Source organism: Rhodofomes roseus (assembly GCF_022264815.1).
Source record: "Rhodofomes roseus strain CIRM-BRFM 1785 chromosome Unknown C8Q71scaffold_15, whole genome shotgun sequence".
Classification (NCBI taxonomy): domain Eukaryota; kingdom Fungi; phylum Basidiomycota; class Agaricomycetes; order Polyporales; family Fomitopsidaceae; genus Rhodofomes; species Rhodofomes roseus.
In genome coordinates, this window is record NW_025952971.1 from 7352 (window position 1) to 254222 (window position 246871).

The 246871-nt window shown below is 55.9% G+C and overlaps 63 protein-coding genes and 1 non-coding gene across 64 annotated transcripts; 35 read left to right on the top strand and 29 right to left on the bottom strand.

Annotated features, from left to right (window-relative positions):
* Window positions 1–1287: 1287 nt before the first annotated feature.
* On the top strand, window positions 1288–4306 carry C8Q71DRAFT_724986 (uncharacterized protein; the record flags this gene model as incomplete). The annotated part of the gene is made up of 6 exons (XM_047921660.1): window positions 1288–1518; window positions 1564–1955; window positions 2009–2137; window positions 2191–2294; window positions 2348–4195; window positions 4275–4306. 6 exons carry the CDS (start codon window positions 1288–1290, stop codon window positions 4304–4306), a joined length of 2736 nt encoding a protein of 911 aa, XP_047776912.1.
* A 16586-nt stretch (window positions 4307–20892) lies between these two features.
* C8Q71DRAFT_768478 (uncharacterized protein) lies at window positions 20893–24059 on the top strand. The gene is made up of 9 exons (XM_047924250.1): window positions 20893–21039; window positions 21094–21661; window positions 21711–21828; window positions 21879–22084; window positions 22140–22324; window positions 22375–22545; window positions 22596–22946; window positions 23001–23520; window positions 23578–24059. Exons 1-9 carry the CDS (start codon window positions 20965–20967, stop codon window positions 23787–23789), a joined length of 2406 nt encoding a protein of 801 aa, XP_047776913.1. The 5' UTR covers window positions 20893–20964; the 3' UTR covers window positions 23790–24059.
* Window positions 24060–24228: 169 nt separating this feature from the next.
* C8Q71DRAFT_768483 (NAD-aldehyde dehydrogenase) lies at window positions 24229–26874 on the top strand. The gene is made up of 12 exons (XM_047924251.1): window positions 24229–24518; window positions 24588–24713; window positions 24776–24862; window positions 24915–24996; window positions 25056–25122; window positions 25173–25372; window positions 25421–25516; window positions 25569–26047; window positions 26105–26191; window positions 26244–26297; window positions 26360–26370; window positions 26424–26874. The coding sequence occupies exons 1-12, from the start codon at window positions 24315–24317 to the stop codon at window positions 26539–26541; spliced, it is 1611 nt and encodes a 536-aa protein (XP_047776914.1). The 5' UTR covers window positions 24229–24314; the 3' UTR covers window positions 26542–26874.
* Window positions 26875–29290, top strand: C8Q71DRAFT_768486 (hnRNP A1-gamma isoform). Its single transcript, XM_047924252.1, has 6 exons — window positions 26875–26958; window positions 27012–27351; window positions 27736–27776; window positions 27843–28003; window positions 28067–28321; window positions 28373–29290. Exons 1-6 carry the CDS (start codon window positions 26925–26927, stop codon window positions 29033–29035), a joined length of 1494 nt encoding a protein of 497 aa, XP_047776915.1. The 5' UTR covers window positions 26875–26924; the 3' UTR covers window positions 29036–29290.
* Window positions 29291–29312: 22 nt separating this feature from the next.
* Window positions 29313–36626, bottom strand: C8Q71DRAFT_837875 (ARM repeat-containing protein). Its single transcript, XM_047926475.1, has 19 exons — window positions 36498–36626; window positions 36361–36444; window positions 36081–36304; window positions 35870–35918; window positions 35752–35814; window positions 35541–35696; window positions 34765–35487; window positions 33695–34711; window positions 33280–33645; window positions 31952–33226; window positions 31672–31903; window positions 31335–31621; window positions 30839–31284; window positions 30673–30782; window positions 30487–30618; window positions 30263–30428; window positions 30053–30209; window positions 29779–30004; window positions 29313–29727 (listed from the first exon to the last, which is right to left on the bottom strand). The coding sequence occupies exons 1-19, from the start codon at window positions 36537–36539 to the stop codon at window positions 29465–29467; spliced, it is 6018 nt and encodes a 2005-aa protein (XP_047776916.1). The 5' UTR covers window positions 36540–36626; the 3' UTR covers window positions 29313–29464.
* Window positions 36627–36690: 64 nt separating this feature from the next.
* On the top strand, window positions 36691–40101 carry C8Q71DRAFT_859389 (SacI homology domain-containing protein; the record flags this gene model as incomplete). The annotated part of the gene is made up of 13 exons (XM_047927624.1): window positions 36691–37243; window positions 37299–37506; window positions 37559–37755; window positions 37810–37910; window positions 37961–38101; window positions 38148–38217; window positions 38276–38507; window positions 38562–38678; window positions 38729–38961; window positions 39023–39422; window positions 39478–39555; window positions 39609–39803; window positions 39855–40101. 13 exons carry the CDS (start codon window positions 36691–36693, stop codon window positions 40099–40101), a joined length of 2772 nt encoding a protein of 923 aa, XP_047776917.1.
* A 161-nt stretch (window positions 40102–40262) lies between these two features.
* Window positions 40263–43627, bottom strand: C8Q71DRAFT_139226 (Lon protease C-terminal proteolytic domain-containing protein). Its single transcript, XM_047916537.1, has 8 exons — window positions 43022–43627; window positions 42527–42957; window positions 42077–42468; window positions 41803–42009; window positions 41644–41740; window positions 41471–41588; window positions 40752–41419; window positions 40263–40691 (listed from the first exon to the last, which is right to left on the bottom strand). The coding sequence occupies exons 1-8, from the start codon at window positions 43599–43601 to the stop codon at window positions 40371–40373; spliced, it is 2814 nt and encodes a 937-aa protein (XP_047776918.1). The 5' UTR covers window positions 43602–43627; the 3' UTR covers window positions 40263–40370.
* Window positions 43628–44894: 1267 nt separating this feature from the next.
* On the bottom strand, window positions 44895–48203 carry C8Q71DRAFT_859391 (ARM repeat-containing protein; the record flags this gene model as incomplete). Its single annotated transcript, XM_047927625.1, has 14 exons — window positions 44895–44918; window positions 44971–45209; window positions 45263–45359; window positions 45412–45888; window positions 45945–46016; window positions 46068–46212; window positions 46261–46904; window positions 46958–47068; window positions 47124–47273; window positions 47325–47477; window positions 47528–47806; window positions 47862–47966; window positions 48026–48084; window positions 48164–48203. 14 exons carry the CDS (start codon window positions 48201–48203, stop codon window positions 44895–44897), a joined length of 2595 nt encoding a protein of 864 aa, XP_047776919.1.
* Window positions 48204–48363: 160 nt separating this feature from the next.
* C8Q71DRAFT_768491 (U6 snRNA-associated Sm-like protein LSm7) lies at window positions 48364–49336 on the top strand. The gene is made up of 5 exons (XM_047924253.1): window positions 48364–48442; window positions 48506–48606; window positions 48659–48891; window positions 48943–49017; window positions 49074–49336. The coding sequence occupies exons 3-5, from the start codon at window positions 48804–48806 to the stop codon at window positions 49196–49198; spliced, it is 288 nt and encodes a 95-aa protein (XP_047776920.1). The 5' UTR covers window positions 48364–48442; window positions 48506–48606; window positions 48659–48803; the 3' UTR covers window positions 49199–49336.
* Window positions 49337–49972: 636 nt separating this feature from the next.
* C8Q71DRAFT_768497 (uncharacterized protein) lies at window positions 49973–50812 on the bottom strand. The gene is made up of 2 exons (XM_047924254.1): window positions 50623–50812; window positions 49973–50567 (listed from the first exon to the last, which is right to left on the bottom strand). Exons 1-2 carry the CDS (start codon window positions 50786–50788, stop codon window positions 50287–50289), a joined length of 447 nt encoding a protein of 148 aa, XP_047776921.1. The 5' UTR covers window positions 50789–50812; the 3' UTR covers window positions 49973–50286.
* Window positions 50813–50921: 109 nt separating this feature from the next.
* On the top strand, window positions 50922–53812 carry C8Q71DRAFT_768506 (uncharacterized protein). The gene is made up of 16 exons (XM_047924255.1): window positions 50922–51062; window positions 51108–51147; window positions 51198–51246; window positions 51294–51313; window positions 51366–51500; window positions 51548–51668; window positions 51715–51810; window positions 51868–52147; window positions 52201–52317; window positions 52369–52606; window positions 52655–52892; window positions 52959–53023; window positions 53088–53186; window positions 53242–53380; window positions 53435–53541; window positions 53592–53812. Exons 1-16 carry the CDS (start codon window positions 50951–50953, stop codon window positions 53608–53610), a joined length of 1875 nt encoding a protein of 624 aa, XP_047776922.1. The 5' UTR covers window positions 50922–50950; the 3' UTR covers window positions 53611–53812.
* Window positions 53813–54432: 620 nt separating this feature from the next.
* C8Q71DRAFT_139441 (uncharacterized protein) lies at window positions 54433–58259 on the top strand. Its single transcript, XM_047916538.1, has 11 exons — window positions 54433–54861; window positions 54912–54998; window positions 55053–55250; window positions 55316–55337; window positions 55392–55530; window positions 55580–55611; window positions 55660–55728; window positions 55786–55894; window positions 55944–55988; window positions 56040–56099; window positions 56155–58259. Exons 1-11 carry the CDS (start codon window positions 54570–54572, stop codon window positions 58144–58146), a joined length of 3045 nt encoding a protein of 1014 aa, XP_047776923.1. The 5' UTR covers window positions 54433–54569; the 3' UTR covers window positions 58147–58259.
* Window positions 58260–60497: 2238 nt separating this feature from the next.
* C8Q71DRAFT_711396 (uncharacterized protein) lies at window positions 60498–61685 on the top strand (the record flags this gene model as incomplete). The annotated part of the gene is made up of 4 exons (XM_047920805.1): window positions 60498–60685; window positions 60740–61207; window positions 61268–61400; window positions 61479–61685. 4 exons carry the CDS (start codon window positions 60498–60500, stop codon window positions 61683–61685), a joined length of 996 nt encoding a protein of 331 aa, XP_047776924.1.
* A 4058-nt stretch (window positions 61686–65743) lies between these two features.
* Window positions 65744–66901, top strand: C8Q71DRAFT_859397 (uncharacterized protein; the record flags this gene model as incomplete). Its single annotated transcript, XM_047927626.1, has 4 exons — window positions 65744–65928; window positions 65983–66441; window positions 66494–66626; window positions 66695–66901. 4 exons carry the CDS (start codon window positions 65744–65746, stop codon window positions 66899–66901), a joined length of 984 nt encoding a protein of 327 aa, XP_047776925.1.
* Window positions 66902–67703: 802 nt separating this feature from the next.
* C8Q71DRAFT_768540 (uncharacterized protein) lies at window positions 67704–68140 on the top strand (the record flags this gene model as incomplete). The annotated part of the gene is made up of 3 exons (XM_047924256.1): window positions 67704–67879; window positions 67947–68011; window positions 68072–68140. The coding sequence occupies exons 1-3, from the start codon at window positions 67799–67801 to the stop codon at window positions 68136–68138; spliced, it is 213 nt and encodes a 70-aa protein (XP_047776926.1). The 5' UTR covers window positions 67704–67798.
* An 86-nt stretch (window positions 68141–68226) lies between these two features.
* On the bottom strand, window positions 68227–68789 carry C8Q71DRAFT_768541 (uncharacterized protein). The gene has a single exon (XM_047924257.1). The coding sequence runs from the start codon at window positions 68546–68548 to the stop codon at window positions 68297–68299; it is 252 nt and encodes an 83-aa protein (XP_047776927.1). The 5' UTR covers window positions 68549–68789; the 3' UTR covers window positions 68227–68296.
* Window positions 68790–69932: 1143 nt separating this feature from the next.
* On the top strand, window positions 69933–70283 carry C8Q71DRAFT_859398 (uncharacterized protein; the record flags this gene model as incomplete). Its single annotated transcript, XM_047927627.1, has 1 exon — window positions 69933–70283. The coding sequence occupies one exon, from the start codon at window positions 69933–69935 to the stop codon at window positions 70281–70283; it is 351 nt and encodes a 116-aa protein (XP_047776928.1).
* A 4237-nt stretch (window positions 70284–74520) lies between these two features.
* Window positions 74521–78316, top strand: C8Q71DRAFT_859400 (uncharacterized protein; the record flags this gene model as incomplete). The annotated part of the gene is made up of 16 exons (XM_047927628.1): window positions 74521–74563; window positions 74612–74632; window positions 74689–75305; window positions 75361–75819; window positions 75871–75951; window positions 75998–76129; window positions 76180–76244; window positions 76303–76453; window positions 76512–76661; window positions 76721–76936; window positions 76993–77040; window positions 77086–77166; window positions 77222–77447; window positions 77498–78060; window positions 78113–78219; window positions 78274–78316. 16 exons carry the CDS (start codon window positions 74521–74523, stop codon window positions 78314–78316), a joined length of 3003 nt encoding a protein of 1000 aa, XP_047776929.1.
* A 654-nt stretch (window positions 78317–78970) lies between these two features.
* Window positions 78971–80954, top strand: C8Q71DRAFT_859401 (uncharacterized protein; the record flags this gene model as incomplete). The annotated part of the gene is made up of 2 exons (XM_047927629.1): window positions 78971–80694; window positions 80744–80954. 2 exons carry the CDS (start codon window positions 78971–78973, stop codon window positions 80952–80954), a joined length of 1935 nt encoding a protein of 644 aa, XP_047776930.1.
* Window positions 80955–87474: 6520 nt separating this feature from the next.
* On the top strand, window positions 87475–91553 carry C8Q71DRAFT_859404 (uncharacterized protein; the record flags this gene model as incomplete). The annotated part of the gene is made up of 6 exons (XM_047927630.1): window positions 87475–88773; window positions 88827–88924; window positions 89142–90391; window positions 90464–90631; window positions 91111–91343; window positions 91395–91553. 6 exons carry the CDS (start codon window positions 87475–87477, stop codon window positions 91551–91553), a joined length of 3207 nt encoding a protein of 1068 aa, XP_047776931.1.
* Window positions 91554–92110: 557 nt separating this feature from the next.
* Window positions 92111–93219, top strand: C8Q71DRAFT_872362 (uncharacterized protein; the record flags this gene model as incomplete). The annotated part of the gene is made up of 4 exons (XM_047928348.1): window positions 92111–92291; window positions 92323–92528; window positions 92594–92935; window positions 93025–93219. 4 exons carry the CDS (start codon window positions 92111–92113, stop codon window positions 93217–93219), a joined length of 924 nt encoding a protein of 307 aa, XP_047776932.1.
* A 3140-nt stretch (window positions 93220–96359) lies between these two features.
* C8Q71DRAFT_t99 lies at window positions 96360–96471 on the bottom strand. The gene has a single exon. It is a non-coding gene; the product is annotated as a tRNA-Thr (tRNA).
* Window positions 96472–98276: 1805 nt separating this feature from the next.
* Window positions 98277–99372, top strand: C8Q71DRAFT_768552 (uncharacterized protein). The gene is made up of 4 exons (XM_047924258.1): window positions 98277–98432; window positions 98480–98564; window positions 98775–98859; window positions 98913–99372. The coding sequence occupies exons 1-4, from the start codon at window positions 98416–98418 to the stop codon at window positions 99095–99097; spliced, it is 372 nt and encodes a 123-aa protein (XP_047776933.1). The 5' UTR covers window positions 98277–98415; the 3' UTR covers window positions 99098–99372.
* Window positions 99373–101529: 2157 nt separating this feature from the next.
* On the bottom strand, window positions 101530–102899 carry C8Q71DRAFT_908851 (uncharacterized protein; the record flags this gene model as incomplete). The annotated part of the gene is made up of 7 exons (XM_047929014.1): window positions 102794–102899; window positions 102348–102713; window positions 102156–102291; window positions 101988–102098; window positions 101866–101931; window positions 101734–101805; window positions 101530–101656 (listed from the first exon to the last, which is right to left on the bottom strand). Exons 1-7 carry the CDS (start codon window positions 102816–102818, stop codon window positions 101530–101532), a joined length of 903 nt encoding a protein of 300 aa, XP_047776934.1. The 5' UTR covers window positions 102819–102899.
* A 1426-nt stretch (window positions 102900–104325) lies between these two features.
* C8Q71DRAFT_725004 (uncharacterized protein) lies at window positions 104326–108578 on the top strand (the record flags this gene model as incomplete). Its single annotated transcript, XM_047921661.1, has 7 exons — window positions 104326–104974; window positions 105166–105382; window positions 105818–105866; window positions 105918–106256; window positions 106316–106431; window positions 106605–108441; window positions 108462–108578. The coding sequence occupies 7 exons, from the start codon at window positions 104326–104328 to the stop codon at window positions 108576–108578; spliced, it is 3324 nt and encodes a 1107-aa protein (XP_047776935.1).
* A 401-nt stretch (window positions 108579–108979) lies between these two features.
* Window positions 108980–114641, bottom strand: C8Q71DRAFT_139747 (uncharacterized protein). The gene is made up of 4 exons (XM_047916539.1): window positions 114504–114641; window positions 112836–114451; window positions 110131–112774; window positions 108980–110082 (listed from the first exon to the last, which is right to left on the bottom strand). Exons 2-4 carry the CDS (start codon window positions 114443–114445, stop codon window positions 109078–109080), a joined length of 5259 nt encoding a protein of 1752 aa, XP_047776936.1. The 5' UTR covers window positions 114446–114451; window positions 114504–114641; the 3' UTR covers window positions 108980–109077.
* An 897-nt stretch (window positions 114642–115538) lies between these two features.
* C8Q71DRAFT_859411 (uncharacterized protein) lies at window positions 115539–116403 on the bottom strand (the record flags this gene model as incomplete). Its single annotated transcript, XM_047927631.1, has 8 exons — window positions 115539–115579; window positions 115634–115733; window positions 115792–115891; window positions 115945–115988; window positions 116046–116119; window positions 116181–116212; window positions 116281–116297; window positions 116377–116403. 8 exons carry the CDS (start codon window positions 116401–116403, stop codon window positions 115539–115541), a joined length of 435 nt encoding a protein of 144 aa, XP_047776937.1.
* A 5558-nt stretch (window positions 116404–121961) lies between these two features.
* Window positions 121962–124624, bottom strand: C8Q71DRAFT_859412 (uncharacterized protein; the record flags this gene model as incomplete). The annotated part of the gene is made up of 10 exons (XM_047927632.1): window positions 121962–122289; window positions 122477–122565; window positions 122622–122774; window positions 122840–123082; window positions 123132–123485; window positions 123547–123819; window positions 123880–123965; window positions 124015–124098; window positions 124153–124371; window positions 124432–124624. 10 exons carry the CDS (start codon window positions 124622–124624, stop codon window positions 121962–121964), a joined length of 2022 nt encoding a protein of 673 aa, XP_047776938.1.
* Window positions 124625–129168: 4544 nt separating this feature from the next.
* Window positions 129169–130880, bottom strand: C8Q71DRAFT_768573 (uncharacterized protein). Its single transcript, XM_047924259.1, has 3 exons — window positions 130721–130880; window positions 129967–130661; window positions 129169–129905 (listed from the first exon to the last, which is right to left on the bottom strand). Exons 1-3 carry the CDS (start codon window positions 130745–130747, stop codon window positions 129422–129424), a joined length of 1206 nt encoding a protein of 401 aa, XP_047776939.1. The 5' UTR covers window positions 130748–130880; the 3' UTR covers window positions 129169–129421.
* Window positions 130881–130926: 46 nt separating this feature from the next.
* On the top strand, window positions 130927–132694 carry C8Q71DRAFT_849287 (uncharacterized protein; the record flags this gene model as incomplete). The annotated part of the gene is made up of 10 exons (XM_047926698.1): window positions 130927–131259; window positions 131316–131455; window positions 131508–131646; window positions 131715–131786; window positions 131850–131870; window positions 131921–132193; window positions 132244–132390; window positions 132445–132482; window positions 132545–132618; window positions 132642–132694. Exons 1-10 carry the CDS (start codon window positions 131101–131103, stop codon window positions 132692–132694), a joined length of 1116 nt encoding a protein of 371 aa, XP_047776940.1. The 5' UTR covers window positions 130927–131100.
* A 722-nt stretch (window positions 132695–133416) lies between these two features.
* C8Q71DRAFT_139849 (uncharacterized protein) lies at window positions 133417–134669 on the top strand. Its single transcript, XM_047916540.1, has 2 exons — window positions 133417–133697; window positions 133755–134669. The coding sequence occupies exons 1-2, from the start codon at window positions 133600–133602 to the stop codon at window positions 134440–134442; spliced, it is 786 nt and encodes a 261-aa protein (XP_047776941.1). The 5' UTR covers window positions 133417–133599; the 3' UTR covers window positions 134443–134669.
* A 3011-nt stretch (window positions 134670–137680) lies between these two features.
* On the top strand, window positions 137681–138946 carry C8Q71DRAFT_711225 (uncharacterized protein; the record flags this gene model as incomplete). The annotated part of the gene is made up of 2 exons (XM_047920795.1): window positions 137681–138346; window positions 138446–138946. The coding sequence occupies 2 exons, from the start codon at window positions 137681–137683 to the stop codon at window positions 138944–138946; spliced, it is 1167 nt and encodes a 388-aa protein (XP_047776942.1).
* Window positions 138947–139185: 239 nt separating this feature from the next.
* On the bottom strand, window positions 139186–141498 carry C8Q71DRAFT_859417 (cytochrome P450; the record flags this gene model as incomplete). The annotated part of the gene is made up of 13 exons (XM_047927633.1): window positions 139186–139276; window positions 139341–139484; window positions 139558–139674; window positions 139743–139824; window positions 139892–139914; window positions 139989–140158; window positions 140228–140241; window positions 140314–140434; window positions 140491–140606; window positions 140671–140819; window positions 140890–141081; window positions 141137–141266; window positions 141321–141498. 13 exons carry the CDS (start codon window positions 141496–141498, stop codon window positions 139186–139188), a joined length of 1527 nt encoding a protein of 508 aa, XP_047776943.1.
* A 1589-nt stretch (window positions 141499–143087) lies between these two features.
* Window positions 143088–143759, top strand: C8Q71DRAFT_711065 (uncharacterized protein; the record flags this gene model as incomplete). Its single annotated transcript, XM_047920788.1, has 1 exon — window positions 143088–143759. One exon carries the CDS (start codon window positions 143088–143090, stop codon window positions 143757–143759), a length of 672 nt encoding a protein of 223 aa, XP_047776944.1.
* A 5213-nt stretch (window positions 143760–148972) lies between these two features.
* C8Q71DRAFT_140075 (uncharacterized protein) lies at window positions 148973–152729 on the top strand. Its single transcript, XM_047916543.1, has 16 exons — window positions 148973–149333; window positions 149396–149535; window positions 149591–149729; window positions 149793–149939; window positions 149994–150125; window positions 150181–150327; window positions 150379–150416; window positions 150471–150544; window positions 150599–150684; window positions 150739–150753; window positions 150811–150876; window positions 150936–151061; window positions 151113–151663; window positions 151724–151878; window positions 151928–152261; window positions 152320–152729. Exons 1-16 carry the CDS (start codon window positions 149175–149177, stop codon window positions 152474–152476), a joined length of 2466 nt encoding a protein of 821 aa, XP_047776945.1. The 5' UTR covers window positions 148973–149174; the 3' UTR covers window positions 152477–152729.
* Window positions 152730–152928: 199 nt separating this feature from the next.
* Window positions 152929–155462, bottom strand: C8Q71DRAFT_140053 (kinase-like protein). Its single transcript, XM_047916541.1, has 6 exons — window positions 155331–155462; window positions 155227–155284; window positions 155078–155174; window positions 153772–154652; window positions 153208–153721; window positions 152929–153154 (listed from the first exon to the last, which is right to left on the bottom strand). The coding sequence occupies exons 1-6, from the start codon at window positions 155379–155381 to the stop codon at window positions 153013–153015; spliced, it is 1743 nt and encodes a 580-aa protein (XP_047776946.1). The 5' UTR covers window positions 155382–155462; the 3' UTR covers window positions 152929–153012.
* Window positions 155463–155670: 208 nt separating this feature from the next.
* On the bottom strand, window positions 155671–157800 carry C8Q71DRAFT_768622 (uncharacterized protein). The gene is made up of 3 exons (XM_047924260.1): window positions 157409–157800; window positions 157163–157348; window positions 155671–157110 (listed from the first exon to the last, which is right to left on the bottom strand). Exons 1-3 carry the CDS (start codon window positions 157696–157698, stop codon window positions 155766–155768), a joined length of 1821 nt encoding a protein of 606 aa, XP_047776947.1. The 5' UTR covers window positions 157699–157800; the 3' UTR covers window positions 155671–155765.
* Window positions 157801–159282: 1482 nt separating this feature from the next.
* Window positions 159283–160476, bottom strand: C8Q71DRAFT_859423 (uncharacterized protein; the record flags this gene model as incomplete). Its single annotated transcript, XM_047927634.1, has 4 exons — window positions 159283–160099; window positions 160176–160250; window positions 160305–160367; window positions 160424–160476. The coding sequence occupies 4 exons, from the start codon at window positions 160474–160476 to the stop codon at window positions 159283–159285; spliced, it is 1008 nt and encodes a 335-aa protein (XP_047776948.1).
* A 2446-nt stretch (window positions 160477–162922) lies between these two features.
* Window positions 162923–163915, bottom strand: C8Q71DRAFT_725014 (uncharacterized protein; the record flags this gene model as incomplete). The annotated part of the gene is made up of 3 exons (XM_047921662.1): window positions 162923–163655; window positions 163708–163839; window positions 163893–163915. 3 exons carry the CDS (start codon window positions 163913–163915, stop codon window positions 162923–162925), a joined length of 888 nt encoding a protein of 295 aa, XP_047776949.1.
* Window positions 163916–164692: 777 nt separating this feature from the next.
* C8Q71DRAFT_768637 (HotDog domain-containing protein) lies at window positions 164693–167101 on the bottom strand. The gene is made up of 11 exons (XM_047924261.1): window positions 166748–167101; window positions 166669–166693; window positions 166278–166619; window positions 166082–166224; window positions 165913–166020; window positions 165633–165861; window positions 165547–165569; window positions 165465–165490; window positions 165252–165410; window positions 165060–165192; window positions 164693–164973 (listed from the first exon to the last, which is right to left on the bottom strand). The coding sequence occupies exons 1-11, from the start codon at window positions 167016–167018 to the stop codon at window positions 164792–164794; spliced, it is 1641 nt and encodes a 546-aa protein (XP_047776950.1). The 5' UTR covers window positions 167019–167101; the 3' UTR covers window positions 164693–164791.
* A 2858-nt stretch (window positions 167102–169959) lies between these two features.
* On the top strand, window positions 169960–170995 carry C8Q71DRAFT_140290 (uncharacterized protein). Its single transcript, XM_047916544.1, has 4 exons — window positions 169960–170240; window positions 170307–170417; window positions 170468–170512; window positions 170573–170995. The coding sequence occupies exons 1-4, from the start codon at window positions 170120–170122 to the stop codon at window positions 170821–170823; spliced, it is 528 nt and encodes a 175-aa protein (XP_047776951.1). The 5' UTR covers window positions 169960–170119; the 3' UTR covers window positions 170824–170995.
* A 607-nt stretch (window positions 170996–171602) lies between these two features.
* Window positions 171603–172303, bottom strand: C8Q71DRAFT_725016 (uncharacterized protein; the record flags this gene model as incomplete). Its single annotated transcript, XM_047921663.1, has 5 exons — window positions 171603–171827; window positions 171896–171996; window positions 172048–172069; window positions 172136–172185; window positions 172237–172303. 5 exons carry the CDS (start codon window positions 172301–172303, stop codon window positions 171603–171605), a joined length of 465 nt encoding a protein of 154 aa, XP_047776952.1.
* A 4371-nt stretch (window positions 172304–176674) lies between these two features.
* Window positions 176675–177806, top strand: C8Q71DRAFT_859428 (uncharacterized protein; the record flags this gene model as incomplete). Its single annotated transcript, XM_047927635.1, has 3 exons — window positions 176675–176733; window positions 176792–176920; window positions 176978–177806. The coding sequence occupies 3 exons, from the start codon at window positions 176675–176677 to the stop codon at window positions 177804–177806; spliced, it is 1017 nt and encodes a 338-aa protein (XP_047776953.1).
* Window positions 177807–179404: 1598 nt separating this feature from the next.
* On the bottom strand, window positions 179405–180925 carry C8Q71DRAFT_768672 (uncharacterized protein). Its single transcript, XM_047924262.1, is given in 5 exon segments — window positions 179405–179798; window positions 179856–180492; window positions 180546–180674; window positions 180689–180726; window positions 180798–180925. The coding sequence occupies 3 exon segments, from the start codon at window positions 180565–180567 to the stop codon at window positions 179558–179560; spliced, it is 900 nt and encodes a 299-aa protein (XP_047776954.1). The 5' UTR covers window positions 180568–180674; window positions 180689–180726; window positions 180798–180925; the 3' UTR covers window positions 179405–179557.
* Window positions 180926–182137: 1212 nt separating this feature from the next.
* Window positions 182138–183162, top strand: C8Q71DRAFT_140483 (uncharacterized protein). Its single transcript, XM_047916545.1, has 6 exons — window positions 182138–182160; window positions 182210–182312; window positions 182370–182401; window positions 182455–182553; window positions 182624–183099; window positions 183153–183162. Exons 2-5 carry the CDS (start codon window positions 182285–182287, stop codon window positions 183050–183052), a joined length of 588 nt encoding a protein of 195 aa, XP_047776955.1. The 5' UTR covers window positions 182138–182160; window positions 182210–182284; the 3' UTR covers window positions 183053–183099; window positions 183153–183162.
* Window positions 183163–183647: 485 nt separating this feature from the next.
* Window positions 183648–185067, top strand: C8Q71DRAFT_140588 (uncharacterized protein). Its single transcript, XM_047916546.1, has 3 exons — window positions 183648–184003; window positions 184055–184147; window positions 184201–185067. The coding sequence occupies exons 1-3, from the start codon at window positions 183966–183968 to the stop codon at window positions 185054–185056; spliced, it is 987 nt and encodes a 328-aa protein (XP_047776956.1). The 5' UTR covers window positions 183648–183965; the 3' UTR covers window positions 185057–185067.
* Window positions 185068–189100: 4033 nt separating this feature from the next.
* Window positions 189101–190462, bottom strand: C8Q71DRAFT_768707 (uncharacterized protein). Its single transcript, XM_047924263.1, has 5 exons — window positions 190440–190462; window positions 190220–190378; window positions 189695–190170; window positions 189509–189620; window positions 189101–189448 (listed from the first exon to the last, which is right to left on the bottom strand). The coding sequence occupies exons 3-5, from the start codon at window positions 190020–190022 to the stop codon at window positions 189223–189225; spliced, it is 666 nt and encodes a 221-aa protein (XP_047776957.1). The 5' UTR covers window positions 190023–190170; window positions 190220–190378; window positions 190440–190462; the 3' UTR covers window positions 189101–189222.
* A 505-nt stretch (window positions 190463–190967) lies between these two features.
* C8Q71DRAFT_140721 (uncharacterized protein) lies at window positions 190968–192365 on the bottom strand. The gene has a single exon (XM_047916548.1). It carries the CDS (start codon window positions 191885–191887, stop codon window positions 191066–191068), a length of 822 nt encoding a protein of 273 aa, XP_047776958.1. The 5' UTR covers window positions 191888–192365; the 3' UTR covers window positions 190968–191065.
* Window positions 192102–193446, top strand: C8Q71DRAFT_140689 (uncharacterized protein). The gene is made up of 3 exons (XM_047916547.1): window positions 192102–192352; window positions 192404–192493; window positions 192553–193446. Exons 1-3 carry the CDS (start codon window positions 192315–192317, stop codon window positions 193403–193405), a joined length of 981 nt encoding a protein of 326 aa, XP_047776959.1. The 5' UTR covers window positions 192102–192314; the 3' UTR covers window positions 193406–193446.
* Window positions 193447–193805: 359 nt separating this feature from the next.
* On the bottom strand, window positions 193806–195023 carry C8Q71DRAFT_768740 (uncharacterized protein). Its single transcript, XM_047924264.1, has 6 exons — window positions 194861–195023; window positions 194690–194806; window positions 194621–194628; window positions 194391–194569; window positions 193990–194260; window positions 193806–193866 (listed from the first exon to the last, which is right to left on the bottom strand). The coding sequence occupies exons 1-5, from the start codon at window positions 195000–195002 to the stop codon at window positions 194032–194034; spliced, it is 675 nt and encodes a 224-aa protein (XP_047776960.1). The 5' UTR covers window positions 195003–195023; the 3' UTR covers window positions 193806–193866; window positions 193990–194031.
* A 2035-nt stretch (window positions 195024–197058) lies between these two features.
* Window positions 197059–198099, bottom strand: C8Q71DRAFT_140730 (uncharacterized protein). The gene has a single exon (XM_047916549.1). The coding sequence runs from the start codon at window positions 197931–197933 to the stop codon at window positions 197226–197228; it is 708 nt and encodes a 235-aa protein (XP_047776961.1). The 5' UTR covers window positions 197934–198099; the 3' UTR covers window positions 197059–197225.
* On the top strand, window positions 198036–199518 carry C8Q71DRAFT_859432 (uncharacterized protein; the record flags this gene model as incomplete). The annotated part of the gene is made up of 3 exons (XM_047927636.1): window positions 198036–198097; window positions 198150–198230; window positions 198279–199518. 3 exons carry the CDS (start codon window positions 198036–198038, stop codon window positions 199516–199518), a joined length of 1383 nt encoding a protein of 460 aa, XP_047776962.1.
* A 1199-nt stretch (window positions 199519–200717) lies between these two features.
* On the bottom strand, window positions 200718–202137 carry C8Q71DRAFT_141048 (uncharacterized protein). Its single transcript, XM_047916551.1, has 3 exons — window positions 201782–202137; window positions 201638–201730; window positions 200718–201584 (listed from the first exon to the last, which is right to left on the bottom strand). Exons 1-3 carry the CDS (start codon window positions 201817–201819, stop codon window positions 200729–200731), a joined length of 987 nt encoding a protein of 328 aa, XP_047776963.1. The 5' UTR covers window positions 201820–202137; the 3' UTR covers window positions 200718–200728.
* Window positions 202138–203582: 1445 nt separating this feature from the next.
* On the top strand, window positions 203583–204293 carry C8Q71DRAFT_141005 (uncharacterized protein). Its single transcript, XM_047916550.1, has 2 exons — window positions 203583–203832; window positions 203884–204293. Exons 1-2 carry the CDS (start codon window positions 203636–203638, stop codon window positions 204137–204139), a joined length of 453 nt encoding a protein of 150 aa, XP_047776964.1. The 5' UTR covers window positions 203583–203635; the 3' UTR covers window positions 204140–204293.
* Window positions 204294–204671: 378 nt separating this feature from the next.
* C8Q71DRAFT_768763 (uncharacterized protein) lies at window positions 204672–206154 on the top strand. Its single transcript, XM_047924265.1, has 6 exons — window positions 204672–204799; window positions 204871–205037; window positions 205124–205382; window positions 205414–205623; window positions 205652–205695; window positions 205811–206154. Exons 2-6 carry the CDS (start codon window positions 205016–205018, stop codon window positions 206032–206034), a joined length of 759 nt encoding a protein of 252 aa, XP_047776965.1. The 5' UTR covers window positions 204672–204799; window positions 204871–205015; the 3' UTR covers window positions 206035–206154.
* Window positions 206155–206722: 568 nt separating this feature from the next.
* On the bottom strand, window positions 206723–208545 carry C8Q71DRAFT_768769 (uncharacterized protein). Its single transcript, XM_047924266.1, has 3 exons — window positions 208067–208545; window positions 207880–208008; window positions 206723–207822 (listed from the first exon to the last, which is right to left on the bottom strand). Exons 1-3 carry the CDS (start codon window positions 208333–208335, stop codon window positions 206943–206945), a joined length of 1278 nt encoding a protein of 425 aa, XP_047776966.1. The 5' UTR covers window positions 208336–208545; the 3' UTR covers window positions 206723–206942.
* Window positions 208546–210209: 1664 nt separating this feature from the next.
* C8Q71DRAFT_872425 (uncharacterized protein) lies at window positions 210210–213960 on the top strand (the record flags this gene model as incomplete). The annotated part of the gene is made up of 16 exons (XM_047928349.1): window positions 210210–210397; window positions 210882–210892; window positions 210973–211021; window positions 211086–211218; window positions 211330–211458; window positions 211522–211646; window positions 211687–211851; window positions 212022–212072; window positions 212139–212204; window positions 212261–212458; window positions 212551–212579; window positions 212799–212818; window positions 212900–212945; window positions 213089–213189; window positions 213244–213360; window positions 213513–213960. The coding sequence occupies 16 exons, from the start codon at window positions 210210–210212 to the stop codon at window positions 213777–213779; spliced, it is 1695 nt and encodes a 564-aa protein (XP_047776967.1). The 3' UTR covers window positions 213780–213960.
* A 1444-nt stretch (window positions 213961–215404) lies between these two features.
* C8Q71DRAFT_725026 (uncharacterized protein) lies at window positions 215405–217899 on the top strand (the record flags this gene model as incomplete). The annotated part of the gene is made up of 9 exons (XM_047921664.1): window positions 215405–215608; window positions 215692–216102; window positions 216165–216322; window positions 216388–216497; window positions 216551–216731; window positions 216806–217060; window positions 217153–217233; window positions 217258–217543; window positions 217609–217899. 9 exons carry the CDS (start codon window positions 215405–215407, stop codon window positions 217897–217899), a joined length of 1977 nt encoding a protein of 658 aa, XP_047776968.1.
* A 1511-nt stretch (window positions 217900–219410) lies between these two features.
* On the bottom strand, window positions 219411–220766 carry C8Q71DRAFT_725027 (uncharacterized protein; the record flags this gene model as incomplete). The annotated part of the gene is made up of 4 exons (XM_047921665.1): window positions 219411–219477; window positions 219758–220528; window positions 220588–220677; window positions 220729–220766. 4 exons carry the CDS (start codon window positions 220764–220766, stop codon window positions 219411–219413), a joined length of 966 nt encoding a protein of 321 aa, XP_047776969.1.
* A 5403-nt stretch (window positions 220767–226169) lies between these two features.
* On the bottom strand, window positions 226170–227300 carry C8Q71DRAFT_859438 (uncharacterized protein; the record flags this gene model as incomplete). Its single annotated transcript, XM_047927637.1, has 4 exons — window positions 226170–226761; window positions 226820–226912; window positions 226965–227180; window positions 227245–227300. The coding sequence occupies 4 exons, from the start codon at window positions 227298–227300 to the stop codon at window positions 226170–226172; spliced, it is 957 nt and encodes a 318-aa protein (XP_047776970.1).
* Window positions 227301–228381: 1081 nt separating this feature from the next.
* On the bottom strand, window positions 228382–230064 carry C8Q71DRAFT_768826 (uncharacterized protein). Its single transcript, XM_047924267.1, has 3 exons — window positions 229687–230064; window positions 229500–229628; window positions 228382–229435 (listed from the first exon to the last, which is right to left on the bottom strand). The coding sequence occupies exons 1-3, from the start codon at window positions 229722–229724 to the stop codon at window positions 228646–228648; spliced, it is 957 nt and encodes a 318-aa protein (XP_047776971.1). The 5' UTR covers window positions 229725–230064; the 3' UTR covers window positions 228382–228645.
* On the top strand, window positions 229785–232267 carry C8Q71DRAFT_849307 (uncharacterized protein; the record flags this gene model as incomplete). Its single annotated transcript, XM_047926699.1, has 10 exons — window positions 229785–230311; window positions 230531–230624; window positions 230894–230971; window positions 231135–231203; window positions 231435–231503; window positions 231524–231580; window positions 231642–231728; window positions 231921–232123; window positions 232147–232201; window positions 232264–232267. Coding segments are annotated over 10 exons (1242 nt in total), but the record flags the coding sequence as incomplete, so codon positions are not given.
* Window positions 232268–234846: 2579 nt separating this feature from the next.
* Window positions 234847–236616, top strand: C8Q71DRAFT_725031 (uncharacterized protein; the record flags this gene model as incomplete). The annotated part of the gene is made up of 10 exons (XM_047921666.1): window positions 234847–234928; window positions 235019–235028; window positions 235076–235131; window positions 235184–235254; window positions 235306–235360; window positions 235426–235512; window positions 235944–235994; window positions 236072–236158; window positions 236220–236302; window positions 236557–236616. The coding sequence occupies 10 exons, from the start codon at window positions 234847–234849 to the stop codon at window positions 236614–236616; spliced, it is 642 nt and encodes a 213-aa protein (XP_047776973.1).
* A 1391-nt stretch (window positions 236617–238007) lies between these two features.
* On the bottom strand, window positions 238008–239937 carry C8Q71DRAFT_725032 (uncharacterized protein; the record flags this gene model as incomplete). Its single annotated transcript, XM_047921667.1, has 5 exons — window positions 238008–238165; window positions 238209–238276; window positions 238458–239363; window positions 239423–239508; window positions 239821–239937. 5 exons carry the CDS (start codon window positions 239935–239937, stop codon window positions 238008–238010), a joined length of 1335 nt encoding a protein of 444 aa, XP_047776974.1.
* Between the last annotated feature and the right edge of the window lie 6934 nt (window positions 239938–246871).

Sequence of the window (246871 nt, forward strand, 5' to 3'; positions counted from 1 at the left end):
CCTCTAAAATGTGATTTTACATGTGACACCATCATAAATGTTCATCACACCAATCAGCAATAGCATCTGCTGAAATGGAGTGACTACTTGCAATGAATGCTGCTAGATATATGACTGACTCACTTGTGCATTCATTACAATCATGTAATTCATTTTGGATAATACTTGTCAGCTACCATGCACCCAACAGCATCACAGGCACAGATTATAAAATGGACTGAGGACCAAAATTGTGCAATAATCAAAACAGAGGTTAGAGAACATATAAGCGGTGAGGAGTGAGAAATGATTACCAAAGCAATGTTCTAGCCATAGGCAAGGCATTTGAACTCACAATTCTGTGGACCCATGTAGATTAAATGATGGATGATGGGCTCAATAGTTGTTGGTACGTAGATGGTACCATGTCTGTAGGGAAGCCTGGATATGTAAGTTCAATCATTGTGAAGGTCATGAAGAAGAATAGTGGGGTTATCAAGGCATGCACAAGTCAGAATCCAGAGTGTGAGATATGTAAGTTTGAATGTCTGGAGCTGAGGAGGTAGTATTACAGATGTGACAGTACTAGACATGTTGCCTGCTTGCTCTGAGATTTCAAACTGAAGGGATCATATTGCCAGACATGGCCCGCTCCCCAGCAAGTCAGATTTATTGCTGACCTGTGCTATTCATGATGACCAGGTGTGTCTGTTTAGTGTTCCAATATATTATCAGGATTGTAACCATTTTTAGAAGCTTATAACAAGCACATTTGTCCTGCATCAGCTGTGGTTTCCCCATTGGGCAGGTGGCCTACTCCATATGGCAATGCACAAGAAAAGCACATATATAGACCCTCATCTGATGGCCCTCTTGCTCAATATTACATTTTGACACATGCTTACATGCTGTGGGAGTGTGTGCTGTGCAGACAATGACTAGAGCCTGATAAATTGCTTCTATGAGCATCAGGCTGTTGTGCAAGAGGAATTGCTGTAAGTGTATTGAAGGAACAGCATGAATCATGGTCTTTCTCCTTTACTGAAGCCTTGGAACTTATTGTCTCTGTCTTTGTGAATATTCACTGATTTCTCCGCATTTTTCCGGGTCCTTACAAGCTAGTTTAACTGCAGTAACAGTCTTACATCGTTAACTAAGCGCCCGTTAAGCGCCCGCATGCCGATCTGAGCAGAAAGTCGGTAATTTGGAAACCACAGTAACAGCGTTGCAACTGCAGCTGTATATATCGACCTGGTCATACATGAGAACCACGGCTTTGACCTCGTGACAACACTGTGACTCACCGCCATGCCCACTTGTCAATGGACAACAGATGCTGAGCTCGACTTCTTGCAGTCTTATCAAGAATCGTTCAGGTCACATCAGCTCTCACAGTCACTCCAACGTTTCTGGCCTGACATCTACAACACGTGGTTCACCGTGTTCCCAGAGAAGTCGAGGATCCTTCCAGATGTCGAGGGCAAGCTATCAGATGAGCAGCAGACACTGCTACAGAACTCCATCAAGACTTGTAAGAGGGTGCGTGTGTGTCTTGGAAATGATAGATATCTCACTGACGTACAGACACAGAAAATCTATAATTGGTATAACAACCTGAATTCTCAGCAAAATCGCAAGGCAAAAGCCACACGGGTGAACTTGGACGTTCTCAGGCCAAAGGGTTCACGCACCTTGAAGGACACCGAACTGTACTCCCGTAAATACTACAAGGATCGGGTCCAACCGCTGGTGGAGACAGAGCTGGGTGAGCGCAAGGTTTTGAAGGTTGAGAGGATTGAGGTGATCAAGTGGTGGACGAAGCAGGCATACGACGCCGAAGATGAGGATGTTAAGGCGGAGATTCAGGAGGAAATACGCACCCTTTGTGCCTCGAGAGCAGAGCATGGTACCTCAGAGAGTGAAGGAGCCGAAGAAGTCACGGATGAGCATGTCATCAATGCCATTGCTAGTCAAGCGTATGTACCTCGGGCTCGTGTATGCATGTGCCAGACTTACCGTCACATGTCAGACTGCTCGATGATCTGCCTGCCATCCTCCGTCAGATCTTTCTTGAGCTGCATCGCAAGACTGGCTGGTACTTCTTGGTTCTGGCTGCTGGAGAAGTACCTGGGTCGGACGGTCAATACAAAACCATTTCGTAAGTACTCGTACTCGTGTTATAGATCAATCAAACTCACCAAATGATCACAGATTCCATCAGGAAGGGGACAACCTCGAGCACAACATTGGGCGGCTCAGCAACTTTGTTGACCAATTCGTCAGACCATTCCTCGAGTATACAAGAGATGAAATCAGTGAGTTAAAAAGCAATCAGAACAGAGGCTGTAATACTTACTCGTGTACATAGATGACACGAAAGCATCAAGGGAGAGTACAAGCTTGCCTGCTCGGAGTCCTTCTGCAGCCCTGACATCAGTGTCGCCGGATACACAGGCATCCACCCGCTCTGGGCCAGACCCTGTCGGCCCGGGGCAATCGTTGCCCAGTGGTCCCACCAACGCCAATGCTCTGGCCCATGATGGAGGGGCTGCTCATCCCACCGGAACTTCATTGACTGCCGCTGCGCCTCCTGCAACTGCCGCTGTACCTCCTGCAACAGCCACTGCACCTCCTTTGACGGCCGCTGCGCCTCCTTTGACGGCCGCTGCACCTCCTTTGACGGCTGCTGCGCCTCCTTTGACGGCTGCTGCACCTCCTTCGATGACCGCCGCACCTCCTGTGACACCCGCTGCATCTCCTTCGACAAACGCTGCACCTCCTTTGACAGCCTCCGCACCTCCTGCAATAATAACCCGATCTCCGTCGACTGCTGGGCCATCTTCAAGTGTAGCCTCTCATGCAACCTCGTCACCTCATCCATCAGTGGCTTTGTCTGCTCATCTGACCAACGCCTCGCCGACTCTCCCCACACCAACGATCACCGCGCAGACTATCGCGCCAGCCATTGCCATGGCCGCATCTGCGCCTGCTGCTTTGCCAGTTGGTTTGTTACCCCCACCCCCTATGATCGCGGACCAGCTTGGCAGCAATGAGGCCAGGCCTTTGCAGGTGTTCCACACATCCAGCGGGAAGTCTTCCTTGCCTGGTTCTGAGACGTTAGAGGCCTCTTACAAGGAATTGGACAAGATCGACTATTCAGCCATCTCAGAGTTCCTCAACAATGCGGACTTGAACCCTGGGCCTGGCACGCCGCAGTTTGCCGGAGCCGCAGCATCAACAGCTCTCTGGCTCGCTGGCATGCAACCAGGCATAGACTTGCCCGCGTTCTCGGCATTCCAGTCCAATGCAACCTCGATGCCCATGCTGTTCTTGACCAACACCTTACCTCCGTCTGACTTCTTGTTTCCGCCAGTGAATGGCCTGTCTTCCACGCAGACATCAGGCTTATCCTATCCGAACTTCAATTTTGCGTCGGCAGCGTCTGCATCGTTCACATCGGCAGCGCCTGCATCGTTCACCACATGGGCCCCAGTCCCGTCACCGCTTGAGCCTCTTCCGCACACGCCGGCGCAAGCACCTAGCACATCGACCATTGATATGATACCCGGCAACTTAGTGCAACCGAACCAACCTCAAGTTGCTGTCAGTCAAGCCCCACTGACGTTAGGCTCCGAGCCCGGCCCGTCTTCCAGTGTGTCAGACCGTCCTGCGGTGACATCTGCTACGATAGCAGGACCTTCATCAGATGCAACAACACGGGGGCCAGTCAATACGCCAATTCAAGGCATGCAACCGGAGGGATGTGCCACTGTCGCCGAGGCTTCGAGCTCGATGACAAGGGCTATGCAGTCGGCCTCTCCTCAGTTCTCGTTGCCCGTGACAAACGTACAGGGAACCAGTGAGGTTTCTCTGCTGCAGACTCAAGATTCCCCGCCTCAAGCGCAAATGGTATCCCTTGGACCACCAGCCTCTATATCGCCGCCACCTCCTGCCGAGCCGACTCAACGGGATCTGCCCGCTCCAATTGCGCTGCAAGGCCAGATCACTGCGGACGACATGCCCGCGTCAGCCATTGGAGAGCCTGCGCCCTCCGTAACGGTGTCTCATGAACCAGCGAACAATGGTGGCAAACAGAGTCGACCTAAGTGTATCCGTCAACGACCTACGCGGCCGGATGAGTCCCCTGCTCTGCAAGGGAAGACCAGCGCATCAAGCCCAGACATGGCGGCAACGGCAGGCAGAAAGAGGCCGGCAGGTACGAGGAAGGCGAGCTCACTGAAAAAGAAGCATACTAGGTAGATAATCCGATATGTGCTTGATGTGTTTGTGGGTAGATTGTGCCTTGTATATGGGCACCGCTCATTGAATTGCCTACTGTACAGCGTTATAATGTATCGCGATACCTATTGCAATGGTTAGTCTGTGTTGCGCTGTCTATCATAAGTGCCATCCACGCGCATGCAAAGCCTGCTCACCCGTCACGAGCCCTGACCCGACCTGACATCCCCGGCCACCTCCTACACGCCATAACCCAAGAGCCGTCTGAGGTCTTCGCCGACTTGCTGCAAAACTTGACGGAGAGTTGGCACGTGATGTGTACGTGTCCACGTTGAAACCGCGCACCGTGTTGGACCTAAGTGTGCCAATGGGAAGAGTAGACAATGTCCGTAGCGCAATGGTGACGCCAAGAAGAGGAGGGGGACGAGGAGCTTGCCTACAGTCGAGGAGCAAGCTGCACTTACAGTACATAAGCGTGGACTAAGAGGCAATGATGATACGGCCCAATATCCCATGGTCACATGGCGTGCTAAGTGCTGTACGCGTGTCCCTACCCCAGCAAGTTCTAAGGCCTCAGTCAACGTTATGTAAGTCTGAGTACAAAGCCTGCCTAGAAACGGCTCATTGAAGAGAAAGTCAAGTTAGGAATGAGCGGGATGAACAGCTACCATACATGCTCTTAGTATGCATGTTCCAATCTTTGGTGCGATACATGTAGGCGGTTACCTGCTCGCTGAGCATGCCGGCCAGGAGAAGGCCACACATGCAGGAATACAATACAAGTATCTAACAGCCACGTTGAGGTGACGACAGGCCAGTGGGACCGCAGGCAACCTCCCGATATGGAAGCCCTGGTAGCGCCTGGGTGTAGTGGCCCAAATAGGAAGGTGCGGGGCGCAGTGCCCTGGAGCCCAACCATTGTCCACCCGACGGAGGGTACCGCCTGATGGGCCGTCAAGGACTGGGATCTATCACATGTGTGGTACTTTCATGTATGAGATATCTATGACGCAATGTATAAGGCATATGTAGCCGGACAAGCCGAACACGCTCATACATCAAACGCACGCAGTGCGATCATGTATAAGGGATACATTGCCGGATATGCTCATACATCAAGCGTATGTAGCACAATGTATAATCCATACATCGCAGGTCGTTCTCATATATCAGAGCTGTGCCACGCAATGTATGATTCAAGCATCATCCATGCATAGCTCATGCATCAGCTGCTGGCCAGTCAGTTACAGTGTTTATGCATGAGTCCTGCACTACAACTACAGGGTATTTATGTATCAACATGACCGTTACGCCTGTGACAAGTGCTTGAAAGAGAACGAGTTGAAAGGTTACATACGACCCTCCAACTCTCCGATCGCCAGTCCTTTCTTCTTTGTTGGGAAGAAAGATGGAACGTGGAGACCCTGTCAGGACTACCGAAAGCTTAACGAGAATACGGTCAAAGACTGCTACCCCCTCCCCCTGATCTCAGACCTCATGGACAAGTTTAAGGCGCAAAGATCTTTACCAAGATGGATCTGCGCGCCAGCTATAACAATGTCCAAATCAAAGAGGGCGATGAATGGAAGGCAGCTTTTGCGGTTCCTGGATCCAACCAGGGTCCGCCACGACTATACGAACCCATGGTCATGTTTTTGGGTCTATGCAACTCGCCCTCGACGTTCCAACGGATGATGAACTCCATCTTTGAAGATATGCTAGCTGAAGGCTGGCTAGTCATCTACATGGACGACATCCTGATCTACTCTGCGGACACTACGACACACCACGAACGAACTCGACAAGTCCTCCAGCACCTCAAAGACCACGACCTCTATCTCAAACCCGAGAAATGCCACTTCAACGTCACTGAAGTGGAATTCCTGGGAATGATAATCCGACCGGACACCATTGCCATGGACCCCGTGAAAGTGAGCAGAATCGCTGACTGGCCTGTACCCGAATCAGTCAAACAAGTCCGCTCCTTTGTTGGATTTGCGAATTTCTACTGACGGTTCATCCTCCACTTTTCTGAGCGTGCGCGACCCCTGGTGGACCTCACAAAGAAGGACGTACGATGGCATTGGGATGAGGAGCAACAACTCGCCTTCGAGGATCTGAAACACGAGTTTACACGCGCTCCCACCTTAGTCATGCCAGATGAAACAAGGCCATTTGCTCTTGAATGCAACACCTCAAAGTTTGCTACCGGCGGTGTCCTGCTGCAGAGTGACGCAAACAGAGACTTGCACCCCTGTGGCTTCATCTCCCAGTCCTTGAACCCCGCCGAACGGAACTACGAGATCTATGACTGTGAACTTCTCAGCATCATACGCGGTCTGGAGACCTGGAAACACTATTTCCTTGGTAGCCCGCACAAGCTCCAAATACGCTCAGATCACCGTAAATTGACCTACTGGCGCACCACACAGAAGCTCAATCGACGACAAGCACGATGGTCGCTGTTCCTCAGCGAATTTGACTACAAACTGGCACACGTCCCTGGAACACAAATGACCATCGCCGACCTTCTATCCCGACGCAGTGACCATGATTCCGGGGCTGATGACAATGATGACATCGTGATGTTAGCCCCTCAGCTCTTTGTGTGAGCCATCAATGCGGATCTCCTTGATCGCCTACGAGACTGCCATGAAAAGGAACCCATGGTAAAGGAGGCTTTCGATGCCCTCCTTGGCAAAGGACCTGCACCTGCAAAGACCTCGCTTACGGATTGGCAGACGGACGGAGACCTGGTATGGTATCAATCACGAGTGTATGTTCCTCCAGACACGGGACTCCAACGGAACGTGGTATGCCTGTACCACGAGCTCCCCTCCGCAGGTCATCTGGGCATCCGCAAGACAACCACCCTCATGCAACACGACTTCTGCTGGCCTGGAATGGGACAATTCATCGCACGATACGTCAAGGGATGTGGAATCTGTCAGCAGATGAAACCAAACACGCATCCCACAGTGACTCCACTCATCCCAATCCCGCCGCAACACCCCGCCACACCGTTCTCATGCCAAACGATGGACTTCATCACCGCACTCCCCAAGACTCCCCGTGGACATAATGCTATTTATGTCGTGGTGGATCACAACTCTATGAAGGAGGTAATTTCTATCCATGCACGGATCAGGGGGATGCCGAAACAACCGCCAAGATGAACCACGACCATGTGTACCGATGCTTCGGACTTGCACGCAAGTTCATCTCTGATCGCAGCCCTCAGTTTGCATCTAAGGTCATGGGAGAACTCTGCTGCCTCACCAGAATTGAACGTGCACTCTCCACGGCGTACCACCCTCAGACTGATGGCCAGACGGAACGAGCCAACCAGGAACTCGAGATATTCCTCCAAATCTTCTGTGCAAACAATCCTGAAACATGGGATGAGATGCTCCCTGATGCCGAGTTTGCGCACAACTCCCAACCTCATTCCGCCATCAAGATGTCGCCATTCTACGCAATGATGGGATATGAACCCCGAGGAATCCCCCACATCACCGAAGTTGCTGACTCCCCAACCACGGAAGAACGACTCAAGCGGCTACAGAAAGCCCGAGAAGAAGCCGCATTCGCACTAGAAGCTGCGCAACGGGTCATTGAGAAGAGAATCAAGGACCGCACACCTGCCTTCAAGAAAGATCAGCAGGTATGGCTCGACACGTGGCACCTCCGCCTCCCCTACGCCACGAGGAAACTAGCTCCTAAGAAGGAAGGTCCTTTCAAGATCACCGAGGTCATGGGAAGAGCGACATATCGCCTCCAACTGCCTCCGCAATGGTGAATCCACCCTGTATTCCATGCCGGTCTCCTATCCCTGTACAATGAGACCAAGGAACACGGCCCAACCTATACAGAACCTCCCCCGAACGAAGTAGACGGAGAAAACTCCTGGGAATTTGAAGCTATCCTTGGTCACAAGGGAACGGCAAGCCGACACCGCTACCTCGTGAAGTGGAAAGGGTACCCTCCCAGCGAGAACTCATGGGAACCCGAAGACGTCTTCCTGGGCACAGGGGAAGAGACCCTTGATGAGTACAAGCGCGCGCACCATCTCCAACTCCTCTACAAGTATAAAGAGAAGAGCTGTCTTGGAGTGGTGAGACTCGGACCCCAAGACGACAACACTTGCAACTGCTGAGTTGAGCTCTATGCCCTCCACCGCTGCCTACGATGATCTCTCTCTCCAGGCTTACTACGACGCGTGGATCATCACCCAGCTCCCCTAGCTCGGCCTGAACCGCAAGCAACGTCTCCCACTTGACCCCCGTTACCACCTCTGCGACAAATGCCGCTTCCGAGTGCGCACCGAAGGACACGAACTACGATGCCGCCCCACTCCTTGGCCTCCACGCAAGGCAACCCCCTCCTTCCAACCCGCGACTCGACCTCCCTCTTCGAAACCATCCTTTGTACGAAACCACTTCCACCAGGGACACTCAACTGGCCCCTCGCCTCCCAGGTCCTCTGTGCACCCGGGGCCCTCCTCACGCAACTTGAGCGTGATGATTTCATCAACAACGACCCCAACGTCGTTCTCGACGCAATGGACACACTGACTGACCTCTATGAGGCAGCAGCAGACGTTTGGGTCCAGCAGAACCTCCTCGAGGACGCCATCCATCTCTTCATATCCCGATGTGATGCTTCCGCACGACGACTCCTCCGACATTTCAAGGAGCTCAAAGATTACTCCGCGGTGAAGCAAGCCGCTTGCTACCTCATCCCCGTCAAAGATATCACCTACTCTCGCGACTTCCTCGTAGCGCCCACCTTCCCGGATGTCGATGCGCACGACCTTGCACGCATGATCACCAACTACTCAGCGTGCATTGTCTGCCAGGGTGCCGACACCGACTACCACCGAACCATCGACTGCTCTCACTACCGTTGCCCCCGATGCAACCGTTGCCAGCCGGGACATACCAAGGCCCTCTGTTCAGCTTCCGAAGCTGAAGCACCCACGTTCCCACCGGACCTCCAATCCCTGAACGACCTGATGTGTGGAGGCATCTTCACACAGTCCGTCACCCACCGCTGGTGGATGGAAGCCAACCACATCTACTCCGCACTCAGCGGCCTCATTGTCTCCCGACCAACCGAATTCCTTCCACCTACCCTACGCGGCAAACAAATCGGATTCGAACAGGCCAATAAGTGGTATGTGGTCCGGAACGGTCACATTGACGGCATCTTTGTCAGTCTTACCCATGCCACGGTCCTGGCCATGCCTGTCGAGGCGGCAGTAATCTCAGTATACGACTCCTGCAAAGACGCCCGTCAAGTCGGCGACTCCATGCATGACGAGGATCACCCTTTCCTCGATGAAACCTATCTGGTCGGTGCCCGTCCTCCCCAAAGTGAACGACGTGCAAATACCGGAGTACGACCCCCGACTCCTCATCCTCGACCATACCTCGGTGGAATCCTCGCCTCGCCTGGACTCACAGACGTGGATCTGGATTCCCCAGTCGATGATGATGGCAGGAGAAACCTCGTCATCCAGACGTTGGAGCCCTCCTACGGCCTTTTGGAGGAAAACGACGAGAATGTGCCTGTCCGGTCGATCCCAACACGTGAGGCCCCGCCTCGACCCCCTCACCTAATTCGCCCCGAGCCGGTACGTCAACCCCTGGCAGACTTCACCCAGGACCTGGAACAGGTCCCCCTCCTCCAACTTGCTACCACCCCTATGTCATCCTTCCAACCATCTCCCACGATCACCTTGCCGGTGTCGGGCACATTTGAGCTCCAGCATACCGACACTGGAGAAGTCGACGCCGTCATCCACCGTCATTGTGACGGATCCACCACCATCCAAAGTGCTCCTCCGCCGCCGCCGCCTTATTCTTAGAAGGTTGACGAGGTCGTCGACCCTAGGAAGGGGCTTATGTTACGTCAACGTTTATTTTTTCCTTATTTGCGCTCGAGCTTTGTACTACTCTAGCATGGGCCCAACCCCATGGTGTTATGTTTCCAGTCTTCAGACTCCTTCGCTTCTTGCTCCGGTCCAACCCGGGCAGTTCACGTGATCTCTGACTCAGTATGACTCGTTGTGACTCACCCCTTACTCATACTTGACTCATCGCTTATGACTCAGACCCTGACTTGTCATGACTCACTCCCCTGCGCTCCTATTGGTTAGGTAGTTGTGACTCGTCCTGGGCCTGCCCTGAACTCCCTATGTATATAAGACTAGTGTACGGTAGCGATCAAACCTCAGTTCGACCTGGTTATCTATTGAAGCTTCACCAGCTCCTTGGATATCAGAAACTCCCCGCTCAATCTGCTAGACGGACTTAGCAGTGTCTCGAACCATCCTCCCCATCCAAGGACGATTAGAACCTAAGGTCCCTATGTTTAGGGTTAGGTTGAGAGCTAGTGCTCTAGGTGTCACGCTTTGCGTAACACAAACAAGTGAACAAGTTGCTATATGCCCAAATCAATGACAGTCTGACAGATTTATTGTGATGAGTTACTGATTCAAAAGCTCTCAGTAGAGCATTAGCAATTGGAGGAACACAAGTGATGGTCCCAATCAAGACCACTGTAAGTTAAGATCCCGAGGAAAAGGGATAAGTGAGTGTAAGTTATTGGCGGAGGCTCCGAGTGGTAGCAAAGAAGTAAGTGAGAGTAAGGCTGTTGTATTCAGAGAGGAAAGTGTGTTGGCAAGGAAGCCTAGACAAAGTTGAAGGGAGGGAATGGAACAAGAAGGCAACAGCAGCCTTGCTGGCTCTTATATCCCAGGTCGCTTGCTACGCAATGCTCCATGCTGTGCTACAATTCGATCTGCTACACACTCAATCACAATTTTCTTTGCACTACAACCCAATCCACTATGCTACAACTTGATCCACTATGCTACAACCCAATCCGCTATACACTACAACCCAATTTGCTACACTACAACCCAATCCGCTATACACTACAATCCGATTTGCCGTGATAGCTGGCACTACACTACACACTACATGGCGTGTAGGGTCTGGAAACTGTTTGTTCCCACTTATTGCTATGATACAATACAATCACTGTACATTCTGCTAATCAAAATCTTGCAAATATGTGTATCAGTGTAAGTGATTATGTCAGTGAATGAAGTTCCCTTGATTTTCCTCAATTGTTCTGCCATCTATGAGCTACACTCTGTTAGGTTTTTATGTAAATGGCAGGCAACATATCACAGAGTCAATCACCCAGTCAATAGGGAAGTAACAAAGGTAACAGCAGCAACTCTGATAATGTTTGGTAATGTGTTTACCAAAAAGGAGTACACCAGATTTGCACCCAGTACATTCAACGAGTGAGACTTTTACCACTGCTATACAAGTGTTGCAGTACTGCCATTCAGCTGGGAAATAGCCCAGAGTCAGTAATGAACTGTGATTATTACCAGGGTTGGTAGAGAATAATAGAGAATTAAGTAATAATCTTAAGAGGATATCCCCCAAATGAATGGCCTTTTCAAGGTTGAAGCCACATAATGTAAATTCAATATAAGCTCAAAGGCCTTGCTTGACTGTGACACAGTCTGTGGCATTTACCAACTACACAGCAGGGCTAGGAAAAGGGGATCACTGTAGCAAGTCTCAGCATACAGCTACAACAGCGGCCCAATAGTGCCAAGTACATTGCTGAGCACATCAGGCTAAGGTAGTTTTATCATGATGATGCCGGTGAAACAGCAAGTCCAAGACAAGCTGATACAGAGATCAAATAATGCAAATGCAAAATGTGAAGCACAGGTGAGGGCATCCTTTGCCTGCTCTTGGGAAGGCTGTTGAAACCTTTACTAAGGACACAGCCAATAGAACTACATAGAATATCTCAGGAAATCAAGGAGTCTTGTAGAATTTTGAGTACTTGGTCTTGACTCATTACACCAACTCCCAAGGCCATTCTAGGAGAAAAATAAAAACATGACCTCACACTTCATTGTTAACAATGAGGCAAGCTAAGTTACCAGATCATTGTAATACAGCCACTGTTTCATTTCTGTGATCCCCAAGACATTACCAAGGTATTTAACAGTCCGCATTTTGATTGGAGATCCTGAGGAAAGCACAGCCATTCAATACTGCTTTGGAAATAGCTTGATAACCTGATCACCAACACACAGCCTTTCCTTTGTATACCTATATAAACCATTATCCCCCGGGAGGGCTTGACAGTGTCAAGTCCTGTGCAGACCTTTTTGTGGTCTGGGGGATAAGTACCCTTGCAAGAGGCAAAACTAACTGCACTACAATAGAAAATTGGCAAAGCCTAAGGCTGCTGGCAAAGGATGGCACATACTCTGCAAGACAGGGCTACTCATCTCAAAGAAAACTGTGGTCCAACCTCACAGTGCATGTCCACACAGCGATGCAGGACTCCTATCTGGGTACCAAAATGTGTACTTCACAGAAGAATACAGGGACCAAGGCCCTGACCTCACTTCCAGGGTGGTGACGACCTCTTCAAACCACAAAGCTAGCAACAGTGCTGAACATGCCTAGCAACGGAGGCTGTACCTAAGTGCCCTGGAACCACATGGACCAAGCAACAGGAGATGCCCACATGACTTTTGCAATGATCTGAGATCATACTGTGATATATTGACTCAGACATGCCGTAGAATACAGGATACCAAACACTAAAAATTGACTCTGATACACCAAACAAACAAAGCAGGCAAGTGACTGTCCCAGTACAAGTACACCATGTAGTTCTAAAGCACCTCTAGACTAACAATAACATATAAGTGGCTCTTGGCTGCAAAAACAAAAAAGAAGCCTGTGAATGTTTGTACCTTGGTACATACACTGCAAAGAAGCTGACACAATAATACTGGAACTGCACAAAATGAATGCATATGGAGCAGAATAGGCACATAACCTCTAAGAAAGTAATTTGTAACAAATGTGACCGCTGTCAACAGGAAATGTGTTTCCTCTGTGTTTGCTGGGTGTTTAGATGTACACCAAGCTATTACAGTTGTTCAAGGGGAAAATTCTGAGGTTCCAGATCAAGGCTTGGTGGTCAAAGGTTGGGGAAATATTTATAAGAATTTACTAGATTTATTGGAACAGAGATCTTGCCTAGATGCAGAGTTCTGAGATAGTACTCCCAGGTGAAGTAGTACTCAGAGAGGATGATAACAATTACTGATAGTGCTATTAGACAAACTACAAGCAAGCTAATGACTGGAGTAACAATCTACTGGATGAGGTCCCACACTGTGTGAGATACTGCCTCAAATGGTAATTGCTGACTCAGACTTTCTCACACCAGCTGTATGAGAGTAAACTGCTTCTAAATTGCATGTCCTTGGCCTGCAAGATGCATGGCCTTATATACATTTTCTGAACTGCTTAATCAGCAGCTGAGTAAGGTATCTAGTAAGGTAGGATGTGTCATAGAACTATACCCAGCCAATCAGGTCCCATCATGTGGTGTCTGGCTGTCCAATCAGCAAAATCACTCCTTGTGGTCTGATCTGAGTCAATTTGTCATCCTCTTATTGTGCTGACTGAGTGCATTACCAACCAGCTTACCAATCCTATCCCATTGTGCTGACAAAGCATTAGAAATGACTCAGCCCTGCTGAGCATCAGCTTCTGGATCTAGGCACTCAGCTGACTTGTGGCTGAGTTCCAGTCTGAATCTCTGTGGCTGCCCAAACATGTGCGCGCTGTGCCACATCACTTCAACCGCACACTCACACACGCATACACCCTACACACCCAACCCTTCTTGCATCATCTTATGTCTGGGATTGCCAATGCCAACATCTGGATTGCATACATGTGCCTGTGTTTTCCAAAACTTTGTGCGGATCCACCGCTCCATGCCATGTGGCCATTGTACGTCCAAGGTCTACTTTGTCTTTTCTTGGTTACTCATTTGCGACCAGCATATTCCACGCATCCTGGCTCTTCAAAGGTCCTGAGTACAGGGAATTGATGCACACCTGGATGAATGCCCAGGGAAACAGCATTGCAGTGCACACACGCATTGAGGTGCTCTCAAGTCAGGTGGATGATGGGACAGAACCAGAAGAGGCATTGGGGGAGCATTGCAGTGCACACACGCATTGAGGTGCTCTCAAGTCAGGTGGATGATGGGACAGAACCAGAAGAGGCATTGGGGGAGCTGTTGGAGGAGGCGTTGGCCACTATCCGGCAGTTTGACAAACATTGTACTCAGTGGGAGCGGGAACACAGCTACTGAGGGGTGCATGCAATTGTTCCTTGCTTTCCATTTCTAGTTCAAATGCTATCACACTTTTGTTGCAATTCTGGTTTACTTCTGATTTTTGTCCCACAATGTGGATGTGTGACACCGCACCAAACACTGACACTACCACCCCTGGCACTCTGCAGAGCCATACTGTGAGCCTTGGTCATCTCCTCCACAAGCATGATGTGCTCAACCATGCTGTCCCCCTGCCTGGGACAACCACCCTGCAACCAAGGGCAATACTCCTCTTCATGCTTGAGTGCTATCAACCTTGCAGTATGGTCAAGAAGCAACACTGCATCATCCTGCAAGAATGAGGGACAGGGCCAAAATCCCCTAGCAGTATGGACAACAGCAGAGAACAAGGAGGCAAGACCAGGGGGAACTGCTTGTGCTTATTGGAGGACCCATGGGGGAATGTGTTGAGCCATTGGTTGGGTGAAATGTAACGGCAGAGGTACGTCCAACCTCACAACTGAACTGCACCATGAGGAGCCAACAAAAGACAGTCCTCTCCTAGCTTGCCGCAGACATGGATGAGCATCCATTGTCTGCTCACCGCTGCCACCACAAGGAGGATGCCATAGAACGTTGGCCCCTAATTCCCTGGAAGTATCACTGCAATGGCCAAACCCCCATATGTAGGCAAACTGCCAGGTTATCAATGAGCGCAATGATTGACCCCCCTAGAATCCCCTCATTGGCTTCTGTCAAGAACTGTCCACAAGTATTGTTGTATGCAAAGTCGTCATCAGAAGAGGTCAATAACCCACAAGATAAAGAGGGCCATGACCATAGGATGGACACAATTGTGAGAGGCATGGTGTGGGCAATTCTGTCAATGGGTAGGAAGATAATCCGACTTCAGAGCAAAGCACTATTAGACTAACCACTGCCCCCTATTCGTCTTTGTCAGTTAACTGAGATTCATTTTAGTTCACTAATGTTCAATGGATCAATTTTGATGAGTTCTTGAGTGAACACCCTTCAATCCAATATGTTCTGATCCAATCCAATCCAGATTTTGATCCCATATTTGACTTAGGATTGTTTGAGCTAGGATTGGATTGGGTTCAAGTGCATCCAATCTAATCCCATGCTAAGGGATTGGATTACAATGGCTTAATGGACTACAGAAAAATGTGTAATCCATGAGCCAGGTTTGAACCCTTGATTCAAAACACACTTAGAGTGTCCATTTCCAATGTAATGATGTGATTATGTAAGTGTGTTTTGAATCAAGGGTTCAAACCTGGCTCATGGATTACACATTTTTCTGTAGTCCATTAAGCCATTGTAATCCAATCCCTTAGCATGGGATTAGATTGGATGCACTTGAACCCAATCCAATCCTAGCTCAAACAATCCTAAGTCAAATATGGGATCAAAATCTGGATTGGATTGGATCAGAACATATTGGATTGAAGGGTGTTCACTCAAGAACTCATCAAAATTGATCCATTGAATATTAGTGAACTAAATTGAATCTCATTTAACTGACATCACTGTTGCTGTACTTCTGGCCCGAGCGTTTGCATTGCGCCCAACCCGGCCACTGCATTTACAACCTGGTCTATAATCAATACATCTTCTGGTCTGAGATTGGGCTGTTACCCCAGGACTAGAGTAGGGATACATAATACAGACAGTACTCATATCAGTGACATCCCAATGTTCATCCATTACACACAATAAAGTGATCTGAATTGCACTTGCAGTGATTTAGTGGTGGTGTTCCCAGTCAGGAATGCACAAAGGTTAAGATGTTTGAAGACATGGGGAAATTAGTGCTATGGTATGCAAGTATGTGGTATGTATGAAGACTGAGTGAGTTTTGTGCATGCTCAATACTTGATGTGCTGTGGAGGTGTTTGGATGTTGTAGATTGAGCCATGTGTGTAGTGTTGGATGTTTGGAGCATCTGGTCAGCCACATGAACGTGTCCACAGACCAATTTACCAAAATGCTTGGGGGAGGCCCCTGTAAGCTATGAAAACTGTACAAACAGCATTGTTAGTCATGAACAATGTTGTTTGGCACCTCAGCATATAGTTTGAATGTCTCTAACATGATATATGTCTATACACTCTGGCCGGACCATCACCAAAGCATAGGTTAGGGTATGGGTAAACACATATGTACAGATGGCAATGATCTAATGTCAATATGGATATGCACTCTCAGGCTCACTTTGTGCAGTATATGTCATATATGTGGTTGTGTTGTGTTCTGACTTTGTATTGACCTATGTAGTAGCATGAACAAAAGAATCATGTGTAGCAAATGAACTAGCCAGAATCCTTGAAGTAACATTAGAAGAATTACTTGTCAACCTAGTGTTCTCTACCAGATGAGCAAATAAAAATATTCTTGGGTAACAAAGTATTACAAAAGTTTTGTAGTCCCATTAGAGTGCATACTTACTGAATATTGAAGTGCAATGATAGACACTGATAATGGAACCACATTATTCAGTGAAGGTTTCCCCAAATGACCAAACACAATATATGTTAATAGTGGCCAGGCCAAAAGCATAACAGTTCTGATTGTACCAGGCCTAGGATGCATCCCAAATGCTCAGGCCGGAAGTACAGTGTTTGTGCCAGGCCGAGTGTGCTGGGCTGGTGTGCACCTATTTTTGCTGGCCCAGGATTGCAGCCTGGTGCTCGGGCCAATGGGTGCTTAATGGGCGCTTAATGGATTGGACCAGCTGGGAACCCAGATTTTTGGCCTGGGTTGTGCGTTATATGGCCCAGGTGGACCATTATAGATGTCAGTTTACTTTCTGGCCGGACCATTGCGAGTGTGTGTTTATTTTGGCAGCCTGAGCATTGGAAATGTGGACCCTGCTACCGGGACATTCCTAATGTGCAGCCTTGGGCCAGTCCATTTACCACGGGCCATTGTATTACTGCCCAGGCCATTTACAGTGTGGGTTTTTATTGGCCAGCCGGACCATATTGACATTGTGACACTCCAGCTGCCTTGTTTGCAATGGGCACACCTCATGCCTATTGATACTGCAGCTGGCCCATTGGATACTCCAGCCGGGACGTTAGGAGCCTTCTCTGGTTCCACTGTTGCAAATGTGGGATCCCACTGGCGGCCGCCCTCCAGGCCAACATTGCAAATGGTCAAATATCACCCTGGGTCTACCATTTGTAACGGTAAATTCCCCCTCAAGAATGTGCCATAACTATGTACCGCCATCTGGCTCTGTCCCTGTCATGCCAGCCCCTACTGCACCATCCCCTTCTAGTATTGCTGTCCAGGAAGCTGTAGCTTCCCCTTTGGCTTCGGGCTTGGACTTGGAGGCCCAAGTGCCTTCAATGAGTGCTGAACCTGCTCCACAGGGAAGGGTGAGCTCTCATGCCAACCCAGCCCCTAGCCTTTGGCAGCGAACACTGCTGGGTGCAATCATCATCAACCTCCATTGTGATGGCCAGGCAGCCACTGCTGCCCAGTGCTGTGCAGGCTAAGAGCATTGATAAGAAGCTCTCAGTCTGTTTACTGCTGTGGACGAAGGTGAGTCTGTTGGAGTTGGTGTGTTTGTGAGTATTTCTCATACCGATGTCTCAGGCTGGCGATGAGTTGATGTTAGGGATAGAGGCTTGATAGCCTCAGAGCACACAGAAACTCGTTAGAAGTGTTTACTTACCGAGTGGCTGCATCAGTGAAGGTTTGTTATGTGCTGATCTTGCTCTCCTTATCTTTCCTTTATTCCACTGAATGGACATCAATGTAGTGCTTTCATTGTTTTATTACCGAGGTATTGATTACTGACATATTGATGCTTTAGCAGCACTTGTTACTGTATCTACTAAACGGACTATTACCGAGTTTCTAGTGTGTTCTTACTCATTATGATCAGATGCTTTTAGTACTGATACAAGAGCTATTGTATGCTCGGTAAATGATGGTTATTACTGATCAATTACCGAGTTATAATGGTTTTGTATCGGCATAGAAAGGAATGGCTGTGCAACAATTACTGAGCCACTCCCGAAGCCATGTTGAATGGATGTGCTATCCTTAGGCTGTACACCGAAAATGTGGACTCTTGCATGCCTCGGTAATGCCTCGGGAATCACAGTCCTGAAACAATGGCTGTACTGTGGCTGTACTAGGATGACTCGGTAACATAGCTTGCCTCGTTGGAAACAATGAAGTGTAAGGCTATGATCCTATTGTTCTCCTAGAATGGCCTCTGAATGAGTCAAGAACATGTACTATACACTTCTACGACACTCCTTGATTTTCTATATACTTCCATGTAGCTCCATTGGCTGTGTCCTCAGTAATGGCATAAAAGGCCACTCCCAAGCATGGTCAAGGACATCTATCATCCAATCTACCATCTACTCTTCACCAAAACACACTGTAATGGGATTGCCCGTTATGGCTTATCTTATCACCACCGTTTGGATATGTTTGTACATGGACTCATATGGCTCGCCAGCACGCCTACTGTAGCTTAGCCTTTACCTCGTCACCACCCCATGTATGCTACTTCTGTAGACAGTCCCTCTGAATAGAGACTGGGTACAGCGCATACCGGGCACAATGAGTGAGAGGCCCTACACACACCCTGTGTGCCACTCAAAGTATTACTTTGCCCTGAGTGCTAAGTTAGCCATACTAGCCACTCAACCACTCTCACCGAGTTCTTACCGACGCGCTCTAAGACCTGCGACAGTGAAACCTTACTTAGTACAGTCCTTGTGCTACTAGTAAGGTTTAAGTAACTCATTGACTGACTTCACAAGTTGGGTTCAGTAAGAGAAGGTGCTTAGTCATCATCTCATCCTGTAAACTTGTTACCAACATCAATAGATCTCTGTATCAACTAGTTCCATACTAGCATGTCTCAGTGGCATTACTATAATTAAAGTGGTTAGCCTAACCAGCAACTCACTTGACACTAAAGCAAGCCTTATAGCCATTAGCTGGCTGAGGATTAATTGCCTTAGTGAGCCCCTCTTGAAGCACGGCCTTGCGCTGCTACATTAGGGTTTTGTAACTTGCCATTGTCACTGTGCAGTCAAAGCTAGCTGTCCAGACTTCCATTCAACTTCTGTTGTGTGACTTCAAAACCAAAAAAGCCCATTCCTTCGGAATCAACCTCTGGATACTAATACTCTGTATTCAGACTTCATCCTCTATTCTAAAAAGCTCTAAACCTCGGCAATAATCCCCATTCATTGCCAACTTAAATCCATTCTTACCTTACTTGTGACGGATAGGCATCACTATGCCTGTCCAGTACTATAGATTATGAACCATCTAGTGTAGATAAGATTAGATCGTGCATGTACTTAGCCATCTGCCTTCCCTTTTGGGAAGTAACGAATCTTAACCTTCTACTGCCACCTCGTACGCGTGCGAATCACCGCACCGTCCGAGTGTGGAGTCCTGTCTCTAGTCGAGAGTGCTCCTCGCACTCTGACAAACAGTGCGAGCTCCTCGCTGCGCTGAGGAGCACGGCTCCTCGCTGTCTCCTAAACCGGGCGGCTCCTCGCCAGCTCGTTGCCCTGGGCTCCTCGCCGTGGGCTCTCCTCGCAGGCTCCTCGCCAGCGTACGACTACAGCCGGCTCCTCGCCTTGCTGATGACAACAGCCGGCTCCTCGCTACGCTGACGACCCTCGACTAGGCTCCTTGCCCGTCTAGGAACTACCCTCGACTGGCTCCTCGCCCCGTCTAGGACTCACCCAACAGCACTGGCAGCAGTGCACCAAGGTCGCCACTGGCCTATAGAGCCGTGAAGCCCGTTCACACCCCTGAACAAGGCCTCCCAGATAGGCCGAGGTCTTACATTACTCTTCCCAGTTGAAGAGCAGTACTGCACACTTGTATAGCAGCACTGACTAAAGTCCCACCCTCTTTTGTATTCATTGTGGATCTGGTATCCTCCTTACAGCTCAACTTTGCGCTGTCTCGGTAATTGCAGTGCCGAAGATTACCGAAGATTTTACCGTTTGTTACCACTTTGTATAGGCAATACAAATCTCTATTACCGAGGTTACTATTCCTATTGACTCGGCAATAAACTCGGTAACTAGCTGTCATTAAATCAAAAACAGAACCATAACAGGGGCCAATAAGCGGGCACCTGAAGGTAGATGGTGTTGGTACGAGGTCAAGGAGGAGGACCCCATCCGGGGTGTTAGGTTTGCTACAGTATTGGAATGAGATTACCTATGAATTAGCTAGTTCACACACGGTGTGTGCTGTGCTGAGATTTCTTGCTACTATTCTCAGAATAACGGAGGATTACCGACTCTATGAGTATTACTGAGAATATCTAGCATGCTCGGGAATCCTCAGGGGAGGATTTTCCCGATGCGTATAGGACATCGCGGTAAGCGCCGGCCGATGGAGGGAAGACCACGTGGACGGGCGCGCTGGAGGGCGAGGTCATGGACGGAACGCGAGGCACAGCTTGAACATCGCCTTTGTCACGCCCTGCTGCCCACATTGATTCACGGCCACATCAGCTCACTTCCCTTTGCCATGAAGAAGCTATTTGGCCGCGATAAGGCAAAAACCAAGCTTGCACCTTCGGACATCGGCTCAGGCATACCAGATGTAGGTACGCCCACTTCGGTCGACAGACTCATCGGTCTCATATGCCGTCCTCAGAGCTATTACTCCGTTGCTAATGTTGGGCAGGGCAACGAGAAGTCTCGGTCGGGCACTCCCCAACCCTCTGACGAGCACTGGCACGTCGTCGACAGCGATGCTCAATCGTATTCCGTTCGTTCCACAGTCTCCGCGTCCTACTCTCCTCCACTAGCTTCATCTATACCCTCGCATGCTTCGGCCCCGCGTCCTCTTGCGTCGCTCGCTCCAGCATCGTCCCCAGCGACTCAGATGAAGCAAAGTCATAAGGACCGCGATCGGGAGCAACAGCTGCTGCGCAAGAAAGTACCCAACGGTCATGGTCATGGTGCGCTGGCTGCTGTCGGCATCCTCAAAGCTCTTGATCCACATCTCGAAGTTCACAATCCTCCTGAGCCGTCTGAGGACAGCATGACAGAGGTATCGTTTCGCGAGGACAAGAAAGAGCGGAGAGGGTTTTGGGAACGAAAAGATAAGGAACGAGAGCGAGAGAAAGACAGGGACCGCGAGAGGGATCATGACAGAGACGGGGTTCGAGAGCGAGAGCGTAGAGATGAGGAGCCGCCTGCTGAACTTACGCGTATCATTGGTACGACATTGCATCCGTATCTGTTTGTCCCCTCACCGAACGTCATTAGGCTACCTGACGGCAACAGCTTCGGAAGATTGGTCGCTCGTTCTGGAGGTATGCGAGCGGGCATCATCTAGCGAGGCTAACGCCAAGGAAGCGGTCAAGGCGCTCCGCCGTGAGTTCAAGTAAGGCTCAACTTGTCTATGGATCGTTCCGTTACTGACGGATACTGTAGGTATGCCGAGCCGTCTGCTCAGTTATCCGCCGCACGACTCTGGGCGATCATGCTACGCAACTCCTCTGCCGTCTTCACGCATCAGTGTGCTTCCCGCAAATTCCTCGATACCCTGGAGGATGTCATCACGTCGTCGCGAACGTCGCCTGTGGTTCGCGAGCGTTTGCTAGAAGTTCTAGCTGCTGCTGCGTATGCGAGCTCATCTGGTGGGGGCGTTGCTTCGCACGACTAAGAGTCAATGCTAATGCAATTGGTACTTAGGCAGCAAGGAGGCTGCCTTCCGTTCACTGTGGAAAAAGGTCAAGCCCGCGGACAAGCCTGACGAAGGTATTCCGATCGACACAGGCGACGCGATGTTCAATCCCCCTACCCCGCAACATCCACCCCCGAAAACGCCGACTCCGCCTGATCCATCATCGCTTGCTGGGTCAAGACCTCCAGCAACGGTACGATCGAACTCATATCGCTGGCATACACTTACCTGAGCTTTCCGCAGGTGACGCCACACAAAACCAGAACCTCCTCTCGTAACCAGGTCATTCCTCCAGAGGAAGACATGCGTCGCCTTTTCCAGGAGTGCAAGGTTGGCCGTGGTAACGCCTCTCTGCTGTCGGAGGCGCTTGCATTCGCCAGACCAGAGGATCTGAAGCTCAAAGAGATCATACGAGTGCGTGTCCGGCCCGTAGGTATACAGAATAATCGCTCATGGTAGCTCAGGAGTTCTACGCACGATGCCGTGCGTCGCAAGAACTCATCTCCGCACAGATTCCATGGGCCTTCGCTCAAGCAGAGCGGTCACGCCAAGCAGCAGGACGCAAGAGTCAGCCAAATGGCTTGACACGACCCTCGTTGGATTCGCGTGGTCCGCGGCGTACAGACTCACAAGTCTCTTTGTCCACAATATCATCTACGGGCGAATTGACCCAGGAAGAGCAACTGCTTGCTGCGTTGTTGGCTGCTAACGAAGACTTGATGGAGGCTCTGCGCTTATACGACGACCTTGAACGTGTCGGTATGGAGCGTGAGGCAGAGGAGCGAAGCCGGAAAGAAACTAGAATGGACAGAACCGTGAGATCGCTTTTCCCGTGTCGAGATCTTGGGCGCTGAGACCCTTGTACACAGCGACTGCGTTATGAGGATGTCGACCATTCGTACCTAGAACCTGGAGAAACTCACGCTGGGGCATCATCATCACGTAGTCCATCCCCGTCATCTCCTTCGCTGTCCTCTGCACCATCATTCGTCATTACAACGGCGTCGCCCGCTCATGCACATCCCCTGCCTCCTATCCCTTCTTCGAATAACGCGACGCCAACGGCGAAACACCATCAAGCGCCCCCCATCACTACCCAAGGTTCTGTTCAATCCCTTGCTCCGCCTCCTCATGCGCCTCTAGGACCGCGTTCGCCTGCCCATAGCGCCGGTGGACAATCGCGGACACCTTCGCCGGAGCGTGCTTCTTTGCGGCAATCCATCCCCCGCAGCTCACTCGACTCCACTGCTGGTTCCCTTGCCCGCGACATGAACAAACTCGGTGTTCAAAGCAGGGACAGTCATGGAGATGACGTACCGGGGACGCTTATCAGGCCTAGTACGAAAGCCCTTGGCAAACGACGGCAGATCGATCCGCCAGAGTCAGAACGTGCGTATCAGTTGTGCTTCGATCCGCAGTCTTTGTGCCGAACGCCCCTTTATACAGGAGGTTTCGATCCTGACGATATCTTCTACGACAACGCGGACGATCAGTCCCGTCAGAACGACGAGTCCCTTGAGTCTGATTCGGACGACGGACAACACCATCGATGGCACCAGCCTGTACACTATGTTTACGACGCCGCTGCAGAGCGCACGCAGGAGCGGATCCGACAAGGGCGAATCGCAGAGTCCGCTCTAGTGGGCGGTGTACATTAACCCTGTCAGTTTCTGGGAAGGTTGGAGAGATATCTCGTTACGCCCTTGGGCCACTGTTGCCTGCGACCCGCCATGTTGTTGTTTAACTTACCAAAACCACCGCTATCGTGGATTGCGGTCATGTTGTAGTCGTGCATCTGTTGTCGATTCATGCAATAACTTATTATTCGGACGGTGGATTCTGTGTACTTACATGTTCAGGGGAGGTGTCGAAGATAGGGCTTAGCGTGTACGGTAGAACTATATATACCTCTAACTTACTTACGTTCATTTCGCATGTTGGATCATTCCGTGATGGCGATGAGTCCGTTGGCTGGTGGTATCAGTCGGCGTCACCATGGAATAGCAGGCGTTCAGTAGCGATGGGATCTGGCTGATGCCGTCACGCCGAGGTGCTGGACAGTGGAAGTCAACCGGTACGGATCATAATGGGCGGCTAGAGAGGTCGCCTGAGACGCTTCCCGCCGCTCGTTGCGGTCGCTCGTACGTCGCAGACCGTGATATCGCTCGCTGACGTCCAAGACGATGATCCCTAGGAGAGCCCTGATTGTGGGCCGCCAGCATTATGCTCATGCGCTGTCTACTCGCGCGTCGACAATACTCTCCGCTGTTGGGATCCCTGCCGAGAGCGAGCTGCCCGGGGTATACCACGGAGAGTGGGTGGGTTCTGGAGACGTCCTCGAGAGCGTATGTCCGACGACTGGTGAGGTTCTCGCGCGCGTTCGTTCTGTGAGTGTAGTATCCTTGCCGAGCGTAAGCAGAATTGCGTAGCTCAACCTTCTCGCATATACCGTGTAGGCGTCCCCTCAGGAACTTCAGACGGCCCTAGGAAAGTCTAGAGAGGCGTATACATGGTTCCGGATGCTGCCAGCGCCCAAAAGGGGTGAAATACTCCGCCAAATTCGAGAGGCTTTGGCGGCGAAGGTTCGTCATGGCATCCGTTCTGATTCTCTGGGTCAAAGTACTGAGCAGTCAATCTCATGCAGCGCGATGAGCTGGGTGCGCTTGTATCCCTCGAGATGGGGAAAATCAAGACCGAAGGCACAGGCGAGGTGCAAGAGTTCATTGACATAGTGCGCGACAATCCGTCTTGCAGCTTCACTGTGTGTTAAAGCAGGAGTGCAGGCCGACTATGCTGTGGGCCTGTCACGAATGATGAATGGCCGAGTCGTTGCCTCAGAAAGACCAGGCCACAGTATCCTGGAGGGTATGCCTCCACGTCATGCTTCAAAATTGCTGACAATAATGTACTCACACCTGCTGCAGTCCCCAACCCTCTGGGTGTCATCGCGGTCCTCTCAGCGTTCAACTTCCCAGTCGCGGTCTATGGATGGTAACGTAATTGCATCCGGCCAATGACTTCACATCTCTCACCCAGTGCAGGAATCTTGCTCTCTCATTCGCTGCCGGAAACGCCACGCTCTGGAAGCCATCTCCGAGTACCCCGCTCTGTTCGATCGCCGTCACGAAGATTATCTCCGGAGTACTGGAGAACAACGGCGTCCCAGGCGCTGTGGCAGGTCTGGTCACTGGAGGGAAGGATGTTGGCGAAGCTGTCATTGAAAGCAAAGACGTTGACATGGGTAAGTCTAGAGACAAGCAGGATAACTGAGACTAATGCGCCACGTCAGTGTCCTTCACAGGTAGTGAAGCTGTCGGCCGACAAGTAGGCAAGGTTGTCCAAAGTCGCTTCGGGAAAGTATTGCTCGAGCTCGGAGGAAACAACGGCAAGTCACTTTCACGAGCCGCTTTCTTGCGAACTTACACCGCAGACTCTAGCGGCGATCATCATGCCGGATGCCGACCTCGACCTCGCCGTGCCCGCCGTCTTCTTCGGCGCTGTCGGGACCGCCGGGCAGCGCTGCACCACCACGAGAAGGCTCTACCTGCACCGGCACATCGCCCCTGCGTTCATCGAACGTCTGCAGAAGCTCTACTCGTCCATCCGTCCGGGGGATCCGCTCGAACAGGGCACCCTTCTCGGGCCTCTGCACACACGTGCCGCGGTAGGTATCTACTCTGGCGCCGTCGACCGTCTGCGCAAGGAGGGCGCCCAGATCCTATCAGGTGGTTCCTCGTACCAAGGCCTCGCGAAGCCACTCGACGGCGGCAACTTCGTGATGCCGACAATTGCGGTGCCAAAGTCGGTCAACATCAAGGACGCTGTGTGGAGCCAGGAGACTTTTGCGCCTGTGTTATGCGTCGGTGTGTTCGACGAACTCGAGCAGGCGATTGCTTGGAACAACGGCGTTCCCCAGGTAATTCCCTGCCAAAATGTAGTTATGGACTGTTCCAGACTGACTCACATTGCACAGGGCTTGAGCAGCAGCCTGTGGACCAGGGACCTCCGCAATGTTGGCAAGTGGATTGGGCCAGCAGGCTCTGACGCAGGTATCGTCAATGTAAGTTTGACAGACTGCTGTGTTAGCACATCTTGAATCAGCGAATGATCAGGTCAATGTCGGTACGAGCGGTGCTGAAATCGGAGCCGCGTTCGGAGGAAACAAGGTAAGACTAGTGCATCTCAGTCTGCCCTTTCGCTGAAGACAATTCTATGTTGGACACGACAGAGCACCGGATGGTCAGTGCTGTTACTAATTGTATGCGCACTCTGATACTGAGCACGATGTACAGGGGTCGTGAGTCGGGCGGCGATGCTTGGAAAGAATACGTCCGGTGGGGCGCTTGCACCATCAATTTCTCAGACGAGGCGCCGTTGGCTCAAGGCGTGCAGTTCTCTTCCACCGCATGAGGCTCTGCCAATACCCATTCCACCCTGGCCAGGACGCCTTCAGGTTCTGAGATTGAATGAGGATGCGCACACGGCGCTCCGTGCAGTCGAGCGACCACGACTCTTCGGCCTGCATGCAATGTGACATACGTGCATTCGGTGGCATGACATACAGTACATGTTGTCTGAGCCGTCGGCAATACCTTGGTCGTCGGTTTGACGGACTCGTACTTACCAGGGGCGAGGTGGAACTTCATTGTTACCATAATTGTACATTAGCAGCTCTTGGAATGGATCTCGATGGGACACGTGATGAGAGGCCAAGCGAGGCACCCGGCAGCCGGGCAGGACTCCTCAACGAGTCGTCGTCCTCTCCTCTTCATTCAACCCTCAATCCTCTGGACATGCCCGCTGCACTCGAAGACGATATCTACGACGGTAAGTCAACAAAATTACAAACTCGACGACCGAAGCCAACTGAGCAAGTGCAGACCTGTACGGCGACAGCGCGGACGTGAAGGATCCCGCTCCCCAAGTCCCCTCACCGACGGAATATGCTCCTCACGAGACCCAGCGATCACATTCACCCGAGGACACCAAGCCGCCAGCAGGGGTCGGTTCGCTGCCAGCGAAGCCATCTCAATCATCCGAGCTGTCCTACTCGGCACAAATTGCGCAACAATTCTCCACATACAAGCAGACACCTGCTCAGGAGAGGCAGAGCAGGTCCACGACGTCGCACTCGGCAGGCGGCAACGATAGCTCAAGTGCCTCTCTCCAAGACGCGTCGGGTAAGAGAGCTGTGCGGCCGTCGGAGATGAAGGACGAAGGGTGAGTGCCGTTTTCGTTGTTCTATCGAGCTCGTAGGGGCATCCTGGATCGGACGACGCACGCATACGTGGATATCTGGTAGTTGACGAGTCAGACACGATACCTGACACCTACAGTCCTGGCCTCGTATCGTCTAACACCATACGGTTGTTGTCGCTACTGTTACGCACCGTACGACTGTGGCGTGTCTCTGCCTCTCTATCTCGCGCGTCTGTGTTCCTAGCCTATCTGCAATGCCTCGCCGCCTGCTCTCCTTACGACACCGACTAATTGCCTTCGTCACGATCCATGGTACTCCTCAACATGTCACCGTACTTGTCTTCACTACGATAACCGGTCAATGCTATTTTCAACAAACTCTGCTCGGTACCTGCGCATGTTCAGCAAACTGTTCGTCGGTGGCCTGAGCTGGGATACAACTGATGGTATTCGTTGATCCAATCGTCCCTGAACTTGTCGTACTGACTGTCGCTATCGCACGCGTTGATCAGAGGGTCTGAGGAAGTACTTCTCAGAGTTCGGCGAAGTCGAAGACTGCACGATCCTACGCGACCAGGAAGGACGCTCACGAGGATTTGCATTCCTCACCTTCAAAGAACCGAGCTCCGTGAACGCTGTCATGGTGCGGGAACACGTTCTTGACGGGAAGGCGGTGAGTGGCTACTTCAAAACATGTTGCTCGCGTCCTCACTGGTGCATCGTGGTACCCTCGCAGATCGATCCAAAGCGAGCAATTCCTCGAGAGGAGCATCTCCGCAACACCCGCTACTTCGTTGGCGGGTTGTCCCATACGACAACGTCCGACACTATGCGCGTGTTCTTCTCGACATTCGGCAAGGTCGTCGACTGCACTGTGATGGTCGACCGAGAGACAGGCCGCTCAAAGGGCTTCGGCTTTGTCACATTCGAGGACGCAAGCAACACTGACCAGCTCGTTGGTCGGGGCGATCTAATCCTCGACGAGAAAGCGGTACGGTGTTCATTGTTTATATATCACTCCGTAGCTCACACTCCATATCAGATTGAAGTAAAGGTCGCGCAACCGCGCAACCAGCGCGACCAGTCTCGCATGGGCCGCACGACACGCGAGTCGACGTACGAGGCCGGCGCGAACAGCATGGGTTTCCAGGCGGCTCAGCGGCCCGCCGTCAACCCGCAGCAGATGTCCATGCTCATGATGGGCCAGCTGCCCATGATGAGTGGCAACATGCCCATGGGCATGAACCCGATGGGCGTCGGTATGAACATGGGCATGGGCATGAACAACGCCAGTGCTGGCGCCGGTGCTGGCGGGGGCATGGGCATGATGCCGATGAGCCCGCAGATGAACAACTTCGGCGGGATGAGCGGCGGTGGGATGGGCTCGCCGATGGGGGCGGGCATGGGCGGCGGGATGAACGCTGGCCGGGGCATGGGCATGGGCAACATGGGCGGAGGCATGGGCGGAAACATGCGGATGGGTATGGGACCGATGGGGATGAACACGCAGAACATGGGCATGATGCGGTCGTTCATGAACAACGCGGGCCCCATGATGAGGCAGGGTATGGGTATGATGGGAGGCATGGGAGGGGGCATGAGCCCCATGGCGCGCGGGCGGGGGAGTCCGATGATGAATGCGGGTGTGGGTCCGCAAAGGAATGCCGTCCGGGGACAACATGGTTACCACCCTTATGCGCGGTAGCAAGTTTTGATGTTCGGCGCTGTGGTCTTTATTGTATGTTGCTCTCAGGTTGCCTTTACGCTTCCTCGTCTTTATTGTCATCCATATTTTAAACCGTATGTTAGTCGAATAAACATATGCTCCCTACGCTGATAGATCATACACATTTCTTGTGGACGGTGTCTGTGTGATTATCGCTTGCTTTAATGGTCGATTGGACTTGCAACTGTATACATCTTCAATATAGTCACCTTGGTCACTTGAACCACGATGGTATCACATACGTGCCCTTGCTTCTCGCAACGATTGAACGACTTCGAGATGTCAGTTGTTCTGCATGACCATTGGTGGCAACTCTTGCACGTAGGGATCATGGTAATGAAACAATGTGATATTCCAAGCATAATAAATTACGCAATTACACCAGAGCAACAGTCGAATACAGTCCTCTCAGAACGATCGCAAAGAGATCTGGGGTTTGGGAGCATCTGCTGCTTGTCCGCGATTTCCGACGGCCTGCCTGACGGAAGTCTCCAACGTATCGCGCGTCTCCTGATCGAGCTTGCTTGTCGCGTCCTTGAACGCAGCTGGTGAAATAGCAGCGATCGCAAGTAATTGCCTGACGCTCTGAGTATGCATCTTGGTCGGAATGACTCGGGCGGGATCGAGTAGCAGAATCATAGCTGGCATCAGGATGCCCAGCGCTCGCGAACCTAGACGAAAGGCATGAAGAACATCCACGGGACAATGATGCATGGACTTACGGAGCTCCTCCGGTAATGATGAAATCAACGCAGTGAGCGCTTTGAATATCTCGTCCGCCATGGCTAGCTGCGAATCGGTAGCATCATCTGCTATAGATGCAGCGATCTTGGCCAGACATTCCACCATGCCAGGCAAAAGGTGTTTCGCACAATGACGAAGCGCGGCATTCCCGGATGTGGACGCGAGAATGAGCGTTTTGGCGCAGTGAGCGGCCGTCAACGAGACCTGCGAGGCGTCAGACACCGCGATTGATGCGAATGAAGAAACACCGACCTCGTCCGCGTCCGATAGCTTCTGAGAGAGCAAGAAACAACAGTGGTCGAGGACAGCACGTCCGACCTTGACGCTCGGAGGGATTACAGTCAATACGAGCACAGCAGCCAAAAGGTTGGTCTTGATCTTCCTCGTAGAGATCGCTCCTTGCCGTCCCCTGTGAGGGTGCATGCTTAGCAACTATTCTGGGACACCATACAGAAGACCAACCTCATCTCATCGACATTCACCAAGCAAGCAGAAAGGATACCGTGGATAACCTTCTCATATTTCTCATCCGTGTCAACGAGATCAGCAGGTTTCTCGAGGAGACTCTTCAGTGATTGTAGTGTAGGCCCGACCAAGTCGACCTCTGAGCTTTCGTCCTTCAAGAGTTCTGAAACATGGAACAACATCAAGCCACTTTACTGCAAAGCGAGTAGGACGAGAGTTACCACTATACAACGTGATACCCATAGCTCTGAACTCCTCTCGTTGAGAGATGCCGAATGACGATGATATCTTGATGAACGCCTCAAATGTCGCGTTGATGAGCTTCACTTTGTCCAGAGGGGTCGAACCATCGACTGATAGGATGGAGTCAGAGTGGTTACTTGTTGTGCAAGTCGGTCAGCACCCACCCACTGCACTGGTCCGTGGACCAGTAATAGCTCTCCGCAACACATAAGCACATATCCGCACGGAATGTACTTGCGGAAGGCTCATCAGCTCCTGTATTGAAGTGCCACCCCTGTATCATAGGGGAGTGAGCTGCGTTGAGAGAGAGAAGGCATAAACGGATACTACATTGCTGGACCGCCATTCTGCACCAAGGCCAGGCCTTCAGCCAAACTTGCGACTGCCTCCACCATATACATTTGCACAGCTGCCGGCTCCGTAAGCGCCATACGATAAAAGAGGTTGACGAGTTCTTCGAACAAAACGGGGTCGGTGAAGGCCTTTCCGCAATATTTCGGACAGATGAGAGATTTCAGCGCCTGCAGTGCAATCCTGCAAACCCGTCTTGCCGCCATGTCTGCATCGGGTACTGCGGTGCAAAGGGCCTCATATACTAAGCCAAACACGGCAAAAAAGAATGCAGTCGGTTCTTCTCGAACGGGGTCGCCAGACCCCTGTCTTGGAGTGGTACTAACACCTTCCTGGCCGTCCATGGCGGCCACAATATAGGATTCGTCCTCCTCCATCGCAGTTGCCATGGCCTGAAGGATGACCGGCCATGATTCGACGTAATACTACAGTATATTGTGAGACCAGCGCAGACGATAGTGATAGGACAACGCACTGGTAAAAGCACTTCCTTCCCAAGACTAGTATACGACGAATCTATTGTGCCAGCAGAAGCTTCTTCGACAACCTCTGTGTCTGCACGCACACTGGCGTAGTCACGCAAACAAGCCACCCAGAGGGGGGCCAGCGCCGGCCTGTACGGTTTCACAACGTTGACCAGGTAGCTCTGGCTCTGACTTGCCACCTGCAACTCAGCCCAGGCCGACAAAGTTGCAATCCGCAGCATGACAGAAGCATTGGGACTGAGCTCAGCGGCCTCACCGAGCGACAGCATTCCAGACTCTGGTATTATAAATCAGAAGTGACCACAGCATATAGAGAGTGAGTCTTACCTTTCGACTGCTCCAGAGCAGAGGTGAGAAGCTTGAGTATGCGGCCCATTCTGCTGACATCCTTCACTACACCGCAACCTACAAACACAGCGCAGGCTCCAATGGCTGTTGCGAGGATCTCTGGGGTCGAATCAGATGAGAAAGCAGGTGTCAAGGCGGCAGTGATCGGCGCTTGGTGCTGTTCCAATAAGAGGGCATCCTCATATTCCGGATCCGGTGTCTTGGCAAAGATCTACTTGACGATGAGTAAAGCGAATTCAACCAATTATCAACGGCTCACCTCTATAACATCGCGTAGGACCGTCAGCCCCTCCAGGCGAATCTCCGTGACTTGAGCAGCTGAAGCAGTGAACGCGATCTTGATCAAGTCCGGTACACGCGACACTAGCAGTCCACGAACTGGGATGCCTTGGCTGCGAGCGAGTGTGATGTCCAGATGTTCCCTGCGTCCCGAGCTACCAACGATCGCGCAGATGCTATGTAAGCATTGCAGGGCAAAAAGCTGGGTTCTCCATCGCGACGTTTGGCGACCACCAGCGGTTCCCGAGTCCTGGTTCGTGCCCACACTGAGCGCCTGCCCTTCGTCATCCAATAAGTCACCCTTCTTGGCGGCCGCGTCAGTTATCTGCTGCGAAGCGGTCGTACGAGACATGATGCGTTGACACAGATCGATCCAAGCGGATGGATTGTGAACGACGGTCTGCTGAAGCCAGCTTGTGATGACGTTGCGTACACCGTCCACGGATGAGTCGTCGTCGAGCATAGCGAACAACTCCTCGACAAGCTGATCACCCCCAAGCCTTGACATGGCGAAGGCGTCCTTTTGCACGAGCTGATAGAGTGCGTTGATCGAGGCAAGCTTGAGAGGCCGACGCGATGAAGACAGGTACCCTCTGAAGCGGTCCACCAGGTCCGGTACATTGACAGAGTCGGGCGCAAACATGAGGAAGTGCTGGATACAACTGATAGCTTCCACGCAAATGCCATCGTCATCTTCGCTTATGAATTGATGAACAAGATCAAGGACCAGAGTGCGAGAGCGAGCCGAGTCCTGGATATCAGGCCCAAGCACAGTGATCACTGCGTCGATATTCTGGCAAACGACCTGATATGCAGGAAGGTCACCGCTGAGGTTAGCTTGGTTGAGCGCGCCGCCCTCCGGTTCATGCGTTTCCATCATGTACACCTTAAAGAGTAGACCCAGCGTACTCGGGACGAAAGGTGCATAGGCCAGACTAGCAGCATCGATGACGCGCGCGAGTGCTGTGAGCGCCCAGAAGTGGACGACGGGATGAGGATCGTTGATTAAGGACATGAGGACGTGAACGGTGGTCTTCAGGAGGGGACCGGCCGCCATCCCACCCACATGCGCATGGATCTCTCCGAAAGCGAGTGCACATCCGGCACGCCCATGAGGATCTCGGTTGCTGACGACTTGATCCACCAGAGTCTTCGCCTGATTCGTCAGGAAGTTGGTGCCTGCGATATTGGCCAGGCGGCCGATAGCTTCAGCACTCCCTTTGCGCAGCAACAAGTCACCGTCCACGAGGACGTCCTGGGTGCGAAAATCTTATGAGGACTCTCATAGGAACAAACACTGGTGCCTACCTTCAATAGAGGAGCAAGAAGAGATGTAACCTGCGGACTACCCAGTACCTGGCGCGATCGTGCACTATTGACTTGTCTGAGTGCGAGGACCAGTGCTAGTATGGCGTTGACGGATACGGCCGCTTTACGTCCGGAGTTCTTCTCGAGCTTCGGTGACCCAGTAGATTCGACCAGTTGTGTCAAGGAGCGAACTGCAACGGAAAGGTCCTGCAGAGGCAGCAGCTGGGCGAACAGCTGTACGGCGGCATTCACGGCTGCGGTCGCGGGAGGTGGCGGCTCGGGCCACTGATTCGCGACGTCGGGCGATATTCGCTGGCAAAGGAACAAGGGGTCATGGGAGCAAGATCTGAGGATCGGTTTTTGGGTCTTGGGGACAGTGAGCGAGACGCCTTGCGAGGGAGTAATCCAAACTTACCAGCTCCTCGATAGACACTTCGACACTATCCCGGTTCATCCACGGCCTGGGTCTCTCCTCAATCTCGACATCAGACACGCCGTACGCGTACCCATCCGTGCTCTGCCAGATAGAAGTGAACGACCCAGTCGAGGAGGCGATCGCCGCCTGCAACGGGGATCCCGCATATCCCTCCGGGCTCGCGAACAACGATATCGCCGACTGGAGCAAACTCGACTGTATTGACTCCGTCGCGCCTGAATGGCCAATCAGCGAGAAACACAGGAAGATCCGCGTACGGAGGAGGGCCTCGCGGCTCTCGAGCGAGAGCTCCTTCGACTCGGGCGGGGGCGCCTCAGGGTTGTCATCGATGCGACGCGAGGTGAACGTGTTCGCGAACGAAAGCGAGTTGCTGAGCATCGACGCGACGCGCCGCGTCACGTCCGGGGTGACAAGCGCAGGCGAATTGTACTTCAGGAAGCAGTAGACGGCGCCCAGCGCACTCTCGCGGAGGTGCAGGAGGAACATCCACTCTGCGGGGCTCCGCCCGGTCTGCGCGTCCTTGCTGGTTGGCTTCGGGAGGGCGTTTCGCCAGAGGACGAGGAGCTGCGGGAGGTGCGCGCGCACGAAGTTCGGACCCAGCGCCATCAGTGCCGCGATGCACGTCCAGGCAACCTCGACCTCCGTCCTCGCCACCCTCACCTCGTGCTCGCCCGCGCGCTTGAGGAGCTGGACCGCCATGTCGAAGACCTTCGCGCTGATGTCGTAGCTGACGTAGAGCGGACGCTCGGGGATGACAGCTAGGAGCGCTGCAAGCCCGTATGCGTGTCCGAGTGTTCGGTTAGTGATGTCCGCTGGTGCAGCAGGCGTGGTGAGGGTGGTGAGGTCCCGCTGCAACATTTCGACTACGCTGAGCAGAACCTTCGGTAGGCGGAGAGGAGTGGAGTAGCAGAAGCATCGGAGGGCCCATGACGCGTTGACACGGATGGTATGGTTCGGGTGTCCTAGAAGCGTCTGCAATGGCTCTACGAGAGCATCCTGTGCCAAGTCACGTCACTATCGTTTCAAGCAGCCTCAGAACGAGAACGTACCTGTACAGGTGGCGGCGCATTGCCCAGTTGCTGCAGGAGCCCCGCGACCTCTCTAAGCGCAACGACGAGGCAAAGCGGATTCGGCGCGGTCTGGCCTGGCATCAACGCAGGCCACCGCTTCAAGTATACCGTCGACAGCTCCTGGATCGCGCTGATCTGTGCCTGCTCCCCGAGCATCCTCACACCCACAAGGTCTCTCAACAGCACCTCCACGAGCGCCCTGACCAGCAGAGTCTCGTATCTCGTAGTCGAGTTCCTCGGGTTTGCCACGATCTCGGTCATCAAATGGCCCACGAACAGTCCATAGTTCGCCTCCAGCCACGCGCTCTCCAGGTGTGCGAACAGCGCTGCATAGAAGTCGAATATCCCCACGCGCGTCTTCTTGCTCGCCTGCGGCTTGTTGAACTGACTCGAGAGCTGAGCAAGCATCTCCTGCGGGGTCATGACCGGCTTCGCCTCCTCCGCCTGCACGTGCATGCCCGGCATCGCGTCCTCCTCGTCCTCGTTCGGGTTCTGCCCCTTCTTGGCCTTCTTTGGCGGCTCCGCGGCGGGGACCACCCGCTGCACTTGGGTGGCTGCGAGGATGTGCGCGACGAGCTTGGCGAGCGAGCACCGTGTGAGTTGGTCGGCGCCCTCCAGGCTCTTCGTACATGACACGACGAGCGAGTCGACGTCCGTTACTAGGCGTGTGCTGTCATCTGCTGGGTACATGAGAACCAAAACCTAAGGCACTATGAGACTTCAAATCGAGTATGTAGAAAGCGTTGTGTAGTCACGTTGCATGCAGCACGCTGGATGGGCAGCGCCTTGTCACTGAGCGCGTACTTCATTTGCTTGATGATGTCCTTCACGAGCGCGTCGGTGACGGCTCGCTTCGCTGTTGACAAGGTCTTCTCAAGAGCAACAAGTGAATGGTACCTGAGTATAATCGGCTTGCACTACGCGTCAGACCGAGGCTGTCGTCACTGAGATGTCCGTAGTGCTTACCGTAGAGGATGTGCGGTAGAGCTTCAAACACGTGGTGACGATTTCCACCACAAGGGACATGACCTACCCGGACTGACCGTCAGAGATGCAGGATTAGCACAATTCAGTGCAAGCCCACCTGGCTGCCAAACATGCCCATTAATTCTGCGACGCAATACATTGCTGCGCTGAAATCAGCCGGTCAGTAGGACATGCCAAGAGTAGTGCTCCGAGTGCTCCCGTCGATGCATGAGGGCTCTAATCGAAGCCTACCTATATGCAACGTTTGTGGCAGCAGCGCGCACACCTGCAGGAGTCACCCGGTGCACTACCCAAGAAAGCTCACGTACATCTTGCTCGAGTCCTTCCCCACGCCCTTCGGCTCTCCGATGATCTTCAGAAATGATTGGATCGTGTCATACAAGGTCTTCGTTTCTCCCCTCATGTACAAGGCAACGAGGCATTTCGCGACAATGCTTCGGACAGGACGACCTGGAGGCGGGTACGGTTCCGGCGCGGAAACAATCTTGACAAGGGTCTCTTCAAGGTCGGTCTGAGTTGCCTTCAAGTCCTCCTGGAATGAGATGTCAACGAACCGGTCAATCACTAGTGTCATGGCGAGAAACTCACCGTGCTAGCCTGCCGGACCGCTTTCTCGGTAGACGCAAGCCATTGGAAGAGGTAGATCTCCCCGGTGTCACTGGAGAGGTTCGACTGCGCCAAGCAGTTATTCGGATGGGTTGCATTGTATGCACCGGGGGACTTACTTCGTCAACAGGCTCATAGATTGGAGGGGCTTCTGCAGACATGGAGGTCGCAGCAGACCCGGGGCAGCGGAGACGACCATCCACCTCCGAGATTGAGATCGGTGCGCGTCGGTGGCGGCAGCGCTCTCAGCCACGCCCTGCTCGCTGTCGCCGACACCCACGGCAGCCCACGCTGTCTTCCTCGCCGCTCGTGATGGCGAGCTCAAGCTCTGCAGTGGCGAACACCCTGTCTCCCACCGCCAGCAGGAAACCATCCCTCCCGCCCATTGAGATACCCACACCACTGCACTCGGACAACATCGACGTAGCCTCAGATACCAGCGAGACGGTAACCCCAGTCTCGCAACACTCATTGTCTTCAGTACCAGGATCCTCGATACCCGACAGCCGCGAAGAGGTCGCGTCCTCCGAATCGCGCGAGAGCAAACCGCAGTCATTTATCGCAGGTGCCTCAACAACGCCGCCCTCCGTCTACCCCTCGCATCATGCCGACGACCAGGCTCTCGTTTTCAACAAGTTCATCCTGTATGAGAATCGCCTCCGCTTCTACATCGTCGCGTCCAACACCTCCGACTCCCGGCACAAGATCATCAAGATCGACCGGACGTCGCAGGACGAACTCGAGGTCGTCGAGGATGAGGCCGTCTACAGCGGCAAGCAGATGAGCGCCATGCTCAAGATGCTCGAGGACGGCAACCGGGGCAGCGGCGGTTTGGGGCGGGCAAGGGTGTTCTTCGGCATCGCTGGTGCGCCCCGTCTCGGCCAGTATGTTACATATCTCTGTACCGACGAATATACTAGGTTTCGTGCAGTTCACCGCGGGGTGGTATATGATTGTCATCTCGAAGCGCTCCGTGGTTGCGCTCCTGGGTGGACACTACGTCTATCACTGTGAGAGCACGGACATCTTGCCGGTGTGCTTCAGCCACAAGATTGACAAACCCGCGGAGGAGCAACGCCTCATGAATATTTTCAAGCACGTTGACATGTCCAAGAACTTCTACTTCAGGTGCGTACGGCGGCAACCCGTCTGATGACAGGCACCAACGAACGAGGTTCAGTTACACTTATGACCTCACGTCCACTCTACAACACAACCTCACCCGCACGGGCCTGCCTCCACACCGACGGTGGATGCTCAACGACCGCTTTGCATGGAACAACCACTTGCTAACATCTCCTTTCAATGATGGGAAGTCGCCGGCCTCCAAGAACCACTGGCTCTTGCCACTGATTCACGGGCATGTTGATCAGGCTAGTTAGTATAGCTCGTCACTTTCACTCACCAATTCGTTCTGAAACGGCGCCACAGAACTCACTGTGCTTGGACGTGTCATCTTCATTACCCTCATCGCGCGGCGATCCCGGCATCATGCAGGCGCACGATACCTCAAGCGCGGTGTGAACGACGAAGTACGTCCACAGTGTTCTTGACTCGTGTGTTAATTATGACTGTGTAACAGGGCAATGTAGCCAACGAGGTCGAGACAGAGCAGATTGTCTCTGAGACACTCACCACGCCCTTCTACTATCCTGCGCAGCGCACACCTGACGGCGAGCACCAAGGCCGACGACCGAGCCCCAACTTCACTAGCTACGTACAGGTAAGCACCGCACCGCTCCCTCAAATCATGTGCTCAACGGGCGCAGTACCGAGGTAGCATCCCCGTCTACTGGGCACAAGAAACCAACAGCATGAGCCCCAAGCCGCCCATCGAGAGTACGTTCCCTCTCCACATCCATGCCCACCCCGCCAACCCCCTAACACGCACTCGCAGTCAGCGTGATGGACCCGTTCTACACCGCCGCGTCGCGGCACTTTGCCGACCTGTTCGCGCGGTACGGCGCACCGCTGATGCTGCTGAACCTCATCAAGAAGCGCGAGCCCGTCCCACGCGAGAACAAGCTCGGCATTGAGTACCAGCAGTGCGTCGAGTACCTCAACCAGTTCCTCCCGCCTCAGAAACACATGATCTATCGTGCGTGGGACATGTCGCGCGCGTACAAGGAGTGAGTCGCACTGTGGGGCGTGTGGATGAGCGGTTGCTGAGATAGTCGTGACAGGAAGACGCAAGACGTTATTGGAGTACTTGAGGATATCGCGGAAGAGTCCATACAGACGACGGGGTTTTTTCACTCTGGGCCCGAGCCGTTCTCGCATGCACTCGACATTGAAGCCCAGTAAGCCTCATCAGTCTCATGAAATCCCATTCTGACTGCATGGATGGCAGAGAGTCGGACGCCCCGGGAAGGTCATGGCGAAGTACAATGCTGCTGCAGAACGGCATCTGTCGTACGAACTGCGTGGACTGCCTTGACCGGACGAACGCCGCGCAGTTTGTGTTCGGGAAGCGGGCATTAGGCCACCAACTGTACGCACTTGGCGTCGTGGACTCGCCAAACCTCGCGTTCGACTCCGACGCGGTGAACATGCTGACTGAAATGTACCATGATCACGGAGACAGTGCGTCTACGTCCTTTCCTACCAATCACCTGGTACTGAGATTTCGGCCGTTGCGCACTAGGCCTCGCACTCCAATACACCGGCAGCGCCCTCGTCAATCGCGTCGAGACCTACCGCCGGATGCCACACTGGAACAGCCACTCCCGCGACATCATCGAGAACCTCCGCCGGTTTTACGCCAACTCCCTGCTTGACGCCGACAAGCAGGCCGCAATCAACCTCTTCCTCGGGATCAACCCCGAGCGCGCGGTCGCACGGCCGCCGCAGCGGGGCAAGTACCAGAAGTGGTTCAAGGAGGAGCACCTCGAGACCGCGTATGTGCTGGAGGATTGTGAGCGCGGAATCAACCAGTTCATCAACACGCGTGGAGATTTCTGGATCGAGTATTATAAGCCGTTGTTGTTCACTTCTCTGGGGAAGCATTTTGCGTTCTCAATGAATAGCACGCTGAAGCTGCCCGGGTAAGCCCAGTCCTCCGCAGACTTGCGAGGTATGAATTGACGGTAGCTTGTGCAGTAAGACTGCACGAGACATAAACCATAGCCCATTCCTACCACATCACAACACGTCTTCGCATCACCACCACCACCCGAAGTAAATCCTATGTTCCTCCAGCCAAGAATGTCGCTGACCGTTCTTTATCGCAGGTTGATGGACGGGGTTCGACGGTGGATGCGCTCAAGCCCCAAGGGCTCGCGCATGTCACCTGTGGACGGAGTAGCACGCCCTCGCTCTCGCTTCGTCGGCAATGCGGTGGAGTTAGACCCAACTTGTACTGAGGCAATTGCGACTCAGCTCATGGACCCAGCGGTGGCACCGAAGGAGGAGGACGAGTACCAGGAGTATGTGAACCACTCGAACCAGAATGAACTGCTTGTTGACAACGACTGCAGATACGTCAATCAGTATGAAGAGCTACTCGTGATGACCGACGACGGCGTCGCCCGCGATGACCGCGAGAAGTACCAGAGCGGCGTCTTCATCGCACACGGCGATCTCAGCTGGTTACAGGAAACGAAGGAGGACGTGTTTGCCACTTACGTGGAGAGCGTGAACCCACAGAGGCTGGACGGTCCCCGAGATTCGTTGCCGACCAAGTTCGACTACGAGAAGTGGATTACAGGCACAGCAATGCACTGAGCGTTTCACGACATACAATAATGTACAATGACAAGAGAGCGTGCGCAAGAAAAGCGAAGTACCAGCAATCAAAACGAAGAGGTATAAGTATTAAACCTGAAGCAGAATCAGTCGGTCCGCCTTGACAGTGTCGTACAATATATGCGCACTATATGCGATCCAAGAAAGAACAAACGTAGCCATCCAAATATGCACCCGAGACTCATACTTCACACTGCCCCCAATGCTAACGATACATACAGTATGTGCACATTATGATACCTCTGCGCTCAGAGCCTGCTCTCTACGAGAACATCGCTCCGCCTCCATCCAACGACGCCCTTCCCGAAGGCGGCCTCGAGGACCTCCTCGACAGTGCGCACGTAAACAATCTGCATTTGGGCGCGGACCTCCTTGGGCACGTCGTGCTCGACGTCCTTGCGGTTGGACCAAGGAAGGATGACCTTGGTGATCTGCGCACGGTGTGCCCCCAGGACCTTCTCCTTGATGCCACCGACCGGACCGACGCGTCCGCGGAGGGTGACTTCGCCGGTCATGGCAATGTTGCTGGGCACGCACACTCCTGTGAGCAGCGATACAAATGCACATGTCTGTCATAGGCCCCGTCAGTCCACTGCATTCGCGCGAGTAGAACCAAAGATGGCACTCACCATCGCAATCCCCGCCGACGGCCCATCCTTCTTCACCGCCCCACTCGGGAGATGCAAATGCACATCCACAGGGTCCGGGTTCTTTAACGGGTCCTGCGCGCGGGTCTTCGTGATATACAGGTCATACGCATGCCTCTTCACCCAGCTCAGCGCGAGCTCCGCGCTCTCCTTGATGACCTCGCCGAGGCTGCCGGTGAGCTTCAGCTTGCCCACGCCAGGCACCATGATCGTCTCGACGGGAAGCACGCCGCCCTCGCCCATGCCGGTGACGACGAGCCCATACACGAGCCCGCGCCGCTCCTCGCGCTCGCGCTCGTCCTCGTCCCAGCGCGCAATTCCAAGGATCGTCTCAAGCTCGTCTTCTGAGACGGCTTTCCTGTACTCCTTGTCGCTGGGTGCTTGCCGGGCGAGTACGTCGGATAGGTCAGCGTTCGGATCGGCGCCGATGCCGTCGCAGTACTCTGCCCACTCGACGGCCTTATACCGGACGACGGCACCGATGGCCCGTTCCAACGAGCGCACACCTGCTTCGCGGGTATAGTGGGTCGCTATATGCATGAGCACGGAGTCATCGATGCTGAGGTGATCTGCAGTCAGGCCGTTCGCCTGCAATTGTTTTGGAAGAAGGAAGCGGCGCGCGATATGCATCTTCTCATCATATGTATATCCTGGAACACTTCATGAGACGAGCATCTTCGAATTTTCGTAAGCAAACGTACCAGACAGATGTACAACCTCGCAGCGGTCCAGCAAAGGTGCTGCGATCGTCTCAAGGGTATTCGAAGTACAGATGAAGAGCACCTGGCTCAAGTCGACAGGTACATTGATGTAATGATCCTGTACATGCTCGCATGAGCGCGCATACACTGCTGTGCACACCGAGACTACTCACATGGAACGAGTGGTTTTGTTCTGGGTCCAAGACTTCAAGCAGCGCGGCTGCCGGGTCCCCATGGAAGTTACTGTGTGAGATCTTGTCGATCTCATCCCTGTCCACCCACAATCACCCTGAGTCCACCAACCCAACCCGAACTCGGAATGCGTCACTCACAAAAGAATCACAGGATCAGGCCGGCCAGCCTTCCTCAGAGCCTGCACGATGTTCCCGGGGCCACTGGCGACATACGTCCGCCTGTGCCCGCGGATCTCGCCCTCGTCACGCACACCGCCCAGCGAGATGCGCTGGAACGGTCGATCGAGCGCGCGGGCGATGGACTGCCCGAGCGAGGTTTTACCCGTACCCGGAGGTCCGACAAACCTGCATGACACAAGCATGAGCATCACAGATACTGTACTGAAACATGAGACAAGGCATAATTGCTTACAGAAGAATGGGTCCCTTCACGCTCTTCCTCGTAGATGGCTTTGGGACAGGCGAAGGCATAGGCAGGCCCTTCGGTACCGGGACAAGTGCCTTACTATCATCCCGTCCATCCACCTGTTGTTCCTTTGAGGTCTGTATATCCTGTTGCTGCGCCTGCGCAGCATTCTTCTCGCCTTCAAGCACCACCGATTGACCCTCCTTCTCCGCCTGAAGCTCTTTGAGCCTCACGACGGCCAGGTATTCAATCAGGCGCTTCTTGATTTTCTCGAGGCCGTAGTGATCTGCATCGAGCTGCGCGCGGGCTTTGCTCAAGAAGTTGCGGTCGCGCAGAGCTTCGAGGGAGGCGGTGGTCTGAGCAGAGCCGGGCCAGGGCACGGCAGTGAGCCATTCAAGCTGAGAGCAATGGCACAAATTAAGAAAGTGAGTGGACTGGGAAGAAAGACACACGTACGTAATTGCGAATGACGCCGTGCTCAACGCTGGTAGCCGGAGTCCGTCGGAGTCTCCTCCACTCCCTCACGGCGATCTTGCGCTCCTCGCTATTCTTGGCCATGGCCTCGATCTTCGCGCGGATGTCCGACATCTCGTTCGCCTCCGCCTGTTCCTCATCGTCCAGCTCAGACACGGGCGCGCCAGGCCCCCTGCTCTCTGCGGCGTCCGGCGTACCCGGCCGCGAAGGGACCGGTGCGGACCTGAGGTTGCGAAGCTCGCGCTGAATGGCGGCGAGCTGCTGGCGAAGGAAAAACTCCTTCTGCTGCTTGGACAGGCTCTCGTCAATTGACTGTGCGATCTTCTTGCTGACTTCCGAGATAGATGTCTGCTTGACAAATATCGCAGTAGCGCGCTTCAAGCGGTCGTCCGCGCGAACAACAGATAGGAAGTCTGCGGCGGGACTCTGCGTTAGCGCGCCCCGAACGTACGGAAGGCAGGGTCGGACGGGACGCACCGAGTTTGTCAGCGTACTCTACGTTGAGGCTCGCGGCGAGCATATCAGCGAGCCAGGGGGAGCGCTGGGTGGTCACCTCGTCGACCATATTGGAGAGCTTGACGTAGAAGTCGCGCTTGGAATCGTTGGGCGCATCGCGAGAGAGGCGGTCGAGCAGCTTGATCGCTGCGGCTTTGAACGTAGCGGCGGCCTCGGCGGAGGGCGCGCCCTCGGAGATTGGATACTCTACGATGCGCTCTGCAGGCCCCTCGATCTTCTCGCGCGGGTTCACCGGTTCCGGGAGGTGTATGCGTGCCAGACCAAGGAGGGTGAGCAGGTACGGCCGCTGGGTGTCGCGCGCGAGAGATCGCGGTGGTCGAACAACGCGCACGATGCGCGCCGCGGTTCCCCAGTTATGAAGCGTCGAAGAGTCCGCTGAGGGTATGGGGACGGCCGCTACGACGGGTGGAGTGTCGGCTTCCTGGACGAGTTCGAGGAGTAGTTCGCCGGCAGCGTTACTGACGGGGATGGTGATGCGGGCAGTTGGAAGAAGAATAAGAGGGTATGTAAGGGGTATAACAGGCAGAGCTTGGGACGACATGGCTGTGAAGAGAGAAGGGGAAGGAGAAGGATGGGAACCAGTCCCAGCCACCGTCCGCCGACCTGACCCCCGCTAGGCGCCCGCCCGCCATACTCGCACGTCACGCGACCCGTGCCTTGCAATCACAAGCCTCTGCCGTGGCCCGTCTCATGTCTATCGCGAAAACAAACGCAGCACTTCCTTCCCCAGTCGTTCGCTCCAAGTTCTGTTCACCAGACTACACATTGCGTGTGCAGAGAACTCGGTCATGCAAAGTTCCAGGCTCGTTATGGTTGCGTGCCAGCTGCGGACACCTCGAAGCTTTCCAATCTGAATCCGAATCTGCTTATTGTCTCGCCTGCCAGCGGACTCTACTTAGCAGACTCTAGCCTATCTAAGCATGCTACGCGCGGAGTTGACGCGTGTGCGCAACCGTTTCATGCAATGCAGTGATTCGTCGGTCAGTTACGCCGCCGGACGGGCGCGCCGTCAGAGTGTCAAAGAAACCGCGACAGGTGGCGACGGCCCGACGGCGGGAGTCGCCCAAAGCGGACATCGCGTCGCTTCAGCCAATCAGGAGCTCGGATCCTAGATTCGCTACGTACGGCGCGTACATTGGTTACCATGTCACTCGAATCCCATTAATATTCGCCTCACACAGCGGATAAACCGGCTTTGGGAATTGGATCATAGCAAGGGTCAGTAGGTACCAGTTCGTGAGACGTGACGACTCAAACCCAACGCCGTTGAACGTTGACCGGGACCAGCGGATCCTGCATGGAGGTCCACGTTCAGAGAGTAGAGTTCGATTTGATCTTGACATGAATACATGATGTAACAGGTTTAACAGACCAGCATATGCAACAAAGCATAACCATACTAGTACGCGAGTGATATTTTTCCCTTCAGGAAACCACAGCATTATGACGGACACGGAGCTAACCCGGTCCAGAGACTCAGCGACATTATTGAAAACATAATAGGATGCAGCACCGGACGGGACGATCGCAAGTGAGCGTGGCGAGGCGAGGCAGATGGGATTGGAACATTGGGATGGAACCAGGGATACAATGGTGGAAAACAGGTGGTGTGCGTCGACGGTGAAAGCCAATTGTCCTATAGACATGAGTGGCGGGGCCCACACCGGGGAGCCCGCTCTACTGTGCGTGCATGCGGATGACGTGCCTCCTTCAGAGGCGATATGCTGAGTGCGAGACATGAGACGTAGGAGATGGATCGAGATTTATGAACGAAGAGAGAACAGGAAACGAGAAACACAATTGTCGAGCCCGTCGACGCAGCTCATGAGGATATCTATGCAGTGGCCCGCTTGACCATCTGTGGCGAACACGTCAGAAAGAATACAGCCAGGCAGATCGCGATGACTGACCTCGCGTGCCCAGCGCAGGGTCTTCTTCACGTCCTGTGGGTAACGGTTCTTTTGACGTAGCTCGTTCATCAACCAGTCCGAGAGCAAGAGCTGCTTGACCTGGCCATCAGGGAAGGTGTCCGCCAGATCGCCGATGAGGCCGAAGCACAGCTTGGCAGCCGTGTCTGTCCGCTCGCTGTCCGCCAGACACTTTTGCACGAGCTCCAAGATGTGCGGGATGTGTGGAAGGAGCAGCGTGGCTACACAAGCAACGATGAGCTTCAGGCCGACTAGAAAAAGACACAAGACATACACTTCTCCGTGTTCTTGAGACCTGCGACGATACCAGTGTACGCCTCAAGGATACCTTCCCGCAGGGATGCGACGTACTCGACCATGTCGAGGTCAAGCTGAAGCCGACAGTCAGCACGATACACAAACGAACGGATAGCATATACCTACCGGGTTCGGCTGCACCGCGCCAGCTTGCCGCAACACGCCCATGGTCGTCTGCATATACGGCTCGAACGTCATGCCAATCGCCAGCGCGATATCACCAAAGCACGACAAGATCGACACCTTCACGTCGCGGTTCAGCACCTCGCTCGACAGGTCCTCCAGGAGCACGCCCATGAACGCGTTCGCGTACTGCGAGCTGTGCTCGCCAAGCGCACGGCAGATGTCGCCGATGACGCCCACGGCGACCGTGCACAACTGCGTGTCGTCGAAGGCCTTGAGCGCGGGGTACAGGAAGGGCAGGAACGCCGAGATGTACGGCGCGAAGCCCTGCTCCAGCGAGGCGGCGAGCGAGCCGACGACGAGGAAGGCGTCCTCGAGGATGGTAGACGTCTTCCCTGCTGCTGACATGAGCTGGAGAATGAGGGTCATAATCCGGTCAGCCAGCGGTTGGATGCCCTCGCCGAGTTTGCGGGTGACACTCTGCCCGAAGCATGAACTTCAGTCGCCGACGCATATGAAGAGCTCGAGATACGCACGATGATGACACTGCAGAAGTTGCTTTGGAGGTCGTTCCAGTTGTTCCTGTCATCGACACCGACGATTTGGTTCTGGAGATGATCAGACAAATGCAGAACTCCGATGGCTAAGATCCCACTCACTTGCATGGCAAGCAACTGCTCCATCCGCGCAAGGATAGCGACCGCCGTGTTCTGAACCACGGGGATAGTGTCCGCGGACGAGTGCGTGACGTAGGACGTGATGGCCTCGTATGCAGCGGTACGGTAGTTACCTTCGTTGCTCGCGCTGTCGCGAAGAGTCAGAGCGGTTCACCGGAAAGGGACAACAACGCACGTCTCGGTAACACGCAAGAGTGCCTGCACAATCCCGTCAACATACGGCGACAGCGGGTTAGTGTTCGCCGCAGAGACGTCGTCGCCCTCGCTGTACCCCAACTGGTCCGCGAGGTTCATCAGCGCCCAGCAGCAGTTCGCCACGATGCGCGGGTTGTCCTGCAGGCCGTTGACGAGCGCAGACACGAGGGGGTGGAGGTGCACGTCCGGCTTGATCGTGTTGATGAGCAGGTCGCATATCCGGCCGAGCGTCCACGCATCCGTGTCCTTGACGTGCAGATTCGGGTCGTTCATCATGTCGATCAGGATCGGCAGCGCCTGGTTGACCAGCGGTGTGAGCACGTTCGGGTCGGGGCCCTCGAGGATCGAGCCAAACGCCATGACGGCCGCCTCGCGGTGGTGCCAGTCCTGTGCCTTGATGTTCGCCTCGATGAACGGAATGACTGCGGGCACGATCGTGTCTGCGACGGCCTGTGCGAGCAGACCCAGGCATGTCCCCGCCGCCATGGAGATATTCCATTCGTCCTCATCCGCGTCCTCCTCCTGCCGGGTGAGGAGCTGGAGCAGCACGGGCACGATCTCGGGCAGCGCGATCTTCGCGAAGAATTTGCTCTCATTTTCGGGCAGCTCACCGTATTCGGAGGCCTATCCCCGTACCTGGTCGGTATTTGTCTATTCCGGTAATCTCGGAGACGCACCTCTTGGGCTTCCCATATCAAATCCGTCTCGATCTCGCAGACTGTCGACCAGAACTCGACAGCCTGCAGAGCGATCGTCTCTTCAGTGTGCTTCATGCCCATAACAGTGAGCTGCAATATAACAATCAGCAAAATATCTCAGTCGCCAACGTGGACGGCCACTCACGCCGAACAGAGCACGCTCCATGTAAAAGCTCATTTTCTCGTAATAGAGGGTCATGATCTTGACAAGGCACTCAAACGCGCCGACCTGGACAGTGACGGAGGGACTCTGGGTTGCCTCACAAACAACTTGCATGATGTAGTTGCGCTCGCCCTTGAACCTATGTCAATCCAAAGCATACCTGACAAAAGGACTTTCCCTCACCTCACGCTCAAAGTTTTCGCGCACGAACTCCAGAGAGTTCAGGAGCGCGGTGATGGCCGCCAACTGAACCTCCGGAGACGGCTCCTCCTTACGTGCACCGTGAATGACAGCCGTGAGGATCTCGTTCGAGCGCATTGCGAGGATCTCAGGTTTCTAATGCGCATACTCAATAGTGTGGTGTCTTGCGCGCAACAAACACTCACGATAGTCTCACAGATGAAGCCAATCGCCTGGAGGGTCGCGACGCGCATGTTCGTGCTGGACTGGTTGTTCACGAAGCCGAGGAGGATCTCAATGAGCTCAGACCACTGGCCCTGCGGGAGCTCGACGGAGGCGATGGCGGCGACGACCTGGGCGGCGACGGTGCCGATTTTGGCGTTGGTCGAGCCGAGGGCCATCATGCCGTCCTGCTTGACCTTGTTGCGCGTGTTGTCGTCGAGCGCGAGCCATCGGTTGGAGTTGTCTAGTTGTCGTGCGCTTTCCTGGGCAGGGGGTCAGCACGCAGGCGGCAGGGGGCGGGATGATCGCATCACTCACTCGGGCGGTCAGAGCGTTCTTGAGCGCGAGACCGGCCGCGTTCCTGACGTGCTGGGGCGAGCTTTCGTTGACGAGCTCGGTGGAGAGCATCATCATGTATGCGGGCTGTCCGTCGCGGAGACACGAGTCAGTAGGAGGGCGATCGGGGGACGGGCGGCACTGACATAGTTCTCCTGGGACGCGGCCTCGAGCTTCGCGGTCGCATCCTGACGCGTGTGTCCATCTGCGCGCGGGCACGAACAGCGCAGGGATGAGTTTCAGCGCGACGGACGCGGAGAGAAGGGAGAAAGGCGGGTGCGCACCGGCAGATAGGGTATTGGCGAGGAGCTCGCTAGCGTTCATGGTCGGTCGTGGGCTGTGCGCGGACAGGAGACGGTTGGGCGGTGGTGGAGAGAACGGGCGATGTTTTGAAGGACAGTGGGCTTGCACGCGGAGAGTGGCGGCTCGTGCAGGGTGGAGGGAGGAGAGGAGATGCGCTCGACGGCAGGCAGCCCACGCGCGGCGTCGGATTTTCAAAGCCACCTTCTCCATCCAGTTATCAACACGAGCCACACCCGCCTCCAACACAACGCAGGCCAAAGGCAGGCCCCAGCTTTGTCCCCGCTGCCCCGCTGACCTTTATTCTTCGTCGTGATGCCCAACAGTCTCCTCGGACCCGCCCGTATACACCCCGCGAGGCGCTTGCCCTTGTTCTCTCCCTCACGCGTTCTCGCAACTACCCCAACCACACCAAATGGCTGACAGGGTATGCAGTTCTCTCTCAGCTACGTGCGCTCAGCTCATGCCCTTTGTCCTAGGGTCGTGGCGCAGGCAGAGGTGGCGCGCGAGGCGCAGCCTCAAACAGAGGGCGCGGTTCGCAGTCAGTCCTTTCTGTCCGCACCAAAATGCCATCAATCGTGCTGATGAGTACGTGCGCGCCGCATATACAGAGCCCAGCCAACAATGGACAAGCCGAAGCGCGAGGCTATTCTCGATCTGTCCAAATACGCCAACGAAAGGATACGAGTCAAGTTCACGGGCGGCAGAGAAGGTACCGTGTCTGCGTTCTATCGTGCAGCACACGTACGCTAAGTGCCCTTAGTTACTGGCGTGCTGAAGGGCTATGATCAGCTACTCAACCTTGTGCTCGACGAAGTCGAAGAAAATCTCCAGACAGGTGCGGTCTCTTACATCTTCCCGCCTCCACTACGTTCTGACTTTGACCGTGGACAGAGTCAGACTCGGAACCAAAAACTCGTCAACTGGGACTTGTGGTGCTCCGTGGGCCCACGATCACCCTCCTCAGCCCGGTAGACGGATCTGAGGAGATTGCGAACCCCTTCGCGCAGCAAGAATGAGCCACCGCGCCCGTACTGCGACGGTTCTTGTGACAAGCAGAAGACTTCTTGCAAAGGGCTTGGGATAGCATATACCGATCTCGGGGATCTGTTCCATATATGCCGATGAATGGCTCGTCTGAGTGACGACGCAGTTGAGTACGTATGTACCGTGAATTCTCTCATGTACCTCGCTGATCTGTAGACTACTTGCAACGAAGTGTGCACTTGTACATGATAAATGTCACCACAGACCGATGATCGCCCAAGTTGTGTGTCGTGAAAGTCCACCTGCAAGCCGCTAACCACAAGATACAACAGTCAGATAGACCAACACGAGTGCGACGTCCGATAAACTAGTGTACAACCTGTATGTATTACGAGAAGACGACATGCACGAATATGTACAAAAGCAGCACGCCTACCCATGGATGTATGTAATCCGCCGCACCAAGTCCGTCCATCGCGCGCAAGCGACCATACGCGGCAGGTTCACCGATCCACCTCCGCAGCCTAACGACATGAATGGCGCCGAGCACCTCGCGGCAGCCTCGCGCCTCGAGACCGCACGCGCGCATCACTTCCCCGCGCTGGGGGCGACGTAGTCTCGGGAGAGGTCGATCTGCCCCTTGAGATGCGTATTCGTGATGCGCACCTGCCGCTGCCGCGGCGCGGACTTCTTCCCCTTCTTCTTTGTGTTCGACCCCCTGGGCACGACCGCCTCGGCGGCGGTCGCCTGCAGGCCCTCCGAAGCGAGCTGCTTCAGGAGGTCGACGTCGTTGGGGACTGTGAGCGAGTGCCAGAGGTCGTTGAACTCTGCGCGGAGAGGTCAACTGCGATCCCAAGTGGATAGACGTGTATACGCACCTTTCTCGACCGAAAGACCCCCGCTCTCCTCGTCAGGCTTCATCTCGTTCCAGAAGACCATCCGCATCTGCCCGTCCTTCAACGTCCGTGTGACATACACCTCGCCCTCCTTCTCGAGCTCCTCGACCGCCTGTGGCGCCTCCTTCCAGCTCTCTTTGAGTGTGCGGATGGACAGCCCGCCGCCCTTGCGTGTTTGTCGCTGGATCTCTGTGAGGAGCGCCGCTTTATTCCGCACGTTGAAGTCATGCTGGCGGCTCCGGATAAGGGTCAGTAAGGGCGAGGAAGCCGAGCATACGCACCCGGTAGGAGTACAAGTCTGTCCGTGGGTCATGCACGACGCGGTCGTGCGCGCGGAACTTCTCCAGGAGCGCCGGGTGTGTGTCGACGGGGATGTTCGTGATGATGGCCAGGTCCTGCAGCCGCATGGGGTTGCCGTTCGACTTGAGGTGGTTCACGAGGTACACGAGCTGCGTGTTGACGTTCGTGCCCGTGCCCGTGTCGGCGGGCTGCGAGTAGACGACATCTGCGGCGACAGGTCAGCCAGGGCCACCGTGACAGGCACTCGGGCAGAGACGTACTGGACTTTGGCCGCTTCTTCTTCTTGTGCGGCGGCTCAGAAGACTCTACGGGAGGAGGCGCGGCCGGGGCGGGCGGTGCGGGTTCTGGCTGGGCGTGCCAGGAGGAGTAGTCCTGCCTGTGGAGGGCAGACTTGAATGCGGCGGCGTCCCTGGCGAGCGCAGCCATGGTGGTCGGAGACGAGGAGGGCGGGGTGCGGCGGGCGGGTTGTGGGCGGCTGTTTGGGCAAGTATGTACAGGGCACGTGGGCGTGCGCGTCTGGGGCGGGCAGGCTGTGGGCGGGCGACGCTGAAGTTGATCTGACCAAGTCTGACCACCTCTTGGCCCGGGATGGCTCAGGGTGACATGGCCTTCTTCTCCAGGCCGTCCTCCGCCGCAGTCAAGATAGTCGCTCCTTCCACCCAGGACCCTCCCAGCCCAAGGTCTCCGTCCGCCAAGAAGGGTGAGTCCGAGAACCGCCCCCCGAGCCTTCACTCACCCCCCGCAGACTCTACCCAACGCCAGTGTAGAAATATCCTCATATACGGGTGCGTGCCAGTCTCGGACACTCCGCAACCGTCGTTAAATGTACTCGTAGATCGTGTAAATTCCAAGATAAAGGCTGTATCTATTATCATCCTCCTGCCGTGCGTGCCTCCCCGCAGTGAGCCACCCCGCACTCACACCCCCACAGCGCGACGACTCTTCGCCTGTGTGAGCGCATCCATTCTCTCTTTGTGTGTCCGTATGGGCTTACGCTCCGCAGACCACCTGATTCTCCTGTTCCGAGTGCCGCGCTGCCGGCTCAGGCCGTTAACGCACCTGTATTCGTTCCGAAGACCGCAACCGCAGAGAGCCCTGAACCAGTCCCCGCTGTCCCGTCGTTCCCTTCCATCTTTTCGTGCGTCTTCCGCTGCTCGTCTCTACACATGTCTCATGGTATTGTAGTCCATCCGAAGTGCCGTCGGAACATCAGTTAGTCGAGTCTGACTACCAAGAGATCGACGAGTACGACCCCTTCGCCTACGATGGCACCAATGGCGACACCTTCAGCGATGGGTCCCATCTTGTGAGTTCCTACTCATCCGAAAAGTTCTGTGCCTGACGTCCATTAGATGGCGAACCCATACGCAAACGGCGCTGATCCTGCGATGATGGGCTTCGACGGAGATCCGCTGTATTCTACCCAGTTTACCTTCGCTCAGCAACCAGTGTGTTCTCCACTCAGTCTTCTCTATGATGCCCCTCGCTTCATTCACCTTTCACAGCTGAATTACCACCTGTACACACAACCGCGCCCCGAGAACCTCGCACATCGGTACTTCATATCGGATAACATCCGTGAGGAGCTTCAGAATCGCGCTGAGACGCTGTACAACTCCCCGGCTCACGGACTTAATTTACCTGAGGAGCTACAGGGGTATCACTCCCTACTTCCCCTGGAGCCCACTGCCGGCGAGCGCCGCAAGTTTGGTAATTGGTATTCGACGATGTATCGCGCAACGACCTTCACGGACGGTGTGTCGTACGCCTTGCGGCGCGTCGAGAGTGCGTTTTACACTGTCGGCGATCTGACTCGCATTGATATATTGCCTATGCAGACTTTCGCTTGATGCAGCAGGCCGCGTTCAGTGGGATCGAAACGTGGTCCCGCCTTCGACACCCCAACATCATCTCCGTGCGCGAAGCCTTCACCACGCGCGCCTTCGGCGACAACTGTACGTACACCCATTCTTCCCCCGCTTCCCATCGATCTCACTCCGCTACAGCGCTCGTCGTCGTGTACGACTACCACCCGAACGCGCGCACGCTGTACGAGGCGCACATCAAGCCCAAGGCACCGCAGTACCAGAACGGCCGCCTGATGACCCAGAGCCCCCGCCTCCCGGAGAGGACGATCTGGTCGTACGTTATACAGCTCGCGCGTGCGGTCAAGGCCGTCCACGACGCGGGCATGGCCGTACGCATCATCGATGCGACGAAGGTGCTCGTCACCGGCCAGAACAGGTGCGCCCGCCCGTCCTCTCCAGCCCATCCTCGCTGACCGGTTGCTAGGCTCCGCATCAGCGCGTGCGGCGTGGTGGACGTGCTGACGTACGAGGCGCACCCGGACGTGTCGATCCTGCAGCAGGAGGACCTGATGATGTTCGGGAAGCTCGTGTTCGCGCTGTGCACGAATAACCTCGCGGCGATGAACAACTTTGCGAAGGCGGTCGAGAATGTCGGGAGGCATTACTCTGCGGAGCTCAAGGCCGTCGCGCTCTTCCTCGTGTCGAAGCCCGCGCCGAACAAGGTGCGTGCGCATACCGCTCTCGCAGGGACGACACGATGCTGAGTCGCGTCGGTCTGTGCATCTCAGACGATCGGTCAGTTGTTTGAGATGTTTGGTGGACGGATGCTCGCGGAGATGGACGAGATGCAAAAGTGGGTCGTGCGGGGAGACGATCCCCGGCTTCGTGCTAATAACGCCCCTTCCCTCGTCCCGCAGCGCTATCGATTGCCTCGAAGGCGAGCTGATGAGCGAGCTCGAGAACGCGCGGCTCGTCAGGCTGCTCTGCAAGTTTGGGTTCATCAACGAACGGCCTGAGTGCGTCGCCTTGCGTCTCGGTTGGCTGGATGACAGAGTGTTGACGGGGTGTTAGGTTCGCAAGGGAGCCGAGATGGTCGGAGACGGGGGACAGGTATATCATCAAGCTGTTCCGCGACTACGTCTTCCATCAGGTCGACGAACATGGCAATCCTGTGGTCAATCTGTCGCATGTCTTGACATCCCTGAACAAGGTGAGTGTCGAGACGCCACCCGGGGAACGCAGCTGAATATGAAAATGCGCATAGCTGGACGCCGGCAGCGAGGAACGGATCATGCTTGTGTCTCGGGACGAACAGAGCTGTCTGGTTGTGAGCTATAAGGAGGTCAAGTCTTGTATCGACTCTGCGTTCAGGTGTGTTCAGTGATGCATTGAGCTTGCTCCATCTGACAATGATTTCGCAGCGAGCTGTCCAGGCGCTGAAGACGAGGGGGTGGTACATTCATTGCACAGAAAATAGCTAGAATCAGAAAAAGACGCAGAAAATACAGACAAAATGACGACCCGGCTTTCTCTCTACCTGTGGCCTCGCATCGCCTGTCGCATGCCTGTCATCGTACTCTCATATTGATGATAGAGACGCCTCCGAGTCGTATGACTGTGGAGGTCGTGTTGTGCGCATGGATCACTGCGTTCTCCGTCCTCGTGAGCCCACTCGATCATTCTCAGATAATGAATAGGTCGCCGGGAGTGCGTCCCGGTGGACCGCATTCTTGTTTGTGACGTGTTTTGCAGGACGCGGACAAAGGACACCTCAGCCCCCAGAACAGATGGGCCGCCGGCTGCCTCGAGGGCCGTGTTTCAGGCGGACGCGACGCTCAGCGCGACGGTGGGCCAGTGCGCCGATGAGTGCGATAGAGCTGCGTTTGGGCTGAACCTTCTGACTTCTTGCTGCACGCGTTGCAAAAGATCTGCAACTCAGCCTCAGCGAACGCTGCCCTGCAGGTTCGCGGCTCTTCCGTTCTCATGCCATACTGTATTTGGTATACGGCCGTGATTCAGCCGTCCTCTCGACATATCAGGCCTGTGGTAGCGATCGTGTCTGCATTCTTGCACGCTGTGGACACTAATGCGTCGTGCCATCGTCGTCTGAGATGCAGGAGCAGCGGCCAGTGAGACCGCACGGCGGAGAATGGACGGATTCAGCCACCGGCGATCAGCGCGTCGCGTACTGACGCACGCACGTGACGGGGAATGCCGTCGGTAGCACGGTTTCCATATATGGGACAAGCATAGAGTAGACGCAGCGAAGGCGGGCTTGTGCTAGCTTCAAGCTTGTGCTCATCACCTCGCCCTCAGCAAGCATCGCAGGCCACTCCTCTCGCCACCGCCCAGGCCGCCTTTCTCGCCGTCCCCGACGACCCGCACACGCAGGTCTCTCGATGGCCACTGCGTACGCACAGCCCACCAGCGCCCTCCAATCGCCCCGCGAGCACTTCCTCCAGCCAAACACCCCGCCCCAGCCGCGCAAGCATGCATCCAGGCAGCGGTTCGCCCAAGAGTTCTCGCAGTGTCTCTACGACTTCGTCATCCAGCTCCTGCCCACCGCCGAGGAGCTCGCCGTCAAGGAGGACGTGCGCAAGCTCCTCGAGCGACTGATCCGTACTATCGAGCCCGACAGCCGGCTGTTGCAGTTTGGGAGTACCGCTAATGGATTCAGTCTCAGGAACTCAGGTGCGCGACTCTGGATGAGCTTACGCGTTCTCGAGCTGACCGTTGCCCAGACATGGACCTCTGCTGCCTGATCGACTCTGAGGAACGCCTCGCCGCCACTGACCTGGTGAACATGGCTGGCGATCTCTTGGAGCGAGGTACGCAGCCTCGCATATTCACTCTCGAAATTTCTAAACGCAATGGCGCCACAGAAACCAAATTTCATGTCAAGCCCTTGCCTCACGCACGTATACCGATTGTGAAGCTCTCCCTTGATCCCGCACCAGGTCTCCCGTATGGAATCGCGTGCGATATCGGGTTCGAGAATAGACTCGCGCTAGAGAACACACGTTTGCTGATGTGTTACGCGATGATTGATCCGCCTCGCGTCCGAACAATGGTCCTGTTCCGTGAGTCGTTGTGGCCACCTCTGCGACGCGCCACATACTGACTAACTCTTCTCGTAAATTTTCAGTCAAAGTATGGAGCAAACGACGGTGCGTTGCACGTTTTACCTCTCAGAGACGCGATTTGTTCTGACTTTGATGCAGGAAAATCAACTCGCCCTACAAAGGCACCCTGTCATCATATGGCTACGTCCTACTTGTAATCTATTTCCTTGTACATGTCAAAAGCCCACCAGTGCTACCCAATCTCCAAGTCATGCCTCCCCTTCGGCCTATATCAAAGGTGTGCATGTTCTGAATGAGGACCGCATGGACGCTCATGATACCTCCAGGAGGAAACCCATTTAAATGGTCATAATATATGGTCAGTCGGGTGCGAGCTGCGGTTGTTCGCGGGACTGACTGTATACAGGTTCTTTGATGATATCGAGCTCCTACGACAGCGTTGGAAGTCGTCAAACACAGATAGCGTTGCAGAGCTGTATGCATAACTTCATGCAGCATGCCGGGGATCGCCGCTGATGTCATGCACTCACAGCCTCATTGACTTCTTCAAGTTCTATTCCCGCGAGTTCCAGTATTCGCACGGTGTTGCATCTATTCGTGCTGGTCTGCTGACGAAGGATAGCAAGGGCTGGGAGAGCGAGGTAGGACGTCTCGTGAGGTGAGGTTATGCGTGGTGCTGACTTGGCATAGTACGAGAAGGGCAGCCCAAGAGAGCGCAACCGCTTATGTATAGAGGTCAGTCCACGAGTGTTTCGCATAATGGGACTCTACCCTCACACAATGCAGGATCCGTTTGAGGTTGACTACAACGTCTCACGATGCGTGACGAAAGACGGTCTCTATACTGTATGTATCGCCCTTCGTAGAAGTGTTCTTATCCTCACGAACCCGGTTGGCCCAGATTCGTGGCGAGTTCATGCGGGCATCGCGTATTCTCGCCACCCGGCCCGATCGCGCTATCGTCGCTCTCGCCCAGCTTTGCGAGGAGCGCAAAGAAGAGGAACTTGTGCACCCACTACCCAACAACGGCCTATTCATCCCGCCACGTCTATCCCCCCTCCCGCCACAAGTTCCATATACCGTCAACAGCAGCCCGATGCGACCTGCGCGTCTTCCTGTGGCTGACCAGGTCTCACCGTCAGATACGAACCCATCCAGCCCGTCATCGCCCCCGACGGCGTCTTCGGGCCCATCCTCGCCGCCCCAGCAACCGAAGGCTTCGCCCCCCGTCACCCTCCCGGTCCGTCTGGACCAGCTGGAACATATGGCTCCGAGGCGAGGAAAGTGGACCAGTCCTCCTCCGCCTGACGCACCTGAGGAAGACCGTTCTGCCTTCGAGAACCGCCTCGGGCAGAGCCTCTCGCTCGCTACCGCCCCAAGCCCTGCTCGGCACCCTGAGCACCCTCGACCGCCGCATCCAACATCCTCCAACGCGAGTGAAGCGTACACTGACGATGACTCTCGGTCAGACATCAGCAACTCCGACGATGTGCGCTCAGTGCAATCCTTCGTCGAGGAAGGTGCACCGAAACGGCGTCGTGAGAAGGACCGGGAAAGCGAGCGAGAGCCTACTGTGACACTTGAGCGTCAACAGCTGCGGCAGATGCACACTTCCCCGATCCCTTTCGCTGCTGATCCGTCGAGCTCGCGATCAACGCTGAGGCAAGAGGGCGGAATGGATCCCAGGATGCTTGCCCGAATACGCGGGCGGCCAGCCTTGCGACTCGCGCAGCAGCAAAGCGAGATCAACGCAGCTGCTTACGTCGATGCCCAGCGCGGCCAGAACTCTTTCACGCCTCCACCGCGCATCGAGTCACCGCGACGGTCACTGTCGGGCCCGGCGCGGACATCATTCCCTCAACGACTGTCGCAAATGGCTATACCCAACTACATACCCAACAATAACAACAACAACCGAGCACCATATGTATCCCTAGCGGACTACCAGTCCCCACAACAGCCGTCATCCGCATATATCCCCAATGGCAACATATTCTACGAGACGACCCCCGCCAAGGATAGGCTCTCCCGTGCTGTACCATATACTTTCAACATGTCTCCTGTCTCTCCTATATCGCCTCAGCAGCACTTCGAGTTGAGGAACTACTACGATTCTCCTATCTCGTCGGGCGCCTCATCTTCGCCCTCGTCCTCACCGCGACACATGTCGACCGTGCCCCAGCAGATGTCCTCCTCACAGAGACAGCCTGCCCCGAGGCACCTTCCCCCCTCTCTGCGGCGCAGCTCAAAGCTCGCCCAGCCTGCAGTGCTGACCCCGCCGCCCCGGTACGAGACGACGATGCTCTCGCCGACGACGGTCACGTACTCGCACTCACATACGCATTCTTCTGCGACCATCACGTCCGCGACCACGCCGCGGGCGCATATCCAGAGCTTTGCCAACGGCAACGGCCAGTCGCTCTCGCCGTCGCTCTCGCGCTCCCGCTCGCCGCACGGCGCGCCGGGCCATCCACACTCCCGCCCGCACTCACGGCAGCAGCTCCCACCTCGGCTCGGGGGAGGCGGTGGCGTCATGCGCCCGGCCTCGCCGTTTGCGTCGATCTCATCGGGGAGTGCGTCGCCGCCAATGTCGTGCACGAGCTCGCTGTACGCGCCGTCGTGCTCGCCGCTGTCGACGTCGCCCCCGTCGCCGGCGCAGAGTGATACGTTTGGCAAGCAGGCTGCGGCTGCTGTGCCCGCGCATGCGCCGCTCGTGCTGGGACATGAGCGGTTGCAGGCGAAGTGCCCTGAACATGAAGAATCGCCCCCGACTTCCCGGCCCAAGGATGCATTCGACACGGATAGTCATCGGTGTAAGGAGGAGGCAGCTCAGCAGCAAGTGGTCACCGTGTCCAAAAAGGAACAGCCGAAGCAAGAAGGGGCCGGACGCTAGCAGAGGTAGGGCTGTTCTGTGGCGTTGGATTACACGCCCTCTCCGTGCTTGCTGCAGACCGCGGCGCTCTGTGCGAAGTCCGCGGGAGGTGGGACACTGCGCGAGTCTGTTTGCTTGAATTGTACATGCTATGGATCCCGCTATGTTCTGCATCGACTATGCTTTGGTTAACCGTCATGTTGCATTGTCCGTACGGCTTTCGAGGGTATGATACGCAGCTTCGTAACTAGTAACTCACTGTCCCTATTCCCGTTCCCATCCTCTCTCTTGACCTCGTCCTCCATTCGTCACGGCCGTGTTGCTTTGCTACTTGCCGGGCGAACGGAGCGGTGATCACTGCAGCGGCGTCCCCCTGCCGCGACTGTGCTTGCTTCTGAGCGGCATGCATGGGTGCGTCCTGTACCTCCACCCCGTAGCCTCGCGCGTTTGTACAGAATTGTACTGTAGTAGACACCAATCTTATGTCAAAGCAGTAATGTGGATACGGAATGCGCGAGCTCTACTTTCCCAAAATCATTTGGGGTCAGATGTTGCCGTAGAAATTCATAAGGGCTTTGCGACCCTACTTTCTCTGGTCCTCAGCTGGCTGTCTGAGACATCGTCTGTGGCACCGCGATGCTATGCTGCCGACTGGGACCTGCCATCGACGAGCTCCTGCTCCTGTTCTTTTCACTTCAATGCATTCCGCTCGATTTCTGCAATTGAGTAGTATCAAACTTCTTTAGCAGGCGGCAGGTTGTGGTGAAGGCTCTGATTTCGCTCTGATGCCGACGGGCACGTCGCGTCGCAAAATCGACGTCCGGTCTCGCGCGGCGTCGACTCTACAGCGCTAAGACGCACACCGCGCAATAGTATGTTTCGAGTGCCACACCGTTGTTCTGTTGAGATTGAACGGATTGGAACTGCGTTCTATGATTTCGATGGCACCAAGATAAACATAAGTTGTGTGTCCGACCAGCAGTTGTGACATCTGGTATGCTGGAAGATCTTCGGATTCCGTACGGCGGACTGTTGAACGATGATTACATGTAATTTGATTACTTGAGTCTACTTGAGTGTCTACGACGTCGAGGAGCCCCAGCGCTCGAGTACTGAGGTATACCGGCACTTGCCATATTGGTCTTTGCAACATCCCCACTGGTAGCCTGAGTGCTCCACGACTGTGATGACTTGATACGGAGGTGAATATCTGCGAGCATCTGTGTCTGCTGGTAAGTTATCAGCCAGGCACCACAGCGAATCGCAACCCTGAGGTTCGAAACTAGACCTCTGAGTCGACTGCTCCATTCTCGGTTGCTAACGGCACTGGCAGCTCTCATCACTAGTAACCATAGCTTGCAATCGGCCTGTGGAAAAATAAAAGGAACGTGCAGTTTGTTCGGACTTCGCTGCGCAATTTTCTAACCCCCTGGCCTCGGCAGCGCTGCGCTTATGTAGGTTGCAGCGCCACCAGCCCACGATCGACTCGGACGCCGTTCGCATCACAGTTGAACGAGATCCTGCTACAGGCTGGCCCGCAGTACGCAAGTCGCCTATCAACTGACCCTGGGGTCGTCGATCGTACGTACTCCGTTTGACTGTGTACGCTGTCTTTCATTCGCTCACAGGAGGCAGTGCGGCGTACTCACTGGCAGTGACGTGTCACTGGCACTTGCCACGCTCAAGCTCTACTCAAGGTCTCCATGTATGTTTTCTGTCAGGGCGGCTGAACCTGTGCATAGTTATTAGTAATGGGATTGCACAGTCCGGGACCGGTGCGTCGTCTATGGCAAGGACGCTCATGGCAGTCCATTTGGAGTTTGTGTACCCCGCTGTGAGACCGGCTCACTGCAAACGCCCTGACACAGATCGGCGATGCGTCGTTATACCTGCGCGAAAGGGGCGCGCGTAAGGGTGCAGTACACCTTAGCGTGCTGGTGTTCCGGCAGGCGATCTTCTAGCGGATGAGAGTCACTCTGCCCGTGCCCGAGCGAAGACCAAAATGGTAATTGGCGTCAAGATGTTGCAGCCTTTCTGGCTGAACACACTTGATTTCGAGGCATGTTTTCATACAACTAATGGCCCCGAAGACACAGCTACGTGAGGGGATCAGTATTGAACTTCCCCCGAGTCGTTTCCTTTCATCCTCCAGTCGTTGTTGCAGCGCTCGTGGGTGACAGCTTCCACGAGATTGACAGGGTGCGGTGATGGCCGCGCACCTTGCCCTACCTCTTTCATTCGTGGTGGCTATTCAATCGCGATCCGTCCATTCACACCACACCGGTACCGGTCTCAGGCTTCAGCTAGCGGCGTATAAAGGAGACAATGGCGCACAATCAACCAGCATCGTTCTCTCTTTTTCCTTTCTTTCGATGTCAAATTCCACTGTTCACGTCTTCCCTGCGCCCATTGGTGGCGTTCCTTTCCCTCATGATTTTGCCCCCGCCTTGATCTTCACGATACTCTATGCAATCATCTCTCCTATTGGGATCTGGCGAATGGTCGACAAACGTTCACGGACGCTCGCCATCCTCGGTAATGTGATCATCTGTATAGAGCGGTAAGTGCAATGTGTGAGATCGTTTGTCACAGTCTACTGATTCTCAGCCCCCAGAGTCGCTGACTTCGCCATCCGTGCCGCGGAGGCCGAAAAGCCCAGCATCCGAACCACGCAATTCTTCGTCAGTTGGCTGCAGAGTGCCTACGCCATGGGCTACCTCAGTACGACAACGGAGGTCACCAACCTCGCGCGGCTGTTCCTCAGCTCTACTACCGAAGGCACTTGCCCTCCTCCCATCAAGCCCCTGCCATTCGACCGGCAGTTTTCCCGCACGGACAGCGAAGAGCAGCCACTTACGGCATCCGGCCCCATCGAGGATGCTAGTTCGTCCTATAGTGCGCTGCCTGCCATCGAGCAGGAGGGCTTTGAGGACCAGCCGAGGCTTCGTGTTGTGCTGAAGCGGATCGGTTGGTTCATTCTCGCACTGCGTATTTTGGCACTGCTCGCGGCCGTGGGATCTGGCGCAATTTATTATAATGGCCTTCAAAGCATCATCATGGCATTCGTCATATACCAGACTAGGTGTGTCATAGGCTCTAACACATTTTCACGTTGCTGCATGTAACTGATTCCGTCTCTCAGATATGCCTCAGCGGTTCTGACCCTGCTAATTCAGGTCATCTGTCTCGGTTTGCTCCTTTGGTCGCTGATCATGCGCTCCAAGCGGACTCCCCGCGGACCAGCGTACTTTGTCTGCAGCATGATCATCATCATCGTGAGTCTATGACGGTTCTCCTCGTTAGGCGGCTTACTCACGTCTGAGGCCCTGCCTCCTTGTTATTCTGCGTACCAGATGATTCCCACCATCTACCGACTAGCAGTCATGAACAACTGGACCATCTCGCTCACGTCGACGCTGCCCGGGTCGCTCAACGGCCCCGCGGCGAAGGCGCTGTTTTACACGTTCCACATCGCGCCGGAATGGGTCGTGAGTACGATGTTGGTTGCCGTCAACATCAAGGAGATGTACAACCTCGCCGGCGGCTGGAAGTCACATTGATCGTATCCGATGGCCTGAGAGTCGAGTACGACTCACCCGTCCCGTGCGATGATAAATTCCCTACCTTGCTTTTATTTATGGTCATGTGCGGTACTTAATAGCGGACTATGATGTAGATCGCCTTGACGTCCTCACGTACACCGTAGGCAGTCATGGACATTGTGTACCGCGAATCTAGATCATAGGTTGCCAGATCACAAGTATGAGCACTCGACAAGCTGACCGACTACCCTATCTACCGATTCCAAGACATTGCCAGTCCTTGTGAGTAGTCCTCAATCACTGTTCAGGTCTGAAGCCCGGTCACTGATACATAATTACTTAGCTCGCGATAGGTCAAGCTAAATGTACTAAGGCTACACATGAGATCAAACAAGCCGCTGGCTCTTGAGCGCGAATGCCATTCATCAAATGATCAACCGGACTACAGTACTCAGGTATCGCACGAACCTGTGCACAGTAGACGCTACCGTGCGTTTATCAACGGACATCCCACTGACTGACTATCGCAGGAAACGTTGAGGCCATCGAAATGCGGGAAGACCTCGGTGAGCTGCTCTTCTTTCGTCACTGGTGCAAACGATTGCTAACGGACGGTTACTTCGACGGCGAACGACTTTAGGAATAGCCCGCGAGTTCCAGGATAAGTTAGGCGCAAATCCTGGGAGGACCTGCACACACGCTGACGGCTCCTCTTACTTCGTCCCAGCCTGTGGAGTCACTACCTTTTTATGAGATCATCAACGATTTATACAACGGCCCTGTTACCCGGCCCAGCAGATGGATCCACTGATATTTGCACACATGGCAAGAGTCAATGCGTATGTACCATTCAAGCCGTCAGTGCGTTCGCATTTCTAAGATCTATTGAACGCGACACATCCGTTGTGCTAGGTGTTCTGTCTTGGACGTTTAGGTTCAGCGAGCAGACTCATCCGCGCTTCACCCCCCCCCCCCCCCCCCCCCCCCCCCCACTACTACGCGCCCCTGAACAAACACAGCGCCGGACCGGCTTCAGTAACCGGACACGCCATCGCCCTGCGTTCAACGTTTTACGGTGTTGGCCTGCTACTGTCCACGCTCAGGCACTGCAGAACGTAAGCGAGTCAGCAGTACTGCTACGTGTTAATATTTATAAACAGTCCCATACGCGCGCGTTGTGCAAGGCTCGACATGGGTTTTGTAAATTGGACCGCGGTCACCGCGCGTCCGTGTGCAATAATCACGTGACCGTGACCTGCTGCTGTGCAGCGCGTATGTATGCCGAATTCACTCCGTTCTCTGCCGTTCTCCGTTCTGAAGTTCAGTTCGGATTTCAGGCCTCAGGCTTCAATGAATTTCAAGCTTCGAGTTGCAAACCTGGTCTCGCATCCGCTCCTCTCATCCCTTCGTAGCCGACTATCTTACTACTTCTGCGGCAGTCAACCAAGGGCTATGCCGAGCTCAAGCGTGCACCTGAGTCGTTCGAGGCTCGGGAGTCAACTAGTCACGGTGGGACTTGGAATGGCGCAGTGGGCGCCACGCTGAAAGCAAGTGAGTACTTGACAGAATGACGGCTCGACATATACCTGAAGTCCTAAACTACATACATTTCCACAGTACTGTACGCGAGACCCGTATCAAGCTATCAATCTCAACCACTCGTACTGTCGACGGTACCCAACTCGTCTGATCCACTGCGCAAGCTATGTCACTCGTCCTCAGATGGCACAACCCGGAACCGATTTAGTGGCCAGCTCAATGAATTTTCAATTGCGTGCCACTAATGCGAACTAGTGCTACCAAGGTGCGATCAACCGCACAAGTAGGATATGCCAGTTGTATCTTCGCTCTGGTTACTGTTCAGCGCGTCCGAACGCACCCCCGTGGTCATCACGGTACGTCGTCTTCCAGTACAATCTTTGAGATGGCTGTGTGCCGTGCTCATCGAAGCGTCGTTTCAGAATGACGGCGTATTGTTGTGGTTGCGTGGGCGGGCGTGCAGCGTAGCTTGAGCCTGCGGAGGTGGCTGTAAGCCGCGGAATACGCATGCTCTACAGGCGGGCATATCCGCGCGTGCCCGGGCAGCGACCGAGGTGGCGGTAAGTTAGGCGCGGGATGATCTTCAGGTATCTCGAGTTCCGCATTCAGCCAGAGATGCTCTCAGATGGCTGATGTGCAACGACACCCTGTCGTCTGCTGGTCGTTGCTGTCGTGCTTGTGGCTGACATACATCGACATGACTCCTAGATGGACAGAGCCTGAGAGTGTGGCCAACATCGTATAGCACACAAGGTACGTGGTCTATATGGCAGCACTCTCCGCAGTCATTGCACGCAGCGACGCTTCAACGACCATGATGATCTGCTCCAGCTCCTTGCACTGGGAGAGGTCATGTGGGCTCTATCAAAGCACCCCAAGCAGATACCCCGCGGCCCTGCATGCCTTTGTAGCATCATCGGTGCTCTTGTGAGTTTTCATCCCGTGCTCTCGCTTGATAGCAGTATCCTGCCTGTCATCCCGGGCTCACCAGATGATCACTAGCGTTTACCGACTGTCAGCGATGGTCAACTAACTACGTCTCTCACATCACCGGGGCCGGGGGCGCTCAACGGACGGCGAAGGCGTTTTACGCGCTGCACATCGCGCCGGAGTGACTCTAGCGCGACTCTGCTGCTTGCTGTCAATGTGAGAGATCCTGGCAGGCGGGAAAGCCTCTTGGTTCCTGTCGCTAGTCGATGGTGCCGTGCATTTGTTTTTGCTATCTGGGCGCTCTTTCTACGTATCACACAGATTCAGGTGTTGGTAATGAGGGACTGATCAGTATGTATTTTGCGTTAGTACAAGAACTCGACAAGTCGCCCCTCACTAGTCACTGTCGACTATGAGGCATCCTTGTGAGTACTCTATCGTTACTCTTCACCGGAACAGTCGCTGATGAGACATGTCGCTCGTGATGGGTCACTGCACACGATCGCTCTACATTCGACATCGCCGTATCGCCCTACACATCGTGAAGCGCAAGCGACAGAGTGCTGCTATTTCATATCATAGGTACGTGTCTCGTACGCGCGTGCCGCGGCCGGAGGCTCGAAACTGCTCTGAGCTGGGACAGTCCTGAGTCAACGGCCTCGCTGAGCTCAAGCGTGCATCAGTCCGCGCGGCTCGCGCCTCAGGAGTCGGGAGTCACGACAGAGGGCAATGGGCATGTCGCAGCATGGGCGGCATAAGGTTATATTTAGTCGTTATGAACCCAGTGAGTGTCGCTCGACTCATCAACCATTTCAAGTAGCCTGAAGCGCCTCTGCAGTGCTGTACGCGTGAATCCAATCAAGCTGGAGGACTTAGGGTTCCAATCAGCCTCCGACCGATGAGTTGGATGACACGCGCGACAGTCGGCGTCTTGACAGGAGGCAACGCTCACCAATGATTACGATGTATCTCGACGCTCGTTGTTGATCGTCCGATTAGCCAGGTAAGGTACCATGGCCGTTTAGCCAGCTACGTATGTCGGTTGCATCTCACTCAATTGCTACGAGATACTTACCGAATTACATTGATAGGCGTGTCGTAAACACGGTCATTGCCTTGGGCAGCCGTCTTCCAGTTCAGCTCTTTGCAGATTGTTGTGTCGTGCTCGTCGGAGCGTTGACATTGTCCCAGATTGGCGACGAGTTGTTGCGATTGCAGTGCAGCTTTAGCATGCGGTGGAGGGCCGTGCTGGCGTGGCCGAGTGCAACCCGAGCGTGGCCGAGAGGCGACCGAGGTGCGTGGTAGACGTGGGACACTTCGCTAGCAGTCCTCCTTCCGCATTCGGTCAGGCATCCTAGGACGCCTCCCAGGCGGTTGATCTGTAGCAGCGCCCTGCCGCCTGCTGGCCGCTGCTGCGGCGCTTGGGTCTGACAGTAGTCCCTAGATGGACAGAGGGCGGTGATCGTGGCATACCACGCCTCTACGTCGTTCAGTCATTCGCGATACGGTGGCTGTTCGTTTAATTGACAGCGATCCTCATCACTCGTCCTATAAAGGAGGGGTGATGCGTGCTCGACCTGTATCTTCATTCCCCTTCTATCAGCCCCATGTCTTCTGGTGGCAACAAGTTTCCTTCGCCCATTGGTGGCATTCCTTTCCCGCATGATTTTGCGCCCGCTTTATTTTTTACGATTCTTTATGCTGTCACCGTTCATGTTGCGGCCTATCGCATGATCTCCAAGCGTTCGCGAACGCTCGTCCTCATCGCCACTACAATATTCTGCGTGGAGCGGTGAGTATAAGTGCGGATTCAGCCTGTATTCCTGTATTGACCATGCTTCTACAGAGTCGCTGACTTCGCCATTCGTGCCGCCGAGGCTAAGGAGCCCAATATCCGCACAACGAAGTTCTTCGTCGGTTGGCTGCAGAGCGCGTACGCCATGGGGTACCTCAGTACGACTGGGGACCTCCTCAACATCTCACGGATGTTCATCTTGCAAACTACCAAAGGCACCTCCTTAACTGTTCAGCTTCCCCCGTCTGATCGCTTTTCTCCCCGTATGGAGGAAGAGCAGCCACTCACGGCGACGCGCCCCGACAATGCTACCTCATCCTTCACTAAACTCCCGATGACCGATCAGGAGGAGTTCGAAGACGAACCAAAGCTCCGCGCTACGATAGAGCGGATTGGTTTGGTAACGCTCGTGCTCAGGCTGAATGCAATCGCCCTCGCCGCGGTTTCCGGCGGGATATACTTCAATGGCGTCACGAGTGCGAGTCAGGCCAACATCGTACAGATAACCAGGTATGTCGTGTGGATGGAGATGTTGCCGAGCTGTTTTAACCCCTCGTTCCAGATATGCGTCAGCGATCATCGTGCTCTTCCTCCAGCTCTCTGCACTGGGCGTGGTTCTCTGGGCGCTTTCGATGCGTCCCCATCGGACGCCCCGCGGGCCCGCACTCTACCTCTGCAGCATAGTCGGCGTGATCGTGAGTGTAAACCCTGTGCCCTCGGTTGAAAGTAGTATGCTCATGCCCTTGGACCGCCTGCGAACTAGATGCTCACTACGATCTACCGATTGGCCGCGATGGACAACCACACTACGTCTCTCACGGCGATGGGGCCGGGGTCGCTCAACGGGCCGACGGCGAAGGCGCTGTTTTACATATTCCACGTCGCGCCGGAGTGGCTCTCGGTGGCCATGCTGCTCGCCGTCAACGTGAGAGAGGTATACCATGTCCCTGCAGGCTTGAAGTTCCATTGATCCCTTGTGCTGTCTGGTACTGGCGTGCGATGTTGATTGTTTTGTTGTGATTTTATCTCTATTGATACCATTCGGACATTCGTATCCAGGGGTGAATCGTGTAGATCATGTTCTGCTGTAGGACCCCAGATTGACCGGGAATCTACCTGATGAGGCCGCCCATCTCGACGTCTCTTTCTGTGGGTGGGCACGCTATCCTTCGCGCCACCGTAACTCACTCCAAGTCATCCAGCTCGGAGTTAGACAAGGTGCCTGAAACCGACTTGAATGCGACTTGAATCGGTCCGTTACATCCGAATGCCACCATATAGCATTGTCTGAGACTAGGCTTCAGGTGCGTCTCGAAAGTGTGGTCATACTGTCATCAACCATCGACTATGGCCGCCGGTTCTCCGTTTCGTTGAAGTCGCAGGAGTCCCTGAGCATGGCTCACCGTAGCAATGTCATCGACCCGGAGCGGAACAGTACAGTACTTATCCCAGGTTCAATCAAGGTCCAATCACGAACACTCTTTGGATACTATCCCTGTCATTCCGATGCTTCACCATGCGCTTGGCCGGCCTGTCGAGATGCTGACGCGGCGGCAACTACGGCATAGAGTATGTACTAATAACTCGTTGATCATGAGGTTGCTCCATGCTGGGTTGCACAAGTAGTGAGTTTTTCCGTTATTGTTCCTCAAGTCCCCTCCTAAGTTACGATTCTTGGTTTGAGAATTGTGCCCTGTTATGTCGCCTGTGTTTACGAAGCGGTACAGAGCGGGGCCCCGTACCCATGCTGACGGCACGTCATTGTCTGTCTGGGAACGCGCCGCTGCTCTCTAGCGTCGCGCGCAGGTAGAGTGCCCCCGCGGCCCAGATCGGCTTCGGCGTCGCGGTGTTGTTCGCCATCTGCACGATGAGCGGGACCGCGGCGTCGACCCAATTATCCACGCTCATTTGCATGATTCATATTCGTCTTATACCGAGTTCGACGGCAGTGAGTTGAAGCTGACGTCTCGCGGCATCGCCCTCGTTCAACTCAACCACCTCTATCGGTCATATAGGAGCCTCTGCGTGCCAGTACCACCAGCTCGACGCCTCCTCTTCTTTGTCGCAAGGCGCTGGTCCGGTAAGTATGCGCGCCGCGTTTGATGTTGAGATGTTCCCAGACTGACCACACACGCTTTAGCCTGTTCAAACAACAACTCATCATAAATTTATCGACGCTCCTTCCTATGACATTCTTCTTACTGTAGCCGTCCCCGATCCTTGTGTACGTGTCTTTTGTTCCGTCCTTTGATGAACATGTCATGCATCTGCTGTGCTAGGTTCTCTGCCTATGACGCACCGCCGCGCCGGGCAGACATTCCCAGCCTCTTCCGAGAAGTATCGGATCGAGCCCTTATCCGAGCAATCACAGAGGAGTCGGGAGCTCGTCTTGACCCTGCCAACACCAGGACCAGCCAGCGTGCACCTCCGAGTCAGTCCACCGAGCCTCGCCAAGCCGGGTCGGGACAGGCTCAGCGTTCCACAGCGAAGAAAACGAGAAGAAAGAAGCCGCTACTTCCTGGGGCGTCCATTTGGAACCACCAAGGCGAGCCGCTGTGGCATCGATCCAAGCAGCAACCAAGAGCAGCGCCGACCCCAGGCAGGACCCAGCAGTCATTGGCAACCGTATCCCTCGATGTCGGAGAAGGGCGCAGCATAAGGTGATACAACAGCGACGAGCGGAGACACGGCGCAGCCGCCACCCTAAGCGGACTCGAGTGGGTTGCAGACGGCGATTCCGACGGCGGACGCGCCCCACCCGCCCGCGGCGGGGGCAGCTTGGAATGGCGCGCGTTTCGCGGATGGTCCAATCCGCAAGCTGAGTCCGCGACCAGCGGGCGGCAAGCGGCGCGAGCAACAGCGGCCTCAGCGTGCCGACGCAGCGCGCAAGCAGCGGATCTACCAATCGGCACCCCGGCCGGCAAGCAACAATGACCTCGTAGGCGACATTCTACGGCGAAGGGCATGTACGAAAGCACAGCGCAGCAGGGTGGGAGCGGCGTTTACGGAGCAGGAGAGAGTACGGGTGGAGATGGTCTGGGTTCGCAGCAGCAGCAGGACGCACCGGGGGGAGCAGCGGCTGAGCAGTGCCACCGGCTAGGCCAAAAACAAGAAGGGTTTGTCCTTCATTAATGATCAAAGAGACCCATTGCAAACCAGCGGGGGCGGTCCTACAAAATGCGTAATGAATGAATGAACGCTGGCAGTACCAGGCTCGTCGCGGTGATGATCTCTTGTGACATTCAACTGTAAAATCATTCTAGAGTTTTGACGGCCTCGGCCGAGTCTTGTTCGTCGTCGTCCTCGCCGGTCGAGTATCTACGAGACGGGGACTGATGCGAGTAGCAGAATCCGGAAACGATACGAGACGATGGTGACAATTCGATACGTGATTTCCGTGTCAATGGCATGCGACACATGTTCAACACAACGTGCACCTTGCCATCGGTGGCCTGTCCATACACAAGATCAATGTCCCTGAGGAGGAGGATCAGTGTGAATACGAATTGCAATTTCCACGTACCTAGGCCGTGGATTCTTGCCAAGCAAGCGTAACGGACCGCTGCGAACCGCTTGGAAAGCTCCAAAATACGAGCCGCTGTCTCGTCAAAGTCTCCTACTTAGGTGTTCGAGAGAGTGTCCAAAAGTCAAAAGACAAAAGAACTTCCGCTTGACTGACTCGAACAATCGACCTGTTTCTGTGGAGGTCGTTCGAGTCGGCTACCCGCGCCACCCCGCCCACCACGTCACGTCCCCGCCACCTCACTCCCGGCGACAACGACGCTTCGCCCGCCACGCGCACGCTCGCCGCCCGCCACGTCGCCCGCCACCCACCGCGCGTCGCGTCCGACGCGTCATCACGCCAACCGCGTTTGTCACGTGCCACTGCCGCCCACCGCCACCCACTGGGCCCACCCGCGACCGCTCTCCCACGTACTGATGGTACGTCGCCCGCCGCGCTCCCCAGTCGCCTACCCGCCACGTCCCCGCCACACCCCAACATGGCACGCCTACGCGCCACATCCCATGGGCCCGCCACCGTCCTCTCCTCACCGCCACCTCCCCTTCCTCCCTCCCTCGCACCGATGCCGCCGCCGCCACCGCCACCAATGCCAGCACCCGCGGGCGCCGCCGCCCGCCCACACCCACCAGCCGCCGCTTGCCAGCACGCACTGCCAGCACGCACGCGCCTGCCAGCACGCACGCGCCCGCCAGCACACGCCCGCCGCGGCCGCGTCAGGCTGCCGCCTCTCGCGGAGCGGGTGTACAAGCAGGAGGCTGTCCACTGGTCCCCCTCTCGCCGTGCCATCGGTCGACCTCTATACACCCTCACCCTGGTTTGGACCGGCTAGCCAGCTGGACCCTAGGACGGTGTGTTGCATCCCCCCTGGATTGGACCGGCGAAAGCTGGACCCCAGGGGGCCCATCTCCCAGCCACGGCGACGACCGAGTTGGCGCCTGCGCAGTGCCCTGCGTGCCGGTCCGCGTCCCCCATCGTGCGGTTGACTGTTGCCACCCGTCGCGTCGCGCACGTGACTTTGCCTCGAGCCCGTTGGGAGTAAGCTCGAGCCTCGCCCGCAACCACCCACGGAGCCCCGCCACCCGCCGCTGCACCCAAAGCGATGCCCCCGCCTAGTCTCGATCCAGACGTCCTGGAGGTGTCACGTGCGTACGTCAGCGGAGATCGAAAAACCCATACCACACACACCTCCAGAACGTCTGGTCATTTTCGTAGAGAGGGGTGGGGGTCACTCGGCCCCGTGACGAAACGCGCCGCAAGAGAGGCGCATACGTCGCGGTGCACGACGCGTTGCGCACTCACAGATGAGGTGTATCTGCTGTATACATCCGCGCTATACTATCACCTCGAGCTCTGCAATCTCCTCCCGCCGGCAGCATGGACCATGTTAGGTCCGGAATGTAGGGGACGTGATACAATGTAAGTCCAACCGTAGGGTGAGTTCTTCTGTACCCTGCAAACGCAGTAGACCCTGATACAGCCCATCAAGATAACCCACAGGGTCCATGCGCTCCACAGTTCGCGCTGCTCGACGCCCTTCTGCAACCTCGCCGCGCGAAGACCTCCGTACGAGCCCTGCAACGGAAAGCGCATGTCCACATACAACGTCAACAGAAACGTCCAGGAAGCCCGTGTCGAGATTTGAGGCTGCCCTGCCCGACGTGACTAGCGGGCGCCGTAGACAATTTTGAGATGATTGTGAGCGTGGAGGGGTTATTATCATGGTTCAAACTTCACAGTGTGCTTACCTGATCGAGGTCGAGCTCGTGAAGCGGTGATAAAACAAGCGGCATTTCGCGCTTTGTCTAGGCCCCCAACAGTGCCAGTAGCATTGCGAGAGGCATCATCTTCCCGGCGCCAGTTCCCGCAATTACGATGCAGTCGAGCCCAAAATTGATCGCCTCCGTAACGTTGACCTGCGGTCCAGTCGTACGGAGTCATGCCATTCTCGTCGGCCTTCGCGGAGTCAGAGCGACGAGATGCGTGAGCATGGGCGTGTGTGATGTTCAGTATCCCGTTAACAGCGAGAGTTGCCCTGACATCGAGTTTGTGAGACCAGCGGCTGGTGTAGCGTCAGAGCCGCGGTAGTAATTTGGTAGCATTGCTGAGGTTAGCGAGTACAGTAGAGCAAGTCACGGTATGTACTTCGACCGTCGGCGCGACGGAGACGAGTAACGTTGCGCTGCGCCCCCCGCCTCTCTCGCGGCGCGTTTCGTCACGGGGCCGAGTGACCCCCACCCCTCTCTACGAAAATGACCAGACGTTATAGCAGTGGCTGTGGTATGGGTTTTTCGATCTCCGCTGACAGGCACACGTGACACTGCTATAACGTCTGAATCGAGACTAGCCCCCGCCCCGCGCTGGCGCCCGTGCAGGCGTCCGCACGAGCGCTACACGGTGCCATCACGTGCCAAGTCGCGTCGCGCGTCGCGCGATGACGTCGCCCCAGCGCGGTCACGCACCCGCCGCGCCCCCACCCGCGTCGCACGTCCCGCCTTGAACTGCACCCACCATGTCCACGTCCACAATGTCCTTCGAGACCATCACCGACCATCTCGACGCCATCGACGCCCTTTGCCCCAACCTCAAACCCGCCTCTCCCCACACCCGCACCTTTGCCGAGGACGTCTGCGACCGCCTCACCCACACATACCGCCTGATCTCCGCCACCCTCTTCCTCGACGACGAGTCTTCTCAAGCTTTACAACACGGTCAGTCTCCTTCTCTCCCCTCTCCCTTCTTCTCACCCAGTTTGGCCCTGCAGTTCTCCTCGACCCCGTCTGGTCCACAGACAGGCTCGTCTGCGGCCGCTCCCGCCTCTTTGTTCCCGTCCTCGACGCCCTCTCCACTCGGCTCCCAGCCGTCCTCCCTTCCCAATGCCACGCGAGTAGCACAGTCGTCACCATCGTCACCGCCCTTGCCAACGACACCATCGCTGCTCACGTCAAGCTCTTTGTCGATTCTCATCCCCCCTCGTAGTGCGTTTGTAGTCTTTTCTCTCCATGTCGTGCGGCCACCCTTGTAAAATATGCATATGAGAAACCATGGCCCACGTGCCCGATGCGTCGTGAGCCAGCTGTCAGCGCGCGACGTGCGTCGGTGCCGCCTTTCGCGTGCGCATTCCGCACGCGAAACGGCCACAGGGATGGCGCGGTGCGTTGCACAGCACCACATCCCACGCGCTACATCCCAACGTGGCACGCCTACCACGCCACCACTGCAGACGCTTCGCCCGCCGCGCTCGCCTGCCAGCACGCACCCGCCCCCGCCCACCAGCTGGCACCCTTGCGGTTTGTTCTGCGCGCCGCCGCCGCCTCGCGTCGCGCGCCCGCCGCCTGCGGCGCGAGGCATTATCTAGCGCCTGCGCAGCGCTTTGCGCGGGCGCTTGTCCGTGTTCGTGCACGTGTCCGCCGACCACCGCGTCGCGTCGCGTCCTACCAGGGGGTGGATGCGCGACACGGCGCGGCCTTACACGGCCTGTAATGTGCCACTGCAGTCCGATGCGCGACTCAAAGGGTAGCGCCTCCTCTAGCTGCACAGCCACATGGTGCTGACGATGAGGGGCGAGCGATTGAGCATGTCTGGCGTGCTGCGGCGTGAGTACTGCAATCATCAAAGATAGTCGTTTCTCATCCTGCTCTCAGCCGTCGATCTGCTATGCTCCTTCCTGAGTGGCGCGACTGACGGCATATACCCGATGTCGCCCCTCTTCAACAGCCGTGCGCGTCCAGGAGGGTTACCTCCAGTCGCCTGGCAAGCGGACAACAACGGACAATCACCGTGCTGCCTTCAATTGGCAGATGTCTCGTGCTCGCAACCGCCCGCAGGCAGCGCTGATCCCTATGACGTCGTGAGACAGCGCGCTGCCCGCTACTGCACGACATACGCAGTCTACCGCCACACCGCCCCCGAGGCCGCCCACACAGGATCCCCAAGAGGTCCTTGGGAACAAGTCTCGCACGTGCCCGCAGCGAGTCGTCTCAGCGACCGCGACGCACCATCTTGCACTGTGCCCCGACGCCGTGCGCGGCCCTTACAGCGCGTCTCCATGTCCGCATACGGCTTCGCACTTTCCCTGCAGGCCATGGACTTTCCACACCGAACACCTGCGCATCCGAGCTCACTGCCCGTCCATCCCCGACGTTTATTGCGACATTTCCAATTCGGCCCACGTGTCCGCGCGCCCCGCCTCGTCGCCTGCCGCGGATCCTCTCTTTCCTCCTCCCATCACGTCGCGTCAATGCTGGGTATATGCGCCTCTCGCGCCCCGCTTCCCTTGCGCGCTCTTGCCCTCCCAACCGTGGGCAGAGTGACTGCCCTCGCTGCATATATGCGCCGCCGCGCACCCGCCTTGCGCGCGGCCTCCATCTCCAGGAAGCACCCCGAGCGAGCACCTAGCGCAATGCTGCCGCGCTGTCGTGTCGCGTTGTGTCGCGTTGTGTCGCGTTGTGTCGCGTTGTGTCGCGTTGTGTCGCGTTGTGTCGCGTTGTGTCGCGTTGTGTCGCGTTGTGTCGCGTTGTGTCGCGTTGTGTCGCATTGTGTCGCGTTGTGCCACGACGTTTTCTGCGCGCGCCCAGTAATATGTCCACCTCCGTCCGTTGCTTGTCCGGAATCGGTCTCTCTCTTTCCCCTGCACGCCCTCGCACCACCGGTGCTGCGCTCCGCCGGTGTGCTTTTGGCAGCTACGCAACATGTCCCCTGACACGCACCGCACTCGCGCGTCCGAGAACACTTCCAGACGACATGTCTCCGTCCATGAATGACGACGTGTCCACATCCAGACCTCGCAGAATTCCCCGAGCTCACCACGCATCCTGCTGTGACATTTATTGCGACATTTATTGTGAGGTTATTGTGATGTTTATTGCGACGCCTATTGCGATGGCTTCTTCTCACCCGGGATCGTCCCGGGTCAAATATCACTGTAAACGGCCACGCTGCACGCATATATAGACTCTTTCCCTCCTTCCTCCACAGCTCCTCGCCGCCTCGGGTCGCCTGCCCCGCCCACGACCCACCCGCTGCGACTTGCCTGCGACCCACCCGCTGCGACCCGCGACTTGCCCGCCATGAATCCGAACCCTCACGCCAACAGAAACGCTTTCAGTCGCGGTTTGTACCCTTGCCTTCTTCCTCGTGCTTAACTCACACCTCCCACAGAGGACCCGCGCCCCATCGTTGGTCCGTCCTCCCGTCCCCTTGCGTTTTCATATGTGCTCACTCTGCTCGCCCCACAGGTGGCTCCTATTCTAGCAATCACATCGCAGTAGACCCGACATCGGCCTTTGAGCTGCGCGCTGCAGCCGCCGCCGCCGACCCGTCTCTCACCTCTAGCGGCCACGCCGCTGCCAAGAACTGGCGGTACATGGCCGCCGAGCATCCCATGAATGTTCGCCCCCCAACGCTCATGCATTCTGCGCCTGTGTCTGCGCCTGTGTCTGCGCCTGTGCCTGTGCCTGTGTCTGCGCCTGCGCCTGCATCTGTGTCTGCGCCTGCGCCTGCCCCCGCGCCACCGTCTGCTTCGGCGGCCGCCCCTCCTCCCGCACCGCAACCGCTCATCTCCCGCCCTGTCTACCCTTTTCCAGACCTCGATAATGCCCGCCCCACTAGACTAGCAGCAGCATTTCGTCTTGCCCAGACCGACCAGGAGCACTTTGACAAGGTGCAGGCACATATCCGCGAACAGACATCCCGCATTCTCGATCGTGACAACCCTCTCACCAAACGCCACATGTGTCAGACCCTCGATAGCTGGAACACCCTCGTCGGTCACCATTACCCCGGCCGTATCGGATATGCCCTCTGGGAGACGCAGATCGTCCTCAGAGAGGCTCGGAACTTCCTTATGTCGCGTGTATGTGCCCTGTGTTCAGCGTGTACATGCACTCATTGCGAGCCTCATCCCCTAGGTCTACTTCTCCAAAGGCCGTGACAGCACCCACGTCTGCGTCCAAACCCTCCGGGGCTGGGGCACCCACCTCATTCGCTGCATCCTCCGCTACGCGCATGATGATAGCTCACAAGAATGTACTGGCATGTGGATCCTGGTCAACCAGCGATTGTTTCAAGGCATCAAGGACCAAATCAGCCAACGCAAGTCCTATTTTTCTCTTCTTCTTGCTTGCCAGCTGACAGCACCAGTCGTCGAGGACTTTGACCTCACCCGCATCGTCAAGCTGAAGATTTATTACGGCCGCGCTGAGGTCAAGCTGATGATCGAACAGGCTCTCATCAACTCCATGCACTCCCCCGCTGGCGAACGTTTGGTCGCCATCCAGGAGATCATCATTCTCCTCCTCGGCCTCATACTAGGCCTCCGCCCAGGCAGCATTGCCGCCACTTGCAAGGACTATCTCCGACGAGGTTTGGTGAGTCTTCTCTCACACCAATGCCCCTCACACCGCTCACTGCCTCTCCAGTTCGCAAAGACTGGTGACCTCAAACTCTACAAGGTCGGGCCCATGTCTATCAGGGCCGAGATTACCATCACAAACTTCAAGGTATGCTGCCACACGTGCATGCACTGCTCTTCTCACACATGCACAGGGCTCCAATGATATCACCGGGGAACGCAGAGTGTTCACGCTCATGCCCACTAAGCAGTCCCACAACACGCTCTTTGATCTCCCCATGTGGTTGGCCATCTACTGCTTTGGACGTGGGCTGCTTTCCTTCAAGGTAGTCCATTGACTGTCCACGTATGCTGCCATCCTCACCATCCATCACAGACCTGGCCAGACCTGATCAAGAGCCAGCAGTCGGAGATCCCCATTCTGGATCCAAACCAGCCATTGTAAGCATCTTTGAGCACTAGTACCAACACACCCACTGAGACGTCCTTCTTCAATCAGAGTCCTTGCTGCCGCACCTGGCGGCAAGGGCTTGATCCCCGGAAAGCCAACAACCGCAAATGCGCTTTCAAGGGCCGTCCAAAAACTCGCCATCGCCGCTGACCTACCCGGAGGCGGCATGGGCTGTCTCCGTCGTGACACAGGCAACTTCGTGAGATCTTCCCTGCCCCCCTCTTCCGTTTGTGTGCTGAGCGCTGCTACCCTTGCAGTTTGCCATCACGGTGGGCTCCGAGATGGCTGCCATCACCCTCAACCACATCACGCAGTACAAGACGCTCCACAGGAACTACACCGACAATACCAATAACTATGACTACATCAACAGCCGTGTGCGCGACGCAAGCGAGTTCCCAGACGCCGTAAAGGCAAGTGCTGTTATCACTTGCTCTACCGTGTACTAACACATTCCCCGCCCTAGACATCTCTTGAAATGCGAGAATACACCGCCCACGCCATCAGAGCCATCCTGCGTGGAGCATACGACGCCCAAGCTCAGCCGGGCTTGCCTGCAGATACTACTGTCACAAGCACCGTTGTGGGCATGTCCGCTCTGAACGCCCCGGGTCCCTCACAGCGCTCGCGTAACAAGCCAGCAGTCACACTGACCTCCGATGAAAGGAAAGAGGTTGCTGAGGTGGGTCCTCACACGCGCCATGCTTCATTCAATAAACTCACCACACCACCTTACAGAATCAGGACGACCTCAAGGAGGCTTGTGAGGCCTGCACGTTGCTCTGGGTGCAATTGCACGCTTTCTACACCGTCTGACCACCGCGAAAGCAGCCCTTTAAGGAAGGCAAGAGCAACGTCACCCGCCTCGATGAAAAGTGCACTTTTGCCGGCGACCGTGAGGAAATGCTTGCAGTAAGTCCCCACAGCAACCCCCTGATTCAGTGCAGCCGCCCACGCCCCCACACAGGTTCGAGCCGCATATGAGGAAGCATGTGAAACGCGAACAACCCTCAGTCGCAAGTACACCCGCATTGCCGTGACTGCAAAACGCAAGGATGCCGCCTCTGCCGCCCCTCTGCCCGTAACAATCGCTCAGCGCTCAGCAGCAGTCCGCGAGGCATGCCTTCCGTCCGCCATTCTCTCGCTTGCTGTCAAATCTGCCACCACCCACGAGGGGCATAGTACTATCCCAGGTGTGTGACACTGTTCGTCAGGGCTCACCATCTCTCACCATCTCTCCCAGCTTTTGTAGATCCCGATGACCTGCTGCACAGGCCGCTCCAACCGCCCCCCGTCCCGCTCACAGACACGTCCCCGGAGGCGTGGGCCTATTGGCAGGCCCAGGTCGACTCGCTCGTGCATGTTATTGACCCGGACGACGTCGACGCCGATCAGGACGCTGACGCTCATCAGGACGCTCGTCAGGACGCTGCCGAATTCAGCGCATTGGAGAACCTCTTTGCCACAAACGACCACGCCAACAATGACGCACCACCACTGCAGCCCATCGGCGTCAAGTCGCATTCAGCTCAGCCTGCCAAGCAACCGCAGGAGGGTGCGCGCAGCACGGTAGCTGGTACTAGCAGCTCCATCTGCGTTGGCGACAGCAGCGAGGCTGACGACGACGAGTGGGACGACAGCAACGGGCTTCAGACTGAACCCTTGCCTAGCGGCGTCACAATGGCCGAAGATGATTCAAGAGAACTTGATGTCCTGCAGATTGACCCTGACCTGATGCGACAGCACCTTGCTCAATTCATCCTCAGGCCAATCATCGAGAATGACGTTTGGCAAGGTTGGCTTAAGGTGCGTCCGTGATCTCCCGTCATTTCAGCTACCCTTCCTGATTGTTTTGCAGGAGTGCAATGGCAAGTGGATGTGCCCGCAGTGCCGGCAGTTTTACAAACACATCCCCGAGGCCGCAGACTGTGTCTACGCAAACCGCAAAAACCTCCGCCGCCACATGTGAGCGTCCATCTGGTGTGGCACACCGGCGCGCCTGACTGACCAATCCTGCAGGATGACCCACACGCCGTGGAGCGACCTCGACCTGACAATGTGACGGATGCGGCGGACCGCATACGAAACGTATTCATCACACTGTATAAACGACAGTTTAATAATCGTGACCCGCAGGTCTTCACGCCTCGTACATATTAAAATACTAATTATGTAGCACTTACCATACTTAAATTGTATCTACTGTACACGCGTGACGTAGAATACCCGGGAGCGCGCGCCCGGGAAATCGACGCCTTCTTCTTGCTCTCAAACCACCTCGTACGCTTGCGACTTACCGCACCATCCGAGACTGAGAGCCCTAAGGCGATACCCGCTGCCCGCGCTCCTCGCCGGGTTAGCCCTCAGAGTGAGCTCCTCGCCACTCTGAGTAAGTCGGCTCCTCGCCGCTCTTCTAGACGAGCTCCTCGCCGTCTAGCCACGTGGACTCCTCGTCCACGTACGAACCTCTACGCGGACTCCTCGTCCAACGAACGACCTGCTAGACCAATGTCTAGTTACGACCTAACGACTACCGACTGGGCCACTTAGTGCCCACCAAAGCCTCGACGGTTAGACGGCCCGTCCCCTCTGCGAGCAGACGAACCACCGTCTCTCACATTGGTGGACACTCAGGGGACCGGTCCACCGCCTATCCGTCTAGCTTCTAGACTAACCACCTCGCGCTAGCGCTACTCCTTCGGTGCCTACCAAGATAATGTCCACGCGTCCTCCGGCCGCTGGGACTTCGTTCGTAGGGGACGCCCAATGCTTCTCCAGGCCGCCCTCTACCAACCCCTCCGGAGTTAGTACACCCTTCACTCCGGTCTCTGTCCCCTCCAACTTGTTTCCGGAGACTTCGACGTACTTGCAGTCCGGTGACTCGAGATCAGCCTCGTTCACTGACTCCACCAAGCCTTCAATCCTGGACAACTCATCCGGGACGGCGATCCCTCCAGGATGGGGCCGTGAACTTCCTCCTCACCTCCCTGCGCCGACTGCTACTTCGACTCCTTGGAAGCCCTCCGCGTCTGCCCCGCGCCCCTCCGCTCCGTCGCCCTCAGTCGACGCGAGCGAAATGCGACAGGCTGCCAAGGACGCGGTCGACAAGTACCACTTCCGCGACTTGCTCGACGCCGGTGGACAGTTCCCCGTCGATCGCCGGTACCCTTACGCGGCGAATAGTCTCTTCGACGATTTGAACGCACCCGATGCGCTGGGGCGGTATCGCACTCTATTCGAAGAAGCGAACGCCTTCGCAGGAGAAGACCTACCTCCTGGGGACATTCTTGATCGACAGGACGTCGAAGACAAGGACACCCGGTTCCAGCTGACCGCCAGAGCTCTGACCCGGGTCGAGTACGTCGTGGACGGGCTCGAATCCTTAGTCCGGGGAATGCTCCGACTCGAGAACCTTACGAGCCGATGGAAGGCCGACCACGCCGACACTCTGCTCAGCATCATGAGAGCAGCGCCTTCAAAGGGTCTGCTCTCCGACGCGTACCGTGTCATTCAATACCGCGTGGTGAAGGCCCTGACGTTGCTGCACCAACGAAAGGAATTACACGGCGGCTCAGCCGTCCCGTACTCGGTACAGTCAACGCCCTCCAACTTCAGCCAGGGTCTCCGCAACACTAATACCCGGCGGGAGGTCGTCGACCGATGGCTGAAGCACCCGGATATCTACGCTAACCTGACACCGGAATACCAAGCGGTGGTCCTACGAAGACTGAAGCAGGGAGAGGGGACTCCGTCGGATTCAGCCAACGCACAAGTCCCTCCGGAATTCCGATTCCAAGTCCCTCCGTCCTCCCTACTCGTCGCACCCATCGCACACCACGCATCGACGTCCCTCCGCAAAGAGTCGGAACTCCCACCTCCTACGCCCTCTCCGGAACAAGGAGCTTCCTTTGCGCAGCCTAGCGCGTCATTCGCCCCAGTTCACCCTCTCCCATCGGACAAGCAGAAACCTAAGGTTCGGTTCCCGCTCGAGAGCGTCGACACACGACCCCGGTACACTCAACGCACTAGTTTCGGTAACCCGGAGTTCGCCTTGCCTGCCAGCGCGAACCCGGCCGGCCTCAAGTCTGGCTCCCTCCGCCCTTCCAAGACGGCGAACGATGCAACTTCCGAGTTGCGATCCGCTCCCGTCCCTTCGACCACCGACCGAGAGCGCGTTGCCCGTCGTTCATCCGTCCCGTGGCCCAAGAGCCATTCGACTGCACTGCCCGACTCGGCCGCTGCCCAAGCTGTACGCGAAGCCGTTCACCCCTCTGGTCAACCCCTTTCCACGGTGCTCCCCTCCAATCCTTACTTCCATACCGTCGGGCCGGACGTCCTCCAAGCTCCTTTAGACTACCATCCCTCAGAGTTCGTGCAGACCGAACATGGGCGATCCACTAATGGGCAACCGTACTTCGTCTACCAAGCGCGCTCTGCCGGGTATAATGCTCACGGAGGAAATGTCCCACCTGAGCCTTATCACCCGAAGCGCGACCCTCCCCCGCACTGGAGTCCTGATCAAGATGGAGGAGACCTTCCTTTGGGAGATCGACCCCCCGACAGAGGCGACTCTCCTCCCAGCTCCCCCGGAAGCGGTAACGGCGGCGGAGGATACGGTCCCCCAGGTAATGGACCTCCTGGTGGCGGACCCCCTGGTGGCGGACCCCCGGGTGGCGGACCTCCTTACGGAGGACCCCTAGCTCTTCACATCCCAGTGGTTGGCCTCCAACGATCGTGATCCACCACCATCACCCTCCTCGCGAACTAGGCGTCTGCCTCGACCAGAAGATCTCTCGCGACCACATACCGGAATGGAACGGGAGCCTAAAGACGCTGCTGATCTATCTCCACAAGATGAACAGCCTGGCTAGGAAGAACGTATACGTCGCCAGGGATCTCGGCGCTGCGGCCCCAGACAAGTTTTCAGGTCGAGCCGAACGCTGGTGGGAACTCCTCGGCTACGAAACGCAAAGGCTTTACTCTTCAAGCTGGTGGTCCCTGTACGAGGGAATCAAAATTCAATTCTTCACGCACCGGTTCCTTGTCGCGCTACGTACACACTACGACGGGCAGCGCTTCCGCCAGCTGGGCCACGAAAAGGAAGTGCCCATGGACTTCATCGACCGTCGCCTCCTCTACCATCGTCACCTTACCAGCGCGCAGGAAACACCTCACGACGAGATCGCTGCTATCATGCAGAACGCTCCTCCCACCTGGTTCACCGTCCTGTCACTCGACTCGATATCTACCATCGCGGCTCTACTAGCCAAGGTCGCGGACAAGACGGATGAGCTAATCGCTTTCGCTTCAATGGCCCCCGCGCGCACCACCCAGTACGAACAATCGTTGTACTTGCCGTCGTCCAAATCCGAAGGACGCTCCGCCCAGCTTCAGAAACGCGCCTTTGCCGCGGACGGTCTGGGAGGCGGCATAGACTTCGAGGAAGAGGAGGACGCTCCACTGCCCTCGAATGCGCTGGCTGCGGACGATGGTGCCGTTCCAGCCGGTACCTCTTCGAGTTCACCGAGAGAAGCTTTGGCGCTTACTTCTCAAGAGAACTCCAGAGGCTCTCGTCCTTCCAAAGGAGCGGCTCGCAGACCTCCGCCCGCGGGTTATCGGTTCCCGCGCAACGACTCCGTTCGTAGCCGGAGACCCCCGCCGGGCGACTGCCGAGTGTGCAGCAGTCCATTCCATTGGGATAGGGACTGTCCGCACTGGAATGAGTACGACGTGGGACGTAAAGCCCTTTTCATTGGTGTAGAATACGACTGCAACGAGGAGGAGAACAAGGAGTACGAGGAGGCTTTCGTCGCCTACATCTGTAGTAGCATGAACAATACCAGATTGTCGAGCGTGTTGTGGGCGGATATCCGCCGAGCTGAAGGAGAATACCTCAAGTGTTCAGCACTGCAACGCCGCTCGCTAGCCGTAGTATGTGAAGAAGTGGATGACCCACAAGATTCCCCCGTGCATCCTTTACCGCCGGATCACCCCCATCTGCTCGAAAGAGTACGCCAGGAGGGCGAAGACTCCGGTGCGTCTTTAGAGCAGATGCTCGCGGACGCTCTGTCCGTGGACGAAACCAAGTTCTACGGGGCACGCCCTACGGCTTCTGCTGGTATGGCGGGCTCAGCGGACGATACCGTCCCTGCGCCCTCCGGGCGCCCCCCCGAATCAACTGGGATCATTGTGCCACTAGCCCGCGTGCGTGACCCCCCTCCTGGGCACTCCACGGTAGGGATCGCGGCGCTATCCTTCCAACTGCGTTTCGGCAGCATGCTCCACCCTACCGTCATTGGCCGAGCCGACTCTGGGCGGATATCAGTCTTGTATCGCAAGAATACCTCGAATCACTCCCTGAAGCGTCCAGGCCAAAGATTCGGCAAGGGTTACGAATGAATCTCTTTCAGCTGACGGGCGGTTTCCGAATTGCCGGTTACGTCCAGACGCAAGTATACGTCGAGTCCGAACAAGGTCATATTCTCAAAATGACCGCGGAATGCTATGTGGTTCCTGGAATGTCCACTCCCTTGTTGTTAGGGGAAGACTTCCATGTAAACTATGAACTAGGAGTCTCACGTAGCATCCTCGAAGGATCGGCCATCCAGGTGGGCGACACTGGCTATACTATCGCAGCTTCGTCAGCTGTCAAGAACGAAAGACCCAAGCTCAAGATATTAACCAAAGCAGCCGAAGCTAGTTTCGTCAAGGCTAAGACCCACCGCAGATGCAAAGCCGATCGACATAGAGAGCGACTGAAGAGAGAGCGACCCTCAGCCTTAGCGGCACAAGACGTGCGAATCGCGCCGCACTCTTGTGCCCGAGTGCCCCTCCGCGCGTCCTTCAATGTACACGAGTCCTGGTTCATTGAGAAAACAGTGTTGGGACAAGCGGACGGATCTTTCCTCCTAACCACTCCTACTTTAATCGACCAGGAGCATGCCTTCGTGTCGGTCACCAATCCCAATGACCGTCCATACATCGTACGAGAAGGAGACGCGTTAGGGTTGTTACACCCTCCGTCGGAGTTCTTCGCGCCCTCAGACCCGCAGTTATTGGCCCACGCCCTAAGCGTACAGAGCTACATCAAAGAGTCCGTTACCTCGCCAGAAGCCGCCGAACAACCTCCTCCCGAAGCTGAAACCCCAGACGACCAGTGGGGACCTAAGACTGCGGAATTGCCCGAACTCGAGAACTACCCCTCTGAGAAATTGGAGGAGCTTCTCGACATCGGGCCGGAATGGCCTCCCGAGTTGCGCAAAGAACTACTAGCCACACTCCGACGCCACCAGGCAGCCTTCGCTTTCGACGGTCGATTAGGCCAAAATCCCACAGCCGTCGACATCAAATTGGCACCCGATACTAGGCCGATTTCGCTACCTATGTACACCGCTTCACCCGCCAAGAGGGAGGTAATCGACAAACAACACGAATCCTGGCTCGCCTTAGACGTCATCGAACCCTCCAACAGCCCGTGGGGCGCTCCGGTCTTGATCGCCTACCGCAATGGAAAGCCCCGATTGTGCGTGGATTACCGCCGCCTGAACGCGGTCACCGTGCCCGACGAGTTCCCTATTCCCCGGCAATCCGAAATTCTGCAGGCTCTTTCCGGAGCTCAAGTCCTCACCTCTCTCGACGCCCTGTCAGGGTTTACGCAACTCTCTGTGAACGAAGACGACCGCGAAAAGACCGCCTTCAGGACCCATAAAGGGCTCTACCAGTTCAAACGCTTGCCCTTCGGACTCCGCAACGGACCGTCGGCCTTCCAACGAGTAATGCAAGGTGTCTTGGCACCGTACTTGTGGCTCTTCGCTCTAGTTTATATTGACGACATCGTCATATACTCTAAATCGTGGTCAGAGCACATATCTCACTTGGACAAGGTGCTGAGCTCGATCACGGCATCGGGTATTACCCTCTCCCCACCTAAATGTCACTTCGGCTATACATCAATCCTGCTGCTAGGACAAAAGGTGTCCAGGCTGGGTTTCTCGACACACCAGAGAAGGTCCGCGCAGTCACGGAGCTGGCAAGACCCCAACGTGTATCCGACCTACAAACGTTCCTTGGGATGACGGTCTACTTTTCCTCGTACATCCCTTATTACTCCTTCATCGCCTCCCCCTGTTCGAACTACTACGGAAGGACAAGAAATGGGAATGGTCCGCGGACTGCGAGAATGCATGGCAGCGTGCGAAGGAGTCTCTCCAATCCGCACCTGTCTTAGCTCACGCGTCCCCCGGACAACCATACCGTCTCTACACGGACGCGTCGGACATAGCCTTGGGTGCGTGCCTGCAACAAGTGCAGCCAATTCAAGTACGCGACCTCAGGGGTACCCGAGCGTACGACCGTCTAGCCAAAGCACATAGGGACGGCGTCTCCCCTCCCAGCCTAGTAACGAAGCTTTCTAAGAAAATCGACGACACCCCGGAGCCAGAACCCTGGTCCTCGACGTTAGACGATACTACCGTCTACGTCGAACGAGTCATCGCTTACTGGAGCAGGTCCTGCAAGCCCGCCGAGAGAAACTACTCGGCCACGGAAAGAGAAGCTCTAGCGGCTAAGGAGGGTTTAGTGCGATTTCAACCTTTCATAGAGGGAGAGAAAGTGACGTTGATAACGGACCACGCGGCTCTGCAATGGGCCCGAACCTATGAGAACACCAACCGCCGGCTGGCTGCTTGGGGGGCAGTGTTCGCAGCATACCTCCCCGACCTCGACATAGTCCATAGAGCCGGGCGAGTGCACTCAAACGTCGATCCCCTTTCACGCTTACCTCGGGAACCACCCGCCCACGATTCGCCTACAACGGACGCCTCCATCCCCATTGTGCCAGAGTTAGACGAGAACCAAGATGCCAGACCGGTAGCTGATCGCCTGCCTGCGGCCAGAATGACTGCTACGGCCACCATCTGCTACTGGGACGATGTCCTCGAAGCCCCGACTTCGGGTCTGCAAGCCAACGATTCAGGCATCAGAGTGGGGGGCGGATATAGGATAACCACGGACGGCAACGAACTCGAGGACGACTCCGGGTACCTGAACGTTGCCCATGCGGGAGATGAGCCTCCCCAGGGGTTGACGGACAGAGTAGCGGCCCCAGTGTCAACAAGGGCAAGGAATCGACACACGCGCACTAGCGGAACGCCTAGCAGCCCTCCTCCAGCAGCGGAAACACCCAAGGAACCAGACGAACATGATCCGTCTGCTCCTGCGGGGTTTGACGATACAGGGGAGTCAGACGAAAATATTCCGTCTGCTCACCCTGACCAGGAAGACCTCTACGAGACTCAAGTACATCTCTCGAGACCTACCCTGCTAGCAGAGTTCAGCAAGGAATACCGCGACAAGTTCATCGCGGGCTACTCCAAAGACGCGTTCTTTCGAGACAAATGGAAGAAGACCTCAAATTCAGACCTACCTCACTTTGCAGGTCAATGCTTCTTCAAGGATGATTCAGGACTCCTCTACCTGAAGACGGGCTCGGACCCAGCGCGTCTTTGCGTACCACGACCGGAAGTTGTGCCGCTCATCGCACGACTACACAACTCCCCTTATGAAGCCGCTCACGAGGGAGCTGCCAAGTTAATTCAACGTATGAACTCCAAGTTCTTCTGGCCCACTCTGCGAAAGGATGTCAGGGACTATGCTACGACGTGCGATGTCTGCCAGAAGACTAAGACCGACCATCGAGCAAAAGCGGGACTTCTCCGTCCTAACCCCGTACCTAACCGACCATTCGAATGGATCTCATTTGACTTAATCACCGGCCTTCCCCCTTCGGACGGGTTCGACGCCATCTTCGTGTTGGTCGACCGCTGTACCAAGTATGGACTATTCGTCCCTTGTTCGAGCTCCATGAACACCGTCGAGTTCGCCCACCTATTCGTCCTCCAAGTTATATTCCGCTTTGGTATACCCGACCATATCATTAGCGATCGCGACGGACGATGGATTTCGGAATTCTGGAGATCGGTGGCGGCCGAACTGGACATTCACTTGTGCTTATCCTCCTCGCATCATCCTCAACACGATGGACAAACGGAGATAGTTAACCAACGCATCGAGACCATGCTCCGCGCTTACATCCAAGGCGACCGCAACTCCTGGGCCAAGTGGTTACCTGCACTCGCTCACGCCTATAACTCCTCGGTTCACGCGACTACTGGATACTCCCCTTACTTCCTTCTATATGGATTCGAACCCAAGGGAGCCCTTGACTTCGTTAGTAACAACAACCGTTACGAGGAACGACCCCAGTTAGTGAGCGAGCGCGCCACCGATTTCGTTACGAACATGGAGTTGCACCGTCAACGAGCGCGCGACGCTATCGCAATTGCTGCAGAAGAGAAAGCTCGATACTACAATCAAGGACGCCGCGCCGAAACGTTCCCAGTAGGATCGTGGGTACTAGTCAACCCGCATTCACTGGAGTTGGTCGACGTGAAAGGAACAGGAAAGAAGCAGGTACAACGCATGCTAGGGCCTTTCACTGTACAAGAACAAGTGAACCCCCTAGTATACCGACTCTCCATCCCGGACACTTATCCTATGAATCCTGTCCTCAATATCGAACACCTGCAGAGGTATTGTGAGCCTGACGCTTCCACTCTGCCGGAGGGGCGTCCGATCCTGCCGGACCCCTGTAATTCGGAACTGTTAGCCACCGAAGAATACGAAGTAGACCGCCTCGTTTCCTGGAGGCGGAACAAGACCAGAGGCAACCGCCTCGAGTATCTGGTTCGTTGGAAAGGATACAGCCCCGTCCACGACACTTGGGAACCGGCCTCTCACCTCCGGAACGCTCACGAGATCCTCCGCCAATTCAAGCAGGCTCACCACTTGACGCGTTAGTAGCCCTTCTCACGGCGTCCGAGCGTAACATACGTAGCATAGAAGTGTAACCATACCTCCTCTACGTACCATATTTGTATTTTTGGCTGACCTTCGCGAGGAGGCGCGTTGCCCTCGATCGCGCCACGAACCCTCCACGTGACCGCGTCGCGGAAGCCTGGGGGGCGCTAATGTTTAAATCACCGCTCTTCCCTCCTCCGTACCCTCGTCCCTCCTCTCTCTCTCCCTCTCTCCTCCTTCGTGGACGTTCGATTGCCGAACTTCACATCTCCTCACTGAGCCGGTGTTCGAGTAGCCGAACCTTGCTCATCCTCTCGCTTGACGTCGACTCTCGAGCTTTCGATTGCGATCCTCGAGTTCGTCATGGCTGAGTCGTCGACCCCCGCCCCAGCTGCTCTCAGGTTCCGTTCGTCTCTCTGGGTACCCTCGGAGTACGACTTCCTCCCGGCTGCGCGCTCAATTTGCGACGCCAGCTGGAAACACTTCGTTGCTCACAAGGCTATCAGGTCCGCGGTCAGTCTGGGTAACGGGACGTACGTGGTGTCGCCCAACGCGACTTACGTCCCCGCTCTGCCCCCGAGCCATACGGACCAGGAGGAAATACTATCGGATGGGCGACGTGGTCTGTTCGAGCCGGGATATCACCCGCAGTACTGGAACAACGCCAGCGGGCACTTGCCCTTCATCTACAAGATCCCCGAAGGACCGGAGGGACGCGATCCCGCCTTCGTCACGATTGACTGTCGGAGACGCGGAGTCCCTGTGACTTTCCGAGCCTCCAACAATGGCAGCGGGAAGGGTCTCCCAATCCGCGAGTTCGTCGAAGCTCTCCAAGCTCTCTACCGAGCTGAGCTTGAACGGGCAGAAGGGTACTTCCTGAAAGATCACGAGCCTCCCCTCGCTCTCAAGCTGCGACCCGGGCAAGTGCAGGAGGTCTTCATCAGCCTCCCTTACAATACGACGGTGTTGTACGAAGCCCGGAAGAACGTCGCGGTGATCCAACGACACCTGCTGGAGCTGCGTGGGTACTCAGCTCGCTCGTACCTGCAGGAAGCTTTCGATGCGGGGAGGTTCTCTATCCCTCGCTCGGAAGCCAGTGGCAAAGGGTGCTGGGTTAGAGAAGGGGACGACAAAATCCTCAAACGTCTAACTTGGTTCGGGGTGCCGGTTTGGTACGTCTCCCGCGCCGCCACTCCCGCCCCTGGGCGAATACTCTCCTTCGCTCCCCTCGACCGTCGCCTCTCGCTCGACCCTTGGGACGAGGCGGAACACGGTCCCCGAGTCCACATCGGGAAGAAGACGAAGAAACGTCTTGCGCAGGAGAAAGCCGAACAGGATGACGCGGACGAGGACTCGGATTTCTTCTATCCACCTCGCAGCCGACCGTGTCTTCCCCTTCCCACTCCGTCCAGCAGTAGTCGAGCGCCGCGGACCCCTGCGCCAGTTCCCTCCCTCCTCCCTCCATCATTGTCGGACGAGGAGGGGTGGATTAACCACCCACCAGTCTCTCCCCTCCCTGTCTCTCCGGAAGAAAGGATCCTTCTTGGCAGGACTCCCTCGCCGCGAGCAGGGTCCCCTATGGTGATCTCCCCCCCGCGCCCAACACGCGTGAGCCCAGCCAGGAGGGAGGAGAGCAGGACTCCGATACCTTCCGCCCCGGTCGTGAACGATCGCGAGTCTCGGGGACGCGTTCGACCCGCCGAACCGTTCCCTAGGACCCCGATCCCTCCTCGTCGCCGACCATCCCCATCGCCGCGCAGGATGGAACTTCCTCCTGGAAGACCGTCCCCGCCTCGCCCGAGGTCCCCCAGGCGTACTAGACCAGCGTCCCCCCCACGCGGGAGATCCCCTGCCCGACTCGGCGAAAGACGAGACTATGGCAGGCTGCGTCTCTCTCCTGTTCGTTGGCGCCCTTGGGAACGGAGGCCCCGTAGTCCTCCACGTCGCTGCAGCCCCAGAAGGCGATCCCCTTCTCCTCGGACCAGGGTGCCGCACGCTGGGCCAAGTCGTCAGCGCTCCCGGTCTCCTAGGTCTGAACCGCCTGCAATCCGTCCCGGTCCGAGCACCGCACCCTCCGCTTCGATCAACCCCCGGCCCTCTGAGTCCCAACGTCCCCCTCTCATTGAACGCCTCGCATCTCGACCCCCCGAGCAGAGCCTCTCCTTGATTGACCGGATACAACACGCTTCCCTCCTGTCACGACTGCAGGAAGCAGAACTCCCGGGACGTACCGAGCTCGAGCCATCCCCATCAGGAGCGCTGATCGATCGAATAACTCGCCCGTTGAGCGAAAGGATCAGCGACGAACGCATCGCGGGAGAAGGAGAGGCGCCCCCCGAGGAACAAACGTATTCCCAACCACCCGGAACGGTTGAGGAAGACGTCGAGGTCGTCACCCTAGCCGCTCCCGCCCCGCCGGCGAGCGAAGGGCTCCACGTCGTGCAACTGCCGTCTGGTATTCCGCTGAGGACGCGCCTCCCCATAACCACGGGCGAGGAAGCCATCGCGTACCTACGCGAACCATTCGAACGAGGTTCTCAATCGCCAGCATTCAGGCTCAGGGACGAGGACGATTACGGTCCGGAACCCTTTTACCCACCCTCCGGCCAACATCCGGTTCCCCCCCCGCACCTCCTACTCGCCGCTGGGGACGAAGGCTACCTAGCGACTATCCTGTGGCTGAAAGCGCGCGGACCATGCCTCGCCGGACTCTCGGCCCCGCCTCAGCAGTGGGCCACTTCTAACTCGAAGCAGTGGCAATCTCGCCTTCGCGGTGCCAAGCCCTTGCAGGTCGCCGCGCGCAGCATCCCCACGAGACCTCTCCCGGACGACGTCATCTCCCCCTTTCGCAACCCACTCCCGCACGAGCGCGAGAACGAAACCTGGGAGCTTCGAACGTTCCATTTCCGACTGGACTTCGAACGCTTGGCGCAGCAGATGCACCCGGGCATCCAGGCGGCCTCCAGCAGTACCGCAAGAGGTACGATCTGGGCCGGCATCCGCGACCGTATCCGTCGCGTCTGGGGGGCTGGGACGACTCTATACCCGTCAACACTCGAACCTCGCTACTTCGACAACGAGGATGACCTGGTGAGGCTGCGTCACTGGTTCGCCCTGGGACGGTTGATGCTGGAGTGGAACCTTCGACCCGACCTCGAGCACGACCTTCAAGTCGCGATGGGGGGCTCTGTGACGGATGCGGCGGACCGCATACGAAACGTATTCATCACACTGTATAAACGACAGTTTAATAATCGTGACCCGCAGGTCTTCACGCCTCGTACATATTAAAATACTAATTATGTAGCACTTACCATACTTAAATTGTATCTACTGTACACGCGTGACGTAGAATACCCGGGAGCGCGCGCCCGGGAAATCGACGCCTTCTTCTTGCTCTCAAACCACCTCGTACGCTTGCGACTTACCGCACCATCCGAGACTGAGAGCCCTAAGGCGATACCCGCTGCCCGCGCTCCTCGCCGGGTTAGCCCTCAGAGTGAGCTCCTCGCCACTCTGAGTAAGTCGGCTCCTCGCCGCTCTTCTAGACGAGCTCCTCGCCGTCTAGCCACGTGGACTCCTCGTCCACGTACGAACCTCTACGCGGACTCCTCGTCCAACGAACGACCTGCTAGACCAACGTCTAGTTACGACCTAACGACTACCGACTGGGCCACTTAGTGCCCACCAAAGCCTCGACGGTTAGACGGCCCGTCCCCTCTGCGAGCAGACGAACCACCGTCTCTCACAGACAATGCGCATTGACAACAACCCCTCAACGTTCAAATGCCCTACCCCCAAGTGCAACTTTACGTGCGTCACTCACTCACTCTTCTTGTGCACGGGCTTACTGTGGTATATCATGCAGAGCTGACTCCCCCCTGACTATTCGCCACCACTGTGTGGGGTCTCACCCCAAAAAGTCGCCGCCTATCCCTCCCTGCGACAATGCCGACGCATATAAGCAGATGGCCATTGCTCACAGCCGAGTCATAGCAGGGATGGAAGGCCGAGAGCCGCTACCCAACGACGAGGCTATTCGCTGCGCCATGCGTCTCAAATCCAAAGTGCACTCGAAGAAGTCCCAGGCCTCTAGCACTCTGCCCGAAGATGACGCTCTTCCGCCATCACCAACACCGCCGGCTCAGTTCACCTACGCTGATCAAGTTCTCCTCATGTGGCAGTTCCTCAGTGAGAGCAACGTTGACGACTTTATTGACGCGTTTCGCAGGGTGAGTTCTGCTCTCCATTGTGTATTCACGCACGTAACAACATCCTCTTAGGCCGGATTGCACAACCCCGACTCCCTGCGCACTGTCATCGAACGCGTGCAAGCGGATGCTCGTAGGCTCCAGCACTCATCACTCCTCTTGGAGGTCCCTGTTCCCGACGTGCCGTCATCGGACTCGGATGCGGGCCTGCCGGGATCATCTGTGGCTTAGATATGGGGACGGTCGAAATGTACAATTACGATGCTGCAATTTGAATGTTCCATCACCCTCTTCCGGGCAGGGCGTTTTTCTCTAAGCGTTGAATTTTAGATAAATCGTTAACGTTATAAAACACGATCATGTGTCCGACGCGACTCGCGAGGTCGCGTTTGTTTAATGCATGCACGTGTGCTCTGTTTTGGCATATTGGGCTGGGTATAAAGGAGAGGGGGTGCCCTGAAAGAAGGTCGCTGCGCGCCGCCGTCATAGGACAGACATTCTCGACGGTGGCTGCGTTCTTCATCTCACCCGCATTCCAATCGACTGCGCCGCGCTACTCCTGGTTAACTCATGGGCTGTGGCCCAATAGGTAACATATTCTCCGTAACTAACGGCCCGTGCGCAAGGCGGCGCGGCGAAGCGCTGGCATCGCTAGCTGGCTGGGTGTAAGAATTGGCGCATTGGCTGGCCGGCGGCCCCTTTGGCCATACGTTGGTCTCATAGGTAGCTCCGGGGTAGCCCAAGGCTTTAATATCAAACCCGGTCAGCAAGACATCGACGCGTACGCCATGCTGCACGTGACTGTAGGACGAACACCCGCAACGGATCGTGGCGCTGCGCTGGGCGGCTGGCACGGCGAGCTGGTCTCTTGCATCGCTGCACTCGTTCAAGACGAACTCATTGGCCCTTACACCACCCGGTTTCTGCACGCGCGTTGCATGAAAGCTCTCGACGCCTGTCGAGTGTTTGGTGAGTCGAGCATGCACTGATGCGGCCGCAGCGTTTTTGAGTCCTCTCAACCAGCAAAACAGCGGGACTGGCGCGAGCGATTCGACGCCGCACAAGGCGGACTGGAGGACAACGGCGTGTGGCGGACGACACTTACAGCTACAAGTGCCACATGGGACAACGTGCCCGGCCGACCCCGCGCTGCCGCAGTTCCAGGGCAACATCGACGAGGGCATCTGCAACGCGTGGTTCTCGAAGGTGAGCACGGCGGGCGCGTGCGTGTCGAGGACGGTGTGTGAAGGGTGCTGAGTCGGGGTGTGCAGGGCAGGGAGGCGGAGTTGGCGGCGAGAGTGCGGTTGAACGCGCACGCGGCGAGTAGAGAGCCTCTTGAAGACAATCAGCACCATCAGCACCACCATGCCCACGACCACGACCACCCGCACGAGCATGCCCACGTCCATGCCCACGATCTGTCCGACGTCGACATGGATGCGGACGCCCAGCTCGTGCAGACACGCGATGGTGCGCAGGAGGCCCTTGGCCGAGACCCCGACACGGTGCTCAACGAGGTGATGGCCGACGCAGGCGTGGAAGACGAGGACGAATACGCAGATGACGAATCCGAAGATGAGATCAAGGAGTACATCCACAACACCTGCAATGGCGTCTGCGACATCATCATCACCGGTACGTGTCCCGCACCCACCCCTTCACGAGCCTCGCGTGAATTGCAGATTGACAATGCCGGAAGCAGACCCTCCCGCGGCACGGCCAGACGTGGAACTACTACCGCTTCTACGGCCGCGTGCGCAAGTGGGACGGGCTCATCGCGCTTGTGCGCGTCCACGTCAAGGACCGCGGCCTCGGGATGTACATCTTCAGGGGATACCTCATCGGCGGGCTGAACTCACCAGCAGCTGGCGCTCGTATGCGCAGAACCCCAATGTGATCCTACTCGAGGGCCCGTTCATCGCGAGCAAGTCCACAACTTTGAGCTCCTGCCATCCCTGGTTGTCCCGCTGATCATCCAGCCCTCCTTCCCACCGTACATCAAGACGACACTCGACACTGACTCGGAGAGTCTGCACCCGGGTGTCACCGAGGATCTGAGCGCGGCGTGCTCGAGGTGCGCGCGGCCCCGAGGGACCTCAAGGAACCCGCACATATCCCGCTCGAGCACGACGCGTACGACGTGCAGAGCAACTCTCAGCACATGCGCGATATCCCCGGACTTCGACAATGCCGGCGACACATCCATTCCCATCTCTTTCAGATCACTTTCCGCAATCGAGATCCCTGTGCGATCCTCCCGCCGCACTGTATGTCATTTTCCGGTGAGCGTAGTTCGTTGTCGCCACAGGGGCAACCCGTTCGTGTGGTTTACCAGGCGTCCATGCAATAAAATATATTAACATGTATCTGCATGACATTGAGTAAGACGCCGCTTGTGCCCTTCTAGAGGTTCCGCCACAAGCTTGTCCAAAATGTATTCATCTCATGTCATCCGGGCGCGCCATGCTACAACCGATACCACAATTCAAGATCCAGCGGCAGTCACGGAGGTGGAGACATGTAAATCCTGCGGCGAATGCATGTACATGTATGTCGGTGATAGTAACAACGTAGCGCTGAGAAGGAAGACACCCGTTCCGCTCCAAATGGCTGGCGTCGTTTGATCGAGCGGGTGTTGTTGGTGCATAAATAAAAGACAAGTCGTAGGGTACCGAGTGACAAATGAGACGGACCGCTTCCTGATGCACCCATCGCCGCGCAGGATGAGTCTGCGCTTGATACGGAGCCGGAGGGTGCACTTGACGTGCAGAGACAGTGAGTGGGTGGTGTCCGTAGCGTCTCATAGGCCGACTCCCTGTAGTACTCAGCTCTTGTATAGGGGCCCTCTGCGTGCGACGGTAGTAGCAAACAGGCACTTTTATTCGAGGACAACAGCATGATTGGGACTGAACAGACCATTAAGAGCAATTGGACATGACCGTCAAGAACAGTACCTCTACCCCATCTGCGCCATATGAACGTCTGTCATGCCCTGAGGGACTCCATGGCCGTGAGTCGAACCTGGAAGAGCATTGCCAGTGAACGTTCCCCAGGACTGAGGGCCGCCAGATGTGACCTGATCACTGCCCAGAGCAGTAGGTTGTCCTAGACTCATACCGCCGAGTTGATTGCCTGGTAGGGGATTGAATCCTTGTGTGAGATACGGTGGCATGCCGCCGTTAGCCATCATCATCATCATCATGTACATCTGCGGATTCATGACAGGTGGCGGAAGGAGCTGAGGTTGATTGAAGCTGCCGTTCGTGACTGTCGGCCCGTTGACACCAGAAGGACCAGGAGGATACCAGTGGGTCATGCCGCCAAGGAAAGGGTTGCCGCCAGAGATCGCCCAGGGATTGTGCATGCCGTTCTCGGGGTTGGTCGCGCCGGCATGTGCTGTCAATATTGGTACACCGGCTGTGGATAGCTCCGGCACGTCCATGAATGCTAGGATACTGCATCAGTTACACTCGTTGCCAACCTATTGGCCATGAGACTCCACCAGCAGTGGGTATATGCACGCCACCTGTGTGCACTACCGCTCCCGAGTTGCTCGCCGCTGCCTGCACCATGATATTGGTAACATCTGAGGCTGAGGCTGTCACCGTCGTCACAGAACCTTCCGGGATGGCAGCTGGATACGTCTAAGTCGTGCTCTTACAAAGAGAAATGGCGTAGGACTCCACCAGCACTGGGCGTATATACGCCATCTGTGTGAACCACGGCTTCTCCGCTGGCCGTCACGGTCTGCGCTATCATGGCATGGGCTACTGTTGAACTAGGAAGGCGCCTACCGGGCTGCCGGGTTCAATCACAGGCCGGACCGGTTCTATGGGAAGCTCCGGGTCCGTGATGTCATCTATGATGTCATTTGTGTGTCATCACATGGCTACGCCACTTACCTTGTATGTCGTGGGAACGTACTATACAGTAGCTTAGATAAGCGGTCTCCTCATGTATATAAGGACCCCAGTAGCGTAGCTCAATCCCCAGTACCTTCAGTCGAAGTACTTGCGTGTGCATCAAGCATCAGCAACCTTGCAGGTAAGTTGTGAGGGCGCACCACTGCGTGGAGCTGCCTGCTCAACAGCTACATCTGCGTCTACAGCCGGCACCACTGTCACAGACTCCTCCACAGTGTTGTTCAAGGCTAGAACTTACCGTTATGACCGTCCATGGTGACTATATGCATATCTCCAGGCTCTTCTACGACATCTCCGAGGGCAACATCTTGCACTTGCTGCACGTCCTCTGCACTCTCGAAAGGTCCGAGTCCAGCAATGTAGTCCATGTTCTCCTCGAATATGACAGCGGGCATAGCATCTAAAGGCAACATTATTACCGGCTACGTCGCATGATGAATCTCTCGTACGCACCGAGATCATGTTGTCCCGTGCTCTGCTCAGCGTTGCGGACACGGCCGAAATGTATGAAGAAGTCTTTGACCACGCTTGTATTGAGTTGAGCTCTGACCGAGAACTCCGTCAGTAAACCGGGTGCATCAACAGTAGCCATACACCCAATTTTTTCTGTCTTCATCGTTTCGAAACCTTGGTATGCCGTTAGTAGTACCACTGCTTACACTTGGGGCTGTGGGTACTGGGTAATCTGGATAAGAATTGGTGATGCAGCGCGGCCACTCATACCTGGACTCTTGTCCTTCTTGCGGCGTTGCTTCTTTGGAGCCTTTTCCGTACTACTATCCGACTTCGGGGGTCTCCCTCGTTTCTTTGGTCCATCATCCGTCTTACGGGCAGATTTGACTGGCATTTCAAGAGAACTGTCAAGACTCAAGACGGTCCAAGAAAAAGACGGTGGTTGTGGATGGGAAGAGCAGGCTGAGTCGATCTCACTCGAGAGGTGGGACACGCCCACATGATGATGTCACCACGGCCTTGCACACACATGAATCGCGTCCCAAGCATGCGCGGCGCGCGCCATCGAAGTACTAACTCTCAAACCACCAAATGATCATGGGATTCACCACGATGGAGGATCGCAGCATACATGGACCAAGATAAGTCAAGCGCAAAAACATTCCGCTTGACCGGTTTGATCGATCGACCTCGTCATCACGTGGCCATGGGACAACCACCCAAACTGGCGTACAAATACTAGTGACGCGCTCTACCAACTGAGCTAAAGCGGATGATGATTTCAGCATCTCGTAGAGTCGTGAAATAATACCGTGCAAAAGCTATGAGACTCACACAAAGCCCTCTCTTGATGAGACTCAAGACAGGTTGCCCCCTACTGGACGTTGTATGAGTGGGGAGGAGGAGGAGGAACGAGTCCATCGACCGCCGAGACTCACCTGATGAGCGGCCAAAGGGAAAGTGCGATGAACAGCCATAGCAGTGTGCACGGAGCAACGAGAATGCCTAGACGATGCAGAGTGGTCTTGGAGGCTGAGCAGGTAGCATTGAGGTCCTGAGGATGGTCAGAATCACAATCCCGCTCCGTGCGAAGCGAAGCGCCCGCGGGAGGCGGGCGAGCCGCGACACGGAACGGCGGTGTACTGGTAGCGCCGGCGATTATTCAGGGATGCGCTACGAGGAGGAGAGGGTCGGGCAGCGCGCGAGCGGGCGAGGACAGCGGGAGGAGGAGGAGGATCCATAGCCACCGGCCGATAGCGCATGCGTCTCGACTGGGAGGTCCGCCACGAAAGGGATGCGGCGGAGTCATTCAAGCGGGGAGGCTTGCAAATCGCGGGTCATTTGCGCGATGCCATGAATCGTAGACAGTCGACGCCTGCAAAGGGGTATGTCTTTGCGGCCGCAAGTGTTGACCGCGTCCGCCTGCAAAAGGCAAGCCAAGCACAATGAGAGTGCAGGGGCTCACCTGGACTGGCTGTATGCGGGTCCACGGTGAGGACGATCGATTGGCGGTGGTGGTTGGGGCAGCGCACGATCGCACAGCGATTGGGCGACGAGGGCGGGGACGATCTCCTATTAGCCTATCGATGGCGCAGATCGCCGCCCCCGCTGCGCAGAGCGCTGTGCTGGACGGCAGCGACGGCAGACGTGGGACGGCGACGGGCTGGTGGCGCAGTGCGGGGAGCCAGTGGGGAGCAGCGCAGGGAGTGGCCAGAAGAGGCAGGCGAGCTGCCAAATGTGCCGACGCACGTGGCAGACGCAGGGCTTGGCGGCGATCGACGATTGGGGATCGGGACGCGGTCGAGGACTCTCTTTTTGTAGCTCTCCTCGACATGGCCGACACAGCGAGCGCACCCCAGCGCCGCCCCCTGCACTCCAAACGCTCGTTCGGCACGAAGCACGCCATGCAGCACCCCCACCACCGCACCCAGGACTCGCCCGCCGCCTACGACGCCTCCGAGGAGGACAACGACCCCACCACCGACGACGCCGCCTCCGCCATCGGCATCCCCGCCCACCGCGCCCCCGCCTCGTCCCCCGCCGCAGCCCGCACAAAGGTCCCCCCGACCCGCGCCCGCCTCGTCGCCGCCGACGACGACCACAGCGGCACCGACTCGCCCACCTACGACGGCGACATCGAGAGCAGCACCACCGTCCCCGGGCCCCGCGACCGCCCGTCCACGTCGTCCGACTACGGCTTCGGCTACGACTCGTCCGCCAGCACCAGCACCGGCACCGAGCCCGCCCCCGCGTCCCCCGCCCCTGTCTCCCCGCACCCCGCCCCGCCGCTGCCCCTCCCGCTCAGCGCGCCCTCCGAGCCCCCGCCCGCCGCGATCGCCCGGGCCGCCTTCGACCCCGCCAAGCTCACCCCCGCGCACATCCAGGCCTTCGTCGCGCGCGCCGTCGCCGGCGCCGACCCCGCGCGCGCGTACCGCATCAACCCGCCCCCGCCCGACCGCCCCGCCCGCATCTACGCCGACGGCGTGTACGACCTCTTCCACTTTGGCCACGCCCTCCAGCTCCGCCAGGCCAAGCTCAGCTTCCCGCCGATCCCCGCCGCGCGCCTCGCGGGCGGCCAGGCGAGCGCGGGGCCCGCGCCGGGCGTCGTGCGGAGCCCGCTGGACATCGCCCCGCCCCAGGGCACCGTGCCCGGTGTCTACCTGCTCGTCGGCGTCAACTCGGACGAGCAGTGCGCGGAGCACAAGAACCTGGCCGTCATGGACCACGCCGAGCGGTGAGTCGCCCGCGAGTGCGTCGTGTGCTGTGCTGACCTCGGCCCAGATGCGAGGCGGTCAGGCACTGTCGGTGGGTCGACGAGGTCGTCCCCGAGGCGCCGTGGGTCATCACAGAGGAGTTCCTCCAAAAGGTGCGTCTTTCCGCACCTATCCCTCCTCCCTCCCCCCCCCCCCCCCCCCGGAGCGCTGTGTGTCTGTGATCGATCGATCGGCCGAGAACCACGAAGCACCCACGCGTGACTGCCCGTTCCTCCGCCGCGCATGCATACCACTTGTCTCCGCCGCCGCCAGGTGCGCCTGCACCACCGCTCTCTTCGCATGCTGACCGCCGCCGCGCACAGCACCAAATCGACTACGTCGCGCACGACGAAGACCCGTACGTGAGCGCCGGCATCGACGACGTCTACGGCTACTGCAAGTCGCAGGGTACGTCCTTCCCCTCCCCGTCCGCTCCCTCGCTCACCCCCCTCCCCCGCCAGGCAAGTTCCTCCCGACGCGCCGCACGCCCGGCGTGTCCACCTCGGAGCTGCTCGAGCGCATCGTCTCGCGCTACCGCGCGCGCGGGTTCGACAAGAAGCTCCGCAAGATGGGCCACGCGGAGCTCGCCGCGGAGGGCTCCGACTGGGACGACAGCCGCCCCGGCAGCCCGGGGCCCGCGAGGTAGGGCGCCGCTGGTGCTAGCGGCGTGGGAGGCGTGCCGGGGAGATTTACTGAAGAAGCGGGATCATACATACAGTTAGCGGTACGTCTACGAAAGCGTGTAATGTACGTGCGGATACGTGGGCTTGTAGAGGCCCATTCGCATTCGTCGCCGGATCTGTGTCTCGCGTGGACCCTTGGACGGCTGAGCGTCGACTGCCCGGAAGGTCTTCGTGCGGTGCGGAACTCACCCTGTACTGTATCCTCAGGCAGCAGCGTCTCTGCGGCCAAGAGCAGGACGCACAACCATCTCGCACACGCCCCGCCCGCGCGACTGCGTGCTCGGTCCGTGCCCCAGAAAGTCGTGCCCTGTCTCCAGCCGGCGCCCGCCGGGCGTACTGCAGTCCCGCGCGATCCTGGATATGAATATGGATAAGCTAGGACGTTTGCTCTGCGGTTCCGGTGCCGCTGCCCGCCCCATCTTGTCCACTAGCAGCGGCGTCCCGCGCCGGGCCGAAAATGAAGGAACAGGCGAAGCAGCCAGGGGACTGCACCGCTGTTCAAGTTGACCGGCGCTCCCAGCTCGGTGTTGTCGAAGAAGGCCCATCACTCGCAATCAGACTTTGTCGTGACGTGCGATCCTCCCCGGTAGGCCCCGGCGACGGTGTGAGTGCCCGACGCGCATTCACCGGTGGATAGGGAGAGTGGCGGCGGTCGTGCGGTATAGTGCGGCGTGAGCGTATCGGACGCTGCCTTGACGCTTTGGATCCGTCCTGGATCGCCGACTCGTGAACGGTGGGCGCGGGGATGACTCGTTGGTCCCAGTGGAGAGCTTGGGCTGGTGTCTCCGGGCGTGCTTACGCTCGCACCCTTTGCCCTTGGATCAGTTGTCATAAACTGCAAGCAGTCCTGAGATGAGGTCTTGGCTCGGACGTGCCCTTTGATTTCTCAGTATGCCCGAGGACGCCTTGCACCCTGGGCATACATAACGGTAGCCCAGGCGACAGGATTCTTCATGACGCTTCAAGTCCTTTGATTTGCCGAAGCTCGCATCACAGTCGACGAAACAGCACGCGTGCGGCGTCTGTGCGGGGGCCACACGATGGGTGTCAGTCCCTGAATCCGAACACAGCGAAGCCGTGGTACAGGCACTCACACGCAGGCGCACTTCACCACTGGCAGAGTCCTGAGTGTTGCGACGTTGCTTCTTCGTGCGAGGACCTTCCCTCTCTTCGTCCTAGATACCAGTCACGAGTGCATCAGCCACACCTGAGCTGTGACGCGTCGTGCTAAGATAACAACTTACTTCGCCCTCACCGGATACGTCGTTCCCGTTCAGGTACTTCAAGCCCGAAGTCCTTCACCATGCCCACACGTGATTCGCGCGTTCGAAGGTGTTTGGGGAGATAGTAAACTCGGTGCTCGAGCCGACAGAGGCAGCGAAACCGCAGGGAAGCACGTTCCCTGAGATGCCGCACTCGTTGTGAGGGTTCAGATAACCCATCCTAGATGCCCAGTGGTCGAGAGGAAAGACGGCAGGGGGCTATGGCCAGCGCGCGCAAGAAGACGGCCAAGGTTTCCGGGTCGCTTGCCAACCGAAGTACTTGACGTACCGCACGTTCGAGGGCTCGTATCAAGGACAAGTGTCTCCGGGTCGGCCAAAGGATCTATCGCGTGCTGGTCGCACGGAGCATCCGTGAGCCCGTGGCGTGCGCACTTCAAATCATGCTAGACGTACCCATATAAAGCCGCCCGATATACGGTAGCTCTCCCACTCCAACCCCGGGATCGACGACGACCCTGGCACGGATTGAGGGACAGTATCCGTCGCCGGCGGTCCGTTCTCCTCCAGATGGGCCGCGATGCACAAACTCGAGGTGGGCGGTTATCGTCCACTCTCTTCCACTTCCCGCAGAACACGCATCAGAACATGCGGTATCGGTGGTGCCGGTGCACGCTTGCGTAATGACGGCCCACGTCCTTGGTGCAGGATTCCTCGACCGACTGGTGCCGAATCCGCATAGATAACCTGAGCCGCCATCCCGTTGTTGCCAAAGTGGATCACTTGTAGAATCGGGGCTGCGAGGGATCAGTTCACCGCCACGCGTTTCATCGCTGAGATGCACTCACATATATCTCGGCAGGATCGTTGTCACCACCTGGGCCCAGTAGCTCCGGACCAGCGTAATTGCGTCGGACGTCCCGGCGAACGCGCAGCCTTCCCAGTCGCACAGTACGCGTTGTCAGTCGGTCTGGGATATCTCCCCTGGCAGCCGTGGCCGGCTTGCAGGTGCTGCCACAAGGGGTCCGCCGCGCGCTCTGTTGGACATTCCCGCCATGGACAGGCCAGGAGGCTCGGGTCCGCTTTGGATGTTCGTGCTCGCTTCTGAGGGGGTGGGTAACAGCCTCATCCTCGTCGCGCTCCCTCTTCAAACCGGCGTCATTAATTACAATGGCCTAGGTGGCTGTTGGGGGCGGCAGTGGCTTGATCGACGCGCAGTACGCCTTATCGGTGAGACGTGGGTCAATGCCGACATCCAGGCTCTTCCTCAACGCTCGCTCCTGCTTCGACTGCTTTTTCGCGCTATTGACGCAATGGGGTTCGTTGACAGGCCACAATGAACATCGGCAAGATCAGGGAAGGCAAAAAATGAGACTCACCATTCCTCAATGATGCGCAGGAGTATGCCAGTAGGCGTATCGTCCTCTTCTTTCCGTGCTGGGTTATTTGCCCTGGAAGGTAGAGTGTTTAATGAGAACCAAACCGACGGCCACAATGGGCTATGAACAAACCTCGCGGCATCGACGCTTGACTCTTGGGTTGCAATGCATGGAAGAATATTCTCCGCAGTTGATTCGCTATCATAGATCATGGGTCAGTAGACAGCAGTGCTACTCGATATCGACCAACTCACCGAAGGACGTTGGGAGCCGCTATGGCTGTCGACGGGGAAGTCAAAGCGGGCACCTTGATCTCGTCTTCGGGTTCAACGCTCCGACTGCTTTTGCGCTTGGCATCCATATCGCTGATACAGGCAAGCCATTAGTGACGCGGGTCATCACACGAACAACTGTAGCCTCACTATGTGTGGACATGATCGACCGACGAGCCACTGGTGGCCCATGATGTCGATGGCCCAGCAATCGGACCTTCCACCCAGCTGTCCTCAACCGGGGACACGTTGAGAACCTCATACATGCCGTTCCCATTCCAAAGCGCTGAAACATACAGTGAGTCGTGTCGCTCAACGTGAGGATGATGTGGATGGACGTACATATCCGTAATGGACATGAAACCACTGAGCGAAGACAGAGAACAGTCGCAGTAAGATGGCATGCCAGGCATGGCGTAGATGTTCGCTGAGGTAGGGGAGGAACCTCAGCAGCCTCCGCCGCTTCTTGGTGTTCGAAGTCGAAGAATAGGGCTTCAAGTTCGCCCTCGAAGAGTATACCCTCGTCTGCGAAGAGTGGGGCTGGCTCTAAGGGGGGGCCATCTACGAGGCGGCATGCAGCCTCCACAACGTCATCGGGAAACTGACAGCGCAAGCGCTCTTCTGCTTTTTCGCGCCAGAATAGAATCTGCGTCGGTGTGAGGATGGCCGGATCGCGGTCAACCTTCTCGGCTTGATTTCCAAAAAGTTCTACGAAATCAGCGTCGTTGTCGATGTGTTTGTACGACCATTGTCAGTCACAAATTTTACTAGATGAATAGCGACCTCACGTATGAGCACAAAGATCATTGACATGTTGAAGGTTGGGGAGCGATGCAGGAGGCCTGGAAGGGGGGAGGGGGTGGCGCGCGCCCGGAATCTGAGCCTCGCAGGCAGGTGTGTAGACAAACCTGCAGCGTCGGTAGAATGATGGCTAGGAGGAAAGGTAGCAAGTGGCACATTCAGGATACGCCCAGGACTCAGACGCATACTGTCACTGGCTGCCGGAGCGGTAGGGTTCTGTTTGAGCCCTGAGGGCAGCATATTTATACGCGAGGAATCTGTCCCGATTCTGCAGACAATACCAGCGTGTGGACAAAGCAGGAGCCTCACCGATGCCGACACTGATGCAAGCACGACGAGTCGAGCGGCAGCACATCGGAATCCCTGGAGCCTCCCTTCATCCAAACACGAGCTGCTTTCGAGTAGCCTTCCACAGTTGCATTCTCTGAGGTTTCGCAGCACTCTTGCTTCTCGCATCATAGAGCGCACCATATTTTCCTGTTGCGCATCCTCTGGATGACGATTTGGACTTTCCGAGCGAAGGCAAGACAATCGAGAACATGAGGCGACGAGGAGTCCGAGTCGGGAATCCAGTATACATCACTTGAAAGTCTGGAGCCAGGAATCCGGTAGAAATTTCCATTCTGGTGGATAATGGTGCCCTGTAAGAGAGCGAGCGGCGACGACAATGGCAGTGGCAGGTCGTAAGTAGGACTCGGGAGTCGGCGCACTGCGGCCAGTGCAGCCGCGGATTCGCACGCGATCACGTGTCGTCAATATGCACGTCGCGCCGCCGCGACCTGGCCGCGACACGTTCGTGTGTCAAGCGCTTACAGTCGCTTGGGGCCTGTCAAAGCAAGTCGCAAGCTCTAGAGAGAAGAAGCACTACCATCAATGATCAATCTGAGCATTGAGTGTCAGATACGCACTGAGGCAACGGGCGTCACTGGGAGTGCATAAGTGCTTAAATCGACTCGCAGGACCTCCGAGACATGGTTAAGCATCATCTAGTCACAAATTGGTCAGTACTTGGCCCGTATAGCTACGCAGGATTGGGGAGGACTACTGATCATGGCAGTGACAACGATCACAAATTAAACTAGATAGACCAGCGCTTACTCAGCGGTGACCGGGTCCGGTCGCTAATCCGATGGTCGAGCCGCCGCCGCCGACGGTCTCTACCTCACCCTTCTCTGAGTACTACCTCCCCTCAAACAGGTGAAGGTAACATACTCCTTCTGTATCACATACCGTAATGCTCTGACTGACTGATTGTCTATATCGCATAGAAATGCCAGCACCGGATCTACCCCTTGAGTTATGCGAGGGCATTATCGACTTCCACCAAGACGATACAGACAGTCTCCGTGCATACTCTCTAACCTGTCGCGCGTGGGCACACCGAGCCCGCCGCTATCTTTTCCGGAAAATACAGCTCTCAAGAAAACGACATTGCCTGCGCTTCCTCGCTGTCCTAGAATCATCCGCAGAGGCAGGGACCAGGATCGGAGACTACGTGATCGACTTGGAGTTCCCTCGCATGGGGTTGACGGGCAGGCGACGCGAAGCGTCTCTGCGATGCGCCCTCCTGGCCAACCTCGCGCGTCATGTGCCAAACCTCGAGTCTCTCCGAATGTACGATTTTGACTGGACTGGGCTTGTCCTCGCGATGGAGACCGCCGGTATGATGAACCCCGTGCATGCGTCCGAAGCTCCAGGCGGTGCGAGACCAGCGAGGGAGTCAGGATCAGCCGCACACTCGATACCATACTTTCCCCAATTGAAGTCACTCCACATCTCCAGTTGCGCATCTTCAATCATTGCGACTGGTGAAGCCGTCGTGCGGTTTCTCGCGGCGTTCCCGCAGCTATACGCACTCGATATCGCGTTCATGCCGACCATGGAAGCTTCCCGATCCGTGTACCCTCCCGATCGTGCCATGGCGCAAGCATGGGGAGCAGACGCCTCTCCATGTGTCCGTATTCACGAGTTGAGGCTTGACACGAGTACTTGGGCTGCGTCACCGGCGCTGGACTGGCTGGCCCGCCCCATGGTCGAACTGGACCTCCATAAACTCGACATTGACCTGTTCTGTCCCTGGGAACCGACCTCGCGTCTAGCGGAGCTCCTGTACGGGAGGGAATGCGCCATGTTAGAGGATCTCGCATTCTCTGTGTCACATGAAGATGGTGAGTAGGTAGCCTTATGTCCACGTATCCAGTCTGTAGTGCTTACATGTACGCCTCGTCTCATGACTCTTTAGTGCTCAGGCTCCTCGACCTCTCAAAATATAGATACCTACGCTCAATCTGCATGCGATCCTACTCTCGTGGACCGCTCGCCCCACAACCACTTACAGCCCTCCTCACTTCATTCGCAGGGAGTCAGCTGAAGGAACTCAGGCTGATAGTGCAAGTCTATCATGCCATGCGGGAAGGAAATGCGAGAGAGCTTGCCGACTGGGATGCTCTCAACAACGCTATCCTGTTCCTCGGGCGGCGGTGTCCGAAGTTGGTAGTCGTTCTGGACTGCGAATTTGACTTTGTGCCACCGACGGACAACTTCAAACGCTATACTGCACGCTGTATGAGGGATAGGTTCGCTCCGACTTTAGCGGCGAAGCACTTGGACGCGAGGTTGATGGCGGATGGAGTTCGTTATTACGCTTCTTAACCTGTTCAGTCACAACGTAATTGTAAGTCGTATGAGAATAGATTGATATTGCATGAGCACAGAAAATGATACCAGATTGGAGGCACGGCCGTTGAAGCAATACTGTTGTCGTTGAACGTTTGAACGTTGAAGACTGTCGCGGCTCGCCGGATGGACCAAGAGTGAGAACAGGACGCGTATGTCACGCTCACGCGACCGGACGTCACGTCACGCGACGCGGTTCACCGTGGATCTGAGATGCGCCGCCTTGAAGCTTGAACTTGAAGGCTGCTGTGGCACTCAGCTTAGACCAGGACACCCTCTGTTTCTCTGCTACCTCCACGACCTGGGGACGACGTGTGGACCTTTTACTCTCTCAGGTATATCTCGGGCTGGGCTATATTCATGGGTGTCGCGGGCTTGTGGGACGTACGTATCGCATGTAGCCCCTGGATTTCAGGAGTACTGACAGTCGAGTAGATTCTCCGTCCCACGGGAGAGATACGCTCTCTCACCCATCTCTCCGTTGTCGATGGATTCGAAGCAAACCCAGACGGAGTGCGGGGCTTCCGTGTCGGTATCGACGCCAGTATCTGGTTCTATCACGCAGCGTATGGCCGGGAGGGCGAGAATCCCGAGTTGCGAACGTTATTCTTCAAGTGCACTAGGCTTATGAGCGCACCATTTCTGCCTCTTTTCGTCTTTGATGGGCCAAAGAGGCCTGAAGTCAAGCGCGGCAAGAGAATAAGTGGCAAGAATCACTGGATGATTCAGGGCATGCAGGAAATCATCAACGCGTTTGGTTTTGAGTGGCGCATGGTGCGAGGGTCTTCCCCGTGCTTTCTCGCTGTTGCTACGTCGTGCTCACATCTCTCTAGGCTCCCGGGGAAGCTGAAGCGGAGCTGGCGTACCTCAATCAAATGGGCGTCATTGATGCAGTATACACCGACGACGTGGACACATTCTTGTTTGGGGCGAAGATGATTATCCGAAAGTGAGTAATTGTTTCAGGTGTGAGTTGCAAAGGGATGCCCCATATCATTGCTGTGCCAATTTTGAGGCAGTTTGCTACTCCAAAAGGGGCAATGCTCCTGCCATTTTGGTACCAGCGATCATATTTGCTACATTCACGTCTTCTTTGACATGCACGCTAATGTATATTTGTAGCGCAAGCGTGACGCTCTCTGGTAACCGCGCACACTCCCTCAAGAACAGCGCTGGCCGTGAAGACGGCAACCACGTCGCAACGTACACCTCACACGCTATCCTCACTCACTCATCCGTGCAGCTCACACAAGGTGGGCTAATTCTCATCGGCATCCTCCGCGGGGGCGACTATCATCAAGCAGGATTGGCGGGATGTGGCGGCACAATCGCTCACGGGCTTGCACGCTGCGGGTTCGGCGACACCCTCCTTACCGCAGCGCGCTCCCTCCAGCGCTCTGAACTTCCCTCTTTCTTGCGCGGCTGGCGCGAGGAGATACGCGCCGAACTGCGCACTAACTCCCGCGGTATCCTGGGGAAGAAGTACGCAGCCCTCGCGAAGAAGATCCCAGAAGACTTCCCAAACATTGACGTGCTACTCTCGTATACGAATCCAATTACGTCCGAGTCGGAGGCAGCTGCCAAGGGCCGCGTCTCCAAGAGTACGAAGATCGACTGGGAGAAAGAGCCAGACCTGGGCAAGATTGCTGGTCTTTGCGAGATGTACTTCGAGTGGGGCGTGAAGGAGATCATCATCAAGCGCTTCAGGACGGTCCTCTGGCCGGCCGCCGTATTGCGAATCCTCCGCCGCGTCGCGCTGCTGGAAGACAAACGCGTGGCGCGAGTCGCCGCGCGCACAGCGGTCCGCAATCCTACAACTCCTACGAAGAAGGGGAAGGCGAACGACCGTCGCGTCCCCGGGACGCCGTCGTCCGTCATCACAAAGCATTTCTCCTCGCTGCAGCTGGGCTCACCCAAGCGTGTCGGGCGCACCGACTCTGACAGCGACGACGACGACGAGAACAAGCTCATCGTCAAGATTCACTCTTCACGGCAACACGCGTCCACCGACGGCATTCTCGAGTACCGTCTCGAGGTCGCCCCCGCACATCTTGTCCGCCTCTCCGAGTCCGGGGTCAGGGGTCTCCGCACTGCGTTGGCAACGGGGCTGGACGACGATTCAGACGTCCCAGAAGACGACGACTCGGACGACGGTGGGAAGGGCAAGAAACGCGTGCCGAAGCCGCCGCCCGACCCGCAGAGCCACCTCAGGATCTGGCTGCCCGCGTGCATGGTACGCATCGCGCAGCCGGACCTCGTGGAGGAGTTCGAGGGGATCCAGGAGATGCGTGCGGCTAAGAAAGCAGGGAAGGCAGGGAAGGCCTCTGGTACCGCGCGTGGTTCGAAGGCTAAGGCGAGCACGATAGTCGGAGCAAAGCCTAAGGCAGGAAAGAAGGTCCCTGTGGCAGTCCGGGAAGAGGAGGAAGAGAGCTCGGATGGATCTGTTTCACCTACGCCGAAGAAAGCAAGGCCGAAGGTTAGTGCTGCCAAGCAGACACAAGCTACCGTCGCTGTACCCGGCGTTAAGCAGCACTTCGCAGTCGGCAAGCGCATCCAGTCGACCAGCAACTCCGGCAAGGCCAAGTCAAGTACTGCCAAGATATTTGCGCTGTTCGACGAAGACCCGCCCGCACCCAAACGGGCGGCGTCCAAGTCATCGAGCTCGTCCCGCATATTTGACTCAGACTCGGAACAGAGTTTCATCCGCCCGACTGCCTCTTCCTCCAGGCTACCTTCTCTTACGAACTCCTCGCGCGCATCCTCCGCAGGCCCGAGCCTGTCAGAACCTTCATCGTCCGAGAAGCCGGATCTTCCGCGACGCACATTTGTCCCAGCCCCATTCCCTATGTCCTTTGACGCCGCCAACATTGACAACGGCGATCAGTTTTCCGTGGACGTCTTCAGGGCTGGCATTGTCAATTCGCGTGCCAAGCGGCGGTCGAGCCGCGACCACTCACCTGTGCGGACGATATCTGACAGAGACAGCAGAGCGTTGTCCAAGTCTCCTCGCAAGTCCCAAAAACAGACATCGCCACACAGACAGGGCCGGACAAGGCCAAGGTCTCCTATATCTATCCCATCCTCCAGCGACGGTGAAGAGTTCTCCGACAGACCCATTTCCCCTTCCCCAATGCGCCGTCCTTCCACCAGACTGGTCGCGAAGCCTTCGTCCTCACCGCCACGCGGCAACAACGTATTCGACGTGTCCGTGATATCCATATCGAGTGAGTCAGAGCCGGAGATCCCTTCATCGAGGCCCAAAATCCCCCCGCTGCTTCTGGCGAAAAACAAAGCATCGGTGAGACCCGTGGCATCGGCCAATACTACAGCGCAGAGACGAAGGCCCAAACCTTCATTATACGCGCGGACGGATCCGGACGATATAATTGATCTTACATGAGTTAGAATGAGGTTCATTTAGCACGACTGATGTATGCATTGTTTACATTCCATTTGTTGATGTCTGTAAGTCTGGGAATACGATATAATGGATGGGGTTGTGTGCTATGCTATGCTTGCTACAGAGATGCCAGAGGAAAAGATGAGACAGCAATGCCGAAACCAAAAACACAGCCAGAGCCATATTAATACATTCCTAGTATATTGTCGTGAAGTCGCGGTACACCTGCGCCTTGAGACCCTGCTCTTTTGCGATATTGTCGGTGGATGCGTGCTGGGACAACATCTGTGCGCGGAACCTCTTTATGGCCTGCAGGCGAGAGCGCCAGTTCGTGATCATCTCGTTCCGCTCCGTGTCGTTTTTCGTGAGTTGATACACGGATACGAACCAGTCGGTAAGCAGGCTTAATTGCCTGACAAGGAGCGGTAGATTTTCGGCCGAGATCAGCTTGAAGTCGCTAATGGGGGTGAACTCCGGCATTCCCTCTGCGCGTTGCACGGTGACCTTGAAGTACTCGTTTTCATGCAGATTGTTGGAGAATGCAGCGATCGCACCGCGAGAATGGGGCTCGATGACGATGTTGACGAATTGAAATTGGGTGGCCAGGGTATCAAATCTGTAAGGCATGCCCGAATCGTTCCAGACGATCCGAACGTAGTCGTTCCCGATATGCGCCTTTTTGTTCATACAAGTCGGCTCCGAAGCTGGCATCAGCGTCGCGGTGTGGAATAGAATCTGGCCGGTGTCGTCCCACCATGCATACGCGTACTCGCCGTCTTCGTCCGGATCGAGTCCTCCTGCATAGACATCCTTCTGCCCGCGGAGGTTGATGAGCCTTGCCAGGCTCTCTAGAAAGCGGCTGTAGGCGGGTGACCCGTGACTGTTACGGAGTATCTCGCTCTCCTCTCGTTGACCCGGAGCCACGTACATGACACCGACCTTGTGGGTGTCGATCACTGGCATACGGTCAAGACTGCGGAAGAAACTCTGTAGTCGGCTCGAGTCAGATAGTGGACGTAACTTGGCGGAAGAGAGATTGTCGGGGTAGGAGGAGAGTTGTAGGGCGAAATAGGCAGGGTCGATAGCGACGTTCTTGCGTCTTTGAGACGGAGCAGATCCACTCCAAACGTAACCGGTGATAGGGTCTGGTTTTGATGCCTCGTCCTCTGGGGTACCACCTGAATTGCTCTGCAGGTCATGCTAGGCACATCTGAGCATATTACTCGCAGTACAGAACAGCTGACTTACCATGACAGCCTCCTCGCCTTGCGATGTGGACTCGTTCTCCAGGTCCTCCGCGCATCTACTCTGAAAGCCGCGATCTAGCGTCAACGCAGCTGCGACGGAGGCCATGTCAGGATCGACATCTCCGACGGTGACCATTGGAACGTTTTCCGCTCTGCAGAGGAATTTCGTGAGGCCAGATGAGCGACGAGTGATAACTTCCATCCATCCGCGCCTGACGAGTGTGCGGACAGTGATGACGGCCGTGCCTCCAACCCAGGACTTTTCGCTGATCGCAGGCTCCTGATGTTGTTGCTGTACGTTGGGATCCATGACGATCGCGCTGAGCATCGACTCCGCTGGGCGCGGATCGGCGCTGGCGTAGGTGTAGCGCGCTAACCAGTCAAAGCACACTTCTGTGGGCTCATCAATCTCGTCGTTGCCCTCGTTCGCAAGTAGGAGTTGTCGGGAGATGTACTTGATATGCCGAGGACGGTCAGGAAGATCCACAGCAAGGAACCAGAGGTAGACGATATAGTAGGACATGATCCGGACGTGCTGCGCTAGAGCCCACGATATGGGCAGGTCGCTGGAGTGATTGTAGTGCTGCAGGTACTGAAGGGCCACACCGAAGACCATCTTGTAGTCGTCCTCCGTGAAGTTCGAGTGCAGAACAGGAAGAGAACCAACGACAGCTAGGAAGCCGATGATGTGTACAGCCATAGCTGGGTTTGACATGATATCGGAGAGCTTTTTAAGGATCGTAGACAGATACCTTGTCATCGACGGCTGCAACTCGAACGCAGACACCGACAGCGCGTCCAAACAGCACTTGATCGTTGACGGCTGTCCACTGAGTCCCTGGAGGAAAGCTTCCACTATCCGATGCCCAACGTGCGGGTCCGAAAAACAGCGCTTGTAGCTGATCAGCACTGTTAACGTTTGATACGCCAGGCCATGCGCATCTCTCGCGATGAGGTTCTCTGGCCAACGCTCGATGTTCGCGGCGAAGCTATTGTTCAAGATGCCCGCACAGATGGCAGAGACCATATCGCCTAGCACGATCTTCGATCTCGGGCCACAGAACAGATGCTTGTTGGCCAGCTGGGTCGGGAGATAGCAGAGCACATACGACAGGATCTCCCACTCCTTCTCGTCGTTGACGATCTCGACCAGCCTCCGGAGGTACTTCGACCACGGAAGGACGACACCGTCCTTCGGTCCGGATGGGTCGTATGACATGATCACCTCGCTAGGCGTATCGACGAGGTCAATAGTGAACGGTGGGGTCTCTGGTAACGACCACATCGGGTCCCTCGCTTTGATCTGGCGAAGAGAAGTAGGCGCGGACACTAGCCGTGGGTTTGTCCTCGAACGGCTGCGCGACTCCAGTTTCGTCGGCTGCCCGCCTCGGCCACGGGACGACCTCCTTCCATCGCGTTCCTGCGGGACCCGGGGGCGCGCTGTGCGGACCTCCTGGCTAGTCGTCGCTTGCTCCGCCGCCGCAGGATGGCTCGGATTGCGGTTGATAAGCGCGGCGAGGGAGGCAATGTTCCCGTCCCTGTCGCAGGACTCCTGGCTCGCGTAATATAGCTTGTGGTCCCGATCCACGCGGAAGCGCATGAGGAACTGGAGGATCGTCAGCCGCGCGCGAACGCACTCCGCCGTCCCGAGGAGCACGACCATAATCTCGAAGACCCGCTTGGCAAGGAGCATGTTGCCCTCAATGTGCACGAGCGGCGTGAACGCGAGCTGGCTGAAGACAGATGCCAGCGCTGCGACGGCGCCCACCGACTTCGGCATCGACGGTGATTCGGCAGGAAGCGACGGAGGCGATTCCATCGAGGGTATGCTGTCAAGCGATGGTCTGGGCTGCGACTGCGAACGGGAGGAGTGGCCAGCAGTGAAGTTAGTGATGAACGACGACATCGCGGACAGCGATGGCAATCCTCCGTCCCTCTCCCTCGCAGGAAGCTCCGATTGCGCGCGTGTGAGAGTCGGCGAGGACGCATTCGACGCCATATGCGATGCCTGGGGAGACATCGACAAGGGCACATCCGCCGTTCTAATAGACGCCGCATCGTCCTCTTCGTCTTCCCTCTCCCCCGCGAGCCTTGTCAGGAAATCCAATATGTTATTTGCGACCTGGGAGTCCTCCGACTCGCCGCTCGCGTCCGCCTTGTTTTCTGCGCTCCGGAGGACGACCTCGTCGCCGAGGATGCGAAACACGACGCTCACCGCGACGTCCTCCGTGCGCCCCCTCGTCTGCTGCTGCCAAAACTCGAACACGAGCGCCGCGAGCGGCCGGCGGTAATCCGGGATGTCCTTCACGAAGTCCCAGGCGGCGTCGAGGATCACCATTGCGTGCTCGCGCGTCGATACACGTGACGGGCCGAACAGACCCGGAATCGCGAGGACGCTGTTCCAGTGCGTAAGCCATCCGGGGGTCATCGGCGACAGACTCTGGCGCTCTGACATCGTCTTCAGGAGGCCCGCAGTGTCTGCGTCAGGGAGGTGTCTCGCTACGGAAAGCAGGATAGTTGGGAGGACTGGATAGATGGCAGTCGTATTGAGGTCCTGCCCGAGGAGAGTCGATATTGCCGCGAGCAGGGGCGTTGTGTCGTCCACGCGCGACAGCGAGAGTATGATAGGCATACCATCTCGGTCCCTTCGAACAAAGCATGCATGAGATCAGTAGTACGGGCGAGGAGAGAGTAACAGGGACCTACGTCAAGTGCTGCACATGCGCGACGAGCGCGCGGAGGATGTCCCCCACGGCGTCCACCTCCTCGTCGTCAACTTCTTCATCGTCGTCCCGCTCATCGAGCGTCTGCACGACATCCTTCACTATATTCGCCGCCTCAGTAAGCACCTGCTCCCGCGCCGCCATCAGCACGCCCTGCTCGGCCTCCGCCTCATCCGGGACGTCCACCCACGCCTTGATCGCGCGGCAGAGCACGCTGCGGAACTTGAGGAGGTCCCACGAGGCGACCTCGTCCTGGGACCACGCGCGCGCGACGAACCTGTGCTCGAGGTCCATGCGCGTCGGCGCGCCCGCGTGCGTGTACTGCGTCGCGCTCGTCGTCGTGATGTATGCGCGCGTGAGCCGGTCGACGAGCGTTTCACGGATCGAGATGCGCAGCGTGCGGAGTGCGCCGACGGACGTCTGCGCGATGGGGGACGCCTTTGGCGAAGGGAAGAGATAGTGCTTAACGAGGATGGTGCACGAGGAGGAGTACGGGCCGGAGACGAGGTTTTTGAGCGTCTCCGTGACAAGCTTCTCGAGGGCATGTTGGTGAGGCGGATTGGCTGTGAGTGCTATACGCGGCAGAGGAGTGGAGTAGTACGCGAGGCAGCGGAAGAGCAAGGGCAGAATACTTTGGAGGTAATGCGGGGCAAGGGCAGTGAGGCGCGTCGCCAGGTAGGTAACGTATGCTTCGACAATGATATCGGCAGGATGCTTCAGACTGGGGATCTGAGGAATGGAGATAGATGATTGATGGCGTCGGTGAGCCATATTCAGCCTGCTTGGCGACGTTGCCTTCGACGCGTGCGTATCGTGCACCGGAGAAGCTGGTACCGAGGGCAAGGGAAAGGGCTCGGATGAAACTGAGAGCGCACGGTCTATGAGCCTCTCCCACAGATTGAGCACCTCGGCTGTATCCTCTTCCGACAGCCTGGAGACGAACTCCGGTTTGCCTACCAGGGTTGTGAGGAAGTCGGTCAGTAGCTTCACGCTGCGCTCGCGTTCCTCCCATTCCTCCATGGAAGGTGGCTGTTTGGTCAAACACTCAAACGCCCCCTCTATCCACGACCTAAGTACCCTCAGAAGGTCGCTCTCCATCTCGACCGTCTCGGCACCCGACTGAATGATCGCGACCAGAGCGTTGAAGCGTGCCTCCCAGATTTCAGGTGACCAGGGGACAGCCGAGTCGAAGAACAGAGACAAGCACGAGAGCCTGTCGGCAGTAGTGAGGACGGCAGCGCCAGAGTGCTTCCAGTACGCGGCGAGTATCTCGTATCCGGCAGCCTGCAGAGACGGCGGCGACTCTGCGGAGGAGAGCGAGGCGACGATCGGGCTCAGGACTGCATAGTGCAGACTTGGTGTTTGGGCGGTGAGCATGTTGCACAAGTTGCGTGCATAATTGAGCGAGGGTACGGCGGGCGGTGTAAGAGCTTCAATGAGCGCCTCTAGCGTAAGAGGCGTCGTCGTCTGGACAGGGGGCGCCGGCGTGGAGACAGAGCCCGACCTTCCTCGACGCCAGAAGGCCTGTTGAAAGGAGCTCGTGCCCGCGCGAGGACGGATACCGCGGGGAGAGTCGACATCTTGGGGAGACATCCAGCGCTGAGAATACCAGTCAATGGGTCGCACTCGGGCGCAGTATCGGTGCGCTCACCTCGTCCGACGACGCGCTGCGGTTCGTGAACAGTCGTGATGGGATAGAATATGATGGAGTAAGAATGGGAGGCTGGAGGCGACTGGCAGCAAATTGAGTGGTCGTGCGCAGGAGCAGGCTTGCATGCGAGGACACTGGCTGGGCACCCGAGGCCTCTCAGCCTTTCAGGCGCCGATGCCTCTTGGACGCTGTCCTCGCAACTTGCCGAGATCCGCATCTCACGCACCTCCAGGTCCAAGCGCCCATGAACTACTGAACGCGAACTTCGACGACCTGACATGCCGTAAAGCCATATAATTGGCGATAGAGTAAGCCGGATTAGACCGTGACATGAAATATGAGATCTGCGAGCTCCGGGATGGAAACCTCAGGACCTCAATTTCTCGGCCATGTAATGCTCAGCTCCGCCTCGCTCACTGCTGGTTCGTCACGGTAAGGCCGAGCAGGCGTGGAGAGACAGTGACTTCCATCATGACAGGCAGCGATCTGTCACTGCACACATAGACCATGGTGACACCTCTCAAGATCGACTTCAACGCGGAAACAGAAGACGAAACTGCTGCGAGAAGGGGAGGTCAGAGAACAGGTTAGGAGGTCCGCTACCGAATGATTCAATGAGGAAGGTCTATCGTATCCAAGAACCTCTCGCGGTCATCGGTGACAACGTCCGCTGTAACACCGCTCGTAGAGAACGTGAGCATCAGCGAAGGATCTGAGGTGACTATACTCATTATGAACGACTGCATCTGAGTTCTCAGTACATGCCACAAATGGGTGTATCCCCGAGCTATTGTGTCTCCCTGGCGGACGATCCATCGCCTTGGTAAGCATCGCTGATAATCCTCAGTCACTCTCAGGACAGGTGTATGCATTGCGGTCAACAATGACAGAAGATTCTGTCGCAAGAACGAAACATGAACGTGGCCTGATGCAACGTCTTGACGACATTTCACGCTTGTGCCCTGCCAGGGGCTCGTCAGTGATTTCTCATCGCGTTGACGTAAGTGGTACTACCTGGTAGACAGTCATTACACTTCATTCTAATTGACGCAGCATGTTTGAGAAGCGGTGGAAGTCTGGTGAGGATCATAAGCAGCCGCGCATCCAAAGATCTATTGCTACGAACTTACCCTCCATCGCCTTCTTGGCCGTAGCCATCCCCTGAACCTGCCCGCGCTCCCGAGCTTTCTCGCTGTCCACCATTTGCGTGTGCTTGCTTTCTGCCAGATCCTATGTCGTTACCATGCATCAGACCTTATGCACGATCCGGGGAACATACTCCGCTTACCCGCATCTTCTGCTGTTCCCGCCCGAGCTGGAGAAGCAACTTGCGGATCTCGTCTTCGACGACAGCATAATCCTGGACGAACTGCTCGTAGGCGGCGTTCCTACAGAACATATGTGAGTGCACATCGTCTGGCTTTGACCTCTCTCATTTCACATATCAGCCATAGCTTCGAGGTACTCCTCCCGGCCCGATGTGACCTAGAGGAAGAATCGGGTCATCAATGCCAGTGAGGAACGAGCTTGCGAATGCCTTACACATTGCTCAAGCACAGCCTCAGCATTGGTGAAGTACTTCGCCTCCTTCTCCTTCCGCTTCTTCTCCCACGACGCTGAGTATATGCGCCCGTGTGAGCGATGCATTGCTAGGCTGGCTATATGCGCCCGACGTACATTGCATTTGTTTCGCAACAACGGCCATGATCCTTCTTTCATGTCAGTCCAAGCCTCTTTCCATACACGTATACTACTCGGGTGAATAGCGTTGACTCACCCAGCATCATCACTGCTCTGAGAGTCGAGTAGAGCCTCCACACCGCGTTCAGCATCCCCATAGCCTCGGTCGAATCGCGAACGTGCTATGACTTACCTTAGTGTTTTTCGCTGCGCGAGGCATACCGAGAGAAAAACACTGTTTGCGAAGATGATAGGTATGAAGGGCTTTATCGGACAAAAATCGAGGGGCCTAGTAACGTACCTATGCGTCCAGCCCAGATCCGGAAGGACCGTACAGGACAGTACGGGCTAGTACGGGATCACTCAAGATTGGTCGGGATCTGGCAAGATCCCGACCGATCTTGAGCGATCTTATCGTTACTTGCCGCTTTCCATACTATCCTGTACGATCCTGTCAGTTCCTGAATGAGCCTGACCCATCACATCCTGTCTCATACTGTCCGATAATGTATGTGCCTGTGAGTTCTCCTCCCATCCTGTCATAACACGTAGGATCCTGTTATATCCTGCCTGCCACGTCCTCTCTTGTATGCTCCCCTTCCGTCCCGTCCCGCTCGGTCCCGTTCATGTACCGTTATGCTCAATGGGTCGAACGTTCACTATGACCTAGTGATATTGTCCAATAAATGTTTTTGTCCAAGTGAGCCACAGTACTACGTAGTGTCGTAGGTTCGAGCCTGAATATCCGGAGGCCCGTGGGAATCCCACTGTCGCGTGAGCGCCCAAGCGCGTCGAGGCTGTCTCAGTCTCGCCCACCACTCCCTCTCGCTCTACTCACCCACCCGCGACGTCGACAGCATCCCGAGGCCGCCGTCACACGCTCACCCGCAGCAAGATACAGATTGCGCGTCGCCACATGCGCCACCTGTAAGGCCCCTCTCTCTCCTTCCTGACACCGCCTCCCTCGCACCTGCGGGCACTCCCACCGCTCCTTAATACACCCTGCGAGTGCGTCGACAAGCGACGCGCTCGTGACGTGGCACACACGACGCGCAAATGCGTCCGCGCGGTCGGCCGGCCGCGCGTTCAAACATCGCGCCTCCGACGGCGATAGACAGCCTGCTCCAGCGATGCGCCAAGTGCATCGCTGGAGCCGTGGGAGGTTAGCGAGGCGTAGCACGGCCAGTGGTGATCCGAAAAAGGTGCGTGGTCGCTCCCCGTCCGTCTTGGCTCACTCATTAACCCCAGTCACCCTCCGTGCCTCGTCCGCCACCCTCCGCCTCGTCCAAAACCTCAGACATGCGCAACACGAGCCCGTCAGCATGCGATGGGTCCGCTAATGTACCGCCACCACCAACCGCATGCCGCTCACAGCCTGCTGTTCCCACCACCATCGTCGCCCCTCCCTTCGCGCGCCAGTTGCGCACCCTCTTCAAACATCGCCCGCATTCTACGCTCCGAGTCGTCTCGCGCCGACCTTAACGTTCAATGACCCTCCTCCCACGTTTCACAACACGACAAACCTCTCCGCAATGTACATCTCAACGTCTGCGAGGAGATGCGACCCCTCCGTGCACTTTGCAGCTGCCCGGCCCCAGCCGACACGACGAACGAAGATCGCCGCACCCAGGCCTGCGCTCGATGCGAAGACGGGCGAGCCTCCGGCGATGTGCCACGCAAACAACGTTCCCTGAGCACCTGCAGACTCACACCGTCATGCTGCAACGTGCGTGAGCACTCACTCATGCCGTCATGATGCGTGAATACTAGCAAGCCTGGGTACGTACGCACCAGCTCGAAACGGCCGCCCAGACTGCAGGGCCCCGAACCCGTCACGATGATGAACGTTGTGAGGCCTCAGGAAAACGACTCGCCAACATGAGTTTGACGAGGGCAAGGCTGGACTGCCACGGTATGCTCCGTAAGTGCCCTTCACCTGCTGCAGCCTGATGACGCTCCAGCTACTTATATATACCATACAAATCCACAAAACCTGTATGTATATAGTATAGTATATGATATTGTATATATACTGTATATGTATGGTTTATATAGTACGATCTCCTGCTGCCATAGTCATTTCCCATCATGAATCAAAGTACATGCTAAGGTTCAAGACAATGGATAATGCTTGTACAGCCTGAATATGGCTATCTATCCCAGATGGTAGTTGATTGAATATGTAACAAAGTGTTACCAACACCTAGACTTTTATTAGTCCTAAACAAGGACAAACCTTCCCTGTCCTTATGTAGGTAAGTCAGCCTGGCTATATGTATAGCTACTGACAGGTGGTGGTTGGACATGTGAGAGGGGTTACCAATTACCTAGAGATTAGTTGGTCCTGATCAAGGACAGACTCTTTCCTATTGTCCTTGTAGTAAATGACAGGGCTTATATGAGTAATATATTACTGGCCTTCAGTGATGTGTATGACTAGGAGAGTATTGACTAGTTGTCTTAACTAGTCTCCGCTGTGACTTGTATGCTAGTTCTCTTGACTAGTCTTGTATTGACACTGGAATTCTTACATGGCAACTGATTGCAACCCAGTTGGATAGTATGACTTGACTTTTTGTATACTAATTCTCTTGGTTAGTATCTTGGATTGACTAAAAGATTTGACAGTCAGAGCCTCAGTGTAGGCTTTAGAGTTATATTGATCAGTCAGACCATTCCTTGACAAAGCTGAACATTCAAAGAACAATGACCTTTCTTTGTCTTATTGAACCTGGTCTCTTGTTTGTCCTGCATCCTTTTGATCTTACTTGTTTGTTGTTCTCTCAATTGAAATCATTCAAAACAGTAGCCATAGTCCATTGCATAGACTTCAAGAATCATGCAAATAAATGAGCCCTCAATTCACCACCTCAATGCCCTCCATGCTACCCATCTCAACCTTTGAGTCAAAGACAGTGTCATCTTCATTGCTGCAAGTGCTAGTACATCTCTGTCAGTGTGATTCTTTGCACATCAGTAAGTACTATATTGCTGACCTTTAGCAATATAGTTGTCTCAACCAGTCTTTGTATTGATTTTGTCACTAGTCCTTGTGCCTAGTCTTGTATCATATGGACACTAGTCTGATTGACCAGTGAACTATTGCTTTCCCAGATGGTTAGTAAATATTGACTTGTTGTGTACTAGCCCTCTTGGTTATTATTGTGTGTTCACTTTGCTTGCTTGTAACTGGATCTCCATTTGGTTACTACATTATTATACCATGATCATTATACAACTTACTTACATTCCTGTAACATCTCACACTTGCAACCAAAGATACTGTGCACCCAATCTCTATTAGAGAAGTGCAGTGTATCCGAGGACAACAAGTGAGAAGACTTGTCTTCCCACTCGCGTGGCATCAACCTTTATGGGGTTGGTGCCAAACACACACAAACTAGATAATTACATGATACGTGCAATATAGTCCGTGAATGGTAATACAAATATGTATGTTCATAACGCACGTTACAATTCCGCCGCACACAATTGCTACTTCACATTGTCACACATTCACTGCTCTTGTGATACATGACATAAGTGTTACCTACATCTTGATTCATTTCTGCCTTTGTTGCTCTTTGGTCCTACTGGAAGAAGTCTGGTTCCTGTTCTGTTCTTTGAGTGATTTCCCAGTGTGCAGACACCAGGCTTACATTACTTCAGACAGTCAGAATCTCAGTACAGGCTATAGAGAGATAAATGGAGTGATTATGTTTCATAGCTAGGGAGCTGGGATGGTGGCACTGTGTATTGGAGCATCTGGTCAAGCACACTGTACCCAATCACATGTTGCACTGCAGCACAATGCTACTGTACCCACGCAATGTTACTGTAGTGACTGTATCTAATACTGTCCTTTATGTACCTTGCCCATCAATGATACTACCTTTATCTACTGTGTGCACATGTATGTAACCTTCAAGTTGTGTGTTTGCCTCCCCACCCCAATAAGAAGACAAATCTGGGCTGACTATATCATTGATTCTGTTTTACTGTTTGATCAACTCACAGTAGCTCACTGCTCTAAACATATATTATAGGTAGTATAATAGTACATTGTTCTTTGATACAAAATATGATACCTTCAGCTCTATTACTCCAGATCTTACCATGCTGGGGGTTGGCAGCAGCCAGATATGGAGCAGAGCATCTTGTACTCATTCTGTTGAAGTGAGCATTGGCAAGGCACAGGAATATTAATCAGTACAAAGGAGTTTGTCAAACTATTTTCCCCCAAACTTATACATGTAACAAACAGTGACATATTTGTCTTATTGAACAAGCTTTGTGATATCACTCCTTTGTTGTTCCTTGAAGTTGAATCAAAATAGAAATGACCATAGTCCAGTGTGTGGGTCTACTGATCATGTATACATTTAAATGAGACCTCAAATTGCCTCACTACTGTTCTCCTTACTGTCCATCTTGAACTCCATGTTGAAAACAATGTTGTCTTCATTGCTGTCAATGTTAACATGTTCTGTTAGTGTTATTCTTCTCATGTCAATCAGTAGTATAATCCTGATACTAATGAATGATGGTTTATTTGCTGGTTCTAGTTGAATGAGATGCCACAAATGTCAACATGTAGCATCACTTAGTAACATGATGTTCCAGCAGTTGTCTAAATTCAATCACACTGATAATACTCAGACCTAACCCTTGCCTATGAGTAGGCTTGAACATGCCAATCTCATCTACTTTATCACATGTGCTGTTCTGCTCACTTACACCCATGCCAGTTTGATGATTGATTGCCAAGATACTCAATCCACCAGCTGATGCAATGCCTTCAGAATCACTGATGTACCATGGGTATGTGCTATGCTCAATTTCAGAAAGACATATTGCATCAATTATATGTCTGTATGCAACCTGAGCAACTTCATGAGCATGGACAATAGCCTAATGAATTATCAGAGGCCTATGCTAGTCCTCAGCCCATCAATCTGGAGGCCGATGAAGTTCACACAACTGGATGCTACTCCCTAGGTATGCTGTAAGCACCATCATCAGGAAAAACCGTGTTTACATAAGGTCTCATCAGAGGTCATCTACAAGACATCTTAGGAACGTATAGGACACAAAAGACATAAAATGTTACATAAGACCAAAACGTGGCACTTAAGACAAGTCCCCGTCTTATTGTGTCTTTGATATTATGCATAAGAGCACTAATGTACGCAATGAAGACATCTTGTGTCTTATTCAGTCTTAATTGTGTTGTCATTTTGGTCTTTAGTTGCCCTTATTTCACCTACAATATGTACTTCAGTAGGCGTGCTGAAGTACAGTTATGTACAGAATTAAGTGTGCTGATGTCCACTTATGCACATGTACCAGATCACATCATAAATATTAGCAGTGCGGGTTGTTGTACAACATATACAGACACATAACTACTGGTATAGCACGATCAACAGATAGGCATAGACTCGAGGTCAGACGGCGCCGGGATGACGACCATGGCTGAGACAGGCAAATAGTAGTAGAGGGGGAGTGGGATACGTAGCAGGCATGCACGTCTGATGTGTAGTAGTACAGAGGATGATAGATATAGTAGCTGCAGGATTGTTGTATGAGTAAGTGTAGATAGAGGTGGTATGGGCATAGAAACACTCGCCTTGGAAATGGGCCGATTCTACTGCTCCTGCCACGCGAAACAGACAAAGTTGATGATGTTCACGGCCTTGATGCGACAGGACAACTACGACATCTTGGTGATGTACCTCTCGCAGTGAGATACAAAGAAACCACTGGACACTGACTGACTTACCACTCATTGCCGAGTTCATCGACCTCACGCTCGCTGCTGGAAGTTTGCTCCCCCGAACTCTCCTGGGCCTTCTTCGCGCCGGACTTCGATCGCGACGGACGTGACGGTCCACTCTCTGCGTTCGCTGCATCCTTCGATGATCCAGCTGCAGTCTTGGACGCCGCAGGAGTCTTTGCCTTGCTGCCTGATGCCACGGCTGGCAAGGTGACGTTCAGCTGGTCGAGGTCGATAGCCGCACCGCCCACACGTTCCCCGTCTTCTTCCTCCTCCTGGTTCTCCTCCACAGCGTCCATATCACCATCCTCGTCCCCTTGCATCTTCGACCTACGTCCCTAGTGAGCAAACCAAGCCATATTGATTGCGAGAAGTTACCTTATATACGACCAGATTAGTGACTGCGTCTCCTGAAGGTACGGCTTGTTATTCATGTACTCCAGTGCACTCATCAGGCTGTCCCATCTTGAATTGCGCCCAACATTTAGTATAGATACCACAAGGTAAGCAGACTTACTTCTTGGCGTAGACCGAGTTTGCAAATTTCAGGTTCACTTCATTGTCTTCTTCCACCTGTGCGGCGACGTCAGCCAATGCTCCCTCTATCTACACAAGTGCAATGACGTCAGTTGGTTTTGTGCGTGGATTGGAATAGGGCTTACGGCGGTGCACACTAGTGCGATGAGGTTCAGAGGCACCTTCTTGAAGTCTACCATCGCCGCCTTGATGCACGCACCCTCACGTTTGGCGGGCCCCCAGTACAGGTAGATCAGCTCTTGGATTGCCGGGTGCCTGAAAGGTAGCAAGCGGTTGTACTTGCTCATGATGTAATTCATGATCAGTGCTTCCTTCCGTAGTATAGCTAAGGCATTGTACTCACACTCTTCTCCACGGACGAGCCCTGTTCCTTCCCAAGGTTGTGTTCTATCTCCCCGAAGATGAAACGAGGAAGCAAAGCCGTTCGATCGCCCATCTTCACGCTGACCTTGCCGATCAGCCACAACGCAATTGGCCTCCTGTCATCAAGAGAGTATAGGTGAGGGCTCAGGTCGTAAGCCTTCTGGATCACCTGGGACGCCTTCCCCTTGAGCTCGTTTCGAGTTTGAGATAACGCGCGCACAATCTCCGCTATATCAGCTCATGCCAACGCATCAGAAGATCTGTTTGCTTACCAGTTTGTGCATGTCCTGCCTATGACGCTCTCTCTGGCTGTTGTCCTTGCCCTTCCGATCCTGCAACATCCTCCAGGAATCCCGCACCTTCTTGTCGCCTTTCTCATATGCATCTTGAACGCTCGCCTTGATGAGATCATCCACGCTGGGCAGCCGCTTGGAGACGACTGACGGCTCCTTCGTCCAGGCGGACTTCAGAGCGGTGCGGAGGCGCAGCGCATCTTGTGCTGCATGGAAAAGTGGAACAAGCCATGTTGGCAAGTCTGACACCCTGAGGCGCGCGCCCTTGGCCCCACCGGTGCGATACGCCTTGGGACGAGCACCCTTGCCCTTGCGCCTGGAGTCAGACAAGACCTGTAAAGTGTGAGAGATGTCTGCATCATTCAATATGATTGCAGAGATGATTGACACTGACGATTATCCCATCGTCGTCGCTCTGTCCCTCTTCTGCGTGGTCTGTCTCCTCTTCATCCTCCTCATCTCTGTCGTCTTCATACGCCTCTCCTTCCTCTTGATCATCATCCTTGCTGCTGTCGTCCTGATCTGAGTCATCGGATGGTTTGTCATGTGGGCCTGCAGCCATGCGCTTGGCCTTGTCAGAATTCTTGCGACTATCGTCGCTGGCGGCCGGGGATTTGCTACGCTCGTCATCCGAGTTGTTGGCGCGATTCTTACCCTTGTCCTGCTTCTTCGTGAACGTCACTATGAGTCATGTCACCAAGAGCAAATTACGGAACAGGGTGCGAACCCTTGCAGCCGCATCTGTCGCTCGTGAGGGGGTGTTGACCGACTTGCTCGGAGGAGCCCGAGCGTCCTGTTCTTTTCGTCCACCGCCTAGCAGGTGGTCATAGTTTGATGTATGCACGATGGCCAAAGGACTTACCCAATGTTCGTGCCAGGTCCTCCTCGTCCGCGTCTAGCGTAGGCGCAGGTTTTGCATGTTGGCCGTACTTCCGCTTTGGCATAGCTAGAGCAGCGTGGTGTTGTGAGTTTCATGTGCCAATGTGTATGAATCACATACGTCGTGGCTTCTTGGGCTGCTTGCCCTCGCTGTCAGCCGTCTGGTCTTGCATCACCACATCAGCTACCTTGTTGCCTTGCACCGTGTCATTGGCAGGCTCGTCCTCCTCCTGTGCGTTGTCGTTGCGCGAGCGCGACTTCTTCTTCTGGGGCCTTACGTCCTCTTCATCATGCGATGCTTCATCTTCCTCCATCATCTTTGATTTTCTCTTGCGTATCTCTGACACGCACAGCAAAGTGAAGTTGATTAGTGTGTGTTGGAGTAGACAAGGGCACGTACTATCCGTTCGTTCCTCCTTCTCCCTCTGCTTCTCCTGAGCTTTCTGACTTTTCTTCTTAGCTGCGGCGGACGATGTTGCAGCCGCCTTTACCACTTTCTGCTTGTCCTTAGTACCCTTCAAGGCTGTGCTTCGCTGGCCTGCAGGATTCTCTGCTTGTTTTGAGGCAGCGGATCGGGTCATATGTCTGTCCATTTGGGTTGTACAATTTGACCAGGGCAATAGAGTTAAGGTGAGATGATACTCACCGCAAAACGGAATGGAGACCAGTTGAGATAATCACGGGTTTGATTACCCACGGTTCAATATGTACCACCGAAGTAAGCGCCAAATCCAACGAATATATAATATGTCATTCTAAGAGCATACAAGACATGTACCGAGTCAAACAAAATGTACATTGTGAGACCATCCATTCTGTTCCTTCAACCACTTAGCAATTTCTCAGTCTGTGTTGAGTACAACAGAACTTCTCTTTCCCTTGTAGTGTAGGTTGAAGTGCATCAGATCACAGGAAGGGAATAAAATGAAGTTGAGGAGGTAGATCGATGGGCAAGGTGGGAAGTGGTCGTACGCAAGAGTTCTCGGTCCCGTTGCACCCATTTTGCCTTAGCTTGTCAACACCCGAATGGGTTGCACTCCTTCAACACCCCTCAGACTCGGGGACCCACAACGCTGTCCCTGCCGACGCTGAGTCGCTCGTCCGGCGAGAGCGTGTGGCGTGGGAGCGAGCCGCCTCGCGGAGGCGGCTCGCTCCCACGCCACCGGATGCGCCGCTGAACTAAATCGATAAGCACAAATGCGATAGTCTGTCTTCGTCTCGGGGTGGTCAAATTGCGCAGACGGGCTCGACGAGTCAAAGTGGAGGGACGTGTCGCCTGCGCGGGCAGTTTGACGGCTTGGCTGCACGTCCGCTCCGCATCTTCAAATGCGTTTGCAACGCGGTGGTGAGGATGAAAGAGAGAGATGACGTACCATACATGCACGTTCTCAGCCGCGCTCAGCCTCTCCCCTCTCGCCCCATCCCTCGGAGAGTATTCGCGACACTCTTGCAGCATCGCTGGCGGTATCTCCGGCCAGCCGCCGGATGCGGTTGATGCTGCATTGCTCGTGTTTGAGACGCGACGTCGAGCGCACTGACTGGGTAAATGGCGCGTGCGCGTCGTGTTCCTGACGGAGCAGGTCTCGCACCACCCGCCCGTGTCAGCCTTCTACGTGCCGTGTCCGAGCCGGAAGACGGAGCTTATCGGGTGTAGACCAGATCTAGGCGAAGGTCTCCGGGACGACAATTCACATTGTTCCGGGCTCGTACAACGAAGGCATCTTCGTGCACCTCACTGGCGGGCCGGGAGAGGCGAGACGTACCAGATCACCCACCCGGTGGGCTCCGTGAACGGTATCCTGTGCAGGAGCTTCTACGTCGCGATGTGCGAGGCGACGACCATCGAGTGCAGCACCTGGGCGGATGGGGAGAAGCTGCGGGTGGTGATCAACTACAAGGAGGAGTCGTGGCTGGGGAAGGCGCACTTCCTGGTCGAGGGCGTGATCCACACGTACAAGCCCGGGAGCACAGAGCACCAAGAGGGATGGCGGCCGGCGGACGCGCGCGATGAATGGAGACGGCGGCATGACGTGGCGGCGGCGGGCGCGTGCTGCGGGCTATGTGAGGTAGCGAGGGATGGTGGGCGGCGGACGCGCGTGGCAAGCCTCATACCCGGCTGCTCGTATGGTCGCTTGTGTTCGCGTTCGTTGTCCGTGTCTGCGTGCTGGGGATTCACCCAGCGCGCTCGCGGTTGGCGTGTGCGTTGTTGCCTGGTCGTTCGCCCAGTGTGCGCGCTGGCTCAGCGTGCACGCCCTGGCCCTGCCCCACCGCCCATTAGCTAGCTCACCCGCGTGCGATGTCACTCACTTTTGCATCGTTTGCGAGGCGGCAGCATGAGGCGGCGGCGGCGGCAGGTGTGTGCTGGCAGGCGGTGGCGGGCGGGTGGCGGCGCTGGCGGGTGCTGGTGTCAGTGGCGGCGGCGAGGTGGGTGGGAAGACGGCGGTGGTGAGGTGAGTGGGAGGACGGCGGCGGCGAGAAACGAGGGAGTTGCAGTAGCTACTACTATAGTTGTCTCGGACTTGGTAACGCAAGGTGTCCACGTACCCGCATCACGTGAGACTCCTGCCGCATACGGAAGCTCCGACAGCGCTTGCGTGCGTCCCGGCGCGCAAGTGCTGTCCTCCCTTCACTCCCTCTTGCCTGCAGCCTTGCTCTGCGCCGCTCGCCCGTCACTCGCCCGCAAAGCCTCGAGCTCGTCAAGTACAGCCATTCCACGAAGAGACAAGCCCGTAATGGGCCCATCAGAAATACAGGTACGCTGTGGTCCATTGACATGTCATGCAACTTGAACGCGTGTCCAACGCGACAAGTTGACAGCACATAAAAGGACCAACGAAGCGTCTTTAGTGTGCTCACGGAGGACACGGGTGCAAAGAAGAGGGCTAGCGCGGCTGAGGGGCTGCACAAAAGGTATGTCGTATATCATGTTCACTCTGCTGACCTTCCTCACAGCCCAATTCACTACCCTCACCCGCCCTCACCGTGTGTCGCGTCCCTCTCTGTGCATCCCGCCTCGCTGCCACTGCGCGTCTCATCGCCAATTCGGTCACTGTCTCGCACCGCCGCCGCTGTGTCCGCCCCCCGTGAGTCTCTCCCCGGCATTCACCTTCTCGTGCCCGCTCATTCTGACCCCGGTCATTAGCCACGCCTGTCACCCCTCCGTGCCGACAGATGCGGCGGGAGCCACCGCGCCGACAAGTGTCGCCTTGTCTATGATCGCTCCCGCATCGTGTACCTCTCCTTCCGAGCCGCGACCGTGTTGCTATCGCCCGTGGGCTTGTGAAAAAATTTCACTTACATTGTATCGGTGCGTACACTAGCTTCCCTACTTATCAGCTCGCTCACCTCATGCTCACTTGCTCGATGCTGGCTTTTCCACCTCCATCCACGCACTCTAAACCCGACGGAGTCCGCGGCAAGATGTGTATTTGACCAATGCGCTCAGCTCTGCGACTGCCATTATCCCTCGAGCTCTCTGCAGTTGCTGGACAGCACTTTGACAAGTATGCACGTCTGGTCTGGCAGGGTTCACCCGGAACTGAACCATCGTCAAGACAGCATGTTGTTTTGTGACTTGGCTGTTGTACCCCGGCCTGACACCGTGGCTCCAAGCGCGCGAGGGTAACGTATCGTCCTTTCAACATCCCAGCACTTCTGTGCATAGACACAGCCGACGGCGCTAGCATGTGGACTCGTGGTACCGCACAAAGAGGGGTAGCCTCATGCCTGTCGTGCCCGCCTCCATCTTTCCCGCCTCCATCTTTCCCGCCTCCATCTTTCCCGCCTCCATCTTTCCCGCCTCCATCTTTAGTGCCTCCCTCATACCCCGCGCGACTTACCGTATATTGTAGTCATCCTGTACTGTAGTTTCGAGTATATAATATGTTTGTTAGTAACCAATACACTCATTTTGACATCTAATCATGATCTGTGTTTGGTCATGGTGAATGCCGTTGAGTGAATGTATTGTACAGTCACATACATCGTCAATAATGTGATATCTGGTACAACAGGTCTACAGTACAATCAAGCAACAGTTGACCATATGGTACAACAGAGACTTGGCAGAATGCAACAGACTGCAATGGGTGTGCAACAGACTGCAATGGTTGTAACCAGCCATGCAATGAGTCACAATGTAGAGGGGTTTATGCAATGCCACAATGGCTGCAATATTGACTACATTGTGTCACATAGTATATGTTTTTTTCCTGATGCATCAGTTTATGCAAGTGGCACTTTGCATTACTTCAGTCAGCCATTGATAGTCAGAGCCGGTCACTAGTGTAGCAAGAAGAGCCCCAATGTTTACAAATGTTGGCTGGCATCCACATATGTTAGCTGAAGACTATTTCAGTAAATCAGGGTTTTCCTGATGATGCACTAGAGCCCAACAAGGCAAATCAAATGGCGTATAAATTGAGGCAATAGGATAAGAATCGAGTGATTCTCTGCAAGTGACCACTAGTGTGCAATGTGCAATGATTTCTATTTTTTGGCGCCACAACACAACATTTGCAAACAGCAATGATACAGGACAGGACAGGACAGGACAGGACAGGAAGGTACAGGACAGGAAGGTACAGGACAGGACAGGAAGGTATAGGACAGGAAGGTACAGGACAGGACAGGACAGGACAGGATGTACCAGCAGCCACAGGATCTGGAGAGATCCTGTAGAATCCTGTAGAATCCTGTAGAATCCTGTAGAATCCTGTAGAATCCTGTAAGATCTGGGACGTGCCTGTGAGCCATTGAAGAGCTGTGGAGCATTTTTGTCCAGTATTCACATATGGGATTTCACCATAAATGAACAGACAGGACAGGAATTAACATGAGGGGACAGTAAGGGACAGGACATACCGGGTCGGGACAGTACCAGACGGTACAGGATTCGAAGTGTTCCTACAGGATCGTACCAGATCGTACCGGATCGTACCGGATCAGGCAAGCTCCTGGACAATCCTATCTTATCTGTCCAGTTTCCGTGATCTCCTGAGCAAACCGGAGTGAGCTCCAGAGATCCTGTAGGATCCGGTAAGATCTTTTGAGTTCTGATATGATCCGACAAGATATGCCTCAGTAGGTCGATTTTTGTCCCATACGGGCCTTGATAGATAGGAAGGGGGAGCTAAGGGCAAGAGTTGAGTGTACTTATGCGTTTCGCGACTCCGGGCTCTCGATCGCGCGACGACGCGACGCGTCGTAACCACGTGAGCGAGGAGGCTACCTTAGCGCCCATCCGCAAGCCGGTTAGATTCTGTAGAATCTCGAAAGCACAGTACGGTAACGTAGTACACGCTCAACGTACATCATCCGACCCAACAGTACACTAGATCTGGAACTTACAGGTGCAACAAGAACGCCCGAGGCATGTATCTGGACAGACACTAGAATGGAGCGAGCCAGAACCGCGTGCAGAATAGAACCGTCCCAAGATCAGCCGTTTGTCCTTCCGACGAGTCTTGGTCCTGCTGATTCAACACAGCCAGTCGTCGGCATACTTCTGGCGGCGGGATGACGGAGTACCAAGGCTTCCACAGAAAGACCTCCCTCCCCACCTGGAGGTCACCAGGCTTCTGGAATCGCAGCGCTGACGCCCCCGACGCAGCATCAAAGTTCAGCAGCAGCATCGTCTCTTCCTGCCTGAACTCCGGCATAATGCTGCACCGTAGCAGCGTGAGGCATGGTGGATGTGATGCACGGAGGTGATCGGTCTCAGTGGCGGCGTAGAGGATGGATGTGACGCGCAGACGCATGTCGGGCGTGGGGCGTCGGTTCGCGCGAAGCTCAAGCTCGAGGGAGGCTTGCCAGAGCGAGAGAGACGTCTGCCGGTGTTTGAACTGTATCTTGGCTCGGTCGGCAAGACCTCCTCTAGAGCGCAATAGCCGAGCTGAGAAGCCAAACGTCGCGGTGCAGAAAAAAAACAGCTTACCTTGCAAACTTCGCGTTCTTCGTGTGCTTCGACAGCTTCTCCGGGCTCTGCTCCAGCCCCCGCTGCAACTCTCGCTCGGTGGGGTCTACGAAGCCATGTCCGTGCTGCTGCAAGTACATCGACAGCACTTCGGCCTGTCCGCTCTCTGACCGGATGTCCGTCGCTAGTGCAACATTGGTCGTGAAAATCGTCTTGAGATCGGACGCAGACAAGCGAGAGGGGCCGGCTACAGGAAGTGGGGGAGGCGCTATACTCTTGAGGTGCTGCGAATGCTTCGGCGGAGGAGTCACCGGGCGTGGTTGTAGATGCCTGATACTTGTGAGTTGCTCATTCGCACCTTTCTGTGGGGGCGGAGGTGGAGGCCTCGCCCTCAACGCGGACACATTCTTGCTCGGACTGTCTGCTGCAGCAGACTTCGGCGCCTGTGGTGGAGCGGGAGGCTTCAGAACACGCAGGCTGGTCGGCTTGGAGGACGAAGCCCCAGTGTTCTTCGCGGGAGTACCTTGCTTCGGGGGTCGCGGGAGATCTGACGGAGGTACGCCCGCCTTCGCTTTCACAATCTTGGTGGGCTTTGCCCGTGGCGGCTGCGTCTCAAATGCGGAGACGAACTTGAGCGGAGTAGCTTTCTTCGCAGGAGTGCTTGCCTTCGCGAATCCGTCAGGAAGTTCGAGCCGTGGTCTCTTCGCTGGGCGAGGCTACTCGATAGTATGGTTGGACACATCTGAAGACGGTTATGCTACACAATCTTACTCACCACGTCCGGATTTCCAGTAGGAGGCATCGTCGATCTAGTTTGTGGAAGTGCGTCCTAACTCAGTAGTAGAAGATACGGGCCGCAGTGATGTGAGAGCATAAACTCGCGATCGGGCCGCGCACTGACTGAGTGATGGGGCGTGACTGACGCGTCGAGTCACGGCGCGTGCAGTCACGGTTCGGAGGCAGATACTTACTCGTGTTTCCACCAACCTGAGTGACGCACTGCAGCACTGATCCGCGAAGATGTCGCATTGGCAAACACGGCGTCCATCCTGATTTCATATCCTGCTTCCACCACACACGGACACGTCCATCTGGTGACACGGGTACAACTGCTGGCATAACGCTTCGGTCCCGGGTACTCAAGCGAGGATCGCAATGCCTCTTGGCTTATCGACATCCGGATTCACAACGACCGACATCCTTCGTCTCGCAGTTGACGTGGCAGCGGCTACCCAAGAAATCGCTAACTTGGCCTCATTCCCACCAGCGGCCATAGCTGCAGGCATATTGCTCGAGATCTTCCAAACTGTCCAGGTCGGTCAACGCCCTATCGATGTCTTGTCCTTCACGAAGACCTAGTATGTCTGCAGAAGATACACACGAACAAAGTAGAATGTGAATGCTTAGCCAATCGATGTCTCTCTATTCTATGTCGTGTGCGCGACCAGATGCAGGGTCGCTGGGAAGCCACACCTCCTTCCTTACTGAAGGCAATAAAAGCATTCGAAACGTGAGTACATTTGTGTGGAAAACCGCGCCTTATCTCAAGCTTATTATCTCAGGACTCTCGAGAGCATTCAAGGATTCCTAGCAAGCGAAGCGTCGAAGACTTGGCGTACACGATTGCACAGGAAGAGCACCATCGAGAAAGCCTTAGCGAGTTTCGGCACACGCTTGGATGATGCTGAGCGTTCTTTCCAGGTGAGCGTATGTCGAGATTGTTCGCGAGTATTGACTGCTAAGCATCACAACTGCGACGATACTCCAAGATCGCGACCTTGATCAACATTCATCGCGCTGTTGGCGATAGGACGACGTCGACTGCCCCGGACACTTTGAAGGTAGATTCTGACTACGAGGCCCAAGATGCGACTGACGAGCGGACGGCATCTTCTGCGAAGTAGCGTTCTTCGACTATTCGCCAGGTACGTTACAGTCCGACATGCATATAGAGCATCGCTTGATTAGTTGTCAGCCTGGCACGAGTCGAGGTGCAGCTGCCAGGAAAGACTCCGATATGTCTGACATATCGACTCTCGTCGAGAACCAAGCGTCGGAAGGATGTTACAACCTCAAAAGTTCGAGCGACACTCACAGCCCAGGGTCTGAAGTACAGCGAGTTGCAGTAATGCACCACTCAAATCCTGTGGAGGCCCGTAATTTCGGTGCCGTGTCTTCTCCAGAACCTTCCGTCCTCAGAGCCACGGCTCTCGCTCGTGGAAGTCAAACCGCCGTGGATGTTGATGGCGTAAGCTCTGCTTCTTCGTGCGCACTCTTCAGATCCAAAGAACAATCCAGTTCCGTCGATACCACCAATCCGATCTTGCCCTCCGAGGCCGTTCTCGCACGCAAGAAGGGTGGTGGGCGAGTACGGCGCAGGCGGAGGTCGATGGGCAGCGCGTACTGGTGAAGCGCTACGAGGGCCCGCGAGATGCAGCGTGTGAGGTACGATTGTTCCCTCCCTGCGACCGAGAGAAGAGAATCTCAATTGTTCGACAGCAATGGAGGCACGACTTGGATATTTTGCGACACGCTCCGTAAGCTCTGCTGTGCCTCTCAGGTTCGATTGTCCATGGAAGCTGACGCCCAGGCTCTGCAGGCACGCGGAGGTGGTGCGTATGCTCGGTTATTCACGCGACGAATGTCCTACACCCTTCATAGTACTTGCGAACAGTGAGTACGCTGACAATCTCAAGGTCCCCTCACTGATGCGTTCACTCAGATTCGTCACGGTTACCGCAAGGTCTAGCGTAAAGTCCCACACACGTCTGTTTGTGGGTGCATTATTGCATAACACACGACTACGTGACACACGATCTTGATCTTCCATGATACATTTTCACGGTGACCAAAAACTTGCATTCACTGCCGATCAGTGGCATTCGCTGAACGAGGTGAGATCAAGCTTCCTTTGTTGCTTCCAAGCGTACAGTTCCGTGCTTCATTGTGACGTTGGACGGTCCCTTACGCATTCAGTCAGACAGACAGTCTTTGAGTGAGTTGCTCTGCCTGCTATCGGTTCCTTGACTCGTCCACTGGACTCGCATTGATCTTCTTCCGTGCTCTCCGCGAATTCCTGGCATGTCTGACAACGGCGAGCGGCATTACAAGCTGCAGTACCCGTAGGTATAATAATGGATGCATCGGCGCCGGCTCCAGCCACCCGAGTGGCGATTCACCATTCCCTTTGTTCACCCGACATAGACACAGCGGCACATCGTCCTGGCTATATAAGCGCGGTACGCATCCATTCAGGGCATCGTACTCGAGTCGAAGCCATGACGCTCTACGCTGCGCTACATCATCTCCGTGTACCATTCCTCCTAACCACTTACCTTGACGTAAGTGCTCTGCGGCCACTATTCTGCCTGAACGCCTGCACCTATTTCTTTGACCAAGTGTCTCACTGACTCCCCCTTTCTCACAGAAAATGTCCTCAGACTGGTTGCTCTCAGGGGCTCCTTACACGCGCGCCATTTGCATTCACCCTGATGCCATCCCCAATCGACCGATTATCGACCCAAGGCTTCTTCTCCTCGGTCAAACAGAGTCGTTGGACGTTGACGCGATGGCCACGGCGGATCCAGTTCCACGGAGTTCTATCATCCCGTGTCCACTGGACGACCACAGAGGCCCGGGTCCTGCTCACCCTCAATGACGACGACTTGCGTCACCGTGTCCGAGAGGCTTCATAGTACGATTCACCATCTTCCTGCGGCCGCGGCGCCTGTCTATCCTGTTGGATCTCATCCGTGAGTGTTGTCAATGCTTTGATCGTACGGACCAACCTCACATGGCCAACCACCCAGGCTGATTCGCCCGCGGGCGCCGGCTTCGAATCCCATCTCATTACCCACCGCCGCCCCAGCTCTCTCTACGTGCTTTGCACCGGCCACTGGCAGCCCCCCAATGGGCACCCTGCCGACGGCCACATTGACACGTCCGCTCAAAAGGAGGCGTGTCAAGCCCTTACCAGCGCGTTCCCCGAAGCCGAGGATGCCCCTAGACGCACTATGGTGCACAGGGCGGAAGCGAAGAGAGACCGCCACCGCCATCGCCGCGTCAACATTCACGTCCCCGAAGTCAGGCCCCTTCGTCCCTCCCGAGAGTTGCGAGTTCGCCCCGAATCTGCCCAACCTTCCTACTACGGAGTCGTCCACGTTGAAGTCCGCGCTCACAAAGCCTCTCCGAGGCGGGCCGCGCTTCGCGCTCCGAGCCCTCCTCTCTTCGCGTCGATTCTCCCACACTTCAAACCGAAGGGCGTCCTACCTCAAAGCGGAGGACGACAATGACGACGACAGAGAGAATGATGAGCAACCGGCACAAGGTCGCCCGCCCTCGTCAGTCTCGGCGGAAGCTCGCACATGGGTCCGTGTGTGCCTTCAGTGGGACGTCCCTAGACATGTGGGCACACATGAGAACTACGCACAAGGTGCTAGCGAAGGAAGTCGCGGTCCCCGAGGTTGTGCGCTGCGGGTGGGATGGCTGCGTTTATAGCGCGCTGTTGGAACACATGGCCTAACACTGGACCACGACGCACAACAGCGCTCTCTTGGAGTGCAAAAGTCTCATACGCGCCCACCAGGCAGCGCGTGTCACCTGCCAGTTGTGTCCTCATGCGGGCGGAGGTGCGGGTAGCGGCGATGGGAAAAGGAAAGAGAAGGCAAAAAGGGCTAACGGGACGAAGATGATGAGGGCCTCGTCAAGCACCTGAGAACTGCGCACTGGAAGGACTACAAGTTCTGTGCCAACTGCGGGGGGAAGTTTCGGAGCGATGTCTTCGACAAGGCTGCTCGAGACCACCGCGGCGACGTGAGCCACTCCAGGCATTTCAAATTTGGTGATTCCGCTCCAGGCCCCATCGGCGTCGCCAGTGAAGCACAGGGGTCAGAGAATCATGGAACTCCGTTTCTATTGCCCTGGTGTGTCCGCTCGTCTCTGCTCTTCTCTAAAAACTCTGTGTTGATCTGGTTATTTGCAGGATTGACTCCCGTCTACCTCCACGCTCCATGGAACTGCCGTGCTGGCGTCGAGATCTACAGGTGGCAGCTACCTTCGGAAACCACCTCTTCTGCATTCTCCGTACGGTATGGTCTACTGATCATTGATCCGTCGTTTGCATTAATCGGTTTGTTTGTAGGCTCCCAAAGTCTGTCCGTGGACCTGCTTTTTAGCTCCGTTTCTGCCGGCTACGACGACTTCTGGGGCACCGGCAGTGCTATGCGCGAAGACCCTTGCTGGAGCGGCGCTGCAACAGATTCTAATGCACTGGCTGCGCACAGCCGCGATCCCGGCCTGCCTCATGGACCCTTCGTTGCTGTGCCGAGGAGCGAACCTAGGTACTCTCCGCCGTCGTGCGCCGCAGCTCTACGCCAGATCGCCAGCATGCCAGCATGACCTCCGCACCTCGCGACGGCGACATTGATTCCGGGACATCCAGGTCGTTAGGTTCATCGCCCCGCTGCGAGACTCTCCCAGTCTTCGGAGCTCATGCCACAGAGACCTCAAACTGACTCAGATTTTGCGTGCGTCACTCTCTATATGCTGCTACAGCGACACGACTGATTTGCGGTCGTACCAGGAGCTGGAAAAGGATCTCGATCATCGTCCAAGTTGGGGCGCACACGCCACCAATATGCCAGTCACCACGTCGTTCGTTGTGAGACCGAGTGCTCTTTATCAGCGGCAGGCTTCTGGACGGCGCACCCAGTTGTCCAACAGCAAAGGGCGCGGGGAGTTCAAGACGGCATGGTGCAGTCGCGGGACCACCCTAAGGTTCGGCGGACGAACTCCAGGCGACAAGCCAAGCATGCCAGATGGGGGGACTCAGCTACCACATATCCTCGAGGTGCACGGATCCAACCTAGTTACCAATTCCTTTTGGGCGAACAGGGAGCAGAGGTCTAAGCCCCGGCGTGCGTAAATAAGGTGTCAAGGCTGGTGAGTGGGATTCACATTGCTGTTTAAGGATCCCCAGGCGACTCCGACTCCACCATCACTGTTCGCCCCTACCCCCGACTCGCTCAGGGAAGCGAACGCCATCGAGTCTTCATCGTCCCTTCGCTCGACCGAGCCAGCCATGGATCCCGGGATGTCACTCGACGCCATACACAACGTGGCAGCCGAGAAACCGCTATCACCTGGGTGCATCCCCAGCACATAGTCTATCTTGTGACCACTTACCTGCGCCTGAGCAGTCATCATCGTCACCTATCACCACTATATCCTTCCCTTCAAGAACAATGGCACATCTTATTGTGACCATTTCCTACCCTCGCCCGCAAGCATTATGCAATGTACGTTTATGCTGTATCATCGTCGTGTCGGGCGAAACGGCTCACTGGACCTTCGATATGAGGCGCGAGGTGCCCCAAGCAGGTACAAGCTGTCGAATGCGTATCCACGGGGCGTGTCTCAGAGCGATCTGTGGCCTGTAGACGCGCTCAATTCCTCACGAGCCACACCACTCGACCTTCCTCAGAGCCACGTTTATAGAAGTCATGAACAAACATAGTACCCATAACGAGTACGCCTTTGTGACGTTTCGGCCCCGTAGCCCACCTGATTTGGCCACGCTAGCTCATACTCGCCACGACGATGGACAGTCTAACTCTAAGGGCCAGACACGCCCTACGACACTGGGGGACACAGAAGGCGGCCAGCTTCCCGCATCGCCTTCTAGTGCTGACGCTTTGCCGCGTGCAGTTGTACGCGTGCAGACCAGCGCGAGATGGAGGTGCGGCGTTGCGCGAGAAACGATCCAGTCAGCGGCTAGCTGGCCGTGTCGTTACGAGTCCGAATAATACTTTGATGCGCATCTACAGTACGCGCGTTGCTGCAACGCGATATCACCTTCGACGACTGTTGCCTACGTAGCACGTAGTAATCGCGATTGCAGTCTACCGAGTAGAGCACTGGGCCCAGAAGCAGGCCCTTTGAGAGGCGGCTTGGAGGCAGGCAGCGCCGTCTTGTTCCTTGAGCGGGTTATTGACTTGGTACGGCCTACTAAGTAGGTCCCGCGCTGAGAGGCGGCATGGCACGATGCCCTGATCGACTAGCCTGTCTGGAATGCCTTTCGTTGGCATGGCTGAGGCGAGCAAGCATTGAGTGCTAGTTGTGCGTTGCTGATGAACTGAACAAGGTTCTTGAATGCAGAGTACTATAGTCACGTGAGCGCGTGCTTACTTGGCGTGACAGGGAAGAGTGACTGACGCGTCGAGTCACAGCGCGTGCAGAGGGAGTGGAGGCCGTCCTGTGGTATGAAGCTGCCCTGTCGTACGTGCGCACCCAGGACAACGGACAAGTACGGGCCATAAGTACGTCCGGGCATTCATGCACGTGGAGGGGCGGACGTGGACGGGAGGTTAGACAGCGATGATCGGCGCTGGTGTCTACGGCTGACAGGTCTTCCCTGCCTGCTCAGACGACGGCCTGCCCGATTGAGCCTCTCGTCCACGGACTGCGATCCTTGCGGGAACCAAGCTGTGCAGCGCTGCGAGGTGAGTAGCCTCCTGCCGTGCATCCTCCGCTTCACCCGTCCAGCCACTCCACTGCAACATCGCCTCCCGACGGGGAACACGTCTGTCTGTCAGCGGTCTTGCCGCCTTCCCTGCTCTTTTGGCTCCGTGTATTTGTCTTCCATCACTGCAGGGAAGTCTCACCAATCGTCCCACAGGACATAAGAACGGCGCCCCTCGCCCGCCCTCTACGCAGCATGTCCAGCTCGCCCGAAGCCATGTCCGTTCCCGAGCCTCCCGCACGCACGGCCTCCGAGTCGTCCTCGACGCCGTCGCAGAGGCCTGTCACGCCTCATGCCCACAGTGCCCACGGCCGCTGCCCCGCCACCGGCGCCGAGCCCCACGACTACTGCCCGCCCCAGCGCGGCGACTCTCGCTCGCCCTGCCCGGCCCTCAACACCCTCGCCAACCACGGCTACCTCCCGCGCGACGGCAAGGTCATCACGCCCTCCGTCCTCATCCACGCCCTCCGCGAGGGCTACCACCTCTCTTACACCCTCGCCTGGTTCCTCACCCACGGCGGCTTCTACCTCCTCGGCCAGCGCCGCAAGCGCATCTGCCTCCAGGACCTCAGCCGCCACAACTGCATCGAGCACGACGCCAGCCTCGTCCACCCCGACGTCGGCTTCCGCGACGAGTACGCGCCCATCGAGATGCACCTCCACATGCTCGAGGACCTCATGCGCTACTCCAAGGACGGCGTCGTCATGACCCCGGACGACGTCGCCCGCGCCCGGGTCGCCCGCGAGGCCGCCTACACCATCCCCATGGACAAGATCCACGCCGAGATCGCCCGCGGCGAGATGGCCATCGTCCTCCAGCTCTTCAACAACCCGGAGAACTACGCGCACCCCGCGCCGTCGCGTCCCTCGCTCCTCACGCGCGTCCGCCGGCTCTTCACCGCGCCGTCGCCGTCCCCGCCGCCGCCCGCGCCGCTCCCCGGCGTGCCCAACCACATGCTCCGCGTCTTCATGCACGAAGAGCGCCTCCCCGACGGCTGGACGCCCTACCACCGCGTCGGGCTCCTGCACACCATGCGCATGGCGACGCGTCTCCGGCGGTCCATGCGCGCGCTCCAGCAAGAAGACCGCAAGGCCGGGCGCGCCCGGACGCGGACCGTCGACGGCGCCCTCGCCGCGCTCATCCCCGCGCTCACCATCGCCGCCCCCGAGGGCGGGCGCGGCGTCGTCCTCGAGACGGGCGACGTCGGCGGGGAGCCGCTGTGCGACGAGCCCGCGTGCGGAGGGGGCGCCGGGTCCGAGTCCGAGTCGCCGACGACGCTGGACACGCCCCGGAGCACCATGACGCGCCACAGCACCCTCACGTCGCGCGCGTCGTCCGACGGCCTGCGCACGCCCGTCGACGTGTCCTTCCCCGTTGCCGCCCCCGTCGGCAACGCCAAGCAGAGCGTGTTTCCGGTGCAGGAGGAGGAAGGCGTCTTTGAGCGGATCAGGGAGAGAACGCGGGCGATCGAGATTGTCTAGGGCGATGTGCGTGGTCGGGGTTACTTATGCGATATGTATGTACGATACCTGTGCGTTTGTGTGTTCTTGCTCTGGTGTTGCTCTGGCCGTGCAGTGATTGCAGCTGCAGTTTGTGATTCAAGCTATGGACTTGCGGCCGATCACACAATCCTGAACGAACGCACGAACTAGCAACGACTCGGAGAGCATCAAGAGAGCAAGTAGACAGTGAGGGAAAGCGACACAAAACTAAAGAAGCATCAGGCCGCAGAGTCAAGTAGCAATTGCTCGATCATCCTCGCTGCTCTTGGCGACCGTGGGCGGATATCGCACACGAAAGGGCGGACATGGCTGCAAAGTCGAGACGTCAGCACAGTCCGTCCTCCGGGTGTCGCCGCGGCACACGCCAACGCACCTGATCATCCCCGGAGAGAACGACGGCTCGGGCGCGACCTCGCGCCCCGCTGCGTCGCGCGCCTTGCGCACGTCGAACACCGCGAGGATGCGCGCCGCGGCGAGCCACACACTCGCGTCGCCGAAGTCCTTGCCCGGGCAGATCCTGCCGCCGGCGTCAGTCAGTGGTCATGCACATGCGCGGTACTGGCAGTGGCAGCACTGGCACTACGGCTCACCGGCGTCCGAACCCGAACACCATGTTGCGCGGGTCGGTCGCGGCGTCCATCTCGAGGAAGCGCTCCGGGCGGAAGGCCTCCGGGTCGGGGTACGCGCTCGCGTCGCGCGTCATGCCCCTGTCCGCGCGGTGAGGACGTCAAGTTGCGGCGGCGGGAGTAAGCGGGGGGAGACGCGCTGGGCGTACCAGACGTTCGGGATCATCATCGAGCCCTTGGGTATCGTGTATGAGCGGTACGTGTCGGGCTCCGTGAGGCGGTGGGGCAGCTCTGCGGCAGCAGGCGTCCTGTCAGTGTGCTCGTCCTGCCAGTGCTGTGAGCGCGAGGGATCGCGTACCGAGGGGCACGGGCGGGATCCACCTGTGCGCGCGTGCGTGCATTCAAGTTCAGAGTCAACTGGGCGTTCAGCGGTCTGAGTGGGGTCCGTGACGCACCGGAGGACTTCCTGCATCACAGCCTCGACGTAGGGCAGCGACGCGCGGTCACCGAAGTCGGGCAGCCGCGAGTCCGAGCCGACGACGCGGTCGATCTCCGCTTGGACCTTCCTGCACGCGTCGGGGTGGAGGACCATCGACAGGACGAATGCGTTGAGCACTGTCGCAGTCTGCCAGGTGGGGGAGCGTCAGAAATGGAGCGCGCAACGGACGTCGCGGGATAGCCGCGACTCGCGTACCGTGTCCGTCCCAGCTGCGTACGGCATCAGCCTGTCAGTGCTACGAATCGCCTCCGAGTCCGAGTCTGCGCGAGGTCAGAACTCACCTCCATACACGAGATTGGCGGCGGCCTTGATCTCCTCGAGGTCTGCCGCCGCAGGCTCCCCTCGCGTCGTGATGTCTTCCAGCAGCGACCACAGGAAGCACGGCCGCGCCGTCCCTGCGGCCTTCGCCCAAATCACAATCTACAACTGTAGTGGCCCGTCATGAAGGAACGACTCACGATGGCGGCTTGCAAACGGGCGAACGGGACGTCACTCGTCCTCCGCACCATCCTCCGCACCTCCGCGGCGCGCGTCTTCCAACGCCCGCCGGGCATCCACGCGGGGATCCACTGGACTGGACGAGCCGTGAGCGTTTCGAGTGTGTGTGTGTGTGGGGGGGGGGGGGGGGATGTACGCACGGATCGGTATGAAGTCGATCAGCGTCGCAGCGGGACTCCCAGCTTCCGTGGCAGCGCCGACTGCCTTCTCAGCGAGGACGACGATCTCGTCGTCGAGCGAGGTGACCCCGTGGCCGTACGCGATCTCCATCATCAGCGCGCCGATGTACCTGTGCAGCGGCGGCGCGTCACGGTCGGCAGGACGTCCGGGCGGATGATATACTGGGAGGAGAGACAGACCTCTTGACGTGTGCGGGGAACGCATCGGGAGACTCGAGCAGGCCGGCGAGGAGCTTGTGCGTCTCGCGTTGTTGGATGGGGACGTAGCTGTCGAGCGCTTTCTTGTCGAGGAATGCGGCGGCGAACCATTTGCGGTGGCGCCGCCACTGGTCGCCGTAGGGCATGATGCTCATGGCCAAGTCGAAGCCCATTCTGCGGACGTCGTTAGCTCACCGCTGCGTGCACGGTGGTGGCTGGAGGCACGCACTCTGCAGTCAGAGTGAAGCGAGGCCGGTCCGAGTACTTGCTGCTCCTTTTCTCGAGCAGATCTTGGGCGGCGGGCAGGGAGTTGAGCACCACCGAGGGGCGGCCGAAGAGTTGGATGTAGACAACATCGCCTGAACCAAAGTAGAATGTCAGTAGTATGGTTCGGTGTGTAGCATGCAACGTACCGTATTCCTTAGCAAACTGGAAGAACTTCTTGTGCTGGTACTCCAACGGAAGATGGTGAACACTACCAATAAAAGGCAGACGCGAGGGCCCCGGCGGAAGTCGTATCAGACGACTGCTCAGGTGAGTCCATGCAACGTAGAAGACGACCGCTAGAGCTAGCAGGAGAGGCGCGGACATCGACCCAAACGCAACGTTGACACCGGGGTGCCAGAGGCTCGGGCTGGGGGATGGGTTTGGCGTCCCAGAGCCCAACCAGAGCCTAAGGTATATATGTACAAGTACAGACGCGGGGTGATGTGATTATGTACTTGCACCCTGATAGACGTCATGCAAGCTACCGCACTATGACCGTCCAAACATGGTCGGTCCGCGCTGATCTGCGGTTTCACCTGTACAGGCCCCAGATGGAGTCAAACTGCCAGAGAAAACGCAGTAATGGACATAGAAAGCTCACCGGCGTTCTGTTTCGGCCGTAGCGACAATTGTGTGAACACCGTACGTGCTTTGACTCCGAGCAGAAGTTGGACTTGGCTAGAGCACGGCGGCCAGACCTACGCATCTACGTGCTCGGAATACGACTGTGTTCCCATTCACCACGTCATTTATCGCCTGCACAACTGTCACTCGAAAACGTGATTGGACTCAGAGCCCGGGGATATGCCCAACGGCGTCGAGCACGGAGTACACAGTCAGCCTGTGAGCGCTTGAGAGCTCCTCCTCCCGCCGTCCGGGCGCTACGCCGCTTTTTCCGATTCGTGAACACCACCTCGTCCTTGCCCCAAGTTTCACTCAGGTTTCACTGGCATTATCTCATAGGCAGTCGCCACGATCTAGTCCTGACTGCAATAACAAACGCTCCTCATAATGCACGCATCTCCACTAGATGGCTGAACTGCTGACTAAACTGCTGGCAGCGTGAGATGGTCCCCGACTCCTCCCGAAGGGAGGGAGGGCTCTGTCAAGTAGAAACGATATTGCGCCGGGGATGCCGTGTCGCCGTGGGAAATTCTCGTCCATATACGGTACGCGCGATACCGCATAGGGAAACTGTCCACATGCAAGCCGTGCACTCGCGTCTGACCGAGGCTCTGCCTGGCTCTGTGTTCCGCTCGTGCGGCCGGATCTTCCTCCGGTTTTTTCCGAGCATATATAACATGCCTCCTGCCACTATTATCGAGACATTCACTTCAACACATCTTGTGTTCTCCCCTGAAGCAGCTGCCATTTCCATGTCACAACAACTAACTAGTATTGCCCCTACTTCCCAACTACCAGATAGGGCCTTGGGCTCAATACTAGGTTTACCAGACAGTGTCTCAGGCCCACTACCAGTTTTACCAGATGATTCTGCAGACTATATACCAGTCTCATCATCAGACAGCATACCACATACAATCGCAAGTGTCCCTAATGACACAGTCCAAGGCATCATGAATAGCAATCCTTCATGGTTCTATTATACTGATGATTATTACCTGCAGCAATTACAATCCCTTACCAGAGCTGAATTATGGGCTGCTGTTTGTACATGTGTTGATCAGACACAAGGTATCAGGCAATCCAAAGCATCTTTGGCTAAGCAACTACTGCAGCATTTCAACTCATCTAAAGTGTTATTGGCAAATATGTCAGATGTTCTCCTGTGCCAAACATGCAACTGCTCTCTGCTGCTCAGTTCACCATTCCACTGTAGATATATAATTTTGAAGCATTACTATATACAATTATATGGCTGCAAGATTCTGAAATGTCTATGCCAATCTCCTATGCTTTCCAGTTCAGACTGCTACAATTCCCTAAAGAAACCAGCTATGCCCAGATATGCACTGGCAAATAATCTATATAGAGGTCATCTTCCTACTGAATTTTGTGACCTTACATGGGTTGAAGAGATGGCATGTGCTATTTATCATATCACTGCCCATGTAACCTGTTTGTATGGATTTTCAGAACCTGGACAGCCAAAGATTTTTCATGGAAACACCATAACACGTGATATGAATGTCATATCAACAACAACAGTGCTTCCTAGAACTCCTGCAGACATCACTGGGTATCTCTCAGTTGTATCTATTGGACCTCATCAAATCAAAGCCAGTGACCTGGGCAATACATTCAGAGTGCGAAAAGCCAAAATATGGCATTTTCTTCTTTGGTTGAAGCACCATAACAGATTATATGAGCAGATCCTGTTGGATCAGAGTAACATAGATCAATTTCCAGATGATGGTGTTCTTCCTGGTGTTGATGCTCAATTCATCCAAGACATTCACCAAAAAAGTGATGAAATCTTCCAAGAAGAAACAGCAGGTTTTACAGAACATCCTGCAGAGGCTTTTATGCATGACAACTCTAAACATGCAGATGATCAACCAACTGTACTGCTGGAACACACAGGTGTATCTGACCCAGAAGGAGACAGCATTAGTATACAGTAGTGATGCTGATACTTATGTTCCGCTTTAGGTCTATGTTGTACCACTAAAAGCGGAGTTTGAAATCTATGTAGATTATTGTATCATCTTATCTACACCACCGTCACTGCTCAATCGATGTTCATTCATATTACGGTTCAGGCACCCACATGGAGTCGGGGACGGCGCTTGCGCCGCTACAGGAATACATATTGCGTTGTACATACGAGCAATTCTTGACGGTGGCCAGGCAGGCGGGCAAGCCGACGAGTCGCCGGTGTCGACGCGGGCGCGTGATGTACCGTCCGGCGCGTAAGGGCGCATGACGGTGTAGCGCCTTAGTCAAGTACTACGAGGACTAGTAGAACGGAGGTGAGTACCTGTAGCCTTAGTCTCGGACTTGTACGGATACTCAATGGACCTTGTAGTGTATTGTCGTTCACAGGTACGCTACAGCAATGTATAGTCTATTACCACAAGGTCTAGAACTGAGTGTATTGTCGTTAACAGCTTATGAGCCAACGCGTCGCTGCATAGGCCCTTATCAACAACTGACACTCGATAGACCTCAGAGGCTGGACGGCATTTCGAAGCACACCCATCCCACGTTTTTCACGCGCAAATACCCACGTTTCAACCGCATATACCCCGCATACAACCAATCATGAGCGACGAAAGGGACAAACTGCATATCCCGCTGTTCCCCGAGTCTCAGCAGCTTAATCGCACCAACTGGATGGAGTGGAAGACTCGCATTTGTACGATCCTACGTCCCAAAGGTCTTCTCGGCTACCTCGACGGAACCACCCCCATCCCGTCGGCGGCGGCTGGAACGACCGCGATCGAAAAATGGAGGAAGAATGACGACCTCGTCAAGGGCATCATTACCCTGAACATGATGGACCTGAGCGGACGTGGTGCGGACCCCGACACCATGAACGCGCACGAGTTTTGGAGTGCGTTGTTGGCTGTGAGGGAGAGGAGGAGCGAGCTTGCCGTGCTGAACACTGAGGAGTACCTGAAAGCGTGCAAGTACGTCCCTGGTTCCGACGTTCATGCGCATTTCGACGAGATGCGCCGCCGCCGCAAGGCGTGTCGTGACCTGGGATCGACCATGATGACTGATCAAAGGTTCGCCATTATCATCTGTCTTTCCATGATGGGCGAGACGCTCCGGCCTGTCATCATTCCCCTCCTCACGAGGACCGACCCCGAGGACGTCATGTCCACAATCCTCGCAGTTTACGACGAGCTCTTGCAGTTGGGCCTTCCCCAGAACCCATTCCGCGATACTCGAAGCGGGACAGGGGCACTGGCAGTCGAGAAGACTTCGGTATTCATGACAGCTGCGAAGGCCACGGTGATCTGCGCGTGGTGTGGGTGGAAGAACCACACCAAGGAGACGTGTTACTGCGTCGGAGGCGGGAAAGCCGGACAGCAACCATCGCACTGGAAATCCCAACCCAGACCGAAGAAGGGCTCACCTGCAGACCTGTCGATGCACGCGCTTCGGGCTTCCATCTTTTCCCAGTCGATAAACGACCCATCTCCGACGCAGAGGCTCAGTAGCATCGGGAAAACCCCCTTTTTGTAATTCACACCAATATGCACGATGTTCCCAGAATACATAGAATCTTGGCAATGCAAATATATTCTCATTGCAGTACCAATAATCGAGCAAACAGGGATGAATTGCGTGTAACATCAAGGAGATGGCCATCAGCGAAATAATTTCCGGCTCATTGCACAAAGTGGACAACGGAATTCAGGATTGCCATAATACAAATATTGGTACTAGCTGCTTCAGTGTTGCTTTACATCGCTCACTGCCATGTATGCCTCTCTTATGTGACGCAAGACTCGCGCGAGACTGAAGCAGACCTCATAGATTTGGGAATTGCAAACTTTCACGTAAGCTACCGCACTGAATATATTTTATAGACTACATGTAGAACATCCCAGGCTTGCACTACATTCTCTCGAAGACGGGCAGTGAATCCGCGGACCCTACACTGACGTACCCGCCTGCGACGCCTGTCAGCATGTGTATGGCTTCTTACCGACGCGCCAGGGTGTCAAGCGGGAGTCGAGCGTGCAGCGAGCGTCGGGGAGAAGATTAAGGGAAAGTGGGATGGAGACGGAGATAGAGATGCAGGACGGGATGGGCAGGCTTGTGCTGCTGGACGGCGTGCTGGAAGTCTGACGAAGAGCATGATGTGAGTATCAGAGAGGGAGGTGGCAGAGACTCGAGAGGTACCTGAGTTGTTCTGCACACAGGTGCACCAATGAGCGCGAAGCTCGTCGTCGTCTGCACTCCACGTACTCCACGTGAAGCCATCTGAGTCCGTGCAGCCATGGACGACCCACTGCCTGGCGGACAAGGTGCTGATTCTCGGCGACGTGACGTGGTGAGGAATGGCATTCGGCGGATGCGCGCGATGGGTTGACGTGGTGGCGTGACTGGCGGCGGGGCGATCGTGGTCGTGCGGCGAGCGATCGTGCGGGGAGCGGGTGGGTAAATCGGTAGGTAGGCCGGGGACAGCGGTGGGCGCAGGCGCAGATGCGACGATCCTCGTCAGGAGGGAGCCTGGCGGCGGTGAGACGCGGACACTCACCTGCTTGCCCGTCTGCTCACCGCGGGTCTGCTCGCTCTCGACCTCTCCCCACCCTCTGTACCCGCCGCCGTTAGCTCGCATTCGACCTTCCGCGTGTGGCATCCGTTCGTCGGCCATGCTTGTGTGCCGGGCATTTGCCCTGCCCGCTCGTAGTCGCCGTGTGTCTTGCCTGCGCGGGCAGCTTGGTCGCTGGACCGCAGGTCTGGATGCGGTGGTAAGGGGTGAGCGAGCGCGCTGACGTACCTTTTGTGTGTATGCTCAGCCACGCTCAGCCTTTCCTGTCGCTCTTGCGGCATCGCTGGCGGTACTTCTGGCCGGCCGGACTGCACCGTGAGTGCTGGTTTGCTTGTGCTTGAGGGCGCATTGTAGCCGGCTGGCCTTCGCTCGGGTTTGTGGCGCAGTCTTGTGCCGGTTCTTTGCGTGTCGCGTCACTTGTCCTTCTCCGCGTTGAGCGCAGAAGCAGCGATGTTTGTCCATTAAGAAGAGGCCGCGCGACAGCGAGGTCGCGCTCCTGCGCCGTCGACTTGACGCGGGGCCGGACAGTCGCCTGGGCATCCGGTCGCGGGAGAGGTGGAGGCAGAGTGGAAGTGGAGGATCGACGCGAGAGTCGCGCGCAAAGTCCTAAGCGCTCACTTCGGGATCTGCCGATGCAGGCCGCATAAGGCAAGTCCGACAGCGCTTGCGTCCGTCCACTGCCAGCGCAAGTGCTGACCCTCCCTTCACACTCTCCTCCACGATCTTGCCCTGCATCGCTCGACCGCCACTCATCCCTGCCTCAAGATTATGAGGGACGGCCGTTCCATGAAGAGACATTCTAGGCCTGTCATACGTACAGGTACGCCACGGCCTGTTCGAGTCCAACGCGACTTGAAGTCAGCAGGACATAACAGCACTAACGACACTGCAAAAGTGTCGTCAGTCTGCTCACGAAGAACGCCGGTGCAGGGTAGAGGGCTAGCGCGGTTGAGAGGCTGCGTACGTAAAAGGTACGTTGTATGTCTTATCCGCTCTGCTGACCCTCCTCACAGCCCAACTCACCACCCTTATCCGTGCGGCTCTCACCGCGTGTCGCAGCCCTCTCCGCTCATCCCGCCGCACTGCCGCTGCGTGCCAGGTCTCCACTGCGATCGCTGTTCCCATCACTGTCAGCGGAACACTGCGCCGCCGCCACTGCGTCTGTCCCCGTGCGTCTCTTCCCCGTGTTCACCTTGTGCCTGCTAACTTCGACCCCGACCGTCAGCCGCTCCCGTCAACCCCTCACCTTCGCGCTCAACGCGTCGACAGATGCGGCGGGGGCTACCGCGCTGACAAGAGTAGTTCTTCCTCCCCGATCGCTCCCGCGCTGTATACCGTATCTTCTGAACCGCGCCCGGCGATGATTGCTCCGTCCGAACGTGAAGTCGCGCCAACAATGCTTGCGTTAGCTTTGACTGCGGTATGTCATGGTACATCTCGTTCAATTGGCGATGCTTAGTAACTTCACCTGTACTAGGTTGAAGCTGTCATATCGGACGCGCACCTCAGGCTGCAGAAGCCTTCCGAATTCGGGCCCTCTCGTCATACCCTTTACTGCGCACATATGATTCGTTTGGCTGAGCTCCGCCGTCAACAGCTGAAGCGCTACCATCAAGTCATGCACCCGATCTTCACAACTGTGACGTGCGCTTGTCTGAGCCTTCCTTATGTGTCTTCCCTAACGTCTGTGTTTGTTCAGCCTCGGCCACAACCTTCACGTGCTGTTGCAGTCTGGCAATGAGAATGGGTTTGAGGGAGCAGATACTGGACGAGTAGTACCTCTGAGAGATGGTGAATATAGAATTCAGGCTTGCTAATTAGTAATAGTAGTACTTTGTTTGTTCACCACATGTACTCGCTCCGTCTAGATAGTTCACAGTACTACCTCACAATTCATATAATGTTCCTAATATGTTCTGTCTGTGTGAGGCTTCTGACAACATGAACAATGATGGATCATATGTGCTGTATTCTTCAATCTGTGACAGATAACAATGAGGTAGGTACACAGAATGCACTCGCATACTCTGTATATTGTCTGAAATTCGTACAAAAGTTCGGGGGGGTAGCTAATTCCCTACAATATTCCGAACAGGTGAATAGTTGAAATTGTTCATTATTCCATACAATACTCCGCAATTTGACGTATTCTGAAAAGGGGCTTTTCCTGATGAGACCCAGTGTGTGCGTAGCCACCGTTCCTCCAGCTGAGACGCAGGCTCCAATTGACTCCAAATACCAAATATTCCTTGCTACTTAGCACCAGTACTACATCGACAAGCGCCGTGGACCAGACCGACTCGAACGGGTTCAGTGCATATCTGGACTCCGGGGCACGCTAGCACTATGTCGTTAGTACGAGCGTCAGGCATGTTCGTTTGAATGGTAGCCAACTTCTCGAAATTCTCGGATTTGGATGCAGCGCACGCCGCCCCAGGCTCAGATGGCAAGGCCGCCCTGACTCTTCAAAGCTTCATCCGTATCATCGTCCCTCCAAGGAGGAGCAAGCGGTCGGGCGGGCCGGGGGGCCGGGGTGTAGGTGGCGCCCGTCGGTGGCATTCATCGAGCGAGGTCAGGAACAGAACTGTCAATTCGTACAGCCTTACTCGATGACTCTCGGCATGAATGATCAATTACGCCTGTCTCCTCCATGATGTCTTTATTGACATTTGTTCCGTACTACTAGTAGGGCGTTGTCGAGTGTTCAATCGTCTTCGCTCTCACCCGACTCTGAGTCTGCCGTGCCATCCTCCTCAGAGTAGTGCACCACGATACCCGGATTGCCGTTCCAAGCACTAGGTGTTCCTTCATGCCCCTCAGATATATTCGCCGGAAGATTACTGCTAACGACGTGATTACCGTGGCAGTCGCGACGACCGCGGCGGCGACGAGTCTAGCGGGCGCTGCTGGATTCCCTCCGGTGGCCATACCCGCGGCCATCTTGTTGAAGATATTCCAGACCATCCAGGTTCGTCCATGACATCGCATATGGATCACAATAACGTACATTGTCTCAACATTGAAATCCAGGATGTCAAGACAAAACAAGAGGAATGCTATGATCTTGCCTTCCGATGTCTTTCCTTCCTAGACCTCATGAAGGATCAGCTGCTCGATCACAACAGAGAGGTGCCCCCATCGCTCCTAGATGCTTTGACAAACTTCGCGCGGTATGTGGACTTGGTGTGGCCGATAACATGGAGTCTCCATTTACAGAACGTCTAGGACGCTAGAATCCATACATTCGTTTCTCGTGAGCCAAGCGGAGAGTAAATGGCGAACGCGCTTGCTCCGCAAGGGAAGCATAGAAATCGCTCTCTCTGTCTTGAACACCGAGTTGAACGATGCGATCAACGCGTTTCAGGTAACTTGTAATTGAGTGAGCATAATAGTGCGTCTCGCTGATCAAAGCCAACTGCCTTCATAGATCGCTACGTTGATCAACATTCATTATACTATCGGCGACAGGTTGGTTATAGGATCTTCCAGCAAGGAGAGGTTTGGCGGCGAAGCACAAGTTGATGCATATGATACCGACGATGAGACAGTATGCTCGTCAGCACTGTCTCAAATTGTGAGTGTCACCCCGAATGATATGCGTTCTGCGGCCCTGTCTCATACGGTCTAGCATCTCAATCGCACAGGTCGACGCTCCCGGAGGAAGACAACCAATGAATTGACTTTGGTATATGAACCGGCAGTTGACACGCATGTCTTGAATGCTCCTGAGGAAGAGCTCGAAGAATTCGAGGATCACGGGGTACATCTGACCATAGCTCGGTCGTAACGCATACAACTTACCCGATTCCTCGCAGTTCCGCCGATATCAACGATCTGACATCAAGTTAAATGGCAGCTCTCGTATCAAAGGAGGCTGGTGGGCCGGGGCTACACAAGCTGACGTTAAAGGTCGTGATCTTCTCGTCAAAAGTTACGACGGTCCTCGGTATGCCGCTTCCAAGGTGGCTGGTACGATCTCGTATGAAGCGGAGCATGCATTGATGGTTCGACAGAAATGGATACGCGATGTAAAGATACTACAGAACATCTTGTGAGCATCGACACGTCACCGTCTCAACTGGAAATATTGATTGCGGATCAACAGTCACCCAAATCTCCCCCAAATGGTCGGTTTCTCGGGCGAAGAATGTCCTACCCCTTTCATCCTCCTCGCAAATGGTTTGCGCCGTTGACATATGTATCATGGAACACGCGGCTCATGAGCGCGTGTAGTGCAGACGCGGCTTCCTCAAGCATTAGTACTGGATACCATCCAACACGGAACACTGGCCGAGTGTGTCATACTCATGAGTCGCTTCGTATGTCTTTCGTATGTCAAAGACGTCTGTGTTTCTGATTGAAAATCATCCCAGTACCTTGACCATATGGTTTGTCAATCACAGAACTGATGCGACTGTCCAGAGGGCCTGACACATTATTGTCAGGATGCAGCTCTGTATCTTCAACGACAATTACATCTATCCGACTCCAAGATCCAAGACTACGTCGAGGTGAGTGAGCGCGATCAGAGCTACGAATGAGCAGACATAAATGCTCAGATGTGATTTAGAATGCAAGCTATCGCATCGACGGGCAGCGGATTCTCGTCATGGGATTGCCTCCGCCCGAGGTCGACCGCTGGGCGTCTGCGCGGAACTACGATCTGTCTCATTCCGTGAGGGGAGTATACCTGGACGTACGTCGGATAACTGGTTCGCCTATTCAGAGACTCAGCTCGTGTTCACAGTTACTCCCGAGTCGCGGTATGATGCCCGAGAAGCCCTACGAAACGTCGGAAGGCACTGGTACGACGCACTCTCGATATTCATCGAACATTGCTCTTCTACTTGCCCCACTGCACATAGCTCCTAGCTTGAAAACGCAGAAGAAAATTAGCCACCTCACACATGCCTTGAACGCCATTTTGCCGAGTTCGCATTCCACAGCACAAATATCGGAGCTCAATGAGCTGTTATCGGCCTGCGAAAACGACGCAGAGTCAACGTCACAGCCGATCCACCTTCGCAGGATCAGCGGCATAGCGCTGTCTCTCGGTGCTAGTCCACCTGTCTGGAGGGAGAAGCTCGTTCCAGCGTACAAATACTCGGTCGGCGATCTGGGATATCTCGCGAAACAAGGAGACCTTGCGTCGTTCAAGTTGATCTGTAACGTCATCAGAAATGGCCATGCCTCTCTCCAGGCCATTCAGTCACAACACGGAACGCAAATACAATGGCACCGCGGACCGCCCATACAAACCCCGCTGGACTCCTTCCCATGCCCGGGAAACAGGGTAGGGTAAGTCGTCGAATCAGGGCTGGCTGTTGATCGATGATCTCTTGCTCATTGACTCGACAGATGGGCCGTCGTTATCGAACCGAACACGGACTATAATGTCGTAATCGCACACGAAGAGCGAGTAGAACCGATGATCCCGGCAGGGCGGTTTCTATTGGACTACGGCCAGCATCTCTCCAAGATACATGGGGTCCAGCCAGACGATCTCATGCTCAGTAAGGTAGCTTCTTGCCGCTGTCGTCTCAAGTTACTTATCGCTCTTAGTCACTCGCGTCGGGGTCGACTTCCGCTTCAGGTTGAAGGGCCCCTTCGCGCCATTCATGAATCCACATCAGTCGCCCGCGTTCCATCAACATGGATTCAGACATCACTCTCATACGGCGAGTAAGTCGCATGCCCGGTTCGGTGGAGGTGGCCTCGGACATCATTCGTCGCACATGAGCCACAGCTTCGGTTTGCCACTTACCCCGCCGACCATCCTCTACCTATCGACTTCCATCGACAAGGGCAATCCACCTACTTGGTCGCAAAGTCCAGTCTTCGACCTGCAGTCGGCTCCACCGCATAACATAGCGAACTGTATGATCGGTTCAGATCCGTAAGTCTTTCTCATTCTATGCGCCTCCCAGTGGCACACACTGACGTTGTCGTAACAGTCCCCTTGGATACCTGAACTACGTGCAGTTCCACGCAGAGGATTTCCTAGGGGCGGGCGGAGAACCCCTTAAGTTGCCTCCACCAAGACCGAAGGAGAAGCAGGAGCGGGCCAAAGTGGCGAAGACATATGCAAGGGCTGCACGGACTGGCTGTTGAAAGAGCAAACCGCAGAAGAAGTCGTCCACGCTCTCCTCGCCCACGAGTAGACAACAACGCACCAATCTGTGAGCTTCACAATCCAGCTCGGAAACGTGCTCTCGCGGCGGCATGTCTCCCGCTTTGTACAATCCCCAGCCTTGAGTGCCTCTCCTCTGGTATATGACCCCACGATGCACGTACGTACCGATTGCACCCCGTTGGCAGAGAATGGTCAGCGAGACACTGTACGTTCCGTGAACACACTGCACAAGCAGTTCGATTCCACAATATTAACGATCTGTAGCTACACGCCGACCGAGAGTTGACCGTATCATAGGCCCGCGAACGGAATCCAGAGTAACGACTTAACTTACTTGCGAGGTCCATCACTACTGGTTACAAAGAGGATGCAGTGGTGTGAATGCACTATTAAAGAGAACATTTGCTGTCCGTGCCGTGTGATGAAGGGCGTGGTAGTGAACAGTCGCGATGCAAGTCGTAAAGGTCATGAAAGGTCGTGGTATCATAGCAGATAACGTCTAGGCAGGGGCAAATCACTTCGGCGAGGGGGTCTTGCCATTCGTCTTGAGCTTGGTGGAGGGCGGAGTTGAAGGAGAGGCATTGCTCTGCACGCCGGGACGAGGGGGACGAATCCCACAATCCATCGGGGCGTTCTCTCCACATTTGATGTGAGCACTACAGCATAGCATACATGAGCGTCCCGCTCAGTGACACAAAATAATACGTACCGTAGACCGCAGTCGTCGCATTCGAGCACAGGCTTCCATCCTAGTCTCTTGCCGCAGATATCGCACTTCGCGGCCAACAGGGTACTCGAAAAGATAAACTCGAGCGGGTTCCTGCTCCATAGTGCATCCGCAGGGGGAGGGGACCCGCTTCTGCTGCGAGCTTCTCCCGCAGTCGTACGCTTCGCGCCGGGTTTCAGCAGCGAGAATCGGTGGACGAGAGGCAGACTGGAACTACGGATGGTGGAACCGCCTTCCGTTGCGGCGGCAGCCGAGATCGACGACGAGGACGCGGTATAGTACGACTCGATTGACAACAACGATTCGCCAGGAGTAGGCATTTCCGCGCCAGTAGGTGCGGGATCTGCGGTTGGCGATGCGCGGATGGTCAGGATAGACGACAGCGAAGGCGCGGCGGACTCGATGCTCGGCGCATGCGACTTGATGACCGTGGTACTGTACTCCGAATGAACGCTTGACGTACCATCGAGCAATGGTTGCCCACTGTCGCCTCGACCTAAGCTGAAATGAGTAATAGCATGAAAGACGCCTGATGAAAACACGGACCCGCATCGCTCCAGACGCTGCTCAAATCAACGTGACTCAGCCTTTCAATGGTCAACGCATACTCCTCGTCGCTATCCGCGCTCTCGTCACTCGAATGCACTTCCAACGTCGACGATGAGCGGATGTCTTTGCCGACGCCCATACCAAAGCTAGGTATCCGGGGCGCTGCACCCGGCCTCCGTTGGCCTCCTGTCATGAACTTGACAGTACCCAAATGCATATCATCCGCTTCGGAGGGGCGTGAAAGCACCTCAGTCTCGATCTCCCGCAACTTGTCCAGGATGGTACGGGTGTTCGGACGTAGGCTTGTATCTTGTGCAAGACAGTCGAGCGCCAGCTGGATGAACGCAGGCGGGCAGCCCGGACTGGCTAAGCGCCGCACTTCATCCGGGTCAATCTCGAAGAGTGGTGCCGTCCGGCGGAATGTGTTGTCATCTGCCAGACGTCGCGCAGCAATCTCGCAGAAGATGACGCCTAAGGAGAATATGTCCGTCGGCAAGTCGAACTCCGTACCAGTGAGGATCTCCGGCGACATGTACGAATCAGTGCCGCAGAACGTAAGCCGCTTCGACTCTTCCGCATTGCGAGCGGCGATGCGCGCGAAGCCGAAGTCGGTGATCTTGAGGCGACCATTCGCAGTGACCAGCAGGTTCTCGCCTTTGAGGTCCCGATGGATGCATTTGCGAGCGTGGAGGTAGGCCAACGCACGCGCGATGTCAGTCGCAAACGATATCCGGAGCCGCCACGGGAACGGTTTGGACTTGTCGTGAATGTAGAGCCGCAAGTTACCGTTGTCAATGAACTCCGAGATGATGAAGATGCGGCCATCGGGCGCTTGCGAAAGACCGAGGTAAAGGACAACATTCGGGTGTCGCGCCTCCCTGTGACAATGAGTAAGCATTGTCAATAACGCGTTTCAGGATGCCAGTCCCGCTTGAGCCATCCAAGCTCAGCTTCAGCAGTCATTGAATAATGTGTCCGAGCTACTTGGATGTGTAAGACGCGTAGGTCGAGCAAAAGATGATGTAGTATGCATGGGCCCGTCTGAGCTCGTTCCGCATGGCAAAAGGAATCGGGCATGGTCTATGAACCAGCGGGTGATGTTCTCCGCATGGCGGAAGCATCGACGCCGTGCATCTCTATTCGGTGATCCTACGCGGGCGTGCGTGGCGTAAACGAAACAGGAGCCATCGATAGCGTGGTTTTTCACAGCCAACGGGAGAGGATGTATCCGTTTAGACCAAGAAGACGCGTCCGCAGCATAGTTCTCTGGACACGAGATGGCTAGCGGAGTAGCAAGACTCACTTCATTAGCCGCCATTCACGCTCAAAGTACTTCGCGACGTCGTAGTCGTTGGACGGCAGAACCTCCTTGATCGCGACCTCGATTCCAAGGTAGTTGCCTGCACGAAGTATCAGTTACATACACCCTAGACTATGATTCCAGCGTCGTACCTTTGTAAACATTGCCGAACGACCCTGAGCCCAGCTTCTTCCAGTCCCCTTTGATGTCCTGAGCGATGTTAGTCTCGCGCAGGCAAATCCGGACATGAACGCACATCGAACGGTATGACATCGAAGGCATCGGAGTGCATCATGTGGGGAGGCATTGCAGCTGCAGACCACGACGACGAAGAAGGGGTGAGCGTCGCCCGAGGCGGTGACGGTAGTGGTGGTAGGAACGCTGAGTGCTGCTTCAGCTCGTGGCCCTCAGGGCGTCAGGCCCAGGGACACGCGTGACGCACGCCGGCAACGCACCGTGTTTCGGTTCGACTCGATTCAACTCAGGCGCTGGGCCCTGGTTCGCGCCATATCGGCGGCCGCTGCGCTCTGAGCAAGCTCAGCCTGAGTCTCTGTAGCCTCCTGCTCGTCCTCGCAATGGCCCCGCACACAGAAGCGTCAGTCAGAATAACATAGGTTGAGCATTGCGCGCATGACTAGGTATATCGACAAAGCTTACAACGTATGACTTAGTGCATGTACATTTCTCAAGATTACAACTCTTCCAGTCCCTGCCGGAATCCAGGATCGTTTTCCATGTACTTACGCACGCACGTCTCAAAGTGCTTCAACAGCCGCCCCTTGTCGAACCGCTTCCACACCCCGCACCCCTCGCACCACCGCACAGTACCCTCCAGCTTCCAGTGGACATCCTCCAGATGCCGCTGGAAGTCGAGGTTCTTCGACCTCGCAGCGCACTGCCCCACCCGACACACGATCTCGCCCGTCTCCTTGCACACCGACTCCTTCTGGTGCATCGCAATGAAGTGGTCCCACATCCTCGATGCGCGGTCCCGGTGCGTACACCGGTTGTCGCGGGGCTCCCCTGGTGGGGCCCAGCTGCAAAGGAGGATCGGGTTCCCGCTGGGTTTCGGCCGCCCAGCGTTCTTCCTGTGCACATCCTTGATATGATGCCATAGCTCCCCGGCGAATTCGTGGGCCGAGCAGTCCGGCCACAGACACTTGATCTTGGTCAAATGGTACTTCACCCCCGCGCCCACTGCGATCTGCGCGACCGACTCTTTCGGGGGCCGATCGTCCGCTAAGGGATCGGAAAGTTGAGCGTCGCTAGCTTCCGTCTTGACTTTGGGAGGGGGCGCGGGCTTGGGTTTCCGTGGCGGAGGAGGCGGTGGAGGAGTGAAACGCAGCATCGTCATGGGCGGCTCGTCCGTATCCTTTCGCCGCGCGGTATCAGCGAGCCACCGCTTGCAAGGCTTGAACTTGATTCGATGTTGCCCCTGGCCGAGGTCCTCGTACGAATCCATGTTGAACATCGATGCGTTGGGCGGAGCGTAAGGAGATGGGAGTGTAGCCAGCACGTGCGCAGGCGTTGTGACCACATATGTGAGAGGCGGTATCTGGGGAGGCGGTACTTCAGGAGGCGGAAACTCGGGAGGCGGGACCTGGAACGTCCATGTCGTTGCCGTAGGCGACATAGTCGGTATGTCGAATACGGGTATCGTCGGCGCCACCGATGCCTCCGGAGGCGTAACTGACCTATGGCGCTCAGACCCAGATGGTGACGACTGCTGCATCCCAAGGGAAGCACTCGACTCGACAGAGTGACCCGAGGATAGCCTCGACGCCTTCTCCGCGATGGCTGGCGGGGCCCCGAACGCGGATGCTGGCGACTGTCCAGCGCTCAGAGATGAAGATGGCGTCGCACGTGGCCTCGCCAGTGACTGACGCTGGGCTGCAAGGTCGTGGATAGTGTCCATCGCACGCGCGGAGTCCAAGGTGAAGGAGGTCATGGATGCCATGGATGCCAGGCGTGTAGGTGGCGGTCGCAGCGTGTTGTAGGCAATGATCGACTGCGCGTCTCCTACATCCACGGGATTCCTGGCGAGGAGGTCGTAAGTAGACGTAGATATAAAACTATATGGAGCCGTACTTCGATGAGACGACACAACCACCATGCAGGGAGACAACTTCGGGACAACGAGACGATGAAGAATCAGAAACCATCGAATCCTCAGAGGGAGCTGGCGAGGCGCTTGTCCTCACTCTCTTGGGTGGTGGTGGTGTGTGGTGGGCAAGTCGTGTATCGTAACTGACATATGACGCGTCCTCGTCGGGTCTATTGCCGCGCCACAGTCAGCAACTCAGGAAGAGGCCAACAGCGGACGGTAGACGACACCTTGGACGCTTCAATGGGTTGTACTCGCGAAATGGAGCGTTGTCTTGTGGTGGCGTCGAATACCTCGTGTATGTGGTACCGATGGCCGTTTCCCCCGCTCCCCATCTGCTGACGGCGTGTGGCAATGTGTCTCCAGACGCACTAGATCCTGAAGTTGGAGGCCGCTCCGGACTGGCACTGTAAGCTGAGGCACTGCTATAGCCGCAGCTGTAAGCTTCAGCTCTGCAGAAGGCTCGATTGCGCGGACACGCACCTATAGTTTCCTTGCCCAGACCACCGCGGAGCGACATAGTATGGATGAAGGAGCTCGGGACGCTTTACCTGAACCATTGTCAGTACAGTGAAGATGGGAAGAGAAGCACAGGCCCATACAGAGTGAGACGTGCTCCATGGACGACGGGGGACACCAGCGAGCCACCTGTTATTCACCGCCGTTAATCAGCGCCACGCGTCCAGATCATGAATGCTTACCGTTTTGGCTCCGTGCTATACCTGCCGGACGAGTCATACGCGACGGGGTAGGCAAGCTGTGAACGTGCGTTGAACTGTGGGGATGACTCATGAAAGTTGATGATTGGGGGTCGATGCATAACTGGACTGTCCAATGAGTGTGGGTATCGTGCTCTCTAGGGAACGAGTGACAGCGGGAACATGGATATGAAGAGCGCAAGAGAGTAGTTGGAGCAAGGCGACCTCAGGGACGACGCGTCGCGGTGGGAGGCATGCAAGGGACAAGGCAACCGGGACCAGTGCAATTACAACAGCGTGGACTCCGGCTGAAAGAGACGCGCTGGCCACACTTCTGGGCCACATGTGTGGCCCGTGGCCACAAGCATTCTGTCCAACCAAATCCGGCAGACAAAGCGAGCTGATAATCAGCAGTGCTTTCGGCATGATGCGCCGCCTGCATCACAAGGCCGAGAACAATGCGTGCCTCTTGCGGCAGTGATTGTTCTCAGATTGTTCTCCTCGAGTCCTTCGTAGCAACCCCCATTGCCCAATGCGAGGTGGGGGCGACAATGAACCGCGGTCTGGGCCCTCTGAGGGTGGAAACCAATCAAGCCATAGATTCCTCCCGGCGCCACAAGAGGCGCCGCTAGTGGGAAGCCAGGAACCCATCACGGAGCAGCGAATCAGGCTGCCTTGTGGCCCTCAAGGGCGTCGTCCCGGACGACGCCCAGGGTCCTCGCAGTGACGGCAGCCAGACAAAAGGCCACAGCGTTGCAACGCGACCTTTGTCCAGCCTACGTAAACAGTACGTAGCAGGTGGACCGATTGCCGCAATCAACGAGAAGGTCGTGTCACAGGGGCTGCAGGCGGAAACGTAGAGCAGAGGAAAGACATACCGGCTTGCACCATGTCGAGCAGCTGGATAGAGACTTGCGGCTGGCCGCCGACGTGTGCGAGGACGAGGTACGGAACGCTATGAGAGGCGGTGGCTGGGCTGTGGGATCGACATGAGAAAGACACGGCGGCGAAGAAAAAGACGCCGACCTCAAGGCTGTTCCGGCCCGGCGGCTGTGGCGCCGCGACGGCGCCCCGCCCGGGCGTCGGGCGTCGGTCGATCCTTGCAACATCCTCGACATATGCGGCTCTGCCAGCGAGTCTGTTGCGCGGGCGGTCCTTGCGTCGCATGCACCGCTCAATCACGGCCAGACGCACCTTCTTGCTCGTAGATCCCACTTCGAACTCGAAAGCTGGCAGATAACAGAACGGATGATTGCATCTATACAACGGTAACAGCAAGCAATAGCAGGATGAGCACAACAGCAGACGACGGCGGCGACGACGAAAACCAGAAAGCAAGACAACACAAAAGTGAGATACAACGCACGATATAAGGATAGCACATAAAATAATAGCACCGCACCAGATCACCCCCGCGATGACGACGACGACGACGACGACGACGAGGAGCCTTGCACGAATTGAGCAGCGTTCGTCTCCGGCTTTCCGTAGTCCTCCAGATGTGCCTCGATGCATTTCGAGGTGTGCCGTCTCCAACCGCGATTTTCATCCACCCTCTTCCACTTTCCGCAGAACACGCACCAGAACATATGGTCTGGGTGGTGCCAGTGCATGCCGTACGCATGACGGCGGAAGGAGCGACCGCGCTTCACCGACTGGTTACATCCAGCAATTCTGCAGACGACATGGTCGTCTGTAGGGTTGGCGTCGCCCTCCGTGTTCTCCTTCTCGCCCTCCGCGGGCGCCCGGCGGCTATTACGCCCCTCCTCCGAGTCGTGCTGGGCGTTGTGGACGTCCTTGAAGTGCCTCACGACTGCGTCGGAAGTCCCTGCGAAAACGCAGCCTTCCCATTCGCACCGTACGTCGTCCGTCGGTCTGGGATACCTCCCCTGGCAGCCGTGGTCGCCTCGCAAGTGCTGCCACAAGGGGTCCGCCGCGCCCTCTGTTGAACATCCCTTCCATGGACAGGCCAGGAGGCTCGGGTCCGCTTTGGATGTTCGTGCTCGCTTCTGAGAGGGTTGAGCAACAACTTCATCCTCGTCGCGCTCCCTCTTGACTCTGGTGTCGTTGGCCACGATGGCCTTCGTGGCTGTTGGGGGCGGCGGCGGCTTGATTGACGCGCAATACGCCTTGTCCGTGAGGCGTGGATCAATTCCCAACATCGGCAAAGCTACATCGAGGCTCTGCCTCAAGCCTCTCTCCTCCTCCGACTGTTTCTTCGCGCTATTGACACAATGGGGGTCGTTCACAGGCCACAATGAACATCGGCAAGATCAGGCAGGGCAAGAATGAGACTCACCATTCCTCAAGAATACGCAGAAATATGGCAGCAGGCGTGTCGCCCTCGACTTGTTGTGCTAGTGGCTTGTCCGCCCTAGGAGGTAGAGCGTTATTGAAGACCAACGGCCACAAGGAGCGATGAACAAACCTCGCGGCAGCGACGCCTGTCTCTTGGGTTGCGCATGGAAGAATGTTCTCAGCAGTCGATTCGCTATCATAGATAACAAGTGAGTGGACAACAGCGCTATTCGGTATCGACGAACTCACCGAAGGACTTGGGGAGCAACTGCGGCTGTGAACGAGGAGGTCAAAGCGGGCATCTTGATCTCGCCTTTGTGTGTAAGTGGTTGAGAATGATGATGTTCGTGTCGAAGTGGCGTTGAGTGGCTGAATGGCAGACAACGACAGGGGTGGTGTGGAAGGATAGGAGTGGTTGGGGAACAAGTGGGGGTGGCGAAGGTGCGCAGGTTTAAGAAGGTGGCCCGCGGCGCGTCCTGTCACACTTGTGTCACTCAGACGCGTCGCGTCGCGGGCCCCCCTCACGCGCCCTACGGTCCGTAGCCACATTCGGAGTAGGAAAAGCATGTCCATGGCACAACTGCTTGCCCTCCTTACATGGGACACGGTACGTCGCCTTGAATGTGGCGTTCTGGGCTCAAAATCACTCATAATTATGTGTACTCAGCCTCTGCACGTCTGGCTTTCGCGTTCTGCGCGAGAATCCGTGGTTGTGGGCTTCTTCAAGCATACATGCGAATCACTGAAGCTTAAAGGTGCAAAGAACCGTCACTTCGAGGGTTGAAGGGAAGTTCGCGTTCTGAGAAGATCATTCATAACCTTCGATATCCGTAGCCTCGTAGAACCTGCAAATCACTCTCACTGCTGATGCCTCATCGTCGTCAGATAGACCTGGTCATCGAGGTGGACGTCGGAGCTATCCAACAACAAATGGCCGTTCAAGTTCTTATGTTTCCAGAAACCGTAGAATCGGACATATATGGCCTCAGTTGGTACAATTCAGACGTAGCAATTCAGACGAGGCGCGAGATTCGATATCGACTACTGATACACGTCTTCTCGATATACTATTATCTCCAACGGACCACATGTATTCATCACACTTCGCCTGGGATGAGCTATGATCATGAATTGAACTATCTCCGAAAGCCGACTACAAGCGCGATGGTGCAGAGCCGTCTTGACATTGCAGCAACGGGCTCAGTCCTTTGGCTGACCGCGGCCATTTCTCTAGCACTTGCCATGTAATGCGCAAGACTGAACTAACCAAACTGCACGGGTGTTTCCGGCGCAATTAGGTGGCTCGCCTCCTACATGCTTACGTTCTCTGGCCTCCGCCATGGGAGCTGAGCACAAAATTCGTCGCCGCTATCATACTTGTCAGCGTCCGTACACGGCGAGAAGGACAGGTCTGTACTGACAAGTCTGTGTCGTTCCCAGGTAGAATCTACAGCAGCGGCATGTGTTCTTCAAGTTCCAGCGTGTCAATGAGGCCCTACGTCTCGTAGGGTGTCATGACCTCCGTGAACGTGAGTGTTTCCTACGGTAATATGATGCTCGTCGAAGAGAGAGTGGAGGAACATAAGTTACGCACCTACATGCCGGGAATTCAGCCTTTGGTCATTCCGTATCCGATGTACGTGTGGAGTACGTCCGGATGCCATTTTGCGAAAAACGGACAAACCTTGAAACTTTCCTTCGCCTTTTAGCTTTGGCCCAGCGTCAACTGGATATTCGGCGCGTGCAGTCAAAATATGGACATACCGAGATGACCACTGGCTCTGACGCTGTATCGCACCAAGGGTGAACTTGAACCTGACGCGGCATCGCAACGCTGATGAGGAGGCCTTGGCTGGGGTAAGGACGGATGATCGAGCATAAGAGATTCGAAGAGGACCTGCACTAGAGACATCGAGAATCAAATTTAATGAGAGTCAATCAAGCAAAGGCACCGGTTAATGCAGTAGGAGATGTCTCGAGAGTTGTCTTGTCAATAGTCTACCCCGAAGTCAGCATAATATTGTAGCGCGACTCGGAGAGATAGCATGAGTAGATGACGTTCACCGATGCCACCAAGATCGTTCGCAGTGAACGGTAATATACGGGTCTCCGTGGTTGACCGCGTCCCAAGACCATACCTGAGCGATTACGGTCACAGCAAGATATCGCGTGGACCTAGCGGAACTCCACGCACTGTGGGTAGGAAGGCATTTCTGTGACCATCTACAGATCGTCCTTCAATAGCAATCCAGGTCCTGGATTGCAGTGAAAATGATATGATACTGACTCGGAGTATTGGAGCGTGTTCCACAAGCTCCCTTGAGGACCAAGGCACGTGCGCAAAGTCAATCGCGTCGCGTCGCGTCTGTGGCTGGGTCAGAAGTGTGTGATCTCAGGCTGGACATAAGTAGCTATGAGTCGTTTTCCGCGCAACCGAGACTCCGAGTCGAACACATGCCAATGCATAGTGATCACATCCAATTCAGCCTCCAAAGTCACGAAAAGCGCATTAGTATTAGAGTTACACTGTAAGACATTCTACTTGCAGTCCGAGTCCGTGTGGTATGGTACAGATGACGTGCATGTCCGTATGGTATGGTACAGATGACGTGCATGTCCGTATGGTATGGTACAGATGACGTGCATGTCCGTGTGGTATGGATACAGATAATGTGTATGCGAAGGAGTCCGGACGATGGGAAAAGAAAGCAGTAAGAGGTAAGGATGACGACGCGATATGGTGAACGATTAGTACGATTTGTAATTAGCTTCCATCCATTCCGCTAGACATTTGGCAGCATCATGATGTTGATCCACCCGTTTCAGCTTTCCGCAGGTCTCGCAGAAGCGATAGTACTGCGTGTCCATCCAGTGGAGGCCGTATAAGTGCCTCTTGAAGTCCTTGCCCCTGGAAAGCAATCTGCCGCAGCCCGTCACCTTACACTCCACCTTCGCCTCGAGGTACTTTGCCTTGACGGTTTGTTTCTCGTCGTGTACCTCTTTGAAGTGCCGTGTAAGTTGGGCCGTCGTCCCGACAACCGCGCAACCGTCCCAACCACAGCGAAACTCATCGGGAATCGACTGGAAGCCAGTCTTCCCATGTGCGGACTTTATGTGCGCAAAGAGCTGTGGAGGAGATGCCGTCTCGGTGCATCCTGGCCAAATACAAGTCATCGCGTCGACCGTCGGATGCTTGGGTGCGGCGATACTTGTCGAGGCGGCAGGCGGCTCAAAGATAGCTGGCTCGCGCCGCCGTTTCCCGAGAACCGAGGACGGCTCAGCGGATGCGACGATCTCTTGCCTAGAAGTCGAGAACGCGTTGCGAGTGCCCGACATTGCTGATATGAGGGAATGCAGGGTAGGCTCGTGGGGGGGAGGGTTGTCGAGAACGTCCAGTGGTGGACGACTCGGAGGCACATGCCGCTCTGCCTCAATCGTAGACTTCGCCACGCTGTCGAGGACATACAGCGCAAGGTCGTGCCTATCCGACATCAAGCTTAGCGGACATCAGAAAGCCTATGTGCATCACGTACGCTTGAGACTCTGTCAGAGCCACGTCGTTGCTCTCCAGGAGTTCGCGTTCTAGGGCCTCCGTGCCCGACGAGTCGACCGGTGGTCGGCGACCCTCATGATCGGCACGAAGAATGTAAATTGCAAGGTCGTACCTGCGACAGAGAGGTTGTCAGCTTGATAGAGCAGACATGCCACCGAGACTCACGTCTGATCCAATGTCAGCGCCATGTCGAGTAACGGAAGGGAAGAGGAGGTGTGTTGTGGGAAGAAGCTCGTAAGACAGTGTAGGTGGGTGGCTAGATGGCAAATGAGAAGAGACGAGCAAGCAAGCGCTTCCGAGACGTACTCCCGAAGTGGGGTGCAGAGGGGAATGAGGTAGAAAGGAAAGGGAGAGTGGAGAAAGGGAGTTGGGCGCGGTAGGAGTTCATATTGCTGAAGCCACGGAGGCGCCAAACGCGCGACAACAACTCGTGCGTCCGCGGCAGTGCCCGGACCGCATCCCCTGCGATGTTAACTTATACGTAACCCAGAAATGGAATATGGGACAATGACACACCCAGAATATAGGAAATGGCACGCTGGAATGCTCGAGAGAGCCGGGGACATAGTGCCGCCCCTGGTGTACTATGGTCTGTCAAGGGTCCCCTCATCGGGATGATCACATCGAGACGACCATGATTCATTGTCTGCAGGTTTCTCAGCATGAGCATCAGGGTCGCGGAAGTCGGAAATGATTGCTTACCGAAGAACGCACTCCGTCTTGCTACACGAGCAACCCATGAACGATCTTTCAGCAATGCGGACGCGAGCCCAGATAGGTGAATACTCCCTATATATCACGACTTGCTGAACAAGGATAGTTCAGAGTATCGCGCCCTTACGATTCCCTGAAGAGTTTAATCAGTATCGGAGTCGTCAAACCGACGAAAGACGTACACGAACCGCCGTACAAAGACGCAGCCCACATCCACCACTTGGAACATCGCACAATCACGCTACACAGTATGGAGACATACAACAGGATAGGATGTGCGACGAGGTACTATACAAAACATTCGTGGCCACTACTAATATATCTCTATGTCAAAGTCCGACCTCAACGATTCATTGCTGCTCTTCTGCGTCCCGCCAACCACCGCCAACTCGATTCTCTCCATCCGCGGCGTCGTCAGATTTCTTGACAGGCTCGGTGCCGTGGATGCCAGGTCCGCCAGCAGCGTACCTCAACGTACGGATCTCGGCGCCCATCTCCAGGGCACGACGGCCCTCGAGCCAGAGCATCGCCTCTGCAGAAAGGTAAGTATCGGTACGACGCATTCATTCGGTCGTTGACAGAGGTCAATATGACAGCAGGAATAGTCCGTCTACGCACCTTTGTATGTCTTGGGAACAACCTTCCTCGTCACAGGGATGTTATGGTCTGTGCACCAAGTGAACCTGAAGTCGTTGGTGGTCTGCTCCTTGCCAGTCGCGACGTCCACGACATTAGCCTGGACAACGACATGCTATCCGATACCATGACAGTCAGCATCACTCATGGGACGACGTGTAGTGGCCTACGTACGATCAGTCCAGGGAATTTCTCGGACTGCGTGGTGTGCAGGATGTGGCTCGTCAGACGAAGGATGGAACCAATAGGGACGGGCTTCGCGAACGAGATGCCGTCGAGGGAGACGAAGAGAACGTGGCATCCCGTGAAAAGCTCCGCGTTCGCAAAGCCAAGCTGTAGGGCACTAGTTCAAACACGGACCCATACTGCATTCCGCCAATCGCCTACCTCATACGCAAGACGCATCAGGTATCCTGTACCGAGCTGCTCAGGGAACTCCAACGCTGACAATGAAACGAAACGGACTTACCACCGAAGATCTTCTGGTGCACGCTGCAAACCCAGCGCGTAAGCTACCACGTTCACCGATGCAATGGAAGCAACAATAATACTGACTTCCTTTCCTGCGGGAACATCATCATGCACTTCTCCAGGCGCGTGTCACCCATCCACACCCGCTGGAGCCCATCTGGACCCACGAACGGCTCATTCTCGCTCTTTCCGGTGCTCGTGCCGTAGTTGCCGTACTGCAGGTAGAGCGAATGCAGCTCCTCCGCCTCGGAGGAGGTAGGCGGCACGCGGTCCAGCGCCGCTGAGGTACGCGCACGACGGCGGTCCTTGTGCGCTGTAGCTTGTCAACCTCGTCGTCGGCCCGGAAGACAAGGTATGCACGCACTTTCTCCAAGCGCGAAGAGCTGCTTATCTTCGGCTGTGGTCAGACTGAGCGGGTTCACCGGCGCGGCCTTGTGGGTCCTTGCATCCCTACAGACCATGAAGAACCGACCTGGCACATGTGGTATGTCCGATCAAGCGCTGTCATATGCAAAGAGTTTACTGCGGCTTACCGAGCATGATGGTCTGTTCACGCCCATCCTTCTCTAGTGCCTCCATGCGGACAGCAACCTCCATGGAGCTGCGTCCTGTGTGGATGACCTGACCACTTAGGCGCATGTCCCGCACAGGGTACAGCGGAGCCAGCATGTCCAGTCTACGATGCCACGGATGACGGTCTAGTTCTAGAATCACATGCAGACGACGTACCGGTCAACGCTCGCGGTGACGATGTAGAATCCCTGGTCCTTGCTCAGCACCTCCACGCCCGGACCCAACATGTGCTTGTACGCGATGCCACCCGCGAGCGAGTCCAAGTGCTCCAACAGCATGCCCGTCCGGATGCCGCCGCTCGCATTGGTGTATTGCTCGAGCAGCTCCGGGGAGCTCGCGAAGGGCAGGAGGAGCTCGCAGTACGAGTCATGCATGTTGCGTGGCACATCGGGTGGGATGCGGTTCGGGCGCGAGGTGTCTGGGTCGGCGGTGGAGGGCGGCATGGATTGGCGCATCAGCGCTTCAGACCAGAGAATCCGCGAGCGGATGGGAACGACCCTATTCAAACATCAGGTGGAGTGCCGTCTCACGAGGCAAACGGGCTGACTGATGTGCGGAGTCCGCTCTCTTTCCTGAAGGCGAAGATCAGCATGCCATATCAAGGACACGGAACACCACAGACGTACGAGACTCCTTCAGCAATCTGTCCGTCGTGGTGACATCGTTTGTCTCCTCCTTCGCGCCAAGCTCACGCTCCCTCGAGAATTCGGCATTGCTGTTGCGCAAAGAAGACGTCGTAGATAGGGCCCGAGCAGAAATCGCATTGGTTTTGGCTCCCTGGGAACGACCGAATTTGCCTGGAGTGGGACGACTTGCCGGCAAGGCGGCAGCGGGCCGCACGGTGCAGACCTGGTGCGCAACGCGCGCACGGAGTCCTGCGCTCCTGTTGGCTAGCATCGCGGATAGGCGACTGCAGGATGTTTCGAACGATGAGGAGGTCAATTTGGACAGCGATGCAGACTGCACTGTCCCCACTCTTAAGACGGCGGCCTCCTTCGGGAAATTCGGGGCCGTGACGCAAGATTGCCGACCCACTTGCCTAACATGGCAATGAGACGCCAAGCTGGCCGCCTCCTGAATTCCTCCTTCACTGGTGAATTGCAGCGAGCACGGAGAGTCTTCAGTCTCTGGAGCCTCCATTGCGGTGCGCATGGGCGTGGTGCATTCGCAAATGGCATGGCAGGCGACGTCCCAAACGCAATACAGGGCGGAACTTCCTGATCGGGCGGCCGCCGAACGGTGGGGTGTTCGTCAAATTGAAACCTGTCTTGCTGTTCGCAGCTGCTGCGCCAATGAGTCCTCGTACTCAGATATATTCGTCTGTCAGTAGCGTACGCGCAACTGCAATACAAGAATGACTGTACTACACCCAGTACTAACCTAGTACTTACTCAGATTGCTTGTGTTGTGTTTCTGCCGGGGCACACGTGACGGCGTGGGACGTGGCGGTCGCGGGCAGGGTCGAAAAATAGAGGGAATTCTCGTCTTCGCCAAGTCCTCCTCTTCGCCCCCCCTGGCTGCGTACTGTCTGCCCCATCCTCGAAAAGTGAGCCCCGATGTTCGCGTCGCAGAAATATGAGGCATTGCCGTCGGAAGATGGGTCGCCCACCTTCCCGCTCCATGCCCCGTTTCCTGCTCCCGGCATACTAAGCTCCACGACAATAATTTTTCGGAGAGGCGACTCGACCTACCTGGCTTCGAGAAAGGCTGCTTGAAAGACGGAAAGAACTGTCCCATGCGTGAGTGGTGACGCCCCAGGATGCATCGTTGAATGCGACGTCGGATCATCACCTGCATATAGGGAACGTCAACGTCTGCGTAACATGGTGAGTTATCATACTCGCTCGCAGCTTCCTCCTCCTCCTCCGTCCAATCCTCGTCAGCCCATGCCAGAGTGGACGGAGCGACCAGGCATGGAAGGGTCCAATGGAATCAACCCTTACGGAGCATGCTCCTCGCCGAACGTGACGCAGACTCGTTGCAGAGTTCGCGAGTACGCATCTTCCTGAGAAGGGCATAATCGAATGTCTGTGGAGAACTGTCGTGCACAGGTCGGACCCATCGCGACAATATCCTAGATGATGGGTCGTATGGCGTTGCCGTTCCCAGGCTTACGCCCTGGACAAAGCATATCTCAGGCCGTGGACTGTACGACCTCCACACGCGAGCTGTAATTGCTCTGTGAGTACAGCTGGCCTCAACCCACGCAAGGAACACTCACTGGATGGCATGACACAGTCCAGATCAGTTGCGCATCTGTGTGTGCCACGCACCGTGTGGGCGATGATTTCCCATATACCAAGTATGCTGGATCATCGTTCCTCGCCTTTGGGATGTTTGGGATAGCGAACTATCGTCAGTTCCACAATGATTCAGAAGGTTCAGTGGACATGACGCACCACCAGATGCCTTGACGCTCGCGGCTGGCTACAGCGCCCCTCACTCGGGGCTGATTAAATCTAGGGCAGAGCGTTCGCTAGTCTCCACCTGGTGGCTCCTTGCGCAGTTACAGCTAACACGGTTCCAGCTGTGGAAACCCTTCCACAGATAGCGCTCGTGTACAGCGTGTCGTACGCCACATAGATAAGCTCCAGGTAAGTCCCACTACTTTTTAGCTCGTGTGTCAGAAGGACTCACCAGGACTCGTGAAACGGTGCTGGTTTCTCATTCTTTCCTTGGGTAGCAGCACCTTCCTCCAGAGATAGAGACACGCAATCGATAGTCGCCGCCTTAGACGCAGCCTTTCGGCTCCTCCTGCGTTGAAAATCTTCATCGCTGGCCGAACCGAAAGTGTGTCTTGGCAGTGAAGATATGTAGTAGGTATCCTCGGTTGTGAATCATCCTCTTTAGATGGAACCCGATATCTGTGTGTCAAACGAACAAGCAATGTCGTCTGTGTCGGTGAGCGCCTGGATGGCGAAGTCGCTGTGGTGTAGACTCGTAGTCCCGGTGGACGTGGCCTCGTCCAGTTGCCGTTCCGTGTATGTGAGAGAGAGGATGCACTCGCTCGAATGAAATGAACGTCGTGGTGTTGGGGGTAAGAGTACAGGAGGTGAAGTCGCGGCCGAGGATGAGCGCTGGCCACACATTCCATAGGCCCCACGGGGACCTTCGAAGTCACAGGTGTGACTCTAAAACCTCGTCCACGGACGTGCGAAACACAACTGAAAGGTTCATTGATGTTCGTGGATGGGCGCAATCGGTTCTTGCTGAGGTGGAAGGAAAGAACCACCCCGCCAGGGACGGCTCGCAGAAGGGAAGGGAGATCCTGACAGGTAAGTTCGTTGGTTCAGCTCTTCCAGAGAAGATAGAAAATCACTCACCGACATTCATGACGATCGGAAGGCTTACAGGGACGAAATCGCGCAAGGGAACGCTGCCCTGATGCCTTCTACCAGCGGGAAAACAGGCGACGCCCTCGACGAAGTTTGTGGACACGCCGGAAGGATTCTCGGCGCACTGGGGACATATTCGTGCCACCCATCGACGATCCTTTGGTGGAATGACGTCTCCACCAGTTTTGACGACTGGGTGGTCAGTGGCGAGGAGCGGCATGTAGCGTCGCGAGACACGAGCCTCGATGCGGGCGCTTCCCGTATTGGGCCGGCCTTTGTTCTACTTTAGGACAAAAAAAGGTGAGTAGCCTCTACGGCTGTATTCCTTGAGGCTCATGTACAAGCTGCTCGTAGACTACAAGAAAGCGTGACAGAACGTATTGACTGGTCTCTGGGGTGGGAGCTCAGAGCGTGAGAAGGAGGACCGAACGACGTGCAAAGCCGGCCGGGCGCTAGACCGCCCTTCGCTGGGCTCGGATTCCGCCGCACCTGATAAGTCCACGCTCGGCCCTCCGCCTGCCCATCTTCACCTACCAAGTCCTACATCCCACGACTGCCTCACTCGCATCCTCCTACCTCCGATATCTCCTCCTACACCCTATCGAATTACCAAAATGCCCTGGGACAAGAAAGATGGACTGCCCCACTACGTAAAGACTGACGATGAGGAGGAGATCAAGAAACAGTCGGGGATCGAGAGGAAGCCAGGGAATGAGGAGACGGCAGAGACCGAGGAGCCAGAGATGGAGAAGTCTGAGGTCGAGAAACTCAAGATTAAGCAGAGGTAAGTACCGTACAAGACTTTCAGCCCCCTTGCTTCGTTCGACATCTGACATACCAATCGTCGCAGAAGGTGGTTTGCAAAGAGGTCGAACAAACCAATCATCCACGAACCCGCCGTGTGCCCGGCCGACACCGTCGGCCACGTCGAATCCGAAAATGATACTTCGGATGGAGAGAGGTACGCGATTGCGTAGCAGCCCTATCTACTAGTCCTCACATGCCACACAGTAGCGGTTTTGAACAGAAGAAGAGCAGGAAGCCCGCTGCAAAGCGGTACGTAGAGTTCTCTCGTCTCTCAATCTCAGCCTCGTCATAACGTTCCGCGGATCTCAGGAGACGACCACGAAGGAAGGCTGTCAATCGGAAGGCCCCGGTTGAATCCACCGGATCTTCCAAACGGCCATGCAAGCGAAGGAAGGTCGAGCCGTAACGGCGGGCGGGTCCTCATCGCATATACCGATGCGTGGCCCATCCTCATTCGAGGACTTGAAGCCCCTCTCCCTCCTCACGGACATGTTGCTTGGATCTCTTCAACGGCCGTGATATATATGCAATCCCGTCTCCCTCCGTTGTCTCTCCCATAGCTGTAATCGTACTGTACGCATCGTCGTCGTCGCAAAGTCGTTGTACTCGTCTGGTTGTCTCGATCACACGACGTCGCACAATATGTATCCTCCATTTCCTCGGCACATCTCACTTCCACTGGTTCTAGTGCTGTATATAGTCGTCTCGGAAAGTCGAATGTATCGTCTCGTCTGCTCGAAAGTCTGACACGTCACCGACTGCAAACTGGTGTTGTCTACGCCCCAGCGCTTATCGGACAGTGTTCATGCTCGTTGTTACGATGCAGTCAGTTCCTAGAATCTACGGGGCGAGCATCGGGGAGCACAATACGTTCAATGTATTCGGTAGATAGACCACGGTATGTACATTGATTGGGAATTCGATCGACGTCGTGTAGTATCCGTAAGTTATCCAACGGGCCGTCACGATTAGCTTCCAGTGGGCCAGAACCACCCGTCTCGTCCAAGAACGCGAAGCCTGACCAGCTCCACTTGTCCATTCACCGTCTCTTCCAAGATCCTGGGGCCATGGTCAAAAGGTTGTTCATGAGCAGAGCTGCAATATACGAAGCCCATATTCGAGCGTAGATGACTTGATCGACGTGTCGCTCCACGGGGTTGGCAGCCGATCGAGGCGCAGGGATGTCCACCAGTCCGCTATGAGTCGCGATGTAGAGAACCAGAATGGTGCACGTACGGGCGTTGCTGACACTATTTCTGGAAGGCCGTGTTTGCGAGGCTTGTGGAGGCTAGATTGAGTGGACCGAGACGACTCCTAGAGTACACGGTCACGCACCTAGCTACAGCTCCGCTGTAACATTCCTGGCGGTGACGTGGTACAGTAGCTTCCGATCTTCCGCGTTGTCGTGAATTGCGATCCCTGCTCCGATATTTGAGCTAAAGGCGGTGAATGGCGGCAAACCATACGCCTGACGTCGTATTCGTTTCCAAGGCGCGAGCTTTGAAGTAGATCCCTGGCCAATGGACGCGTCGGCCACATCGGCCACACGACAAGCTTCATGGCCCTACAATCAGATAGCTAGGTGTTCACACATATTCAGCAGAGTAAGGAGCGGTGCAGCGCTGCACTTACTGCTTTGTGGCCGTCGGTGGATTGCGTCTTGTCCGGCTGCGCTGCGTCCGTCACGTGCCCTCCGAGTCTCACTACGGAGAGCTCGGTAACGCGTTGACACGCTGTAAAGGACGGGCAACAGAGCATAATGGGCTGATTAGCGTCGAACACACGGCCTAATTTCGTGTACGCAGCCTGTCGGTAGGGCGGGGTAGGTTATGAGTCAGCGGCGTTATGTAATGACCAACAACATGGGCGTACGTACCTTGCAAATCGATACCCGCTAGCAATACTTCTCCTGACAGAGCTTGCTGTTATTTAAAGCACGAGACGTCATAAGTCTACTATAGAGAAAGACGCACATTTCTGGAGCAGGGTGCGAGCGCATACCACGACAGGATCTTCTGAGACTGGCACGGGCGGAGACATTGCTGAGTATGGTCACACAACGCGTCTGTAGTTGACGTGAGCTGGCAGACAACACTTTACATAGGACTGAACTCACCAAAAATACAGAACAATGTTCTATCAGGACATTGACTCGAGAGTTTGCGGCGACAATCGACTGTAATCAAGCGACGTCCGCGCTGTGAAGGCCAGGAGTACTTCGTGCTGGCGCCGTATGCTACCTGGGTGCAACACCCGTGAGCCACGTAAAACTGAGCAGCCAACGATGGTAAAGTGCTGACTGTCGATCCTGAGAGCTTGAGATCCGAGTCCACAGTGATGTGGTTCTGTGTGACCGATCACATTCCGTGATGTGGATCCGTGTAGACGCGGGCCCAAGATCCGATACCAGCGAGGCTTGCGTCTGTCAGAAGAGGACGGCGTGAGCTGAACGATGTAAAATAGCCTGCAACTCTCCTGGTGTCGTGATCAGTTCCAAGATCGAACCACTCAAGAGCGAGGTATGGATGGCCTTGGATGGCAGAGAGTCTGACTGAAATGTTCGGCATCAGCACAGTGACAACGTGCCAGTTACGGAACGGACACACACAACGGATGCAGATCTCCTAAGTAGGCAGCACCAATGCATCGTGGTTTGCCAATCGAGGAAATTGAGCTAAGTATAAGCGTGAAGCATGTCATCGATGAGATGTGACGCGCAGGGAGGTGAAGAGACCCTCACCGTGCTCCAGCGAATGGCCTCTGCGCGGTACAACGATTCTCAAGGGGTACCTGTTTGGCGCGTTTCGTCAGTAGCGAGACCCGCGGAGACTCGCATCGATGGAGATGCCGGCAGGTCGTCCGTAACGGTTACTCAATGTATACACGGGGTTCGTCAGAGGACGGACTGATGGAGACATGGATCATTGAATGCGCCAAGTCAGCAGTTGTGATGAACGTACGGGAAGTCTGGTGGCGACACGAATGAGTCCCCCAGATCCGCGACTCTTCCAAATCTTGCCTCGCGCGTGGCCGTCGCGCGGCTCGAAGATCCCGGGCGCTCGCTCCGGATCAGGCTAACTTGGCAACCGGATGCGCCGATCGCCCGCCGTTCTAACGCGTTTTGGCTACGCCGCTACCGCCAGTAACCGCCAGATCTCCGATGACCTTCTCCAAGAGGCAGGCGCCTCCCACTAGGCTTCAACGGGTTTCGCCGACGATGCCACATTTGGCCTTCGTTGTGGCCCCATAAACATCGACTGCGAAGTCGAAGGAGAGTAGAAGACGAAGTGCTGTAAAGGATGTGTGAACGATTCGGTGTGTGTACACGGAAGAAATGAATGAGAATACAACACCTTACGGCACGATTCATCTCCGTTCGTAAAGAGTGAGCCACTCCGACGGTCTCCACGTGACGGGTGCACCGCTAGGGGTCGCTTGAGTCGGGAAACGGTTTGGCCTCGATGAAGCCACGCAGCTGGCCGTCTGATGCCTTGTTGTTCTGGCCCTCCCTGGCGACCATATATCTCCTGATTGTTCAGTTTTTCGCACTTCCCATACGCCCCTCGCCATACTCACTCACCTGCCAGTCTTTCTCCTCTCGAGGCCAACGGCTTGACCTGCAGCGGCCCCTCTGGATCCCGGATGATGATCAGCACAGCCGGAAGAGGAACTAGTCGTCGCTGAGCCCTCACGGCAACTGGCGTGTTGCTGCGCTCGCGGCCAGGCCCCTATCTAGGGAGGGAGGCTGCCATCGAGCTCTTAGTCATGGTACGTAGATAAGCTACCCACTCACTGTGTCACTTCAGATCCTGCTGCCGCTACGTTCCAAGAGCCTTCGTCTGCATGTGCCCCGAGTGAACGGTAGGAGTACAGGCACGTCGCCCTGTGGAAGAGGAACATCATCAGCGGTACGCTCTATCTAATCCTAAACGGTGTGACTTACCTCCACCTCGTCTGAAAGCGCATAGCCGGGTGTCGAAGGTGAGTTTATCGTCGAGAAGTGCTGCTCGGTCGTCCGGGAGCTCCCAGGAAGAGCTAGACGCACTGATGCTGGGGCGCACCACCACTAGGCTACCATGCTGGCACGATAGGAGATCACGCGACACCATGTAGCTACGTTCAGTTCCATCGCGTGAGGTTGAACGAAAGGTGCGCACTCACTTCATCGTCCCATGATTCAGTCGCACCCGTATTTTCCTCCATACCGCGGTGCGCCATGCGCCACTTCGCGGTAGCGGCGCGGCGATATCTCGGAGGACAAGGTGACACCAGCTCGGCGAGTATGTCGACGCCCGATGGCATACCGGCCTGGCAAGGGACGTTTGCGTCCTTGACACGCCTGCTTGCCACTGGTTTGGCCCACCGCTCAAACTGCTGTGCGCCGGGGGAGCAGGGATTCCCAGACTTGGCCTCCCGTGCACTATAGGTACGTGCTGATGAGCGTCGTCACTATCTTGACAAGGTTGCTCACCCTTGTGCTGTCTGTTGTGTGAGCGTCGAAGACACGGGCACGTTTTCGCGGTGATCCCGCGTCGAACATAAGGGTCCTGCGGGGACAACAACGTGAGCGGTAGGTATTCCTGATTACGCATTCTGTGACTTACCTTCATTGTGTTGAGTGCGTGACTAGCGCACTTTCTCCGACTGGATAGCGGTTGCGCCTGTGCACCCTCTATGGCAGGTGAGTTTCACAGTACGTTGAGATCAAGCCAAGAGTGACCTTCATGAAAGGAAGCGAGAGATGAGGTCTTCTGATCCGTCCCTGCCTAGTGAGCAGAATGCTACTGCGATCGATTTACTGCGCCGAGAAGGGCAGTGATTCGGCATGCCACGACGTCTTCATGGATCGAGAAGGACCGTCTAGCTGGTCCCCTGGTGAAGTCGATCATTCTCCTCAGTGTCGTGGTCGATGGCAACGTAATGAGGGAACTGGACTGTTAATGAAGCGTATGCCGCATGATAGCGGACGTCGTAACAGTGGTTCAGAGGTAGCAGTGAGCTAGAGAGCTAGGATTCACTTAACGACGTACGCTACCTCGAAGCCACACGACAAGTGCAGGGCATTAGGTTCACCATGCGCTGTGTCAATGAAACACGTGGTTTCTGTTCTGGCATGGTCTATCAGTGTCATAGCGCGATAGACTCGTCGACGTACCGTCTTGGGGCCAGGCAGTCCGTCTTCGTACGCTTCGGAGACGCGTTAACATGTTCTTCATGCGTAGCCTTGCGTTACAAGGGCCGTGGTAAATCGACAGTGATGTCGTCGCGTGAACGGGACGTTGGTTCGAAACAACTGCAGCGGATGCGGCCACAACTCTTGTTGGCAAGTATTCACTTCGATACAAGCATATTAACTCACTTTCTAGGGCCCGAATACCTTGTAGAAGATCGAAAGCTTGACGACATGACACAGGAATGGCCGAAGGTGATACTGAGGAAAATTGACAGGTGAGCCACTCCCCTTGGTGGCGCCTCTAACGCCAGCGCATAGGCTACTTACATGGAGGGCGCCCTCCTTAGGTGAATCATACGCCACTGGCGGTGGAAACGAACAAATGGGCTGGGACTGCGTCGACGTTCATGCCTGTTGAGGGTCAATGGATGCTAGCGCGAACCCGTTGAATTCAACTTGCCTGCAAACCGCATGGCCCACAAACGAACCCCAGGACTGGCCTGCACCGCCAAGTGGCTCGGATCGAGGCTGGGACTTCCGGGGCTGCACTGCTAGCCTCGACGAGTTGGCGGTGAGTGCGAAGTTGCGCCACAGCAAGTCGCGGCACGTTACTCACGGTTCGGGGGCCCCTGCCATATCGGGACAGTCCTTGTTCTTTGGTCGGGCGGCGGCATGTCGTTTCCATGGCGGGCATAGCCTTCGCCGTTTTGCCGGCCAATCACGGCTGGCAGGTCTGTTCTGGGCTTTCATTTGACCTGGCTGCTAGGACTGGCTTGCGCGAGCGGCGTGACGGGACATGAATAGGCGATGCGAGGCGGATTTGGGGGATTCGGCGCGTGGCCAGCCCTCAACTTGCGTGGCCCTTGTGTGGCTATGGCGGATTTTCTGCTCTAGTGGGCCGCTCACAATGGACTCAAGGGCGCAGGGTACTGGTCCGACTTGTCTGCTGTGACTAACCCGTGCGGCGAGCGTGACAGAGACCGGGAAGGCGAGCCGTGGAAGGAGACGGGGTGCGTGATTGGGTTGAGATCAGCCAGACCGCGACGCGTCTGTTTGGCAAAGCATGCGGCAGGGTTGTTTCAACTTGTTTGCACACCTACACTCAAGGTATAAATCCCGGGCGCGCGTCGCTCCTCTCCCTTCCTCTACACTCACGCTTAACCGCAACCTTCTGTCTGCCGCTTCTCCATCTCAGCAGCCTTCGTCGTCGCCCACGACATACTCCCGCCACACACATAATGTCTTACTGTGATTATATTCTGCCCTCGTTCGACAGCATGGCGGCATTTCCGGGGATGTACGTCTTTGTTTCATTGTCTTCACGGTCGAGCGGCATGGCTCACTGTATCCTTCAGTGCCTCGGAATATCACCAGTACACCGCCTTCAACAACTTCCTTGTGGACTACAGCTGGGAGGGCGGTCCTATTGCTGGACCATCGGCACCACGGGCTACCAGCAGCCCATTGGTCGACGACCACACATTGTGAGGCTTTCATTGTTCGTGTGATGGTACGATTCACTGATGGCTTGTCTGAACCAGCGATGTCGACGACTGGCTTGACCCTGCAATGTGGGAGACCGCCACCGCCACCGCCACCTCAACGTCCCCGAAGCCAGGCCCTTTAGTCCTACCCGAGGGTTGGGACTTCGCCCCGAATCTCCCGAATCTTCTCACTGCGGAGTTGTCAAAAAGTCCGCGCTCCTCCTCCTCCTATCTTTGCGTCGATTCTCCTGCGCCTCCAACCGAAGGTCGTTCTACCTTGAAGCGGAGGCGAGAGAACGACACTGGCGACGAGGGCGATGATGATGAACACCCGCACAAGATCACCCGCCATCGCCAGTCTCGGCGGAAGCTCGAGCTCAAGACCTATCCGTGCAGGTGGAAGCTCGCGGAAGGGGGCGTGTGCAATTTCGAGGGGACGTCCCAAGTTATGTGGGCCCACATGCGAAAGACGCACAAGGTGAAAGCGAAGAAAGTTCCGGTCCCCGAGGATGTGCGCTGCGGATGGGATGGCTGCGCTTATAGCGCATTACCCGAAGACATGGCCGCACACTGGACCGAGAGGCACAAGAGTGCTCACTTGGAGCGCTCAGGTCTCACACGCGCCCTCAAGGCGGCGCGTCTCACCTGCCTGTTGTGCCCTCATGCGGACGAAGACGAGGGGACAGGGAAAAGGAAGGCCAAGGCCAACGGGAAGAAGAAGAGGCTTGACGGCCTTGTCAGGCACCTAAGAACTGTGCACTGGAAGGACTACAAGTTCTGCGACCACTGCGGGAAGGAGTTTCGGAGCGACGTCTTTGACAAGCCTGCTCGAGATCACCGCGGCGACTGCTTGCTCGCGTTCATGGACGGTTCCCCCAATTGCTAGGCTGAGTTTCCATCGTTCTGGTATCGGTTTTTTTTTTGCTCTGTACGTTTCCATGCTTTCTTTTGGCTGTCTTTGTTGCTGCTGTCAACTGTTGTATCGCTCGGACTACATGCCTGTGTATCAAGTGTTCGTGCCATCGGTCACTGGTATCATGTATTTGTTTTTGCATCGTCCCATTGTGTTGTACTTAGGCTTATTGAATACATCCCTCCTGAACGCAGTGAAGAGACTGCGAGTGCTAAGTACCCGTGAATGACCATGAGAACGTGATGAATCCAGCAGACTCGGACTACCCGCGTCTGATTGAGCGCTCCAGTCACGTGTCCTGTGGACAGGAACTTTACACTCGGCGCTGAGGCGCTCCTCGTCTCGTCCGTATTAATTTATTGAAGTCACCATGTACAGCGATAGACTCTCCTAGCTACATCATGATTTCTCGTCATGGTACATGCTGTAGCAGCAATGAATGGGGTGAGTTCTTGTGGTATAGGCACGCAGATTGCACGGCCGCTGACAGCCTCATGTTATTCAAGTTCTACAGGGCTGGAACGCATCCTGAATAGTCTCATTCCAGCACGTACCTACAACCGTCGCATTCATGTTCCCTATGGTGAGTTTGCGACGCCTATTGAGTTGGATATTTGCTTCAATATCTGTCCGATAGGTCTGCCATCTGCAATCAACCGTCCCTAATCCTGAGGCATGTCCACACTGACGGCTTATAGACCTAACGAACTCAGCTCCGGCTCCGTATCCTCGTCAATGACTCGAGGTACTGCACGCTCTTATAACAGTTTAATTTCTCATTCTTTGCCACGTCAGTGATACAAGCAGGTCCATCACGATGAGGTACCGCCCGTTTGAGTCGGCGCATGCCCGGGTCCTGGAGTTACTGAAATACGTCTTTGATTCTCAGCAGCTGATCTCAACATCTCAGGAGCAACGCAGTCGTACGGTATTTCCTCCAAGCTATGACGCAGCGAACCATCAGACGATGACCACGCAGGATTTCCTAGGGCATGGAGTTATCGGCGAGCCTAGGTGTGTTAAGCCCATAAGACTGCACTTTCTACCTCAATGTCGTCACTCACACCACTCGCAATTTTTGCATTGACTGCCACTCAGGTACCATTGTGTATTGTCCACTGACAAAGTAACATACTGACGCATTTGACGCAGCTCGGGGTATAAAAGGTCTCGCATTCACGTTGAGGATGCAGAAACTACCTCGTTCTCCTTTCTAGCCGATGTTCAGCACTCAAGCTACGATCCCGTCACCATTCCTCCTAACCAGATACCCTGGGATGCTGAGCTTGGAATTGGCAGTACCAAGTACCCGGCAAGCATCCTTAACGCGGTACGTCCTCGTATTTTGGTTGTCGACGTCGCTTATGTTGAGTGTCTAGTCGCACTTCGACAACGTACACGGACTCGAGTGTCAAACTACGTAGCAAACAGGGTTCGTTTTCTGATTACCCATCTCCGACAATTTCGAATGATTAATGGATCTACCCGTTCCCCAGCGGCGCTCCGGGGAGTATCCTAGCTGCCATCTTGGCATCCTCTCTCGCCTTCATCGATCTCACCGATAAAGATGCCTTTCTACTCTGCTGCACGTTACGTTGAGGACTTTCCAACCCTCGAATGACGTATAGCTCCAGAGCATCAGCCTTGCGTCGCCCACCCATGTAACCAGCCACGTTCCAACAAGATGCTAGCATTGAAGAGGTACGTCTACATACACGTCCGTTTCACACAGAAACTAACATGATTCCTGTCGAGCAAGCACACCCAGGGAGATGTTGCCCCTGACTCTCTCGCGACATCGACATCTCCGCCCTTCGACGACTTTCCGAGCGTTGTTGCCCGGGAGAGCGGTTCGGGACGAGCCTGCGCGCCTTCCTCTCGCAGTGCGTCCGCCGTGTGCACTCGCATTCGATGCTGTCCTCTGTGGGATGATGGCGTGCTGCCGAGACGACCGAAAGTCGAGGCCTGTGCAGTGCGAAGCGTTGAGTCACCACATCTACGTAATGAGCTCTGTTCGCTCACCATGGGCCTGGTGCTTCATCAATGCATGTAGATACGCTCGTTACGTCGCAAGCAACGCATAGGCTTGTCGTGGAATACTCAAGCATCGCGAGGAGCGTGCGAGATAGAATTCCGGAGCGTGCAGGCGCACGCCACTCCTTTGTTGCGGCGTCCCTTGTGTCGGACCTGGGACACGCGAACATGGGAAAGCGACGGCGTACATGTGAAGACTCCCTCCAGCTCGTCGATAGGGTGGTGCTGGGGCGTGTACTGACGGCGTTGTGACGCGAGGATGATGTATGCTTCAGCTTGAGCGTGGACTCGTGCGTGGAGGTCCTCAGTTCTGTGACGCAGTCGAGGAAGCACAATCTGTGGGCATGCCTGCCACGCCCCCATGTGCTGAGACTGCGCGAGGTATACCGGGCGCATGGGATATGCGTGTGGAGCCTCGCCCGCCTGTGTGGTGGCGTCAGTACGGAGGCGATCGGGGAAACGCCGAAGCAGCGGAGGCAGATCGTTGTGACCGTGTATCGCCGATCGTTTGCTATTGGCAATACGGAGGTTGTGGACGATCGAAGCGGCCCCATGAGGTTGTGGGTGGAAGGAGGGTGCTGTCGTACACGATCTGTGAGTTGTATGGACGTTCGAGGAAGTATACCTCACCGCACACTAAGCAGACCTAAGCAGACATAAGATTCGAGCGGTGCGCACCGTCAACGGGTTTCTTCCTCATCTACGGTTCCTCCAGGCTTGCGAGCATCGCCCAGGCGCGACAGCAGGATACGGGCGCTATCTTGCACGTGAGGTGCGTCCTAAACGGGATATTTGTTTCCCGCTGTCGCCGACGCACGGGCTCCTTGCATAGCCGTCGCTAACCATCGCGAGACGCGGTCTGGAAGCGAAGCGTTCAGTATTCGCCCGATGTCAGATCGAGTGCAACCGTCTCAAAATGGAAAGTCGTACCGTCCGAGTGCCGGCGCTGTCTTGCACAAGGTGCAGCAGGCGAAGGGAGGCACTTGGTATCCGCTAGAAGCTCTGTTGGGCGACGTTAGTCCTGTGTATGTACACGGTGGTACTTCAGTGAATTGCATCACCTTCGTCGCATGCTGTCAGATTGGCAGGCGTAGAGCTCACCACAGCCTCCCACGTGGCAGCCGCGTGCGCCCAATCGAGGTCGACCGACCCTGGACAGACCACCACAGCAAGTCGACAGGGGCCGTTGGCTCGCACAAGGCTGCCCATCTCGATGCTGCCCCTCCTCGTCGCCTGATGGTGCCTTGTGCCTGTTCGTCGCGACAATAAGTACGAGACGTTGACGAGCACGACCGGGCACTGCCCTCTCGCTCACCTGCGCCTCGTCCCCTCCCCGCACGCACCCTCTTGCACAACACGCGCGGCTTGTGCTGGGACGGCTCTGTGCGACCTTGGACGACGTCGAACACTCGCGCAGGACACTGGAATCGCCACTTGTTGCTTCATCGCTGCTAGACGCCCTGGATGTTCTGTGAAGGAACGCCATCGCGCTCTCGGACAAAGGTACGCAGACGGGCCACTCGCTCACCTTTCTATGCAGACGACAAGTCGGAACGAGCTAGCTCTTCGAGGAGACGCCACTCCGTATCGTCAGCATGTATGCCAGGAGACCGCATGCCGACAATGCTCCGGCCTGTCAGAGAGGGAACCCATGAGTGGTACGCACAGAGTCTGTTCATGTCTCGTATGGCTCACCTTCGTTAAGATGATATACGGCGCATTGACGTCCACAACGGTGGAAGGCAGGTCGCCGGCAAGTACACAGCGCGCGCGCTGGACCGATTGCACTCTCGACGCCACGACCAGGATGGTGCCTATGAAGCAAAAGGCCGTGAGACACTGACAGGTACGCATACAAGTAATTTGCTCACCACGTCGTGCCTGAAACCTTTCTCATTGGCATTCAGAGGATAGACACTCCCGGTATTCATCGTCCAATGAGTGGGCTAAATCACGGATATCCGGCTTGTCAGCGGCGCGCTCGTTCGGAACGCATGATGTGGCGTACGGACCTCCCTTCCGTCCTGAGACGGTCCCCTCGATATCTTGACGATGCGCTCGTATGCGGGATGAGTAATCCTTGAGCGATTCCGCCCTCGCACAGGACGCTCGCTATTATGCAAATTTATCAAACCTTGAAGGCAATGTGTATGGGCCGCCTGCTCACCATCTCGCGATCTTCGTTGTACGACCACCCTTTGCGAACAAGACGTCGGTTCTCGCTTGTCAGAAAGCTCATCGTAGCAGCCCTGTCGACGACATGCTGACCTTTCATAGGGCATAATCGTCAGTGGTACGTCTTTGTTTTGATCATATCGCGAGGCTTACCGACGTCTTCGCAGTGCGCGGATAGATCCTAGTCTGCGGATATCGTCGTCTACGTCGTCTCGGAAAGCGCACGCTGGATAGTCTCGCCTATGCAACGGAGTCGGAGCATCGAGTGTTGTAAGGGATTCGTTCTGAGATTGCTTAGGATCGAGGACTCACTTTCCTCCTGGATAGTCGTACCAAAAGGACACACTTCCGGTTTTTTGGTGGGTGGCCCGCTGTAGTGACGTCTCTGTTTCATGGTCAATATCGTATGGAGTTCGTCACCTCGAGGACACTCACCATGGCTTCCCTCCACATCCTTGCCGTCGGTAGGACCCCACGAAGCATAAGGACTTCCTTAGGAGCTAAGCATATGGTACGCAGTACGTTGCAATCATTGCGCTGTTTGCATTGCTGATCCATTCTCCGGTACTGTTGATGGGCAGTTTGTCGATGATGAGTCTCTGTATAATGCGGTAAGCCGATGTCGCAGTATGGGGGAGCTGATGGCGGGCCGTCTCCAGCTCCTTCGTCAAAGGTTTCATGTCGTAGTCTGGCGTAAGGCCGTGATCAGACTGGCTCTCCGGATATATTTACTGGCAACAACGCACGGAGGCAGGGTCGAGATAATGTGGCCGTCACGTTCGAAAGCCGAGGTCGCCAGGATCATCGGAAGCAACGCGGTTAGGCAGGAGATCACGTCGAGAATAGGCCTTTGTCTTCATTGTGTCGACGATGCAGAAGTTGAGAGTCGTTTTGAGCATGGAGACGCGGCGCAGGACCGCTCGGGGGAGGTAAGACCTGAAGGTCGAAAGGTGGCCACTCGGAGGTCTAGGCGAGGTTCGAATCGTAGCGTACCGAACGACACAGGCTAGACGCACCACAATCTCCTCGAAAAGTGTCTGGAAGCTCTGGATGTCGCGTAGGGGAACCGGTGGATGATGGTGTTGAACGAAGGCTGACGACAAGTTGTAGGACTTCGCGCGCAATGGGTTGCAGGCCACGTGCCCAGACTCGCCGCGCGCACTTTGGCTGTCGTCGACTATAGGGACTCGTAGGCGCCGCCGAATCGTTTGCGGGTCAGCCAGGAGGTCCTAGATGGACTGAGGCTCTCGCAGCTCAAAGCTGGGGATGCCGCAGCCAGGTGAAGGGTCAATTCACTTCCCATATCGAGAAGTCTTTGTGGTCGGATTAGCAGAGGTGCGTCGTTTCTACGCAGATACGACCGTTGCCTGCGCGTGTCGTAGCGTATTGTGCGGTTCGGGGCTGTGTGCTTCCTGGCTGTCGGGGCCCGCTTGCGCAGAGGGCGAGCGTGACAGTGACAATCCGCGAGGCGTGGATGGGGAATCTGCGGCGTGACCATCCTGCGCATGAATTCTATGCTTTCTTATGGCGAAATATTCGCTCTATTGACACGTCAGTAGCAGAGAGCGCGGTGTTGGCGAATACGCTGGCATGTCTGCTCTGATTGACCCACGTGAAGGAGCGTGACGGACCCCCGGCGAGCGAGCCGTGGACGGAATCGGGTATGGTCGGGGTCCGTGACCCCGGTTGGGTCAGCACACCGCGACGCGTTTGTTTGGGTTATCGATTCGCGGGGCCTGTTTGTACACGAGCACGCGAGGTTTAAATTCCGGTCGCGCCTCGCTCCCTCTCCCTTTCTCCAACCACTACCATCCCGCCTAGCTCGCCCATTCCCTCGAGCGCTTTCATACACTCCTATTCACTGCGCCCTTTCCCAGGCGTTCAACATTATCTCACTATTCGACCATCATCTCTGCCAATATCATGTCCTGCGGGTCCATATCAGGCTCAGCCTCGTCGTCGTAAGGCTGCTATCCCACCATCGTTGGTATTGTTTGTTGACCATGGATCAGCTCTTCGAACGCATCGCCCCAACCGCTGGACAATGCAACAGGATATACAACTCCTGAGGACAACGAGACTGCGGAGAGCAACGAGCAACTGCTGTAAGACTTCTTTCCTGCGCTGTTTGAACGTACTCATGCTTCGTTACTTTCAGCGAGGCGGACGAGCTCTTCTTCGACTTTGCGAAGTGGGAGCACGATTCCACGCCGGAAGCCTCCTCGTCGGGCAGACAGTCTCCGCCGAGCTTGTCCGAGGCCTCGTCGGGTGCAGCATGTGCCTCGCCTGCCGGGTCGGCCCCTGATTCCCTGCCTCCACCACCCTCGGACGCGCCCTCTGCGGCACCCCCACCAGCTGCATCCACCACCGCGCGACCCAGAGCTGGCCTGAAGCGCAAGAGGGCGGCTTCTGACGAGGGTGAAGCCGCCCCTGTGCCCGCTCACCTCCGGAACGGGCGCGCCCCAAGGATCGCGCCGCAAGCTAAGCCGACGCACAGGGACCGTAGCGAGGTCACCTGCACATACACTTCTGAGGACGGCCAGAAGTGCGGCGAGCACGCGGTGGCGGAGCACCTGTGGGACCATGTCCGGCACGCCCACGGATTCCAGCACCTCGTCCAGCCCGAGCCTGCGCCACACACGGTGCAGTGCTCGTGGGATGGGTGTGACTTCGCGGCGATGAAGGAGGAGGTCGTCGATCACTGGTGCGATGTCCACCATGGGTCGCTCGCGGACGCTCGCAAGGATGACCGGGCGCAGGGGATCGTCCTTGCTCCCAAGCAGGTGCGCTGCCGATCGTGCGCTGGCGACATTGGGGGTCGACGCGCATTCATGCAGCAGACCCAGCTTCTGCGACACTTGCGGGACACCCACTGGGAGTTCGGGACGTGGTGTGACTGCTGCGGGAAGCGCCGCAGAGACGACACGCTTGGGAAGGGGGCGCGGGACCATCGGAAGACTTGCCTGGAGAGGTTCATGAGGAACAACCACTTCGAGGACCCGGAAAGGCGGTAGCGGCGTTAGGGCGTCCAGATGCTATGTTATTGTTATCGTTATGTACGTGTTGCTGTATTGTGCTGTCGTGCGCTGGCAGCGCTGTTGCTTTGCTACTTCGTTGTATTGCTCTGATTGTGTAGCTATCTCGAGAGGACTCCTGTGTTTGTTGCGTCGACTAGTCTCGTGTGTGTTGATCCTGTCTCTTGTATGTGCGTTTGCAATCCTGATACTGAGCATCGTCTCAGAATGTATCATGATGGTCTCAACATCGCAGACATGCTCGCGCGCATCGCCCGTTACATTGTCACAGATACTACACCATGGTTTTCACTAGTAGTACGAATCGTCCTCTGCGACTGAAAGTGTCGACTATCTGCCGGCATTGTATTCGTCTCGGCGACTCGAGCTAGCTAACCCTCAGCGTATCGAGTGCGACACAATTGTATGGCCCGACTGTCAAGCAATGATACAGCTGCCATGTTGCAAGCAGCCAATACGCGTCAAGGTCCCAATTATTCACCGGCGTCAGGCGACGACTAAACGCCCAAACTCTCATCGGATGGAGCTTACCAACGAGAATGCGGGCTCAGGCTTCAGGTGTGTAGGACTACAATTTGCTCTTCAATGCCGTCACTCACGCCACTCGCGTTTTCACGTTGCATAGACTGCCACTCAGGTACCATTGTGTATTGTCCACGGACAAAGCAATGTGTTCACGGATCAGACGCAGCCCGGGGTATAAAAGCTCTCGCATTCGCGCTGAGGACGCAGGACCCACCTCGCTTTACTACTCTCTTGCCGATGTTCAGCACTGAAGCTATGATCCCGTCACTATTCCTCCTAACCAAATATGCTGGGGCGTTGAATCGCTTGGATTTAACTCCCTCATGTGCGCGACCAGTGTTCGTCTCGGGGTACGTCCTCACATTTGAGCGTCGATGTCGCTTACAGTTGGCGCTTAGTGGGACTTCGTCGACGTACACGTACTCGACGGTTACCCTGTACATTTCCACCTACTACAAGCTTTCCAAGCGCAAATGTACAACCGCCCTGCGTTACGGGCCACAAAGTGAGAGAGATACTCTGCCGCAGGCACTGATTTTGACGTTTTCACTCATTGGTAGGACACCCTGGTCGATATTATGGGTGAATGCCTCCCACGTCCCATATCAAGCGGGTACTCGAGCTGATGTCTACAACCTTGAAGTAGTTTATGTTGCGATTCCTGCCCAAAGAGTGGGGGTTCCTACGCGACCTCCCCGACCTTCCCATGGCACCGTTTCTACACCATGTACTGGGGAAATCGCCCTTGGCCTCATCCTCTTACGCGCATCATTCTCCGCCTTCCTCCAGTTCCAACAACGGCATCGTGTCATCCAAGCGGAGCCGAGGGTAGGACGGTCTCAACGCCAGATATCAGAAGACACCTCAAAGAGCATCGCGGCCGCCCTGGTAGTGGGTACGTCCTCAATGATACACCTCTCGACTTCTATCCGCGACCTGACTGCAAGACGCACCCGAAAAGCTCGAACGCAAGCGACCAGCAAAGGGGCAGTCAAAGATCCGGCACATTCTTGATAAACATGGGGATGAAGGCGTTGCTGCTCTTGCAATGGCTATGGTCACGAGCCTCCCACAATCCCGCGGATAATCTACACCTGCCGATGGAAACGCAAAAGAGCCAGTATGTGCGGATACAAGAGAACATCGCGGGAGGTTTGGGGCATCTCATAGCGAAGCACGAGCAGCAGCCGGCGAAGGAAGCGCCTATCCCCAGACCGGTGGTCCGCGGCGGGTGGGATGGGTGTACGCATCGACGCGACGAGTATTATGCAAGATCTGCGAGGCTCTCTTGCTGAAGATTCCGTTCCTCCGTGACGTTCCGTAGCTCAGGACTTGAAGCGTGGACGACGTTTTGCACGAGGGCGACCTCTTCGCATCGTCCTCACTGCGCACCTCTCACCGAGCTGAGACGCTTAGGTGCTGCCAGTGGCGGAACATCCCCGCCGACTACGGAGTAGACAAGCCAGAGCCGAGTAGAACTAAAGTCTACACTTGGTGTCCGGACCGTCAATGGGGATACTGCAAACCACCATGGATGATGCCCCGTCGCATTCGCAGCAGGTCTCCTTAAGATAATGAGGACGGGGCGGGGATACATCTTGAACACTCTTCGCGAGGCCCGAGCAAAGATCCAGCGCGCCAAGATTGACGACGTAGTATGCATCCGTGAATTGAAACGGCCACCTGGAAAGGCGCTAGCATTGGAGAAGAGGTACGAATACATAGATGTTCGTCTTTTACGGCTACTGACATGATCTCCATCGAGCAAGCATATCGTAAGTGGAGATTCCAACAACCCTCCAGCCGTATACGGCATTCAGCTCGCCGTTCTTCAAGCAGTTCTCCAACGGCGCGACTGTGATTAAACCAAGGAACTGTTTGGGACTAGGATGCGTACCTTCCTCTTGCAGTGCGTTCGACGCGTGCAGTCGCACTCGAAGCGAGCCACTGTAAGATGCTGGCGTGCTAGACCGAGATTTGAAGCCTGTGGCTGACGTCCGGGGCAACGAGAGGGACGAAGGGCTGAGTCACCAGCGTTACGTGATGAGGTAATGGCCGCTCACCATGACTTATATGCGACGAGAAAGTGCTTGCTCCGTCGTAGGTATTGCATATTCTTCTTGTGAAATGCTAGAGCGTCGTGAGGGGCGTGTGAGATAGAGGTTTGGAACCCGCTAGCAAAGGGTGCGCGTGGCGATCGAAGGCACTGTTCCTTTGCCGCGTTACCCTTTGCATTGGACCTGAAACATAGTGGCATGAGAGGCCGACGTACTATATGCGAGAACCGAGCGACTCACCTCGATCCACGCACACCCAGGCTGAGCAATCGTCGGTGCTGCGTCGGCACTGCAGGGAGGATCCAATGTGGACAGCTCAACGTTATCGTTCGTGAAACATGTCGTGCTCGAAGTGTCACAATCCACGTGTGAGATCTTGTGGAAGGCTCAAGCAGAGGTTGATTACTTACCTATCGGCACGGGGATCCGGGGCATTCCGGCTTGAACATGGACTCGTAAGTGTGGACCCACACAACGTCTTGGGCCCTATGACGCAGTCAGAGGAAGCACAATCGACGAGCACGACGTGAGCCGAAGCCCCTACAGGCACTAGGGTCCCTGCGATTGCAAAACGTACGTCAACGGACGTAGATCGTTGGAGCACCGATCGTCTGTCATTTGCGATGGTGTAGTGATTGAACCATCGAGGCGGCACCACAAATCTGTGACGTGGAAGAAAGGCGCTACAGCGGAGCGTGTGTAAGTTTCATAGAACGTTCCAGGAAGGACATGCGACAGCACCTTCAGCACTCCCGCTACGAACCCAACGTGCGTTGCCATTCAAGACCCGTATGTTGCAAGTTGCTGTCCAGTGCACGGACCCAAGACCGCCCCAAGCATGACACATCTAGGGGTTTCGTGACGAAGATGAGTCCATCGATTGAAGAGATGTTCATTCGTCGTCCTGGCACGAGAACCTACAGACCTCATCAGTCTGTCTCTTCAACGAACGGAGACTCGGCGGAGGTATACCGGTAGACCAAAGTCGAACCGCGGGCGCTGGACGATGGCCGGCGCTACTATGTTGCACGTGAGGTGAATCCTTCTTTGACTTTCAGGCCGCTTGCGCGTTACCGCGGCGTCGGCGATCGGCTAGCTGTCGTCGCTAACTAAACACGGCCTGAAAGGGAAGCGTTCAGTAGTTGCCGGATCTCAGATCGAACCCGACGCGCTCGAAATGGACAGCCGCGCCGTCTGGATTCGGTTGTCCCAGCGCTCTCTCGCGACTGGCCAGCGTAGACCTGCATCGAGAGCGAATTTGAAGAGAGGCCGTGTGACAGACCAGAAGCTCTATGGTGAGAAGTTAGCCCTCCGTATGTACAAGACCATAATTGCACTCAATTGCATCACCTTCGTCGCATGCTGTTGCTGCGTTGAGCTGGCAATGGCAGGCGGTGAGCTCACGACGGATTCCCACGTGGCAGCAGCGTCCGCCCAATAAGGCGCCGCAGGGTCGACACAGGACAACAAGTCGACAGGGGTCGTTCGCTCGCACAAGGCTGCCCATCAGGACCCTGCATCTCCTCGTCGTCCAGTGATGCCTTGTTCCTGTTCGGCGCGACGTTAAGTATGAGACGTTGATGAGCACGACCGGGTGGCACTGCCCTCCCGCTCACCTGCGCCTTGTCCCTCTCCTCGCGCGTACCCTCGTGTGCGACACCCTCGGCGACCTTGGAGGACGAACACGCGCAAAGAACGCTGGAATGGCCACTCGTGCCTGTGCCTCGGGAGGAAGGGTTGCTTCATCGCTGTTGTGCTCGAGAGGGCGCCCTGGACAATACCTGCGAAGGTATGTTATCCAGTCGGTCAGGAATACGTAGAAAGGCCACTCGCACACCACTCTCCGCAGACGTCATAACGAGTTCGCTCTTCGTGAACAGGCCACTTGGTTACGTCGAAGTGTTTGCCAGGGACCGCGTGCCGACAATTCTCCGGCCTATCAGGGAGGGAGCCCATGAGTGGTACGCACAGACTTTGTTCATGTCTAGTGTGCTCACCTTCGTTACGGCAACACATGCGGTTGATGTTCCCGAAGGTGGGATACAAATCGCGGGCAGGTGATGTGCGCACGCTGGACCAACCCTGCCCCGAACGCCCGCGATGCTCCCTGTGAAGAAAGGACAATACGCTGCAGAGCGTCCGTCCACAAGCGGCTCACCCATGCCGTTACTATCTGTCTTCGGTGTTGCTCCCCCAAAAGAGATGTGCGCGTCGCCAAAACGTGCGCGTCGTTCAGTGGGTGTGCTGTAGCATCTATAGGGCGGTGACGGATTAGATTCTCCAACGCGCATTCTGCATATTAGGTGGCAGGCGTACCGTCTTTCATGCCCGGAATACTCGTCATCGACGGTCTCTCCCGCCATTCAGCAGCAGTGAATGCCTGTGACAGTTGGGGACTCGGTGACCGTGTTCGCGAGAGCGCGTGCCGGGCCGACCCTGTGCTGGAGAAAGCTGTCTCAGCAATGCCTGTTGGACGGCATGCTCATCTGTCAGGGGGCTCGTCCGTCAACGGTACGTCCATCTTTCGAGTAGATCGTCTGGTTTGCAAGAGCACACACAGTGGACCATAGATTAGGTTTGCTCCGCAAGCGACTAGCTGAAACACTGGGCGACTGCAAGCCAACTTTCAGCGAACATTCACGAAGACGGTACATGTTTAAAGTATACCGTACTTCCCGACGATTATAAAGGAGGTGCGCACTCCTGCTTCGTTGAAACAGTAGGTCGTTCCCTGTATGCAACGTTGAACTTCATCTGATACCTCCGAGAGCACTCACCAGACATGCCCTTCGCATCTCCGCATCCGAACGAAAATTGTCGGGGAACTAGCGCAGCGACTGCAAACGACCTTGTCAGCGAACACTCACGAAATGGTACAGATTCAAAGTACCTTCCTTTCCGATGGTCGTAATGAAGGTACGCACTCCCGCTTTGCCAAATGAGTGGGTCGTCCCCCCTATGCAACGCTGAACATCGTCTGAACGCGTGCCCCGGGCGCAACTCACTAGATATTAGCATCACATCTCCGCATCTCCACGAACGTTGTCGGGGAACTGGCGTCGGTTGCAGGACGTGTTCGTACACCGACCTGGTTACCGGTAGCTGGTTCGGATCACCGACCTCCCCATTCGTGGTACAGCGCACTCGATCCTGTGCATTCGCAGACGATGTAAGTCGTCGGATGTGGCCGCTGGGCTTCACATACCTCTGAATGCGTCGCTGATAACCATCTATCCACCCCCTCCGCCAGATGCTTTGCTCATTGTATCGATCCACGGGTAGTCCGCACTGCCAGTGGGGTAAGTCAGCGTCGTCGAATGGCAGAGCTGGTACACCACCATCTGAGGCTCGTCGAGCCCATATTCGCTGTTGTGATGGGTCCTAAGGCGGCCACGAGACTAGCGTGTCACATATAATGGCTGGAAACAAAGCACCGAGGCAGACACAATCCAAGCAATGTGGCCCTAGGCCCGTGTTCATGCTGGAAAGACTGGGTGGTGAGGATCGTCGGCCGTACCCCAGATTGGTAGGATATCGCGTCGAAAATACGGCGACATCGTCGTCGTCTCGATGGCGGAGACGTTTGAAGCGACTGAAAGCGTGGAGACGCGACACAGCGTCGCTCGGAGGAGGTGGGAGGTGAAGTTCGAAAGGCAGCCACTCCGAGGTCTGTGGCGTACCGAACGACCCAGGCTAGTTGGACGCTGTCATGGCCCAGAAGTGCGTTAGATGCTCTTGGTGTTGCGTAGGGGAATCGATGATGAGAGTGTTGAACGAAGGCTGACCACAAGTTGGCAGGACTTCGCGCGGAAGGGGTTGAGGACCACGTGCTCAGACTCCTTGCGCGCACTTCGGGCTGGTCGTCGTCGCATCTAGGGACTCGTCGGTAGCGCCGAATTGTTCGCGGGTCTGCGAGGGTAGCTTGGCTGGACCATAGCTCTCGACGACCTCGCAGTTGAAGGCTGGGGATGGCGCTACCAAGTGAAGGCGCGTCGCTCGAGGTCGGGGGTTCAATTGACTTTCCAAATTGAGAAGTCTTTGTTGTCGGATTGAGCAGAGGTGCGTCGTTTCTAGGCAGATGTTGTCGTTGCCTGCCTTTACGCCAATGGCGGCAGACTGTGCGGGATGGGCGGTGCGCCCTCCTGCCTGTTGGAGCTGGTTCGCGCGGAGGGGCGGACTGGCAGGCAAAGTCTACGAGGCTCGGATGGGGGATTCGCGTCGTGAGCATCCTATGCTCCAGAGTTCTATGATATTCTATGGCAAAATATCTGCTCTAATGAGATGTCGATGGCAGACAGCGCGGTGTTGGCGAATACGCTGACGTGTCTGCTCTGATTGACCCACGTGCAGGAGCGTGACGGACTCCCGGCGAGCAAGCCGTGGACAGAACCGGGTATGGTCGGGGTCCGTGACCCCGGTTGGGTCAGCACACCGCGACGCGTTTGTTTGGGTTATCGATTCGCGGGGCCTGTTTGTACACGAGCACGCGAGGTTTAAATTCCGGTCGCGCCTCGCTCCCTCTCCCTTTCTCCAACCACTACCATCCCGCCTAGCTCGCCCATTCCCTCGAGCGCTTTCATACACTCCTATTTACTGCGCCCTTTCCCAGGCGTTCAACATCATCTCACTATTCGACCATCATCTCTGCCAATATCATGTCCTGCGGGTCCATATCAGGCTCAGCCTCGTCGTCGTAAGGCTGCTATCCCACCATCGTTGGTATTGTTTGTTGACCATGGATCAGCTCTTCGAACGCATCGCCCCAACTGCTGGACGATGCAACACTGTATACCACTCCTGACGTGGAGGAGACTGAGAGCAGCGAACAACTGCTGTAAGACCCTTTGTCTCTATCTATTACTGTTGAATGTACTCATACTTCGTTACTTTCAGCGAGGCGGACGAGCTCTTCTTCGACTTTGCGAAGTGGGAGCACGATTCCACGCCGGAAGCCTCCTCGTCGGGAGGGGAGTCCACCCCCAGCCTCGCGTCGACGGAGGAGGCGTCCGCTGCGCCAAGTGACTCACCATTGTCGGCTTCGGAGGGTTTGCCGTCTCAGTCGCGGCCACCGAGCCCCGGTTCATCCTCTGCTCTTTCCACCTTCACTTCCCCGGTGCGCTCCAAGCGCAAGCGGGAGGCCTCTGACGAGGGCCCGTCGACCTCGGTTCGTCAACGAGCGCGGCGGGCACCGCGCATCACACCCCAAGCCGCGCCGACACCCCATCAGCGGCGGGTGTACACCTGCGGCCTGAAGGCCAAGGACGACGACCTGCACAAGTGTACGTGGCAGGGCCATTCGGAGGGCTGGTGGGCCCACCTCCGTGAGGACGAGGCGCTCAAGAAGCTGCTGCCGGTGAAGGCGGAGACGCCTCGTGGGGCGGGGGCCAGCTGCGGGTGGGATGGATGCGAGTTCGCTGGGACGGCGAAGGAGGTGGAGGGTCACTGGAAGACGGCCCACAAGGGCAGTCTGGCTGACGAGCGGACGGAGGACAGGGCGGCGGGCAACAGCCTAAACGACTACCAGGTCCACTGCCGCGCGTGCCTGGCTGAGGGGGTGCGCGCGGTTGTGACGGAGCCGTGCCTTGTGCGGCACCTCAGGACGAAGCATTGGGGGACCGGGATGAAGTGGTGTGATGGGTGCGGGGAGTGGAAACGTGCGGATACGTATGCTACGGGGGCGCGGGACCACCGGGGCACTTGCTTACTCGACCACTTGATGGGAAAGAACGCTAGGCATTCAACCTAGCGGAGGGCTTCCTGTTCGTCTATTCTGCTTTGCGTCTTCTGCTGTACTGTGTTGTCGTGCATTGCTAGTGTTGTCGTGCTGCTATCTTATTGTATCGCTCTCATCGTGTACGTGTAGTGTTGCTATCCTAGAAGGACTTGTGTTCGTCGTGTAGTTGTTATCGGTCGTGTCTCGTGTATATACGTGTTTGTATCGCAGGTATTCGGAATCGTTCTCGAGCATTCGGGCTGCAATGATCACAGACTTAAGTGAGACGCTTGGCTAGTAGAGTTGCTCGTTGCGCTCCGTGCTCGCGATCCGCGCACGTACCACCAGCTGATCAGAGGGCTCATCCGACCTTACGTCCCAAGATATTGAGTGAAAACGTGGCTGCGTATCTCATGTATTGCATTCCAGGTATGTCGCAAATTATGTACATGATGTTCCGCCAACCCATCAGCCATACAGCGCTCACATCGTGCCTGCGGGTAGGGGTAATCAGTCAGAAAGGCCCATGAGCTAGCTGCGGGGACGGCGCACCTGTCGCTCGTAGCCACGCGTCCGTTGTGAGCAATCATACTTGTCGTTCTCTAGGACATGCTTACTACGACGTGTTGGACCTGCAAGTACGACGGGCTCGGAAGGGCCTACATGTTACTGAGGGGAACAAAGAGGCTCGTCAGCATTACGTGACGAGGTGAAGGTGCTTGCCGTAGTGCTCTTGCCTGCTCGGGGCAAGTCCGGAGGGCAAATGCTATCCTAAAGTTGCTTCTTAGAAGACGATTTGATGCATTTGGACAGTGGAGATAGGTGAAAACATCGTGATGTACCGCCGGAGATCGCTTGCCATTCCGGTGGTTGAAAGCGGCGCCACGGCTTGTCGAACGATCACTACTGTTCAGTACTCCGTGTAAGACAGCTGAGGAGACGCCTGGAAGATCACTTGATACTCAGCCGTCACATCTCCGACCGAGGGACGGGAGATACACACTCACAGAGCACCAACCCAGTCATGATCGAAGAGCGATCGTCTAGGCCGTCAAGTAGATCTTGAGTGGATCCATATGTATGCATGCAGCCACACTGGCTGCGATCCGCTGGGATTGGTTCCGCGACCGGCGCAGAACGAGCGATCGAAGCTTCGTGAATCCCTATATGAGTGACGGTACCCTTGCGATTTTTGTCCTAGAATTCGACGTGTGGCGTGGAGGGACATTGATCGGAGGATCGACGCACATACCGCGCTTGTGGACGGCGCGGGTATAAGCACAACGTGTGAATCGCGGAAGCAACACACATGCTGACGGAGGCAGATCGTGGGGCAGCGCCGATCACTTGTGATTGGCCAGCGAAGAGACTGAGCGATCGGCGCCGTTCTGAGCTGGCCAGCCATGCGGATACGACGTGGAACGACGCACAGACCTAGGACTTCAAGCCAAGTTAGTATCAGATTGTTCCTGCAAGCCCACCACGCACCTGCGACGTGTTCTACAGCGAGCGCGGAGCGTACTGGCGACTGTAAATCGATCGCTGGCACAAATCGCTGTCGAGTGCAGAACATCTGAGGTCCGACACCTTCAGAAAAGGCATGCGCAGGGATAGACCGGTTTTCTTGCATGTTCACGAGGAATGCCGCGCTCAAGATAGAATGACCAGCTAATCTGAAGTCTAGTCAATCGATTGAAACCGGACCTTGGATGGCGCGCAGTAAGATCAGCACGACCTCCTATGGGATGGATACACTCCCCTTGTGCATGACAGAGATTCATGGTCCTTTGCGTTCATAACATTTTCCTGCACGTTGAAAGGGATGGTGACGCCACACGATGTTGGGCTGGAGGATTCCCGGCGCTAAATGCGTTATGAGATCGCACCAGCCGGATTCGAACCGAGGACGGTGGCTGCTGGCGCTTGCGTGCCTTCTGCAGCGCGCCGCGTTCGCAGCGAAGAGAGGTCGGGTTGAGGAGGACGAGGCCTACGATATATCTTAGTCTTCCGTTCAAAACGAATACTCGAATGAGGTACATCACCGTTACGGCATTTTGCGACTTCCATGCCCGGCGCTGGACGTCCTGACACAGTGACACAGCAGTCTGCCACGTGGCAACAGCCGTCCGCCCAACGGCAGACTGCAAGGCCTGGGCAGGGTCCCCGGTCGACAGGGGCAGTTCGCTGACACAAGGCTGCCCATCTCATCCCCTGATGACCCCCTGTTCCTGCGCGCTGGGACCATAAGTAGCAGACTGAGTACGGCAGGAAGGGATGGCCCTTCTCTGAGCACTCACCTGGATCTGATTCCCCTCTCTGCGCGTATTATCGCTTGCTTGTCTTGGGATTATGCTCGGCCACCTTGGTACGACGTCGGACACAGACACCAGACCTCACCAGACTCAGGATAATGGAGTCGCTCTGACTGCCTGATTCATCGCCGCTACACCTGACAAGAGCCATGGTTCCTGGACGCGCCCGATCACGGAGGTCACCATGCTCTAGCTCGAGGGCATGCAGACAAGCCACTCGTTCGCCACTCTCGGACTCCAACACGATATAGCAGCCCTCCGAAGGCTTGCCACCAAGTCTTGCCAACGTGTACGTTGAAGCGAATACGCGTTGACGTCTCCGACCTGTCAGACTCTTCAGAGAGCGTTCATGAATGCCAGTACGCCTAGGACTTGTTGTGCGTGGTGCGGCTTACCGTCCTCTCAACAGGTCTTTGCGCTGAGTGGCATTCCGCCTGCTTGACGGGACCCGTTTGCGATCACGCCTCGTGGCTCTCGAAGGGCTACCTCTTGGCAGCGGACATGGCGCTGATTCGCAGCAAGCAGTTCCTGTGGCGTATACTAGAAGCGCACCCTCGCGCGCTGAGCGCCGCGAAGAGATGAGTTCCGAGTTCGGTGAGTAGAGCGCTGTAGGTCCGTGTCAAAATGAATGGTCATGTGGAGCTATCATGTCGAAGCACTCACCGCCTTGCAGTCGATACCATCCGCCTGGCAGAGATATGCGCGTTTTTCTTGAGGAATGTGCGCGGAACATGCACGTCGATCCCGGTGAAGATGTATACCTGCGTAGAAGCGGTCATCCACGTCCCCTACAAAAACTATCAAGACGACGCACCATAGCTCCCCGGCATACACTGTGAGTGGTTATCCCACTCATAGCATGTAGTGCTTCGTACGCATCTGCTTCAGTCCTGACATGCACTGGTTCTTCCCTCCAGCCTCGTTGGGTGTTGTGATCATGTGTTAATGAGGGCGTTTTCTTGCCTATACGGTAAGTCAGCGTGGAAGTGCGCTAGACTGGGCGACGTACCGTCAGCGGGCAAGTGATGTCCTCATCTTTCTCTGAAAACGCGAGGAGGAGCTGAGCATTCTGCGTGTTTGAGCGAGAACAACGTACTGATGCATGGGCATCCGCAATTATGTGGCCAGGAACTGTACGTTGGAAAGACGAGTTGGTCGAAGTTGCGAGCCACAACGTGTACGGTCTGGGTAGCCCTCTGCTTCTGCATATCGGACGATCTGCGCCCTGGAATCGATCAGGACAACTTGAGGTCTGGAGGATGGTTGGACTATGGGGATGCGACGCAGAACGGCCGGACGTGCCTAATGGTTCAAGTTGAACTTGAAGAGTGTGCCACTCGGGGTCTGTGGCGAGATACGTTTGTGGCGTAGCGAACAATGTGGGCTGAATGTACCGCAGTGCTGTTTGGAAAGCCTCGTAGTGGCGCAGCGAGATCGGGGGGCGTTAGTCGTATACGAAGGCTGACCACAAGTTGTAGGACCTCGAGTTGGGCGCCGACGGGAGGCACGTGGTTTCCACCTCATTTGCGCCCGAAGTTCGATTAGGCCGTCGTCGAGAATGGGGACCCGGATGCCTCCGGATGCACTGGTCGCGGACCCGCTGGGGCGGCCTGGCTGGACAATAGATCTGGAAGACCTCGAAGACGGACACTGTATGCGCCACAGCCAAGTAGCTCCGTTGTCACTCGCGGTTCGGGGCAGCCCGCCGCTTCGATTTCCGTATTGGGACTCGTCTTTGTTCTCTGTTCGGACAGAGGCGTGTCGTTTTCAGGCAGATACAGGTGTTGTCCGCGCGCAAGCCAATCACACCGGGCAGTGCGGTCTAGGGCTGTGCACCGTCCTGCCGTCTGGAGCTGGTTTGCGCGAGGGCGAGTGTGTCGAAGAGCGACTACGTGGAAGACTAGGGCGCGAAAATGGTATGAACTTTGTGGCCGCCCTGCCCCTGCGAGGCGCGAGACATGTGTGCGGCTGGGGTGGGCTATGCGCTCTGACGAGGCATTGACAACAGACCGCGAAGTGTTTGCGAACGCAGTGACTCTTTGCGGGGACTGAATATGCGGAAGGTGTAACGGACGCCGAGAAAAATGAGCCGTGGACACGGAGTCAGGGCCCGTGACCGCATGCGGTCTGCACACCGCGACGCGTTTGTTTGGCAATTGATACGCGTGCGAGGCCTGTTTACGCTCCTGCACGCGAGGTTCAAATTCCGTCGCGCGTCGCTTCCTCTCTCTTCCTCCGACCATCGCCATCCCCGTATTCCTCACCCATTCTCCCGTGCGCCCACATCCGTGTTGCCACCGGTCCTCATCATCACAACTTATCGACAACCTATCTCGTCTTCATCCATAAAGATGCCTTCGTACTCTGCTGCACGTTACCTTGAGGATTTCGAAGCGAGCTCGAGCCATGCATCGTAAGTCTGTTGTTTCTGCCTTCGTCGACACCAATGACCGATGATTGATTAGATCCTCCAAGTTAATGCTAGACGATGTCTGCCAACAACAACTGACATGGAGCAACCCTCCTTACGAACAGGAGGAGCTGAGGTAAGGGACATAGCTCTCATTAGAGACGGTCGACTCATTCGTCCGCAGCGAGGAAGACCCGTGGTTCGATTACGAAGCATGGGACGCAGGGAGCGAGCCCCGATACGAGCAAGGCCGCCTGCCCGACCTGGAGCACTCATCTCCGCTGGCTGCTGCAGGCCAGGATGTGGCTGCAATGATATCCTGCGCTACTGGACTTCCGTCGCCGCCTCTCACAGTCCAGAGCTCCCCTTTCTCGCTGCCTCCCGTGCGAGAAAGTCCTCCGCGCACAGCAGGACAGCTGGACGCTAGTCCACTAACATTCGACGTGCGCGGACCTCCTTCTCCTCCTCTCTCGTCGCTGGATGCCGGGACTCCTCGCTCCGGGAATGCTGTACCGTTAGAGTCACCCGCGTCCTCTGCAGCTCAGGACTCTCGTCATGCTTCCTCGAGCCGACATGCTCAAGACATGCTTCCACAGCTATCGCCCGGGTCGGCGGGGCGGTGGCTGCCGGACGTGGCCCCGCTTCTGTTTACGTCGGGGCCGTCGCTCGTGATCCCCTACGACCGCGCCGCATACGAGACCTCCCTGCAAGTCCCTAACGCGCTCCCCGCCGTCCTTCCTTCACCGTTCACCATTCCTGTCGCTGGCGAGGCATCCTTGACCGTGCTCAGCTGGCCAGCGGCAACAGAGCCCCAGATGGGGGGAAAACGCAAGCGGGACGCTTCAGACGTCGGCGCTTCCTCGTCGGCGCAACGGCGCTCTCGGGGACCGCGGGCCCCGCAAACCACCTCTCAAGCGCGACACACCCATGGTCAGCGGGAGGTCATGACCTGCAAGTGCGGCGAAAAGGGCACCTCGCAGGAGCTGTGGGACCATGTCCGGGAGAAGCATGGCATAGAACCCTTGCCCGTGCCTGCGCCCCGGGAATTTCGATGCGGGTGGATGGACTGTGAGTACCGCGCGCCGAACAAGGATATGGCCGCGCACTGGAACATTGCGCACAAAGGACACCCCGCTGACTACGTCTGGGCCATCGAGGAAGGCAAGGCGGTCAGGTTCCATTGCAGAGTGTGCCCAGACGGGCAGACGAGTACAGTGGCGAACGGGGAGCTAGTTCGTCACTTGAAGACGGTCCACTGGTCGTTGAAGAAGTGGTGCGACAACTGCGGGAAATGGTGCCGGGCTGACGTTTTCGATACGGCGAAGCGGGACCATCGGAGGGACTGTCTCAAGGAGTTGATGAATAGTGCCAAATTTGCGCCGAGCGTTGACTCGGAGCCGTGTCCTCTTCCCACCCTCGAATGATCTGTATTTCTTTCGGTAGCTCGTGACTGTGCTGTATCGCTGCTCTGTGTTTGTAATCGTGTTGTGTACTATCGTCTCGTCATGATGCGTAGTAAGTGAGTAGCTGATCCTGTGGAAGTACTGCCGCTAGCTGTGTAGTTGTAATCGCTGTAATGCTTTGTACATTTCTTTGCTCGCGCCTAACATTGGGTTTTGAACGTCTTCTGCAATGCCTCACGCGCATGAGGCGCTGCCAGTGCTTGTCACGGATTGACTTTCTGTATCCGCTGTATTCCTTCGACAATAGTTCAGCATCAATACTCACTCAAGGCTGCAATATAATGCTAGTCAGACCGGGCTGTGCTTTGCCGAGGTACCCAACAGGCTATCAGCGCGGTCATGAAGCACTCAAATGAGCGCAGTAAAGAATAGTAAGGAGGCAGACGCAGTCGCGGCGACTAGCGATCTGGTAACAGCTCGGCTAAGGATGTACTACAGCAGTTGACCCTCATTCGAGCCAGCGCAACAACCAGATAGCTCCGCTAAAAGGTGAATTGCTCTCATCTAAAATGTAAGGGGCTCTTGCGTTTATGTCTGTCTTATACTCTGTCCATTCTACACGCTCAGGAGCGTTATCCCGTCGAGGGATCTGGATATAGTCGTATCGCAAAACGTACACCAATAGGCATGACGCCGAGCACCACGACATGCGGTACTACAAAGTCAACCTGCACCGCATGAAATGTGGCCATCCGGACGAGCGGATAAGAACAGGCGGCGCCCTAACATGCCCAGACATTCCAATCAGAGGCCTATACATGGCCAACGGAGCAGCTGGCTAGCCCGACTCGCCGAGAATTGAATCATATAAAGCCGGGAGATGGTCGTCATTTTCAGTCACACATGACGGTCTGTACTGTGTCGGTTATGGTGCACTGTCTGCGACGATGTGATGGGCGATGCGCGCGAGCATGTCTGCGATGTTGAGACCATCATGATACATTCTGAGACGATGCTCAGTATCAGGATTGCAAACGCACATACAAGAGACGGGATCAACACACACGAGACTAGTCGACGCAGCAAACACAGGAGTCCTCTCGAGATAGCTACACAATCAGAGCAATACAACGAAGTAGCAAAGCAACAGCACTGCCAGCGCACGACAGCACAATACAGCAACACGTACATAACGATAACAATAACATAGCATATGGACGCCCTAACGCCGCTACCGCCTTTCCGGGTCCTCGAAGTGGTTGTTCCTCATGAACCTTTCCAGGCAAGTCTTCCGATGGTCCCGCGCCCCCTTCCCAAGCGTGTCGTCTCTGCGGCGCTTCCCGCAGCAGTCACACCACGTCCCGAACTCCCAGTGGGTGTCCCGCAAGTGCCGCAGAAGCTGGGTCTGCTGCATGAATGCGCGTCGACCCCCAATGTCGCCAGCGCACGATCGGCAGCGCACCTGCTTGGGAGCAAGGACGATCCCCTGCGCCCGGTCATCCTTGCGGGCGTCCGCGAGCGACCCATGGTGGACATCGCACCAGTGATCGACGACCTCCTCCTTCATCGCCGCGAAGTCACACCCATCCCACGAGCACTGCACCGTGTGTGGCGCAGGCTCGGGCTGGACGAGGTGCTGGAATGCGTGGGCGTGCCGGACATGGTCCCACAGGTGCTCCGCCACCGCGTGCTCGCCGCACTTCTGGCCGTCCTCAGAAGTGTATGTGCAGGTGACCTCGCTACGGTCCCTGTGCGTCGGCTTAGCTTGCGGCGCGATCCTTGGGGCGCGCCCGTTCCGGAGGTGAGCGGGTACAGGGGCGGCTTCACCCTCGTCAGAAGCCGCCCTCTTGCGCTTCAGGCCAGCTTTGGGTCGCGCGGTGGTGGATGCAGCTGGTGGGGGTGCCGCAGAGGGCGCGTCCGAGGGTGGTGGAGGCAGGGAATCAGGGGCCGACCCGGCAGGCGAGGCACATGCTGCACCCGACGAGGCCTCGGACAAGCTCGGCGGAGACTGTCTGCCCGACGAGGAGGCTTCCGGCGTGGAATCGTGCTCCCACTTCGCAAAGTCGAAGAAGAGCTCGTCCGCCTCGCTGAAAGTAACGAAGCATGAGTACGTTCAAACAGCGCAGGAAAGAAGTCTTACAGCAGTTGCTCGTTGCTCTCCGCAGTCTCGTTGTCCTCAGGAGTTGTATATCCTGTTGCATTGTCCAGCGGCTGGGGCGATGCGTTCGAAGAGCTGATCCATGGTCAACAAACAATACCAACGATGGTGGGATAGCAGCCTTACGACGACGAGGCTGAGCCTGATATGGACCCGCAGGACATGATATTGGCAGAGATGATGGTCGAATAGTGAGATGATGTTGAACGCCTGGGAAAGGGCGCAGTAAATAGGAGTGTATGAAAGCGCTCGAGGGAATGGGCGAGCTAGGCGGGATGGTAGTGGTTGGAGAAAGGGAGAGGGAGCGAGGCGCGACCGGAATTTAAACCTCGCGTGCTCGTGTACAAACAGGCCCCGCGAATCGATAACCCAAACAAACGCGTCGCGGTGTGCTGACCCAACCGGGGTCACGGACCCCGACCATACCCGATTCCGTCCACGGCTCGCTCGCCGGGGGTCCGTCACGCTCCTTCACGTGGGTCAATCAGAGCAGACATGCCAGCGTATTCGCCAACACCGCGCTCTCTGCTACTGACGTGTCAATAGAGCGAATATTTCGCCATAAGAAAGCATAGAATTCATGCGCAGGATGGTCACGCCGCAGGTTCCCCATCCACGCCTCGCGGATTATCACTGTCACGCTCGCCCTCTGCGCAAGCGGGCCCCGACAGCCAGGAAGCACACAGCCCCGAACCGTACAATACGCTACGACACGCGCAGGCAACGGTCGTATCTGCGTAGAAACGACGCACCTCTGCTAATCCGACCACAAAGACTTCTCGATATGGGAAGTGAATTGACCCTTCACCTGGCTGCGGCATCCCCAGCTTTGAGCTGCGAGAGCCTCAGTCCATCTAGGACCTCCTGGCTGACCCGCAAACGATTCGGCGGCGCCTACGAGTCCCTATAGTCGACGACAGCCAAAGTGCGCGCGGCGAGTCTGGGCACGTGGCCTGCAACCCATTGCGCGCGAAGTCCTACAACTTGTCGTCAGCCTTCGTTCAACACCATCATCCACCGGTTTCCCTACGCGACATCCAGAGCTTCCAGACACTTTTCGAGGAGATTGTGGTGCGTCTAGCCTGTGTCGTTCGGTACGCTACGGTTCGAACCTCGCCTAGAGCTCCGAGTGGCCACCTTTCGACCTTCAGGTCTTACCTGCCCCGAGCGGTTCTGTGCCGCGTCTCCATGCTCAAAATCACTTCCAGCTTCTCTACCATCGAGCCAACGAAGACAAAGGCCTATTCTCGACGTGATCTCCTGCCTAACCGCGTTGTTTCCGATGATCCTGGCGACCTCGGCTTTCGAACGTGACGGCCACATTATCTCGACCCTGCCTCCGTGCGTTGTTGCCAGTAAATATATCCGGAGAGCCAGTCTGATCACGGCCTTACGCCAGACTACGACATGAAACCTTTGACGAAGGAGCTGGAGACGGCCCGCCAACAGCTCCCCCATACTGCGACATCGGCTTACCGCATTATACAGAGACTCATCATCGACAAACTGCCCATCAACAGTACCGGAGAATGGATCAGTAATGCAAACAGCGCAAGGATTGCAACGTACTGCGTACCATATGCTTAGCTCCTAAGGAAGTCCTTATGCTTCGTGGGGTCCTACCGACGGCAAGGATGTGGAGGGAAGCCATGGTGAGTGTCCTCGAGGTGACGAACTCCATACGATATTGACCATGAAACAGAGACGTCACTACAGCGGGCTACCCACCAAAAAACCGGAAGTGTGTCCTTTTGGTACGACTATCCAGGAGGAAAGTGAGTCCTCGATCCTAAGCAATCTCAGAACGAATCCCTTACAACACTCGATGCTCCGACTCCATTGCATAGGCGAGACTATCCAGCGTGCGCTTTCCGAGACGACGTAGAGGACGATATCCGCAGACTAGGATCTATCCGCGCACTGCGAAGACGTCGGTAAGCTACGCGATATGATCAAAACAAAGACGTACCACTGACGAGTATGCCCTATGAAAGATCAGCATGTCGTCGACAGGGCTGCTACGATGAGCTTTCTGACAAGCGAGTCTCAGGACGGAAGGGAGGTCCGTACGCCACATCATGCGTTCCGAACGAGCGCGCCGCTGACAAGCCGGATATCCGTGATTTAGCCCACTCATTGGACGATGAATACCGGGAGTGTCTATCCTCTGAATGCCAATGAGAAGGGTTTCAGGCACGACGTGGTGAGCAAATCACTTGTATGCGTACCTGTCAGTGTCTCACGGCCTTTTGCTTCATAGGCACCATCCTGGTCGTGGCGTCGAGAGTGCAATCGGTCCAGCGCGCGCGCTGTGTACTTGCCGGCGACCTGCCTTCCACCGTTGTGGACGTCAATGCGCCGTATATCATCTTAACGAAGGTGAGCCATACGAGACATGAACAGACTCTGTGCGTACCACTCATGGGTTCCCTCTCTGACAGGCCGGAGCATTGTCGGCATGCGGTCTCCTGGCATACATGCTGACGATACGGAGTGGCGTCTCCTCGAAGAGCTAGCTCGTTCCGACTTGTCGTCTGCATAGAAAGGTGAGCGAGTGGCCCGTCTGCGTACCTTTGTCCGAGAGCGCGATGGCGTTCCTTCACAGAACATCCAGGGCGTCTAGCAGCGATGAAGCAACAAGTGGCGATTCCAGTGTCCTGCGCGAGTGTTCGACGTCGTCCAAGGTCGCACAGAGCCGTCCCAGCACAAGCCGCGCGTGTTGTGCAAGAGGGTGCGTGCGGGGAGGGGACGAGGCGCAGGTGAGCGAGAGGGCAGTGCCCGGTCGTGCTCGTCAACGTCTCGTACTTATTGTCGCGACGAACAGGCACAAGGCACCATCAGGCGACGAGGAGGGGCAGCATCGAGATGGGCAGCCTTGTGCGAGCCAACGGCCCCTGTCGACTTGCTGTGGTGGTCTGTCCAGGGTCGGTCGACCTCGATTGGGCGCACGCGGCTGCCACGTGGGAGGCTGTGGTGAGCTCTACGCCTGCCAATCTGACAGCATGCGACGAAGGTGATGCAATTCACTGAAGTACCACCGTGTACATACACAGGACTAACGTCGCCCTACAGAGCTTCTAGCGGATACCAAGTGCCTCCCTTCGCCTGCTGCACCTTGTGCAAGACAGCGCCGGTACTCGGACGGTACGACTTTCCATTTTGAGACGGTTGCACTCGATCTGAGATCGGGCGAATACTGAACGCTTCGCTTCCAGACCGCGTCTCGCGATGGTTAGCGACGGCTATGCAAGGAGACAGCGGGAAACAAATATCCCGTTTGGGACGCACCTCACGTGCAAGATAGCGCCCGTATCCTGCTGTCGCGCCTGGGCGATGCTCGCAAGCCTGGAGGAACCGTAGATGAGGAAGAAACCCGTTGACGGTGCGCACCGCTCGAATCTTATGTCTGCTTAGGTCTGCTTAGTGTGCGGTGAGGTATACTTCCTCGAACGTCCATACAACTCACAGATCGTGTACGACAGCACCCTCCTTCCACCCACAACCTCATGGGGCCGCTTCGATCGTCCACAACCTCCGTATTGCCAATAGCAAACGATCGGCGATACACGGTCACAACGATCTGCCTCCGCTGCTGCGGCGTTTCCCCGATCGCCTCCGTACTGACGCCACCACACAGGCGGGCGAGGTTCCACACGCATATCCCATGCGCCCGATGTACTTCGCGCAGTCGCAGCGCATGGGGACGTGGCAGGCATGCCCACAGATTGTGCTTCCTCCGACTGCGTCACAGAACTGAGGACGCCCACGCAAGAGTCCACGCTGAAGCTGAAGCCTACATCATCCTCGCGTCACAACGCCGTCAGTACACGTCCCAGCACCACCCTATCGACGAGCTGGAGGGAGTCTTCACATGTACGCCGTCGCTTTCCCATGTTCGCGTGTCCCAGGTCCGACCCAAGGGACAACGCGACAGAGGAGCGGCGTGCGCCTGCACGCTCCGCAATCCTGTCTTGCGCTCGAGTATCCCACGACAAGTCTATGTGTTGTTTATGACGGAACGAGCGTATCTACATGCATAGGTCTTTAGATAAAGCGCAACGCCCATGGTGGGCGAGCAAACCTCATTACGTAACTCTGATGACTCAACTCTTCGCACTGCACAGGCCTCGACTTTCGGTCGTCCAATGTCGGCAGCACGCCATCATCCCACAGAGGACCGCATCGAGTGCGACTGCACACGGCGGACGCACTGCGAGAGGAAGGCGCGCAGGCTCGTCCCGAACCGCTCTCCCGGGCAACAACGCTCGCTACGCTCGGAAAGTCGTCGAAGGGCGGAGATGCCGACGTCGCGAGAGTGTCAGGGGCGACATCTCCTTGCGTGTGCTTGCTCGATAAATATCATGTTAGATTCTGTGTGAAACGGACGTGTATGTAGACGTACCTCTTCAATGCTAGCATCTTGTTGGAACGTGGCTGGTTACATGGGTGGGCGACGCAAGGCTGATGCTCTGGAGCTATACGTCATCTGAGGGTGGGAAGGGGATATGACCCAACGCTCGGGGCGAATCTGGTACCATTCATCAACTCCTTGAGGCAGTCCCCCCGGTGGTCCGCTTCGCCGTATCAAAAACGTCAGCCCGTCACCATTCCCCGCAGTTGTCGCACTATTTCTGCAAACACCAGTGGACCGTCTGCAAGTGACGAACTAGCTCCCCGTTCGCCGCTATACTCGTCTGCCCGTCGGGACACGCTCTACAATGAAACCTGGCAGGTATGTTTGCTTCGACGGCCCAGACGTAGTCAGCGGTGTGTCCTTTGTGCGTAGTGTTCCAGTGCGCAGCCAGTCAGCCTAACTCACCCCATTCATTGCTGCTACAGCTTGCACCATAACAAGCAATCATGATGTAGCTAGGAGAGTTCATCGCTGTACATGGTCACTACAGAAAGTCAAGACGGACGAGTCGGGGGCGGCGACTCGCGTGAACGGAAAAGTTTCTGTCCACAGGACACGTGACTGGAGCGCTCAACGACGAGGGTAGTCTGCTGAATTCATGTCGCTCTCGTTCTCGTTCTCGGGTACTTAGCACTCACAGTCTCTTCACTGCGTTCAGGGAAAATGTATTCAATAAGCCTGATTACAACAATTTGGCCGATGCAAGAACAAATACATGATACCGGGGATCGATGACACGAATACTTGATACATAGGTATGATATGTACTCCGAACGATACAACAGTTAATAGCAGCAATAAAGACAACCATTAGAGATAGCGGCGACGTACAGAGCAACAGAAACCCGACACCAGAACGATGAGAAATATAGCCTAGTGGCAGCAATTGGGAGAACCGTCCATGAACGCAAGCAAGCAGTCGCCGCGGTGATCCCGAGCAGCCTTGTCAAAGACGTCGCTTCGCCACGGCTTTCCGCAGTTATCGCAGAACTTGTAGTCCTTCCAGTGCTTAATGCGCATGTGCCTGACAAGGCTGTCGAGCCTCTTCTTCCCGTTGGCCTTTGCTGTCTTCCCTTTCCCTGTCCCCGCGCCGCTGTCCTCGTCTTCGTCTGCATGGGGACACAGCCGGCAAGTGACGCGCGCCGCCTTGTGGGCGTGTGTGAGACCTGAGCGCACCAAGTGAGCACTCTTGTGCGTCTTGCTCCAGTGTTCGGCCATGTCTTCGGGTAAAGCGCTATGAGCGCAGCCATCCCAACCGCAGCGCACATCCTCGGGGACCGCGACTTTCTTCGCTTTCACCTTGTGCGTCTTTCGCATGTGGGCCCACATAACTTGGGACGTCCCTTCGAAATTGCACACGCCCCCTTCCGCGAGCTTCCACATGCATGGATACGTCTTGAGGTCGAGCTTCCGCCGAGACTGGCGATGGCGGGAGACCTTGTGCGGGTGTTCATCATCAGCGCCCTCGTCGCCAGTGTCGTCCTCTCGCCTCCGCTTCAAGGTAGCACGACATTCGGTTGGAGGTGCGGGAGCGCCGACGCAAAGAGAGTGGGAGGAGGAGGAGCGCGGAGCGCGGCCCGCATCGGAGAGGCATTTTGAGCGCGGACTTGTTGACAACTCCGTAGTGATAAGGCTGGGGAAATTCGGGGCGAAGTCCCAATCCTCGGGAAGGACCAAGGGGCCTGGCTTCGGGGACGTTGAGGTGGCGGTGGCGGTCTCCCACATTGCAGGGTCAAGCCAGTCGTCGACATCGCTGGTTCAGACAAGCCATCAGTGAATCGTACCATCACACGAACAATGAAAGCCTCACAATGTGTGGTCGTCGACCAATGAGCTGCTGGTAGCCCGTGGTGCCGATGGTCCAGCAATAGGACCGCCCTCCCAGCTGTAGTCCACAGGGAAGTTGTTGAAGGCGGTGTACTGGTCGTATTCCGAGGCACTGAAGGATACAGTGAGCCATGCCGCTCGACCGTAAAGACAATGAAACAAAGACGTACATCCCCGGAATTGCCGCCATGCTGTCGAACGAGGGCAGAATATAATCACAGTAAGACATTATGTGTGTGGCGGGAGTATGTCGTGGACGACGACGAAGGCTGCTGAGATGGAGAAGCGGCAGACAGAAGGTTGCGGTTAAGCGTGAGTGTAGAGGAGGGGAGAGGAGCGACGCGCGCGCGGGATTTATACCTCGGGTGTAGGTGTGCAAACAAGTTGAAACAACCCTGCAGCATGGTTGGCCAAACAGACGCGTCGCGGTCTGGCTCATCTCAACCCAATCACGCACCCCGTCTCCTTCCACGGCTCGCCTTCCCGGTCTCTGTCACGCTCGCCGCACGGGTTAGTCACAGCAGACAAGTCGGACCAGTACCCTGCGCCCTTATGTCCATTTTGAGCGGCCCACTAGAGCAGACAATCCGCCATAGCCACACAAGGGCCACGCAAGTTGAGGGCTGGCCACGCGCCGAATCCCCCAAATCCGCCTCGCATCGCCTATTCATGTCCCATCACGCCGCTCGCGCAAGCCAGTCCCAGCAGCCAGGTCAAATGAAAGCCTAGAACAGACCTGTCAGTCGTGATTGGCCGGCAAAACGGCGAAGGCTATGCCCGCCATGGAAACGACACGCCGCCGCTCGACCAAAGAACAAGGACTGTCCCGATATGGCAGGGGCCCCCGAACCGTGAGTAACGTGCCGCGACTTGCTGTGGCGCAACTTCGCACTCACCGCCAACTCGTCGAGGCTAGCAGTGCAGCCCCGGAAGTCCCAGCCTCGATCCGAGCCACTTGGCGGTGCAGACCAGTCCTGTGGTTCGGCTGTGGGGCGCGCGGTTTGCAGGCAAGTTCAATTCAACGGGTCCGCGCTAGCACGCATTGACTCCTAACAGACACGAACGTCGACGCGTTTCCCAGCCCATTCGTTCTTTTCTGCGGCCATGACTGAGGTGTCTGGTGTATTACTCGCCTAGGGAGAGGCACGCTCAGTGTATGTAGCCTGTACGCTGTAGTTGGAGGCGCAAGCATGGGAGTGGCTCACCGCTCAATTTTCCTCAGCATCACCTTCGATCATTCCTGTGTCACGTCGTCAAGCCTTCGATCTTCTACAAGGTATTCGGGCCCTAGAAAGTGAGTTAATATGCCTGTATCGAAGTGAATACTTGCCAATAAGAGTTGTGGCCGCATCCGCTGCAGTGGTTTCGAACCAACGTCCGGTTCACGCGACGACATCACTGTCGATTTACCACGGCCCTTGTAAGGCAAGGCTAGCCGCGTTTAGGCGTAAAGATCATGCTTTGAACGCGTTTTCGAGGGATACGGAGATGGAACGCGCAACCCCGAGATGGTACGTCGACGAGTCTATCGCGTACAACGCTGATGGGGCGTGACACCGCAGAAACCCCGTCTTCTATTGACAAGGCGCGCGATGGAACCACCTGCAAGCTACACGGCATGTACCGTGCATCAGCGTACGTCGTTACCATACGATATCCAGCTCCATAACTCACGGCTCGTAAGACGGCGCTGTTACGACATGCGCTGCCTTGCGGCATACGCCCCAACACCAGCCCGTTTACCTCGTCACGGTGCGTAGCCCTGTTCGGGACACTCGCCAACGGCACTGACGCAAATGACCGGCTTCACCCGGAGCCCAGCTGAACATCCCGTCCCATTCCACGAAGACATTGCGGCATGCCGAGCACTGTCCTTCTTGGCGCAGTGGATCGATGGCAACGGTGTCCTGCTCAATAGACAAGGACGAATGGAAGGACCTCGTGTGTCGCCTCATTTCATGAAAATTTCATTAGGCTTGATGTCAACGTACTGAGAAAAACTCACCTGCCACAGAGTGCCCACAGGCGCAACGTAGCGCATCGCTATTTGTTACTGTGCGTTCAATATCTGTGCGACTAAACATGTCCGGATGGAGTGCGCGGATCTGTGTGCTCTCGACACGATAAAGGCAAGCCACACCATATGTAAACACGAAGACACACCACTTATGTTGGTCGTCCTCCCGCAGGACCTTGACTGCGACAGAAAGACCAGCGCGAAGACTAAAGACCTTCCCGTCTTCTAACGCCGCCACGACGGAGTGGGCTGCTACGAGTAATCTCGTCGCATGCTCGACCGGTACGTCATCGAGCATGGGTCCCGTCGACGGAATCGCCGAACTGACAACACTGAGCGTCACATCTGTCCTCGAGGCGCCGTTAAGCTGGTTGGCCCGTTATGGGACAAGTAACATGCCCAGTCTACGACACCCCGGTAACGTAGGGTTCTGGAAAGAGAGGCCCGGTCCAGGAATCGCCGCGACCCAGCGAAAAGCAAACACGTAGGTGTACGACGGAATGGTGAGCCACGTTATACGTGATTAACCAAGAGACGTGCCACTGACGTGGATCCTCTTTGACAAAACAATATATCGCCGGGAGTAGGTCCCGGCGACATACTCGCTGAGGAGACGACACTACATATCACGTCCATCCTCGAAACATCATCGCGCCACTTTCACGGGATGGTACGCGGCGCGGCATGGAGAGAACCTCTGACGCAACCGTCCGCTCATCCAATGTTAAGTGCGCACCTTCCGTTCTTTCACGCGATCAAAATGCACTTAACCGCAAAGTGCTCCGTCAGATGATAGCAGATACAGTACTTACCGACGACATGGTGCCAACTTGGTAGCCTAGTTGGTGTGGCGCCCGAGCACCCGCACCTCCAGCTCGTCAACGCCGAGCCTGAGACCCCCTAGGCCGACTGAGCAGTCCTTCTCAATGATCAACCACCTTCGCCGAAGTCCTGCTGTGCGCATATAGACGAGGTGAAGGTAAGTCCCACCGTGCAGGACCAGTTGGAGCGTACCTCTGATAATCCTCCTCGATAGACCAGATGCTTTGCTCCCACCAGCCAGCCGCGACCGTTGCAGAGGGTTGGTGGCCGTAGCTCTGGAGAAATGGTGAGTCAGTGGCTTATCTACACGCCCTTGACTGAGCCCGATGGTCTCCTCCCCCTGTAGGTAGTGGCCTATTCGCTTCGCGAGCGCAGGGACCCAGCAACTTGCACCCCACTCGAAGCTGTGTTGGTCGACATCCAAGATCCAAGGAGTCATCTCAGGTCAAGCGGTTGACATCGAGTGCGAGAGGGAGGAGCCAGGTGAGTGAGATACGGTGGGAGACATAAAAGTTGAGCGATACCGAGATATATGGTCGTCAGGAGGCTAAGGGAGGGCCAGAACAACAACTTGCATAAGACATCTGCCATCAGGCGGCAGCTGCGTGGCTTCAAGGGGTCGCCAACGGCACAAGTGACAAGCGACCCCTAGCGGTGTACCCGTCACGTGGAGACCGTCGGAGTGGCTCACTCTTTACGAACGGAGATGAATCGTGCCGTAAGGTGTTGTATTCTCATTCATTTCTGCCGTGTACACACACCGAATCGTTCACACATCCTTTACAGCACTTCGTCTTCTACTCTCCTTCGACTTCGCAGTCGATGTTTATGGGGCCACAACGAAGGCCAAATGTGGCATCGTCGGCGAAACCCGTTGAAGCCTGGTGGGAGGCGCCTGCCTCTTGGAGAAGGTCATCGGAGATCTGGCGGTTACTGGCGGTAGCGGCGTAGCCAAAACGCGTTAGAACGGCGGGCGATCGGCGCATCCGGTTGCCAAGTTAGCCTGATCCGGAGCGAGCGCCCGGGATCTTCGAGCCGCGCGACGGCCACGCGCGAGGCAAGATTTGGAAGAGTCGCGGATCTGGGGGACTCATTCGTGTCGCCACCAGACTTCCCGTACGTTCATCACAACTGCTGACTTGGCGCGTTCAATGATCCATGTCTCCATCAGTCCGTCCTCTGACAAACCCCGTGTATACATTGAGTAACCGTTACGGACGACCTGCCGGCATCTCCATCGATGCGAGTCTCCGCGGGTCTCGCTACTGACGAAACGCGCCAAACAGGTACCCCCTTGAGAATCGTTGTACCGCGCAGAGGCCATTCGCTGGAGCACGGTGAGGGTCTCTTCACCTCCCTGCGCGTCACATCTCATCGATGACATGCTTCACGCTTATACTTAGCTCAATTTCCTCGATTGGCAAACCGCGATGCATTGGTGCTGCCTACTTCGAAGATCTGCATCCGTTGTGTGTGTCCGTTCCGTAACTGGCACGTTGTCACTGCACTGATGCCGAACATTCAGTCAGACGCTCCGCCATCCAAGGCCATCCTTACCTCGCTCTTGGAGTGGTTCGATCTTGGAACTGATCACGACAATAGGAGAGTTGCAGGCTATGTTACATCGTTCAGCTCACGCCGTCCTCTTCCAACAGACGCAAGCCTCGCTCGTATCGAATCTTGGGTTGTGGACCCGCGTCTACACGGATCCACATTACGGAATGTGATCGGTCACACAGAACCACATCACTGTGGACTCGGATCTCAAGCTACCTAGGATCGACAGTCAGCACTTTACAATCGTTTGCTGCTCAGTTTTACGTGGCTCACGGATGTTGCACCAGGTACTGTGCGGCGCCAGGACGAAGTCGTCCTGGCCTTCATAGCGCGGACGTCGCTTGATTACAGTCGATTGTCGCCGCAAACCCTCGAGTCAATTTCCTGATAGAACATTGTTCTGTATTTGTGGTGATTTCAGTCCTATGGAAAGTGTTGTCTGCCAGCTCACGTCAACTACAGACGCGTTGTGTGACCATACTCAGCAATGTCTCCGCCCGTGCCAGTCTCAGAAGATCCTGTCGTGGTATGCGCTCGCACGCTGCTCCAGGAATGTGCTTCTTTCTCTATAGTAAACTCATGACGTCTCGATTGCTTTAAATAACAGCAAGCTCTGTCAGGAGAAGTATTGCTAGCGGGTATCGATTTGCAAGGTACGTACGCCCATGTTGTTGGTCATTACATAACGCCGCTGACTCACAACCTACCCCGCCCTACCGATAGGCTGCGTACACGAAATTAGGCCGTGTGTTCGACGCTAATCAGCCCAATATGCTCTGTTGCCCGTCCTTTACAGCGTGTCAACGCGTTAGCGAGCTCTCCGTAGTGAGACTCGGAGGGCACGTGACGGACGCAGCGCAGCCGGACAAGACGCAATCTACCGACGGCCACAAAGCAGTAAGTGCAGCGCTGCACCGCTCCTTACTCTGCTGAATATGTTTGAACACCTAGCTACCTGGTTGTCGGGCCATGAAGCTTGTCGTGTGGCCGATGTGGCCGATGCGTCCATTGACCAGGGATCTACTTCAAAGCTCGCGCCTTGGAAACGAATACGACGTCAGGCGTATGGTTTGCCGCCATTCACCGCCTTTAGCTCAAATATCGGAGCAGGGATCGCAATTCACGACAACGCGGATAATCGGAAGCTACTGTACCACGTCACCGCCAGGAATGTTACAGCGTAGCTATAGCTAAGTTAGGTGCGTGACCGTGTACTCTAGGAGTCGTCTCGGTCCACTCAATCTAGCCTCCACAAGCCTCGCAAACACGGCCCTCCAGAAATGGTGTCAGAAATGCCCGTAATTCTGGTTCTCTACATCGCGACTCATAGCGGACTGGTGGACATCCCTGCGCCTCGATCGGTTGCCAACCCCGTGGAGCGACACGTCGATCAAGTCATCTACGCTCGAATATGGGCTTCGTATATTGCAGCTCTGCTCATGAACAACCTTTTGACCATGGCCCCAGGATCTTGGAAGAGACAGTGAATGGACAAGTGGAGCTGGTCAGGCTTCGCGTTCTTGGACGAGACGGGTGGTTCTGGCCCACTGGAAGCTAATCGTGACGGCCCGTTGGATAACTTACGGATACTACACGACGTCGATCGAATTCCCAATCAATGTACATACCGTGTCTATCTACCGAATACATTGAACGTATTGTGCTCCCCGATGCTCGCCCCGTAGATCCCAGGAACTGACTGCATCGTAACAACAAGCTTGAACACTGTCCGATAAGCGCTGGGGCGTAGACAACACCAGTTTGCAGTCGGTGACGTGTCAGACTTTCGAGCAGACGAGACGATACATTCGACTTTCCGAGACGACTATATACAGCACTAGAACCAGTGGAAGTGAGATGTAACGAGGAAATGGAGGATACATGATGTGCGACGTCGTGTGATGGAGACAACCAGACGAGTACAACGACTTTGCGACGACGACGATGCGTACAGTACGATTACAGCTATGGGAGAGACAACGGAGGGAGACGGGATTGCATATATATCACGGCCGCTGATGAGATCCAAGCAACATGTCCGTGAGGAGGGAGAGTAGTTTCAATCCTCGAATGAGGATGGGCCATGCATCGGTATATGCGATGAGGAACCCGCCCGCCGTTACGGCTCGACCTTCCTTCGCTTGCATGGCCGTTTGGAAGATCCGGTGGATTCAACCGGGGCCTTCCGATTGACAGTCTTCCTTCGTGGTCGTCTCCTGAGATCCGCGGAACGTTATGACGAGGCTGAGATTGAGAGACGAGAGAACTCTACGTACCGCTTTGCAGCGGGCTTCCTGCTCTTCTTCTGTTCAAAACCGCTACTGTGTAGAATGTGAGGACTAGTAGATAGGGCTGCTACGCAATCGCGTACCTCTCTCCATCCGAAGTATCATTTTCGGATTCGACGTGGCCGACGGTGTCGGCCGGGCACACGGCGGGTTCGTGGATGATTGGTTTGTTCGACCTCTTTGCAAACCACCTTCTGCAACGATCGGTATGTCAGATGTCGAACGAAGCAAGGGGGCTGAAAGTCTTGTACGGTACTTACCTCTGCTTAATCTTGAGTTTCTCGACCTCAGACTTCTCCATCTCTGGCTCCTCGGTCTCTGCCGTCTCCTCATTCCCTGGTTTCTTCTCGATCCCCGACTGTTTCTTGATCTCTTCCTCATCGTCAGTCTTTACGTAGTGGGGCAGTCCATCTTTCTTGCACCAGGGCATTTTGGTAATTCGATAGGGTGTAGGAGGAGATATCGGAGGTAGGAGGATGCGAGTGAGGCAGTCGTGGGATGTAGGACTCGGTAGGTGACGATGGGCAGGCGGAGGGCCGAGCGTGGACTTATCAGGTGCGGCGGAATCCGAGCCCAGCGAAGGGCGGTCTAGCGCCCGGCCGGCTTTGCACGTCGTTCGGTCCTCCTTCTCACGCTCTGAGCTCCCACCCCAGAGACCAGTCGATACGTTCAGTCACGCGTTCTTGTAGTCTACGAGCAGCTTGTACATGAGCCTCGAGGAATACAGCCGTAGAGGCTACTCACCTTTTTTTGTCCTAAAGTAGAACAAAGGCCGGCCCAATACGGGAAGCGCCCGCATCGAGGCTCGTGTCTCGCGACGCTACATGCCGCTCCTCGCCACTGACCACCCAGTCGTCAAAACTGGTGGAGACGTCATTCCACCAAAGGATCGTCGATGGGTGGCACGAATATGTCCCCAGTGCGCCGAGAATCCTTCCGGCGTGTCCACAAACTTCGTCGAGGGCGTCGCCTGTTTTCCCGCTGGTAGAAGGCATCAGGGCAGCGTTCCCTTGCGCGATTTCGTCCCTGTAAGCCTTCCGATCGTCATGAATGTCGGTGAGTGATTTTCTATCTTCTCTGGAAGAGCTGAACCAACAAACTTACCTGTCAGGATCTCCCTTCCCTTCCGCGAGCCGTCCCTGGCGGGGTGGTTCTTTCCTTCCACCTCAGCAAGAACCGATTTCGCCCATCCACAAACATCAATAGACCTATGGATTGCGTTTTGCACGTCCGCGGAAGAGGTTTCGGAGTGAAACCCGCGTCTTCGAAGGTTTCCGTGGTGCCTATGCAATATGTGGCCAGCGCTCATCCTCAACTCGGATTGCGACTTAGCCTACTCTACTCTCAAGACCGACTCCACGACAATCATCTCAATGCAACGAGATCACGCCCTCTCTCTCTCAAGGAACATCGAACGCATCCAAGCAAGTACGCCGGTACTACGGTCATCGACTTCACGAACCAGGCGCTTACCGACGCTCACCACGATGTCGTTTCTGTCGACGCACATAACTCGTGGTCCGTGGGAGTGAACAGACTCCATGCAATCGGTCACGATCGTGAACACTTACCTCGTAACATCAGTACCAAGGCACGCTTTCGGTTCGGCCAGCGCTGGAGAGCTTCAACGCAGGGGGAGCCGAAAGGCTGTGTCTAGGGCTGCGGCAGCAGCTGCGCCTCTTTGTTGCGATGATACAAGATGCTGCAACTCAAGACGAGCATAAGAAGAAACACATATCCTGGTGAGTCGTTCTCAGACGTATCAGAACTGATGAGACTCACTTTGAACTTATACGTGGCTTCCCAGGTGGCGCGCGACACTTGTTGGATCACCTACACCATGCAAAGAAGCGTACGGCAAGTCCGTATACGGGATCATGCAACCTGCAACTGCACGACCAACCACGAGAAGGCAACGTAGAGCAGTGAAGCCCTCGCTCGATGCCCTGTGACCGGCTCCGCATGTCAAGACCTCTCTGGGGGTGCAGCATCTCCTTTTCGATTCATGCACGACTGTTGGACTGACGAACATTCTTCGCCCCAGACAGCTCAGGCGCGGGTACCGGTATTCAGCAGAGTATATGGGAAGACGCCGCTCAGCATGTGCCCCACACAAACGTACACCACATCTGGACTACACGGTGCCATCTTGTCAGTACACCTTGCCTAGACGTTGGACATGAGCACTTACATGACACGGCTTCATTTCTCATGGAGTTGTACAGTTCAGGGCCTGAGGCCCGCTTTGTCTCGCGCGCAAGCCTGGTATTCGAAAGAATTGGCGCGACAGAAGACACCTGTGCGCGACCGTTCTCTACGGAGAGCAAGCACTTCTTGTCAGGAAGATGCGTAGCTTGTGCACTCTGCGACGAGCCTGTGTCGTGCTCGGCAAGGGTCATGCGTGGAATTGGACACTTCGAAGCCTGGTCTAGCCGCCTACTCTCGCACGGCCAGAGGGACATTGGACCAGCAGAAACGTAGTGTGTATAAGTATGACGACTCACCATGTTGCGATGCAATCACTAACGCTTCCTGTGTGCAGGTGATGAACCATATGCCTGATGACGTCTAGCTCAACGATGCATCCCAGGGCGTCGCCAACAACGCATTGGACCACTCTTCCCGTCTCCCCAGCAGTCTCTCTCCAAGCCGGGTAGGTCGAATTACATCTCCGAAGGATTCGTGTCGAGGATCTGAATATGCCGGGAGCAGGAAACGGGGCAGGGAGCGAGAAGGTGGGTGACCCACCTTCCGACGACAATGCCTCATATTTCGAGGCCGCAAACACCAGAGTTCCTTTTTCGAGAATAGGGCAGACAACAGATAGCTGGGAAGGGCGCAGACTCAGCTCCTCCTCTTTTTTCGACCCTGACCGGCGACCGCGACCGCCACGTACCAGGAGGTCACGTGGTACGACTCGGAGAACTCAAGTTCAATTCGGCAGCGGAGGCACTGTGATGATAGTGAGTGTTTTTTTGGGTAGACTACACTTAATACTGCACGGCATCTGCTTATACACTGCTTATAGATCAGTATCTTTGAGAATGGGGAATTCAGCGCGACCGCTACAATACGGTTTGACAACGTGACGCTCGTTCGGCGGCCGCTCGATCAGGAAGTTCCGCCCAGGTTCCGCCCTATACTGCGCTCAGGCTCGTACTCCTCAAAATACCCTCTCTTCGTTGAGAGCTCCGCGCGTTGTAGGCCGGCAAGAAGGCGCCAGCAACCACCCTCGGTTCGAATCCGGATATGCGATCTCCTAACCAATTTAGCGCCGACGGGAATCCTCAAGCCCAACATCGTGTTGCGTCACCAGTGACCGACCACCCCTTTCAGCATACAGAACGATGTTGCAAACACGAAGAAATATGCACCGCAGTCATGCACGGGGTGAGTATGCCCCTCCCGTGTCTCGTACTGCTCTATCTGTCTCACTGCGCGCCGTTCAAGGCCTGGTTTCATTCGATTGATTCGACTCCAGATTAGCCCGGGACATACGGGCGAACTGCTCTATCCCTGTGAGTGTCAGGTCTGCAGCAGTTGGACCCCACGCGATCATGCGAGAGCGATCTGCGACGATGATCCCCACAATGTGCACTCAAGACTTGCTGTAAAACACGCTGCAGGTGCGTGGTGTCTTGCCGGAACATTTTATGAACTGATGAGTCTTCCAGTCTTCTGCCTGTGCCTCGTTCTACGACATGTCGAAATCAAGTCCAAACCGCTGGGCAACGGCGCCGATCGCCCAGTCTCTTGTCTGGCCAATCACAAGTGATCGGCGCTGCTCCATGATCTGCCTCCGTTACATAACATGTGTGTTGCTTCCGCGATTCACACGTTGTGCATATACCCGCGCCGTCCTCAAGCGCGGTATGTGCGTCGATCCTCCGATCAATATCCCTCCACGCCGCTCGTCGAATTCTAGGACAGAGATCGCAATGGTACTGTCACTCATACATACAGGGATTCACACTTGATCGCTCGTTCTGCGCCGGTAGCGGAAACAATCCCAGCCGATCTCGGTCAATGTGGCTGCATGCTTACATATGGATCCACTCAAGATCTACTTGACGGCCTAGACGATCACTCTTCGATCATGACTGGATTGGTGTGTATATCCTGTCACTCGGTCGGGTGACGGCTGAGTAATAGGCGATCTTGCAGGCATCTCCTCAGGTGTCTCATACGGAACGCTGAACAGTAGTGATCCTTAGACAAGCCGTGGTGCTGCTTTCAACCACCGGAACGACAAGCCTCCTCCAATGGTACATCCCAATGTTTTCACCTATCTCTACTGTCCAAATGTATCAGTATCATGTCTTCGAAGGAGCGAATGTAGGTCTACACCTGCCCTCCTCCCCGTACTGGCCGCGAGCAGGCAAGAGCACTACGGCAAGCACCTTCACCTCGTCGTGCGATGCAGCTGACGAGCCTTTTTGTTCCTCTCAGTAGCACGTAGGCCCTCCTTAGCCCGTCATACTTACAAGTCCAGCGAGGGGCGACACATGCCGTCGTGACTGTTCTACAGAAGAACGAGTACGAATTCTCAAAACGGACGCGTGGCTACGAGCGACAGGTGCGCCGTCCCCGCAGCTAGCTCATGGGCCTATCTGACTGATTACCCCTACCCGCAGGCACGATGTGAGCGCTGTATGGCTGATGGGTTGGCGGTACATCATGTACATAATTTGCGACATACCTGGAATGCAATACATGAGATACGCAGCCACGTTTTCACTCAATATCTTGGGACGTAAGGTCGGATGAGCCCTCTGATCAGCTGGTGGTACGTGCGCGGATCGCGAGCACGGAGCGCAACGAGCAACTCTACTAGCCAAGCGTCTCACTTAAGTCTGTGATCATTGCAGCCCGAATGCTCGAGAACGATTCCGAATACCTGCGATACAAACACGTATATACACGAGACACGACCGATAACAACTACACGACGAACACAAGTCCTTCTAGGATAGCAACACTACACGTACACGATGAGAGCGATACAATAAGATAGCAGCACGACAACACTAGCAATGCACGACAACACAGTACAGCAGAAGACGCAAAGCAGAATAGACGAACAGGAAGCCCTCCGCTAGGTTGAATGCCTAGCGTTCTTTCCCATCAAGTGGTCGAGTAAGCAAGTGCCCCGGTGGTCCCGCGCCCCCGTAGCATACGTATCCGCACGTTTCCACTCCCCGCACCCATCACACCACTTCATCCCGGTCCCCCAATGCTTCGTCCTGAGGTGCCGGATAAGGCACGGCTCCGTCACAACCGCGCGCACCCCCTCAGCCAGGCACGCGCGGCAGTGGACCTGGTAGTCGTTGAGGTTAGTGCCCGCCGCCCTGTCCTCCGTCCGCTCGTCAGCCAGACTACCCTTGTGGGCCGTCTTCCAGTGACCCTCCACCTCCTTCGCCGTCCCAGCGAACTCGCATCCATCCCACCCGCAGCTGGCCCCCGCCCCACGAGGCGTCTCCGCCTTCACCGGCAGCAGCTTCTTGAGCGCCTCGTCCTCACGGAGGTGGGCCCACCAGCCCTCCGAATGGCCCTGCCACGTACACTTGTGCAGGTCGTCGTCCTTGGCCTTCAGGCCGCAGGTGTACACCCGCCGCTGATGGGGTGTTGGCGCGGCTTGGGGTGTGATGCGCGGTGCCCGCCGCGCTCGTTGACGAACCGAGGTCGACGGGCCCTCGTCAGAGGCCTCCCGCTTGCGCTTGGAGCGCACCGGGGAAGCGGAGGTGGAAGGAGCAGAGGATGAACCGGGGCTCGGTGGCCGCGACTGAGACGGCAAACCCCCCGAAGCCGATAATGGTGAGTCACTTGGCGCAGCGGACGCCTCCTCCGTCGACGCCAGGCTGGGGGTGGACTCCCCTCCCGACGAGGAGGCTTCCGGCGTGGAATCGTGCTCCCACTTCGCAAAGTCGAAGAAGAGCTCGTCCGCCTCGCTGAAAGTAACGAAGTATGAGTACATTCAACAGTAATAGATAGAGACAAAGGGTCTTACAGCAGTTGTTCGCTGCTCTCAGTCTCCTCCACGTCAGGAGTGGTATACAGTGTTGCATCGTCCAGCAGTTGGGGCGATGCGTTCGAAGAGCTGATCCATGGTCAACAAACAATACCAACGATGGTGGGATAGCAGCCTTACGACGACGAGGCTGAGCCTGATATGGACCCGCAGGACATGATATTGGCAGAGATGATGGTCGAATAGTGAGATGATGTTGAACGCCTGGGAAAGGGCGCAGTAAATAGGAGTGTATGAAAGCGCTCGAGGGAATGGGCGAGCTAGGCGGGATGGTAGTGGTTGGAGAAAGGGAGAGGGAGCGAGGCGCGACCGGAAATTAAACCTCGCGTGCTCGTGTACAAACAGGCCCCGCGAATCGATAACCCAAACAAACGCGTCGCGGTGTGCTGACCCAACCGGGGTCACGGACCCCGACCATACCCGGTTCTGTCCACGGCTTGCTCGCCGGGAGTCCGTCACGCTCCTGCACGTGGGTCAATCAGAGCAGACACGTCAGCGTATTCGCCAACACCGCGCTGTCTGCCATCGACATCTCATTAGAGCAGATATTTTGCCATAGAATATCATAGAACTCTGGAGCATAGGATGCTCACGACGCGAATCCCCCATCCGAGCCTCGTAGACTTTGCCTGCCAGTCCGCCCCTCCGCGCGAACCAGCTCCAACAGGCAGGAGGGCGCACCGCCCATCCCGCACAGTCTGCCGCCATTGGCGTAAAGGCAGGCAACGACAACATCTGCCTAGAAACGACGCACCTCTGCTCAATCCGACAACAAAGACTTCTCAATTTGGAAAGTCAATTGAACCCCCGACCTCGAGCGACGCGCCTTCACTTGGTAGCGCCATCCCCAGCCTTCAACTGCGAGGTCGTCGAGAGCTATGGTCCAGCCAAGCTACCCTCGCAGACCCGCGAACAATTCGGCGCTACCGACGAGTCCCTATGTTCGACGACGGCCAGCCCGAAGTGCGCGCGAGGAGTCTGAGCACGTGGTCTTCAACGCCTTCCGCGCGAAGTCCTGCCAACTTGTGGTCAGCCTTCGTTCAACACTCTCATCATCGATTCCCCTACCCAACACCGAGAGCATCCAACGCACTTCTGGGCCATGACAGCGTCCAACTAGCCTGGGTCGTTCGGTACGCCACAGACCTCGGAGTGGCTGCCTTTCGAACTTCACCTCCCACCTCCTCCGAGCGACGCTGTGTCGCGTCTCCACGCTTTCAGTCGCTTCAAACGTCTCCGCCATCGAGACGACGACGATGTCGCCGTATTTTCGACGCGATATCCTACCAATCTGGGGTACGGCCGACGATCCTCACCACCCAGTCTTTCCAACACGAAGACGGGCCTAGGGCCACATTGCTTGGATTGTGTCTGCCTCGGTGCTTTGTTTCCAGCCATTATATGTGACACGCTAGTCTCGTGGCCGCCTTAGGACCCATCACAACAGCGAATATGGGCTCGACGAGCCTCAGATGGTGGTGTACCAGCTCTGCCATTCGACGACGCTGACTTACCCCACTGGCAGTGCGGACTACCCGTGGATCGATACAATGAGCAAAGCATCTGGCGGAGGGGCGGATAGATGGTTATCAGCGACGCATTCAGAGGTGTGTGAAGCCCAGCGGCCACATCCGACGACTCACATCGTCTGCGAATGCAGAGGGATCAAGTAGACTGTACCACGAACGGGAAGGTCGGTGATCCGAACCAGCTACCGGTAACCAGGTCGGTGTACGAACACGTCCTGCAACCGACGCCAGTTCCCCGACAACGTTCGTGGAGATGCGGAGATGTGATGCTTATATCTAGTGAGTTGCGCCCGGGGCACGCGTTCAGACGATGTTCAGCGTTGCATAGGGGGGACGACCCACTCATTTGGCAAAGCGGGAGTGCGTACCTTCATTACGACCATCGGAAAGGAAGGTACTTTGAATCTGTACCATTTCGTGAGTGTTCGCTGACAAGCTCGTTTGCAGTCGCTGCGCTAGTTCCCCGACAATGTTCGTTCGGATGCGGAGATGCGAAGGGCATGTCTGGTGAGTGCTCTCGGAGGTATCAGATGAAGTTCAGCGTTGCATACAGGGAACGACCTACTGTTTCAACGAAGCAGGACAGCGCAACTTCGTTATAATCGTCGGGAAGTGCGGTATACTTTGGACTTGTACCGTCGTCGTGAATGTTCGCTGAAGAGTTCGCTTGCAGTCGTTCAGTGTTGCAGCTGGTCGCTTGCGGACCCGTACCTAATCTATGTGAACGCAACGAGTCCACTGTCTATGTTCTGTAAGCCACGCGATCCACTCAAAAGAAAGACGTACCACTGACGGACAACACCCTGACAGAAGAGCATGCCGTCCACATTGCTCAGACGGCTTTCTTCGGCACAGGAGCAGCCCGGCACGCGCTCTCGCGAACGCGGTCACCGAGTCTCCTAATTATCACAGCCATTCACTTCTACTGAATGTCAGGAGAGACCGTCGATGACGAGTATTTGGGGCATGAACGACGGTATGCCTGCCAACTGACGTGCAGAGTTCGCGTTTACAAGCTAACCTGTCGCCGCCCTATATGCTACAGCATACTCGCTGACACGACGAGGTCCGGCAACATGCACATCTTCTTCGGAGCAGCACCACCCAAACAGGTGGTAACGGCATGGCGAGCGAGCAGCTTATGGACAGACGCTTCGCAGCGTATTGTCCTTTCTCCACAGGGAGCATCGTGGGGTTTCGGGGCTGAGTTGGTCCAGCGCGCGCACATTACCTGCCCGCGGCGTGTATCCAACCTTCGTGAACATCAACCGCATGAACAAAGTCTGTGCGTACCACTCATGAGTTCCCTCCTGACAGGCCGGAGAATTGTCGGCACGCGGTCCCTGGCAAACATTTCGACGTAACCAAGTGGCCCGAAGTTCACGAAGAGCGAACTCGTTATAACGTCTGCGGAGGGTGGCCCGAGTGAGCGAGTGGCTTTTCTACGTATTCTTGACCGACTAGATGACATCCCTTCGCAGGTAGTGTCCAGGGCGCCCTCTCGACCACAACAACGATGAAGCAACCCTTCCTCCTGAGGCGCAGGCACGAGTGGCCATTCCAGCGTTCTTCGCGCGTGTTCGTCGTCCAAGATCGCCGATGGTGTCGCACACGAGGGTACGCGCGAGGAGAGGGACAAGGCGCAGGTGAGCAAGAGGGCAGTGCCACCCGGTCGTGCTCATCAACGTCTCATACTTAACGTCGCGACGAACAGGAACAAGGCATCACTGGACGACGAGGAGATACAGGGTCCTGATGGGCAGCCTTGTGCTGGCCTTGTGCGAGCGAACGACCCCTGTCGACTTGTTGTCCTGTGTCGACCCTGCGGCGCTTTATTGGGCGGACGCTGCTGCCACGTGGGAATCCGTCGTGAGCTCACCGCCTGCCATTGCCAGCTCAACGCAGCGACAGCATGCGACGAAGGTGATGCAATTGAGTGTAATTATGGTCTTGTACATACGGAGGGCTAACTTCGCACCATAGGGCTTGTAGTCTTCTACACGGCCTCTCTTCAAGTTCGCTCTCAATGCAGGTCTACGCTGGCCACTCGCGAGAGAGCGCCGGGACAACCGAATTCAGACGGCGCGGCTTTCCATTTCAAGCGCGTCGCGGTCGATCTGAGATCCGGCAACTACTGAACGCTTCCCTTTCAGGCCGTGTTTAGTTAGCGACAACATCTAAGTAGCCGATCACCGAGGCCGCGGTAACGCAGAAGCGGCGCGAAAGTCGAAGAAGGATTTCCCTCACGTGCAACAAAGTAGCGCCAGCGGTCGCCCAGCGCCCGCAATCCAAGTCAACTCTACCGGTATACCTCTCCGTTCGTTGAAGAGAGAGACTTATGAGCTCTGTAAGTTCTCGTGGACGACGAAAGAACACCTCTAGAAACGTTTGACGGACTCATCTTCATCGCGGAGCCCTGGAGGTATCATGCTTGGGGCGCTCTCGAAACTCGGGCTCGTGCACTGGACAGCAAGCTGCACCATACGGGCCGATGGAACACGTACGGAGATTGGGTTGGTAGCGAGTGCTGGAGGTGCTGTCGGATATCCTTCCTGGAACGTTCAATTACACTTACACACGCTCCGCTGTAGCTCCTCCCTGCCACGTCACAGGCTCATGGAGCCACCACGGTCGTTCAACCACTAGACTATCGCAAATGACAGATGATCGGCGCTCCAACGATCTACGTCCGTCAGCGTACGTTTTGCTTCCGCGCCTCAGATTGCCTCCGTATTGACGTCGACACACAGATGCTCGTACCGACGTCGACCGATGTGCCTCTTGCGATCGCGTGCCTGCAGATCGCGTGCCTGCAGGACATCGTGCTCGTCGATTGTGCTTCCTCCGACTGCATGATAGAGCCTAAGACGTTGTGTGGGTGCACACATACCGTGTCGATGGGTAAGTCATCCATATCTTCTTGAGCCTTCCACGAAAGCTCACACGTATATTGTGTCATTCGAACACGACAGGTTTCACGAATGATAAACGGTGAGCTGTCCACACTGGATTCTCCCTGCCGACCGACATACAGCATCGACATTGCTCAGCCTGAGTGTGCGTGGACCGAGGTGAGCCGCTCGGGTCTCGCATATAGTACGTCAGCCTCTCATGCCACTGTGTCGAAGGGTAACGCGGCGAAGGAACAGCGCCTTCGATCGCCACGCGTACCCTTTGCGCGCGGTCCAGACCTCTATCTTACACGCCCCTCACGACGCTCCAGCATTTCACGAGAGGTATATGCACTACCTGCGACGGAGCGAGCATGTTCTCGTCGCATATAAGTCGTGGTGAATTAAAACGCTCATGGTGAGCGACCATACCTCATTACGTAACGCCAGTGACTCAGCCTTCCGTCCCCTCTCGTTGCCCCGGACGTGGGCCGCAGTCTTCAAATCACGGTCTCCCGATGTCGGCACGCCAGCATCTCACAGTGGCTCGCGTCGAGTGCGACTGCACGCGGCGAACACACTGCGAGAGGAAGGTGCGCATCCTAGTCCCAAACAGCGCCTTGGTTCGATCGGAGTCGCCACATTGGAGAACTGGTGGAAGAGGAGTGATCTGGATGCCGTACATAGCTAGAGGGTTGTTGGACTCTCCACTTGCGATGTGCTTTCTCGATGGAGATCATGTCAGTAGCCGTACAAGACGACCATGTATGTAATCGTACCTCTTCCCAATGCTAGCGTTTGCCAGTGCGTACCCCTCCTCGACAGTCAAGTTGGCAATTCCCAGAGATCGACGCTGCATAAGCGTTGTACACACCCTGTTCTCGTGGACTTTGTGTCGAGTGGCGCTTCAAGTAGGCAAGGGCCCCGATGGTCGCGCACCCCCGTGGCATATGTATCCGCACGTTTCCACTCCCTGCACCCATCACACCACTTCATCCCTGCTCCCCAATGTTTCGTCTTGAGGTGCCGGACAAGGCACGGCTCCGTCACAACCGCGCGCACCCCTTCAGCCAGGCACGCACGGCAGTGGACCTGGTAGTCGTTGAGGTTGCTGCCCGCCGCCCTGTCCTCCATCCGCTCGTCAGCGAGACTGCCCTTGTGGGCCGTTTTCCCATTGCCCTCCACCTCCTTCGCGGTCCCAGCGAACTCGCATCATGATCCATCCCACCCGCTGCTGACTCCCTCCCCACGAGGCGTCTCCGCTGTCACTGGCAGGAGCTTCATGAGATCCCACATGACTCCGGACGTGGGCCCACCAGTCCTCGGAATGGCCCTGCCACACATAATCGGGCAGGTGTTCGTCCATGTGCTTCAGCCTGCCGCAGGTGTACACCCGCCGCTCATGGGGTGTCGGCGCGGCTTGTGGTGTGATGCGCGGTGCCCGCTGCGCTTGTTGACGAACGGATGTAGACGGGCCCTCGTCAGAGGCCTCCCGCTTGCGCTTGGAGCGCACCGGGGAAGCGGAGGTGGAAGGAGCGGAGGATGCAGCGGGGCTCGGTGGTCGCGAGTGAGTCGGCAAACCTTCCGAACCCGACAGCGGTGAGATACCAGACGAAGCAGACGACTCCTCCGTCGACGCCAGGCTGGGGGTGGACTCCCCTCCCGACGAGGAGGCTTCCGGCGTGGAATCGTGCTCCCACTTCGCAAAGTCGAAGAAGAGCTCGTCCGCCTCGCTGAAAGTAATGAAGCATGAGTACATTCAACAGTAATAGATAGAGGAAGGAGTCTTACAGCAGTTGCTCGTTGCTCTCTGCAGTCTCGTTGTCCTCAGGAGTTGTATATCCTGTTGCGTTGTCCAGCGGTTCGAGTGTCGTGTACGACGAGCTGTCCCATGGTCAATAAACAATGCCAACGACGGTGGGGATAGTAGCCTTACGACGACGCGGACGTTGATGCTTCCTGAGAACCGTAGGTCATGATGTTGATAGTAGTAGATGTTATTGGGAGAAGGCGCAGTAGATAGGAGTGTATGAAGGCGCTCGAGGGAATGGGCGAGGGAAGGAGGATAGTAGTAGTTGAGATAAGGGAGAGGGAGCGGTATGCGTTGACAAAGTCTGTGATCTGACGATGTGTAGGCTGATTGCTGAGTCTTCTGTCCACGTTGTTACTAGGCATGAGCTATCAACAAAACTCGAAGCCCAAACATGAGGACGTACCGCGACACAAGTAGCGGCTGGGAAGTGGGAGGCGTTGACTGCAAGTTGAGCGCCATGGCGTATCTAGTTAGGAGGAATGATGACGGGACTGTGATTCGAGCGCTGTGCATCGGCGACGGAGTAAAGGATATGCGTCCTGTACTGAAACGCGAGCGTATTTATACCTCGAGCTGCGACCATGAATCCAAAAGTACGTTACTTTGTCCCTGAACAATACACAATGGTACCTGAGTGGCAATCAACGCAGAATGCAAGCATGACTCACTGAGTGGCGTGTACGATAGACCTGAGCAGCAGACGGCAGCCCGTGCCTTTGGTCCATTTGAAGCGTATCATTGTGAGGTCAATCCAAGCCGAGTTCCTGCGAAGTCGTCGCCTGGTGCTCCACGACCCCCACTTCGATAGTAGTTGGCTCCATACGGTAAGACGGCTGCATTATAGCTCCGCACCCCGACCTTACAGTACCACTGCGCCTCGAAACGTTCAAGTGAGCTTCTGCAGAGCAAAGAAGTATATCACTTCGAGGACCAGGACATACGAATCAAAGGCGCGGTACCTAACCGCAATGGAAACGGATCTCGTTGACGTGGCGAGAAACGAGAACGAGGCCTGTTGGTAGAGCGAGCAACATCACAATTCGTTACACATCAGAGACATACCTGAGAGCGGTGAAGCTGTAGAATGCCAGTGCCGGCCTGCGGCCTGCCTCAGGATCAGAGATGGCTCGATTGCCACATGTCGGACAGATGTTGGCGCAGATATAGTATCGACTCCGTAGGCATCGAAAGTTCGTCATATGAGGAACGCCGTTGTCTAATTCTCTTAGAAAGAGTGCGTTGAGGATGTGCTCTCAGGCTCGTTCGCTAGAACCTGAAAGACGTGCTGTCGGCCGCCGTACCACCCGTCATACAAATTTTCATGCCAAATATCACAAGTACTCACCCAGCCGCTGCTACCGCAGCTCGCATCCTGACGACCAAGGCTGCCATAGCTATGACATGCCATCGAAATTGCATGTGAGCGCATGCAGGAAGTCAAGACGAACTGGTCGACGAGCTAGCGATGCAACGATTCTCCCGTTGACAGTGCACGTGATCGATGTTGAACGACTCGCGGGCGGCAGTGACTAGGCAATGTCCCATAGCTTGGTGTGCTCGCTCACTGGAACCAGGAAGAGATGAAATTATGATGGATGGATGAGTACAAAAGGTGAGACTATCGGAGAACAACTAAGTACACGACATCGACAAGAGTACATTGAACGATGATGCGAACACTTACACACGTACGTAGTCAGAGCAATACAACAGTCGAGCGCGTAGCAAGAACAACAACAGCTATTAGAGAGTCCCACAACGTACATAACAACAGGAACGGCCACCAGAAAAATGAAACCTCGGCCTAAATACAGTGGGGAGAGTCCCTCATGAAGACGAGCAAGCACTGGCCGCGGTGGTCCCGGTCGCCTTTGTCGAAGACGTCGCTGCGAGACTCCCGACCACAATTATCGCAGAACTCCAAGACGCCCCAATGCGTGGTTCGCAGGTGTTTGGGAAGGCTAGCGAGCTTCATATGCCCCCTGCGCCTTCTGTTGCCGACGCCTTGGTGGGCGCCCGTCGAGTGGCATACCCGACAGGCCATAAGCCCGTCGTTGAGTTCACTGTCGGCCAAGCAAGCGGACTTGTGTACTTCTAGCCAGTGTTCCGTCAACGTCCGCGGGAGGCCCCTGTGCGTACACCCGTTCCACCCGCACACCACCGGTTTGGGAATAGGCGCTATCTTCGCCGGCTTCTGCTCGTGCTGCACTCGGAGATGCTGCCAGACCTCCTGCGATATTCCTCGATATCCGCATATACTGTCGTGTTCACATTTCCATCCGCAGGTGAAAATCTCCTGCTGGATTTTGTGCCGTCGCGCGACCTTCGTTGGGCGGCATTCACCCTCAGACGAGCCGACGGCATCCTCTTCTCGATTTCGCTTGACTGATACACGGTCGGCATCGGAGGATGGCGGGGCAATAGGCGCGTAAGGGGGTGCGTACATGGGCAATGCCATGGGGGGTAGAAACGGCATGAAAGGGAGGATGGGGAGGTCGGGGAAGAACCCCCATTCTGTGGGCAGGAATGGCAGTCCGTGTGTTGAAGGCGTCCCGCTAGACGTGGACTCTGAGTGAGACAATGCGTCTGCTCCCCTGTTCCCCATAGGCCATCAGTACCGCAGGTCATCACTCTTGATATGGCCGAAGACAGACTCACATTGTGTGCTTGGGTGCAAGCGAAGAACTGAACATCGCTCTGGGAGCAGAAGGTCCTGCTACGGGACCGCCCGCGGATGCTGCATCGATAACGTCGTACGTTGTCTCATATACGGCCCACTCTGACATTCTGAGATGTTCCAGTGAGCCGTGTTGCTCAACGTGACAAAGACGTGGCATGAACGTACACTTCGGGGATCGACAAGAGACCACTGTACGACGACATTGTTGATGGAGTTGGAAGGGTATGGAGTAATGGGCAGAAGGTTGTGTTCAGGCGTTGGGGATGAGAGGCGAGCGCGCAGATGGTAGCCGTTGGAGAAAGGGAGGGAAGGGAGACGCGCGCCCGGGATTTGAACCTCCCATGCAGGTGGGTAAACAACCCTCGCGAATCAATTGCCAAACAGACGCGTCGCGGTGTGCTGATCCCAATCCGATCACACACCCCGATTCCGTCCACGGCACGCCCCCCGCACGGGCCAGTCACAGCGGACAAGCCGGTGCAGCACTCTGCGCCGCTCCATCCGCTGTCAACCGCCCACTAGGGTATACACCCCGCCATCGACGAAGAAGGGCCCTGCAAGTTGAGGGCGGGCCACGCGCCGATCCCCCATCTCCGCCTCGCCGATTTGCCGCTCGTCAGTCCGTCCGCACAAGCCAGCCCCAGCAGTCAGGTCAAATGAAAGCCCAGAACAGACCTGCTAGCCGTGATTGGCCCGCAGGTCGGCAAAGGCTATGTCCGCCATGGAGACGACATATCGCTGCCCGACCAAAGAACAAGGACTGTCCCAATAAGGCAGGGCCCCCCGAACCGTGAGTAACGTGGCGCGACTTGTTGTGGCGCGACCTTGCACTCACCACCAGCCCGCTGAGGCCAGCAGCGCAGCCCGGATGTCCCAGCCACAAAGCGAGCGACCTCGAGGTATAGATCCGTTCCGGAGGATCGACGCAGGTTGGTTTCAGGGCTCCGCGGTTCGTAGGCAAGTCAACTTCAACGGATCCGCGCTAGCACGACTACTGACCTCCAACAAGCGCGTTCATCGACGCGATTTCCACTTTGTTTGCTTGTTTTTGCTGCCGCTGGCGTTTCTGGGGTATCGGCGGCATAGGGAGGAGCGTGTTGAACGTATGTAGCCTACGCACTGGCAGTGGAGGCGCAACCACGGGGAGTGGCTCACTTTTCAACTTCGCTCAGCATCGACTTCGGCCATCCCAGCCTCGCGCTGTCAAGTCTTTGCCACCCTACAACGCATCCAGGCTCTAGCTGGTCAGCAAAACTCCCTTAAAACGGAGTGTAAACTTACCCGTCCAGATATTGGCCACAGACATTTCCGCTGCGGTTGCTTCAACGCCACGTCCGACTGGCACGAAGACTTCGTTCTTGCTCCACGCTAGCCTTCTAGCGCAAAGCTAGTTGGGTTCCCTCGATTCGTCCTCAATGCGCACGACAATGGTGAGCCTGACCCCACGATGGTACGTCTACAACTTCACGAATATACGATACTCAAGATCAGATTCATAGCATGGATCATCGACAATATACACGATGAACCTACCTGGAAGCTAGACGATATGTCTTGGGCATAAGCGTACGTCGTTACGATATACTGATCCCCATCGTTCACGGCTGGCTCAGAACAGCGTTCTCATGACATCCGCTGCCTTGCGGCATACATCTCACTGCCAGTCCGTCAACCTCGTGACGGTGCGTAGCCTTGACACTCGAGACACTCAACAATGACACTGACAAAAACGATCGGCCTCAGCCAAAGTGCAGCCGGACAATCCGTCCCAAGACATGATGGCGTACCGGAACGCTGTCCTTCTCGACGCAATGTATCCATCGCAGCAGCTGCTCACTAGACAAGAACGGATCAGAATTCCTCGTAATTCACCTCGTTTCACCAAGGTGACTCTTTCACGTCCTTGTTCTCAGCGTACTGAGAGACACTCACCTGCCTTTGAGAGCCCACAGGCACAAAGTAGCAGACCTCAATTCTTCACGGTGCGTCCCGCGATCCGCAGGATCAAATCAGACCAGTCGGGGACTGCGCGGATCTGTGTGCTCTCGACGCGATGAAGGTAAGCCACACGATCCGTAAGCAAGAAGGACCTACCACTTATGTTGGCAGTCCTCCCACAGGGCCTTGTCCTCGACAGCGAGACCAGCGCGAAGATTAACAGCATGTCCACCTTCCAACGCAGCCACGTCGGAGTAAGACGATATACGGTGAGCAAACTTGTCGCGTGCTCGAGCTCCTCGAGCTTCTCTGCACATCAGAGACGCTCATATACATGTCCCTGTACTGCACGAGGGGGATCGCCACTACCCCGGCGCACAGTGCCCTGAGGGGTGACCCGCGCGACATGTCAGTTGACAAGCAGGCGTGTCAATGATGTAGGCTGGAGTACTTTTTGACAGGCCGGTATGTCATCAGACATGATTCCCACCGACATTCTCGCTGAGCTGCCAACACGAGGCGTCACGTCTGTCCGCGAAACGTCGTTATGTTGGTCATCCAGCCCAGCGACGAGACAAGTAATAAACTTGTCTCTACAACACGAGCTGGCGTGTTATAACGCATGCGGTGAACATTTCATAAACCTGGTCTTTACGATCCCGAGGTAATGTACTGCTCGTGCACAAGAGCCTCAGTCTGGGGAAGCCGGCGCGCAGCAAGCGCAGAGGTGTATGACGGAACGGTGAGCCCCGGCGTACGCGATCAACGAACAGACGTGTCACTGATGCACATCCGCTCTGACAGACCAGTATGTCGTCGGGATTTACATCCCGCCGACATACTCACTGAGCTGACGACACTAGCTGTCACGCCTGTCTCGTAGCACGCCTTTGGGACGTAACGGTGCACACAGTACCACGGCTACACTTAGACGCCCGTCGAATAGTGAATGGGTACGTACCTTCCGTTCAACTTCACGCGATGAACCTACTTTCATCCGCATAGCATCACATCGATTCATGGGACCACTTACCGACGATATCGTTCCGGCCTGGTGGAGTGGCGCCCACACATAAGTCTCCAGCTTTGACACACTCCTCAAAGCCGGACCTAAGACACCTCAAGTCAACCGAGCAGCTATTCTCAACGTTCGCTGATGTCGGTCTATGCGCTTGTTGAGGAGACGAAAGTCAGCCACCCCGTTCAGGGTCAAACCGAGCGTACCTCTGATATCGTCCCTCTTCGACAGGCCGACGTGCCTGTTCTCCGACCACCCGCTCGCGACGCATGCAGACGGTACCTCTTGGGACGTCGCCGCAGCAGGATGCTGTGGTGAAATGGTGAGTGGGTGGCTTATCTACGCACCGTTGACTAAGAGACCGATGGCTGTCTCGCTCCCCAGGTAGGGGCTTGTGCGCGAGCACAGACCCAGGATATGCCATGCTCGACATGTGGAGTCTAGCAACGACTAGATCCTCGTCCCACTGCGTTCGTCATCGCGCAGTGGCCTAGAGAGGCATCTCGGGTCAGGCCTTTGACGTCGAATGCGAGAGCGAGGGTCCAGGTGAGTGAGATCCAAGAGGGGGTATGGGAGGTGCGAAAAACTGAACAATAACGGGATTTATGGTTGCCAGGGAGCCTGGGGAGGAGGGCCAAAAAACAAGTCATCAGTCGGCGAGCTGCGTGGCTTCCAGGAGGCTGCTTGCGGTGCTCCCGTCACGTGAAGACTGTCGGAATGGGTCGCTTGATAACTTACAAACGGAGACGAATCATGCCGTGAAGGTATTGTATTCTGTGTCATTTCTACCGTGTACACCGAACCATCCACACTTCCATTCCAGCGAAAACGCGCTCTTCGATGCTAGCTCTGTCCGATGCATCTACGCTCCCTAGCTGTCAAGTAAGGCAACATGGACGCCACTCGCATTCCGATATGCTAATATCGGATATTATCCGTCATATGGAGAGTCTAGCTTAGTCATCACCTTATTCGGAAGGAGTTTCCAGCCATTCGGAACCGCGGTCCGTTCGGAATTCCTGCCAGCCACTGCACCTATTGACTCGACCACCGTCCAGCGCATGCTTGATTCATCGTCCCAGTCTTCAGCGCATAAAATCGTAATGTTCATATCCTCACTGTCTCCCAAGGTGCATTCGTGACCGAGATCCACGCAGACGACGATGCTGGTGGTTTGCTCTACGCATCGATTGCTCACAGACTGCTAGTGATGATATGGTTGTGTTGTGGAACGTGCTCACGGTGTTCCAGCCACTGCGTAACTTATTCGGTCCAAACAAAGCTCTGTGAATATTGATGACAATACACGGGTACAATGGGGACCACTGCAGTGGCTGGCAGGAATTCGAACGGGGAAATCCAAAAAAGCAAGTGGTGATTAGTGGGTGAGGGGATCAGTGTTTTTGGACACTGCTCCGAATCGCCCGGGTGGCGAAGCCGCCGCGGGCGAGAGGAGCTTTCTAAATCTACATACATATGTATGTGCTCACAGATCATCCGTAACTGCATGCAAAGTTGAATGAACGCCCGGCAGGGTCCGACGTGCATATGTGAGCACATACATATGTAAGTAGATTGAGAATGCTCCTCTTTCCCGCGCTGAATATACAGTGTTCACGGACCATCCGTAATTATGTGTGTCATATGCCTGTATAGAACGAAATGATGATTTGCATGGCATATCGGACCCTGCCGGGCGCAGCAGCGGCGAATAAGACAAGTGCTGAATTCAAGCCGGACGGTACACCTGCCTATTCGAGAGGAAATCGGAGATCTAGCGGTTACTCACCGTCGTCCAGTCCAGGTCCAGTCGTCGTCCTCGGGCCTCGGCAGGCACGTTCAAAAGCGGTTAGATTCTAGAACTGTGATCAGCGTAGCCGATTCGGGTCGACTTAACCGGTTTCGGATAACTTAGCCAAAGCTTCCGAAGCCACGGACAAATCTTGGCGCCCGAGATGTTCGAGTCGCGCGACCAACGCAGCACCTTCTTCAATGGGAGTGACAATCACTCTGAGTGCAGGAAATTCACGGACGTCTTCTCGCAATAACGGTCTTCGTACGTCACCCTTTCCTGGACCTTGCACACCCAAATACACAAACCTTTTCCTAGCCTGGAGCGTCCGCTGGCACCTCGTGTTGGCATCGAGCGACCACGAATTGCTCGGACAGCATTTCCATCGATGCGAGTCACCACAGGTTTCTCCACGGAACACGCTGAAGAGGTTGTTTCCGCAAGGAGGTTCTCAGAACGTCGACTGACAGGCCCTTTCAAATTCGCTGGTGGGTCTTATTCTCTTCGTCACATATCTCATCGATGACATGCCTTCGTTCAACGCGTCCGTAGATTGTCCCGACGCGCCGGTACTTGCATGTCTGCAGACAGCTGTACTAGTCGTCAGCCTGTCGCTGTCTCAGCGATGTGGAACGCGTTGAGAGAGGTCCGAGACGACGGTGTGTCATCCTCGCGATCTGTCATATTGGACCCAACTGATTTCGACTGTAGCGCGTCGCATAACATCGTAACCCCTGGTGTGTCCTCAGCATTGACGAGGTAAGCAGAACTCTCGTCAACCGCACCCCGGCACGTATCGTTCGAAGACCCGACTGGGAACCTGAGCTGAGAGCGGCGGCGATTGCTCTGATACAGTCCCTTGGTGAGCCAACCACGATGGATCAGCGCTGTCTGCTCCACGGTTGCCTCCACAGGACATGTACGTTGCGTCGGCGGTTCGACGCGTTGGATCCGTATTGGCGCCGGCCATCGAGTTCCTGTGCAAGTGCGTTGTTCTCCCGATCGGTGCCTCTCCGTGTGACTCATCCGATCGTAGAACAGGTTGCGGTATCGCACAAGGATGCTGCCAGTCACACACCTCCGGTCACTCCGTCAGTGCCGACTCCACCGAGTCCTTCACATTGAGCATGTGCGCATACATCTGACCCACTTCCAGAAACGACCGCACCTCACCTGGCACCGTCATGGAAGAGCGGGACTCTGTCTGCGGATCTTGCGCCCGAACCCATCGGCGCAGTGACGTGTAAGCACCTACTACTCGTCCAGCGTTTCATGAGCGGTCTCACATGGAACGCGTTCCACACAACCGCGGTTCTACGTTCTACGTTCAACTGTCACAACGTCACCACAGCTCGCGACTTTGCCATACACACACGAACGACGGGATATTGGACCCCCTTGTGACGACGTGACAGCGTGCCAAGTATCACCTGAAATGGCAGAATGCCTCGACAGACGTTGTGGTGCCTTCGATCGCCGGAGCGACAAACATCCATCGTTGTCACAAGGAGCCACACCTGCCTGTAATAGCTTTTCACTGCATCATCAAAGAAGCGATACCCCGGCGTCGACGAAACAAGCATGCGCCCGTACTCTACGATGACTAGGCAGTTTAAAGACCTCTGGCAAGCACCTTCCCCGCGTTCCCTAATGCTGCTGACTCGTCCCTACTAGTATCCTCCCTCCGTCACGGCGTGCTCCTGCGAGTCACCGACACTCGCGAACGTGAGCCGCGCCCAACCCCTGCAAGGACGCTCACCATGTTTCACGGTCCGTGGCGACGACTAGACCAGTGCTCGCAGGGTCTGAAGTCGCGTTGAACAACACCGTCATCTCGCAGAGGCCCGCACCGGTGCGACTGCACACGACGGACGCGCTGCGGGAAGAAGGTGCGTGGTCTCTTGAGCAGGTCCCCGGTCGCTACGATGCAGACACCAATGCCGTACATAGCTAGAGATCGGTGGAAGCTTCCGCTTGCGATATGCTGGCTGAAAGAGAACATGTTAGACTTGGTAGTCGCACGAGAGAGCGATGTATGTCACCGTACCTAACCCATCCAAGCGTCTTTGAGACACCATCTTGCCTGTCATCCAGAACGACAGTCGTGGATCATGGACATACTGTACAGCTGTGAGATGCGCCGCGACGCTGGCGAGCCTGTGACGAGAGGAGAGCATAGGTGGTGAGGACGGCAACGCGACAAGGCGGACGACTATGACTTGCAATTAGTCTCCATCCCTTCCGCTAGACATTTGGCAGCATCATGATGTTGATCCACCCGTTTCAGCTTTCCGCAGGTCTCGCAGAAGCGATAGTATTGCGTGTCCATCCAGTGGAGGCCGTGTAAGTGCTTCTTGAAGTCCTTGCCCCTCGAAAGCAATATGCGGCAGCCCGTCGCCTTTCACTCCACCTTCTCCTCGAGGTACTTTGCCTTGACGGTTTGTTTCTCGTCGTGTACCTCTTTGAAGTGCCGTGTAAGTTGGGCCGTCGTCCGACAACCGCGCAACCGTCCCAACCACAGCGCAACGCATCGGGCACCCCCAACTGGAAGCCAGTCTTCCCATGTGCGGACTTTATGTGCGCAAAGAGCTGTGGAGGAGATGCCGTCTCGGTGCAGCCTGGCCAAATACAAGTCATCGCGTCGACCGTCGGATGCGTGGGTGCGGCGATACTTGTCAAGGCGGCAGGTGGCTCAATGATAGATGGCTCGCGCCGCCGTTGCCCGAGAACCGAGGACGGCTCAGCGGATGCGACGTTATACTGCCTAGAAGTCGACAACGCGTTACGAGAGCCCGACATTGCTGATATGAGGGAATGCAGGGTAGACTCGTGGAGGGGAAGGTTACCGAGACCGTCCAGCGGTGGACTCGGAGGCACATGACGCTCTGCCTCAATCGTAGACTTCGTCACAGCTGTCGAGGACATACAGCGCCAGGTCGTGCCTATCCGACATCAAGCTTAGCGGACATCAGAGAGCCTATGTGCATCACGTACGTTTGAGACTCTGTCAGAGCCACGTCGTTGCTCTCCAGAAGTTCGCGTTCTAGGGCCTCCGTGCCCGACGAGTCGACCCGTGGTAGGCGGCCCTCATGATCGGCACGCAGAATGTAAATGGCAAGGTCGTACCTGCGACAGAGAGGTTGTCAGCTTGATAGAGCAGACATGCCACCGAGACTCACGTCTGATCCAATGGCAGCGCCATGCCGGGTAACGCAAGGGAAGAGGCGGTATGTTGTGAGAAGGAGCTCGCAAGACAGTGTATATCCGCCGCCGAATGGCAAACGAAAGGAGATGAGCAAGCAGGCGCTAGCTCTTCTTTCATTGTCCTCGAAGTTGCAACCATTCCATGAACACTGCGTCTTCTGCTTCGTGGGCTCGGGCCTGACGAGGTCCGAGTCGAAGTCGACTCCGTCGATGGTAAGCTTGTCAAGGAGTGCGCTCCCGACGCAGAGGAGCCCGTCGACGGGTCGTTCTCCCATGTATTCCGCACGAACGTTGCCTCTGTCTCGCTGAAGACAACGAAGCATGAGTACGCTGAGTAGCAACAGATGGAGACAAGAAGTCTTACAGAAGCTGCTCGCCGGTCTCGTCCACGTTGTCGATCTGGGGACTAACATCCTCTATCCGTCATCTTCCAGGACCCGTCTGATGTCCTTGCATTTCGGTAGTCCCGCGTCGGCTGGCCACGTTCCCGAGCGGGTGTATCCCCGCAGCCATCTTCAAACTGCTCCTGCGATGCTAGGTTCCGAGGGTCGTAGGATGCGACACGAACACGCTCTCGTCCCCGTCCGGATACGTGCGGGGCCTCACCACCGAGGTCAATGTCCGCCGCCCCGCCTTGTGCTCTTCGCTGAGGCCGCCCTTGTGGGTCGTCTTCCAGCGGTCTTCCACCTCCTCTGGTGTCCCAGTAAACTCACACTGATTCCATCCGCAGCGAACTGCCTGCCCCCGAGGCGGCTCCGCTCCCCGCGTCCCATGCTTCGTAATCGAACCACGAGTATTCCTCGCTGGGGACGAATGAGTCGATCATCTCCCATGAGCGCTATGTCCCTTACCTCAGTTCCTCCTGCTCGTAAGTAGGGTTGCTCCATGTCGGCGGTTAATGGTCGAGATGCTCTAGTGGTAGCTGGGAAGACCTAATTTATCGTCAGTCATTGATGTCGACGAAGGCAGAAACAACGGACTTACGATGCCTGGCTGGAGCTCGCTGCGAAGTCCTCACCGCCAAATGTAGGCTGGGGGAGATGCGCCGCCCGCCGCTTCCGCCTTGCCGGGTCCTCGAAGTGGTGGGTCCTCATGAACCTCTCTAGGCAAGTCTTCAAATGGTCCCGCGCCCCCTTCCCAAGCGTGTCGCCTCTGCGGCGCTTCCCGCAGCAGTCGCACCACGTCCCGAACTCCCAGTGGGTGTCCCGCAAGTGCCGCAGAAGCTGGCTCTGCTGCATGAATGCGCGTCGATCCCCATGGTTGGCGCTCGATCGGCAGCGCACTTGCTTGGCGGCAAGGACAATTCCCTGCGCCTGGTCGTCCTTGTCGTCCGCGAGCGACCCATGATGGACCTCCCACCAGTGCTCGACGACCTCCTCCTTCATCGCCCTGAAGGCACATCCATCCCACGAGCACTGCACCGTGTGCGGCGCAGACTCGGGCTGGACGAGGTCCTGGAATCCGTGGGCTTGCCGGACATGGTCCCAAAGGTGCTCCGCCACCGCGTGCTCGCCGCACTTCTGGCCGTCCTCAGAAGTGTATGTACAAGTGACCTCGCTACGCTCCCTGTGCGTCGGCTTGGCTTGCGGCGCGATCCTTTGGGCGCTCCCGTTCCGAAGGTGAGCGGGTGAAGAGAAGCCGCCCTCTTGCGCTTCTGGCCAGCCTTGGGCCGCGCGGCGGTAGATGGAGCTGGCGGGGGGTTCCCTGGAGGGCCCGTCCGCGGGTTGGGGAGGTAGGCAAGCAGGAGCTGTCCCGGGAGGCGAACCACTTGCTGAAGCAGACGATGCCTCGGTCAATCGCACGCTCGGCGGAGATTGTCCGCCCGACGAGGAGGATTCCGGCGTGGAATCATGCTCCCACTTTGCCCAGTCGAAGAGCGCGTCCGCCTCGCTGGAAGTAACGAAGCATGGGTACGTTCAACAGTAATTGATGGAGACAAGGAATCTTACAGGAGTTGTCCATTGGTCTCGTCAGTCTCCTTGAGCTCAGGACTGGTATTCCGTGTTACGACTTTGAGTGCAGTGTCCTCGTACACCTGTCGTCGCGAGGAGACCGATTGCGAGCCTGGCAGAGCCTCATGAGCGGTTGTATAATGGATACAGCTGCAGATAGGTTTGAGATCTTACCATCTTTGTCCCATGCTGACCGTCTTCCGCGTTCGGCAGATATCAGACTGATTGGAGCCACGCATCTGACGCCTTCTCGTCTCGTCCAACCGGTGAAGATGCGTGGGGATGTACGGCAATAGGCGTGACATTGGCGTCGACGCGTTATAGCGACGCACATCCGAGTATTCTGCCAAAAAGTGAGCTTAGATAGCCTATATACGACAGTGGCACGAGCGTACCGAACTCTTGATGACGGACGGGCGACTCAGTTCATCTTGAACGACTGTATGCATCGGTACGAATAGAGAGAGGCTAGAGAACCCAGCTTTCAGTGATGACAGCAGCAAGTCAGTCATGACGCTGGCGACATACTACGACATGCGAAGCGCCAATGCTTCCAGTTGAGGCCACGTCGAGGTGCCACTCGCAGCAAACAGCATATCTGGTAAGGAGGAATGGTGCCGGAAGTGCAACTCGGGGTGTTGATGGGCGACGACGGACCAAAGGGTGAGATGCATGCGTTTGCGGTGATGAATCCTCGACTTTTATACCCGGAGCTGCGCTAAATCTGTAAGCACGGTGCTTTGTCCGTGAACAATACACAATGGTACTCGGGTGGCATTGAATGCAAGCGTGCATGACTTCCCGGGAAACGGTCCTCGGCATCTCCGCTTCATCTGCGGGATTTGTGGAGGTGCCATGAAGGGTGGTGCATTGCGCGCTCTTCGCCTGACCGTTCAGGAGTGAGTCAAGTTGATGTGAGTCGGGTGTGTACGGTAGCTCTGGGATGCCTACCCTTGAAGCGTAATACAGACGTTAGAGCAAGCTTCAATGACGGGGAAGTAAGTCAGCCTTCCAGACCATCGGATATACAACCCGAGCGAGACGGAAAGCTCACCTTTAGCTTATTCTGCGCCCGGAGTTCTCACAAGGCCAGACGAAAGAGGGATGCGCTGGATACTGACGCCAGGTGTTCCATCCTGAGTCCGGGAACAAAGGAAACTCAGGCTTGGTCAGGCCCAGTGGAAGTCGAACAACACGCGTCCTTCGGAGCGTCAAGCACTGAAGTACTGAAGGTGGTAGGCGGTTGATAGGCGGTGTCGGATAACAGAGTTAGTCGACGGTAGGCATTCTGTCAGGCGTTGCAACTCGACTTCAAAACATTCCGAGAGTAGTCAGTAATGGTCTCCGCATTGTTTCCGCACAGAATGCGGCACTGCATTGAGCGTAGCACTCGACACGGATGCAAGGAGGACCGAGCTGGACCGAGTCGGAGGAGACGCGTCGATGGCGCCCGTTGCACAACTAAGCGCTTCGACAAGCGGAACCACTGCTCGCCACAGACGCGCCCGGCTGCTGTCAGCGGCCCAGTGTCACTGTCAGTGTAGTCTGTCCAAGCATGTATGTAATACTTAAAACAAACGACTATTCTGCGCTCGAATGGACCACCATCTGACTTGCTATGTGGTCTCTCACTTCAATCAGCGAGGAATCAGAAATAGCTCATAGCATGGCAAGCCACTAGATCGCCATGTTGATGGGCCATACCGCGGGCAGGAAGACTGAACCAATATGACGATAGTGCGGTTAACGTTCATTTCCATCGCAAAGACGAGCTTACACCGCCATACTCCTAGAGACTGTAGTATCATCGCCAGCTTGTCTAACAGTGCACGCCCTGGAACGATGGAACGGCTGTACGAACCGCAAACATCCTCGTAACGATGGCGACGGCCCCGTCATAATCAACCGGATGCGAGTTCAACGACTTGGGGCTGCGGTAATGATTGGTGGGTGTGACTAGGTAAGTCGATATAAACATGATAGAGTCACTAGCTGCTGGATATACATGTCTGTCAAATACGACATAACGCAGCACCGGGACATAGTACACGTTATTCGCAGTTTGCTGTCACACCGTACATCAAACTGCAGATAACGAGGGCTACAAACACGGGGGCGTCTGACATGTTAGTCGGCCGTGGGGCCTTCGAGAGCGGTCGTCCAAGTGCCTATCAAATACGACCTAACGCAGCACCGGGACATAATACACGTTATCCGCAGTTTGCTGTCCAACCGTACATCAAACTGCAGATAACGAGGGCTACAAACACGGGAGCGTCTGACATGTTAGTGCAGATGAAAATCTCAGAAAACCTGGCAGGACACGCTTCCCTGGTATCTGATCCTCCCCTCTGCTTTTGTACCTCGCTCGTCAGTGCGCGTTCCACTGCGTCTGAACTGTCTCTGTACAATCAGGTCCGGTCTCGAATGAAAACTGTTCGGGCGCTCACCGAGTGCGACGCTCTTCACCTCCGAAGATGTACAGCGGCGCGCACATGTCTGGGCGTCCTAGGATCGTCTTCAGCCAAACCCCCAATGGGGCGCGGCTCTTTGATTCCTGTCAGAGTCTCAATGAGGCTGAATGTGCATCCGCGTCTCGCTTCTAGAGACGAAAAGGAGGCCTTGTTCTGCCGATGTCTTAGTCTAGGTCTGCAGCGATGATTCTACCACCCGTGATGCCCGTTTGGGAGGCAGGCAGTCGTCTCAGTTTGAGATCTCCCTGCCACCGACGGGAGAAAGATAGGCTCGAACGGACTCCATCTCTTCTGTGTCCTCGACTGACCATCCTACAGGTTGAGTAGGGCAAAGTGTCCCGGTCGTCTGTCTTAAGATGGAGCGACGTCAGTAAGTTTTGTCACGTGACTTCACCGAGGGCGACGCTGCGACCCATGAACATAGAGCGGGTGTATATGCGGGCGGTCAGCGGCACAAGGACTTCCGGAAAGTAAGCCATACTCACTCCCTTCGGGAGGAGCAGGGGACAGCGGAGGCACGGAGAGCGACGACGCGAGAACAATTCGTGGTTGGATGACTTACGATTCATTCGCACTGGCTCGAACGATACGTATTTTTGATGACAGTAGTTGCTTGCTAGGGGAGTTACTGGATATCGATCGGCAAGGGTGGTAGATTGGTTGAGTGGGCTAGTCGCATGGAGCCACAAGTAGGTCGTTGTACCCCTCTAGCATGTACGTTGCCCATACTTATATGGTCGATATAGGAGTCGCTTAGTCGCCGACCATAACAGGACACTTGTGAAAGGATCTATGGGCACAGCCGAACGTCATATTGGAACGATCGTCCATTGATGCGTCGACTCAAGATATGATGGTAGTGTCTTGATCTGCTGGCTGGGGTCGCGGTCGCATGTGCCACGCGCTCGTAGCTTCGCACAGCAAAGGGTTAAGGTGCATCAAAGTGAAAGCACAAGACAGAAGCTTCAAGAATTGCAGTCCATGACCGCCAGGTGATGACGCTTGAAGCTTGAAAGCTTGAAATTCGTGCCCATACAGGGCTCCTCTCGCCCGCGATGCGGCTTCGCCGGCCGGGCGATGCAAAGCTTAGCCGTGCTCAGATCGTTAACATGAGCGCCTGCGGATAGGGATACAAGAATACAGGAGAAATGGAATAGGCGCGAGCAAGCTTAAGGCGGTGAGTCCCAATCCGGCAAACCATTTGATACCTTCCGCAGAAGAAAGCCATGCTCCTGTACTCTTTAGCTCTGGGTAAGTACTCAACGCGTATCAGGAGCTCATTATAAGGGAGATGCCCGAGATTGAGGCAGCGCGCTGATAGACGGGGATGCAAGGAAAAACGGATTAGACGCGAGCAAGGCGGTGAGTCCCAATCAGGCAAACCATTTGATCCCTTCCGCAACAGAACCCCATTCTTCTTTACTATAGAAGATGCTGGACTCAAGATACTTATAACAGTGTCTTGATCTGCTATGGCACTCAGATGGTACCTGCACTGCTGTCCGACGCCGCCGCCGCATGTGCCACGCGCTCGTAACGTGGCCAATTACATGAGTATGACCAACGTTCAATGGACCTACATCCTTCTTTTGATGGTCCCCGAGCTCGTTTACCCGGCAGTACGTGTTCGTAGGACCTTATTTTATGGCTTGTTCTCGGCTTGTTGCTGCTTAATATCCTGAAGGAACATGATGCAGCCGCCATGAGCTTGACTAGAATCTCAACGTTCAATTTTCGTCGAATGCCCTAATACGTCTGACGAGTGACCGATCACTGCGCCTTGTAGCGATCATGATGGACCGACTCCTCGGAGGTCTAGTTGCTCAAGCTTGGCATGCAGATGCGAGATCGAAACCCGAGACATGATCTGTCAATTCCAAGGGCGTAAGAGACTATCGAGCCAAGGCAGTCAATCTCATCATGAAACCCCACTCGATTCAAGACCTCCACGCGGCCTCTCACGTTCACGTGTGGGGTTTGTGTCGAAGCGTACTACTCAGCCGTGTTTGAGAGCATTACACGATGCGAGCCAGACCAACAGCGAAGTATCAGGCTGCTGCGGCTCCTTCCGATGGGCCTATTCGCTGAATCGACACTGTGCCTCAAGATCTGAGTTCGCGCATCCAGGAGTCACAACGGGCAACTAGACTCACGATCGCCCAGTTCCTTGTGCGGAACTCAAGCGACCGGAGAGCCACTTCATATCTCGGATTCTTGACCACGCTCGCAGAGGTCGACGCAGGTCGCGCACAATTCCACGAGTGTATGTACGACTCGTGAGGTGGAGTAGACACAAGCCCCAGATTTGGACGCAATCGCTGACCGACGAGATCGTGCTGAAGATTCTCGTGAACGCTGATGGCCGTTAGTGCGCGTTGGTCACGGTCGTTCAAGTTGTATAGACGGCGCAGTGTAGGCGTCACCTCATAGTTCGCGTACATCCGCTCATCATGCTACAACTCACCCATGACTTATCACCCATTTGGTCCGTCCTCCAGGGCACTGGTCATCCAGAGTCTGCCGCAGTCGAAATCATGCAAGCTGGACATAACGAGACTGTGGAGAAATTCAATGGTGGTATTCATAACAGCTTCGCACTTACTACACTGCAGCAAGGGCATGGAGTAATAGTTCGATCCGTTTGGAGAATCCTCGTCATATCCATGGTCACGCTGCACCTCTGCTCCGGCATCCTTCTGTTCTAGTCATAACTTACCTTTCTCCGTCATCATCAGTGCGGCGTCGAGATTTTCGACCATACGGTCTGGGCGGAGCCACAACATAGCCGAACGTGCTCGGAAATACTTCGACGTAACCAAAGACATTGTGCGAGATCCAGAGCCACGCAGCAAAGGGGTAGAGCAAGTAGATATCCAGTGTCCGCGAACTTTCATGGTACGACAGGTCGTTCTGATCACACCCAATGAGTAGTCGAATTACTCGACAGAGAATGTTTAAGACTTTCCTACAGTAGCATCATCAGAATGATTGTCCACGGAAGACCTGCAATCGTTTGGAGCGTAAGAACTTCTACCATATAGCATATTCTGACTTCTGCTGTCTGTCGAGGGTTAGCCAACTCGTCGTTCACTCCAAGATCAGGAAAGCGTACCCGACCAACTTGGCTCATCCGCACAAGGTCTTGAACTACAATCGAGACCCATCCAAATTTGCAAAGTTTGATGGGATAATGGCAGACGGGGTCGAGTAGTTCTGAGTGCATTCAACGTCGACGTCGAAGCACCACAGACTCACAAGGCATGGGAGTGCTGAGATGAGATGGTCTCGCGTGGCGACGCTCGGAGAGGCAGGGTTGCTGAGGTCCAAGGTCGAGATGCAGCGCAACGCAGCGGTACCCAACGCTTCCAAAAGCTTGCTGGCAAGCGTGGCGGCGAACGTTCCAAGGTGCGAGATCGGGTGAACGCTGCGGTCGGCGCCCGGATGCGCGCCCCATGATAGCGACCTGCCGGATGACGCGACGGAGACGCGGCCTCTCGCGGAGGGTCCTAGAGAGTGGGGAATCTACTCCGTGCCACTGAGATACAGTCATATACATGCGACGACGGAGATGGTACCATGTCAGATAGTACTCATCTGCTCACAAGGGCGCACGACTGAAGAGCCACGAGGGGGTCACGGTGCCCAGCCAGGTGTGCGGGATACTAGTGATCCAGTCCCATGGCTACGTAGTCGACGATCCGTTGACAGATTTCCACTGGGAGCCGTAGAGTCGGGGTATCCTGAGATGGCCCTTCGGAAGGAGGAGCGTTGCATATCCGTCATGACCACTTTGCGGCTTTTTGCGGGCACTGCTGGTCCCTGGATAGCGGTACGCGTCGCGATCACGTGCATCGGCGAGCGCACCCACGGCCACGCGTCGTTTGACATTTGTCCAACATCATCCCAATCTGCGTTGGTCGTGCCCTTCTATGTACCTCGCTCTAACCCGAACACTGGTACTATGTATGCGCAATTCACGATCTCCAAGGCCCCCACTGGGACAGTGTCATCACAAGGTCCATCGTTCCCATCCGCCGCGTGGCTCTCGTCGCGTCTTCTGTGTCTCCTCCCCCTCAGGCCTCAATCACGACCCGAGGCGAAGCCAACCTCATCGCAGCTGGTTCTGTGGCCTGTGGTAATCAGACCACATTGCTGAGCCCACGCTTACCTGATCTTTGCCAACATATGTACAATGAGCGCATTCTCCACGAGATGGACCTCTGTTGGTGCAGCTGGCGGTCAGTATGCCTGAGCGTGTGGCAGCTTGCCTTGCGCATCGCGGCGATGGAGAACAGATATTCAATTGCGTTCATGACTCCCTTATCGCGTCGCGTGGGTGGCAGAGACAATGTTTGCCACTGAGCTCGATACTTTGTCCACCTATCGCCACTGATGGAATCTTCCCGAACGTGCATTGATACAAAAGCCTTGCTGCTGCAGGACTACGGTATAAATAGAGGCGAGGACTGGGTAGACCACAGCATTTTGAACGCGTCAGTCTTTTCACTCCATGGCCATCTGTTCATTCTCAAGCCGCTTGTATCGACGTCCTCTGCAAATACCGTCACCATTCCTCCTATCCACTTTCGTTTTAAAGGACAGGAGATACCGCAACTACCGAGGGTGCGTAAGCCTATGCTTGCATTCGGCGCCGTCTTGCTGATCGTCGGTCCCTAGGCATGAGGGCACAGACGTTGGACCCATCCTCTCATGCTCATCCGTATATCTTCCCCCTCCGAATCGTAGCTCCTTGGCGAGCGCGGTCATCGCCACTCGCGAATTCATGCATATGTACGTACGGGTGGCTGTGCTTCGAGGAAATGGTTAGCCTCATTGGAGTCCAGCGGTCTTCCCGATGCTGACCTCCCAATCCTCACAGACCAGCTGCTAGATTGCACTGCCATGCCACTGGCGTATGCTTACTCCTGCGTGGACTGCCGATTCTTCATTACATGTGCCACCACATGGCGTG

What these genes read in the sequence shown, in the direction of transcription:
- C8Q71DRAFT_768478 (XM_047924250.1), top strand. Translation starts at nt 20,965, where the DNA reads ATGAAGAAGCTATTTGGCCGCGATAAGGCAAAAACCAAGCTTGCACCT. An exon ending in AGCTCAAAGAGATCATACGA is followed by an intron (nt 22,546 to 22,595) that starts GTGCGTGTCCGG and finishes ATGGTAGCTCAG; the next exon opens with GAGTTCTACGCACGATGCCG. An exon ending in CGATCCGCCAGAGTCAGAAC is followed by an intron (nt 23,521 to 23,577) that starts GTGCGTATCAGT and finishes CCCTTTATACAG; the next exon opens with GAGGTTTCGATCCTGACGAT.
- C8Q71DRAFT_768483 (XM_047924251.1), top strand. Translation starts at nt 24,315, where the DNA reads ATGATCCCTAGGAGAGCCCTGATTGTGGGCCGCCAGCATTATGCTCAT. An exon ending in GAGAGGCTTTGGCGGCGAAG is followed by an intron (nt 24,714 to 24,775) that starts GTTCGTCATGGC and finishes AATCTCATGCAG; the next exon opens with CGCGATGAGCTGGGTGCGCT. An exon ending in CTGACGCAGGTATCGTCAAT is followed by an intron (nt 26,192 to 26,243) that starts GTAAGTTTGACA and finishes GCGAATGATCAG; the next exon opens with GTCAATGTCGGTACGAGCGG.
- C8Q71DRAFT_768486 (XM_047924252.1), top strand. Translation starts at nt 26,925, where the DNA reads ATGCCCGCTGCACTCGAAGACGATATCTACGACG. An exon ending in GAGCTGGGATACAACTGATG is followed by an intron (nt 27,777 to 27,842) that starts GTATTCGTTGAT and finishes CGCGTTGATCAG; the next exon opens with AGGGTCTGAGGAAGTACTTC. An exon ending in ACGTTCTTGACGGGAAGGCG is followed by an intron (nt 28,004 to 28,066) that starts GTGAGTGGCTAC and finishes GTACCCTCGCAG; the next exon opens with ATCGATCCAAAGCGAGCAAT.
- C8Q71DRAFT_837875 (XM_047926475.1), bottom strand. Translation starts at nt 36,539, where the DNA reads ATGTCTGCAGAAGCCCCTCCAATCTATGAGCCTGTTGACGAA. An exon ending in CGGTCCGGCAGGCTAGCACG is followed by an intron (nt 36,305 to 36,360) that starts GTGAGTTTCTCG and finishes ATCTCATTCCAG; the next exon opens with GAGGACTTGAAGGCAACTCA. An exon ending in TGCTCTGGAGCAGTCGAAAG is followed by an intron (nt 31,622 to 31,671) that starts GTAAGACTCACT and finishes TTATAATACCAG; the next exon opens with AGTCTGGAATGCTGTCGCTC.
- C8Q71DRAFT_139226 (XM_047916537.1), bottom strand. Translation starts at nt 43,601, where the DNA reads ATGTCGTCCCAAGCTCTGCCTGTTATACCCCTTACATACCCTCTTATT. An exon ending in AGAGTACGCTGACAAACTCG is followed by an intron (nt 42,958 to 43,021) that starts GTGCGTCCCGTC and finishes GTCCCGCCGCAG; the next exon opens with ACTTCCTATCTGTTGTTCGC. An exon ending in AACAAAACCACTCGTTCCAT is followed by an intron (nt 41,589 to 41,643) that starts GTGAGTAGTCTC and finishes GAGCATGTACAG; the next exon opens with GATCATTACATCAATGTACC.
- C8Q71DRAFT_768491 (XM_047924253.1), top strand. Translation starts at nt 48,804, where the DNA reads ATGGACAAGCCGAAGCGCGAGGCTATTCTCGATCTGTCCAAATACGCC. An exon ending in GTTCACGGGCGGCAGAGAAG is followed by an intron (nt 48,892 to 48,942) that starts GTACCGTGTCTG and finishes AAGTGCCCTTAG; the next exon opens with TTACTGGCGTGCTGAAGGGC. An exon ending in CGAAGAAAATCTCCAGACAG is followed by an intron (nt 49,018 to 49,073) that starts GTGCGGTCTCTT and finishes GACCGTGGACAG; the next exon opens with AGTCAGACTCGGAACCAAAA.
- C8Q71DRAFT_768497 (XM_047924254.1), bottom strand. Translation starts at nt 50,788, where the DNA reads ATGGCTGCGCTCGCCAGGGACGCCGCCGCATTCAAGTCTGCCCTCCAC. An exon ending in GAAGAAGCGGCCAAAGTCCA is followed by an intron (nt 50,568 to 50,622) that starts GTACGTCTCTGC and finishes CTGTCGCCGCAG; the next exon opens with ATGTCGTCTACTCGCAGCCC.
- C8Q71DRAFT_768506 (XM_047924255.1), top strand. Translation starts at nt 50,951, where the DNA reads ATGGCTCAGGGTGACATGGCCTTCTTCTCCAGGCCGTCCTCCGCCGCA. An exon ending in AGAAATATCCTCATATACGG is followed by an intron (nt 51,148 to 51,197) that starts GTGCGTGCCAGT and finishes ATGTACTCGTAG; the next exon opens with ATCGTGTAAATTCCAAGATA. An exon ending in CTCGTCACCGGCCAGAACAG is followed by an intron (nt 52,607 to 52,654) that starts GTGCGCCCGCCC and finishes ACCGGTTGCTAG; the next exon opens with GCTCCGCATCAGCGCGTGCG.
- C8Q71DRAFT_139441 (XM_047916538.1), top strand. Translation starts at nt 54,570, where the DNA reads ATGGCCACTGCGTACGCACAGCCCACCAGCGCCCTCCAATCGCCCCGC. An exon ending in TGGCGATCTCTTGGAGCGAG is followed by an intron (nt 54,999 to 55,052) that starts GTACGCAGCCTC and finishes ATGGCGCCACAG; the next exon opens with AAACCAAATTTCATGTCAAG. An exon ending in GCAACCGCTTATGTATAGAG is followed by an intron (nt 55,989 to 56,039) that starts GTCAGTCCACGA and finishes CACACAATGCAG; the next exon opens with GATCCGTTTGAGGTTGACTA.
- C8Q71DRAFT_768541 (XM_047924257.1), bottom strand. Translation starts at nt 68,548, where the DNA reads ATGACTGCTGGGTCCTGCCTGGGGTCGGCGCTGCTCTTGGTTGCTGCT.
- C8Q71DRAFT_768552 (XM_047924258.1), top strand. An exon ending in CAGAGGAGTTCCTCCAAAAG is followed by an intron (nt 98,565 to 98,774) that starts GTGCGTCTTTCC and finishes CGCCGCGCACAG; the next exon opens with CACCAAATCGACTACGTCGC. An exon ending in CGGCTACTGCAAGTCGCAGG is followed by an intron (nt 98,860 to 98,912) that starts GTACGTCCTTCC and finishes CTCCCCCGCCAG; the next exon opens with GCAAGTTCCTCCCGACGCGC.
- C8Q71DRAFT_139747 (XM_047916539.1), bottom strand. Translation starts at nt 114,445, where the DNA reads ATGTCTCCCCAAGATGTCGACTCTCCCCGCGGTATCCGTCCTCGCGCG. An exon ending in GCGCATGTGCAGCACTTGAC is followed by an intron (nt 112,775 to 112,835) that starts GTAGGTCCCTGT and finishes CTTTGTTCGAAG; the next exon opens with GGACCGAGATGGTATGCCTA. An exon ending in AAGGCGAGGAGGCTGTCATG is followed by an intron (nt 110,083 to 110,130) that starts GTAAGTCAGCTG and finishes AGATGTGCCTAG; the next exon opens with CATGACCTGCAGAGCAATTC.
- C8Q71DRAFT_768573 (XM_047924259.1), bottom strand. Translation starts at nt 130,747, where the DNA reads ATGCCTCCTACTGGAAATCCGGACGTG. An exon ending in CTACTGGAAATCCGGACGTG is followed by an intron (nt 130,662 to 130,720) that starts GTGAGTAAGATT and finishes ACTATCGAGTAG; the next exon opens with CCTCGCCCAGCGAAGAGACC. An exon ending in AAGAACGCGAAGTTTGCAAG is followed by an intron (nt 129,906 to 129,966) that starts GTAAGCTGTTTT and finishes ATTGCGCTCTAG; the next exon opens with AGGAGGTCTTGCCGACCGAG.
- C8Q71DRAFT_139849 (XM_047916540.1), top strand. Translation starts at nt 133,600, where the DNA reads ATGACGACGACTTGCGTCACCGTGTCCGAGAGGCTTCATAGTACGATT. An exon ending in TATCCTGTTGGATCTCATCC is followed by an intron (nt 133,698 to 133,754) that starts GTGAGTGTTGTC and finishes CCAACCACCCAG; the next exon opens with GCTGATTCGCCCGCGGGCGC.
- C8Q71DRAFT_140075 (XM_047916543.1), top strand. Translation starts at nt 149,175, where the DNA reads ATGCCCCTCAGATATATTCGCCGGAAGATTACTGCTAACGACGTGATT. An exon ending in AGATCCAAGACTACGTCGAG is followed by an intron (nt 150,877 to 150,935) that starts GTGAGTGAGCGC and finishes GATGTGATTTAG; the next exon opens with AATGCAAGCTATCGCATCGA. An exon ending in TGAGGGGAGTATACCTGGAC is followed by an intron (nt 151,062 to 151,112) that starts GTACGTCGGATA and finishes TCGTGTTCACAG; the next exon opens with TTACTCCCGAGTCGCGGTAT.
- C8Q71DRAFT_140053 (XM_047916541.1), bottom strand. Translation starts at nt 155,381, where the DNA reads ATGCCTCCCCACATGATGCACTCCGATGCCTTCGATGTCATACCGTTC. An exon ending in GTTCGGCAATGTTTACAAAG is followed by an intron (nt 155,175 to 155,226) that starts GTACGACGCTGG and finishes TACTTCGTGCAG; the next exon opens with GCAACTACCTTGGAATCGAG. An exon ending in CAGCGTCTGGAGCGATGCGG is followed by an intron (nt 153,722 to 153,771) that starts GTCCGTGTTTTC and finishes ATTTCAGCTTAG; the next exon opens with GTCGAGGCGACAGTGGGCAA.
- C8Q71DRAFT_768622 (XM_047924260.1), bottom strand. Translation starts at nt 157,698, where the DNA reads ATGTCGCTCCGCGGTGGTCTGGGCAAGGAAACTATAGGTGCGTGTCCG. An exon ending in AACCCATTGAAGCGTCCAAG is followed by an intron (nt 157,349 to 157,408) that starts GTGTCGTCTACC and finishes GCGCGGCAATAG; the next exon opens with ACCCGACGAGGACGCGTCAT. An exon ending in GGTTGTGTCGTCTCATCGAA is followed by an intron (nt 157,111 to 157,162) that starts GTACGGCTCCAT and finishes CCTCCTCGCCAG; the next exon opens with GAATCCCGTGGATGTAGGAG.
- C8Q71DRAFT_768637 (XM_047924261.1), bottom strand. Translation starts at nt 167,018, where the DNA reads ATGCTAGCCAACAGGAGCGCAGGACTCCGTGCGCGCGTTGCGCACCAG. An exon ending in CAGATTGCTGAAGGAGTCTC is followed by an intron (nt 166,694 to 166,747) that starts GTACGTCTGTGG and finishes CTTCGCCTTCAG; the next exon opens with GAAAGAGAGCGGACTCCGCA. An exon ending in TGTTCCCAAGACATACAAAG is followed by an intron (nt 164,974 to 165,059) that starts GTGCGTAGACGG and finishes ACCTTTCTGCAG; the next exon opens with AGGCGATGCTCTGGCTCGAG.
- C8Q71DRAFT_140290 (XM_047916544.1), top strand. Translation starts at nt 170,120, where the DNA reads ATGAGGAGGAGATCAAGAAACAGTCGGGGATCGAGAGGAAGCCAGGGA. An exon ending in AAACTCAAGATTAAGCAGAG is followed by an intron (nt 170,241 to 170,306) that starts GTAAGTACCGTA and finishes CAATCGTCGCAG; the next exon opens with AAGGTGGTTTGCAAAGAGGT. An exon ending in AGGAAGCCCGCTGCAAAGCG is followed by an intron (nt 170,513 to 170,572) that starts GTACGTAGAGTT and finishes CGCGGATCTCAG; the next exon opens with GAGACGACCACGAAGGAAGG.
- C8Q71DRAFT_768672 (XM_047924262.1), bottom strand. Translation starts at nt 180,567, where the DNA reads ATGAGGAAGAAACCCGTTGACG. An exon ending in GAGGAAGAAACCCGTTGACG is followed by an intron (nt 180,493 to 180,545) that starts GTGCGCACCGCT and finishes GTGTGCGGTGAG; the next exon opens with GTATACTTCCTCGAACGTCC. An exon ending in GATGAAGCACCAGGCCCATG is followed by an intron (nt 179,799 to 179,855) that starts GTGAGCGAACAG and finishes CGCACTGCACAG; the next exon opens with GCCTCGACTTTCGGTCGTCT.
- C8Q71DRAFT_140483 (XM_047916545.1), top strand. Translation starts at nt 182,285, where the DNA reads ATGCAACGGAGTCGGAGCATCGAGTGTT. An exon ending in GAGTCGGAGCATCGAGTGTT is followed by an intron (nt 182,313 to 182,369) that starts GTAAGGGATTCG and finishes CCTCCTGGATAG; the next exon opens with TCGTACCAAAAGGACACACT. An exon ending in CCTTAGGAGCTAAGCATATG is followed by an intron (nt 182,554 to 182,623) that starts GTACGCAGTACG and finishes GTTGATGGGCAG; the next exon opens with TTTGTCGATGATGAGTCTCT.
- C8Q71DRAFT_140588 (XM_047916546.1), top strand. Translation starts at nt 183,966, where the DNA reads ATGTCCTGCGGGTCCATATCAGGCTCAGCCTCGTCGTC. An exon ending in TCAGGCTCAGCCTCGTCGTC is followed by an intron (nt 184,004 to 184,054) that starts GTAAGGCTGCTA and finishes ACCATGGATCAG; the next exon opens with CTCTTCGAACGCATCGCCCC. An exon ending in GAGAGCAACGAGCAACTGCT is followed by an intron (nt 184,148 to 184,200) that starts GTAAGACTTCTT and finishes CGTTACTTTCAG; the next exon opens with CGAGGCGGACGAGCTCTTCT.
- C8Q71DRAFT_768707 (XM_047924263.1), bottom strand. Translation starts at nt 190,022, where the DNA reads ATGGCGGGAGAGACCGTCGATGACGAGTATTCCGGGCATGAAAGACGG. An exon ending in GCCCGCGATTTGTATCCCAC is followed by an intron (nt 189,621 to 189,694) that starts CTTCGGGAACAT and finishes GTCTGTGCGTAC; the next exon opens with CACTCATGGGCTCCCTCCCT. An exon ending in GAGCGAACTCGTTATGACGT is followed by an intron (nt 189,449 to 189,508) that starts CTGCGGAGAGTG and finishes TGGATAACATAC; the next exon opens with CTTCGCAGGTATTGTCCAGG.
- C8Q71DRAFT_140721 (XM_047916548.1), bottom strand. Translation starts at nt 191,887, where the DNA reads ATGCTCACGACGCGAATCCCCCATCCGAGCCTCGTAGACTTTGCCTGC.
- C8Q71DRAFT_140689 (XM_047916547.1), top strand. Translation starts at nt 192,315, where the DNA reads ATGTCCTGCGGGTCCATATCAGGCTCAGCCTCGTCGTC. An exon ending in TCAGGCTCAGCCTCGTCGTC is followed by an intron (nt 192,353 to 192,403) that starts GTAAGGCTGCTA and finishes ACCATGGATCAG; the next exon opens with CTCTTCGAACGCATCGCCCC. An exon ending in GAGAGCAGCGAACAACTGCT is followed by an intron (nt 192,494 to 192,552) that starts GTAAGACCCTTT and finishes CGTTACTTTCAG; the next exon opens with CGAGGCGGACGAGCTCTTCT.
- C8Q71DRAFT_768740 (XM_047924264.1), bottom strand. Translation starts at nt 195,002, where the DNA reads ATGCAAGAAAACCGGTCTATCCCTGCGCATGCCTTTTCTGAAGGTGTC. An exon ending in CGCTGTAGAACACGTCGCAG is followed by an intron (nt 194,807 to 194,860) that starts GTGCGTGGTGGG and finishes TTGAAGTCCTAG; the next exon opens with GTCTGTGCGTCGTTCCACGT. An exon ending in CGCTCTTCGATCATGACTGG is followed by an intron (nt 194,261 to 194,390) that starts GTTGGTGCTCTG and finishes TCGTTCGACAAG; the next exon opens with CCGTGGCGCCGCTTTCAACC.
- C8Q71DRAFT_140730 (XM_047916549.1), bottom strand. Translation starts at nt 197,933, where the DNA reads ATGGCGATGGTCGGAGGAAGAGAGAGGAAGCGACGCGCGACGGAATTT.
- C8Q71DRAFT_141048 (XM_047916551.1), bottom strand. Translation starts at nt 201,819, where the DNA reads ATGTCCTGCGGGTCCATATCAGGCTCAGCCTCGTCGTC. An exon ending in TCAGGCTCAGCCTCGTCGTC is followed by an intron (nt 201,731 to 201,781) that starts GTAAGGCTGCTA and finishes ACCATGGATCAG; the next exon opens with CTCTTCGAACGCATCGCCCC. An exon ending in GAGAGCAACGAGCAACTGCT is followed by an intron (nt 201,585 to 201,637) that starts GTAAGACTTCTT and finishes CGTTACTTTCAG; the next exon opens with CGAGGCGGACGAGCTCTTCT.
- C8Q71DRAFT_141005 (XM_047916550.1), top strand. Translation starts at nt 203,636, where the DNA reads ATGCCCTATGAAAGATCAGCATGTCGTCGACAGGGCTGCTACGATGAG. An exon ending in TGTCTATCCTCTGAATGCCA is followed by an intron (nt 203,833 to 203,883) that starts ATGAGAAGGGTT and finishes TTGTATGCGTAC; the next exon opens with CTGTCAGTGTCTCACGGCCT.
- C8Q71DRAFT_768763 (XM_047924265.1), top strand. Translation starts at nt 205,016, where the DNA reads ATGAGGAAGAAACCCGTTGACG. An exon ending in GGCAGGCATGCCCACAGATT is followed by an intron (nt 205,383 to 205,413) that starts GTGCTTCCTCCG and finishes CACAGAACTGAG; the next exon opens with GACGCCCACGCAAGAGTCCA. An exon ending in CCTGCACGCTCCGCAATCCT is followed by an intron (nt 205,624 to 205,651) that starts GTCTTGCGCTCG and finishes TCCCACGACAAG; the next exon opens with TCTATGTGTTGTTTATGACG.
- C8Q71DRAFT_768769 (XM_047924266.1), bottom strand. Translation starts at nt 208,335, where the DNA reads ATGAGCCAGACCGCGACGCGTCTGTTTGGCCAACCATGCTGCAGGGTT. An exon ending in ATGGCGGCAATTCCGGGGAT is followed by an intron (nt 208,009 to 208,066) that starts GTACGTCTTTGT and finishes TGTATCCTTCAG; the next exon opens with TGCCTCGGAATACGACCAGT. An exon ending in TTGGTCGACGACCACACATT is followed by an intron (nt 207,823 to 207,879) that starts GTGAGGCTTTCA and finishes TGTCTGAACCAG; the next exon opens with CGATGTCGACGACTGGCTTG.
- C8Q71DRAFT_768826 (XM_047924267.1), bottom strand. Translation starts at nt 229,724, where the DNA reads ATGTCGTCGTACAGTGGTCTCTTGTCGATCCCCGAAGT. An exon ending in CTCTTGTCGATCCCCGAAGT is followed by an intron (nt 229,629 to 229,686) that starts GTACGTTCATGC and finishes GGAACATCTCAG; the next exon opens with AATGTCAGAGTGGGCCGTAT. An exon ending in CTTGCACCCAAGCACACAAT is followed by an intron (nt 229,436 to 229,499) that starts GTGAGTCTGTCT and finishes TATGGGGAACAG; the next exon opens with GGGAGCAGACGCATTGTCTC.